At 43.1% G+C, this 244,871-nt stretch overlaps 2 protein-coding genes across 2 annotated transcripts; both read right to left on the bottom strand.

Moving 5' to 3' along the window:
* Positions 1-84,816: 84,816 nt before the first annotated feature.
* LOC311147243 (RING finger protein 11-like) lies at positions 84,817-89,104 on the bottom strand. The gene is made up of 3 exons (XM_084183909.1): positions 88,483-89,104; positions 87,649-87,818; positions 84,817-87,356 (listed from the first exon to the last, which is right to left on the bottom strand). The coding sequence occupies exons 1-3, from the start codon at positions 88,594-88,596 to the stop codon at positions 87,185-87,187; spliced, it is 456 nt and encodes a 151-aa protein (XP_084040035.1). The 5' UTR covers positions 88,597-89,104; the 3' UTR covers positions 84,817-87,184.
* An 8,572-nt stretch (positions 89,105-97,676) lies between these two features.
* LOC311147233 (voltage-dependent R-type calcium channel subunit alpha-1E-like) lies at positions 97,677-221,809 on the bottom strand (the record flags this gene model as incomplete). The annotated part of the gene is given in 49 exon segments (XM_084183895.1): positions 97,677-98,228; positions 98,434-98,603; positions 98,955-99,063; positions 99,588-99,698; positions 108,316-108,412; positions 109,479-109,588; positions 109,730-109,830; positions 109,924-110,031; positions 110,306-110,411; positions 111,419-111,515; positions 111,737-111,864; positions 112,299-112,473; positions 112,657-112,748; positions 121,844-121,909; positions 123,484-123,603; positions 123,890-123,970; positions 124,116-124,226; positions 124,774-124,938; positions 130,380-130,448; positions 130,450-130,582; positions 131,163-131,300; positions 131,532-131,692; positions 131,872-131,968; positions 132,310-132,321; positions 134,365-134,471; positions 134,685-134,744; positions 134,837-134,966; positions 142,978-143,134; positions 143,333-143,676; positions 143,810-144,619; positions 148,841-148,908; positions 149,076-149,143; positions 149,448-149,565; positions 150,898-150,967; positions 151,352-151,483; positions 152,088-152,200; positions 153,022-153,134; positions 153,458-153,661; positions 153,904-153,975; positions 155,042-155,095; positions 155,975-156,090; positions 156,369-156,472; positions 156,755-156,945; positions 159,609-159,767; positions 159,887-159,990; positions 200,525-200,664; positions 201,983-202,088; positions 204,440-204,703; positions 221,691-221,809. Coding segments are annotated over 49 exon segments (7,017 nt in total). The 5' UTR covers positions 221,795-221,809.
* Positions 221,810-244,871: the final 23,062 nt, after the last annotated feature.

Here is a 244,871-nt window from a genome sequence, read left to right as displayed (position 1 = left end):
TCAGACTTGCTAGTTAATGTCAGGCCGGCCCCATGGCAAGGATAGTTGATTAGCTAGCATGTCACCACTTAGAGAAGTCTGACTACACGAACCATGAGCTAATGTTAACTAGCTAGCTAAATATTGCCTGGTAGGCTAGCTAGTTAGGCACCTTGGTTGGCTAGTTGGCTACGTTAGCTGAAGTTGGCTAGCTAGCTCAAAAAGGACTTGTGGGCTCAATGTTTTCCCCATACAAAACACAAACGGTTTTGTTCCACGAGTGCATCTGTTGTACATGACTAATCAAATGACCTGTGAAGTCAGTTATACGTGTCAGCAGGGATAGAAATTATGCTAGACCGAGGCTAGTACTTTTCAGACTGGGCTAGTAGACAATGTGCAAAACTAGCCTGACACAGCAGTGAAGTGGCTAGTAGAAAATGTGCCAAACTAGCCTGACACAGCAGTGAAATGTTGCCTTAACAAACATCGTATGCCACAGATTTAGGACCTGAATGTAGAAAAACAGTTGTGGAGACTACAGCACATTGAGCCTGTGGACGGACAGATCAGTAACTCATCAAATATGATGCAATATTGTGTGAAACATTGAATTTGTAGATGCATTGAAATTGTGACTTTATGTCCCCTTTCCCCTCCCCCCTTTTTTTTTAGACATGATGCGTGATATGTGGAACATCAAGCTCAACCCACGAGAAGCAGTGCATGATCAACGCCACCCTCAGCAAGGAGATCTGCTGGAAGTGATGTACTCTCTCACTCTCTCACTCTGGGGGTCAGTCATCATTTAAACATCTCATATACAGTGGGGGAAAAAAGTATTTAGTCAGCCACCAATTGTGCAAGTTCTCCCACTTAAAAAGATGAGAGAGGCCTGTAATTTTCATCATAGGTACATGTCAACTATGACAGACAAATTGAGAAAAATAAATCCAGAAAATCACATTGTAGGATTTTTAATGAATTTATTTGCAAATTATGGTGGAAAATAAGTATTTGGTCACCTACAAACAAGCAAGATTTCTGGCTCTCACAGACCTGTAACTTCTTCTTTAAGAGGCTCCTCTGTCCTCCACTCGTTACGTGTATTAATGGCACCTGTTTGAACTTGTTATCAGTATAAAAGACACCTGTCCACAACCTCAAACAGTCACACTCCAAACTCCACTATGGCCAAGACCAAAGAGCTGTCAAAGGACACCAGAAACAAAATTGTAGACCTGCACCAGGCTGGGAAGACTGAATCTGCAATAGGTAAGCAGCTTGGTTTGAAGAAATCAACTGTGGGAGCAATTATTAGGAAATGGAAGACATACAAGACCACTGATAATCTCCCTCGATCTGGGGCTCCACGCAAGATCTCACCCCGTGGGGTCAAAATGATCACAAGAACGGTGAGCAAAAATCCCAGAACCACACGGGGGGACCTAGTGAATGAACTGCAGAGAGCTGGGACCAAAGTAACAAAGCCTACCATCAGTAACACACTACGCCGCCAGGGACTCAAATCCTGCAGTGCAAGACGTGTCCCCCTGCTTAAGCCAGTACATGTCCAGGCCCGTCTGAAGTTTGCTAGAGTGCATTTGGATGATCCAGAAGAGGATTGGGAGAATATCATATGGTCAGATGAAACCAAAATATAACTTTTTGGTAAAAACTCAACTCGTCGTGTTTGGAGGACAAATAATGCTGAGTTGCATCCAAAGAACACCATACCTGCTGTGAAGCATGGGGGTGGAAACTTCATGCTTTTGGGCTGTTTTTCTACAAAGGGACCAGGACGACTGATCCGTGTAAAGGAAAGATTTTGAGTGAAAACCTCCTTCCATCAGCAAGGGCATTGAAGATGAAACGTGGCTGGGTCTTTCAGCATGACAATGATCCCAAACACACCGCCCGGGCAACGAAGGAGTGACTTCGTAAGAAGCATTTCAAGGTCCTGGAGTGGCCTAGCCAGTCTCCAGATCTCAACCCCATAGAAAATCTTTGGAGGGAGTTGAAAGTCCGTGTTGCCCAGCGACAGCCCCAAAACATCACTGCTCTAGAGGAGATCTGCATGGAGGAATGGGCCAAAATACCAGCAACAGTGTGTGAAAACCTTGTGAAGACTTACAGAAAACGTTTGACCTGTGTCATTGCCAACAAAGGGTATATAACAAAGTATTGAGAAACTTTTGTTATTGACCAAATACTTATTTTCCACCATAATTTGCAAATAAATTTATATAAAATCCTACAATGTGATTTTCTGGATTTTTCTTTCTCATTTTGTCTGTCATAGTTGACGTGTACCTATGATGAAAATTACAGGCCTCTCTCATCTTTTTAAGTGGGAGAACTTGCACAATTGGTGGCTGACTAAATACTTTTTTCCCCCACTGTATAAATTCCCACTTTGCCCATGATAAAATGCAATGTGAATTGTGTTGTACTACTGAGTGAAACTGAGGAGATGCACTCAGACCAGCCTTTGTGATTGAACTTACGTTAACTACATTACTTTAGTTGGCTGCTTTAAGCAAAACTTGAATGTAATATAACCTATTCTAGGAGCCTATTGTTTGTGTATGATTTTTATTCATTGTTCACTTGTTTTTCAACAATGTCAGGTACAGGCAGGGATGACTGGGGCCTTCAGCAAGTAAGACACAGGGGGTAAGAAATCATTTGAACATCACAGATATAAATTCCCACTGTGCCCATGATAAAGTTAACTACATTACTTTAGTGGGCTGCTTTGAGCAAAACCTGTATGTAATATAACCTATTCTGGGAGCCTAATGTGTGTGTATGAACTATGTGGAATATTTTTGGACCATTGGCTTCCCTGAAAACAGGTACTGACAGGAGGAGCAATATGAGGTCGTCACGCTGGATGGGGATGGTGATGGAGGCTTTGGTCCGCACAACGAAGAAGCAGGTGTCTCTTTCAGTGATGTGGAGCTGACCTTGGACCTGGTGCCAGTAAGGATGTTCTTCACGGAGGCTGTAATACCCTCGCTCCCTCCAATGGTAAGGTCCCTTGCACCATAAGGACACTTGGCGTCCACCACTGCTGTGGTGCCCACCAGACCATCCTGGGAGGCACCCAGGATCCCAGACCCCATGACCCAAAGCCCTGACTCCTGCACATCCATCCCTGTAGCCATTTTGAATGCCTTGATGCCATCATCTTCGTTATCTGTGCCCCACTTTACAGACAACACCCCACCCAACGACTGATCTAAGGACCCCTTTTAGCAGCGACGGAGAAACGTGCTTGGCCCTAACCACTGCTCCATAATTGCTGGCCGTCAACCTCCCTCTCCTCATGGTGTGACAGTTGGGGTTGGTGCACTGTCTAACTGTTGCCTGCCGTATAGCCTCCTGCAGCTCCACCGACAGCGCCATGCCAGCCAGGAAGCCTGCATACCCCAGGTGCCCTTGTTTTTTAACAATGTCCGGTACATTTAAGGATGACGGCGAGGGTAGCGGTTGTTCTGGCTCAGGTTTAAGGAGACATTCCACTGAACCTGCCTCTGATACGGTTCCTTAGCCACTGAAGATCCTCCTCTGTGGGCTCTCGGGACAGAGGGTTGTAGTTTTCGGCCGGATATACAGTGGCTTGCGAAAGTATTCACCCCCATTGGCATTTTTCCTATTTTGTTGCCTTACAACCTGGAATTAAAATTGATTTTTTGGGGGGTTTGTATCATTTCATTTACACAACATGCCTACCACTTTGAAGATGCAAAATATTTTTTCTTGTGAAACAAACAAGAAATAAGACTAAAAAATTGAGATAAAAAATATTGATAAAACTCACCTTGTCCAAGAGAAAATTACACAGTTGTAAAAAAGTCACACCAAGGTAAACCTACACCAAACACACACTTAATTTGAAGTGTTTGTAACATTCACAATGTGAAAAATGAATAGCAGAAAAACCATTTAAACAATTTGCGTGTTTTTATGGGTATTATGTTATGTCCGCTGTGGCGGACTATAGTGTCACATCAGACACATCAATCTCTATTACAGCTTTACAACTACATTTAAAAGTACCATTTAAAAAGAATCATGAGTAGACTATATATTTTCCATTTGTATTATTTTTTATCAAAAATCCCACCTAGGTACAGTTGTCTGTGTTTGTTTCTGTTTCTACAACAAACTCATACAAACTAGAGTGAAGCATGCTGGGAATATGCAAATCAGGACAGCTAAAATCGGTCATTAAAGGGATAGTTCTGGATTTTGGCAATGAGGCCCTTTATCTTCTTCCCCAGAGTCAGATGAATTCATAGATACCATGTTGATGTATCTGCGTCCAGTATGAAGGAAGTTAGAAGAAGTTTCGGGAGCTAATGCTAACTATTGTTAGCAGAATGAGTGGAAGTCTACGGGATGGGCTAGCATGCTAATTACATTTCTGTTAATCCCATGTCATTCCAGTAGACAGCAGCAGTGTACTATAAGAAAATAATGTGGTAGTCATAGTAAAATGTTAATCATAAAAAATAGTTATTTTTAAACTGTTCTTTCTTTTTAAACTGTTTATTTATTGGTTAAGAATAAATTTGGGGCTTTAACCCAAACTTAAACTAACTTCTCCCATCAGAAAGAATATGTATGCACACCCAGAGACATCATGCCCATAGGGGGCACAGGAGCATTTGCCCCCTCAGATTTCTCCAGTTTTAATATATATATATATATATACATACAGTGCATTCGGAAGGTATTCAGACACCTTGACATTTTCCACATTTTGTTATGTTACTGCCTTATTCTAAAATGGATTAAATAAAACATTTTCCTCATCAATCTACACAAAATACCCCATAACGACAAAGCGAAAACAGGGTTTTTAGAAATGTTTGCTAATGTATTAAAAATAAAAAAAACAAATACCTTATTTACATAAGTATTCATACACATTGCTATGAGACACGAAATTGAGCTCAGGTGCATCCGGTTTCCATTGATCATCCTTGAGATGTTTCTACAACTTGATTGGAGTCCACCTGTGGTAAATTCAATTGATTGGACATGCACACACCTGTCTATATAAGGTCCCACAGTTGACAGTGCATGTAAGAGCAAAAACCAAGCCATGAGGTTGAAGGAATTGTTCCTCGAGCTCCGAGACAGGATTATGTCGAGGCACAAATCTGGGGAAGGGTACCAAACCATTTCTGCAGCATTGAAGGTCCCCAAGAACACAGTGGCATCCATCATTCTTAAATGGAAGAAGTTTGGAACCACCAAGTCTCTTCCTAGAGCTGGCTGCCTGGCCAAACTGACCAATAGGGGGAGAAGGGCCTTGGTCAGGGAGGTGAACAAGAACCTGATGGTCACTCTGACAAAGCTCCAGAGTTACTCATTGGAGATGGGAGAGTCTTCCAGAAGGACAACCATCTCTGTAGCACTCCACCAATCAGGTCTTTATGTGAGAGTGGCCCGACAGAAGCCACTCCTCAGTAAAAGGCACATGACAGCCCACTTGGGAGTTTGCCAAAAGGCACCTAAAGACTCTCAGACCATGAGAAACAAGATTCTCTGGTCTGATGAAACCAAGATTGAACTCTTTGGCTTGAATGCCAAGAGTCACGTCTGGAGGAAACCTGGCACCATCCCTACGGTGAAGCATGGTGTGGCAACATCATGCTGTGGGGATGTTTTTTAGCGGCCGGGACTGTGAGACTAGTCAGTATCGAGGGAAAGATGAACGAAGCAAAGTACAGAGAGATCCTTGATGAAAACCTGCTCCAGAACACTCAGGACCTCGGACTGGGGCGAAGGTTCACCTTCCAACAAGACAACGACCCTAAGCACACAGCCAAGGCCACACAGGAGTGGCTTCAGGACAAGTCTCTGAATGTCCTTGAGTGGCCCTGCCAGATCCCAGACCCGAACAGGATCAAACATCTCTGGAGACATCTGAAAATAGCTGTGCAGCGACACTCCCCATCCAACCTGACAGAGCTTGAGAGGATCTGCAGAGAAGAATGGGAGAAACTCCCCAAATACAGGTGTGCCAAGCTTGTAGTGTCATACCCAAGAAGACTGGAGGCTGTAATCTCTGCCAAAGGTGCTTCAACAAAGTACTGAGTAAAGGGTCTGAATTCTTATGTAAATGTAATATTTCCATTTTTTATTTTGTATACATGTGCACAAATTTCAAAAAAAAAAAATGTTTTTTATTTCTCATTATGGGGAATTGTGTGTAGATTGATAAGGGGTGGAAATGATATAATCCATTTTAGAATAAGACTGTAACATAACAAAATGTGGAAAAATTGAAGGGGTCTGAATATTTTCCGAATGCACTGTATTTTTATTTATTTATTATTTCTCTGTATCACTACTATCCAGCAAGCAATTTTATGAAGATGGCTGTAACTAGCCCAGATAGGTTCCAAATCTCCCAACCTCATAATTAGCCATCAAGAAGCCATGTCAGGCTATCAATCAAATTAGAGTAACTAGCTTGTCTCACTATTTTAGCTGGCATGCCTAGCGACAAGGTTGGTAGACTTTAGAAAAGTAAGCAATTATTAAATGTACTGAATAAGACTCACATTTCTTTCAATCTTTTACCTAGATTTTAGCAGTGATGCAGAAAAGCATATTTAATTTCTTTTTTTTTTAAACACCAGTCAGGAGGATACAGACAGCTCAGTAGGTATGCTTAGATAAACAGAAGGAGAAAAAAATACTGTATCAAAATTATATATATATATGTAAAATTGTGTGGGTAGAGTAGTCTAATAGTAACTGAAGTTTAATAGTAAAAGTGTTCATTTATTTAGTTGAAAGAGTAAAAGTGAGTGAGTGGGGGACAGTAGTTTGATAGTAAAAGTGTGGGTGGAGAGTAGTCTGAATTGGGTTCTGGAGGTGTACTCCAACTCACACATTGCACTCATATGCCAGCCATGAGTGTTTCCAAGCCAGTGAGGTCACATCCACCAGTAGTGCTGGAGATGTGCATTGACTGGTTTCTTATGTGAAGACAGCTCACAATGGCCCATATTCTCTGTGCACTCACTCACCCAGAGCAGGTGATGCCCTGCTAGGGCAGCGATCAGCTCTTGTCTCAGACCTTCCCCAAGGTGATTGGTTGAGTGACTCTCACTCTGCATGTGACCTCTACAATGAGCTTCCACCCACAGAAACAGAGTTGGGTCAGTGTTGTTGTATAGTGTCACATCTTACTCAACCTTCTCTATTACGGTTTTACAACTACGTTCAAAAGTACCATTTAGAAAGAATCATGAGTAGAATATATATTTTCCATTTGTATTATTTTTATCAAAAATCCCACCTAGGTACAGTTGTCTGTGTTTGTTTCTGTTTCTACAACAAACTCATACAAACTAGAGTGAAGCATGCTGGGAATATGCAAATCAGGACAGCTAAAATCGGTCATTAAAGGGATAGTTCTGGATTTTGGCAATGAGGCCCTTTATCTTCTTCCCCAGAGTCAGATGAATTCATAGATACCATTTTGATGTATCTGTATCCAGTATGAAGGAAGTTAGAAGAAGTTTCGGGAGCTAATGCTAACTATCGTTAGCAGAATGAGTGGAAGTCTACGGGATGGGCTAGCATGCTAATTACATTTCTGTTAATCCCATGTAATTCCAGTAGATGGCAGCAGTGTACTCTAAGAAAATAATGTGGTAGTCATAGTAAAACGATAATCATACAAAATAGTTATTTTTAAACTGTTCTTTCTTTTTAAACTGTTTATTTATTCGTTAAGAAATATAAAGGATAATTTGGGGCTTTAACCCCACAACTTCTCTATCAGAAAGAATATGTATGCACACCCAGAGGCATCATGCCCATAGGGGACACAGGAGCACTTGCTCCCTCAGATTTCTCCAGTTTTAATATATATATATATATATATATATATATATATATATATATATATATATATTTACATTTACATTTACGTCATTTAGCAGACGCTCTTATCCAGAGCGACTTACAAATAGGTGCATTCACCTTATAGCCAGTGGGATAACAAAGCGAAAACAATGTTTTTATTTTATTTTATTTATTTATTTTATTTGGGGGGGGGGGGGGGGGGGGGGGGGTTGGAGTAAAGGGGGGGGTGGGGGTAGAGGGATTACTTTATCCTATCCCAGGTATTCCTTAAAGAGGTGGGATTTCAAATGTCTCCGGAAGGTGGTGAGTGACTCCGCTGTCCTGGCGTCGTGAGGGAGCTTGTTCCACCATTGGGGTGCCAGAACAGCGAACAGTTTTGACTGGGCTGAGCGGGAACTATGCTTCCGCAGAGGTAGGGGAGCCAGCAGGCCAGAGGTGGATGAACGCAGTGCCCTCGTTTGGGTGTAGGGACTGATCAGAGCATATATATATATATACAGTGCATTCGGAAGGTATTCAGACACCTTGACATTTTCCACATTTTGTATTGTTACAGCCTTATTCTAAAATGGATTAAATAAAACATTTTCCTCATCAATCTACACAAAATACCCCAGAACAACAAAGCGAAAACAGGGTTTTTAGAAATGATTGCTAATTTATAAAAAAATAAAAATAGAAATACCTTATTTACATAAGTATTCAGACCCTTTGCTATGAGACACGAAATTGAGCTCAGGTGCATCCGGTTTCCATTGATCATCCTTGAGATGTTTCTACAACTTGATTGGAGTCCACCTGTGGTAAATTCAATTGATTGGACATGATTTGGAAAGGCACACACCTGTCTATATAAGGTCCCACAGTTGACAGTAAATGTAAGAGCAAAAACCAAGCCATGAGGTCGAAGGAATTGTTCCTCGAGCTCCGAGACAGGATTATGTCGAGGTACAAATCTGGGGAAGGGTACCAAACCATTTCTGCAGCATTGAAGGTCCCCAAGAACACAGTGGCATCCATCATTCTTAAATGGAAGAAGTTTGGAACCACCAAGTCTCTTCCTAGAGCTGGCCGCCTGGCCAAACTGACCAATAGGGGGAGAAGGGCCTTGGTCAGGGAGGCGAACGAGAACCCGATGGTCACTCTGACAAAGCTCCAGAGTTACTCATTGGAGATGGGAGAGTCTTCCAGAAGGACAACCATCTCTGTAGCACTCCACCAATCAGGTCTTTATGTGAGAGTGGCCCGACAGAAGCCACTCCTCAGTAAAAGGCACATGACAGCCCACTTGGAGTTTGCCAAAAGGCACCTAAAGACTCTCAGACCATGAGAAACAAGATTCACTGGTCTGATGAAACCAAGATTGAACTCTTTGGCTCGAATGCCAAGAGTCACGTCTGGAGGAAACCTGGCACCATCCCTACGGTGAAGCATGGTGTGGCAACATCATGCTGTGGGGATGTTTTTTAGCGGCCGGGACTGTGAGACTAGTCAGGATCGAGGGAAAGATGAACGAAGCAAAGTACAGAGAGATCCTTGATGAAAACCTGCTCCAGAACACTCAGGACCTCGGACTGGGGCGAAGGTTCACCTTCCAACAAGACAACGACCCTAAGCACACAGCCAAGGCCACGCAGGAGTGGCTTCAGGACAAGTCTCTGAATGTCCTTGAGTTGCCCTGCCAGATCCCAGACCTGAACACGATCAAACATCTCTGGAGAGATCTGAAAATAGCTGTGCAGCGACACTCCCCATCCAACCTGACAGAGCTTGAGAGGATCTGCAGAGAAGAATGGGAGAAACTCCCCAAATACAGGTGTGCCAAGCTTGTAGTGTCATACCCAAGAAGACTGGAGGCTGTAATCTCTGCCAAAGGTGCTTCAACAAAGTACTGAGTAAAGGGTCTGAATTCTTATGTAAATGTAATATTTCCATTTTTTATTTTGTATACATGTGCACAAATTTCAAAAAAAAAAAACGTTTTTTATTTCTCATTATGGGGAATTGTGTGTAGATTGATAAGGGGTGGAAATGATATAATCCATTTTAGAATAAGACTGTAACATAACAAAATGTGGAAAAATTGAAGGGGTCTGAATATTTTCCGAATGCACTGTATTTTTATTTATTTATTATTTCTCTGTATCACTACTATCCAGCAAGCAATTTTATGAAGATGGCTGTAACTAGCCCAGATAGGTTCCAAATCTCCCAACCTCATAATTAGCCATCAAGAAGCCATGTCAGGCTATCAATCAAATTAGAGTAACTAGCTTGTCTCACTATTTTAGCTGGCATGCCTAGCGACAAGGTTGGTAGACTTTAGAAAAGTAAGCAATTATTAAATGTACTGAATAAGACTCACATTTCTTTCAATCTTTTACCTAGATTTTAGCAGTGATGCAGAAAAGCATATTTAATTTCTTTTTTTTTTAAACACCAGTCAGGAGGATACAGACAGCTCAGTAGGTATGCTTAGATAAACAGAAGGAGAAAAAAATACTGTATCAAAATTATATATATATATGTAAAATTGTGTGGGTAGAGTAGTCTAATAGTAACTGAAGTTTAATAGTAAAAGTGTTCATTTATTTAGTTGAAAGAGTAAAAGTGAGTGAGTGGGGGACAGTAGTTTGATAGTAAAAGTGTGGGTGGAGAGTAGTCTGAATTGGGTTCTGGAGGTGTACTCCAACTCACACATTGCACTCATATGCCAGCCATGAGTGTTTCCAAGCCAGTGAGGTCACATCCACCAGTAGTGCTGGAGATGTGCATTGACTGGTTTCTTATGTGAAGACAGCTCACAATGGCCCATATTCTCTGTGCACTCACTCACCCAGAGCAGGTGATGCCCTGCTAGGGCAGCGATCAGCTCTTGTCTCAGACCTTCCCCAAGGTGATTGGTTGAGTGACTCTCACTCTGCATGTGACCTCTACAATGAGCTTCCACCCACAGAAACAGAGTTGGGTCAGTGTTGTTGTATAGTGTCACATCTTACTCAACCTTCTCTATTACGGTTTTACAACTACGTTCAAAAGTACCATTTAGAAAGAATCATGAGTAGAATATATATTTTCCATTTGTATTATTTTTATCAAAAATCCCACCTAGGTACAGTTGTCTGTGTTTGTTTCTGTTTCTACAACAAACTCATACAAACTAGAGTGAAGCATGCTGGGAATATGCAAATCAGGACAGCTAAAATCGGTCATTAAAGGGATAGTTCTGGATTTTGGCAATGAGGCCCTTTATCTTCTTCCCCAGAGTCAGATGAATTCATAGATACCATTTTGATGTATCTGTATCCAGTATGAAGGAAGTTAGAAGAAGTTTCGGGAGCTAATGCTAACTATCGTTAGCAGAATGAGTGGAAGTCTACGGGATGGGCTAGCATGCTAATTACATTTCTGTTAATCCCATGTAATTCCAGTAGATGGCAGCAGTGTACTCTAAGAAAATAATGTGGTAGTCATAGTAAAACGATAATCATACAAAATAGTTATTTTTAAACTGTTCTTTCTTTTTAAACTGTTTATTTATTCGTTAAGAAATATAAAGGATAATTTGGGGCTTTAACCCCACAACTTCTCTATCAGAAAGAATATGTATGCACACCCAGAGGCATCATGCCCATAGGGGACACAGGAGCACTTGCTCCCTCAGATTTCTCCAGTTTTAATATATATATATATATATATATATATATATATATATATATATATATATTTACATTTACATTTACGTCATTTAGCAGACGCTCTTATCCAGAGCGACTTACAAATAGGTGCATTCACCTTATAGCCAGTGGGATAACAAAGCGAAAACAATGTTTTTATTTTATTTTATTTATTTATTTTATTTGGGGGGGGGGGGGGGGGGGGGGGGGTTGGAGTAAAGGGGGGGGTGGGGGTAGAGGGATTACTTTATCCTATCCCAGGTATTCCTTAAAGAGGTGGGATTTCAAATGTCTCCGGAAGGTGGTGAGTGACTCCGCTGTCCTGGCGTCGTGAGGGAGCTTGTTCCACCATTGGGGTGCCAGAACAGCGAACAGTTTTGACTGGGCTGAGCGGGAACTATGCTTCCGCAGAGGTAGGGGAGCCAGCAGGCCAGAGGTGGATGAACGCAGTGCCCTCGTTTGGGTGTAGGGACTGATCAGAGCATATATATATATATACAGTGCATTCGGAAGGTATTCAGACACCTTGACATTTTCCACATTTTGTATTGTTACAGCCTTATTCTAAAATGGATTAAATAAAACATTTTCCTCATCAATCTACACAAAATACCCCAGAACAACAAAGCGAAAACAGGGTTTTTAGAAATGATTGCTAATTTATAAAAAAATAAAAATAGAAATACCTTATTTACATAAGTATTCAGACCCTTTGCTATGAGACACGAAATTGAGCTCAGGTGCATCCGGTTTCCATTGATCATCCTTGAGATGTTTCTACAACTTGATTGGAGTCCACCTGTGGTAAATTCAATTGATTGGACATGATTTGGAAAGGCACACACCTGTCTATATAAGGTCCCACAGTTGACAGTAAATGTAAGAGCAAAAACCAAGCCATGAGGTCGAAGGAATTGTTCCTCGAGCTCCGAGACAGGATTATGTCGAGGTACAAATCTGGGGAAGGGTACCAAACCATTTCTGCAGCATTGAAGGTCCCCAAGAACACAGTGGCATCCATCATTCTTAAATGGAAGAAGTTTGGAACCACCAAGTCTCTTCCTAGAGCTGGCCGCCTGGCCAAACTGACCAATAGGGGGAGAAGGGCCTTGGTCAGGGAGGCGAACGAGAACCCGATGGTCACTCTGACAAAGCTCCAGAGTTACTCATTGGAGATGGGAGAGTCTTCCAGAAGGACAACCATCTCTGTAGCACTCCACCAATCAGGTCTTTATGTGAGAGTGGCCCGACAGAAGCCACTCCTCAGTAAAAGGCACATGACAGCCCACTTGGAGTTTGCCAAAAGGCACCTAAAGACTCTCAGACCATGAGAAACAAGATTCACTGGTCTGATGAAACCAAGATTGAACTCTTTGGCTCGAATGCCAAGAGTCACGTCTGGAGGAAACCTGGCACCATCCCTACGGTGAAGCATGGTGTGGCAACATCATGCTGTGGGGATGTTTTTTAGCGGCCGGGACTGTGAGACTAGTCAGGATCGAGGGAAAGATGAACGAAGCAAAGTACAGAGAGATCCTTGATGAAAACCTGCTCCAGAACACTCAGGACCTCGGACTGGGGCGAAGGTTCACCTTCCAACAAGACAACGACCCTAAGCACACAGCCAAGGCCACGCAGGAGTGGCTTCAGGACAAGTCTCTGAATGTCCTTGAGTTGCCCTGCCAGATCCCAGACCTGAACACGATCAAACATCTCTGGAGAGATCTGAAAATAGCTGTGCAGCGACACTCCCCATCCAACCTGACAGAGCTTGAGAGGATCTGCAGAGAAGAATGGGAGAAACTCCCCAAATACAGGTGTGCCAAGCTTGTAGTGTCATACCCAAGAAGACTGGAGGCTGTAATCTCTGCCAAAGGTGCTTCAACAAAGTACTGAGTAAAGGGTCTGAATTCTTATGTAAATGTAATATTTCAGTTTTTTATTTTGTATACATTTGCACAAATTTCTAAAAAAAACGTTTTTTATTTCTCATTATGGGGAATTGTTTGTAGATTGATGAGGGGGAAAAAATGATATAATCCATTTTAGAATAAGACTGTAACATAACAAGATGTGGAAAAATTGAAGGGGTCTGAATATTTTCCGAATGCACTGTATTTTTATTTATTTATTATTTCTCTGTATCACTACTAACCAGCAAGCAATTTTATGAAGATGGCTGTAACTAGCCCAGATAGGTTCCAAATCTCCCAACCTCATAATTAGCCATCAAGAAGCCATGTCAGGCTATCAATCAAATTAGAGTAACTAGCTTGTCTCACTATTTTAGCTGGCATGCCTAGCGACAAGGTTGGTAGACTTTAGAAAAGTAAGCAATTATTAAATGTACTGAATAAGACTCACATTTCTTTCAATCTTTTACCTAGATTTTAGCAGTGATGCAGAAAAGCATATTTAATTTCTTCTTTTTTTTAAACACCAGTCAGGAGGATACAGACAGCTCAGTAGGTATGCTTAGATAAACAGAAGGAGAAAAAAATACTGTATCAAAATTATATATATATATGTAAAATTGTGTGGTAACTGAAGTTTAATAGTAAAAGTGTTCATTTATTTAGTTGAAAGAGTAAAAGTGAGTGAGCGGGGGACAGTAGTTTGATAGTAAAAGTGTGGGGGGAGAGTAGTCTGAATTGGGTTCTGGAGGTGTACTCCAACTCACACATTGCACTCATATGCCAGCCATGAGTGTTTCCAAGCCAGTGAGGTCACATCCACCAGTAGTGCTGGAGATGTGCATTGACTGGTTTCTTATGTGAAGACAGCTCACAATGGCCCATATTCTCTGTGCACTCACTCACCCAGAGCAGGTGATGCCCTGCTAGGGCAGCGATTATCTCTTGTCTCAGACCTTCCCCAAGGTTATTGGTTGAGTGATTCTCACTCTGCATGTGACCTCTACAATGAGCTTCCACCCACAGAAACAGAGTTGGGTCAGTGTTGTTGTATAGTGTCACATCTTACTCAACCTTCTCTATTACGGTTTTACAACTACGTTCAAAAGTACCATTTAGAAAGAATCATGAGTAGACTATATATTTTCCATTTGTATTATTTTTATCAAAAATCCCACCTAGGTACAGTTGTCTGTGTTTGTTTCTGTTTCTACAACAAACTCATACAAACTAGAGTGAAGCATGCTGGGAATATGCAAATCAGGACAGCTAAAATCGGTCATTAAAGGGATAGTTCTGGATTTTGGCAATGAGGCCCTTTATCTTCTTCCCCAGAGTCAGATGAATTCATAGATACCATTTTGATGTATCTGCATCCAGTATGAAGGAAGTTAGAAGAAGTTTCGGGAGCTAATGCTAACTATCGTTAGCAGAATGAGTGGAAGTAATAATAATAATAATAATAATATGCCATTTAGCAGACGCTTTTATCCAAAGCGACTTACAGTCATGTGTGCATACATTTTTACATATGGGTGGTCCCGGGGATCGAACCCACTACCCTGGCGTTACAAGCGCCGTGCTCTACCAGCTGAGCTACAGAGGACCACGAAGTCTACGGGATGGGCTAGCATGCTAATTACATTTCTGTTAATCCCATGTCATTCCAGTAGATAGCAGCAGTGTACTATAAGAAAATAATGTGGTAGTCTTAGTAAAACGATAATCATACAAAATAGTTATTTTTAAACTGTTCTTTCTTTTTAAACTGTTTATTTATTCGTTAAGAAATATAAAGGATAATTTGGGGCTTTAACCCAACAACTTCTCTATCAGAAAGAATATGTATGCACACCCAGAGGCATCATGCCCATAGGGGGCACAGGAGCACTTGCTCCCTCAGATTTCTCCAGTTTTAATATATATATATATATATATATATATATATATACAGTGCATTCGGAAGGTATTCAGACACCTTGATATTTTCCACATTTTGTATTGTTACAGCCTTATTCTAAAATGGATTAAATAAAACATTTTCCTCATCAATCTACACAAAATACCCCAGAACAACAAAGCGAAAACAGGGTTTTTAGAAATGTTTGCTAATTTATAAAAATAAATAAATAAAAAAATACCTTATTTACATAAGTATTCAGACCCTTTGCTATGAGACACGAAATTGAGCTCAGGTGCATCCGGTTTCCATTGATCATCCTTGAGATGTTTCTACAACTTGATTGGAGTCCACCTGTGGTAAATTCAATTGATTGGACATGATTTGGAAAGGCACACACCTGTCTATATAAGGTCCCACAGTTGACAGTGCATGTAAGAGAAAAAACCAAGCCATGAGGTCGAAGGACTTGTTCCTCGAGCTCCGAGACAGGATTATGTCGAGGCACAAATCTGGGGAAGGGTACCAAACCATTTCTGCAGCATTGAAGGTCCCCAAGAATACAGTGGCATCCATCATTCTTAAATGGAAGAAGTTTGGAACCACCAAGTCTCTTCCTAGAGCTGGCCGCCTGGCCAAACTGACCAATAGGGGGAGAAGGGCCTTGGTCAGGGAGGTGAACGAGAACCCGATGGTCACTCTGACAAAGCTCCAGAGTTACTCTTTGGAGATGGGAGAGTCTTCCAGAAGGACAACCATCTCTGTAGCACTCCACCAATCAGGTCTTTATGTGAGAGTGGCCCGACAGAAGCCACTCCTCAGTAAAAGGCACATGACAGCCCACTTGGAGTTTGCCAAAAGGCACCTAAAGACTCTCAGACCATGAGAAACAAGATTCTCTGGTCTGATGAAACCAAGATTGAACTCTTTGGTTCGAATGCCAAGAGTCACGTCTGGAGGAAACCTGGCACCATCCCTACGGTGAAGCATGGTGTGGCAACATCATGCTGTGGGGATGTTTTTTAGCGGCCGGGACTGTGAGACTAGTCAGGATCGAGGGAAAGATGAACGAAGCAAAGTACAGAGAGATCCTTGATGAAAACCTGCTCCAGAACACTCAGGACCTCGGACTGGGGCGAAGGTTCACCTTCCAACAAGACAACGACCCTAAGCACACAGCCAAGGCCACGCAGGAGTGGCTTCAGGACAAGTCTCTGAATGTCCTTGAGTTGCCCTGCCAGATCCCAGACCTGAACACGATCAAACATCTCTGGAGAGATCTGAAAATAGCTGTGCAGCGACACTCCCCATCCAACCTGACAGAGCTTGAGAGGATCTGCAGAGAAGAATGGGAGAAACTCCCCAAATACAGGTGTGCCAAGCTTGTAGTGTCATACCCAAGAAGACTGGAGGCTGTAATCTCTGCCAAAGGTGCTTCAACAAAGTACTGAGTAAAGGGTCTGAATTCTTATGTAAATGTAATATTTCAGTTTGTTATTTTGTATACATTTGCACAAATTTCTAAAAAAACGTTTTTTATTTCTCATTATGGGGAATTGTGTGTAGATTGATGATGGGGAAAAAATGATATAATCCATTTTATAATAAGACTGTAACATAACAAAATGTGGAAAAATTGAAGGGGTTTGAATATTTTCCGAATGCACTGTATTTTTATTTATTTATTATTTCTCTGTATCACTACTATCCAGCAAGCAATTTTATGAAGATGGCTGTAACTAGCCCAGATAGGTTCCAAATCTCCCAACCTCATAATTAGCCATCAAGAAGCCATGTCAGGCTATCAATCAAATTAGCGTAACTAGCTTGTCTCACTATTTTAGCTGGCATGCCTAGCGACAAGGTTGGTAGACTTTAGAAAAGTAAGCAATTATTAAATGTACTGAATAAGACTCACATTTCTTTCAATCTTTTACCTAGATTTTAGCAGTGATGCAGAAAAGCATATTTAATTTCTTCTTTTTTTTAACACCAGTCAGGAGGATACAGACAGCTCAGTGGGTATGCTTAGATAAACAGAAGGAGAAAAAAATACTGTATCAAAATTATATATATATATGTAAAATTGTGTGGGTAGAGTAGTCTAATAGTAACTGAAGTTTAATAGTAAAAGTGTTCATTTATTTAGTTGAAAGAGTAAAAGTGAGTGAGTGTGGGACAGTAGTTTGATAGTAAAAGTGTGGGTGGAGAGTAGTCTGAATTGGGTTCTGGAGGTGTACTCCAACTCACACATTGCACTCATATGCCAGCCATGAGTGTTTCCAAGCCAGTGAGGTCACATCCACCAGTAGTGCTGGAGATGTGCATTGACTGGTTTCTTATGTGAAGACAGCTCACAATGGCCCATATTCTCTGTGCACTCACTCACCCAGAGCAGGTGATGCCCTGCTAGGGCAGCGATTAGCTCTTGTCTCAGACCTTCCCCAAGGTGATTGGTTGAGTGATTCTCACTCTGCATGTGACCTCTACAATGAGCTTCCACCCACAGAAACAGAGTTGGGTCAGTGTTGTTGTATAGTGTCACATCTTACTCGACCTTCTCTATTACGGTTTTACAACTACGTTCAAAAGTACCATTTAGAAAGAATCATGAGTAGACTATATATTTTCCATTTGTATTATTTTTATCAAAAATCCCACCTAGGTACAGTTGTCTGTGTTTGTTTCTGTTTCTACAACAAACTCATACAAACTAGAGTGAAGCATGCTGGGAATATGCAAATCAGGACAGCTAAAATTGGTCATTAAAGGGATAGTTCTGGATTTTGGCAATGAGGCCCTTTATCTTCTTCCCCAGAGTCAGATGAATTCATAGATACCATTTTGATGTATCTGCATCCAGTATGAAGGAAGTTAGAAGAAGTTTCGGGAGCTAATGCTAACTATCGTTAGCAGAATGAGTGGAAGTCTACGGGATGGGCTAGCATGCTAATTACATTTCTGTTAATCCCATGTCATTCCAGTAGATAGCAGCAGTGTACTATAAGAAAATAATGTGGTAGTCTTAGTAAAACGATAATCATACAAAATAGTTATTTTTAAACTGTTCTTTCTTTTTAAACTGTTTATTTATTCGTTAAGAAATATAAAGGATAATTTGGGGCTTTAACCCCACAACTTCTCTATCAGAAAGAATATGTATGCACACCCAGAGGCATCATGCCCATAGGGGGCACAGGAGCACTTGCTCCCTCAGATTTCTCCAGTTTTAATATATATATATATATATATATATATATATATATATATATATATATATATACAGTGCATTCGGAAGGTATTCAGACACCTTGATATTTTCCACATTTTGTATTGTTACAGCCTTATTCTAAAATGGATTAAATAAAACATTTTCCTCATCAATCTACACAAAATACCCCAGAACAACAAAGCGAAAACAGGGTTTTTAGAAATGTTTGCTAATTTATAAAAAAATAAAAATAGAAATACCTTATTTACATAAGTATTCAGACCCTTTGCTATGAGACACGAAATTGAGCTCAGGTGCATCCGGTTTCCATTGATCATCCTTGAGATGTTTCTACAACTTGATTGGAGTCCACCTGTGGTAAATTCAATTGATTGGACATGATTTGGAAAGGCACACACCTGTCTATATAAGGTCCCACAGTTGACAGTGCATGTAAGAGAAAAAACCAAGCCATGAGGTCGAAGGACTTGTTCCTCGAGCTCCGAGACAGGATTATGTCGAGGCACAAATCTGGGGAAGGGTACCAAACCATTTCTGCAGCATTGAAGGTCCCCAAGAATACAGTGGCATCCATCATTCTTAAATGGAAGAAGTTTGGAACCACCAAGTCTCTTCCTAGAGCTGGCCGCCTGGCCAAACTGACCAATAGGGGGAGAAGGGCCTTGGTCAGGGAGGTGAACGAGAACCCGATGGTCACTCTGCAAAGCTCCAGAGTTACTCTTTGGAGATGGGAGAGTCTTCCAGAAGGACAACCATCTCTGTAGCACTCCACCAATCAGGTCTTTATGTGAGAGTGGCCCGACAGAAGCCACTCCTCAGTAAAAGGCACATGACAGCCCACTTGGAGTTTGCCAAAAGGCACCTAAAGACTCTCAGACCATGAGAAACAAGATTCTCTGGTCTGATGAAACCAAGATTGAACTCTTTGGCTCGAATGCCAAGAGTCACGTCTGGAGGAAACCTGGCACCATCCCTACGGTGAAGCATGGTGTGGCAACATCATGCTGTGGGGATGTTTTTTAGCGGCCGGGACTGTGAGACTAGTCAGGATCGAGGGAAAGATGAACGAAGCAAAGTACAGAGAGATCCTTGATGAAAACCTGCTCCAGAACACTCAGGACCTCGGACTGGGGCGAAGGTTCACCTTCCAACAAGACAACGACCCTAAGCACACAGCCAAGGCCACGCAGGAGTGGCTTCAGGACAAGTCTCTGAATGTCCTTGAGTTGCCCTGCCAGATCCCAGACCTGAACACGATCAAACATCTCTGGAGAGATCTGAAAATAGCTGTGCAGCGACACTCCCCATCCAACCTGACAGAGCTTGAGAGGATCTGCAGAGAAGAATGGGAGAAACTCCCCAAATACAGGTGTGCCAAGCTTGTAGTGTCATACCCAAGAAGACTGGAGGCTGTAATCTCTGCCAAAGGTGCTTCAACAAAGTACTGAGTAAAGGGTCTGAATTCTTATGTAAATGTAATATTTCAGTTTGTTATTTTGTATACATTTGCACAAATTTCTAAAAAAACGTTTTTTATTTCTCATTATGGGGAATTGTGTGTAGATTGATGATGGGGAAAAAATGATATAATCCATTTTATAATAAGACTGTAACATAACAAAATGTGGAAAAATTGAAGGGGTTTGAATATTTTCCGAATGCACTGTATTTTTATTTATTTATTATTTCTCTGTATCACTACTATCCAGCAAGCAATTTTATGAAGATGGCTGTAACTAGCCCAGATAGGTTCCAAATCTCCCAACCTCATAATTAGCCATCAAGAAGCCATGTCAGGCTATCAATCAAATTAGCGTAACTAGCTTGTCTCACTATTTTAGCTGGCATGCCTAGCGACAAGGTTGGTAGACTTTAGAAAAGTAAGCAATTATTAAATGTACTGAATAAGACTCACATTTCTTTCAATCTTTTACCTAGATTTTAGCAGTGATGCAGAAAAGCATATTTAATTTCTTTTTTTTTTAAACACCAGTCAGGAGGATACAGACAGCTCAGTAGGTATGCTTAGATAAACAGAAGGAGAAAAAAATACTGTATCAAAATTATATATATATATGTAAAATTGTGTGGGTAGAGTAGTCTAATAGTAACTGAAGTTTAATAGTAAAAGTGTTCATTTATTTAGTTGAAAGAGTAAAAGTGAGTGAGTGTGGGACAGTAGTTTGATAGTAAAAGTGTGGGTGGAGAGTAGTCTGAATTGGGTTCTGGAGGTGTACTCCAACTCACACATTGCACTCATATGCCAGCCATGAGTGTTTCCAAGCCAGTGAGGTCACATCCACCAGTAGTGCTGGAGATGTGCATTGACTGGTTTCTTATGTGAAGACAGCTCACAATGGCCCATATTCTCTGTGCACTCACTCACCCAGAGCAGGTGATGCCCTGCTAGGGCAGCGATCAGCTCTTGTCTCAGACCTTCCCCAAGGTGATTGGTTGAGTGATTCTCACTCTGCATGTGACCTCTACAATGAGCTTCCACCCACAGAAACAGAGTTGGGTCAGTGTTGTTGTATAGTGTCACATCTTACTCGACCTTCTCTATTACGGTTTTACAACTACGTTCAAAAGTACCATTTAGAAAGAATCATGAGTAGACTATATATTTTCCATTTGTATTATTTTTATCAAAAATCCCACCTAGGTACAGTTGTCTGTGTTTGTTTCTGTTTCTACAACAAACTCATACAAACTAGAGTGAAGCATGCTGGGAATATGCAAATCAGGACAGCTAAAATCGGTCATTAAAGGGATAGTTCTGGATTTTGGCAATGAGGCCCTTTATCTTCTTCCCCAGAGTCAGATGAATTCATAGATACCATTTTGATGTATCTGCATCCAGTATGAAGGAAGTTAGAAGAAGTTTCGGGAGCTAATGCTAACTATCGTTAGCAGAATGAGTGGAAGTCTACGGGATGGGCTAGCATGCTAATTACATTTCTGTTAATCCCATGTCATTCCAGTAGATAGCAGCAGTGTACTATAAGAAAATAATGTGGTAGTCTTAGTAAAACGATAATCATACAAAATAGTTATTTTTAAACTGTTCTTTCTTTTTAAACTGTTTATTTATTCGTTAAGAAATATAAAGGATAATTTGGGGCTTTAACCCCACAACTTCTCTATCAGAAAGAATATGTATGCACACCCAGAGGCATCATGCCCATAGGGGGCACAGGAGCACTTGCTCCCTCAGATTTCTCCAGTTTTAATATATATATATATATATACAGTGCATTCGGAAGGTATTCAGACACCTTGATATTTTCCACATTTTGTATTGTTACAGCCTTATTCTAAAACGGATTAAATAAAACATTTTCCTCATCAATCTACACAAAATACCCCAGAACAACAAAGCGAAAACAGGGTTTTTAGAAATGTTTGCTAATTTATAAAAAAAATAAAAATAGAAATACCTTATTTACATAAGTATTCAGACCCTTTGCTATGAGACACGAAATTGAGCTCAGGTGCATCCGGTTTCCATTGATCATCCTTGAGATGTTTCTACAACTTGATTGGAGTCCACCTGTGGTAAATTCAATTGATTGGACATGATTTGGAAAGGCACACACCTGTCTATATAAGGTCCCACAGTTGACAGTGCATGTAAGAGAAAAAACAAAGCCATGAGGTCGAAGGACTTGTTCCTCGAGCTCCGAGACAGGATTATGTCGAGGCACAAATCTGGGGAAGGGTACCAAACCATTTCTGCAGCATTGAAGGTCCCCAAGAATACAGTGGCATCCATCATTCTTAAATGGAAGAAGTTTGGAACCACCAAGTCTCTTCCTAGAGCTGGCCGCCTGGCCAAACTGACCAATAGGGGGAGAAGGGCCTTGGTCAGGGAGGTGAACGAGAACCCGATGGTCACTCTGACAAAGCTCCAGAGTTACTCTTTGGAGATGGGAGAGTCTTCCAGAAGGACAACCATCTCTGTAGCACTCCACCAATCAGGTCTTTATGTGAGAGTGGCCCGACAGAAGCCACTCCTCAGTAAAAGGCACATGACAGCCCACTTGGAGTTTGCCAAAAGGCACCTAAAGACTCTCAGACCATGAGAAACAAGATTCTCTGGTCTGATGAAACCAAGATTGAACTCTTTGGCTCGAATGCCAAGAGTCACGTCTGGAGGAAACCTGGCACCATCCCTACGGTGAAGCATGGTGTGGCAACATCATGCTGTGGGGATGTTTTTTAGCGGCCGGGACTGTGAGACTAGTCAGGATCGAGGGAAAGATGAACGAAGCAAAGTACAGAGAGATCCTTGATGAAAACCTGCTCCAGAACACTCAGGACCTCGGACTGGGGCGAAGGTTCACCTTCCAACAAGACAACGACCCTAAGCACACAGCCAAGGCCACGCAGGAGTGGCTTCAGGACAAGTCTCTGAATGTCCTTGAGTTGCCCCGCCAGATCCCAGACCTGAACACGATCAAACATCTCTGGAGAGATCTGAAAATAGCTGTGCAGCGACACTCCCCATCCAACCTGACAGAGCTTGAGAGGATCTGCAGAGAAGAATGGGAGAAACTCCCCAAATACAGGTGTGCCAAGCTTGTAGTGTCATACCCAAGAAGACTGGAGGCTGTAATCTCTGCCAAAGGTGCTTCAACAAAGTACTGAGTAAAGGGTCTGAATTCTTATGTAAATGTAATATTTCAGTTTGTTATTTTGTATACATTTGCACAAATTTCTAAAAAAACGTTTTTTATTTCTCATTATGGGGAATTGTGTGTAGATTGATGATGGGGAAAAAATGATATAATCCATTTTATAATAAGACTGTAACATAACAAAATGTGGAAAAATTGAAGGGGTTTGAATATTTTCCGAATGCACTGTATTTTTATTTATTTATTATTTCTCTGTATCACTACTATCCAGCAAGCAATTTTATGAAGATGGCTGTAACTAGCCCAGATAGGTTCCAAATCTCCCAACCTCATAATTAGCCATCAAGAAGCCATGTCAGGCTATCAATCAAATTAGCGTAACTAGCTTGTCTCACTATTTTAGCTGGCATGCCTAGCGACAAGGTTGGTAGACTTTAGAAAAGTAAGCAATTATTAAATGTACTGAATAAGACTCACATTTCTTTCAATCTTTTACCTAGATTTTAGCAGTGATGCAGAAAAGCATATTTAATTTCTTTTTTTTTTAAACACCAGTCAGGAGGATACAGACAGCTCAGTAGGTATGCTTAGATAAACAGAAGGAGAAAAAAATACTGTATCAAAATTATATATATATATGTAAAATTGTGTGGGTAGAGTAGTCTAATAGTAACTGAAGTTTAATAGTAAAAGTGTTCATTTATTTAGTTGAAAGAGTAAAAGTGAGTGAGTGTGGGACAGTAGTTTGATAGTAAAAGTGTGGGTGGAGAGTAGTCTGAATTGGGTTCTGGAGGTGTACTCCAACTCACACATTGCACTCATATGCCAGCCATGAGTGTTTCCAAGCCAGTGAGGTCACATCCACCAGTAGTGCTGGAGATGTGCATTGACTGGTTTCTTATGTGAAGACAGCTCACAATGGCCCATATTCTCTGTGCACTCACTCACCCAGAGCAGGTGATGCCCTGCTAGGGCAGCGATCAGCTCTTGTCTCAGACCTTCCCCAAGGTGATTGGTTGAGTGATTCTCACTCTGCATGTGACCTCTACAATGAGCTTCCACCCACAGAAACAGAGTTGGGTCAGTGTTGTTGTATAGTGTCACATCTTACTCGACCTTCTCTATTACGGTTTTACAACTACGTTCAAAAGTACCATTTAGAAAGAATCATGAGTAGACTATATATTTTCCATTTGTATTATTTTTATCAAAAATCCCACCTAGGTACAGTTGTCTGTGTTTGTTTCTGTTTCTACAACAAACTCATACAAACTAGAGTGAAGCATGCTGGGAATATGCAAATCAGGACAGCTAAAATTGGTCATTAAAGGGATAGTTCTGGATTTTGGCAATGAGGCCCTTTATCTTCTTCCCCAGAGTCAGATGAATTCATAGATACCATTTTGATGTATCTGCATCCAGTATGAAGGAAGTTAGAAGAAGTTTCGGGAGCTAATGCTAACTATCGTTAGCAGAATGAGTGGAAGTCTACGGGATGGGCTAGCATGCTAATTACATTTCTGTTAATCCCATGTCATTCCAGTAGATAGCAGCAGTGTACTATAAGAAAATAATGTGGTAGTCTTAGTAAAACGATAATCATACAAAATAGTTATTTTTAAACTGTTCTTTCTTTTTAAACTGTTTATTTATTCGTTAAGAAATATAAAGGATAATTTGGGGCTTTAACCCCACAACTTCTCTATCAGAAAGAATATGTATGCACACCCAGAGGCATCATGCCCATAGGGGGCACAGGAGCACTTGCTCCCTCAGATTTCTCCAGTTTTAATATATATATATATATATATATATATATATATATATATATATATATATATATATATATATATATATATATACAGTGCATTCGGAAGGTATTCAGACACCTTGATATTTTCCACATTTTGTATTGTTACAGCCTTATTCTAAAATGGATTAAATAAAACATTTTCCTCATCAATCTACACAAAATACCCCAGAACAACAAAGCGAAAACAGGGTTTTTAGAAATGTTTGCTAATTTATAAAAAAATAAAAATAGAAATACCTTATTTACATAAGTATTCAGACCCTTTGCTATGAGACACGAAATTGAGCTCAGGTGCATCCGGTTTCCATTGATCATCCTTGAGATGTTTCTACAACTTGATTGGAGTCCACCTGTGGTAAATTCAATTGATTGGACATGATTTGGAAAGGCACACACCTGTCTATATAAGGTCCCACAGTTGACAGTGCATGTAAGAGAAAAAACCAAGCCATGAGGTCGAAGGACTTGTTCCTCGAGCTCCGAGACAGGATTATGTCGAGGCACAAATCTGGGGAAGGGTACCAAACCATTTCTGCAGCATTGAAGGTCCCCAAGAATACAGTGGCATCCATCATTCTTAAATGGAAGAAGTTTGGAACCACCAAGTCTCTTCCTAGAGCTGGCCGCCTGGCCAAACTGACCAATAGGGGGAGAAGGGCCTTGGTCAGGGAGGTGAACGAGAACCCGATGGTCACTCTGCAAAGCTCCAGAGTTACTCTTTGGAGATGGGAGAGTCTTCCAGAAGGACAACCATCTCTGTAGCACTCCACCAATCAGGTCTTTATGTGAGAGTGGCCCGACAGAAGCCACTCCTCAGTAAAAGGCACATGACAGCCCACTTGGAGTTTGCCAAAAGGCACCTAAAGACTCTCAGACCATGAGAAACAAGATTCTCTGGTCTGATGAAACCAAGATTGAACTCTTTGGCTCGAATGCCAAGAGTCACGTCTGGAGGAAACCTGGCACCATCCCTACGGTGAAGCATGGTGTGGCAACATCATGCTGTGGGGATGTTTTTTAGCGGCCGGGACTGTGAGACTAGTCAGGATCGAGGGAAAGATGAACGAAGCAAAGTACAGAGAGATCCTTGATGAAAACCTGCTCCAGAACACTCAGGACCTCGGACTGGGGCGAAGGTTCACCTTCCAACAAGACAACGACCCTAAGCACACAGCCAAGGCCACGCAGGAGTGGCTTCAGGACAAGTCTCTGAATGTCCTTGAGTTGCCCTGCCAGATCCCAGACCTGAACACGATCAAACATCTCTGGAGAGATCTGAAAATAGCTGTGCAGCGACACTCCCCATCCAACCTGACAGAGCTTGAGAGGATCTGCAGAGAAGAATGGGAGAAACTCCCCAAATACAGGTGTGCCAAGCTTGTAGTGTCATACCCAAGAAGACTGGAGGCTGTAATCTCTGCCAAAGGTGCTTCAACAAAGTACTGAGTAAAGGGTCTGAATTCTTATGTAAATGTAATATTTCAGTTTGTTATTTTGTATACATTTGCACAAATTTCTAAAAAAACGTTTTTTATTTCTCATTATGGGGAATTGTGTGTAGATTGATGATGGGGAAAAAATGATATAATCCATTTTATAATAAGACTGTAACATAACAAAATGTGGAAAAATTGAAGGGGTTTGAATATTTTCCGAATGCACTGTATTTTTATTTATTTATTATTTCTCTGTATCACTACTATCCAGCAAGCAATTTTATGAAGATGGCTGTAACTAGCCCAGATAGGTTCCAAATCTCCCAACCTCATAATTAGCCATCAAGAAGCCATGTCAGGCTATCAATCAAATTAGCGTAACTAGCTTGTCTCACTATTTTAGCTGGCATGCCTAGCGACAAGGTTGGTAGACTTTAGAAAAGTAAGCAATTATTAAATGTACTGAATAAGACTCACATTTCTTTCAATCTTTTACCTAGATTTTAGCAGTGATGCAGAAAAGCATATTTAATTTCTTTTTTTTTTAAACACCAGTCAGGAGGATACAGACAGCTCAGTAGGTATGCTTAGATAAACAGAAGGAGAAAAAAATACTGTATCAAAATTATATATATATATGTAAAATTGTGTGGGTAGAGTAGTCTAATAGTAACTGAAGTTTAATAGTAAAAGTGTTCATTTATTTAGTTGAAAGAGTAAAAGTGAGTGAGTGTGGGACAGTAGTTTGATAGTAAAAGTGTGGGTGGAGAGTAGTCTGAATTGGGTTCTGGAGGTGTACTCCAACTCACACATTGCACTCATATGCCAGCCATGAGTGTTTCCAAGCCAGTGAGGTCACATCCACCAGTAGTGCTGGAGATGTGCATTGACTGGTTTCTTATGTGAAGACAGCTCACAATGGCCCATATTCTCTGTGCACTCACTCACCCAGAGCAGGTGATGCCCTGCTAGGGCAGCGATCAGCTCTTGTCTCAGACCTTCCCCAAGGTGATTGGTTGAGTGATTCTCACTCTGCATGTGACCTCTACAATGAGCTTCCACCCACAGAAACAGAGTTGGGTCAGTGTTGTTGTATAGTGTCACATCTTACTCGACCTTCTCTATTACGGTTTTACAACTACGTTCAAAAGTACCATTTAGAAAGAATCATGAGTAGACTATATATTTTCCATTTGTATTATTTTTATCAAAAATCCCACCTAGGTACAGTTGTCTGTGTTTGTTTCTGTTTCTACAACAAACTCATACAAACTAGAGTGAAGCATGCTGGGAATATGCAAATCAGGACAGCTAAAATCGGTCATTAAAGGGATAGTTCTGGATTTTGGCAATGAGGCCCTTTATCTTCTTCCCCAGAGTCAGATGAATTCATAGATACCATTTTGATGTATCTGCATCCAATATGAAGGAAGTTAGAAGAAGTTTCGGGAGCTAATGCTAACTATCGTTAGCAGAATGAGTGGAAGTCTACGGGATGGGCTAGCATGCTAATTACATTTCTGTTAATCCCATGTCATTCCAGTAGATAGCAGCAGTGTACTATAAGAAAATAATGTGGTAGTCTTAGTAAAACGATAATCATACAAAATAGTTATTTTTAAACTGTTCTTTCTTTTTAAACTGTTTATTTATTCGTTAAGAAATATAAAGGATAATTTGGGGCTTTAACCCCACAACTTCTCTATCAGAAAGAATATGTATGCACACCCAGAGGCATCATGCCCATAGGGGGCACAGGAGCACTTGCTCCCTCAGATTTCTCCAGTTTTAATATATATATATATATATACAGTGCATTCGGAAGGTATTCAGACACCTTGATATTTTCCACATTTTGTATTGTTACAGCCTTATTCTAAAACGGATTAAATAAAACATTTTCCTCATCAATCTACACAAAATACCCCAGAACAACAAAGCGAAAACAGGGTTTTTAGAAATGTTTGCTAATTTATAAAAAAAATAAAAATAGAAATACCTTATTTACATAAGTATTCAGACCCTTTGCTATGAGACACGAAATTGAGCTCAGGTGCATCCGGTTTCCATTGATCATCCTTGAGATGTTTCTACAACTTGATTGGAGTCCACCTGTGGTAAATTCAATTGATTGGACATGATTTGGAAAGGCACACACCTGTCTATATAAGGTCCCACAGTTGACAGTGCATGTAAGAGAAAAAACAAAGCCATGAGGTCGAAGGACTTGTTCCTCGAGCTCCGAGACAGGATTATGTCGAGGCACAAATCTGGGGAAGGGTACCAAACCATTTCTGCAGCATTGAAGGTCCCCAAGAATACAGTGGCATCCATCATTCTTAAATGGAAGAAGTTTGGAACCACCAAGTCTCTTCCTAGAGCTGGCCGCCTGGCCAAACTGACCAATAGGGGGAGAAGGGCCTTGGTCAGGGAGGTGAACGAGAACCCGATGGTCACTCTGACAAAGCTCCAGAGTTACTCTTTGGAGATGGGAGAGTCTTCCAGAAGGACAACCATCTCTGTAGCACTCCACCAATCAGGTCTTTATGTGAGAGTGGCCCGACAGAAGCCACTCCTCAGTAAAAGGCACATGACAGCCCACTTGGAGTTTGCCAAAAGGCACCTAAAGACTCTCAGACCATGAGAAACAAGATTCTCTGGTCTGATGAAACCAAGATTGAACTCTTTGGCTCGAATGCCAAGAGTCACGTCTGGAGGAAACCTGGCACCATCCCTACGGTGAAGCATGGTGTGGCAACATCATGCTGTGGGGATGTTTTTTAGCGGCCGGGACTGTGAGACTAGTCAGGATCGAGGGAAAGATGAACGAAGCAAAGTACAGAGAGATCCTTGATGAAAACCTGCTCCAGAACACTCAGGACCTCGGACTGGGGCGAAGGTTCACCTTCCAACAAGACAACGACCCTAAGCACACAGCCAAGGCCACGCAGGAGTGGCTTCAGGACAAGTCTCTGAATGTCCTTGAGTTGCCCTGCCAGATCCCAGACCTGAACACGATCAAACATCTCTGGAGAGATCTGAAAATAGCTGTGCAGCGACACTCCCCATCCAACCTGACAGAGCTTGAGAGGATCTGCAGAGAAGAATGGGAGAAACTCCCCAAATACAGGTGTGCCAAGCTTGTAGTGTCATACCCAAGAAGACTGGAGGCTGTAATCTCTGCCAAAGGTGCTTCAACAAAGTACTGAGTAAAGGGTCTGAATTCTTATGTAAATGTAATATTTCAGTTTGTTATTTTGTATACATTTGCACAAATTTCTAAAAAAACGTTTTTTATTTCTCATTATGGGGAATTGTGTGTAGATTGATGATGGGGAAAAAATGATATAATCCATTTTATAATAAGACTGTAACATAACAAAATGTGGAAAAATTGAAGGGGTTTGAATATTTTCCGAATGCACTGTATTTTTATTTATTTATTATTTCTCTGTATCACTACTATCCAGCAAGCAATTTTATGAAGATGGCTGTAACTAGCCCAGATAGGTTCCAAATCTCCCAACCTCATAATTAGCCATCAAGAAGCCATGTCAGGCTATCAATCAAATTAGCGTAACTAGCTTGTCTCACTATTTTAGCTGGCATGCCTAGCGACAAGGTTGGTAGACTTTAGAAAAGTAAGCAATTATTAAATGTACTGAATAAGACTCACATTTCTTTCAATCTTTTACCTAGATTTTAGCAGTGATGCAGAAAAGCATATTTAATTTCTTTTTTTTTTTAAACACCAGTCAGGAGGATACAGACAGCTCAGTAGGTATGCTTAGATAAACAGAAGGAGAAAAAAATACTGTATCAAAATTATATATATATATGTAAAATTGTGTGGGTAGAGTAGTCTAATAGTAACTGAAGTTTAATAGTAAAAGTGTTCATTTATTTAGTTGAAAGAGTAAAAGTGAGTGAGTGTGGGACAGTAGTTTGATAGTAAAAGTGTGGGTGGAGAGTAGTCTGAATTGGGTTCTGGAGGTGTACTCCAACTCACACATTGCACTCATATGCCAGCCATGAGTGTTTCCAAGCCAGTGAGGTCACATCCACCAGTAGTGCTGGAGATGTGCATTGACTGGTTTCTTATGTGAAGACAGCTCACAATGGCCCATATTCTCTGTGCACTCACTCACCCAGAGCAGGTGATGCCCTGCTAGGGCAGCGATCAGCTCTTGTCTCAGACCTTCCCCAAGGTGATTGGTTGAGTGATTCTCACTCTGCATGTGACCTCTACAATGAGCTTCCACCCACAGAAACAGAGTTGGGTCAGTGTTGTTGTATAGTGTCACATCTTACTCGACCTTCTCTATTACGGTTTTACAACTACGTTCAAAAGTACCATTTAGAAAGAATCATGAGTAGACTATATATTTTCCATTTGTATTATTTTTATCAAAAATCCCACCTAGGTACAGTTGTCTGTGTTTGTTTCTGTTTCTACAACAAACTCATACAAACTAGAGTGAAGCATGCTGGGAATATGCAAATCAGGACAGCTAAAATCGGTCATTAAAGGGATAGTTCTGGATTTTGGCAATGAGGCCCTTTATCTTCTTCCCCAGAGTCAGATGAATTCATAGATACCATTTTGATGTATCTGCATCCAGTATGAAGGAAGTTAGAAGAAGTTTCGGGAGCTAATGCTAACTATCGTTAGCAGAATGAGTGGAAGTCTACGGGATGGGCTAGCATGCTAATTACATTTCTGTTAATCCCATGTCATTCCAGTAGATAGCAGCAGTGTACTATAAGAAAATAATGTGGTAGTCTTAGTAAAACGATAATCATACAAAATAGTTATTTTTAAACTGTTCTTTCTTTTTAAACTGTTTATTTATTCGTTAAGAAATATAAAGGATAATTTGGGGCTTTAACCCCACAACTTCTCTATCAGAAAGAATATGTATGCACACCCAGAGGCATCATGCCCATAGGGGGCACAGGAGCACTTGCTCCCTCAGATTTCTCCAGTTTTAATATATATATATATATATACAGTGCATTCGGAAGGTATTCAGACACCTTGATATTTTCCACATTTTGTATTGTTACAGCCTTATTCTAAAACGGATTAAATAAAACATTTTCCTCATCAATCTACACAAAATACCCCAGAACAACAAAGCGAAAACAGGGTTTTTAGAAATGTTTGCTAATTTATAAAAAAAATAAAAATAGAAATACCTTATTTACATAAGTATTCAGACCCTTTGCTATGAGACACGAAATTGAGCTCAGGTGCATCCGGTTTCCATTGATCATCCTTGAGATGTTTCTACAACTTGATTGGAGTCCACCTGTGGTAAATTCAATTGATTGGACATGATTTGGAAAGGCACACACCTGTCTATATAAGGTCCCACAGTTGACAGTGCATGTAAGAGAAAAAACAAAGCCATGAGGTCGAAGGACTTGTTCCTCGAGCTCCGAGACAGGATTATGTCGAGGCACAAATCTGGGGAAGGGTACCAAACCATTTCTGCAGCATTGAAGGTCCCCAAGAATACAGTGGCATCCATCATTCTTAAATGGAAGAAGTTTGGAACCACCAAGTCTCTTCCTAGAGCTGGCCGCCTGGCCAAACTGACCAATAGGGGGAGAAGGGCCTTGGTCAGGGAGGTGAACGAGAACCCGATGGTCACTCTGACAAAGCTCCAGAGTTACTCTTTGGAGATGGGAGAGTCTTCCAGAAGGACAACCATCTCTGTAGCACTCCACCAATCAGGTCTTTATGTGAGAGTGGCCCGACAGAAGCCACTCCTCAGTAAAAGGCACATGACAGCCCACTTGGAGTTTGCCAAAAGGCACCTAAAGACTCTCAGACCATGAGAAACAAGATTCTCTGGTCTGATGAAACCAAGATTGAACTCTTTGGCTCGAATGCCAAGAGTCACGTCTGGAGGAAACCTGGCACCATCCCTACGGTGAAGCATGGTGTGGCAACATCATGCTGTGGGGATGTTTTTTAGCGGCCGGGACTGTGAGACTAGTCAGGATCGAGGGAAAGATGAACGAAGCAAAGTACAGAGAGATCCTTGATGAAAACCTGCTCCAGAACACTCAGGACCTCGGACTGGGGCGAAGGTTCACCTTCCAACAAGACAACGACCCTAAGCACACAGCCAAGGCCACGCAGGAGTGGCTTCAGGACAAGTCTCTGAATGTCCTTGAGTTGCCCTGCCAGATCCCAGACCTGAACACGATCAAACATCTCTGGAGAGATCTGAAAATAGCTGTGCAGCGACACTCCCCATCCAACCTGACAGAGCTTGAGAGGATCTGCAGAGAAGAATGGGAGAAACTCCCCAAATACAGGTGTGCCAAGCTTGTAGTGTCATACCCAAGAAGACTGGAGGCTGTAATCTCTGCCAAAGGTGCTTCAACAAAGTACTGAGTAAAGGGTCTGAATTCTTATGTAAATGTAATATTTCAGTTTGTTATTTTGTATACATTTGCACAAATTTCTAAAAAAACGTTTTTTATTTCTCATTATGGGGAATTGTGTGTAGATTGATGATGGGGAAAAAATGATATAATCCATTTTATAATAAGACTGTAACATAACAAAATGTGGAAAAATTGAAGGGGTTTGAATATTTTCCGAATGCACTGTATTTTTATTTATTTATTATTTCTCTGTATCACTACTATCCAGCAAGCAATTTTATGAAGATGGCTGTAACTAGCCCAGATAGGTTCCAAATCTCCCAACCTCATAATTAGCCATCAAGAAGCCATGTCAGGCTATCAATCAAATTAGCGTAACTAGCTTGTCTCACTATTTTAGCTGGCATGCCTAGCGACAAGGTTGGTAGACTTTAGAAAAGTAAGCAATTATTAAATGTACTGAATAAGACTCACATTTCTTTCAATCTTTTACCTAGATTTTAGCAGTGATGCAGAAAAGCATATTTAATTTCTTTTTTTTTTAAACACCAGTCAGGAGGATACAGACAGCTCAGTAGGTATGCTTAGATAAACAGAAGGAGAAAAAAATACTGTATCAAAATTATATATATATATGTAAAATTGTGTGGGTAGAGTAGTCTAATAGTAACTGAAGTTTAATAGTAAAAGTGTTCATTTATTTAGTTGAAAGAGTAAAAGTGAGTGAGTGTGGGACAGTAGTTTGATAGTAAAAGTGTGGGTGGAGAGTAGTCTGAATTGGGTTCTGGAGGTGTACTCCAACTCACACATTGCACTCATATGCCAGCCATGAGTGTTTCCAAGCCAGTGAGGTCACATCCACCAGTAGTGCTGGAGATGGGCATTGACTGGTTTCTTATGTGAAGACAGCTCACAATGGCCCATATTCTCTGTGCACTCACTCACCCAGAGCAGGTGATGCCCTGCTAGGGCAGCGATCAGCTCTTGTCTCAGACCTTCCCCAAGGTGATTGGTTGAGTGATTCTCACTCTGCATGTGACCTCTACAATGAGCTTCCACCCACAGAAACAGAGTTGGGTCAGTGTTGTTGTATAGTGTCACATCTTACTCGACCTTCTCTATTACGGTTTTACAACTACGTTCAAAAGTACCATTTAGAAAGAATCATGAGTAGACTATATATTTTCCATTTGTATTATTTTTATCAAAAATCCCACCTAGGTACAGTTGTCTGTGTTTGTTTCTGTTTCTACAACAAACTCATACAAACTAGAGTGAAGCATGCTGGGAATATGCAAATCAGGACAGCTAAAATCGGTCATTAAAGGGATAGTTCTGGATTTTGGCAATGAGGCCCTTTATCTTCTTCCCCAGAGTCAGATGAATTCATAGATACCATTTTGATGTATCTGCATCCAGTATGAAGGAAGTTAGAAGAAGTTTCGGGAGCTAATGCTAACTATCGTTAGCAGAATGAGTGGAAGTCTACGGGATGGGCTAGCATGCTAATTACATTTCTGTTAATCCCATGTCATTCCAGTAGATAGCAGCAGTGTACTATAAGAAAATAATGTGGTAGTCTTAGTAAAACGATAATCATACAAAATAGTTATTTTTAAACTGTTCTTTCTTTTTAAACTGTTTATTTATTCGTTAAGAAATATAAAGGATAATTTGGGGCTTTAACCCCACAACTTCTCTATCAGAAAGAATATGTATGCACACCCAGAGGCATCATGCCCATAGGGGGCACAGGAGCACTTGCTCCCTCAGATTTCTCCAGTTTTAATATATATATATATATATACAGTGCATTCGGAAGGTATTCAGACACCTTGATATTTTCCACATTTTGTATTGTTACAGCCTTATTCTAAAACGGATTAAATAAAACATTTTCCTCATCAATCTACACAAAATACCCCAGAACAACAAAGCGAAAACAGGGTTTTTAGAAATGTTTGCTAATTTATAAAAAAAATAAAAATAGAAATACCTTATTTACATAAGTATTCAGACCCTTTGCTATGAGACACGAAATTGAGCTCAGGTGCATCCGGTTTCCATTGATCATCCTTGAGATGTTTCTACAACTTGATTGGAGTCCACCTGTGGTAAATTCAATTGATTGGACATGATTTGGAAAGGCACACACCTGTCTATATAAGGTCCCACAGTTGACAGTGCATGTAAGAGAAAAAACAAAGCCATGAGGTCGAAGGACTTGTTCCTCGAGCTCCGAGACAGGATTATGTCGAGGCACAAATCTGGGGAAGGGTACCAAACCATTTCTGCAGCATTGAAGGTCCCCAAGAATACAGTGGCATCCATCATTCTTAAATGGAAGAAGTTTGGAACCACCAAGTCTCTTCCTAGAGCTGGCCGCCTGGCCAAACTGACCAATAGGGGGAGAAGGGCCATGGTCAGGGAGGTGAACGAGAACCCGATGGTCACTCTGACAAAGCTCCAGAGTTACTCTTTGGAGATGGGAGAGTCTTCCAGAAGGACAACCATCTCTGTAGCACTCCACCAATCAGGTCTTTATGTGAGAGTGGCCCGACAGAAGCCACTCCTCAGTAAAAGGCACATGACAGCCCACTTGGAGTTTGCCAAAAGGCACCTAAAGACTCTCAGACCATGAGAAACAAGATTCTCTGGTCTGATGAAACCAAGATTGAACTCTTTGGCTCGAATGCCAAGAGTCACGTCTGGAGGAAACCTGGCACCATCCCTACGGTGAAGCATGGTGTGGCAACATCATGCTGTGGGGATGTTTTTTAGCGGCCGGGACTGTGAGACTAGTCAGGATCGAGGGAAAGATGAACGAAGCAAAGTACAGAGAGATCCTTGATGAAAACCTGCTCCAGAACACTCAGGACCTCGGACTGGGGCGAAGGTTCACCTTCCAACAAGACAACGACCCTAAGCACACAGCCAAGGCCACGCAGGAGTGGCTTCAGGACAAGTCTCTGAATGTCCTTGAGTTGCCCTGCCAGATCCCAGACCTGAACACGATCAAACATCTCTGGAGAGATCTGAAAATAGCTGTGCAGCGACACTCCCCATCCAACCTGACAGAGCTTGAGAGGATCTGCAGAGAAGAATGGGAGAAACTCCCCAAATACAGGTGTGCCAAGCTTGTAGTGTCATACCCAAGAAGACTGGAGGCTGTAATCTCTGCCAAAGGTGCTTCAACAAAGTACTGAGTAAAGGGTCTGAATTCTTATGTAAATGTAATATTTCAGTTTGTTATTTTGTATACATTTGCACAAATTTCTAAAAAAACGTTTTTTATTTCTCATTATGGGGAATTGTGTGTAGATTGATGATGGGGAAAAAATGATATAATCCATTTTATAATAAGACTGTAACATAACAAAATGTGGAAAAATTGAAGGGGTTTGAATATTTTCCGAATGCACTGTATTTTTATTTATTTATTATTTCTCTGTATCACTACTATCCAGCAAGCAATTTTATGAAGATGGCTGTAACTAGCCCAGATAGGTTCCAAATCTCCCAACCTCATAATTAGCCATCAAGAAGCCATGTCAGGCTATCAATCAAATTAGCGTAACTAGCTTGTCTCACTATTTTAGCTGGCATGCCTAGCGACAAGGTTGGTAGACTTTAGAAAAGTAAGCAATTATTAAATGTACTGAATAAGACTCACATTTCTTTCAATCTTTTACCTAGATTTTAGCAGTGATGCAGAAAAGCATATTTAATTTCTTTTTTTTTTAAACACCAGTCAGGAGGATACAGACAGCTCAGTAGGTATGCTTAGATAAACAGAAGGAGAAAAAAATACTGTATCAAAATTATATATATATATGTAAAATTGTGTGGTAACTGAAGTTTAATAGTAAAAGTGTTCATTTATTTAGTTGAAAGAGTAAAAGTGAGTGAGCGGGGGACAGTAGTTTGATAGTAAAAGTGTGGGGGGAGAGTAGTCTGAATTGGGTTCTGGAGGTGTACTCCAACTCACACATTGCACTCATATGCCAGCCATGAGTGTTTCCAAGCCAGTGAGGTCACATCCACCAGTAGTGCTGGAGATGGGCATTGACTGGTTTCTTATGTGAAGACAGCTCACAATGGCCCATATTCTCTGTGCACTCACTCACCCAGAGCAGGTGATGCCCTGCTAGGGCAGCGATCAGCTCTTGTCTCAGACCTTCCCCAAGGTGATTGGTTGAGTGATTCTCACTCTGCATGTGACCTCTACAATGAGCTTCCACCCACAGAAACAGAGTTGGGTCAGTGTTGTTGTATAGTGTCACATCTTACTCGACCTTCTCTATTACGGTTTTACAACTACGTTCAAAAGTACCATTTAGAAAGAATCATGAGTAGACTATATATTTTCCATTTGTATTATTTTTATCAAAAATCCCACCTAGGTACAGTTGTCTGTGTTTGTTTCTGTTTCTACAACAAACTCATACAAACTAGAGTGAAGCATGCTGGGAATATGCAAATCAGGACAGCTAAAATCGGTCATTAAAGGGATAGTTCTGGATTTTGGCAATGAGGCCCTTTATCTTCTTCCCCAGAGTCAGATGAATTCATAGATACCATTTTGATGTATCTGCATCCAGTATGAAGGAAGTTAGAAGAAGTTTCGGGAGCTAATGCTAACTATCGTTAGCAGAATGAGTGGAAGTCTACGGGATGGGCTAGCATGCTAATTACATTTCTGTTAATCCCATGTCATTCCAGTAGATAGCAGCAGTGTACTATAAGAAAATAATGTGGTAGTCTTAGTAAAACGATAATCATACAAAATAGTTATTTTTAAACTGTTCTTTCTTTTTAAACTGTTTATTTATTCGTTAAGAAATATAAAGGATAATTTGGGGCTTTAACCCCACAACTTCTCTATCAGAAAGAATATGTATGCACACCCAGAGGCATCATGCCCATAGGGGGCACAGGAGCACTTGCTCCCTCAGATTTCTCCAGTTTTAATATATATATATATATATACAGTGCATTCGGAAGGTATTCAGACACCTTGATATTTTCCACATTTTGTATTGTTACAGCCTTATTCTAAAACGGATTAAATAAAACATTTTCCTCATCAATCTACACAAAATACCCCAGAACAACAAAGCGAAAACAGGGTTTTTAGAAATGTTTGCTAATTTATAAAAAAAATAAAAATAGAAATACCTTATTTACATAAGTATTCAGACCCTTTGCTATGAGACACGAAATTGAGCTCAGGTGCATCCGGTTTCCATTGATCATCCTTGAGATGTTTCTACAACTTGATTGGAGTCCACCTGTGGTAAATTCAATTGATTGGACATGATTTGGAAAGGCACACACCTGTCTATATAAGGTCCCACAGTTGACAGTGCATGTAAGAGAAAAAACAAAGCCATGAGGTCGAAGGACTTGTTCCTCGAGCTCCGAGACAGGATTATGTCGAGGCACAAATCTGGGGAAGGGTACCAAACCATTTCTGCAGCATTGAAGGTCCCCAAGAATACAGTGGCATCCATCATTCTTAAATGGAAGAAGTTTGGAACCACCAAGTCTCTTCCTAGAGCTGGCCGCCTGGCCAAACTGACCAATAGGGGGAGAAGGGCCATGGTCAGGGAGGTGAACGAGAACCCGATGGTCACTCTGACAAAGCTCCAGAGTTACTCTTTGGAGATGGGAGAGTCTTCCAGAAGGACAACCATCTCTGTAGCACTCCACCAATCAGGTCTTTATGTGAGAGTGGCCCGACAGAAGCCACTCCTCAGTAAAAGGCACATGACAGCCCACTTGGAGTTTGCCAAAAGGCACCTAAAGACTCTCAGACCATGAGAAACAAGATTCTCTGGTCTGATGAAACCAAGATTGAACTCTTTGGCTCGAATGCCAAGAGTCACGTCTGGAGGAAACCTGGCACCATCCCTACGGTGAAGCATGGTGTGGCAACATCATGCTGTGGGGATGTTTTTTAGCGGCCGGGACTGTGAGACTAGTCAGGATCGAGGGAAAGATGAACGAAGCAAAGTACAGAGAGATCCTTGATGAAAACCTGCTCCAGAACACTCAGGACCTCGGACTGGGGCGAAGGTTCACCTTCCAACAAGACAACGACCCTAAGCACACAGCCAAGGCCACGCAGGAGTGGCTTCAGGACAAGTCTCTGAATGTCCTTGAGTTGCCCTGCCAGATCCCAGACCTGAACACGATCAAACATCTCTGGAGAGATCTGAAAATAGCTGTGCAGCGACACTCCCCATCCAACCTGACAGAGCTTGAGAGGATCTGCAGAGAAGAATGGGAGAAACTCCCCAAATACAGGTGTGCCAAGCTTGTAGTGTCATACCCAAGAAGACTGGAGGCTGTAATCTCTGCCAAAGGTGCTTCAACAAAGTACTGAGTAAAGGGTCTGAATTCTTATGTAAATGTAATATTTCAGTTTGTTATTTTGTATACATTTGCACAAATTTCTAAAAAAACGTTTTTTATTTCTCATTATGGGGAATTGTGTGTAGATTGATGATGGGGAAAAAATGATATAATCCATTTTATAATAAGACTGTAACATAACAAAATGTGGAAAAATTGAAGGGGTTTGAATATTTTCCGAATGCACTGTATTTTTATTTATTTATTATTTCTCTGTATCACTACTATCCAGCAAGCAATTTTATGAAGATGGCTGTAACTAGCCCAGATAGGTTCCAAATCTCCCAACCTCATAATTAGCCATCAAGAAGCCATGTCAGGCTATCAATCAAATTAGCGTAACTAGCTTGTCTCACTATTTTAGCTGGCATGCCTAGCGACAAGGTTGGTAGACTTTAGAAAAGTAAGCAATTATTAAATGTACTGAATAAGACTCACATTTCTTTCAATCTTTTACCTAGATTTTAGCAGTGATGCAGAAAAGCATATTTAATTTCTTTTTTTTTTAAACACCAGTCAGGAGGATACAGACAGCTCAGTAGGTATGCTTAGATAAACAGAAGGAGAAAAAAATACTGTATCAAAATTATATATATATATGTAAAATTGTGTGGGTAGAGTAGTCTAATAGTAACTGAAGTTTAATAGTAAAAGTGTTCATTTATTTAGTTGAAAGAGTAAAAGTGAGTGAGTGTGGGACAGTAGTTTGATAGTAAAAGTGTGGGTGGAGAGTAGTCTGAATTGGGTTCTGGAGGTGTACTCCAACTCACACATTGCACTCATATGCCAGCCATGAGTGTTTCCAAGCCAGTGAGGTCACATCCACCAGTAGTGCTGGAGATGGGCATTGACTGGTTTCTTATGTGAAGACAGCTCACAATGGCCCATATTCTCTGTGCACTCACTCACCCAGAGCAGGTGATGCCCTGCTAGGGCAGCGATCAGCTCTTGTCTCAGACCTTCCCCAAGGTGATTGGTTGAGTGATTCTCACTCTGCATGTGACCTCTACAATGAGCTTCCACCCACAGAAACAGAGTTGGGTCAGTGTTGTTGTATAGTGTCACATCTTACTCGACCTTCTCTATTACGGTTTTACAACTACGTTCAAAAGTACCATTTAGAAAGAATCATGAGTAGACTATATATTTTCCATTTGTATTATTTTTATCAAAAATCCCACCTAGGTACAGTTGTCTGTGTTTGTTTCTGTTTCTACAACAAACTCATACAAACTAGAGTGAAGCATGCTGGGAATATGCAAATCAGGACAGCTAAAATCGGTCATTAAAGGGATAGTTCTGGATTTTGGCAATGAGGCCCTTTATCTTCTTCCCCAGAGTCAGATGAATTCATAGATACCATTTTGATGTATCTGCATCCAGTATGAAGGAAGTTAGAAGAAGTTTCGGGAGCTAATGCTAACTATCGTTAGCAGAATGAGTGGAAGTCTACGGGATGGGCTAGCATGCTAATTACATTTCTGTTAATCCCATGTCATTCCAGTAGATAGCAGCAGTGTACTATAAGAAAATAATGTGGTAGTCTTAGTAAAACGATAATCATACAAAATAGTTATTTTTAAACTGTTCTTTCTTTTTAAACTGTTTATTTATTCGTTAAGAAATATAAAGGATAATTTGGGGCTTTAACCCCACAACTTCTCTATCAGAAAGAATATGTATGCACACCCAGAGGCATCATGCCCATAGGGGGCACAGGAGCACTTGCTCCCTCAGATTTCTCCAGTTTTAATATATATATATATATATACAGTGCATTCGGAAGGTATTCAGACACCTTGATATTTTCCACATTTTGTATTGTTACAGCCTTATTCTAAAACGGATTAAATAAAACATTTTCCTCATCAATCTACACAAAATACCCCAGAACAACAAAGCGAAAACAGGGTTTTTAGAAATGTTTGCTAATTTATAAAAAAAATAAAAATAGAAATACCTTATTTACATAAGTATTCAGACCCTTTGCTATGAGACACGAAATTGAGCTCAGGTGCATCCGGTTTCCATTGATCATCCTTGAGATGTTTCTACAACTTGATTGGAGTCCACCTGTGGTAAATTCAATTGATTGGACATGATTTGGAAAGGCACACACCTGTCTATATAAGGTCCCACAGTTGACAGTGCATGTAAGAGAAAAAACAAAGCCATGAGGTCGAAGGACTTGTTCCTCGAGCTCCGAGACAGGATTATGTCGAGGCACAAATCTGGGGAAGGGTACCAAACCATTTCTGCAGCATTGAAGGTCCCCAAGAATACAGTGGCATCCATCATTCTTAAATGGAAGAAGTTTGGAACCACCAAGTCTCTTCCTAGAGCTGGCCGCCTGGCCAAACTGACCAATAGGGGGAGAAGGGCCATGGTCAGGGAGGTGAACGAGAACCCGATGGTCACTCTGACAAAGCTCCAGAGTTACTCTTTGGAGATGGGAGAGTCTTCCAGAAGGACAACCATCTCTGTAGCACTCCACCAATCAGGTCTTTATGTGAGAGTGGCCCGACAGAAGCCACTCCTCAGTAAAAGGCACATGACAGCCCACTTGGAGTTTGCCAAAAGGCACCTAAAGACTCTCAGACCATGAGAAACAAGATTCTCTGGTCTGATGAAACCAAGATTGAACTCTTTGGCTCGAATGCCAAGAGTCACGTCTGGAGGAAACCTGGCACCATCCCTACGGTGAAGCATGGTGTGGCAACATCATGCTGTGGGGATGTTTTTTAGCGGCCGGGACTGTGAGACTAGTCAGGATCGAGGGAAAGATGAACGAAGCAAAGTACAGAGAGATCCTTGATGAAAACCTGCTCCAGAACACTCAGGACCTCGGACTGGGGCGAAGGTTCACCTTCCAACAAGACAACGACCCTAAGCACACAGCCAAGGCCACGCAGGAGTGGCTTCAGGACAAGTCTCTGAATGTCCTTGAGTTGCCCTGCCAGATCCCAGACCTGAACACGATCAAACATCTCTGGAGAGATCTGAAAATAGCTGTGCAGCGACACTCCCCATCCAACCTGACAGAGCTTGAGAGGATCTGCAGAGAAGAATGGGAGAAACTCCCCAAATACAGGTGTGCCAAGCTTGTAGTGTCATACCCAAGAAGACTGGAGGCTGTAATCTCTGCCAAAGGTGCTTCAACAAAGTACTGAGTAAAGGGTCTGAATTCTTATGTAAATGTAATATTTCAGTTTGTTATTTTGTATACATTTGCACAAATTTCTAAAAAAACGTTTTTTATTTCTCATTATGGGGAATTGTGTGTAGATTGATGATGGGGAAAAAATGATATAATCCATTTTATAATAAGACTGTAACATAACAAAATGTGGAAAAATTGAAGGGGTTTGAATATTTTCCGAATGCACTGTATTTTTATTTATTTATTATTTCTCTGTATCACTACTATCCAGCAAGCAATTTTATGAAGATGGCTGTAACTAGCCCAGATAGGTTCCAAATCTCCCAACCTCATAATTAGCCATCAAGAAGCCATGTCAGGCTATCAATCAAATTAGCGTAACTAGCTTGTCTCACTATTTTAGCTGGCATGCCTAGCGACAAGGTTGGTAGACTTTAGAAAAGTAAGCAATTATTAAATGTACTGAATAAGACTCACATTTCTTTCAATCTTTTACCTAGATTTTAGCAGTGATGCAGAAAAGCATATTTAATTTCTTTTTTTTTTAAACACCAGTCAGGAGGATACAGACAGCTCAGTAGGTATGCTTAGATAAACAGAAGGAGAAAAAAATACTGTATCAAAATTATATATATATATGTAAAATTGTGTGGTAACTGAAGTTTAATAGTAAAAGTGTTCATTTATTTAGTTGAAAGAGTAAAAGTGAGTGAGCGGGGGACAGTAGTTTGATAGTAAAAGTGTGGGGGGAGAGTAGTCTGAATTGGGTTCTGGAGGTGTACTCCAACTCACACATTGCACTCATATGCCAGCCATGAGTGTTTCCAAGCCAGTGAGGTCACATCCACCAGTAGTGCTGGAGATGTGCATTGACTGGTTTCTTATGTGAAGACAGCTCACAATGGCCCATATTCTCTGTGCACTCACTCACCCAGAGCAGGTGATGCCCTGCTAGGGCAGCGATTATCTCAGACCTCCCCCAAGGTTATTGGTTGAGTGATTCTCACTCTGCATGTGACCTCTACAATGAGCTTCCACCCACAGAAACAGAGTTGGGTCAGTGTTGTTGTATAGTGTCACATCTTACTCAACCTTCTCTATTACGGTTTTACAACTACGTTCAAAAGTACCATTTAGAAAGAATCATGAGTAGAATATATATTTTCCATTTGTATTATTTTAATCAAAAATCCCACCTAGGTACAGTTGTCTGTGTTTGTTTCTGTTTCTACAACAAACTCATACAAACTAGAGTGAAGCATGCTGGGAATATGCAAATCAGGACAGCTAAAATCGGTCATTAAAGGGATAGTTCTGGATTTTGGCAATGAGGCCCTTTATCTTCTTCCCCAGAGTCAGATGAATTCATAGATACCATTTTGATGTATCTGCATCCAGTATGAAGGAAGTCAGAAGAAGTTTCGGGAGCTAATGCTAACTATCGTTAGCAGAATGAGTGGAAGTCTACGGGATGGGCTAGCATGCTAATTACATTTCTGTTAATCCCATGTCATTCCAGTAGATAGCAGCAGTGTACTATAAGAAAATAATGTGGTAGTCTTAGTAAAACGATAATCATACAAAATAGTTATTTTTAAACTGTTCTTTCTTTTTAAACTGTTTATTTATTCGTTAAGAAATATAAAGGATAATTTGGGGCTTTAACCCCACAACTTCTCTATCAGAAAGAATATGTATGCACACCCAGAGGCATCATGCCCATAGGGGGCACAGGAGCACTTGCTCCCTCAGATTTCTCCAGTTTTAATATATATATATATATATATATATATATACAGTGCATTCGGAAGGTATTCAGACACCTTGATATTTTCCACATTTTGTATTGTTACAGCCTTATTCTAAAATGGATTAAATAAAACATTTTCCTCATCAATCTACACAAAATACCCCAGAACAACAAAGCGAAAACAGGGTTTTTAGAAATGTTTGCTAATTTATAAAAAAATAAAAATAGAAATACCTTATTTACATAAGTATTCAGACCCTTTGCTATGAGACACGAAATTGAGCTCAGGTGCATCCGGTTTCCATTGATCATCCTTGAGATGTTTCTACAACTTGATTGGAGTCCACCTGTGGTAAATTCAATTGATTGGACATGATTTGGAAAGGCACACACCTGTCTATATAAGGTCCCACAGTTGACAGTGCATGTAAGAGAAAAAACAAAGCCATGAGGTCGAAGGACTTGTTCCTCGAGCTCCGAGACAGGATTATGTCGAGGCACAAATCTGGGGAAGGGTACCAAACCATTTCTGCAGCATTGAAGGTCCCCAAGAATACAGTGGCATCCATCATTCTTAAATGGAAGAAGTTTGGAACCACCAAGTCTCTTCCTAGAGCTGGCCGCCTGGCCAAACTGACCAATAGGGGGAGAAGGGCCTTGGTCAGGGAGGTGAACGAGAACCCGATGGTCACTCTGACAAAGCTCCAGAGTTACTCTTTGGAGATGGGAGAGTCTTCCAGAAGGACAATCATCTCTGTAGCACTCCACCAATCAGGTCTTTATGTGAGAGTGGCCCGACAGAAGCCACTCCTCAGTAAAAGGCACATGACAGCCCACTTGGAGTTTGCCAAAAGGCACCTAAAGACTCTCAGACCATGAGAAACAAGATTCTCTGGTCTGATGAAACCAAGATTGAACTCTTTGGCTCGAATGCCAAGAGTCACGTCTGGAGGAAACCTGGCACCATCCCTACGGTGAAGCATGGTGTGGCAACATCATGCTGTGGGGATGTTTTTTAGCGGCCGGGACTGTGAGACTAGTCAGGATCGAGGGAAAGATGAACGAAGCAAAGTACAGAGAGATCCTTGATGAAAACCTGCTCCAGAACACTCAGGACCTCGGACTGGGGCGAAGGTTCACCTTCCAACAAGACAACGACCCTAAGCACACAGCCAAGGCCACGCAGGAGTGGCTTCAGGACAAGTCTCTGAATGTCCTTGAGTTGCCCTGCCAGATCCCAGACCTGAACACGATCAAACATCTCTGGAGAGATCTGAAAATAGCTGTGCAGCGACACTCCCCATCCAACCTGACAGAGCTTGAGAGGATCTGCAGAGAAGAATGGGAGAAACTCCCCAAATACAGGTGTGCCAAGCTTGTAGTGTCATACCCAAGAAGACTGGAGGCTGTAATCTCTGCCAAAGGTGCTTCAACAAAGTACTGAGTAAAGGGTCTGAATTCTTATGTAAATGTAATATTTCAGTTTGTTATTTTGTATACATTTGCACAAATTTCTAAAAAAACGTTTTTTATTTCTCATTATGGGGAATTGTGTGTAGATTGATGATGGGGAAAAAATGATATAATCCATTTTATAATAAGACTGTAACATAACAAAATGTGGAAAAATTGAAGGGGTTTGAATATTTTCCGAATGCACTGTATTTTTATTTATTTATTATTTCTCTGTATCACTACTATCCAGCAAGCAATTTTATGAAGATGGCTGTAACTAGCCCAGATAGGTTCCAAATCTCCCAACCTCATAATTAGCCATCAAGAAGCCATGTCAGGCTATCAATCAAATTAGCGTAACTAGCTTGTCTCACTATTTTAGCTGGCATGCCTAGCGACAAGGTTGGTAGACTTTAGAAAAGTAAGCAATTATTAAATGTACTGAATAAGACTCACATTTCTTTCAATCTTTTACCTAGATTTTAGCAGTGATGCAGAAAAGCATATTTAATTTCTTTTTTTTTTAAACACCAGTCAGGAGGATACAGACAGCTCAGTAGGTATGCTTAGATAAACAGAAGGAGAAAAAAATACTGTATCAAAATTATATATATATATGTAAAATTGTGTGGTAACTGAAGTTTAATAGTAAAAGTGTTCATTTATTTAGTTGAAAGAGTAAAAGTGAGTGAGTGTGGGACAGTAGTTTGATAGTAAAAGTGTGGGTGGAGAGTAGTCTGAATTGGGTTCTGGAGGTGTACTCCAACTCACACATTGCACTCATATGCCAGCCATGAGTGTTTCCAAGCCAGTGAGGTCACATCCACCAGTAGTGCTGGAGATGTGCATTGACTGGTTTCTTATGTGAAGACAGCTCACAATGGCCCATATTCTCTGTGCACTCACTCACCCAGAGCAGGTGATGCCCTGCTAGGGCAGCGATCAGCTCTTGTCTCAGACCTTCCCCAAGGTGATTGGTTGAGTGATTCTCACTCTGCATGTGACCTCTACAATGAGCTTCCACCCACAGAAACAGAGTTGGGTCAGTGTTGTTGTATAGTGTCACATCTTACTCGACCTTCTCTATTACGGTTTTACAACTACGTTCAAAAGTACCATTTAGAAAGAATCATGAGTAGACTATATATTTTCCATTTGTATTATTTTTATCAAAAATCCCACCTAGGTACAGTTGTCTGTGTTTGTTTCTGTTTCTACAACAAACTCATACAAACTAGAGTGAAGCATGCTGGGAATATGCAAATCAGGACAGCTAAAATCGGTCATTAAAGGGATAGTTCTGGATTTTGGCAATGAGGCCCTTTATCTTCTTCCCCAGAGTCAGATGAATTCATAGATACCATTTTGATGTATCTGCATCCAGTATGAAGGAAGTTAGAAGAAGTTTCGGGAGCTAATGCTAACTATCGTTAGCAGAATGAGTGGAAGTCTACGGGATGGGCTAGCATGCTAATTACATTTCTGTTAATCCCATGTCATTCCAGTAGATAGCAGCAGTGTACTATAAGAAAATAATGTGGTAGTCTTAGTAAAACGATAATCATACAAAATAGTTATTTTTAAACTGTTCTTTCTTTTTAAACTGTTTATTTATTCGTTAAGAAATATAAAGGATAATTTGGGGCTTTAACCCCACAACTTCTCTATCAGAAAGAATATGTATGCACACCCAGAGGCATCATGCCCATAGGGGGCACAGGAGCACTTGCTCCCTCAGATTTCTCCAGTTTTAATATATATATATATATATATATATATATATATATATATATACAGTGCATTCGGAAGGTATTCAGACACCTTGATATTTTCCACATTTTGTATTGTTACAGCCTTATTCTAAAATGGATTAAATAAAACATTTTCCTCATCAATCTACACAAAATACCCCAGAACAACAAAGCGAAAACAGGGTTTTTAGAAATGTTTGCTAATTTATAAAAAAATAAAAATAGAAATACCTTATTTACATAAGTATTCAGACCCTTTGCTATGAGACACGAAATTGAGCTCAGGTGCATCCGGTTTCCATTGATCATCCTTGAGATGTTTCTACAACTTGATTGGAGTCCACCTGTGGTAAATTCAATTGATTGGACATGATTTGGAAAGGCACACACCTGTCTATATAAGGTCCCACAGTTGACAGTGCATGTAAGAGAAAAAACAAAGCCATGAGGTCGAAGGACTTGTTCCTCGAGCTCCGAGACAGGATTATGTCGAGGCACAAATCTGGGGAAGGGTACCAAACCATTTCTGCAGCATTGAAGGTCCCCAAGAATACAGTGGCATCCATCATTCTTAAATGGAAGAAGTTTGGAACCACCAAGTCTCTTCCTAGAGCTGGCCGCCTGGCCAAACTGACCAATAGGGGGAGAAGGGCCTTGGTCAGGGAGGTGAACGAGAACCCGATGGTCACTCTGACAAAGCTCCAGAGTTACTCTTTGGAGATGGGAGAGTCTTCCAGAAGGACAATCATCTCTGTAGCACTCCACCAATCAGGTCTTTATGTGAGAGTGGCCCGACAGAAGCCACTCCTCAGTAAAAGGCACATGACAGCCCACTTGGAGTTTGCCAAAAGGCACCTAAAGACTCTCAGACCATGAGAAACAAGATTCTCTGGTCTGATGAAACCAAGATTGAACTCTTTGGCTCGAATGCCAAGAGTCACGTCTGGAGGAAACCTGGCACCATCCCTACGGTGAAGCATGGTGTGGCAACATCATGCTGTGGGGATGTTTTTTAGCGGCCGGGACTGTGAGACTAGTCAGGATCGAGGGAAAGATGAACGAAGCAAAGTACAGAGAGATCCTTGATGAAAACCTGCTCCAGAACACTCAGGACCTCGGACTGGGGCGAAGGTTCACCTTCCAACAAGACAACGACCCTAAGCACACAGCCAAGGCCACGCAGGAGTGGCTTCAGGACAAGTCTCTGAATGTCCTTGAGTTGCCCTGCCAGATCCCAGACCTGAACACGATCAAACATCTCTGGAGAGATCTGAAAATAGCTGTGCAGCGACACTCCCCATCCAACCTGACAGAGCTTGAGAGGATCTGCAGAGAAGAATGGGAGAAACTCCCCAAATACAGGTGTGCCAAGCTTGTAGTGTCATACCCAAGAAGACTGGAGGCTGTAATCTCTGCCAAAGGTGCTTCAACAAAGTACTGAGTAAAGGGTCTGAATTCTTATGTAAATGTAATATTTCAGTTTGTTATTTTGTATACATTTGCACAAATTTCTAAAAAAACGTTTTTTATTTCTCATTATGGGGAATTGTGTGTAGATTGATGATGGGGAAAAAATGATATAATCCATTTTATAATAAGACTGTAACATAACAAAATGTGGAAAAATTGAAGGGGTTTGAATATTTTCCGAATGCACTGTATTTTTATTTATTTATTATTTCTCTGTATCACTACTATCCAGCAAGCAATTTTATGAAGATGGCTGTAACTAGCCCAGATAGGTTCCAAATCTCCCAACCTCATAATTAGCCATCAAGAAGCCATGTCAGGCTATCAATCAAATTAGCGTAACTAGCTTGTCTCACTATTTTAGCTGGCATGCCTAGCGACAAGGTTGGTAGACTTTAGAAAAGTAAGCAATTATTAAATGTACTGAATAAGACTCACATTTCTTTCAATCTTTTACCTAGATTTTAGCAGTGATGCAGAAAAGCATATTTAATTTCTTTTTTTTTTAAACACCAGTCAGGAGGATACAGACAGCTCAGTAGGTATGCTTAGATAAACAGAAGGAGAAAAAAATACTGTATCAAAATTATATATATATATGTAAAATTGTGTGGTAACTGAAGTTTAATAGTAAAAGTGTTCATTTATTTAGTTGAAAGAGTAAAAGTGAGTGAGTGTGGGACAGTAGTTTGATAGTAAAAGTGTGGGTGGAGAGTAGTCTGAATTGGGTTCTGGAGGTGTACTCCAACTCACACATTGCACTCATATGCCAGCCATGAGTGTTTCCAAGCCAGTGAGGTCACATCCACCAGTAGTGCTGGAGATGTGCATTGACTGGTTTCTTATGTGAAGACAGCTCACAATGGCCCATATTCTCTGTGCACTCACTCACCCAGAGCAGGTGATGCCCTGCTAGGGCAGCGATTATCTCTTGTCTCAGACCTTCCCCAAGGTTATTGGTTGAGTGATTCTCACTCTGCATGTGACCTCTACAATGAGCTTCCACCCACAGAAACAGAGTTGGGTCAGTGTTGTTGTATAGTGTCACATCTTACTCAACCTTCTCTATTACGGTTTTACAACTACGTTCAAAAGTACCATTTAGAAAGAATCATGAGTAGAATATATATTTTCCATTTGTATTATTTTAATCAAAAATCCCACCTAGGTACAGTTGTCTGTGTTTGTTTCTGTTTCTACAACAAACTCATACAAACTAGAGTGAAGCATGATGGGAATATGCAAATCAGGACAGCTAAAATCGGTCATTAAAGGGATAGTTCTGGATTTTGGCAATGAGGCCCTTTATCTTCTTCCCCAGAGTCAGATGAATTCATAGATACCATTTTGATGTATCTGCATCCAGTATGAAGGAAGTTAGAAGAAGTTTCGGGAGCTAATGCTAACTATCGTTAGCAGAATGAGTGGAAGTCTACGGGATGGGCTAGCATGCTAATTACATTTCTGTTAATCCCATGTCATTCCAGTAGATAGCAGCAGTGTACTATAAGAAAATAATGTGGTAGTCTTAGTAAAACGATAATCATACAAAATAGTTATTTTTAAACTGTTCTTTCTTTTTAAACTGTTTCTTTATTCGTTAAGAAATATAAAGGATAATTTGGGGCTTTAACCCCACAACTTCTCTATCAGAAAGAATATGTATGCACACCCAGAGGCATCATGCCCATAGGGGGCACAGGAGCACTTGCTCCCTCAGATTTCTCCAGTTTTAATATATATATATATATATATATATATATATATATATATATACAGTGCATTCGGAAGGTATTCAGACACCTTGATATTTTCCACATTTTGTATTGTTACAGCCTTATTCTAAAATGGATTAAATAAAACATTTTCCTCATCAATCTACACAAAATACCCCAGAACAACAAAGCGAAAACAGGGTTTTTAGAAATGTTTGCTAATTTATAAAAAAATAAAAATAGAAATACCTTATTTACATAAGTATTCAGACCCTTTGCTATGAGACACGAAATTGAGCTCAGGTGCATCCGGTTTCCATTGATCATCCTTGAGATGTTTCTACAACTTGATTGGAGTCCACCTGTGGTAAATTCAATTGATTGGACATGATTTGGAAAGGCACACACCTGTCTATATAAGGTCCCACAGTTGACAGTGCATGTAAGAGCAAAAACCAAGCCATGAGGTCGAAGGACTTGTTCCTCGAGCTCCGAGACAGGATTATGTCGAGGCACAAATCTGGGGAAGGGTACCAAACCATTTCTGCAGCATTGAAGGTCCCCAAGAATACAGTGGCATCCATCATTCTTAAATGGAAGAAGTTTGGAACCACCAAGTCTCTTCCTAGAGCTGGCCGCCTGGCCAAACTGACCAATAGGGGGAGAAGGGCCTTGGTCAGGGAGGTGAACGAGAACCCGATGGTCACTCTGACAAAGCTCCAGAGTTACTCTTTGGAGATGGGAGAGTCTTCCAGAAGTACAACCATCTCTGTAGCACTCCACCAATCAGGTCTTTATGTGAGAGTGGCCCGACAGAAGCCACTCCTCAGTAAAAGGCACATGACAGCCCACTTGGAGTTTGCCAAAAGTTACCTAAAGACTCTCAGACCATGAGAAACAAGATTCTCTGGTCTGATGAAACCAAGATTGAACTCTTTGGCTCGAATAATATAATATGATAATATGCCATCTAGCAGACGCTTTTATCCAAAGCGACTTACAGTCACGTCTGGAGGAAACCTGGCACCATCCCTATGGTGAAGCATGGTGTGGCAACATCATGCTGTGGGGATGTTTTTTAGCGGCCGGGACTGTGAGACTAGTCAGGATCGAGGGAAAGATGAACGAAGCAAAGTACAGAAAGATCCTTGATGAAAACCTGCTCCAGAACACTCAGGACCTCGGACTGGGGCGAAGGTTCACCTTCCAATAAGACAACGACCCTTAGCACACAGCCAAGGCCACGCAGGAGTGGCTTCAGGACAAGTCTCTGAATGTCCTTGAGTTGCCCTGCCAGATCCCAGACCTGAACACGATCAAACATCTCTGGAGAGATCTAAAAATAGCTGTGCAGCGACACTCCCCATCCAACCTGACAGAGCTTGAGAGGATCTGCAGAGAAGAATGGGAGAAACTCCCCAAATACAGGTGTGCCAAGCTTGTAGTGTCATACCCAAGAAGACTGGAGGCTGTAATCTCTGCCAAAGGTGCTTCAACAAAGTACTGAGTAAAGGGTCTGAATTCTTATGTAAATATAATATTTCAGTTTTTTATTTTGTATACATTTGCACAAATTTCTAAAAAAACGTTTTTTATTTCTCATTATGGGGAATTGTGTGTAGATTGATGATGGGGAAAAAATGATATAATCCATTTTATAATAAGACTGTAACATAACAAAATGTGGAAAAATTGAAGGGGTTTGAATATTTTCCGAATGCACTGTATTTTTATTTATTTATTATTTCTCTGTATCACTACTATCCAGCAAGCAATTTTATGAAGATGGCTGTAACTAGCCCAGATAGGTTCCAAATCTCCCAACCTCATAATTAGCCATCAAGAAGCCATGTCAGGCTATCAATCAAATTAGCGTAACTAGCTTGTCTCACTATTTTAGCTGGCATGCCTAGCGACAAGGTTGGTAGACTTTAGAAAAGTAAGCAATTATTAAATGTACTGAATAAGACTCACATTTCTTTCAATCTTTTACCTAGATTTTAGCAGTGATGCAGAAAAGCATATTTAATTTCTTTTTTTTTTTAACACCAGTCAGGAGGATACAGACAGCTCAGTAGGTATGCTTAGATAAACAGAAGGAGAAAAAAATACTGTATCAAAATTATATATATATATGTAAAATTGTGTGGGTAGAGTAGTCTAATAGTAACTGAAGTTTAATAGTAAAAGTGTTCATTTATTTAGTTGAAAGAGTAAAAGTGAGTGAGTGTGGGACAGTAGTTTGATAGTAAAAGTGTGGGTGGAGAGTAGTCTGAATTGGGTTCTGGAGGTGTACTCCAACTCACACATTGCACTCATATGCCAGCCATGAGTGTTTCCAAGCCAGTGAGGTCACATCCACCAGTAGTGCTGGAGATGTGCATTGACTGGTTTCTTATGTGAAGACAGCTCACAATGGCCCATATTCTCTGTGCACTCACTCACCCAGAGCAGGTGATGCCCTGCTAGGGCAGCGATCAGCTCTTGTCTCAGACCTTCCCCAAGGTGATTGGTTGAGTGATTCTCACTCTGCATGTGACCTCTACAATGAGCTTCCACCCACAGAAACAGAGTTGGGTCAGTGTTGTTGTATAGTGTCACATCTTACTCGACCTTCTCTATTACGGTTTTACAACTACGTTCAAAAGTACCATTTAGAAAGAATCATGAGTAGACTATATATTTTCCATTTGTATTATTTTTATCAAAAATCCCACCTAGGTACAGTTGTCTGTGTTTGTTTCTGTTTCTACAACAAACTCATACAAACTAGAGTGAAGCATGCTGGGAATATGCAAATCAGGACAGCTAAAATTGGTCATTAAAGGGATAGTTCTGGATTTTGGCAATGAGGCCCTTTATCTTCTTCCCCAGAGTCAGATGAATTCATAGATACCATTTTGATGTATCTGCATCCAGTATGAAGGAAGTTAGAAGAAGTTTCGGGAGCTAATGCTAACTATCGTTAGCAGAATGAGTGGAAGTCTACGGGATGGGCTAGCATGCTAATTACATTTCTGTTAATCCCATGTCATTCCAGTAGATAGCAGCAGTGTACTATAAGAAAATAATGTGGTAGTCTTAGTAAAACGATAATCATACAAAATAGTTATTTTTAAACTGTTCTTTCTTTTTAAACTGTTTATTTATTCGTTAAGAAATATAAAGGATAATTTGGGGCTTTAACCCCACAACTTCTCTATCAGAAAGAATATGTATGCACACCCAGAGGCATCATGCCCATAGGGGGCACAGGAGCACTTGCTCCCTCAGATTTCTCCAGTTTTAATATATATATATATATATATATATATATATATATATATATATATATATATATATATACAGTGCATTCGGAAGGTATTCAGACACCTTGATATTTTCCACATTTTGTATTGTTACAGCCTTATTCTAAAATGGATTAAATAAAACATTTTCCTCATCAATCTACACAAAATACCCCAGAACAACAAAGCGAAAACAGGGTTTTTAGAAATGTTTGCTAATTTATAAAAAAATAAAAATAGAAATACCTTATTTACATAAGTATTCAGACCCTTTGCTATGAGACACGAAATTGAGCTCAGGTGCATCCGGTTTCCATTGATCATCCTTGAGATGTTTCTACAACTTGATTGGAGTCCACCTGTGGTAAATTCAATTGATTGGACATGATTTGGAAAGGCACACACCTGTCTATATAAGGTCCCACAGTTGACAGTGCATGTAAGAGAAAAAACCAAGCCATGAGGTCGAAGGACTTGTTCCTCGAGCTCCGAGACAGGATTATGTCGAGGCACAAATCTGGGGAAGGGTACCAAACCATTTCTGCAGCATTGAAGGTCCCCAAGAATACAGTGGCATCCATCATTCTTAAATGGAAGAAGTTTGGAACCACCAAGTCTCTTCCTAGAGCTGGCCGCCTGGCCAAACTGACCAATAGGGGGAGAAGGGCCTTGGTCAGGGAGGTGAACGAGAACCCGATGGTCACTCTGCAAAGCTCCAGAGTTACTCTTTGGAGATGGGAGAGTCTTCCAGAAGGACAACCATCTCTGTAGCACTCCACCAATCAGGTCTTTATGTGAGAGTGGCCCGACAGAAGCCACTCCTCAGTAAAAGGCACATGACAGCCCACTTGGAGTTTGCCAAAAGGCACCTAAAGACTCTCAGACCATGAGAAACAAGATTCTCTGGTCTGATGAAACCAAGATTGAACTCTTTGGCTCGAATGCCAAGAGTCACGTCTGGAGGAAACCTGGCACCATCCCTACGGTGAAGCATGGTGTGGCAACATCATGCTGTGGGGATGTTTTTTAGCGGCCGGGACTGTGAGACTAGTCAGGATCGAGGGAAAGATGAACGAAGCAAAGTACAGAGAGATCCTTGATGAAAACCTGCTCCAGAACACTCAGGACCTCGGACTGGGGCGAAGGTTCACCTTCCAACAAGACAACGACCCTAAGCACACAGCCAAGGCCACGCAGGAGTGGCTTCAGGACAAGTCTCTGAATGTCCTTGAGTTGCCCTGCCAGATCCCAGACCTGAACACGATCAAACATCTCTGGAGAGATCTGAAAATAGCTGTGCAGCGACACTCCCCATCCAACCTGACAGAGCTTGAGAGGATCTGCAGAGAAGAATGGGAGAAACTCCCCAAATACAGGTGTGCCAAGCTTGTAGTGTCATACCCAAGAAGACTGGAGGCTGTAATCTCTGCCAAAGGTGCTTCAACAAAGTACTGAGTAAAGGGTCTGAATTCTTATGTAAATGTAATATTTCAGTTTGTTATTTTGTATACATTTGCACAAATTTCTAAAAAAACGTTTTTTATTTCTCATTATGGGGAATTGTGTGTAGATTGATGATGGGGAAAAAATGATATAATCCATTTTATAATAAGACTGTAACATAACAAAATGTGGAAAAATTGAAGGGGTTTGAATATTTTCCGAATGCACTGTATTTTTATTTATTTATTATTTCTCTGTATCACTACTATCCAGCAAGCAATTTTATGAAGATGGCTGTAACTAGCCCAGATAGGTTCCAAATCTCCCAACCTCATAATTAGCCATCAAGAAGCCATGTCAGGCTATCAATCAAATTAGCGTAACTAGCTTGTCTCACTATTTTAGCTGGCATGCCTAGCGACAAGGTTGGTAGACTTTAGAAAAGTAAGCAATTATTAAATGTACTGAATAAGACTCACATTTCTTTCAATCTTTTACCTAGATTTTAGCAGTGATGCAGAAAAGCATATTTAATTTCTTTCTTTTTTAAACACCAGTCAGGAGGATACAGACAGCTCAGTAGGTATGCTTAGATAAACAGAAGGAGAAAAAAATACTGTATCAAAATTATATATATATATGTAAAATTGTGTGGGTAGAGTAGTCTAATAGTAACTGAAGTTTAATAGTAAAAGTGTTCATTTATTTAGTTGAAAGAGTAAAAGTGAGTGAGTGTGGGACAGTAGTTTGATAGTAAAAGTGTGGGTGGAGAGTAGTCTGAATTGGGTTCTGGAGGTGTACTCCAACTCACACATTGCACTCATATGCCAGCCATGAGTGTTTCCAAGCCAGTGAGGTCACATCCACCAGTAGTGCTGGAGATGTGCATTGACTGGTTTCTTATGTGAAGACAGCTCACAATGGCCCATATTCTCTGTGCACTCACTCACCCAGAGCAGGTGATGCCCTGCTAGGGCAGCGATCAGCTCTTGTCTCAGACCTTCCCGAAGGTGATTGGTTGAGTGATTCTCACTCTGCATGTGACCTCTACAATGAGCTTCCACCCACAGAAACAGAGTTGGGTCAGTGTTGTTGTATAGTGTCACATCTTACTCGACCTTCTCTATTACGGTTTTACAACTACGTTCAAAAGTACCATTTAGAAAGAATCATGAGTAGACTATATATTTTCCATTTGTATTATTTTTATCAAAAATCCCACCTAGGTACAGTTGTCTGTGTTTGTTTCTGTTTCTACAACAAACTCATACAAACTAGAGTGAAGCATGCTGGGAATATGCAAATCAGGACAGCTAAAATCGGTCATTAAAGGGATAGTTCTGGATTTTGGCAATGAGGCCCTTTATCTTCTTCCCCAGAGTCAGATGAATTCATAGATACCATTTTGATGTATCTGCATCCAGTATGAAGGAAGTTAGAAGAAGTTTCGGGAGCTAATGCTAACTATCGTTAGCAGAATGAGTGGAAGTCTACGGGATGGGCTAGCATGCTAATTACATTTCTGTTAATCCCATGTCATTCCAGTAGATAGCAGCAGTGTACTATAAGAAAATAATGTGGTAGTCTTAGTAAAACGATAATCATACAAAATAGTTATTTTTAAACTGTTCTTTCTTTTTAAACTGTTTATTTATTCGTTAAGAAATATAAAGGATAATTTGGGGCTTTAACCCCACAACTTCTCTATCAGAAAGAATATGTATGCACACCCAGAGGCATCATGCCCATAGGGGGCACAGGAGCACTTGCTCCCTCATATTTCTCCAGTTTTAATATATATATATATATATACAGTGCATTCGGAAGGTATTCAGACACCTTGATATTTTCCACATTTTGTATTGTTACAGCCTTATTCTAAAACGGATTAAATAAAACATTTTCCTCATCAATCTACACAAAATACCCCAGAACAACAAAGCGAAAACAGGGTTTTTAGAAATGTTTGCTAATTTATAAAAAAAATAAAAATAGAAATACCTTATTTACATAAGTATTCAGACCCTTTGCTATGAGACACGAAATTGAGCTCAGGTGCATCCGGTTTCCATTGATCATCCTTGAGATGTTTCTACAACTTGATTGGAGTCCACCTGTGGTAAATTCAATTGATTGGACATGATTTGGAAAGGCACACACCTGTCTATATAAGGTCCCACAGTTGACAGTGCATGTAAGAGAAAAAACAAAGCCATGAGGTCGAAGGACTTGTTCCTCGAGCTCCGAGACAGGATTATGTCGAGGCACAAATCTGGGGAAGGGTACCAAACCATTTCTGCAGCATTGAAGGTCCCCAAGAATACAGTGGCATCCATCATTCTTAAATGGAAGAAGTTTGGAACCACCAAGTCTCTTCCTAGAGCTGGCCGCCTGGCCAAACTGACCAATAGGGGGAGAAGGGCCTTGGTCAGGGAGGTGAACGAGAACCCGATGGTCACTCTGACAAAGCTCCAGAGTTACTCTTTGGAGATGGGAGAGTCTTCCAGAAGGACAACCATCTCTGTAGCACTCCACCAATCAGGTCTTTATGTGAGAGTGGCCCGACAGAAGCCACTCCTCAGTAAAAGGCACATGACAGCCCACTTGGAGTTTGCCAAAAGGCACCTAAAGACTCTCAGACCATGAGAAACAAGATTCTCTGGTCTGATGAAACCAAGATTGAACTCTTTGGCTCGAATGCCAAGAGTCACGTCTGGAGGAAACCTGGCACCATCCCTACGGTGAAGCATGGTGTGGCAACATCATGCTGTGGGGATGTTTTTTAGCGGCCGGGACTGTGAGACTAGTCAGGATCGAGGGAAAGATGAACGAAGCAAAGTACAGAGAGATCCTTGATGAAAACCTGCTCCAGAACACTCAGGACCTCGGACTGGGGCGAAGGTTCACCTTCCAACAAGACAACGACCCTAAGCACACAGCCAAGGCCACGCAGGAGTGGCTTCAGGACAAGTCTCTGAATGTCCTTGAGTTGCCCTGCCAGATCCCAGACCTGAACACGATCAAACATCTCTGGAGAGATCTGAAAATAGCTGTGCAGCGACACTCCCCATCCAACCTGACAGAGCTTGAGAGGATCTGCAGAGAAGAATGGGAGAAACTCCCCAAATACAGGTGTGCCAAGCTTGTAGTGTCATACCCAAGAAGACTGGAGGCTGTAATCTCTGCCAAAGGTGCTTCAACAAAGTACTGAGTAAAGGGTCTGAATTCTTATGTAAATGTAATATTTCAGTTTGTTATTTTGTATACATTTGCACAAATTTCTAAAAAAACGTTTTTTATTTCTCATTATGGGGAATTGTGTGTAGATTGATGATGGGGAAAAAATGATATAATCCATTTTATAATAAGACTGTAACATAACAAAATGTGGAAAAATTGAAGGGGTTTGAATATTTTCCGAATGCACTGTATTTTTATTTATTTATTATTTCTCTGTATCACTACTATCCAGCAAGCAATTTTATGAAGATGGCTGTAACTAGCCCAGATAGGTTCCAAATCTCCCAACCTCATAATTAGCCATCAAGAAGCCATGTCAGGCTATCAATCAAATTAGCGTAACTAGCTTGTCTCACTATTTTAGCTGGCATGCCTAGCGACAAGGTTGGTAGACTTTAGAAAAGTAAGCAATTATTAAATGTACTGAATAAGACTCACATTTCTTTCAATCTTTTACCTAGATTTTAGCAGTGATGCAGAAAAGCATATTTAATTTCTTTTTTTTTTAAACACCAGTCAGGAGGATACAGACAGCTCAGTAGGTATGCTTAGATAAACAGAAGGAGAAAAAAATACTGTATCAAAATTATATATATATATGTAAAATTGTGTGGGTAGAGTAGTCTAATAGTAACTGAAGTTTAATAGTAAAAGTGTTCATTTATTTAGTTGAAAGAGTAAAAGTGAATGAGTGTGGGACAGTAGTTTGATAGTAAAAGTGTGGGTGGAGAGTAGTCTGAATTGGGTTCTGGAGGTGTACTCCAACTCACACATTGCACTCATATGCCAGCCATGAGTGTTTCCAAGCCAGTGAGGTCACATCCACCAGTAGTGCTGGAGATGTGCATTGACTGGTTTCTTATGTGAAGACAGCTCACAATGGCCCATATTCTCTGTGCACTCACTCACCCAGAGCAGGTGATGCCCTGCTAGGGCAGCGATCAGCTCTTGTCTCAGACCTTCCCCAAGGTGATTGGTTGAGTGATTCTCACTCTGCATGTGACCTCTACAATGAGCTTCCACCCACAGAAACAGAGTTGGGTCAGTGTTGTTGTATAGTGTCACATCTTACTCGACCTTCTCTATTACGGTTTTACAACTACGTTCAAAAGTACCATTTAGAAAGAATCATGAGTAGACTATATATTTTCCATTTGTATTATTTTTATCAAAAATCCCACCTAGGTACAGTTGTCTGTGTTTGTTTCTGTTTCTACAACAAACTCATACAAACTAGAGTGAAGCATGCTGGGAATATGCAAATCAGGACAGCTAAAATCGGTCATTAAAGGGATAGTTCTGGATTTTGGCAATGAGGCCCTTTATCTTCTTCCCCAGAGTCAGATGAATTCATAGATACCATTTTGATGTATCTGCATCCAGTATGAAGGAAGTTAGAAGAAGTTTCGGGAGCTAATGCTAACTATCATTAGCAGAATGAGTGGAAGTCTACGGGATGGGCTAGCATGCTAATTACATTTCTGTTAATCCCATGTCATTCCAGTAGATAGCAGCAGTGTACTATAAGAAAATAATGTGGTAGTCTTAGTAAAACGATAATCATACAAAATAGTTATTTTTAAACTGTTCTTTCTTTTTAAACTGTTTATTTATTCGTTAAGAAATATAAAGGATAATTTGGGGCTTTAACCCCACAACTTCTCTATCAGAAAGAATATGTATGCACACCCAGAGGCATCATGCCCATAGGGGGCACAGGAGCACTTGCTCCCTCAGATTTCTCCAGTTTTAATATATATATATATATATATACAGTGCATTCGGAAGGTATTCAGACACCTTGATATTTTCCACATTTTGTATTGTTACAGCCTTATTCTAAAACGGATTAAATAAAACATTTTCCTCATCAATCTACACAAAATACCCCAGAACAACAAAGCGAAAACAGGGTTTTTAGAAATGTTTGCTAATTTATAAAAAAATAAAAATAGAAATACCTTATTTACATAAGTATTCAGACCCTTTGCTATGAGACACGAAATTGAGCTCAGGTGCATCCGGTTTCCATTGATCATCCTTGAGATGTTTCTACAACTTGATTGGAGTCCACCTGTGGTAAATTCAATTGATTGGACATGATTTGGAAAGGCACACACCTGTCTATATAAGGTCCCACAGTTGACAGTGCATGTAAGAGAAAAAACAAAGCCATGAGGTCGAAGGACTTGTTCCTCGAGCTCCGAGACAGGATTATGTCGAGGCACAAATCTGGGGAAGGGTACCAAACCATTTCTGCAGCATTGAAGGTCCCCAAGAATACAGTGGCATCCATCATTCTTAAATGGAAGAAGTTTGGAACCACCAAGTCTCTTCCTAGAGCTGGCCGCCTGGCCAAACTGACCAATAGGGGGAGAAGGGCCTTGGTCAGGGAGGTGAACGAGAACCCGATGGTCACTCTGACAAAGCTCCAGAGTTACTCTTTGGAGATGGGAGAGTCTTCCAGAAGGACAACCATCTCTGTAGCACTCCACCAATCAGGTCTTTATGTGAGAGTGGCCCGACAGAAGCCACTCCTCAGTAAAAGGCACATGACAGCCCACTTGGAGTTTGCCAAAAGGCACCTAAAGACTCTCAGACCATGAGAAACAAGATTCTCTGGTCTGATGAAACCAAGATTGAACTCTTTGGCTCGAATGCCAAGAGTCACGTCTGGAGGAAACCTGGCACCATCCCTACGGTGAAGCATGGTGTGGCAACATCATGCTGTGGGGATGTTTTTTAGCGGCCGGGACTGTGAGACTAGTCAGGATCGAGGGAAAGATGAACGAAGCAAAGTACAGAGAGATCCTTGATGAAAACCTGCTCCAGAACACTCAGGACCTCGGACTGGGGCGAAGGTTCACCTTCCAACAAGACAACGACCCTAAGCACACAGCCAAGGCCACGCAGGAGTGGCTTCAGGACAAGTCTCTGAATGTCCTTGAGTTGCCCTGCCAGATCCCAGACCTGAACACGATCAAACATCTCTGGAGAGATCTGAAAATAGCTGTGCAGCGACACTCCCCATCCAACCTGACAGAGCTTGAGAGGATCTGCAGAGAAGAATGGGAGAAACTCCCCAAATACAGGTGTGCCAAGCTTGTAGTGTCATACCCAAGAAGACTGGAGGCTGTAATCTCTGCCAAAGGTGCTTCAACAAAGTACTGAGTAAAGGGTCTGAATTCTTATGTAAATGTAATATTTCAGTTTGTTATTTTGTATACATTTGCACAAATTTCTAAAAAAACGTTTTTTATTTCTCATTATGGGGAATTGTGTGTAGATTGATGATGGGGAAAAAATGATATAATCCATTTTATAATAAGACTGTAACATAACAAAATGTGGAAAAATTGAAGGGGTTTGAATATTTTCCGAATGCACTGTATTTTTATTTATTTATTATTTCTCTGTATCACTACTATCCAGCAAGCAATTTTATGAAGATGGCTGTAACTAGCCCAGATAGGTTCCAAATCTCCCAACCTCATAATTAGCCATCAAGAAGCCATGTCAGGCTATCAATCAAATTAGCGTAACTAGCTTGTCTCACTATTTTAGCTGGCATGCCTAGCGACAAGGTTGGTAGACTTTAGAAAAGTAAGCAATTATTAAATGTACTGAATAAGACTCACATTTCTTTCAATCTTTTACCTAGATTTTAGCAGTGATGCAGAAAAGCATATTTAATTTCTTTTTTTTTTAAACACCAGTCAGGAGGATACAGACAGCTCAGTAGGTATGCTTAGATAAACAGAAGGAGAAAAAAATACTGTATCAAAATTATATATATATATGTAAAATTGTGTGGGTAGAGTAGTCTAATAGTAACTGAAGTTTAATAGTAAAAGTGTTCATTTATTTAGTTGAAAGAGTAAAAGTGAGTGAGTGTGGGACAGTAGTTTGATAGTAAAAGTGTGGGTGGAGAGTAGTCTGAATTGGGTTCTGGAGGTGTACTCCAACTCACACATTGCACTCATATGCCAGCCATGAGTGTTTCCAAGCCAGTGAGGTCACATCCACCAGTAGTGCTGGAGATGTGCATTGACTGGTTTCTTATGTGAAGACAGCTCACAATGGCCCATATTCTCTGTGCACTCACTCACCCAGAGCAGGTGATGCCCTGCTAGGGCAGCGATCAGCTCTTGTCTCAGACCTTCCCCAAGGTGATTGGTTGAGTGATTCTCACTCTGCATGTGACCTCTACAATGAGCTTCCACCCACAGAAACAGAGTTGGGTCAGTGTTGTTGTATAGTGTCACATCTTACTCGACCTTCTCTATTACGGTTTTACAACTACGTTCAAAAGTACCATTTAGAAAGAATCATGAGTAGACTATATATTTTCCATTTGTATTATTTTTATCAAAAATCCCACCTAGGTACAGTTGTCTGTGTTTGTTTCTGTTTCTACAACAAACTCATACAAACTAGAGTGAAGCATGCTGGGAATATGCAAATCAGGACAGCTAAAATCGGTCATTAAAGGGATAGTTCTGGATTTTGGCAATGAGGCCCTTTATCTTCTTCCCCAGAGTCAGATGAATTCATAGATACCATTTTGATGTATCTGCATCCAGTATGAAGGAAGTTAGAAGAAGTTTCGGGAGCTAATGCTAACTATCGTTAGCAGAATGAGTGGAAGTCTACGGGATGGGCTAGCATGCTAATTACATTTCTGTTAATCCCATGTCATTCCAGTAGATAGCAGCAGTGTACTATAAGAAAATAATGTGGTAGTCTTAGTAAAACGATAATCATACAAAATAGTTATTTTTAAACTGTTCTTTCTTTTTAAACTGTTTATTTATTCGTTAAGAAATATAAAGGATAATTTGGGGCTTTAACCCCACAACTTCTCTATCAGAAAGAATATGTATGCACACCCAGAGGCATCATGCCCATAGGGGGCACAGGAGCACTTGCTCCCTCAGATTTCTCCAGTTTTAATATATATATATATATATACAGTGCATTCGGAAGGTATTCAGACACCTTGATATTTTCCACATTTTGTATTGTTACAGCCTTATTCTAAAACGGATTAAATAAAACATTTTCCTCATCAATCTACACAAAATACCCCAGAACAACAAAGCGAAAACAGGGTTTTTAGAAATGTTTGCTAATTTATAAAAAAATAAAAATAGAAATACCTTATTTACATAAGTATTCAGACCCTTTGCTATGAGACACGAAATTGAGCTCAGGTGCATCCGGTTTCCATTGATCATCCTTGAGATGTTTCTACAACTTGATTGGAGTCCACCTGTGGTAAATTCAATTGATTGGACATGATTTGGAAAGGCACACACCTGTCTATATAAGGTCCCACAGTTGACAGTGCATGTAAGAGAAAAAACAAAGCCATGAGGTCGAAGGACTTGTTCCTCGAGCTCCGAGACAGGATTATGTCGAGGCACAAATCTGGGGAAGGGTACCAAACCATTTCTGCAGCATTGAAGGTCCCCAAGAATACAGTGGCATCCATCATTCTTAAATGGAAGAAGTTTGGAACCACCAAGTCTCTTCCTAGAGCTGGCCGCCTGGCCAAACTGACCAATAGGGGGAGAAGGGCCTTGGTCAGGGAGGTGAACGAGAACCCGATGGTCACTCTGACAAAGCTCCAGAGTTACTCTTTGGAGATGGGAGAGTCTTCCAGAAGGACAACCATCTCTGTAGCACTCCACCAATCAGGTCTTTATGTGAGAGTGGCCCGACAGAAGCCACTCCTCAGTAAAAGGCACATGACAGCCCACTTGGAGTTTGCCAAAAGGCACCTAAAGACTCTCAGACCATGAGAAACAAGATTCTCTGGTCTGATGAAACCAAGATTGAACTCTTTGGCTCGAATGCCAAGAGTCACGTCTGGAGGAAACCTGGCACCATCCCTACGGTGAAGCATGGTGTGGCAACATCATGCTGTGGGGATGTTTTTTAGCGGCCGGGACTGTGAGACTAGTCAGGATCGAGGGAAAGATGAACGAAGCAAAGTACAGAGAGATCCTTGATGAAAACCTGCTCCAGAACACTCAGGACCTCGGACTGGGGCGAAGGTTCACCTTCCAACAAGACAACGACCCTAAGCACACAGCCAAGGCCACGCAGGAGTGGCTTCAGGACAAGTCTCTGAATGTCCTTGAGTTGCCCTGCCAGATCCCAGACCTGAACACGATCAAACATCTCTGGAGAGATCTGAAAATAGCTGTGCAGCGACACTCCCCATCCAACCTGACAGAGCTTGAGAGGATCTGCAGAGAAGAATGGGAGAAACTCCCCAAATACAGGTGTGCCAAGCTTGTAGTGTCATACCCAAGAAGACTGGAGGCTGTAATCTCTGCCAAAGGTGCTTCAACAAAGTACTGAGTAAAGGGTCTGAATTCTTATGTAAATGTAATATTTCAGTTTGTTATTTTGTATACATTTGCACAAATTTCTAAAAAAACGTTTTTTATTTCTCATTATGGGGAATTGTGTGTAGATTGATGATGGGGAAAAAATGATATAATCCATTTTATAATAAGACTGTAACATAACAAAATGTGGAAAAATTGAAGGGGTTTGAATATTTTCCGAATGCACTGTATTTTTATTTATTTATTATTTCTCTGTATCACTACTATCCAGCAAGCAATTTTATGAAGATGGCTGTAACTAGCCCAGATAGGTTCCAAATCTCCCAACCTCATAATTAGCCATCAAGAAGCCATGTCAGGCTATCAATCAAATTAGCGTAACTAGCTTGTCTCACTATTTTAGCTGGCATGCCTAGCGACAAGGTTGGTAGACTTTAGAAAAGTAAGCAATTATTAAATGTACTGAATAAGACTCACATTTCTTTCAATCTTTTACCTAGATTTTAGCAGTGATGCAGAAAAGCATATTTAATTTCTTTTTTTTTTAAACACCAGTCAGGAGGATACAGACAGCTCAGTAGGTATGCTTAGATAAACAGAAGGAGAAAAAAATACTGTATCAAAATTATATATATATATGTAAAATTGTGTGGGTAGAGTAGTCTAATAGTAACTGAAGTTTAATAGTAAAAGTGTTCATTTATTTAGTTGAAAGAGTAAAAGTGAGTGAGTGTGGGACAGTAGTTTGATAGTAAAAGTGTGGGTGGAGAGTAGTCTGAATTGGGTTCTGGAGGTGTACTCCAACTCACACATTGCACTCATATGCCAGCCATGAGTGTTTCCAAGCCAGTGAGGTCACATCCACCAGTAGTGCTGGAGATGTGCATTGACTGGTTTCTTATGTGAAGACAGCTCACAATGGCCCATATTCTCTGTGCACTCACTCACCCAGAGCAGGTGATGCCCTGCTAGGGCAGCGATCAGCTCTTGTCTCAGACCTTCCCCAAGGTGATTGGTTGAGTGATTCTCACTCTGCATGTGACCTCTACAATGAGCTTCCACCCACAGAAACAGAGTTGGGTCAGTGTTGTTGTATAGTGTCACATCTTACTCGACCTTCTCTATTACGGTTTTACAACTACGTTCAAAAGTACCATTTAGAAAGAATCATGAGTAGACTATATATTTTCCATTTGTATTATTTTTATCAAAAATCCCACCTAGGTACAGTTGTCTGTGTTTGTTTCTGTTTCTACAACAAACTCATACAAACTAGAGTGAAGCATGCTGGGAATATGCAAATCAGGACAGCTAAAATCGGTCATTAAAGGGACAGTTCTGGATTTTGGCAATGAGGCCCTTTATCTTCTTCCCCAGAGTCAGATGAATTCATAGATACCATTTTGATGTATCTGCATCCAGTATGAAGGAAGTTAGAAGAAGTTTCGGGAGCTAATGCTAACTATCGTTAGCAGAATGAGTGGAAGTCTACGGGATGGGCTAGCATGCTAATTACATTTCTGTTAATCCCATGTCATTCCAGTAGATAGCAGCAGTGTACTATAAGAAAATAATGTGGTAGTCTTAGTAAAACGATAATCATACAAAATAGTTATTTTTAAACTGTTCTTTCTTTTTAAACTGTTTATTTATTCGTTAAGAAATATAAAGGATAATTTGGGGCTTTAACCCCACAACTTCTCTATCAGAAAGAATATGTATGCACACCCAGAGGCATCATGCCCATAGGGGGCACAGGAGCACTTGCTCCCTCAGATTTCTCCAGTTTTAATATATATATATATATATATATATATATACAGTGCATTCGGAAGGTATTCAGACACCTTGATATTTTCCACATTTTGTATTGTTACAGCCTTATTCTAAAATGGATTAAATAAAACATTTTCCTCATCAATCTACACAAAATACCCCAGAACAACAAAGCGAAAACAGGGTTTTTAGAAATGTTTGCTAATTTATAAAAAAAATAAAAATAGAAATACCTTATTTACATAAGTATTCAGACCCTTTGCTATGAGACACGAAATTGAGCTCAGGTGCATCCGGTTTCCATTGATCATCCTTGAGATGTTTCTACAACTTGATTGGAGTCCACCTGTGGTAAATTCAATTGATTGGACATGATTTGGAAAGGCACACACCTGTCTATATAAGGTCCCACAGTTGACAGTGCATGTAAGAGAAAAAACAAAGCCATGAGGTCGAAGGACTTGTTCCTCGAGCTCCGAGACAGGATTATGTCGAGGCACAAATCTGGGGAAGGGTACCAAACCATTTCTGCAGCATTGAAGGTCCCCAAGAATACAGTGGCATCCATCATTCTTAAATGGAAGAAGTTTGGAACCACCAAGTCTCTTCCTAGAGCTGGCCGCCTGGCCAAACTGACCAATAGGGGGAGAAGGGCCTTGGTCAGGGAGGTGAACGAGAACCCGATGGTCACTCTGACAAAGCTCCAGAGTTACTCTTTGGAGATGGGAGAGTCTTCCAGAAGGACAACCATCTCTGTAGCACTCCACCAATCAGGTCTTTATGTGAGAGTGGCCCGACAGAAGCCACTCCTCAGTAAAAGGCACATGACAGCCCACTTGGAGTTTGCCAAAAGGCACCTAAAGACTCTCAGACCATGAGAAACAAGATTCTCTGGTCTGATGAAACCAAGATTGAACTCTTTGGCTCGAATGCCAAGAGTCACGTCTGGAGGAAACCTGGCACCATCCCTACGGTGAAGCATGGTGTGGCAACATCATGCTGTGGGGATGTTTTTTAGCGGCCGGGACTGTGAGACTAGTCAGGATCGAGGGAAAGATGAACGAAGCAAAGTACAGAGAGATCCTTGATGAAAACCTGCTCCAGAACACTCAGGACCTCGGACTGGGGCGAAGGTTCACCTTCCAACAAGACAACGACCCTAAGCACACAGCCAAGGCCACGCAGGAGTGGCTTCAGGACAAGTCTCTGAATGTCCTTGAGTTGCCCTGCCAGATCCCAGACCTGAACACGATCAAACATCTCTGGAGAGATCTGAAAATAGCTGTGCAGCGACACTCCCCATCCAACCTGACAGAGCTTGAGAGGATCTGCAGAGAAGAATGGGAGAAACTCCCCAAATACAGGTGTGCCAAGCTTGTAGTGTCATACCCAAGAAGACTGGAGGCTGTAATCTCTGCCAAAGGTGCTTCAACAAAGTACTGAGTAAAGGGTCTGAATTCTTATGTAAATGTCATATTTCAGTTTGTTATTTTGTATACATTTGCACAAATTTCTAAAAAAACGTTTTTTATTTCTCCTTATGGGGAATTGTGTGTAGATTGATGATGGGGAAAAAATGATATAATCCATTTTATAATAAGACTGTAACATAACAAAATGTGGAAAAATTGAAGGGGTTTGAATATTTTCCGAATGCACTGTATTTTTATTTATTTATTATTTCTCTGTATCACTACTATCCAGCAAGCAATTTTATGAAGATGGCTGTAACTAGCCCAGATAGGTTCCAAATCTCCCAACCTCATAATTAGCCATCAAGAAGCCATGTCAGGCTATCAATCAAATTAGCGTAACTAGCTTGTCTCACTATTTTAGCTGGCATGCCTAGCGACAAGGTTGGTAGACTTTAGAAAAGTAAGCAATTATTAAATGTACTGAATAAGACTCACATTTCTTTCAATCTTTTACCTAGATTTTAGCAGTGATGCAGAAAAGCATATTTAATTTCTTTTTTTTTTTAAACACCAGTCAGGAGGATACAGACAGCTCAGTAGGTATGCTTAGATAAACAGAAGGAGAAAAAAATACTGTATCAAAATTATATATATATATGTAAAATTGTGTGGGTAGAGTAGTCTAACAGTAACTGAAGTTTAATAGTAAAAGTGTTCATTTATTTAGTTGAAAGAGTAAAAGTGAGTGAGTGTGGGACAGTAGTTTGATAGTAAAAGTGTGGGTGGAGAGTAGTCTGAATTGGGTTCTGGAGGTGTACTCCAACTCACACATTGCACTCATATGCCAGCCATGAGTGTTTCCAAGCCAGTGAGGTCACATCCACCAGTAGTGCTGGAGATGTGCATTGACTGGTTTCTTATGTGAAGACAGCTCACAATGGCCCATATTCTCTGTGCACTCACTCACCCAGAGCAGGTGATGCCCTGCTAGGGCAGTGATCAGCTCTTGTCTCAGACCTTCCCCAAGGTGATTGGTTGAGTGATTCTCACTATGCATGTGACCTCTACAATGAGCTTCCACCCACAGAAACAGAGTTGGGTCAGTGTTGTTGTATAGTGTCACATCTTACTCGACCTTCTCTATTACGGTTTTACAACTACGTTCAAAAGTACCATTTAGAAAGAATCATGAGTAGACTATATATTTTCCATTTGTATTATTTTTTATCAAAAATCCCACCTAGGTACAGTTGTCTGTGTTTGTTTCTGTTTCTACAACAAACTCATACAAACTAGAGTGAAGCATGCTGGGAATATGCAAATCAGGACAGCTAAAATCGGTCATTAAAGGGATAGTTCTGGATTTTGGCAATGAGGCCCTTTATCTTCTTCCCCAGAGTCAGATGAATTCATAGATACCATTTTGATGTATCTGCATCCAGTATGAAGGAAGTTAGAAGAAGTTTCGGGAGCTAATGCTAACTATCGTTAGCAGAATGAGTGGAAGTCTACGGGATGGGCTAGCATGCTAATTACATTTCTGTTAATCCCATGTCATTCCAGTAGATAGCAGCAGTGTACTATAAGAAAATAATGTGGTAGTCTTAGTAAAACGATAATCATACAAAATAGTTATTTTTAAACTGTTCTTTCTTTTTAAACTGTTTATTTATTCGTTAAGAAATATAAAGGATAATTTGGGGCTTTAACCCCACAACTTCTCTATCAGAAAGAATATGTATGCACACCCAGAGGCATCATGCCCATAGGGGGCACAGGAGCACTTGCTCCCTCAGATTTCTCCAGTTTTAATATATATATATATATATATATACAGTGCATTCGGAAGGTATTCAGACACCTTGATATTTTCCACATTTTGTATTGTTACAGCCTTATTCTAAAATTGATTAAATAAAACATTTTCCTCATCAATCTACACAAAATACCCCAGAACAACAAAGCGAAAACAGGGTTTTTAGAAATGTTTGCTAATTTATAAAAAAATAAAAATAGAAATACCTTATTTACATAAGTATTCAGACCCTTTGCTATGAGACACGAAATTGAGCTCAGGTGCATCCGGTTTCCATTGATCATCCTTGAGATGTTTCTACAACTTGATTGGAGTCCACCTGTGGTAAATTCAATTGATTGGACATGATTTGGAAAGGCACACACCTGTCTATATAATCAATTTTATTTTATTTTATATAGCCCTTCGTACATCAGCTAATGTCTCGAAGTGCTGTACAGAAACCCAGCCTAAAACCCCAAACAGCTAGTAATGCAGGTGTAGAAGCACGGTGGCTAGGAAAAACTCCCTAGAAAGGCCAAAACCTAGGAAGAAACCTAGAGAGGAACCAGGCTATGAGGGGTGGCCAGTCCTCTTCTGGCTGTGCCGGGTGGAGATTATAACAGAACCATGCCAAGATGTTCAAAAATGTTCATAAGTGACAAGCATGGTCAAATAATAATCAGGAATAAATCTCAGTTGGCTTTTCATAGCCGATCATTAAGAGTTGAAAACAGCAGGTCTGGGACAGGTAGGGGTTCCATAACCGCAGGCAGAACAGTTGAAACTGGAATAGCAGCAAGGCCAGGCGGACTGGGGACAGCAAGGAGTCACCACGGCCGGTAGTCCCGACGTATGGTCCTAGGGCTCAGGTCTCTCAGTTGGCTTTTCATAGCCGATCATTAAGAGTTGAAAACAGCAGGTCTGGAACAGGTAGGGGTTTCGTAACCGCAGGCAGAACAGTTGAAACTGGAATAGCAGCAAGGCCAGGCGGACTGGGGACAGCAAGGTGTCAGCATGCCCGGTAGTCCTGACGTATGGTCCTAGGGCTCAGGTTCTCAGAGAGAAAGAGAGAACGAGAGAATTAGAGAGAGCATACTTAAATTCACACAGGACACTGGATAAGACAGGAGAAGTACTCCAGGTATAACCAACTAACCCCAGCCCCCCGACACATAAACTACTGCAGCATAAATACTGGAGGCTGAGACAGGAGCGGTCCGGAGACACTGTGGCCCCATCCGAAGAAACCCCCGGACAGGGCCAAACAGGAAGGATATAACCCCACCCACTCTGCCAAAGCACAGCCCCCGCACCACCAGAGGGATATCCTCAACCACCAACTTACAATCCTGAGACAAGGCCGAGTATAGCCCACAGAGGTCTCCACCACAGCACAAACCAAGGGGGGGCGCCAACCCAGACAGGAAGATCACGTCAGTAACTCAACCCACTCAAGTGACGCACCCCTCCTAGGGACGGCATGAAAGAGCACCAGCAAGCCAGTGACTCAGCCCCTGTAACAGGGTTAGAGGCAGAGAACCCCAGTGGAGAGAGGGGAACCGGCCTGGCAGAGACAGCAAGGGCTGTTCGTTGCTCCAGAGCCTTTCCGTTCACCTTCACACTCCTGGGCCAGACTACACTCAATCATATGACCTACTGAAGAGATAAGTCTTCAGTAAAGACTTAAAGGTTGAGACCGAGTCTGCGTCTCTCACATGGGTAGGCAGACTGTTCCATAAAAATGGAGATCTATAGGAGAAAGCCCTGCCTCCCGCTGTTTGCTTAGAAATTCTAGGGACAATTAGGAGGCCTGCGTCTTGTGACCGTAGCGTACGTATTGGTATGTACGGCAGGACCAACTCGGAAAGATAGGTAGGAGCAAGCCCATGTAACGCTTTATAGGTTAACAGTAAAACCTTGAAATCAGCCCTTGCCTTAACAGGAAGCCAGTGTAGGGAAGCTAGCACTGGAGTAATATGATCAAATTTCTTGGTTCTAGTCAGGATTCTAGCAGCCGTATTTAGCACTAACTGAAGTTTATTTAGTGCTTTATCCGGGTAGCCGGAAAGTAGAGCATTGCAGTAGTCTAACCTAGAAGTAACAAATGCATGGATTAATTTTTCTGCATCATTTTTGGACAGAAAATTTCTGATTTTTGCAATGTTACGTAGATGGAAAAAAGCTGTCCTTGAAACAGTCTTGATATGTTCGTCAAAAGAGAGATCAGGGTCAAGAGTAACGCCGAGGTCCTTCACAGTTTTATTTGAGACGACTTTACAACCATCAAGATGAATTGTCAGATTTAACAGAAGATCTCTTTGTTTCTTGGGACCTAGAACAAGCATCTCTGTTTTGTCCGAGTTTAAAAGTAGAAAGTTTTCAGCCATCCACTTCCTTATGTCTGAAACACAGGCTTCTAGCGAGGGCAATTTTGGGGCTTCACCATGTTTCATTGAAATGTACAGCTGTGTGTCATCCGCATAGCAGTGAAAGTTAACATTATGTTTTCGAATAACATCCCCAAGAGGTAAAATACATAGTGAAAACAATAGTGGTCCTAAAACGGAACCTTGAGGAACACCGAAATGTACAGTTGATTTGTCGGAGGACAGACCATTCACAGAGACCTATATAAGGTCCCACAGTTGACAGTGCATGTAAGAGAAAAAAAAAAGCCATGAGGTCGAAGGACTTGTTCCTCGAGCTCCGAGACAGGATTATGTCGAGGCACAAATCTGGGGAAGGGTACCAAACCATTTCTGCAGCATTGAAGGTCCCCAAGAATACAGTGGCATCCATCATTCTTAAATGGAAGAAGTTTGGAACCACCAAGTCTCTTCCTAGAGCTGGCCGCCTGGCCAAACTGACCAATAGGGGGAGAAGGGCCTTGGTCAGGGAGGTGAACGAGAACCCGATGGTCACTCTGACAAAGCTCCAGAGTTACTCTTTGGAGATGGGAGAGTCTTCCAGAAGGACAACCATCTCTGTAGCACTCCACCAATCAGGTCTTTATGTGAGAGTGGCCCGACAGAAGCCACTCCTCAGTAAAAGGCACATGACAGCCCACTTGGAGTTTGCCAAAAGGCACCTAAAGACTCTCAGACCATGAGAAACAAGATTCTCTGGTCTGATGAAACTAAGATTGAACTCTTTGGCTCGAATGCCAAGAGTCACGTCTGGAGGAAACCTGGCACCATCCCTACGGTGAAGCATGGTGTGGCAACATCATGCTGTGGGGATGTTTTTTAGCGGCCGGGACTGTGAGACTAGTCAGGATCGAGGGAAAGATGAACGAAGCAAAGTACAGAGAGATCCTTGATGAAAACCTGCTCCAGAACACTCAGGACCTCGGACTGGGGCGAAGGTTCACCTTCCAACAAGACAACGACCCTAAGCACACAGCCAAGGCCACGCAGGAGCGGCTTCAGGACAAGTCTCTGAATGTCCTTGAGTGGCCCAGCCAGATCCCAGACCTGAACACGATCAAATATCTCTGGAGAGACCTGAAAATAGCTGTGCAGCGACACTCCCCATCCAACCTGACAGAGCTTGAGAGGATCTGCAGAGAAGAATGGGAGAAACTCCCCAAATACAGGTGTGCCAAGCTTGTAGCGTCACACCCAAGAAGACTGGAGGCTGTAATCTCTGCCAAAGGTGCTTCAACAAAGTACTGAGTAAAGGGTCTGAATTCTTATGTAAATGTATATTTCATTTTTTTTATTTTGTATACATTTGCACAAATTTCTAAAAAAAACGTTTTTTATTTCTCATTATGGGGAATTGTGTGTAGATTGATGAGGGGGAAAAAACTATTTAATCCATTTTAGAATAACACTGTAACATAACAAAATGTGGACTAATTGAAGGGGTCTGAATATTTTCCGGATGCACTGTATTTTTATTTATTTATTATTTCTCTGTATCACTACTATCCAGCAAGCAATTTTATGAAGATGGCTGTAACTAGCCCAGATAGGTTGCAAATCTCCCAACCTCATAATTAGCCATCAAGAAGCCATGTCAGGCTATCAATCAAATTAGAGTAACTAGCTTGTCTCACTATCTTAGGTGGCATGCCTAGCGACAAGGTTGGTAGACTTTAGAAAAGTAAGCAATTAATAAATGTACTGAATAAGACTCACGTTTCTTTCAATCTTTTACCTAGATTTTAGCAGTGATGCAGAAAAGCATATTTAATTTCTTTTTTTTTTAAACACCAGTCAGGAGGATACAGACAGCTCAGTAGGTATGCTTAGATAAACAGAAGGAGAAAAAAATACACAATCAAAATTATGTGTATATATAAAATTGTGTGGGTAGAGTAGTCTAATAGTAACTGAAAGTTTAATAGTAAAAGTGTTCATTTATTTAGTTGAAAGAGTAAAAGTGAATGAGTGGGGGACAGTAGTTTGATAGTAAAAGTGTGGGTGGAGAGTAGTGTGAATTGGGTTCTGGAGGTGTACTCCAACTCACACATTGCACTCATATGCCAGCCATGAGTGTTTCCAAGCCAGTGAGGTCACATCCACCAGTAGCGTTGGAGATGTGCATTGGCTGTTTTCTTATGTGAAGACAGCTCACAATGGCCCATATTCTCTGTGCACTCACTCACCCAGAGCAGGTGATGCCCTGCTAGGGCAGTGATTAGCTCCTGTCTCAGACCTTCCCCAAGGTGATTGGTTGAGTGACTCTCACTCTGCATGTGACCTCTACAATGAGCTTGCACCCACAGAAACAGAGATAGGGTCAGTGTTGTTAGATAGTGTCAAATCTTACTCAACCTTCTCTATTACGGTTTTACAACTACATTCAAAAGTACCTTTTAAAAAGAATCATGAGTAGACTATATATTTTCCATTTGTATTATTTTTATCAAAAATCCCACCTAGGTACAGTTGTCTGTGTTTATTTCTGTTTCTACAACAAACTCATACAAACTAGAGTGAAGCATGCTGGGAATATGCAAATCAGGACAGCTAAAATTGGTCATTAAAGGGATAGTTCTGGATTTTGGCAATGAGGCCCTTTAACTTCTTCCCCAGAGTCAGATGAATTCATAGATACCATTTTGATGTATCTGGGTCCAGTATGAAGGAAGTTAGAAGAAGTTTCGGGAGCTAATGCTATCTATCGTTAGCAGAATGAGTGGAAGTCTACGGGATGGGCTAGCATGCTAATTACATTTCTGTTAATCCCATGCCATTCCAGTAGACAGCAGCAGTGTACTATAAGAAAATAATGTGGTAGTCATAGTACAATTTTAATCATACAAAATAGTTATTTTTAAACTGTTCTTTCTTTTTAAACTGTTTATTTATTCGTTAAGAAATATAAAGGATCATTTGGGGCTTTAACCCCACAACTTCTCTATCAGAAAGAATATGTATGCACACCCAGAGGCATCATGCCCATATATCTGAAATATAAAATATATTTTGTTTTTTAAACACTTTTTTGGTTACTACATGATTCCATATGTGTTATGTCATAGTTTTGATGTCTTCACTATTATTCTACAATGTAAAAAATAGTAAAAATAAAGAAAAGCCCTTGAATGAGTAGGTGTGTCCAAACGTTTGACTGGTAGTGTGTGTGTATATATATACACTGCTCAAAAAAATTAAGGGAACACTAAAATAACACATCCTAGATCTGAATGAATGAAATAATCTTATTAAATACTTTTTTCTTTACATTGTTGAATGTGCTGACAACAAAATCACACAAAAATTATCAATGGAAATCAAATTTATCAACCCATGGAGGTCTGGATTTGGAGTCACCCTCAAAATTAAAGTGGAAAACCACACTACAGTCTGATCCAACTTTGATGTTATGTCCTTAAAACAAGTAAAAATGAGGCTCAGTAGTGTGTATGGCCTCCACGTGCCTGTATGACCTCCCTACAACGCCTGGGCATGCTCCTGATGAGGTGGCGGATGGTCTCCTGAGGGATCTCCTCCCAGACCTGGACTAAAGCATCCGGCAACTCCTGGACAGTCTGTGGTGCTGGATGGAGCGAGACATGATGTCCCAATTGGATTCAGGTCTGGGGAACGGGCGGGCCAGTCCATAGCATCAATGCCTTCCTCTTGCAGGAACTGCTGACACACTCCAGCCACATGAGCTCTAGCATTGTCTTGCATTAGGAGGAACCCAGGGCCAACCGCACCAGCATATGGTCTCACAAGGGGTCTGAGGATCTCATCTCGGTACCTAATGGCAGTCAGGCTACCTCTGGCGAGCACATGGAGGGCTGTGTGGCCCCCCAAAGAAATGCCACCCCACACCATGACTGACCCACCGCCAAACCGGTCATGCTGGAGGATGTTGCAGGCAGCAGAACGTTCTCCACGGCGTCTCCAGACTCTGTCACGTCTGTCACATGTGCTCAGTGTGAACCTGCTTTCATCTGTGAAGAGCACAGGGCGCCAGTGGCGAATTTGCCAATCTTGGTGTTCTCTGGCAAATGCCAAACGTCCTGCATGGTGTTGGGCTGTAAGCACAACCCCCACCTCCAGCAGGCCACAAATGTGCATGTGTCTGCTCAAACGGTCAGAAACAGACTCCATGAGGGTGGTATGAGGGCCCGACGTCCACAGGTGGGGGTTGTGCTTACAGCCCAACACCTGTGGACGTCGGGCCCTCATACCACCCTCATGGAGTCTGTTTCTGACCGTTTGAGCAGACACATGCACATTTGTGGCCTGCTGGAGGTCATTTTGCAGGGCTCTGGCAGTGCTCCTCCTGCTCCTCCTTGCACAAAGGCAGAGGTAGCAGTCCTGCTGCTGGGTTGTTGCCCTCCTACGGCCTCCTCCACGTCCCTGATGTACTGGCCTGTCTCCTGGTAGCGCCTCCATGCTCTGGACACTACGCTGACAGTCACAGCAAACCTTCTTGCTACAGCTCGCATTGATGTGCCATCCTGGATGAGCTGCACTACCTGAGCCACTTGTGTGGGTTGTAGACTCCGTCTCATGCTACCACTAGAGTGAAAGCACCACCAGCATTCAAAAGTAACCAAAATATCAGCCAGAAAGCATAGGAACTGAGAAGTGGTCTGTGGTCACCACCTGCGAAACCAGTCCTTTATTGGGAGTGTCTTGCTAATTGCCTATAATTTCCACCAGTTGTCTATTCCATTTGCACAACAGCATGTGAAATGTATTGTCAGTCAGTGTTGCTTCCTAAGTGGACAGTTTGATTTCACAGAAGTGTGATTGACTTGGAGTTACATTGTGTTGTGTAAGTGTTCCCTTAATTTTTTTGAGCAGAGTATATATATTCATTATTTCTTTGTATCACTACTATCCACCAAGCAATTTTATGAAGTTGGCTTTAGATAGCCGAGATAGGTTCCCAATCTCCCAACCTCATAATTAGCCATCAAAAAGCCATGTAAGGCTATCAATCAAGTTAGAGTAGCTAGCTTGTCTCACTATCTTAGCTGGCATGCCTAGTGACAAGGTTGGTAGACTTTAGAAAAGTAAGCAATTAATAAATGTACTGAATAAGACTCACATTTCTTTTAATCTTTTACCTAGATTTTAGCAGTGATGCAGAAAAGCATATTTAGTTTCTTTAAAAAATAACCACCAGTCAGGAGGATACAGACAGCTCAGTAGGTATGCTAACATAAACAGAAGGCGGGAAAAAAACAATAAAAAAAGTATATATATATATATACAGTGCATTCGGAAAGTATTCAGACCTTGACTTTTTCCACATTTTGTTACGTTACTGCCTTATTTTTAAATGGATTAAACTGTTTTTCCCCCCCTCGTCAATCTACACACAATACCCCATAATGACGAAGCAAAAACAGGTTTTTAGACATTTTAGCTAAATTAAAATAATTAAAAAAGCTGAAATATCACATTTACATAAGTATTCAGACCCTTTACTCAGTACTTTGTTGAAGCACCTTTGGCAGCAATTACAGCCTTGCGTCTTCCTGGGTATGTTGCTACAAGCTTGGCACACCTGTACTTGGGGAGTTCCTCCCATTCTACTCTGCAGATCCTCTCAAGCTCTGTCAGGTGGGATTTGGAGCGTCGCTGCACAGCTATTGTCAGGTCTCTCCAGAGATGTTCAATCAGGTTAAAGTCCGGTCTCTGGCTGGGCCACTCAAGGACATTAAGAGACTTGTCCCGAAGCCACTCCTACGTTGTCTTGGCTGTGTGCTTCGGGTCGTTGTCCTGTTGGAAGGTGAACCTTTGCTCCAGTCTGAGGTCCTGTGCGCTCTGGAGCAGGTTTTCATCAAGGACCTCTCTGTACTTTGCTCCGTTCATCTTTCCCTCGATCCTGACTAGTCTCACAGTCCCGGCCGCTAAAAAACATCCCCACAGCATGATGCTGTCAGAACCATGCTTCACCGTAGGGATAGTGCCAGGTTTGCTCCAGACTTGACACTTGGCAGTCAGGCCAAAGATTTCAATCTTGTTTTCTTCAAACCAGAAATTCTTGTTTCTCATGGTCTGAGAGTCTTTAGGTGCCTTTTGGCAAACTCCAAGTGGGCTGTCATGTGCCTTTTACTGAGGCTTCCATCCGGCCACTCTACCATAAAGGCCTGATTGGTGGAGTGCTGCAGAGATGGTTGTCCTTCTGGAAGGTTCTCCCATCTCCACAGAGGAACCCTGGAGCTTTGTCAGAGTGACCATCGGGTTCTTGGTCACCTCCCTGACCAAGGCCCTTCTCCCCCGATTGCTCCGTTTGGCCCGGCGGCCAGCTCCAAGAAGAGTCTTGGTGGTTCCAAACTTCTTCCATTTAAGAATGATCGAGGCCACTGTGTTTTTGGGGACCTTCAATGCTGCAGAAATGTTTTGGTACCCATCCCCAGATCTGTGCATCGACACAAACCTGTCTCGGTGCTCTACGGACAATTCCTTCGACCTCATGGCTTGATTTTTGCTTTGTATTAGTCGTATGTACGGGATACGCATGGTATACATCGTCCAACGAAATGCTTACTTGCAAGTTCCTTCTCGACAGTGCAACAACAATGAGAAATAGTACAAATTAAGAATACGGAGATAAAGTAAATGGCAGTAGAATAGAATAAACATTTTAGCATTGGTACAGTTGAAGTCGGAAGTTTACATACACTTAGGTTGGAGTCATTAAAACTCGTTTTTCAACCACTCCACAAATTTCTTGTTAACAAACTATAGTTTTGGCAAGTCGGTTAGGACATCTACTTTGTACATGACACAAGTAATTTTTCCAACAATTGTTTACAGGCAGATTATTTCACTCATAATTCACTGTATCACAATTCCAGTGGGTCAGAAGTTTACATACACTAAGTTGACTGTGCCTTTAAACAGCTTAGAAAATTCCAGAAAATGATGTCATGGCTTTAGAAGCTTCTGATAGGCTAATTGACATCATTTGAGTCAATTGGAGGTGTACCTGTGGATGTATTTCAAGGCCTACCTTCAAACTCAGTGCCTCTTTGCTTGACATCATGGGAAAATCAAAAGAAATCAGCCAAGACCTCTGAAAATTTTATGTAGACCTCCACAAGTCTGGTTCATCCATGGGAGCAATTTCCAAACACCTGAAGGTACCACGTTCATCTGTACAAACAATAGTACACAAAAGGGGGTGGCTTGCAAGCCGAAGAACACCATCCCAACCATGAAGCATGGGGGTGGCAGTATCATGCTGTGGGGGTGCTTTGCTGCAGGAGGTTGTGGTGCACTTCACAAAATAAATGGCATAATGAGGAAGGAAAAATATGTGGATATATTGAAGCAACATCTCAAGACATCAGTCAGGAAGTTAAAGCTTGGTCGCAAATGGTCTTCCAAATGGACAATGACCCCAAGCATACTTCCAAAGTTGTGGCAAAATGGCTTAAGGACAACAAAGTCAAGGTATTGGAGAGCCCATCACAAAGCCCTGACCTCAATCCTATAGAAAATGTGTGGGAAGAACTGAAAAAGTGTGTGCGAGAAAGGAGGCTTACAAGCCTGACTCAGTTACACCAGCTCTGTCAGGAGGAATGGGCCAAAATTCACCCAACTTATTGTGGGAAGCTTGTGGAAGGCTACCCAACACATTTGACCCAAGTTAAACAATTTAAAGGTAATGCTACCAAATACTAATTGAGTGTATGTAAACTTCTGACCCACTGGGAATGTGATAAAATAAATAAAAGCTGAAATAAATCATTCTCTCTACTATTATTCTGACATTTCACATTCTTAAAATAAAGTGGTGATCCTAACTGACCTAAGACAGGGAATTTTTACTAGGATGAAATGTCAGGAATTATTAGTTTAAATGTATATGGCTAAGGTGTATGTAAACTTCCGACTTCAACTGTATAATACAGGAAGGCACAATTTATAGTACAATATTTACACGTGTATTGGGGGATGGGGGGGTAAGTGTATAAATGTAGTAGTATAATAAGAGTCTGGTAGCAGCAGTTGTGATGTGTGCTAAGGTGCGGAGAATCAGAGCAGGTGGTCTGTCCAGTTCAAGTGTTCAGCAGTCTGATGGCTTGTAGATAGAAACTGTCTCTGAGCCTGTTAGTATCATCAGACCTCATGCTCCGATACCGTCTGCCTGACGGTAAGGGATAGAACAGCTCGTGGCTGGGGTGTGTGGGGTCCTTGATGATACTGCATGCCTTCCTCAGGCACCATTTCGAGTAGATGTCCTGGATGGGTGTAAGCACGGTCCCAGTTATTTACTGGGCCGTCTTCATCACCCGCTGAAGGGCCTTGCGGTTGTGGATGGAGCAATTCCCGTACCAGGCCATGATGCAACCGGTTAGGACGCTCTTGATGGTGCAGTGGTAGTATTTGGAGGGGGGGGGGCATGTGTTAAGAGTCAGTGTGAAGGAGGTGTTGTTGCCAATCCTCACAGCCTGTGTCTGCCCATCAGGAAGTCCAGGATCCAGTTGCAGAGGGTGGTGTCCAGACTCAGGGCTCTGACCTTGGTGTCGAGCTTAGATGGAACAATAGTGTTGAATGCTGAACTGTTGTCAATGAACAGCATTCTCACATAGGTGTTCCTCTTGTCCAGATGTGTTACGGCTGTGTGAATAGCGATGGAAATGGCATCTTCCATGGATCTGTTGGAGCGGTAGGCAAATTAGAGTGGGTCCAGTGTGCCTGGAATGCTGGCCTTGATGTGGACCATGACCAGCCTCTCGAAGCCCTTCCTGATGACCGAGGTGAGAGTAACGGGGCGATAGTCATTTGGGCATGTCACCTTGTTTTTCTTGGGTACTGGGACGATGTTGGTCTCCTTATATCAAATCCAATTGTATTTGTCACATTCGCCAAATACAACAAGTGTAGACTTTACCGTGAAATGCTTACTTACGAGCCCTTTCCCAACAATGCAGTTAAAAAGTAAGAAAACTAACAAATAGATTAAAATAAAATAGTAACACAATAAAATAACACAATAAAATAACAATAACAAGGCTATATACAGCAGTTGGGGACTACAGCCTGGGAAGACGCCTGCCAGCTGATCAGCAAACACTCTGAGGACGCGGCCAGGGATGCCTTCTGGGCCAGCGGCTTTGTGAGTACTCACTCTTTTGAGAGTTTTCCTCACGTCAGACTCGGATAGCGAAAGCACCTGGTCATCCGGAGCAGCGAGAGTCTTCCTGGATGGCTCAGTATTGTCTGCCTCGAAGAGTGCATAGAATGTGTTAAGCGCGTCTGGGAGGGAGGATTCAGTGGGCACCGCACAGCTGGATTTTCCTTTGTAGTCTGTGATAGTCTGTAGTCCTTGCCACATGCGACGCATGTCTGAGTTGACTAATGTCACTCTTGACCAATACTCTTCAAAAATGGTTTTGCAAGGGATTATGGTACTTGAGTGGTTCTGAGAATCTCAAAGTCCTCAATAAACCCCAATGTACACAAAGTACTGTATGACTCGGTGGAGCCGAGCTCCCTGCCATCCAGGACCTCTATACCAGGCGGTGCCAGAAGAAAGCCATAAAAATGGTCAAAGACTCCAGCCACCCATGTCATAGACTGTTCTCTCTGTTACCGCACAGCAAGCAGTACCAATGCACCAAGTCTGGAACCAACAGGACCCTGAACACCTTATACCTCCAAGCCATAGGACAGCTAAATAGCTAGTTAAATATACTGAACAAAAATATAAACACAACATGCAACAATTTTAAAGATTTTACTGAGTTACAGTTCATATAAGGAAATCAGTCAATTGAAATAAATTCATTAGGCCCTAATCTATGAATTTTACATGACTGTGAAGACAGATATGCATCTGTTGGTCACAGATACCTTAAAATTAAAAGGTAGGGGCGTGAATCAGAAAACCTGTCAGTATCTGGTGTGACCACCATCTGCCTCATGCAGCGCGACAGAGTTGATCAGGCTGTTGATTGTGGCCTGTGGAATGTTGTCCCACTCCTCTTCAATGGCTTTGCGAAGTTGCTGGATATTGGCGGGAAATGGAACACGCTGTCGATCCAGAGCATCCCAAACATCCTCAATGGGTGACATATCTGGTGAGTATGCAGGCCATGGAAGAACTGGGACATTTTCAGCTTCCAGGAATTGTGAATTGTGTACAGATCCTTGCGACATGGGGCCGTGCATTATCATGCTGAAACATGAGGTGAATGGCGGCGGATGAATGGCATGACAATAAGCCTCAGGATCTCGCCACGGTATCTCTGTGCATTCAAATTGCCATCGATAAAATGCAATTGTGTTCATTGTCCGTAGCTTATGCCTGCCCATACCATAACTCCACCACCACCATGGGGCACTCTGTTCACAACGTTGACATCAGCAAACCGCTTGCCCACACGACGCCATACACATGGTCTGCGGTTGTGAGGCCGGTTGGACGTACTGCCAAATTCTCTAAAACAACGTTGGAGGTGGCTTGAACATTCAATTCTCTGGCAACAGCTCTGGTGGATATTCCTGCAGTCAGCATGCCAATTGCACGCTCCCTCAAAACTTGAGATATCTGTGGCATTGTGTTGTGTGACAAAACTGTCACACCAGTCAGGTGGATGGATTATCTTGGCAAAGGAGAAATGCTCACTAACAGGAATGTAAACAATTAGCTTTTTGAAATTAGCTTTTTGTGCGTATGGAAAATGTCTGGGATCTTTTATTTCATCTTATGAAACATGGGACCAACACTTTACATGTTGCATTAATTTTTTGTTCAGAGCTACCTGGACTATCTGCATTGACCATTTCTGCACTAAATTGTTTGACTCATCACATATGCTGCTGCTACTGTTAATTATCTATCCTGTTGCCTAGTCATTTTAGTCCTAGTTATACTGTATGTACATATCTATCTCAATTACCTCGTACCCCTGCACATTGACTCGGTACTGGTACCCCGTGTATAGCCATGTTATCGTTACTTATTATTACGTGTTATTACTTTTCTATTATTTCTTTACTTTCTTTCTCTCTGCATTGTTGGGAAGGGCCCGTAAGTATTTCACCGTTAGTCTATACCTGTTGCTTACGAATCATGTGATGTATAACATTTGATTTTAATATTTGATTTGATTCCGTACTCTGTAGAAATGTACTTTAAAATAAGCAAAAGTCACCCCAGATAAGCATTTACACAGTAAATCTGGATCACACATGCATATATACAAGTCAAGACGTAGTCTCCTGTAGCTCAGTTGGTAGAGCATGGCGCTTGCAACGCCAGGGTTGTGGGTTCGTTTCCCACGGGGGGCCAGTATGAAAATGTATGCACTCACATGTAAGTCGCTCTGGATAAGAGCGTCTGCTAAATGACTAAAATGTAAATTAGGCCCATTTGAAATAGATGCTTTTTGACAATTGTTCTGCCAAATAGTAAATTGATCAGGAAAGTAAGGTAAAACTGGCCTAGTTACAAAATGTAGTCTACAGAAAAGTTGTAAATAATTACATTAATTGAGTGAAATGCCATGAAATATACATAAAGGCTCTCCCTGCTGCTGTATTTTGGTAAACATAAATTATTGAGCAATCACGTCTTACCTTATTGCAACACATTTGCCAGACATACGCAGGCCTGCAAATTTAGTGAAATATTCAGGCAAAATAAATCCGGTTTTAGAGGGCCACCATTGTGTCACCAACAACGGATATTGGCACAATGGCATTCTTGTTCACGGTGCAACCTTATTGGTCGGGAGAAAGGTTGCAGTCAATCAGGGTCGTGACGGAGAGAAAATCTCTATGTATAAAGGCTCTAAATCCACTGGGACCACCAAGACTTACACTTCAGAAGTGATCTGAAGCCACTAGGCTGCCAGCTCTAGGAAGAGACTTGGTGGTTCCAAACTTCTTCCATTTAAGAATGATGGATGCCACTGTGTTCTTGGGGACCTTCAATGCTGCAGAAATGGTTTGGTACCCTTCCCCAGATTTGTGCCTCGACATAATCCTGTCTCGGAGCTCGAGGAACAAGTTCTTCGACCTCATGGCTTGGTTTTTGCTCTTTCATGGACTGTCAACTGTGGGACCTTATATAGACAGGTGTGTGCCATTCCAAATCATGTCCAATCAATTGAATTTACCACAGGTGGACTCCAATCAAGTTGTAGAAACATCTCAAGGATGATCAATGGAAACAGGATGCACCTGAGCTCAATTTCGAGTCTCATAGCAAAGGGTCTGAATACTTATGTAAATAAGGCATTTCAGTTTTCTATTTTTAATACATTTTTAAAAATCTCTAAAAACCTGTTTTCACTTTGTCATTATGGGGTATTGTGTGTAGATTGATGAGAGATTGTTTTTATTTAATCCATTTAGAATAAGGCTGTAACGTAACAACATTTGGAAAAAGTCAAGAGGTCTGAATACTTTCCGAATGCACTGTACATTTTCTCCCTCTTGCACTCTATTGCAGATGTATAGTCAAACCAGTGTAAACTCTACTGGCCAAGACATTTATCTCCTACAAACACAATGATAAACAATAAATATAAAGGTAGGAGATATACAAACATCCAGTGGTGTAAAGTACTACTTAAGTCGTTTTTTGGGGTATCTGTACTTTACTTTACTATTTATATTGTTGACTACTTTTACTTCACTACATTCCTAAAGAAAAGAATGTACTTTTTACTCCATACATTTTCCCTGACACCCAAAAGTACTTGTTACATTTTGAAAATGGTCCGACGCACGCACTTATCAAGAGAACATCCCTGGTCATCCCTACTGCCTCTGATCTGGCGGACTCAATAAGGACAAATGCTTTGTTTGTAAATGATGTCTGAGTGTTGGAGTGTGCCCTTGGCTCTCCGTAAATTATAAAAACAAGAAAAGGGTGCCGTCTGGTTTGCTTAATATAATGGATTTGAAATTATTTATACTTTTACTTTTACTTTTGATACTGAAGTATATTTGTGCAATTACATTTACTTTTGGTACTTAAGTATATTTAAAACCAACTACTTTTTGACTTTTACTCAAGTAGTATTTTACTGGGTGACTTTCACTTTTACTTGAGTCATTTTATATTAAGGTATCTTCTTTTACTCAAGTATGACAATTGGGTACTTTTTCCACCACTGCAAACATCAATACAGAAAATGGTATCATTATAATATAAACAAAACCTTTAACGGAAATAATTCACCGCAGCAGCAGCTACTTCGCTACAAACATATATAAAAAAGCGACAAACAAAAAAGGAAATCATAGTGTCTGTAAAACCAGCCAGAACATATTTTTGCGCAATGATCTTTTGACTGTGGGAGAAGACTGAAAATACAGGTAAGTAAGCTAAGTACTTAAGGGAAGAAATTCCCCTATTCATAATGTATCCCCTTCACTCAGTCACTTTCACACAAAAACCCACACTAGGATCAAGACCAGCTAAACAAAGCAGAGACTCACACTACTGAATCACACAATCATGAATATATATTCAGCTATTCAGCTTTACTTTAATGTGAGACGTGACCAATGGTAGCATTGATACCATTATCAATATCAATCATAACTTCTGTGCTGCGAAAATAATAAATAATATTGAAAAGTGCAAGGTTATAGGTATATATATATAATGCTTCCGTTATTGTCCTATAAGTAAAGTGCAAATCTCGGGATCAGATTAATGTGTGTGCAAGCATTCCTAACTTTTAGACTGATCCTCCAGCACATGCACAAATGAGCCCTTTACATTGGCTGACAGCTATGTTAATCCTGTTAAAAGTGAAACATATTAACCTTACACAGGGTGACTGACATACAGCTCATCCACTTATTTAGGCCATTTGGAGTGGCAGTGGAGCTTTTTAAAATGGTAAATCTGAATGACAAAACAAAAGCTAATGCATGTAGTAGTACATGTATTTCTCCATTAAACATAGTCTAGTAAAGGATGGACTTTGGGTGATTTCTGCACTGTGTATGTGCATACTATAGTTATTTTGTTGTAATCCTAAAGAAGACTATGCTCTGTAACTTATTTTATTTTGCAACTGTAACACTAAAACAGGGTAAACTTTAGTCCATAGAGAGATTCCTATTTTTACGCCACCATGCCGGCTTTCCTGTGGCTTTTTTACCCTTACTAAGCCATATTCAGAGTGCAGGATTTGGAGACTTTAGAAGACAGATGAGTCATGTTATCGTGTTGCCAGCTGTGTCTTTTAAAGGAATCTGATAGGATACCTCCTGGTGGCCAAATTCAGACTACAGAGAATTATCCAATCCCATTCCCAGCTACTAATCATGGTGAACAATTGGCTGGGATGGGATACTACTGAGACCTGCTCAAGTGGAAATGCAGTGAGCCATCACTACGGTAAAAGCCCCCTCACCATCCTTCCCACCATAACATCACCAACCCAGGCCTACTGTATTCAACAGCTGGCTCAGGAACCCAGTCCACCACAGACACACAAACACATTTTGCATGCATGTCCTCCTATGTAGACAGTTGTCTAATGTTTGCCTTCCTTCAGTCAGACCATGACTGTTCAGTTCAGAGCCAGTTCCAGGTGATGGGTCCAAGTCTTTTCATTGTTAATCACTAGTGTTCGCATAGTCTCTCTCTCTATGTCATCACCGACCAAGACACCTTGCTGCTTTTTATCCCAAAGGTAAAAGCGGAGGGGAGGAGGTCAGCGTGTGTGTATGTATTTGTTGGGGCTGGTGGAGGTGGCACTGTAAGAAGTCTGTGATGGTTGTAGAATGTGTGTTTGTGTGTGTTTGTAGGGGTGCAGCAAGGCGGAGCTCGTCAGAAAGGGGTAGGATTGTCTTAGGGGTCAGTTGGTCTCGTAGGTGGAAAGCAGGGCAGCATCCACAGGCTCCATGCAGGAGGGACAGGTGAAGGACCTCATCAGCCAGTCATCTATACAGTCCATGTGGTAAATGTGCATACAGGGCAGGAAGCGGATGGGGTCCCCGTACACAAAGTCCATCATACATATCACACACCTATAAAATGGGTTTTATATCATTATGAACAGTGGTTTTGATTAGAGTCTGTGGTATATTTTTCCTGAGCACATTACCTGACCAGGAAAAACTGGGCACTAGTTATGTTAAACACACAGTTACATGTTACAACTAGGGCCAGAGTTTTACCTGGACAGGTCACATGATCAGTGATCTTTATCAATAAAATCAGAGAATAAAAACAGTGGTAAACTAATTATATCAATATATAGTATCCAATAATAAAAACAGTGGTAAGCTAATATAAAAACAGTGGTATGCAGATGCTCACTCTCTGATTTTTTTCTCGGAGCCATCCCGTCCTCCGTCATAGACGCCACGGGGGAGGTGCTGGATGAGGCCGATTCGCTGGGCGATACGGACCTGCTCCTCCTCAGTCAGCTGGGTGGCCAGGCGGGCCTGGCTGGGGGTGGGGTGGTACACTGGCATATGGGCCTGCTCCTGGAGAAAAGACACACACATACAGAGTCAATACACAGGCCAACTCAACTGGACTGATCGCACAACCCAGTGTTTTACCAATCACTGTAAGGGTGAGGTGGGATGGGCCCCCCGCCTAGCTCGGCTTCACCCCGCCTATAAGAGTTTGGCTTGGCTTAAATTGGTTTCAATTGATAATGTTGATGCAGAAAGACTGCCACCCCCTCCCCCCACAACAAAATACATTAATACATGTTTTAAAGGAACTCAGTCCAGCTTTAAACTAACTCTTTAAAGTTAGTGATTGAAAAATGTATGCCCTCACTAACTGTAAATCACTCTGGATAAGAGTGTCTGCTAAATGACTAAAATGTAAATATAAATGTAATAGTACAATGCAAAAGGTGCTATTTTGAAATTGGGTAGTGCATCATCAATTCCTCTTGTCATGTTAGTCATTGCATACCTCTAGAAGAGTACAAAAGAAAATACATTAGCTAGCTAGCTAAATAATCTGGGAAAATTTGACCAGATTCCCTAAAGATTTTCAATGCATTTGACCCCTACCCTGGGTCTTGCATGATTCTGTCAATTATCATAGCCCTACTTCACACCAGTAACTAGCTAACATTAGCAAGCTAAATAACTCATAAAACTATCTAGCTAAGTTCCTATAAAGTCTGACCTGATAAGGCGGAGGTGGCTCCAAATCCGCGTCTGCGTCCCCATAACTTCCTCTGTCAGACTCGTGAAGCAAAGATATATCGTCCGACGTCGGCGATTTGAGACAATTGCCCATGTCCTCTTCTCAGCCCCTCGTTGTTTAGCTAGCTAAAGTAGCTAGCTTGTAAACTTGCTATTGTTCGTTTACAACTAAATGTATTCTCCCCTCGTTACAGAAGTAACGTTATTACACATTAACTACTGTTTAACAATCCATTTAATATATAATTTGTATGTTCATACGAATACTATCTCGAGCCCCAGCAGCTGTCCAAGCTATTCAACATCATCAGACCATCATAGTCAAAACAAAGAGTTAGATAGTAACAGTTGCAAGTTACTTCTGTTAGCTATATTTGGCTAACTAGCTAGCTAGCTAACGTTAGCGACATCTTATTCCTAAATGAATATCACTCATTCCTCGGCCTACGATTTGAAATGTAAAACGTTCGCTTGAATAGCAACTACCATAACAACATCAAGCGATAGAAAATGAATATTTTGCACAAATATCGACCACTGACTTCGCGAATAAATCAGCAATTAACTGTCTGCCCATCATTATTATCAGAGATACTGGACATAATGACAAGATGCATGTGTCTCCGCCCTAACAATGGCGGGATGTCAAGCTCCCGCCTATTCCTCTCTGGATTGGTGGATACATCTCGTTATTTGAATGTATTTTTAAATATTCGATGAGAGGTGTTGACGTCAACCGCCTGTATTCAATGGAGAATGAGATTCTATGCTAGCCTCATGAATATGCATAGACAGTCTTGATAACCAACAATGACGAGATCACCTACAGGGAGGAGGTGAGGACTCTGGGAGTGTGGTGCCAAGAAAGTACCCCCTAACTCAACATCAACAAAACAAAGGAGATGATCGTGGACTTCAGGAAACAGCAGAGGGTGCACCCCCCTATCCACATCGACGGGACCGCAGTGGAGAAGGTGGAAAGCTTCAAGTTCCTTGGCGTACACAAACTGAAATGGTCCACCCACGCAGACAGTGTGGTGAAGAAGGCGCAACAGAGCCTCTTCAACCTCAGGAGGCTTAGAAATGTGGCTTATCACCTAAAACCCTCACAAACTTTTACAGATGCACAATTGAGAGCATCCTGTCAGGCTGTATCACCGCCTGGTACGGCAATTGCACCGCCCACAACCGCAGGGCTCTCCAGATGGTGGTGCGGTCTGCCGAACGCATTACTGGGCGAAAACTACCCGCCCTCCAAGACACATACAGCACCTGATGTCACAGGAAGGCCAAAAAGATAATCAAGGACATCAACCACCCGAGCCACTGCCTGTTCACCCCGCTGTCATCCAGAAGGCGAGGTCAGTACAGGTGCATCAAAGCTGGGACCGAGAGACTGAAAAACAGCTTCTATCTCAAGGCCATCAGACTGTTAAATAGCCTTCACTAGCACATTAGAGGCTGCTGCCTATATATACAGTGGGGGAAAAAAGTATTTAGTCAGTCACCAATTGTGCAAGTTCTCCCACTTAAAAAGATGAGGCCTGTAATTTTCATCATAGGTACACGTCAACTATGACAGACAAATTGAGAAAAAAATATCCAGAAAATCACATTGTAGGATTTTTAATGAATTTATTTGCAAATTATGGTGGAAAATAAGTATTTGGTCTTCTACAAACAAGCAAGATTTCTGGCTCTCACAGACCTGTAACTTCTTCTTTAAGAGGCTCCTCTGTCCTCCACTCGTTACCTGTATTAATGGCACCTGTTTGAACAACAGCTTCTATCTCAAGGCCATCAGACTCTTAAACAGCCATCACTAGTACATTAGAGGCTGCTACTGCCTATTGAAATCACTGGCCACTTTAAGAAATGGAACACTAGTCACTTTAATAATGTTTACATATCTTGCACTACTCATCTCATATGTATATACTGCATTCTATTCTATAATATTCTTCTGTATCTTAGTCCATGCCGCTCTGTCATTGCTTGTCCATAGATGAATATATTCTTAAATCCCATTCCTTACTTTTTTTGTGTGTATTGGGTATATGTTGTGAAATTGTTAAATATTACAACACTGTCGGAGCTAGAAGCACAAGCACGTGTATGTGACAAATAACATTTGATTTGATTTCAACAGGGACAATTTGATGTAAAGTGTTTTTTCTCAGTTACCAGGATGTCACGTTCATCACACTTATATCAGTATGCTCATAACAACCTAAGCATTACGAAACTTCTATTACATCAAATAAGCCTCAGGTATCAAAATAGCAATTCATTTTTATCTTTACTAAATTCCACACTCTCTCAAAAACTCCTCACTTGCTTCTAATTCTAATAGTTCGCCTAATTTCAGTTTATGTGACAAAACAAGCAAGTATAGTGTAGAGAATCATTGTAAAATCTAAACCGCTGTGAAATGTATTTTCCATAACCAAAAATATTGTATTTTCAGCTGTTTGAAACTGGTGTACAAAAACCGAAAGTAAAAGACGCAAAAACTAAACTTAAGAAAGGAAGCATATAAATAGCACACATAGAACAGATCTACCACTTCAAAGACTTGCTTTCAATGAGAATGACAGATCTATAGCTCACAATTCTATGTGAATTTGGTGGGTTGCCCAAAAAGTTACATATTGCAGCTTTAATTATCTAGTTAAAGGGCAATTCCACCACTTTTCAACCTCATTTTCATTATCTTCAGCACAATACCAATGTCTAGGCATATGTGAAAACGCTGCATTTGTACGTTTTGGCAGAAATAAATATAAAGTTAAAAAGTTCTACCCGATGACATCATCAAAGTGATATTCAAATATGGTGAAGTGGGGAGCAAGAAAATGCCCTCCCTCTGGCTAGAAACATTTGCAAATAATGTAATTTTTTTGTACATTTAATCCTACCCTGTGATGTCATAGACAAGCATTTTGTAAGACCTTTCTTCTTATCTATTTTCTTGTTGCTGTAATTTACCCCCTGTTTCAATCTTGTCTCATCGCTGCAACTCCCCAATGGGCTCGGAAGGCGAAGGTTGAGTCATGCGTCCTCCGAAACCTGACCTGCCAAACCGTGCTTCTTAACACCCGCCAGCTTAACCCGAAAGCCAGCCACACGAGGAAACACTGTTCAACTGACGACCGAGGTCAGCCTGCAGTCGCCCAGCCCCCCACAAGGAGTCGCTAGAGCGCAATGAGCCAAGTAAAGCCCCCTCCCGGTCAAACCCTCCCCTAACCCGGACAGCGCTGGGCCAATTGTGCGCCGCCCTATGGGACTCCCGATCATAACCGGTTGTGACACAGCCTGGGAACGAACCCAGGTCTGTAGTGACGCCTCTATCACTGCGATGCAGTGCCTTAGACCGCTGCATCACTCGGGAGGCCCTCTTCTTATCTTTTTTAACCACAGATCATAGAAATGTGATGTTTTCACATCTGTAGACACTGGTTTGGTGGTGGAATTGCGCTTTAACATGGACAGATTTTGGACAGAGTAAACCCTCTCTCTCTTCTCTTCCTCTCTGATTTATTCTCATTTTCAACCTGAGGACATCTCGGTGTCCATTGGATATGACTTAAAGGATTTAGTGTTGTTGTGCTTTGTCAGAAGGGGAGTGAGAGTTAGAGGACCAAAGACCAAACTTCGTTTAGAAACAGTGAGAGGAGTATGCTTTTGCACTTTCATTGCATAGTTGCATTGCAACATCAAGAGGAGAAGAAAGTGGTGGCTGGCAATTAGTGCATTATTCCAGGGGTTATGGTTTGGTTGCTACGATATTGATGTGATATTATGAATGATATGCAATTAGGTCTTCAACAAAGGTCACAATTATTGATCTCATCTCATAATTCATGTAGGGTGAATTCAGATAGAGTGGAACATCATATAAACTGGGACAGTTTAATCCTGACGCGTTTATTTCTTGGTCTGACAAGAGAAAATCAAAACGATTGTTACTAAGCACTTGCAGAGAAACCACATGATCAAAATCACATCACTTAATTGGTGTGACATCATAGAGAGTGGCAGAGCAAGCTTCAAACAGGAAGCTCACCCCGCGAAGCACACAATATGATCAGTGACATAGCTTTTTTTCCTGCTTTGATGTTGAGGTTATAAAACTGTCATTATAATGCACTGTGCCAAATTGTGATGTAAATGTATATAAAATATACTGGTTCATGAAAAGATACTGAACAAGGGCCTCCTGAGTGGCACAGTGGTCTAAGGCACTGCATCGCAGTGCTAGAGGAGTCACTACAGACCTGGGATCGATCCCGGGCTGTGTCACAACCGGCCGTGATCGGGAGTCCCAGTACAACTGGCCCAGTCTCGTCTGGGTTAGCTACTCCTTGTGGCGGGCCGGGCGCCTGCAGGCTGACCTTGGTTGCCAGTTGAACTGTGTTTCCTCTGACACATTGTTGCGGCTGGCTTCTGGGTTAAGCGGGTGGGTGTTAAGAAGTGTGGTTCGGTGATGTGATTTCGTTTCGGAGGATGACCTTCACCTCCTGAGCCCATTGGGGAGTTGCAGCGATGAGACAACATTGAAATTGGGTTAAAAAATACATCAATATACTGAACAGAAATATAAACGCAACATTTAAAGTGTTGGTTTCTTGAGCTGAAATAAAAGTTCCCAGAATTTTCCATAAGCACAAAAAGCTTATTTCTGTCAAATTTGGAGCACTAATTTGTTTACATCCCTGGTAGTGAATATTTATCCTTTGCCAAGATAATACATCCACCTGACAGGTGTGGCATATCAAGAAGCGGATTAAACAGCATGATCATTACACAGGTGCACCTTGTGGTGGGGACAACAAAAGGCCATTCTAAAATGTGCAGTTTTGTCACACAACACAATGCCACAGATGTCTCAAGTTTTGAGGGAGCGTGCAATTGGCATGCTGACTGCAAGAATGTCCACCAGAGCTATTGCCAGAGAATTGAATGCTAATTTCTCTACCATTTGGCAATGTCCAACTGGCCTCACAACTGCAGACCACTTCTAACCACGTCAGCCCAGGACCTCCACATCCGGCTTCTTCATCTGTGGGATCTTCTGAGGCCAGCCACCTCGAAACTGAGGAGTATTTCTGTCTGTAATAAATATATTTTGTGGGGAAAAACTCATTCTGATTGTCTGGGCCTGGCTCCCAAGTGGGTGGGCCTATGCTCAGTCATGTGAAATCCATAGATCAGTGCCTAATGTATTAATTTCAATTGACTGATTTCCTTAAATGAACTGTAGCTCAGTAAAATAGTTGAAAAGGTTGCATGTTGCGTTTATATCTTTGTTCAGTATACATAAAAAGTTTACATTTTGTACTTCAGTAATTTCTTGTTGGTGTCCCGCTTTACCAACCATAGCTAGATAAAGTAGGACAACATGGAGTAGCTAAAGTGAGACAGTCTTATCGGCTCTTATAGGTCCAGTTTACATTAGGGACCCCCTGTACTTAGGTTAGGCAGGGCTATGGTTATTGTAGTACCATATCCGGTTAATTTTTTTATTGTAGTACTGTTATTAGTACTGTTATTTGAGTGAATTCAGAACAAGTAGGACACTTTTTGAATTTCCGTCTTCTGTTACCTCTTCAGACATCTATCCAAAATAATAGCCCAACACATGACATATTTCTGAAATCCTCAGATGTTTCCTAATCACACAACATTGAATTGAATTGTCACTGGGGTAAAATTAGGACTATAATAATGGTGTCCCATTTTATCTAACCTGCCGTCCCAGTCTACCAAATGCGAACTGAAAATATGGTTTTGACTCAGTGTACACAAATGGGTGTGTCATACCTCCTGTGAATATGATATCAATATTTTTTTTGTGTGTGTGATTAGGAAACATCTTGATTTCATAAATGTATCATGTGTTGGGCTAATATGTTGGATACATGTCGAAAGAGGTTACAGAAGACGGAAATGCAAAAAGTGTCCCACTTAATCCGAATTCACCCTTGATATTTATTCCCTGAATTGGTCTACCATAAAGTGTAAACAACACTCAGAGAGTCTTCAGAGCCTTTATAGAGAGTTGTATAAGGATTGGAGTTTAGTATTTTAGTATTTTATTAGGATCCCCATTAGCTGGTGCCAAGCCAGCCGTTACTCTTCCTGGGTTCCAAACAGGAACAAAACAACACATCACAACAAAACTATAGTCTACATCATAAATAAAACAATACATCCCACAAGACATTGTGCACTATACAAATTTACACTGCTTCACCATTACAAATGTACAAAATTAAATTTACAATATTACAACAATACAATATTACAATGTGTGGGTGTTTGTTGAGTGTGTGTGTTTGTTGTTTTTAAATCAGATTTTACTGCTAGCTTGAGTTACCTGATGTGGAAGAGAGTTCCATGTATTCATGGCTCTGTGTAGTACTGTGCGTTTCCCAGCCTCTGTTTTGGACTGTGAAGAGACCCCAGATGGCAAGTCTTGTGGGGTATGTATGGGTGTCTGAGCTGTGTGTTAACTGATTGAACAGACAGTTCGGTGCTTTCAACACATCAATACCTCTCACAAAGACCAGTGGTGCAGTCAATCTCTCCTCTACTTTGAGCCAGGAGAGACATGCACATTATTGATGTTAGCCCTCTGTGTACATTAAAGGGCCAGCCGTGCTGCTCTGTTCTGGGCCAACTGTAATTTGCCTATGTCCTTCTTTGCAGCACTTGACCATATAACTGGGCAGTAGTCCAGGTGTGATACAACTAGGGCCTGTAGGACTTGTTTGGTTGATTGTGATGTCAAGACAGCAGAGCAGCACTTTATCAAGGACATACAGTACCTCTCCCCATCTTAGCAACCAAAGCATCAATATGTTTTGACCACTTCAGTTTACAATCTAGGATTACACCAAGCAGTTTAGTCTCCTCAACTTGCTCAATTGCCACATTATTCATTACAAGATTTAGATGAGGTTTAGGGTTTAGCAAGTGATTTGTTCAAATTAAAATGCTTTTAGTTTTTTATATATATTATGGACCAGCTTATTAGCCACCTATTCTAAAACTGACTGCAGCTCTTTTTTAAGGCTTGCAGTGATATCACTTGCTGTGGTAGCTGACATGTATAATGTTGAGTCATCAGCGTACATAGACACACAGGCTTTACTCAAGGCTAATGCTAGGTCATTCATAAAAATAGATAACAATAAAGGACCAAGACACCTGCCTTGATGTATACCACACTGGTTTACGTTAGAGAGGCTTCCATTAAAGAAAACCCTTCTGTGTTATGTTAGATAGGTATCTCTGAATCTACAATATGGCAGAGGATGTAAAGCCTCTGACCATTGGTCTAGTCTACCTCAGATATGGAGACAAGCAGCCACATACTGTATGTGCAATTGAGGACACTTTTATTGCAATTGAGGACACTTTTATTCATATATACAGCTATTATACACATATAAACCAAACAACTATTTGCATTCCAGGACAATTCTCCATGTTTTTTGGTTAAGTAAGTTTCACAGAATCATTACCCTTTTTCAGGCAAATAAAACAAATACAAATACCTTAAATTAACATTCCAGAGATATCCTATTCCATCCTCCAAGCATGTTGTGAGGAGAAAGGGATATGTTCTCTCACAATCCTACAGAAAGCATGATATAAATGTACTGTACATTATTAGTAAACCATTCTAAATAACGGGTGAAATCAGGTGTGTGGAAAACATATTTCTACATGTGTCGTCTGTAATGGTTCATACAGTATTGACATAAAGAATAAAGGAAGAAGATATACAGTTGCAGTGAGTTCTTTGACACATACTGATGACGTTGTAAGCTAATGTAGAAGAGGAGAATATGGACTGCTACATTTATGAACAACAAAACACTCAAGTTCATGATTGTTTCTGTGCCAGTTTTTGATTCTGGAAGATGACAAGGAATTAATCAGTCAAATGGTAAAATATTGTAACAACTGAAGAAAAACAGGTACAGTACAGTACATTGACAAGATGAAAGTTGGTCCAAGACAGGCACATGGTCTGCTGGTTTTCCTAGTGACTTAATAAAGGTTAATTGATGGATTGAAGCCATGTTCTGTGTATAGTTCTAGTCATTTGGTTCTCTAGAGTCCAGTTCATAACAAAGCACTCTCTTTCAAATCACACTGGATATTTTGACATTCCTTTTCTGAAAAATAATGTTTCACATTTCATAACATTGTTGGTTGCTTTCCATTGTCCTGCAAGTTGGTAAAAAATGAAAAATAAATCATACAGATTCCCAACAGAAGAGTGTGCCATTCACTTTTCTGTTTGTACAAAGTGGATAACTCTCCTATTGATCATTGTTTTATTCCTTTTACATTTTACAACAGGAATTACATAGTTTACGTATGAATAGGTTATTACTAAAGAAGTGTGTTCCCTTTGTAGACAGTAAATGGATAGGAAATCTAATGGTTGAGGGTGCAAAAGGTAAAAAACGAACTAATCTCTACTAAATTTCAAAACACATTGCTTTGATCAATTATTGTTTGGGTGTATTTTTTTACAGACATGATTACATTTTATTAACTTAATACATTGACAGTTAACCTTCTCTATGGCCATGTATCCTACTCAGACAATCAAGTGGTATTGGTGGCATTACAATTGTATGACAAAAATCACATGTATTTACAAAAACCATGGCTTTCAAAGATATTGTTTCTCCTTATTTTGCACATATTCACACACCCCACATACACTGTTAAGAGAAACACTGAATCAATGTCAGAAAAACACCTTCAGAAATGACAATACCTATTGACACATAATTCTATCCTTTCAATTTATTTAATCTATTTTCTGTACATCCAAGGCTAATTGAGGTTTATTATTACTCGCTTTCTTTTGATAGTCAGAATAGAATTGAACCACAGTCAAATATTTGTGGGTAGATATTTATTGTACATCTTCTGTGTGACTTTCAAAGGGATCCCACTTGCAGGAAGTGAAAAACAATGTTCTTAATTTTTGTTCTCCCCTCACATTTTATCAAACATACTGCAATCACACAGGTATGCAGTAGTAATGCAAGAGAGCGACAAATGTCCCTTTTTCTTTTATATTGTAGCACATATTTTACTCTAGCACCTTCCTCACCTCTCATCCACAACCACTTCCTCCTCCTCCTAGCAGTGGTCGTCCTCCTCTGTGTCGCTGAGTGGCTCACAGCCCGCAACAGAGACGGTCTGAGCCAGGCGTTTCCGGAAGTGTCCATTGGGGATCTGCCAACCGCTCCTGGAGCCCCTTCGGGCCGAGCTGAAGCTAGAGCTGGAGGTGGAGCTGACCGTGTTAGCGCGTCCCAGGCTAGTGGCCACCGCCGCCTCGAAGGTCAGTGTCTCCATGAACCCGGAGGGGTCAGGACTGTGCTCGTCCTCCTGCAGGGCAAGGTAGGGCTCCGACGGGTAGCGACGCGGGGTGGAGCACTGCTGGTGGTGGTGGCGATGACCTCTTGCCCCGGTCTGTCCCTCTCCCCCTGCCTCCTCTCTGGAGGCCTCCCCCCGCCTCTGGGTCTCTGGGCTGCCCCTGTCGTCATCATCGTCCCCAGAGGGAGGGTGCGTGCGACACACCAGAGGGGAGTAGGAGATGTGGGGATGGGAGCGAGTTGGGGTCTGGGACAGGGGGCGGCGGCTAGGGGTACTAGATTCAGAGGTGGGGATGGGGCTGTCGGAGCTGTTGCCCTGGACACAGGAGTCGAAACACATTTAATAAAGATGTCTGACTGCCTTTAAAAAAAAGTGTCTATTGTGTATCCAATGTGGGTATGTGTTTGTGGTCTACTTTGTCTAAACCAGAGTTTACACCAGTGGTGTATGGCTCTTTAATGTGTGCCCTTGGTAAGGCATCCAGTGTGTGTGTGTGCGTGTGTGTGTGTCCGTGGCCTACCTGTTTGTCCAGAGGGTGTGTGCGCTCTCGGCTAGGGGAGCATGAGGGCTGCAGACTCCTCTCCTCAGAGTTACAGCGGGATGTGTCTGGAGAGAGGAGGTGGCGGCGCTCTTTGGACCTCCCGTGCTCCTTCTCCGTGTCCAACTGCCTCTTCCTGTCTGACCGGGACACTGGAGGAGGACGAGGAAGACCATGGCAAGGAGCACAGAGAGAGGAGAGAGGAGAGAGGAGGGGGAGGGGGAGGGGGGGGGGGACAGCAAGATAAATAGATATAGATTTTTTTAAAACACTGTAGATCATTAAATAGTATGTTGACATTGATGCACTTAGGATAAAAGAAAAGGAAAAGCGGCACTTGTATACAGGATAAAGACCTAAGAAAGGAAAGGGAAAATGCAGGGAAGAAAACTTGACATATTAACACATGCATAGAATAACCACACAGTAACATCCCTCATCATGCCAGTGGGAGAGATGAGAGGAGAGGTCACATGAGTGGAAATTGGAGAGTGGAGACTGACCGGCAGACTTGTAGCTCTTGTGGCGTGGTCTGTACAGTCTATCAGGACTCTTCTTCTCCTCAGCCACAGTGGACGAGGAACGCTTCATAGAGCCACTGGCCATCTCCATCTGCACACACACACACACAAACACGCACGTGCATACACACGCACATGCACACAGAGGGGGAGACAACCAAATACCCACAAATACCATAAAATAGGATGTGTTACTTTCGAAGAAATCCATCCATCTGTCGATCCATGCAGCATTCTCTTTTTTAAATTCATATCCATGCTCACTATTCCAGGCAATTAACAGGTCAACTAGGATGCTTGAACCTCATCATTTTACTCTTCAACTCATTGTTCAGCGCAAGACAGAGACAAAACATACCAGTAACCCAGGATCAATCAAACACCATTCTGAACCGCTAGCATTCCTTTGAAACATCCATGTTGATTATCCCTCTCCAGACAACCCAGCAGCAAATGGAAGACACATAAAACCCCTTTTTCTCTCCAAACGGCACAACCAGTGTAGCCTGGTCCTCGTCCTCTGTCAAACAGACATGCATGTCACACTCTGGGGCCCCCTTGCTGCCCAGGGCCCTTCTGGCCCCTGGAGGAGTCAGTGTGGTCAGAGGGCAGTACCTGTGGCTCTACAGCCAGACGGGGCATGGAGGAGGCCCGTACACCCAGCCCCTTGCCAAACGGGAGCTCCAGTGGGTAAGGAATCAACCCACTGCACTCCCCTGCACTCACCTATATGAGACCAGAGACAGAGAGAGGGGCAAGGGGAGAGATAGAGTACAGTACAGATCAGGCTGGACAATTCAATACTGGGACTAACTGCCTTTTGGGGTTCCAGCGAAGGAGGGTTTCAGCCAATGTTACATCGTAATCATTTGCGAGTGCCTTTCTGCAACCAATCAGAAGCCATTCCAGCCAAAGAGCCACAGATTAACAACCAATGACAACAATGTCACGGTTCAGACAGACGACCAGAGGACCACAATTGCGTCACACCAGAAAGTTTATTAAACTTAAGGGAAAAGGGAAGTAGGGAGTGAATGAAGGCTCCAGGGGTAACAGGGATCCCGTCCAATGCGCTGGGTCTGTGCCCCCCCCAGTGGCAGCGATGCGTCCTATGAAGCCGATGGTGGGTGGTCCAGAAGTCCTGGGGGGGGGAGACACAGACACAACAGGGCGGAATGAAACCAGGCAGCAGTACAGTTCAAGGGAAATCCAAAATACGTAGTAGCAAGGCAGAAGGCTGGTCAGAGTTACCGGGATAGAAGAGTAGTCAGGAGTCGTAATGGCAGAAGCAGGTCTGGATCTCCTGAGGCAGAAGAGTATCCAAAAAACAGGCAGGTCCGGGGTCACAAAACCAGGGTGAGCCAGAAGCGCGAGCAAACAGGTTCCGGGTGTGAGCTTTGCAGACGATCTGACACCGGAGAGCTGAAAGACAGGGCCTTAAATACTGGGAGAGGTAGTGGGTAATGCAGCGCAGCTGGCAGAGTAATTAGAGCAGAGCAGAGCAGGGACAGGTGGAGCTAGTTAGGCTGAGTAGAGAGAGTGGTGAGCAGAGTGGAAGAAAATTAAGGTGGTAACCCGGTGGAGTGAGAGGCCCATGACAGAACCCCCCCCCCAAGGGACGGCCCCAGAAGTCCCAAGAGCAACACCACGCCGGGCGGGAGGAGGGGAGCCGGAGGAGGGCTAGAACTCCTCCGAACGGTCCGAGTGAACGTCCTCATCCTCGGAGGAAGCCGGAGGGCCGTGGTCGGGAGATGGGACAGGTCCCGAGACAGGATCAGGCACAGGACAGGAAGCCGAGCGGGCCGGACGGTTAGGGACCCCTCTGGGGCGGCCCCTACGGATTGCAGGTTGATCAGGATGCCGTTGGTGGAAAGCGGTGATGAGAGTCCTATCCACAATCCGACTAGCTGGCACCCAGGTCCTTTCCTCAGGTCCATAGCCCTCCCAGTCAATGAGGTACTGGAGACCCCTACCCCTCCGTCTGGACCGAAGCAGGCGGCGGACGGTGTAAACCAGACCACCATCGACGAGCCGTGGAGGAGGAGGACCAGGCGCAGCAGGGACCAGCGGACTCTCATGGATGGGCTTAATCTTAGACACATGGAAAGTGGGGTGCACCCTCAGGGAATTAGGCAGTTGGAGCCGGACAGCAGTTGGGCTAATCACTCTTATGATAGGGAATGGGCCAATGAACCGAGGTGCCAGCTTCTGCGACTCCACCCTGAGTGGCAGGTTCTTCGATGACAACCACACCCTTTGACCAACATGGTAGGTGGGAGCAGGAATTCTCCGACGGTTGGCCCCGGTAGTGTAGCTGGCAACGGATCTGAGGAGTGTGGCTCGGGCTTGTGACCAGGTGCGGCGACATCGACGGGCAAAAGCAAGTGCAGATGGGCAAGTAACCTCCTCCTCCTGGCTGGCAAATAGAGGAGGCTGGTATCCATAAACACATTGGAAAGGGGACATACCGATGGCAGAGCAGGTCAGAGAATTGTGTGCGTACTCCACCCATGTCAATTGCTGCGACCAGGAGTGGGGGTTGCGTGAAGTCATGCATCGCAGTGCCTTCTCGAGCTCCTGATTAGCCCGCTCTGACTGCCCATTGGATTGGGGATGGAATCCGGAAGTCAGACTGACTGTGGCTCCCAGCAGGTGACAGAACTCCTTCCAAAAAGCGGAGGAGAATTGTGGACCACGGTCAGAAACTACATCCTTTGGCAGTCCGTGGATCCGGAAGACGTGTTCCAGGACCACCTGGGCGGTCTCCTTGGCGGTTGGGAGCTTGGGGAGGGGAATGAAGTGTGCCATCTTGCTGAAACGGTCAACGATGGTGAGAATGACGGTCATGCCACTTGAAGGGGGCAGCCCCGTGACAAAGTCAAGGGCGATGTGAGACCAGGGACGTCTGGGCACAGGCAGGGGCTGCAGCAATCCGGCTGGGGGCTGGCAGGACGACTTGTGTTGGTTGCAGATGGGGCAGGCTTGGACGAATTCCCGTACATCCTTCCTCAGAGAGGGCCACCAGAACCTCTGGGCGAGCAGGTTGTAAGTGCGGGTGGAGCCAGGGTGACAAGCTAGGCGGGAGTCATGTCCCCACTGAACGACCTGGGACCTCAGGTCTTCGGGGACAAAAAGGCGGTCAGCTGGGCAAGTGCTGGGACCTGGCTGGTTACGGAGAGCCTCCAGCACCTGTTCCTCAACAGCCCAGGTCAGAGCTGCAACGATGCAGGGACTTGGCAGAATCGACACAGGGTCCTTGGAGGGGGTGTCATCCTTCTGGAATTGACGGGAGAGGGCGTCTGGCTTGGTGTTGCGTGATCCAGGCCGGTATGACAGAGTGAAATTAAACCTGGTGAAGAACAGGGCCCAGCGGGACTGCCTGGAGTTCAACCGTTTGGCCGTGCGGATGTACTCCAAGTTCTTATGATCGGTCCAAACGAGAAATGGAATGGTGGACCCCTCCAGCCAGTGACGCCACTCCTCCAAGGCAAGCTTCACAGCCAGCAGCTCACGGTTCCCTATGTCGTAATTGCACTCAGAGGGGGACAACCGACGTGAGAAAAAGGCACAGGGATGGAGCTTCCTATCCTCCGCAGCCCACTGAGAAATCACAGCACCAACTCCCACATCCGAGGCGTCCACCTCCACAATGAATTGCCGGTCCACATCAGGCATCTGGAGGATGGGAGCGGAAGTGAACCTCACCTTGAGGGTACTGAAGGCTTTGTCGGCTGCTGGGGTCCAGGTGAAGGGTTGCTTGGTGCTGGTTAGAGCAGTGAGAGGGGCAGCAACGGTACTGTAGTTCCGGATAAACTTCCTATAGAAGTTAGCAAACCCCAGAAACTGTTGCAGCTTCTTTCTGTTCTCCGGAACTGGCCATGAAGTGACTGCTGATACTTTGGCAGGATCCATTTGGATACTTCCCTCTGCCACTATGTACCCCAGGAAGGCCACTGTCTTGACGTGAAACTCACATTTCTCTGCCTTGGCGTAGAGGGAATTCTCCAGAAGACGATGAAGGACTTGCTGGACATGGCGGGTGTGTTCAGACAGGTTTCTGGAGTAGATTAAGATGTCATCCAGGTAAACGAAGACAAACTTGTTTAACATGTCCCGCAGTACATCATTCACTAGAGCCTGGAACACAGCAGGAGCATTGGTGAGGCCAAAAGGCATAACCAGATACTCGTAGTGGCCTGTTGGTGTATTGAATGCGGTTTTCCATTCATCTCCCTCCCGGATCCGCACTAGGTGGTAAGCGTTTCTGAGATCCAACTTGGTAAAAACAGTGGCTCCCTGGAGCAACTCAAAAGCAGAGGTGAGCAGAGGCAGAGGGTAACGGTTTTTCACTGTGATGTCGTTGAGTCCCCTGTAGTCGATGCAGGGGCGAAGAGATCCGTCCTTCTTCCCCACAAAGAAGAAGCCAGCACCAGCAGGAGATGAAGATGAACGGATTAATCCTGCGGACAGAGAGCCATTGATGTAGTCCTCCATGGACTTTCTTTCAGGAGCAGACAACGAATAAAGACGACCCCTTGGAGGAGCTGTTCCAGGGAGGAGGTCGATGGCACAGTCGTACGGTCGATGAGGGGGCAGAGATGTGGCTCTTGCTTTGTTAAACACCTCTCTGAGACCATGGTAGCATTCTGGGACATTGGAGAGGTCAGGAGCGGAGTTAGTAGGTACTGGCCGAGGGGGTAGTGCGGCAGCAAGCAGGCAGGTTCGGTGGCAGTCCTCTCCCCACTCCCTGATCACCCCGGTCACCCAGTCAAGCTGAGGGTTGTGCCGGCGGAGCCATGGGTAACCCAGGATGAGGGGTTGGCCTGGAGAGGGGAGCAGGTGAAACTGGATAGTTTCTTGATGGTTTCCGGACAGACCCATCGAGACCGGGGCCGTGACATGAGTGACCGATCCGAGTAAGTGTCCGTCCAGTGCCCGGGCAGGAATAGGAGGTGTCAAACGGAGGTTCTCCAGTCCCAGTTGGCGTGCCAGCTTGATGTCCATTATGTTGGCTTCGGCGCCAGAATCCACCAGAGCAGCCAGGGTGTGAGTTGAGTCAGAGAGGCGGAGGTGAACTTGCAGCAGGGGTTTGCGGTCGGAGGACTGGATGGTCATTGAACTCAACCGGACTCCCCCTATGCCCGGTGAGCTTCGGCCCTTTAAAGGGCAGGTTACCACACGATGTCCATCACCTCCACAATAGAGGCAGAGGTTTGAGGTGAAGCGGCGCTGGCGCTCTGCAGGAGTGAGGGAGGCTCGCCCAATCTCCATAGGCTCAGACTGATCAAGCTGACCTGGGTGAGTGGCAGTAGATGACAGGAGCCCAGTCGGATCTCTCCGAATGCCGGTAGTAGGTGGACCTTGGCGCCCCCTCTCACGACGACGGGTCTGTATCCTTCTGTCGATCCTGACAGTCAGTGCGATGGCTTCATCAAGAGTGGAAGGCAGTTCATGGGAGACCAACTCGTCCTTGATATAGTCAGCCAAACTATGGAAGAACGCGTCCACCAACGATGGTGTGTTCCAAGAACTTCGTCTAGCCAGGGTTCGGAAGTCGATGGAATGGTCTGCGACTGTACGTCTGCCTTGTCGAATACTGAACAGTTCACGAGACGCCTCTGCGGTGGGTGAATCCAGGTCAAACACCTTCAGCATCTCCTCAGCAAACAGGTCGAAGGTTGCACATGCGGGGGTTTGACGTTCGAACTCTGCTGTTCCCCAGAGTCGAGCTCGGCCCGTCAGGTGAGTGATGGCATACCCAACTTTAGCCCCCTCCGTGGCGAAGGTCCTTGGCTGCAAGGAGAACTGAAGTCGGCAGCTAGTCAGGAATGGCCGGACCTGGGTTGAATCGCCGTTGAACCGCTCGGGGTCTCCAATCTTGGGTTCCGGAGCAGCGGCTGCAATGACCGGGGCAGGTAACTCGGGGGCTGGGCTGGTGGGCAGACTGGCTGGGGTAAGGTTGGTGAGGAGTTGAATGATCATGGCGAGTTGTTGTTGCTGCTGCTGGAACTGCTGCTCATGCTCATCGGTTTCCATGTCGGGGAAAGTGTGCGCTGAGTCCATAATGGTCAGATCGTACTGTCACGGTTCAGACAGACGACCAGAGGACCACAATTGCGTCACACCAGAAAGTTTATTAAACTTAAGGGAAAAGGGAAGTAGGGAGTGAATGAAGGCTCCAGGGGTAACAGGGATCCCGTCCAATGCGCTGGGTCTGTGCCCCCCCCAGTGGCAGCGATGCGTCCTATGAAGCCGATGGTGGGTGGTCCAGAAGTCCTGGGGGGGGGAGACACAGACACAACAGGGCGGAATGAAACCAGGCAGCAGTACAGTTCAAGGGAAATCCAAAATACGTAGTAGCAAGGCAGAAGGCTGGTCAGAGTTACCGGGATAGAAGAGTAGTCAGGAGTCGTAATGGCAGAAGCAGGTCTGGATCTCCTGAGGCAGAAGAGTATCCAAAAAACAGGCAGGTCCGGGGTCACAAAACCAGGGTGAGCCAGAAGCGCGAGCAAACAGGTTCCGGGTGTGAGCTTTGCAGACGATCTGACACCGGAGAGCTGAAAGACAGGGCCTTAAATACTGGGAGAGGTAGTGGGTAATGCAGCGCAGCTGGCAGAGTAATTAGAGCAGAGCAGAGCAGGGACAGGTGGAGCTAGTTAGGCTGAGTAGAGAGAGTGGTGAGCAGAGTGGAAGAAAATTAAGGTGGTAACCCGGTGGAGTGAGAGGCCCATGACAAACAAGGAGTCTGACCCCAGTAGGATTGGGCAAAACAGGAGTAGGAGAAAGAGTCAGAGGGCGTAAGGAGACGGCGACATAAGCACATTGCTACAACAATAAATGAGAAGAGAGAGGCCAGAACAACTATTGGGCTGTTGTTACACACACACTAATGCAAGTTCAGATCTGGATGCACCAAACATACTGAGCCGGACAAGTTCACCTGCCTTAAAGCCAGTCATGTTACTCCCCAGTGAAAATATACATAGAAGAAGGCAAACACTAACAGATATCAAGAGTCAAAGTCGTGACATTCCTATAGGGCAAAAAGTACACTGCTGACCAGTTCAACCAAACAGCATAGAAATAGTACAATGAGCAGTGAGAATGCCTACATCTCCTTTCAAACCTCCACTAACCGGACTACAACTTGGCAAGGACAGAAACACCTAGAAACATCAATGCCGTGCTCTGCGATGCACTACTAGTTTCTTCATTCAACCATTACTAGGGCCAGTTGTTTTTTTCTGAATTTTTTTATTTGACCGGTATTTCCAGCATTACCCACTAGGTTTGCTGCAGGTAGAAAATCCTAGGAAATCTTCTTTAATGGACACAAGTTGTCAATCAATCGATGTCTGGTTGTGTGTGAGTGCTTGGTGGGGGGGATCGCCTAAGCCAGGGGAGGCGTAGCTCTTTGAATCTTAATTAAATGCCTTTTATTTGGCAGGGAATACTATTTGTATATCAGTGATTCTACACCTCACCTTGCTCAAGCTGATCCTCTCCAACGGACTCAGAAGTGTAGCTAGAAATTGGTAAATTAGGTGCTGTTTAAGGGGTGAGTCAATTAAACCAAACATGGGAGTGTTTTGTAGCAAATTCGTGGGGTAGCCCCTACCAGGACTCGAACCCGGGTCCAGCAACTGTCAAGCCAACACCTTAACCAGAATTATGCATTTCTTGCAGTGAAATTATACAACTGTTAATTTTGTCTCAGGAACACGAGCGGATAATTCTTTTTTCTTTCAGCATCTCTTGAGAAAAGACAAATGTGCCTGTAACGTTTCATCTTTGACAAGCAGACAGTATTTCAACCACATAAAATATGCACCCAAGATAAACTGAAGTCTTATCAGAAAGGTGTTTCGTTGTTTTCTCAGCTTTTCATTTCCTTAAAACCGGTCAAACTGATGACATTTGGACATTTTGCACAGGACCAATCTTTCCACCGTTTTGGAGTTATTGCGTTTTCTCCCCGGTCCCTAAACGAAACAGACAACATTACCGGTGTTAACTAGATCACCAATGCATTCATTCTATTGATGTAAGACATTCTGGTGAGCACTACTTTATTTAGTATTCTGGGGTGACAAGTTATGACAGAAGAGAAGCTGCATGTATCAAACTATAGTTGACAAACAAATGTCCTACCAAATGTCGTAAATTATAATATGGCCAATGTCGGAAATTATAAGCAGAAACTTGTCTAAATTACGGGTGAAAGTAGCCAGTAGTAAATTATAGTAAATTAATTAGAATTTAGCAGGCAAAATTATTATTGAATTATTATGGTGAATTGAACTGCACAGGTAGCCTACTTTTTGAAGTGATTTGTTTGACAATCAGATGAAAATATCAGCACACAATACGCATGATATGTTAAACTGAGCATGCGCAGACCGCTAAAAAAAACAGTTAACAGGATAAGATGTTTATTTGCCACAGTTCCATCTTAGATCAGCATATCCCAGGCATCTTATCCGGGTTTCTCATAACCGTGATATAAGCTTTTTCGGGTTATTGTAAACGGGATTGGATGTTTATATGTGTCAACTCAAGAACAGAATACTTGAGTATCCCGAATAATAACAGGGTATTGGTGTGCATGTAAACGTGGTAATGACTCTCCCCTTAAACTGCCTCTAGGGCTGCGTTTAGACAGGCAGCCCACTATTTGTAGAGCAGTGATTCTACACCTCACTTTGCTCAAGTCGATCCTCTCCAACGGACTCGGAAGTTGTAGCTAAAAATGGCTGCATTTACACAGGCAGGCCAATTCAGATCTTTTTTTTCACTAATTGGTCTTTTGACCAATCAGATCAGCTCTGAAAAAGATCTGATGTGATTGGTCAAAAAGATCAAAATTGTGCTGCCTGTGTAAACGCAGCCTAATTAACCAATTTTTTGCTACAACTTCCGAGTCCATTGGAGAGGATCAGCTTGAGCAAAGTGAGGTGTAGAATCATTGATCTACAAATAGTATTCCCTGCAAAATAATAGGAAAAAACCCACAAAAACAAATGGCCCTAACCATTACTACTAGATGTGTCATTGATTCATTGTTATCTATGTGTGGGTTGGTATTGAGCTTTACCGCAGGAGGTTAGGCTTTCATTGTGCAGTATTTTATATTTTGCCCATAGCTACTGTATCATTGTGATTTGACTTTTTCCTTTCGGTTCCTAGCAAAGGGCCTTATAGAGCTATCATTGTACGCTTACTAAATGATATAAAGCATCCTTTGTTGGTGTAGTATGTGTTGGTGTCCGTGCTAGTTTAGTGTGATGTACAGTACTCCTGTGATGAGTTTCTACAGTATGTTGTCCTTGGTACTTGTCCTTACCCTGGAGTGTTGGCTGCTGATGTCCTGGTCAGTCATGGGCTGCATGGTGAACAGGTCCTGGGAGAGAGGACTCAATGCCACCAGGCCTCCTCTGGTCCTACAGAGGGAGGCAAGCCACACAGGAAATAATGTCAAACACAAATACTTTCTAAAGGCACAACATACACACACACACAGTCTTGTACAACTAACCTTGTGGGGACACACAATTAAGTCCCATTCAAAATCCTATTTTCTCTAACCCTAACCTTAACCCTAACCCTAACCTTAACCTGAAAACCTAACCTTAACCCTTAACCCTAAAACTAACCCTAGCTCCTAACCCTAATTCTAACCTTAACCCTAAACCCCCTAGAAATAGCATTTGACCTTGTGGGGATAACAAAATATCCCCAGTTGGTCAAATTTTTGTTCATTTACTATTCTAGTGGTGACTTCTGGGCCCAGATTCACAAAACCTTCTTAAGAAGAAATGTATTCTTAACTGCCATGTTTTCCCTTAACTATAGACTTGAGAAGAAAGTTAAGCAAAGTTGCTATTCCTCAAAAAGGTTATTGGAAATTTTCTTGCGCTATTTCTTGTGTTTCTCCTTAAGCAAAAAGTTAAGAAGAAATTAGATTCTTTAAAAAAAAGTTAGTTATTGGAAATGTTCTTAATTCCAAGATAGCTAACCTGTTGTCTTAAACTCAGGGCAGTGAGAGAAAAAGCTCAGGAAAGCAATTGAACATCTTTAATTCACTCACAAACATCATCTGAAAGTTTTAGTATTGATGATTTTAAACCCAAGAACATGTTTTAGAACAATAATCTCAGTAAGAAATATGCTAACATCATTGCCATTGCTAGCTAGATAGCTACCTAAAACGGTTGCCTAGCAACAAACATCTTAAGAAGATTTGTAAGAAGATATTTGAGAATTTGTAAGGAAATCAATCAATCTTAAGATATTGTTGAGGAATTGCACTTACGAACTATCTTATGAACTTTTTCTGAAGAAGCTTCTTTTTGTGAATCTGGGCCATGGTCCCCACAAGTATAGTTAAACACGTCCACACACACACACACACACACACACACACACACACACACACAAACACACACACACACACACACACACACACACACACACACACACACACACACTGAGGGTGGATTGACTCACAGGGCGGAGCCGGCACTGAGGGGCATGCAGGGCAGGGGCTGGGCATTGTACAGAATGTCTTCAGAGAGGGTCGAGGCATCCAGCCTTTGGAACGGCATCAGGCTGGCCTTCTGTAGAGGAGACCACACCAAGCAATGTATCACTACAGGCACTGGGTTGTGTCAACAGATCAGATGCCATGATAATCTTATACAAAAGAGGGGTGAGGTTTATACAGTATATATGATGTTTATATAGTGTGCATATCTGACCTGTGCTTCCAGTTGTGCTCTCAGCTTCTTGGCTTTATTCTGTTTGAAGTAGTCCATGATCATCATGGAGGCATATATCTTACCTACTGTCATGTCGGAATCTGTAAGACACAAACACAGTTAGATTGCTAGTCATTGAGTGACTGACTGCCTCCCAGCTCTACCTCTTCAAATCTCTCTAGTGTGGGTCTGACCTTTGTTGATGGGCACCAGTACATCCAGAGTCTTCTGGGGGAGGTACGGCCATATCACACTGATTTCCTTCTGTAGCTCAGTGTCCAGAGCTACTCGGTCCTCCCCACCTGGAGCGGAATAAAATAGATCTTTATTCATCCATTATACACAGGCAGTGGAAATTGTTGATTTTGCTTAATTTCTTGATTCAACTACTCAACCAATCACCAAGCCATTTATAAGTTGAATCAGGTGTGTTACCAGTAATGGGCTGGACCAAAAGCCTACATGTCCTAGGATGTGTGGATCTCCAGGCTCAATATGGAAGACCAAGTCTAAACAGGATAAACGCATGCAGATGCAGTGATGCATGGTGGTTTCAAACTCAACTCATTCCCTGACCTCGTGCGATCTTGATCTCCAGAGCGGTGCGGATGAGAGACATCAAGGTGGAGGTGAAGTGGACTGACATGTCCTCATCCACTGGCATGTTCATCAACACCAGCCTCTGTGGAGAGAGGGGGAGGGAGGGAGGGAGGAAGGATGAGAGGGAGGGATGGAGGAAGGAAGGAAGGAAGGAAGAGAGGGAGGGAGGGAGGGAGGGAGGGAGGGAGGGAGGGAGGAAGGAAGGAAGGAAGGAAGGAAGGAAGGAAGGAAGGAAGGAAGGAAGGAAGGAAGGAAGGAAGGAAGGAAGGAAGGAAGGAAGGAAGGAGGGAGGGAGGGAGGGAGGGAGGGAGGGAGGGAGGGAGGGAGGGAGGGAGGAAGGAAGGAAGGAAGGAAGGAAGGAAGGAAGGAAGGAAGGAAGGAAGGAAGGAAGGAAGGAAGGAAGGAAGGAAGGAAGGAAGGAAGGATGAGAGGGAGGGATGGAGGAAGGAAGGAAGGAAGGAAGAGAGGGAGGGAGGGAGGGAGGGAGGGAGGGAGGGAGGGAGGGAGGAAGGAAGGAAGGAAGGAAGGAAGGAAGGAAGGAAGGAAGGAAGGAAGGAAGGAAGGAAGGAGGGAGGGAGGGAGGGAGGGAGGGAGGGAAGGAAGGAAGGAAGGAAGGAAGGAAGGAAGGAAGGAAGGAAGGAAGGAAGGAAGGAAGGAAGGAAGGAAGGAAGGAAGGAAGGAAGGAAGGAAGGAAGGAAGGAAGGAAGGAAGGAAGGAAGGAAGGAAGGAAGGAGGGAGGGAGGGAGGGAGGGAAGGAAGGAAGGAAGAGAGGGAGGGAGGAAGGAAGGAAGGAAGGAAGGAAGGAAGGAAGGAAGGAAGGAGGGAGGGAGGGAGGGAGGGAAGGAAGAGAGGGAGGGAGGGAGGAAGGAAGGAAGGAAGGAAGGAAGGAAGGAAGGAAGGAAGGAAGGAAGGAAGGAAGGAAGGAAGGAAGGAAGGAAGGAAGGAAGGAGGGAGGGAGGGAGGGAGGGAGGGAGGGAGGGAGGGAGGGAGGGAGGGAGGGAGGGAGGATTCAACTTGCTTTACTGTAAAACAACTTAAATATTTCTCTATCCTAAATTAAAAATAAGAAAATAACTGTTTCTCCCATACCTTGTAGGCCATACCTCTGGGGCATTTCTTCCCCAGACCAAGGGGTGGAGACATATGGGTCAACATCTCATACATGGCAGTGTAGTGTATACGCCCACTACCGAGGAAACAGAGAAGATGAGGAAGGAGAGAGAGAGAGTTGAAGAGAAAAGGTAAAGGTAAAGGCATTCATTACGAGTTTGTGTAAGTTTGAAACAGAACAGGTTGGCAAATCTTGCACAGGAATTAAGGCAGTTTAGGCCTATTTCGCTTTTAGTGAATCAATACACTGCCCTCTGCTGGGCAAAGTTGAGACATGGTGGGGTTCTTCTCTCTCACCATGCTGCACGGTCGTACTCTCCCCAGACACGGACAAACTCATCCAGGTGATGAGGTCCCAGGATGGAAGAGTCTCTGGTCAGGTACTCAAAGTTATCCATGATCACAGCCACAAACAGATTCAGCATCTACAGAGTCACACAAGAGGAGAGGACGTGTGAAGGACAGCATGTGTGTATGTACAAATATACAGTATGTGCTATACTGATGTGCACATATGCATGCATACAATAAAAATAACTGCTTTTGTGAATGCGAATGAGAAAGATGGACAGAGAGAGAGTGCTGACAGAGTGGAGATAAGGAGAGAAAGTGTATTTGTGTAGCACAATAAAAAAAGTACTTTTGTGTATCAGTAAGATGGACAGAGAGAGCGGGAGTGAGAGAGAGCGGGAGTGAGAGAGAGAGAGAGAGAGAGAGAGAGAGAGAGAGAGAGAGAGAGAGAGAGAGAGAGAGAGAGAGAGAGAGAGAGAGAGAGAGAGAGTGAGAGTGAGAGAGGAGAGAAGAGCACTGACAAATAGTGGAGGTAAGGAGAAAATGTGTATTTCTGCAGCGTCCTCACCAGGAAGGAGCTGAAGAAGATGAAGGAGACAAAGTAGCAATAGGCGAAGTCAGTACCACAGCCTCCCTCGTGGTCAGGGGACATGGTCATGGGTGCCATGGAGGAGTCTGGCTCACACTCCTGCCCCCCCAGACACGATAGCATGATCTCCTGCCATGACTCCCCGGTCGCACTCCTGTCAATCAATGAGTAAATCAATGAGTCAATTAATGAATCAATCAAGCAAGCAATGATTTGATCAACCAATTAGTCTATTAAACATTAACCAATATATTAATTCATCATCAGTCAGCATAATCATCTACTTATAGTTTTGAATATCTCAGTTCAGCTTGCGAGTCCTTCTCAATGCGCCCACCTGAAGAGAAGCATCAGTGCACCGGAGAAGGTCTTGAAGTTGTTGTGCTGGTTTATGTGGTTTTCATCGTTCAGTTTGATGTTTCCAAACACCTTATGTGGATCAGGTGAGAAAAAAACATGAAGCCATTATACAACATCCCTTTGAGCAAGGTTCCCCAACTGGCGGCCCCCCAAGTTTTCTGAGCAAAAAATTAAAAAACATATTGTTTTTTGTTGGACATAAAAGACTGTAAAAACACTAACATATCAGCTCCAAGTGATTTTAATTTTGGAAATCTGTTCCAAAGTATTCCGACGCATAATAGAGAGATATAAGTGATCATATACAAATGTTTGAAACGATCAGGGGCGCAACTTTGGTTTTAGAAGTGGGGGGGACATACAATACCGTTCAAAAGTTTGGGGTCACTTAGAAATGTCCTTGTTTTCGAAAGAAAATCAATTTTTTTGTACATTAAAATAACATCAAATTGATCAGAAATACAGTGTATACATTGTTAATGTTGTCAATGGCTATTGTAGCTGGAAACGGCTGATTTTTTATGGAATATCTACATAGACGTACAGAGGCCCATTATCAGCAACCATCAGTCCTGTGTTCCAATGGCACGTTGTGATTGCTAATCCAAGTTTATCATTTTAAAAGGCTAATTGATCATTAGAAAACCCTTTTGCAATTATGTTAGCACAGCTGAAAACTGTTGTGCTGATTAAAGAAGCAATAAAACTGGCCTTCTTGAGACTAGTTGAGTATCTGGAGCATCAGCAATTGTGGGTTCGATTACAGGCTCAAAATGGCCAGAAACAAATAACTTTCTTCTGAAACTCGTCAGTCTATTCTTGTTCTGAGAAATGAAGGCTATTCAATCCGAGAAATAGCCTTCATTTCTCAGAACAAGAATAGACTGACGAGTTTCAGAAGAAAGTTATTTGTTTCTGGCCATTTTGAGCCTGTAATCAAACCCACAATTGCTGATGCTCCAGATACTGAACTAGTCTCAAGAAGGCCAGTTTCGGGCTGTGCTAACATAATTGCAAAAGGGTTTTCTAATGATCAATTAGCCTTTTAAAATGATAAACTTGGATTAGCAAACACAACGTGCCATTGGAACACAGGACTGATGGTTGCTGATAATGGGCCTCTGTACGCCTATGTAGATATTCCATTATAAATCAGCCGTTTCCAGCTACAATAGCCATTTACAACATTAACAATGTCTACACTATATTTCTGATCAATTTGATGTTATTTTAAAGGACAAAAAAAATGTTTTTCTTTCGAAAACAAGGACATTTCTAATTGACTCCAAACATTTGAACGGTAGTGTATATATATATACAGTGGGGAAAAATAGTATTTAGTCAGCCACCAATTGTGCAAGTTCTCCCACTTAAAAAGATGAGAGAGGCCTGTAATTTTCATCATAGGTACACGTCAACTATGACAGACAAATAGAATTTTTTTTCTCCAGAAAATCACATTGTAGGATTTTTAATGAATTTATTTGCAAATTATGGTGGAAAATAAGTATTTGGTCACCTACAAACAAGAAAGATTTCTGGCTCTCACAGACCTATAACTTCTTCTTTAAGAGGCTCCTCTGTCCTCCACTCGTTACCTGTATTAATGGCACCTGTTTGAACTTGTTATCAGTATAAAAGACACCTGTCCACAACCTCAAACAGTCACACTCCAAACTCCACTATGGCCAAGACCAAAGAGCTATCAAAGGACACCAGAAACAAAATTGTAGACCTGCACCAGGCTGGGAAGACTGAATCTGCAATAGGTAAGCAGCTTGGTTTGAAGAAATCAACTGTGGGAGCAATTATTAGGAAATGGAAGACATACAAGACCACTGATAATCTCCCTCGATCTGGGGCTCCACGCAAGATCTCCTGTTTTTGTCGTGTGTCTGTAAATAGCCTGTAAATACCCTGTTTTTTTGTGTATTTTTCGTACATATTTTCCTATCAGACTTTTCATCCTTCTACAAAATATACTTTCCTGCAACCCGCCTCACTCAATGTGGAACGGATTCTATTATTGACTTACCTTTTATCTAGAATCTCCAGTTGAAACTAGCTAGCCAGCAAACTAGCTACTTGCTATTAGCCACAATTGCTATTTCACCCAGAACATTGGATTTTCTGCCGGAATCACTGAATCACTGGACCTTTAACTCCGGATTCATCGCTACCAGCTAGCTGCAACAAAATGGACGTTGAGGTCTGGCTAATCATCCTGAGCTAGGCCCATCTCCCGGCTATCTACCTCTCTGTCAACCGGACGGGACCACCTAGTGTTGACACAGAGCCCAGCCGATCCTACACGACTGGTCTGCCGACGAAATCGTCTGATGAGGTAGATTTTACAACAGGCTTCCCGTTACGACGTCGACCACGAAGATTCCATCTGCTAGCCCCGGCCTGCTAGCACACGCTAGCCGTGCCCTCTTGCTCGCTAGTGCTTTAGCAGCCCCCGAACTACCTCCGAACTATCCTATTGCTGTTCACCGGACCTTATGTTAACTCAGCTATACAGCTGATGTCTGCTGGACTGTTCCTTTTTATGGTACTGCATCCTGTTTATGTTTAGCCTCAGCCCAAACTGTGTCATCATTACCAGCTGTTGTCTTAGCTCTCTCAAATTACACCTGTGATTGCTTTATGCCTCTCTCCCTTGTCAATATGGTTAGCTTATTGTTGTTTCGGTTATTTCTAATTGTACTATTTCACTGTAGATCCCCCAGCCCAGCTAAACCTGCCTTAGATAGCTCCTTTGTCCCACCCCCCATACACGCGGAGACCGACTCAATTGGTGCCTCCAGTGATACTATCTCTTTCATTGTTACCCAATGCTTAGGTTTACCTCCACTTTACTCATATCCTTCCATATCCTTGTCTGTACATAATGCCCTGAATCTTTTCTACAACGCCCGGAAATCTGCCCCCTTTATTCTATGTACCCAACGCACTAGAAGACCAGTTCTTAAAGCCTTTAGCCGTATCCTTATTCTAGTCCTCCTCTGTTCCTCTGGTGATGTAGAGGCTAACCCAGGCCCTGCAGCCCTCAGTATCACTCCTACTCCCCAGGCGCTATCATTTGCTGACTTCTGTAATCGCAAAAGTCTTGGTTTCTTGCACGTAAATATCAGAAGTCTACTTCCTAAGTTTGAGTTATTCACTGCGTTAGCACACTCCGCCAACCCTGATGTTCTAGCAGTGTCTGAATCCTGGCTTAGGAAGGCCACCAAAAATTCTGAAATTTCCATCCCCAACTATAACATTTTCCGTCTAGATAGAACTGCCAAAGGGGGTGGAGTTGCAATCTACTGTAGAGATAGCCTGCAGAGCTCTATCATACTATCCAGGTCTGTGCCCAAACAGTTTGAGCTTCTACTTCTAAAAATCCACCTTTCCAGAAATAAGTCTCTCACTGTTGCCGCTTGCTACAGACCCCCCTCAGCCCCCAGCTGTGCCCTGGATACCATATGTGAATCGATTGCCCCCCATTTATCCTCAAAATTCGTACTGCTTGGTGACCTAAATTGGGATATGCTTAACATCCCGGCCATCCTACAATCCAAACTAGATGCCCTCAATCTCACACAAATTATCAACGAACCTACCAGGTACAACCCTAAATCCGTAAACATGGGTACCCTCATAGATATCATCCTGACTAATTTACCCTCTAAATACACCTCCGCTGTCTTCAACCAGGATCTCAGCGATCACTGCCTTATTGCCTGCGTCCGTAACGGGTCCGCGGTCAAACGACCACCCCTCATCACTGTCAAACGCTCCCTAAAACACTTTAGCGAGCAGGCCTTCCTAATTGACCTGGCCCAGGTATTCTGGATGGATATAGATCTCATTCCGTCAGTAGAGGATGCCTGGTTGTTCTTTAAAAGTAATTTCCTCTCAATCTTAAATATAATAATAATAATAATATAATAATATGCCATTTAGCAGACGCTTTTATCCAAAGCGACTTACAGTCATGCGTGCATACATTTTTTGTGTATGGGTGGTCCCGGGGATCGAACCCACTACCTTGGCGTTACAAGCGCCGTGCTCTACCAGCTGAGCTACAGAGGACCATAAATAAACATACCCCATTCAAAAAATACAGAACTAAGAACAGATATAGCCCCTGGTTCTCCTCAGACGTGACTGCCCTTGACCAGCACAAAAACATCCTGTGGCGTACTGCATTAGCATCAAATAGCCCCCGCGATATGCAACTTTTCAGAGAAGTTAGGAACCAATATACACAAGCAGTCAGGAAAGCAAAGGCTAACTTTTTCAAACAGAAATGTGCATCCTGTAGCACTAACTCCAAAAAGTTTTGGGACACTGTAAAGTCCATGGAGAATAAGAGCACTTCCTCCCAGCTGCCCACTGCACTGAGGCTAGGAAACACTATCACCACCGATAAATCTACAATAATTGAGAATTTCAACAAGCATTTTGCTACGGCTGGCCATGCTTTCCACCTGGCTACCACTACCCCGGCCACCAACTCTGCACCCTCCGCTGCAACTTGCCCATGCCCCCCCCGCTTCTCCTTCACACAAATTCAGCAGCTGATCTTCTGAAAGAGCTGCAAAATCTGGACCCCTACAAATCAGCTGGGCTAGACAATCTGGACCCTTTCTTTCTAAAACTAGCCGCCGAAATTGTCGCAACCCCTATTACTAGCCTGTTCAACCTCTCTTTCGTAACGTCTGAGATCCCCAGAGATTGGAAAGCTGCTGCGGTCATCCCCCTCTTCAAAGGGGGTGACACTCTAGATCCAAACTGTTACAGACCTATATCCATCCTGCCCTGCCTTTCGAAAGTATTTGAAAGCCAAGTTAACAAACAGATCACCAACCATTTCGAATCCCACCGTACCTTCTCCGCTATGCAATCCGGTTTCCGAGCTGGTCATGGGTGCACTTCAGCCACGCTCAAGGTCCTAAACGATATTATAACCGCGATCGATAATAGACAGTACTGTGCAGCTGTCTTCATCGACCTGGCCAAGGCTTTCGACTCTGTCAACCACCGCATTCTTATTGGCAGACTAAATAGCCTTGGTTTCTCAAATGACTGCCTCGCCTGGTTCACCAACTACTTCTCAGATAGAGTTCAATGTGTGAAATCGGAGGGCCTGTTGTCTGGACCTATGGCAGTCTCTATGGGGGTGCCACAGGGTTCAATTCTTGGGCCGACACTTTTCTCCGTGTATATCAATGATGTCGCTCTTGCTGCTGGTGACTCTCAGATCCACCTCTACGCAGACGACACCATTTTGTATACATCTGGCCCTTCATTGGACACTGTGTTAACAAACCTCCAAACGAGCTTCAATGCCATACAACACTCCTTCAGTAGCCTCCAACTGCTCTTAAACACTAGTAAAACTAAATGCATGCTCTTCAATCGAACGCTGCTGGCACCCGCCCACCCGACTAGAATCACCACTCTCGACGGGTCTGACCTAGAGTATGTGGACAACTACAAATACCTAGGTGTCTGGTTAGACTGTAAACTCTCCTTCCAGACTCACATTAAGAATCTCCAATCCAAAGTTAAATCTAGACTCGGCTTCCTATTTCGCAACAAAGCCTCCTTCACTCATGCTGCCAAACATGCCCTCGTAAAACTGACTATCCTACCGATCCTTGACTTCGGCGATGTCATTTACAAAATAGCCTCCAGCACTCTACTCAGCAAATTGGTTGTAGTCTATCACAGTGCCATCCGTTTTGTCTCCAAAGCCCCATACACTACCCACCACTGTGACCTGTATGCTCTTGTTGGCTGGTCCTCACTACATGTTCGTCGTCAAACCCACTGGCTCCAGGCCATCTATAAATCACTGCTAGGCAAATCACCGCCTTATCTTAGCTCATTGGTCACCATAGCAGCACCCACCCGTAGTCTGCGCTACAGCAGGTATATCTCACTGGTCATTCCCAAAGCCAACACCTCCTTTGGCCGCCATTCCTTCCAGTTCTATGCTGCCAATGACTGGAACGAATTGCAAAAATCTCTGAGGCTGGAGACTCTTATCTCCCTCACTAACTTTAAGCATCAGTTGTCAGAGCACCTTACCGATCACTGCACATGTACACAGCCCATCTGAAATTAGCCCAACCAACTACCTCATCCCTATATTGTTATTTATTTTGCTCTTTTGCACCCCAGTATCTCTATTTGCACATAATCTCTTGCACATCTAGCATTCCAGTGTTAATACTAATTGTAATTATTTTGCACTATAGCCTATTTATTGCCTTACCTCCATAACTTGCTACATTTGCACACACTGTATATATATTTTCTGTTCTATTTTATGACCTTATGTTTTTTTACCCCATATGTAACTCTGTGTTGTTGTTTTTATCGCACTGCTTTGCTTTATCTTGGCCAGGTCGCAGTTGTAAATGAGAACTTGTTCTCAACTGGCTTACCTGGTTAAATAAAGGTGAAATAAATAAAAAATAATAAATAAAAAATCTCACCCCGTGGGGTCAAAATGATCACAAGAACGGTGAGCAAAAATCCCAGAACCACACGGGGGGACCTAGTGAATGACCTGCAGAGAGCTGGGACCAAAGAAACAAAGCCTACCATCAGTAACACACTACGCCGCCAGGGACTCAAATCCTGCAGTGCGAGACGTGTCCCCCTGCTTAAGCCAGTACATGTCCAGGCCCGTCTGAAGTTTGCTAGAGTGCATTTGGATGATCCAGAAGAGGATTGGGAGAATGTCATATGGTCAGATGAAACCAAAATATAACTTTTTGGTAAAAACTCAACTTGTCGTGTTTGGAGGACAAAGAATGCTGAGTTGCATCCAAAGAACACCATACCTACTGTGAAGCATGGGGGTGGAAACATCATGCTTTGGGGCTGTTGTTCTACAAAGGGACCAGGACGACTGATCCGTGTAAAGGAAAGAATGAATGGGGCCATGTATCGTGAGATTTTGAGTAAAAACCTCCTTCCATCAGCAAGGGCATTGAAGATGAAACGTGGCTGGGTCTTTCAGCATGACAATGATCCCAAACACCGCCCGGGCAACGAAGGATTTTCTGGATTCTTTTTTCTCATTTTGTCTGTCATAGTTGACGTGTACCTATGATGAAAATTACAGGCCTCTCTAATCTTTTTAAGTGGGAGAACTTGCACAATTGGTGGTTGACTAAATACTTTTTTCCCCACTGTATGCTTAACAATGGTAACTTCAGCCTCAAAGGCAGGGATCATCAACTAGATTCAGCAGCGGATGGTCAGGGGGCCGGAACATCCAGTAATTACCAAAAATGTCCAAGAAGCCCAAACAGATATAACATTTGACTAAAACTTAGTTTCCAGGGGTGCAACTTTCCCTGGGGATGGGGGGAATTGCATGTTTGTCCCCCCCCCCCCCCCCCCCCCCCCAGTTTTATCATTGGAATGTGATACAAAACGAGGCAACGGTGTGCTTTAGGACCATGTGGACGCCTCCGAGCGGTCGGGTAGGCTGTTTGGAGTATTTATCTGACTGGATAGAAATATACAGTGGGGAAAAAAAGTATTTAGTCAGCCACCAATTGTGCAAGTTCTCCCACTTAAAAAGATGAGAGAGGCCTGTAATTTTCATCATAGGTACACGTCAACTATGACAGACAAAATGAGAAAAAAATAATCCAGAAAATCACATTGTAGGATTTTTTTATGAATTTATTTGCAAATTATGGTGGAAAATAAGTATTTGGTCAATAACAAAAGTTTCTCAATACTTTGTTATATACCCTTTGTTGGCAATGACACAGGTCAAACGTTTTCTGTAAGTCTTCACAAGGTTTTCACACACTGTTGCTGGTATCTTGGCCCATTCCTCCATGCAGATCTCCTCTAGAGCAGTGATTTTTTTGGGGCTGTCGCTGGGCAACACGGACTTTCAACTCCCTCCAAAGATTTTCTATGGGGTTGAGATCTGGAGACTGGCTAGGCCACTCCAGGACCTTGAAATGCTTCTTACGAAGCCACTCCTTCGTTGCCCGGGCGGTGTGTTTGGGATCATTGTCATGCTGAAAGACCCAGCCACGTTTCATCTTCAATACCCTTGCTGATGGAAGGAGGTTTTCACTCAAAATCTCACGATACATGGCCCCATTCATTCTTTCCTTTACACGGATCAGTCGTCCTGGTCCCTTTGCAGAAAAACAGCCCCAAAGCATGATGTTTCCACCCCCATGCTTCACAGTAGGTATGGTGTTCTTTGGATGCAACTCAGCATTCTTTGTCCTCCAAACACGACGAGTTGAGTTTTTACCAAAAAGTTATATTTTGGTTTCATCTGACCATATGACATTCTCCCAATCCTCTTCTGGATCATCCAAATGCACTCTAGCAAACTTCAGACGGGCCTGGACATGTACTGGCTTAAGCAGGGGGACACGTCTCGCACTGCAGGATTTGAGTCCCTGGCTGCGTAGTGTGTTACTGATGGTAGGCTTTGTTACTTTGGTCCCAGCTCTCTGCAGGTCATTCACTAGGTCCCACCGTGTGGTTCTGGGATTTTTGCTCACCGTTCTTGTGATCATTTTGACCCCACGGGGTGAGATCTTGCGTGGAGCCCCAGATCGAGGGAGATTATCAGTGGTCTTGTATGTCTTCCATTTCCTAATAATTGCTCCCACAGTTGATTTCTTCAAACCAAGCTGCTTACCTATTGCAGATTCAGTCTTCCCAGCCTGGTGCAGGTCTACAATTTTGTTTCTGGTGTCCTTTGACAGCTCTTTGGTCTTGGCCATAGTGGAGTTTGGAGTGTGACTGTTTGAGGTTGTGGACAGGTGTCTTTTATACTGATAACAAGTTCAAACAGGTGCCATTAATACAGGTAACGAGTGGAGGACAGAGGAGCCTCTTAAAGAAGAAGTTACAGGTCTGTGAGAGCCAGAAATCTTGCTTGTTTGTAGGTGACCAAATACTTATTTTCCACCATAATTTGCAAATAAATTCATTAAAAATCCTACAATGTGATTTTCTGGATTTTTTTCCCTCAATTTGTCTGTCATAGTTGACGTGTACCTATGATGAAAATTACAGGCCTCTCTCATCTTTTTAAGTGGGAGAACTTGCACAATTGCTGGCTGACTAAATACTTTTTTCCCCCACTGTATAAGCTTTGGATGCTTTACCTGCATCCCAATGATGGCATAGATGAAGAACAGCATGGCGATGAGCAGACAAACATAAGGAAGGGCCTAGAGAGAAGAAGAGATACAAAGAGATAAATATTTATTTGGTTTTCCCAATAACATACACTTTAGCAGCATACTGTAGGTCAGTGGTCACCAACCAGACTGGTCGATTGTCAAGACATTCCTAGTCGATCACCAAACATATCTGTAGAAAAGCCATAAAGGCTTGCGCACCTTTTTTTTGTGTTGCACTGTTGACGGCAGATGCACTTGATTCTGAAGCCCTGCTCACCGGGTAAGCAAAGTGTTCCCCTTTTGAACCATTTCATTTGTCTGAAAATACAAAACTCTGCCTACCCGGCGGACCCGGAGATCTGTGATTAAATTGAGTGCACCTACTGTGCTGACCAATTGGATAGCTCAAGTCACTGTGCCTACCTACAGCTTCCATGACCCTGGCCACAGCAAAGTTTGATACTAGCCTATGTGAGATTTCATAACTTTTAAAAAATTGACCAGAGAGAGACTGTCAAATACAGCAAAGAGCTGCTGTTTTTATGAGTGAGTTCATGTATAAGTTTTATCCAGCACTGTCAACACTGTTTATTATTCAACACTATTGCAAAACATAAAACATGCTTTTCTCTACTTCCTCTCGCGCTGCAGCGGCAATGAATGAGTAACCAAGTGTATCGATAACCTTGCGTTTTTATTATTAGCAGCTCGTCGTGTCTATTTTAATATCGAAGAGTATTTCACTTTCTCTGGTCATAGGGACAACATTAATTTGTGGCTTAGGCAGATGCGGTGCAACTCGAGTTTCGTCATCAGGTGGAAGACTGTGTCCTCTCTCTGGTCAGTCTCACCGGAGGAAAGGAAGGAGAGAACAGGGACCGTGAGACGCGGACCCTCTGTTGCTCTCTCCCTCCCTCCGCTGGGACTAATGACGTGTTCTAATAAACTGGGAACTTGGAAATCTCCGACTTCCGACTTCAGTGCGTTCCAGACAACTGTGAACTCTGGGGATAAAATGAGATCCAACTGGGTAAAATCATTTTGAACGGTCATCCAACTCGGAAATTCGGGCATCTTTCTAGAGCGTCGACTTTCCGACCGGAAGTTCACTGACATCATGATTTGACCTAGTTTTTTCAGAGTTCCCAGTTGTCTTGAAAGCACCATGACCATCAGATGCAGGTACCATCAGTCCAGTAAAATAAAAAAATTAGTTATTAGCAAATTATTTCAATTTATGCTCAGCTGTGCCTCGCAAGTGCTACACCAACTGATCTATTTTGTTATCAAAGCTCGAGTTTTGAAATATAATATGGTCTGAGAAGAACAATGTTTGCAGGCCAGGCATATAGCCAATATGCTGTGAAAATGTATTAGGCCTACTGCACAAACCTAATTCCTACAGAACTGTTTATATTAGTTTAATGATAGATCTCGGCTTGCTTTTTGACTGCGAAAGTGATCTTGACTCAGAAAAGGTTGGTGACCACTGCTGTAGGTCCATCGAAGTGTACTGGGACAAGGGACACACAAAATAAAGACAAAAAACCATTTATGTTAACAAAGTTGGATATTTTTTAAGTGGACGAAAGATGGTAAAAGTAGGGGAGAACATGGCTGACCTTAAACGATTGCACGAAGGTCCAGAGCAGGATTCGTATGGTGTAGCCCTGCCTCAACAGCTTGATCAGCCTGGCAGCCCGGAACAGCTTCAGGAAACTCATATTGAACGTGTTTATTGACTGAGATAGACAGACCACAGGAAATATAGAGAGGTGGAGAGGGCAAGGAATATACAGAAAGGAGAAGGGTCCGGGGAGAGAGAAGGTGTTAGAGAAAGGCAAAGACAGCACATAGGCAGATTGGGACATATAGAGATAGATTTGATTGAAAGGTGCTCAAGTGAACAAGTGAGTTTACAACTTTAATAGCCTAGTTTCTACTGAGAGAAAAAGCTTTACAGGACTACAAGCTCCTGGATCAGAATGGTTATAAAGTAAAGGTTAATGAGCTAGAGCGAAACATTACCTGTAAATCCACAACGATCTCAGTGATGCTGCCGAGCACGGTGATGAAGTCAAAAATGTTCCAAGTGTCTCGAAAATAGTTCTGTCAGGGGGCAAATGAACACCATTCGACAATAGCAAGGCTTTGTTCTTGAATGGAAAGGATATATCTGAACATGCTACCATGTCATTGGATCAGTTAATTACATTTTACCAACAGTTCACTAATGTCCTATTGTCTTGCTTACCACAAAACCAAAGGCCATGATCTTGAGGATACACTCCAGGGAAAAGAGAACGGTGAAGGCTGTGTTCAGGTGCTTCAATACCGTATCATACGCTGCTGGAGCGGAGTTGTACTGTAGATAAAGAGGACACAGTCAGGGTAAGACCAGATGTATCAAACAGTGAGCAGGTTGGCATTTATTGAGATGACTCATGTACTGGAGGCAGCTCTGCAGAGTGGTTACTAGCTGGCACAGCCACAAAGTCATACAATTTGATTTTAAATATAACCTAACCTTAACTTTAACCACACTGCTAACCCTAATGCCTAACTCTAACCTTAAATTAAGACCAAAAAGCAAATTTTTGTTTTAACCAATCTTTACAATATAGCCAATTTTGACTTTGCAGCAGGCCCATCTAGTAGAAACCTCTCAGTTCTGCCTCCAGGGCACAACTCATGACAATAAATGTCAACCTCCGTAGAGCGATGGCAAAGAAGAGGGTAACATATTTAATAGGAAGAGTCAGAGATGTGTAATATTAAACTGTTATCAGACAAACACGGTTACATTGGGCTTTCTCCTACGGATTAGAGACTTTGAGAGTGAAACTAGATTCTTACAAAGGCCTGCACATATTGTCATGTATAGCTGTGTTAAAAATATATAGGTTCCATACCTTCATCATGAGCACCACAGTGTTGAGGGCGATCATGACCAGCACTGTGTACTCAAACGATGGTGACACCACAAAGTGCCACAGCCGGTACTGGAAGGTCTGTCTGTTCTGAGGCATGTAGCACGTCAGGGGCTTGGCACTGATGGTAAAGTCAATGCATGCCCTCTGACGGAGAGAGAATAAAAAGAAGATAAATAAATCAGGAATTAAATTGTTACGATTATTGTGATCAATGAAAAGTGTATATCTGATTGAGTTACCAAGATGGTTATTATAGGTGAATTAATTTCATGAAATCCTGGGTTATTTTTTATTTTTTATTTTTTATTTTTAATGGAATATTGTTCCAATGGCACGTTGTGTTTGCTAATCCAAGTTTATCATTTTAAAAGGCTAACTGATCATTAGAAAATCCTTTTGCAATTATGTTAGCACAGCTGAAAACTGTTGTGTTGATTAAAGAAGCAATAAAACTGGCCTTCTTGAGACTAGTTGAGTATCTGGAGCATCAGCAATTGTGGGTTCGATTACAGGCTCAAAATGGCCAGAAACAAATAACTTTCTTCTGAAACTCGTCAGTCTATTCTTGTTCTGAGAAATGAAGGCTATTCAATGCGAGAAATTGCCAAGAAACTAAAGATCTCGTACAACACTGTGTACTACTCCCTTCACAGAACAGCGCAAACTGGCTCTAACCAGAATAGAAAGAGGAGTGGGAGGCCCCGGTGCACAACTGAGCAAGAGGACAAATACATTAGAGTGCCTAGTTTGAAAAACAGATGCTTCACAGGTCCTCAACTGGCAGCTTCATTAAATAGTACCAGCAAAACACCAGTCTCAACGTCAACAGTGAAGAGGCGACTCCGGGATGCTGACCTTCTAGGCAGAGATGCAAAGAAAAAGCCATATCTCAGACTGGCCATCTTAATCTTTTCTTTTTATTGGCCAGTCTGAGATATGGCTTTTTCTTTGCAACTCTGCCTAGAAGGTCAGCATCCCGGAGTCGCCTCTTCACTGTTGACGTTGAGACTGTTGTTTTGCGGGTACTATTTAATGAAGCTGCCTGTGAGGCACCTGTTTCTCAAACTAGACACTCTAATGTATTTGTCCTCTTGCTCAGTTGTGCACCGGGGCCTCCCACTCCTCTTTCTATTCTGGTTAGAGCCAGTTTGCGCTGTTCTGTGAAGGGAGTAGTACACAGCGTTGTACGAGATCTTCAGTTTCTTGGCAATTTCTCGCATGGAATAGCCTTCATTTCTCAGAACACGAATAGACTGACGAGTTTCAGAAGAAAGTTATTTGTTTCTGGACATTTTGAGCCTGTAATCAAACCCACAATTGCTGATGCTCCAGATACTCAACTAGTCTCAAGAAGGCCAGTTTCGGGCTGTGCTAACATAATTGCAAAAGGGTTTTCTAATGATCAATTAGCCTTTTAAATGATAAACTTGGATTAGCAAACACAACGTGCCATTGGAACACACGACTGATGGCCAGTCTGAGATATGGCTTTTTCTTTGCAACTCTGCCTAGAAGGTCAGCATCCCGGAGTCGCCTCTTCACTGTTGACGTTGAGACTGGTGTTTTGCGGTACTACAGTACCTTGCAAAAGTATTCATCCTCCTTGGCGTTTTTCCTATTTTGTTGCATTACAACCTGTAATTTAAATGGATTTTTATTTGGATTTCATGTAATGGACATACACAAAATAGTCCAAATTGGTGAAGTGAAATGAAAAAAAATTAATACAAAATTAATAAATAACGGAAAAGTGGTGCGTGCATATTTATTCACCCCATTTGCTATGAAGCCCCTAAATAAGATCTGGTGAAACCAATTACCTTCAGAAGTCACATAATTAGTTAAATAAAGTCCACCTGTGTGCAATCTAAGTGTCACATGATCTCAGTATATATACACCTGTTCTGAAAGGCCCCAGAGTCTGCAACACCACTAAGCAAGGGGCACCACCAAGCAAGTGGCACCATGAAGACCAAGGAGCTCTCCAAACAGGTCAGGGACAAAGTTGTGGAGAAGTACAGATCAGGGTTGGGTTCTAAAGAAATATCTGAAACTTTGAACATCCCACGGAGCACCATTAAATCCAAAATTAAAAAATGGAAAGAATATGGCACCACAACAAACCTGCCAAGAGAGGGCCGCCCACCAAAACTCACGGACCAGGCAAGGAGGGCATTAATCAGAGAGGCAACAAAGAGACCAAAGATAACCCTGAAGGAGCTGCAACGCTCCACGGCAGAGATTGGAGTATCTGTCCATAGGACCACTTTAAGCTGTATACTCCACAGAGCTGGGCTTTACGGAAGAGTGGCCATAAAAAAGCAATTTCTTAAAGAAAAAAATAAGCAAACACATTTGGTGTTTGCCAAAAGGTATGTGGGAGACTCCCCAAACATATGGAAGAAGGTATTCTGGTCAGATGAGGCTATCAAGGAAAACGCTATGTCTGGCGCAAACCCAACACCTCTCATCACCCGAGAACACCATCCCCACGGTGAAGCATGTTTGTAGCAGCATCATGCTGTGGGGATGTTTTTCATCGGCAGGGACTGGGAAACTGGTCAGAATTGAAGGAATGATGGATGGCGCTAAATACAGGGAAATTCTTGAGGGAAACCTGTTTCAGTCTTCCAGAGATTTGAGTCTGGGACGGAGGTTCACCTTCCAGCAGGACAATGACCCTAAGTATACTGCCAAAGCAACACTCGAGTGGTTTAAGGGGAAACATTTAAATGTTTTGGATAGGCCTAGTCAAATCCCAGACCTTAATCCAATTGAGAATCTGTGGTATGACTTAAAGATTGCTGTACACCAGCGGAACCCATCCAACTTGAAGGAGCTGGAGCAGTTTTGCCTTGAAGAATGGGCAAAAATCCCAGTGGCTAGATGTGCCAAGCTTATAGAGACATACCCCAAGAGACTTGCAGCTGTAATTGCTGCACAAGGTGGCTCTACAAAGTATTGACTTTGGAAGGGGTGAATAGTTATGCACACTCAAGTTTTCAGTTTTTTTGTCTTATTTCTTGTTTGTTTCACAAGAAAAAATATTTTACATCTTCAAAGTGGTAGGCATGTTGTGTAAATCAAATGATACAAACCCCCACAAAATCCATTTTAATTCCAGGTTGTAAGGCAACAAAATAGGAAAAATGCCAAGGGGGGTGAATACTTTCGCAAGCCACTGTATTTAATGAAGCTGCCAGTTGAGGACCTGTGAGGCGCCTGTTTCTCAAACTAGACACTCTAATGTATTTGTCCTCTTGCTCAGTTGTGCACCGGGGCCTCCCACTCCTCTTTCTATTCTGGTTAGCGCCAGTTTGCGCTGTTCTGTGAAGGGAGTAGTACACAGCATTGTACGAGATCTTCAGTTTCTTGGCAATTTCTCGCATAGAATAGCCTTCTTTTCTCAGAACAAGAAGTTTCAGAAGAAAGTTCTTTGTTTCTGGCCATTTTGAGCCTGTAATCGAACCCACAATTGCTGATGCTCCAGATACTCAACTAGTCTCAAGAAGGCCAGTTTTATTGCTTCTTTAATCAACACAACAGTTTTCAGCAGTGCTATCATAATTGCAAAAGGGTTTTCTAATGATCAATTAGCCTTTTAAAATGATAAACTTGGATTAGCAAACCCAACATGCCATTGGAACACAGGACTGATGGTTGCTGATAAATTCCTGACATTTAATCCTAGTAAAAATCCCCTGTCTTAGGTCAGTTAGGATCACCACTTTATTTTAAGAATGTGAAATGTCAGAATAATATTAGAGAGAATGATTTATTTCAGCTTTTATTTCTTTCATCACATTCCCAGTGGGTCAGAAGTTTACATACACTCAATTAGTATTTGGTAGCATTGCCTTTAAATTGTTTAACTTGGGTCAAACGTTTTGGGTAGCCTTCCACAAGCTTCCCACAATAAGTTGGGTGAATTTTGACCCATTCCTCCTGACAGAGCTGGTGTAACTGAGTCAGGTTTGTAGGCCTTGTTGCTCGCACACGCTTTTTCAGTTCTGCCCACAAATGTTCTATAGGATTGAGGTCAGGGCTTTGTGATGGCCACTCCAATACCTTGACTTTGTTGTCCTTAAGTGTCACTCCCTGGCCTTGAGAGACCGGTTTTCTTTAGTTGGTTTGGTCAGGGTGTGTATTTCTATGTGTACATTCTATGTTTGTAGATCTATGTTGGCCGGGTGTGGTTCCCAATCAGAGGCAGCTGTCGATCGTTGTCTCTGATTGGGGATCATACTTAGGTAGCCATTTTGCCTACCTATGTTGTGGGATCTTGACTCTTGTTTGGCTTGTTTGTGTGTAGCCATTGTGAGCTTCACGTTATGTTGCTTTTATTGTTTTGTCGTGTGTAACTTCGTTAATAAACATGTATGCATTCCACGCTGCACCTTGGGCCAATTCTGTACTCAACGAACGTGACAGAAGATTCCACCACATACGGACCAAGCAGCGTGCCCAGGAGGAGCAAACACCTGGACACAGGTGGGGAAGATGTGGTCTTGGGAGGAGATATTGCTGTGAAAGGACCCTGGGCGATGGTAGAAGCCCAGGTAGGAGAGGATTGACGGCGACTCCGAGAGGCAACCCCAAGAAAATGTTTTGCGGAAGCACACGGGGTGGTCGACGAAGCAGCAGGAGGCAGTGAAAGGGCTGACTGTGGAGGAGGAGGCCGCTATTGTAGAGGTCCTCCAAGACCTGCGGATCAGCAGTATGAGAGAGGAGGCCACCACATTACGGGGGCTGTTAGAGAAGAGGGAGCAGGAGCTCTCACTTCAGAAGGAGGCGCTGCAGGAGGCCCAAAGGGAGAAGGAATTTGTGGATGCACGGAGAGAGGAGCTGGCCAGGCAACAGGAGGAGCTGAGACAGGAGTTAACCCTCCTGTCAATCCTTTGGTCCTTAAATGAAACTGGTAAACTTTTTTTATTTATCACAATTTTCTTTAACCAATTATGTTTCTTTAATGCAGGGCCGACAGACAAGTTCTTTACTTTTTCCCCCTTCCACTTTCCTCTTCCATTTTTGCGGTAATGCTGCTATTATTTGGTTGTAATTTTGGGTAGAGCAGACATTTCCATATGTTTTTGTAGCTGCATGTGCGACATCACTCCACCAGTCCTACCTATGATATTAATTACGAAGATTATACCTTTTTTAAACATTCTTTAAAAAAATAATGTTTTCTTATCAATTAGTATATTTGAGTTTAACCACAATATTTGTTGCATTATTTGTTCTGTCGTTTCTGAAGGATTAAATTGAAATTGCAACCAACTTTCTATGGCTTGTTTTAGAAATAGTGATATTTGGGAGATTATTTCCTTTTTCAAATAACTGAAAGTGAGAGGTTGTAATCTGAATAAAGGGAAAAAGGCCATTCTTGAACATGGGTTGAGACAATCTTACTAATTTGCTAGAGAAACCAGTTCGGATTTAAGTATAACTTTTGTATGACTGAAGCTTTAGTGATAGGTCTAATGCTTTCTGTGTTTGTATTGTAAGAATTTGTGTATGAGTTAAGTATGTTCAAGCTACAGTAGACTGGGAGTGCATTTGTATGCCGCTTTTCTGTCCTGTACCTCGTTCTTCTCCAAGCTGCACTCCTCCATCATCTTATCCCCCTGTTCCTGGAAGGTGATGATGATGACGAGCGACGAAGATGTTGACAAAGAAGAAAGGGAAGACCACGAAGTAGACGACGTAGAAGATGGACATCTCCATCCTGTTGCCCCGACTTGGACCCCTGTCCTCCTCTGTCACGTCCACAGAATGCTGCAGGACCCTGGAGAGAGAGAGAGAGAGAGAGAGAGAGAGAGAGAGAGAGAGAGAGAGAGAGAGAGAGAGAGAGAGAGAGAGAGAGAGAGAGAGAGAGAGAGAGAGAGAGAGAGAGAGAGAGAGAGAGAGAGAGAGAGAGAGAGAGAGAGAGAGAGAGAGAGAGAGAGAGAGAGAGAGAGAGAGAGAGAGAGAGAGAGAGAGAGAGAGAGAGAGAGAGAGACTAATATCAAAACGGTCTCTCTGAATCCCCTATCAAATGGCATTCATTTGGTGTTAGAGCATACACTCTTAGAAAAAAAGGTGCTATTTAGAACCTAAAAGGGTTCTTCGGCTGTCCCCATAGGAGAACCGTTTGAAGAGTCCTTTTTGGTTCCAGGTAGAACCCTATTGGTTGCAGGAAGAACCCTTTTGGGTTCCATGAAGAACCATTTTCACAGAGGGTTCTACATGGAAACCAAAAGCATTCTACCTGGAACCAAAAAGGGTTCTATCTGGAACAAAAAAGGGTTATCCTATGGGGACAGTCGAAGAACCCTTTTGGAACCCTTTTTTCTAAGAGTATAGTGCTGGGAACATCAGGGACTCACTGCGGCCAGCCCTCTCCTGTGGAAACGGTGAAGAGGGTGAGCAGAGCCCAGCAGACATTGTCATAGTGGAACTCATGTCTCTTCCACTCCCTCTTCTTCAATTCCTTCTTGTCTCGAGCATAGTCTATGTAGTAACCTCTGTAGGAAACAGAATGGAGGTTAGGGGACAGAGCCAGAGGTTGGGATTCCTCTGATCACTCACAAAATGGGTGGTGTGTGGATGATAACGACTTAATTATATTTATTTCTTCATTAGATTATGAAGAGATAAATTAGTAAGATCAATGTGTTGTATGTCTTTGTTTATTCCAGTGGGTGTACTGTAAGTGGGGGCAGCAGTCAGTGTGTATATCTGTGTGTTTGACTCACTGGCACTCCTTCTCTGTGTCAATGGAGCTGTCGGTGCAATAGAAGAACTTTCCCTTGAAGAGCTGCACGGCGATGACAGCGAAGATGAACATGAAGAGCTTGTAGACGATGAGGATGTTGAAGACGTTCTTCAGGGACGTCACCACACAGTCAAACACTGCCTGTATAGGAGGAGGAGAGATGATAACATAATGACATGGTAGCACAGATCGAAGGTAAAAACCCACATTCACTGGAAATTCCTTGAAAGATTTCATTCATTTTAATGAAGAAGCCAAGGTCAACTAAACATTGACATGTTGGCAGATGAATATATATGAACATATACACAGTACAGTACCTTGAGTTTGGGGAGTCTCTTGATGGTCTTCAGAGGTCGTAGGACTCTCAGGACCCTGAGGGACTTGATGGTCTTGATGTCTCTGCCTTTGTGGTTCCTGTTGATATAGAGATGTGTTTTAGTGTACTGTGGGGACAGAAGACACACATGCATGCACGCACACATGCACGAGCGAGTGCACGTACACACGCACACACACACACATTAACAAAAAATATCTCCATCTTTTGATGAAAAACAATACTATAAAGAAGATTATCAGAGTAATATGAATTCATTTGTATTCAGTACTTTAAAGTTTCGTAGCTGAGTGAGAAGTATCTGACAAAAGACATGGTGAATTGTGTACAAGAAGTATGGGAAGTACATGAGAATTCTATGAGAAGTGTATGACAAATTGTACATGACAAGTATGAGAGTGAGAAGTGTTTGCTTTACCCAATCACATTCCTGGAAGCCCCAACAGTGATAAATTCCCCAGGAACAACAGAGAAATAGAAGCATAAATAGAGATACACAATGAGGATCACAGTTACAGCTATATCCACAACAGAGAAATCAACACACAGTCATAAGTATATACACTGCTCAAAAAAATAAAGGGAACACTATAATAACACATCCTAGATCTGAATGAATGAAATAATCTTATTAAATAATTTTTTCTTTACATAGTTGAATGTGCTGACAACAAAATCACACAAAAATTATCAATGGACATCAAATTTATCAACCCATGGAGGTCTGGATTTGGAGTCACCCTCAAAATTAAAGTGGAAAACCACACTACAGGCTGATCCAACTTTGATGTATTGTCCTTAAAATGAGTCAAAATGAGGCTCAGTAGTGTGTGTGGCCTCCACGTGCCTGTATGACCTCCCTACAACGCCTGGGCATGCTCCTGATGAGGTGGCGGATGGTCTCCTGAGGGATCTCCTCCCAGACCTGGACTAAAGCATCCGCCAACTCCTGGACAGTCTGTGGTGCAATGTGGCGTTGGTGGATGGAGCGAGACATGATGTCCCAGATGTGCTCAATTGGATTCAGGTCTGGGGAACGGGCGGGCCAGTCCATAGCATCAATGCCTTCCTCTTGCAGGAACTGCTGACACACTCCAGCCACATGAGGTCTAGCATTGTCTTGCATTAGGAGGAACCCAGGGCCAACCGCACCAGCATATGGTCTCACAAGGGGTCTGAGGATCTCATCTCGGTACCTAATGGCAGTCAGGCTACCTCTGGCGAGCACATGGAGGGCTGTGCGGCCCCCCAAAGAAATGCCACCCCACACCATGACTGAACCACCGCCAAACCGGTCATGCTGGAGGATGTTGCAGGCAGCAGAATGTTCTCCACGGCGTCTCCAGACTCTGTCACGTCTGTCACATGTGCTCAGTGTGAACCTGCTTTCATCTGTGAAGAGCACAGGGCGCCAGTGGCGAATTTGCCAATCTTGGTGTTCTCTGGCAAATGCCAAACGTCCTGCACGGTGTTGGGCTGTAAGCACAACCCCCACCTGTGGACGTCGGGCCCTCATACCACCCTCATGGAGTCTGTTTCTGACCGTTTGAGCAGACACATGCACATTTGTGGCCTGCTGGAGGTCATTTTGCAGGGCTCTGGCAGTGCTCCTCCTGCTCCTCCTTGCACAAAGGCGGAGGTAGCAGTCCTGCTGCTGGGTTGTTGCCCTCCTACGGCCTCCTCCACGTCTCCTGATGTACTGGCCTGTCTCCTGGTAGCGCCTCCATGCCATGGACACTACGCTGACAGACACAGCAAACCTTCTTGCCACAGCTCGCATTGATGTGCCATCCTGGATGAGCTGCACTACCTGAGCCACTTGTGTGGGTTGTAGACTCCGTCTCATGCTACCACTAGAGTGAAAGCACCGCCAGAATTCAAAAGTGACCAAAACATCAGCCAGGAAGCATAGGAACTGGGAAGTGGTCTGTGGTCACCACCTGCAAAACCAGTCCTTTATTGGAGGTGTCTTGCTAATTGCCTATAATTTCCACCTGTTGTCTATTCCATTTGCACAACAGCATGTGAAATGTATTGTCAATCAGTGTTGCTTCCTAAGTGGACAGTTTGATTTCACAGAAGTGTGATTGACTTGGAGTTACATTGTGTTGTTTAAGTGTTCCCTTTATTTTTTTGAGCAGTGTATAAGGCAGGGGAGAAGCACAAGTTAATTAATCTCGCAACCCAGAACTAAATCTTGTGAGCGCTAGCTAGCTACTTGATTACGTTATTAGTCTGTTAGCCTACAAGAGACTGAAAGTTAATTAACATGTTCACCTGTCAGAGGGGAAAGGGTTAAAACAAAGACATAGGAAATGTAATATTTATATCACTGCATGAGGCATCAACCAGAAGATGCATGTCAGACACTTAGTTTTATATATTTTGAGATTTGCTACAGTGCAGTATATAAAGATGTGAGTCGGTGAGTCAGTGTGATTACTAATCCAGCACCAGAAGCGTTGTGACTCACGTCAGAGCGAAGGCGATCAGAGCTCCCACCACCACGATGAAGTCCAGAATATTCCACAGGTCACGGAAGTAGGAGCCGTCGTGCAGAAGTAGGCCCAGGTCAATCATCTGGAGGACACACGCACACATACACACGACAACATAGATACACAACCACACACACGCACGTGCCCACACACACACAACATAGATACACATAAACACAAACACACACACACAAAAGACAACATAAGTTACTACACTAAAAACAATGTTACAAGTGTATTTCTGTGCATAGTTTTAGGAGGTTCATAATTGATTATTTCTCTTTGAGTATCTCACCTTTATGATCATTTCAAACGTGAAGACTCCAGTAAAGACGTAATCAAAGTAACGGAGAACCTAGAAAAGCAAACACATCCAACAATTATGTGAGAGGAAATACACATCTTCACGTCACTGATACAAACATTCCAAAATCATATTGAACTTACCCTGTTTCTGTCAGAATTGGTGCACACAGGGTCTTCAGCAGCCAGAGCGATGCTGCTAGCCACGATCACCAGCAAGATGGTCATCTCAAAGTAGCGCATGGTCACCACATAGTGACAGATCCTCCTGATCCTACAGATCAAAAAAGAGGAGTTGACAGTATCAGATACACTAATGGTCGCTCATACACTCTCAGAAAAAAAGGTACAGAATTGTACTTAAAGGGGTACAAACGCTTGCCACTGTAGTGGTACCCTCTAAGGTATGCCCATTGTACCATTAGTTATAGGTACATAATTGTACCCTTGCAGTTTGTACCTTAAAAGAGCCAATTGTGTACCTTTGGGGATAAGATAGAAAAAGGTACAAATGTGCCTTTATAGGGTACCACCAGTGACAAAGCCGTTTGTTCCTTTTAAGTGCCAAACATGTGCATCTTCTCTATACCAAGTCCCTCACATGTACACACCTCTCTGCCATCCTAATTCTGACACAAATGTAGCGAATTCAGAGGGTAGCCCTGACCAGGACTTGAACCTGAGTCCAGCAACTGTCAAGCCAACACCTTAACCATTAGGTCTCTCAGTGTTATAATATAATAATAATAATAATATGCCATTTAGCAGACGCTTTTATCCAAAGCGACTTACAGTCATGTGTGCATACATTTTTACGTATGGGTGGTCCCGGGGATCGAACCCACTACCCTGGCGTTACAAGCGCCATGCTCTACCAATTGAGCTACAGAGGATTAAAGGGTTAACGCCAGACACCACACCCTAATAGGGTATTTTTTTCCATTAATCATATCACAATCAACTTTTACCAGTTGAATGTGGACACAAATATAATACTTTTTTGTATTACACATTTTCAGAACTATTGTATGCAAATTAGGTAATATTTAATTAAATATGCGCATATTTTCTAAATTTTGTCAAGACACTTCAGGACCGGACTTTGACATAGCAGATTGTGGATAAATATGTTTTTCATCTTCTATCAGTAAAATACTAAAGAAAGGTACGTAAAATGAATTTGTGTCGAATTTTTGGGAAGAAAATGTAATCTAAAATAAACATTTAACAACATATCAACAATTTCCTATGAATAAATCTGGAGAATAAGTCTAAAGTGAAGTGTCTTGACTAAATTTGGTGAATTCAGATGCTTCTAAGGCTGAGAAAAATTTGTTGGCGTATGGGAAGAGTCTGACTTTCGGGAAATGGCAGTTACAGACAAGTACACTGAATTTAGACTATCAAACGCCAAACACCTATTTAGACCCAATCACCATCTTTTCAAAGTAAGTTACCACATTTAGTCCAGTTTGTAACATTCTCTATGAAATGGGCTTTTAAATGATGTGTGATTCAATGTTGAGAGCTTTGAAATTATGGAAATTATTACATGTGCGGTCGTCGTCGGGTGAGGTTGTGTCTCTCTCTGGCGGGAGGTAAGCTTGGCTTATATGGCTTATATACATAGTTTGGGCTTTGTCGAGTAAAGCTTAAACTATGTATTTAGATTGTAGTTAGGTATTGTAGGTAGTTATCGTGGGTTGTTGTATATAATTATTGTAGGTTAGTATTGTATTCGGCTGAGCCCGGTGAAGCACAAAGCTAGCTAACCCACTACCTGGACTAGCTAGCGGGTAGCTACTGGTAACTATTAGCAACTGTGGATAGTTGTTTCACGCCTGAGAGTACCTGTATTTACGCCAGCTAGCTGCCTACAATAATTACATACAATAATGTCTACCATTCAGCTGTTTTTCTAACCTCATTGTCTGAAGCGTTAACGTTAGGTAGTAAGTGGCTACTGTGCTTGAAATGTAGCTAGCTTGTTGCTACCTGGATAGCTACTAAACAATAGCTGGAACGACCTAGCGAACAGACGCGAACTGGCTGAGTCAATACAGTGGCTAGCTTTGCACTTGGCTAGCTAACAGTAGCTGCTAGGGGTAAGTTATAACCTACATTTGTGTTTTGTTTTTACATACTGATAGCCAGAGTCGTTCAAGTGAATTCGGGACATGGGTGACTAGTTAACGTTAGCTTGGCTCTCTCTGTGTGTTCGTGCCGTGGGAGGAGGGGTTTCTTCGTTGGCAGAAAGCAATGGCTAGCTAGTATGCTAACTATTCTAGCTAACTAACTGGATGAATAAGTTGACGACGGACTCGCTCAAGCTGTCGGGACTAACCCACAACGTTAGACACGGACACAAATGATCTGCTTGGCGTGTTGACACACTGGTGGTTTGTTGTGGCCGAGTATTGGTGCTAAACCGTGTTGTTGGAGTCCGGCATGCTAGTTGGCTGTGGCGTCATATGACTAGGTGCCCTGGACGGTTTTCACGGAAGAATACTGTACCAAGTTAGCTAGCTGAATAAACTAAGTTAGTCTATTCCTAGAAAACATTGAACCGCTGTAGTTTACAACAATTATAGTTTCTGAGGTGGAAGTTGGGAGAGTTATATTTGGGTGTTTCAGTGAAACGTAAGTGAGGGAGGCCCCGCTCTCTCGCTTTCCCAGATGTTTAGTCCATTTCATTCCAATCTCCTTTGCATTATTGTAGCCATTTTCTGTAGCCTGTCAACTATGCCTCTGTCTATCCCTGTTCTCTCCTCTCCGCACAGGCTATACAAACGCCTCACACCGCGTGGCTGCTGCCTCTCTAACCTGGTGGTCCCTGCACGCACCACCCACGTGGAGTTCCAGGTCTCCGGCAGCCTCTGGAACTGCCGTTCTGCGGCCAACAAGGCAGAGTTCATCTCAGCCTATGCTACCCTCCAGTCCCTCGACTTCTTGGCGCTGACGGAAACATGGATTACCACTGAAAACACTGCTACTCCTACTGCTCTCTCCTCGTCTGACCATGTGTTCTCGCATACCCCGAGAGCATCTGGTCAGCGGGGTGGTGGCACAGGAATCCTCATCTCTCCCATGTGGACATTCTCTCTTTTTCCCCTGACCCATCTGTCTATCTCCTCATTTGAATTCCATGCTGTCACAGTCACTAGCCCATTCAAGCTTAACATCCTTGTCATTTATCGCCCTCCAGGTTCCCTTGGAGAGTTCATCAATGAGCTTGACGCCTTGATAAGTTCCTTTCCTGAGGATGGCTCACCCCTCACAGTTCTGGGTGACTTCAACCTCCCTACCTCTACCTTTGACTCATTTCTCTCTGCCTCCTTCTTTCCACTCCTCTCCTCTTTTGACCTCACCCTCTCACCGTCCCCCCCTACTCACAAGGCAGGCAATACGCTTGACCTCACCTTTACTAGATGCTGTTCTTCTACTAATCTCACTGCAACTCCCCTCCATGTCTCCGACCACTACTTTATATCATTTTCTCTCTCGCTCTCCTCCAACACTACTCACTCTGCCCCTACTCAGATAGTAATGCGCCGTCGCAACTTTCGCTCTCTCTCTCCCGCTACTCTCTCCTCTTCCATCCTATCATCTCTTCCCTCTGCTCAATCCTTCTCCCTCCAATCTCCTGATTCTGCCTCCTCAACCCTCCTCTCCTCCCTTTCTGCATCCTTTGACTCTCTATGTCCCCTATCCTCCCGGCCGGCTCGGTCCTCCCCTCCTGCTCTGTGGCTTGTCGACTCATTGCTAGCTCACAGAACAGGGCTCCGGGCAGCCGAACGGAAATGGAGGAAAACTAGACTCCCTGCGGACCTGGCATCTTTTCACTCCCTCCTCTCTACATTTTCTTCATCTGTTTCTGCTGCTAAAGCCACTTTCTAGGAAGCTCTTTGCCACCTTCTCCTCCCTGCTGAATCCTCCTCACCCCCCCCCCCCCCCTCTGTGGATGACTTCGTCAACCATTTTGAAAAGAAGGTTGACGACATCCAATCCTCGTTTGTTAAGTCAAATGACACTGCTGGTCCTGCTCACACTGCCCTACCCTATGCTTTGACTTCTTTCTCCCCTCTCTCTCCAGATGAAATCTTGCGACTTGTGACGGCCGGCCGCCCAACAACCTGCCCGCTTGACCCTATCCCCTCCTCTCTTCTCCAGACCATCTCCGGTGACCTTCTCCCTTACCTCACCTCGCTCATCAACTCATCCTTGACCGCTGGCTATGTCCCTTCCGTCTTCAAGAGAGCAAGAGTTGCACCCCTTCTCAAAAAACCAACACTCGATCCCTCTGACGTCAACAACTACAGACCAGTATCCCTTCTTTCTTTTCTCTCCAAAACTCTTGAGCGTGCCGTCTTTAGCCAACTCTCTTGCTATCTCTCTCAGAATGACCTTCTTGATCCAAACCAGTCAGGTTCCAAGACTGGTCATTCAACTGAGACTGCTCTTCTCTGTGTCACGGAGGCTCTCCGCACTGCTAAAGCTAACTCTCTCTCCTCTGCTCTTGTGTTTCTAGACCTGTCTGCTGCCTTTGATAATGTGAACCATAAGATCCTCCTCTCCACCCTCTCCGAGGTGGGCATCTCCGGCGCGGCTCACTCTTGGATTGCGTCCTACCTGACAGGTCGCTCCTACCAAGTGGCGTGGCGAGAATCTGTCTCCGCACCACGTGCTCTCACCACTGGTGTCCCCCAGGGCTCAGTTCTAGGCCCTCTCCTATTCTCGCTATGCACCAAGTCACTTGGCTCTGTCATATCCTCACATGGCCTCTCCTATCATTGCTATGCAGACGACACACAACTAATCTTCTCCTTTCCCCCTTCTGATAACCAGGTGGCGAATCGCATCTCTGCATGTCTGGCAGACATATCAGTGTGGATGACGGATCACCACCTCAAGCTGAACCTCGGCAAGACGGAGCTGCTCTTCCTCCCGGGGAAGGACTGCCCGTTCCATGATCTCGCCATCACGGTTGACAACTCCATTGTGTCCTCCTCCCAGAGTGCGAAGAACCTTGGCGTGACCCTGGACAACACCCTGTCGTTCCCCGCTAACATCAAGGCGGTGACCCGATCCTGTAGGTTCATGCTCTACAACATTCGGAGAGTACGACCCTGCCTTACACAGGAAGCGGCACAGGTCCTAATCCAGGCACTTGTCATCTCCCGTCTGGATTACTGCAACTCGCTGTTGGCTGGGCTCCCTGCCTATGCCATTAAACCCCTACAACTCATCCAGAATGCCGCAGCCCGTTTGGTGTTCAACCTTCCCAAGTTCTCTCACGTCACCCCACTCCTCCGCACATGCCACTGGCTTCCAGTTGAAGCTCGCATCTGCTACAAGACCATGGTGCTTGCCTACGGAGCTGTGAGGGGAACGGCACCTCCGTACCTTCAGGCTCTGATCAGTGCCTACACCCAAATGAGGGCATTGCGTTCATCCACCTCTGGCCTGCTGGCCCCCCTACCTCTGCGGAAGCACAGTTCCCGCTCAGCCCAGTCAAAACTGTTCGCTGCTCTGGCACCCCAATGGTGGAACAAGCTCCCTCACGACGCCAGGAAAGCGGAGTCACTCACTACCTTCTGGACACACTTGAAACCCCACCTCTTTAAGGAATACCTGGGATAGGATAAAGTAATCCTTCTACCCCCCCCTTAACCCACCCCCCCCAAAAATAAAATAATAATAATAATAATATTGTAAAATGGTTATCCCACTGGCTATAAGGTGAATGCAGCAATTTGTAAGTCGCTCTGGATAAGAGCGTCTGCTAAATGACGTAAATGTAAATGTAAATGTATGTCCATTTAAAAGTGTTTACAATTCATTACATTTTGATGATGGTAGTACAATAAACTAATGCAAATATACATTGTCATCAACTTTTTTACATTTTAATTTTAACTTTTTGAAATTACTAATATTATTGGACCAAAAAAGCAAAAAATCGATAAGTAGATTTTCAAATGTAATTTTATCCTGTAGTACCTGGCCTTAAGGTCACTACAATTTGGATTAATGCATTTTATTGTCACATGCTCTTATGTAAGCCTTTATAAAGACTTCAGGACTGGCAGCGGACATGCTAAAAGTCTTATTTACATAACCATAGACCACTTAAACTTGTACAACACTTCCACTCATGTGTGGCCAAAAATAACTTACTGAAAGCCACACCCGCACTGTGTGTAATTGTACCTTTATATTCAAAATATTGGGTACAAAAATGTACCATACTAAATTATCCACACATGTACCCTAAAAGGTACGGAACGGTGAGATCATATGTGACCGACCGACATGATTCGGTCTAATGTAGCAACATTTGAAATTGTGTTTTTTACATTGGATAAAAGTAGAGACTCAGAGCTAGAACATTAAATAAATAATTGGTCATTTAGCAGACGCTCTTATCCAGAGCGACTTACAGGAGCAATTAGGGTTAAGTGCCTTGCTCAAGGGCACATCGACAGATTTTTCACCTAGTCGGCTCGGGGATTAGAACCAGCGACCTTTCGGTTACTGGCACAACGCTCTTAACCACTAAGCTACCTGCCGTATATCATACACTACAGTTGAGGAACAATGGGAAAGTAATTCTGCTTTGAAAGTTGATAAACTTGTAACCTCAATTTTGAAAAAATGGCATTTGAATGTTTTGGTATATCTACTGGAGAGCATCATTCACACCCTCTTAAGCTTTAGCCCCACCCATCTCTTTAAAGGTTGATCCGAGCGTTCTGTCCTAACAACAGCAGTCAAGCAACCAAGCTAACTGGCTAACGTTGGCTAGCTTGCTAGCTGCTTCCAGACACAAATGAGAGAACAGCTCACTCTGACCATTTTACTCGCCCTAGCAGAGCTAGTTAGGCTGTTTTTATGTTATCCAGAGCGTTGGTGACTGCAACTGTGCTGCTGGAAACAATTTACATTTTTTTGCCAACGTTTACTGACATGGCCATATTCAACGGGTGTTGAGCGTTCGTAAATTCGTCAGTTATTCTGTGCTCTGGCACACTCAGACGAGAGCGAATTTGCTAGCTAAGTCTATCAACAGTTGTTGCAGTGACATCCTTAACATTCTATTGAAATGGTTACTTGCATAGTGGAGTCTTTTGTTAAGACATGTAGCTAGCTAGCTAAACAATTAACCATAATCCTAATTCATGATGTTACTACCCTACATGAATCTGCAGGTAGCTAACCAACCAGGTTCAATGTTAGCTAGCTAACTTAGGTTATAACTAGCAAAGCAAATGGCTCTGAGATATGAATAATATTACTACACAGATCATACACGTAACGTTAGCTAGCGAGCCAGCCAACATTAGCTAGCTAGCTAACAGTACACTTTAACTTGAAATGAAAATGACTTTCTGACTAAATTAGAAACATCATATCTGAAAATGTAGCTAGCTAGACTATCTTAACCGTATACATGGATGTACGCTTCTCCCTCTCTGTCATGGATGCCATGGTTGCCCTTAGTTTGAAGATGTAATCCGGAGACAGGTGTTTTCTCCATCTCCTTAGCTTTCATACTCTAATTCCACTGATTTCAAAACTCGGTCCTCCAGAAAGTGGAGAGCAACACTTATGCAGTTCTACTACGTGATATATATATTTTTAAGCCGCGTTAGACAGGATTACCTACACATACTGACCAGCTCAAATAGACAGAAGCGTGCTACATGGCAGACCAATCCGAACTCATCTCTCGGCATGTCCAGCCCACTCATTATCTCAGCCAATCATGGCTAGCGGGAAGGTTGCTGTCTTTTCTGTGGCTAAACCAACTAGGCTCGTAATTTAACCATTTTAATTGTATTTACAGATGGCATACAAGTTTGTTATTAAGGCACATGAAAGTTCACATGTTCCAGAAGGCATTTCTGCCAAAAAACTAATTTTTATATTTTTTAAAGGTTTACATTCAAATGGCTCTCCTGTGAAGTAGTGACGCGTAATATACACCTAGTTTCCTGAAACGAGTCACATATGTGTACCTCTGAAGACACATTATGTGGATTTTTATATTTTTGTACCCTAGGGAACAATACTGTACCCTAACCATACCCTTTTTTTCTGAGAGTGAGAGTGCTGTACAGCTACAGTGCATGAGGGAGTGTGTGCAGAGAGAGAAACACAATAGCCTATGTATACTAAAAGGGATCAGAGAAACGTGTTTCTGAGTCCTTCCATAAAACTGAACTGAATTGATTAGTACCGCACTAGAATGCATGCCAAGACATGGGCAGGAAGGGGAGTCTTACGGATTGGATGCCTTGAAGAGGAACATGCTGTCAGGAGGTACAGGTTTGGGAGGGCTGGCCTCCTCCTCCTCCCCCTCCTGCGCCTCCTCCTGCTTTTCCTTCTCCTTCTCCTTCCTCTCAGGCTGGTACACCTCCATCTCTTTGCTGCTGTGTAAAGCTAAAAGTAAATTGAAGATAAAACCTGTTATTTGACCTGGCTCCTGCCAAGCATGGCAAAACAATTCCATCGTTATCGTTACCATCCTTTTTCCAGCAGGAAACGGTACAGAACAATGAATGGCAATTACATTGCTTTCAATGAACTAGAATGTTTCAGCTACGAATTTCGGTCAAGAGCGACTATATGGAAGCATACCTGTCACAGGGATGATCTCCAGCAGTGGCTGTTCTCCAGACATCTCTATGATCACACTAGTCTGGCTGTCTAGGCCTTGGCCTGGCTCCTCACCCTTCTCACGGTTCAGGGTGTCCGGGTTGTTCTCCGAATCATTGACGCCGGATGCCGCCTGGAGCTCTGGGGGGTCTGTGGACTGTTCTGGAGCTGGCTCCACTGCAGGGTCCTGAGACAGGGGCTCACACTGCCCAGTTTCCCCCACCTCGCCCTCCTCCATCTGGGGTGGAGGGTCCAGCAGGGGTGGGGGTAGGGACTCAGGGAAGTCATCACATAGGGGAGGCTCAGGGATGTCTGCAATACACACTCTGAAGAGGAGGTGTATGGAAGAGAATGTGTGGATGTGTTTAGACACCTAATTTGGGCCTGAAGTCTTATCTCACGAATCAAAATGCCTTAACCCTTAGCGTAAAATAATGGAACCTAGCACCACCGTCTTACCTCAGATGCTCTTCTTCACTCTCTAAGTTGATAATGCTGGCTCCTCCTTCGTCCTGGCCCGACACTCCTCCCTCCACCTCAGCAACCTCTCCTTTTTCCCCCTTCTTCTCTTTTTCTTCCTTCTCCTCCCTCTCTTCTAGTATCTTCCTCTCGCGGCTGCCTGATTCGCTGACCTCCTCCTGTGGGGACTCTCTGCTCTTGGCCTCAGCCCGGGCCTCACGATGGCGGTGCCTCCTATGCCGCGCCGCCCCTCCCTCCTCCGCCCCCCCAGGGCCAGGCCTGAACTTCCGGGCCACCCTGTGCCTCCTGTCCCCACCGGCGGGGCGATGGTTCACCGCTCTCTCCTCAGCCAATGTAAACAGAGGCATAGGCTCAGAGTCTGGAGGTTCCGGCAGCGGGATGGCGATGGACATCGGGGGTTCAGGCATGGGCATGATCCCGGACATGGGCGACTCGGGCAGGTGACCGGGGCTGGCGTCTGGGGAAAGGGTGGGGGCGCGGTATGCGGTGGTAGGGGTGTCAGTGGTGTCCTCGGTGGGGCTGCCTCCAAACAGCACCTCCTGGCTCTCCATCTGGCGCCGCTTGCGTAGCTGGTTGGCCCTCTGCTCCCACACGGATCTTCCGCCTCTTCCTCCTCCTCCTCCTCCTCCCCCCCTCCTCCGTCTGTCACGGCGGTTGGAGAAGGCGTTGGCGCCGTTGGGGGGTTGGTCGTCTCCGCCTGCGGCGCCGCTCTCCTCCTCCTCTTCGGGGACAGCCATACGGCCCCTGTGGATGGCCTTCTTCCTGCGGAGGTAGGGCCGCCTCCTCCTCCTATTGAGCACAACACAAAGCCTGTCACTAGAGGGCAGCATCACGCCCACATCATATGTACACTTACAGTATCAATGAAAGGATGCATCTCAACACTAAATACAGTATAAACATACTACATATTATATAACATTGTATGTATGCATGTATGTAAGTCAATAATGAAGTACGAAAATAGCATGACAGAGCAATTTGCTATTAACATTTTGAATCAGATATGTTGCATATTGTATGGCTAAAGATGAATTGAATTCACATATTGAATTATCATCTAAATAAAACAAACACCATAAATTCAATTGAAATTCAAATGATGAAAATACCTGGGAAGAAAGCACACAAACTCAAAAAGCCACAAAAATAAAAAGGAATGGCGCAGAATTAAAATAGGGAAATACTGTGATATCTAGAAATGAACTTCTTCTTCTAAGATAAAGGAAACTGAATTAGGTGTGACAGGAGTACAGACAGACACCTTTACTTACGGGTATTCAAACTCTTTTGTAGTCCATGTAATCAATGAGTGATTGGTTGAAAACAAGACATTAGTGTTTTTGGAACAAAGACAGAACAGAACAATCCTTGTGACACAGTCCAAAACCAGGTCAAGGGTCAAGGCCAATTGTCAACAGACGTCACCTTAATGCCAGTCTAGTATATTTGGTTATATCTTATTTTATTTGTCTTATAATTATGTTTGTATATTTGGCATGGGGATTTGGCTTTGAAGGCTTGATAAATGGATCCAAATCCTGTTCAATCATTATTTCCTAAGTAGTGACAGTGGATGCTTATACATCTTATCCGATAACAGTGGTTATCCAAGTTACAAATTGTTTCACCTTGACCGTACAGGGGCAGTGGTAGAATTTAGACTTCTATATTTTGTAATATCTATTTTGGTCAGTGCCACATAACAGGCATAGAGTAACAAGACAACATGATGGAAGCAGCATTACATAACATTACACCATAGTACAGTATACGTATCAAAAGCGGCGCCATCTTGATAGCTCTGAAACACATAGGACTGACACTCAAATATGTAGTAACAGACAAATGACACAGTCAGTGTAACGTGCCTGGAGAAGATCAGAGGACAGTACAATCCATGCATCCTTTTCCCCCCTACCTGTACCTGTTACAGAGGGAGCAGAATGGTTGGTGGTGCTTATACACTAAGCACATACTATGTTTATACTCTACAATTGCCCTGTCATTTGGTTTAATTTACCTGTTGACTGACATGCACAAATAAACAAATTCTAAATAAATAAAAACATGCATGTATGACTGGCCTGTTATCTTTCTTAATTTACCTGTTGAATGACATGCTCAAATAAACAAAACAAAAGTCAATTCTAATTAAAATCATGCATTTTCATTAGCAAGTCCCCAGAACAACATCAGATGTTGTCACGCCCTGACTCTGGGGACTCTTATTTGTTGAGTCAGGGTGTGATTTTCTATGTTGTGTTGTTCTATGTTATAGGTTCTAGTATGGGTATTTCTATGTCGGCCGGTGTGGTTCCCAATCAGAGGCAGCTGTCGCTCGTTGTCTCTGATTGGGGACCATACTTAGGCAGCCTATTGGCACTAGTGGGTTGTGGGATCTTGTTCCGTGTGAGGTTTGTTGTGTGTACCTTAGGACGTCACGTATCGTTGGTTTATTGTTTTGTCGTTGTGTTTATTCGTTAAATAAACATGTTTGCATATCACGCTGCGCCTTGGTCCGACCCGTTCATCAACGAACGTGACAGAAGATCCCACCAAACGAGGACCAAGCAGCGTGCCCAGGCGGAGCGAAGGGCCATGTCACAGGTGGGCAAATTGGGGTCATGGGAAGAGATATTTGCGGGGAAAGGACCATGGGCTAAGGTAGATGCCCAGGCAGGAGAGGAGCAACGGCAACACGGAGGAGGCCGGTCAAGGAGGAAGCCCGAGAGGCAGCCCCAATAAAACATTTTGGGGGGGCACACGGGGTGGTTGGCGGAGCCTAGGGTTAGAGCAGAGCCAACTCCTCGTAGTCACGCGAGGAAGCGTATGACTGGGCAAGCTCCGTGTTATGCGGAGCTACGTACTGTGTCACCAGTGCGCCGGCACAGTCCTGTACGTCCTGTGCTTGCACCACGCACGTGCCGTGCGAAGATGGGCATCCAGCCAGGACGGGGTGTGCCGGCTCAACGCTCCTGGTCTCCAGTACGCCTCCTCGGTCCCGCATATCCTGCGGCAGTTCTACGAGCTGTATCGCCTGTACGCGTGCACAGCCCAGTGCGTCCTGTGCCAACACCCCACACGTGTAGTGTGAAAGTGGGTAGCCAGCCAGGACGGGTTGTGCCAGCTCTCCGCTCCAGACCTCCAGTCCGCCTTCGCAGTCCGGTCCGGCCCGTTCCTGCTCCTCGCACCAAGCCAGTGGTGCGCGTCGCCAGCCCGGTCCGGCCTGTTCCTGTCCCTCGCACCAAGCCAGTGTTGCGCGTCGCCAGGCCGGCCCGGCCTGTTCCTGCCCCTCGCACCAAGCCAGTGGTGCGCGTCACCAGCCCGGCCCGGCCTGTTCCTTCCCCTCGCACCAAGACAGTGGTGCGCGTCGCCAGCCCGGTCCGGCCTGTTCCTGTCCCTCGCACCAAGCCAGTGTTGCGCGTCGCCAGCCCGGCCCGGCCTGTTCCTGTCCCTCGCACCAAGCCAGTGGTGCGTGTCGCCAGTCCGGCCCAGCCTGTTCCTGCTCCTCGCACCAAGACAGTGGTGCATGTTCCTAGTCCGGTTCGGCCCGTGCCTGCTCCTCGCACCAGACCAGTGGTGAGTGTGTCCAGTCCGGCACGGCCCGTGCCCGTTCCACCGGTGCCTGGTCCGGCACCAGTCAGCAGCTCCAGTCCGGAGCCAGAGTAGTCCGCTCCACCAGTGCCTGATCCAGCTCCGGTAAGCTGCTCCAGTCCGGAGCCAGAGCAGTCCGCTCCACCGGTTCCTGATCCAGCTCCGGTCAGCTGCTCCACTCCGGAGCCAGAGCAGTCCACTCCACCGGGGTCCAGTCCAGCTCCGGTCAGCGGCTCCACTCCGGAGCCAGAGCAGTCCGCTCCACCGGTGCCTGATCCAGCTCCGGTCAGCGGCTCCACTCCGGAGCCAGAGCAGTCCACTCCACCGGTGCCTAGTCCAGCTCCGGTCAGCGGCTCCAGTCCGGAGCCTGAGCAGTCCGCTCCACCGGTGCCCGGTCCAGCTCCGGTCAGCGGCTCCAGTCCAGACCCAGACGTCAGCCCCTCTCCATGTTCGGGGTCTCCCACACCAGGGTCCAGACAGGGCTTGGAGTATAGTGGGAGGAAGGAGAGGGGAAGCAGCACGCCGAGGTCCGGACCAGTCCAGGGGCGCAACAGGGAGGCGGAGAATAGGTGGTTGTCACGCCCGGAGCCGGATCCGCCTCCGAGGCGGAATGCCCACCCGGCCCCTACCCTGTTAAGTAAAGGTTGTGCGGTTGGAGTCCGCACCTTTGGGGGGGGGGGGGGGTACTGTCACGCCCTGACTCTGGAGACTCTTATTTGTTGAGTCGGGGTGTGATTTTCTATGTTGTGTTGTTATAGGTTCTAGTATGGGTATTTCTATGTTGGCCGGTGTGGTTCCCAATCAGAGGCAGCTGTCGCTCGTTGTCTCTGATTGGGGACCATACTTAGGCAGCCTATTGGCACTAGTGGGTTGTGGGATCTTGTTCCATGTGAGGTTTGTTGTGTGTACCTTAGGACGTCACGTATCGTTGGTTTATTGTTTTGTCGTTATGTTTATTCGTTAAATAAACATGTTTGCATATCACGCTGCGCCTTGGTCCGACCCGTTTATGAACGAACGTGACAGATTTATAAGCGAAGATGCTTGTCATCACTAGGACATGCGCCTCATCCCTAATTTCACTAATGCAATTTCCATTACACATCCTATGTAACAGGCAGGTAAACATACATTTTCCACACACAGAACATGCCTCTCTAACCCTGAAGATTCATCATGCAGCTGTACGCAAAGAAAATAAACATTCTTCCTGGTAACGCCTACATCAGATTCTCAAAGAGAATAGTAGATCCTTATTTTTCTATGGGTTTTATGGCTGTGTAATCGATAGATATTGAGAAAGCATCATGATCACCCCTCAGATTCAATCCCCTCCTAATCATCATCAAGACTAGGCCAAAGTAGGTGCCTGACCAACTGCCATTGTGATAAAAGTATAAACAGAACACTTACTCAGACATCGGGCCATCTCTGCCTCTGGCGTATCTTGCATTGAAAAACTCCTCTTCCTCCTCTTCGTCCTAACAAAGGTAAAATAAAAACACAAGGTAATTTACATCCCACAATTAGTTTATGATATTGGGCAGATATGGCCATAGGTCATGACTCTTACACATTTATTTGAAAGCACTTATTTTAATTTAAAGATACCCCATTCTGTAGAAACTCTTAAACCAGTACTACACACCTTGGTGAGTTCCTGTGCGTTGGCAAGGTTATCCACAGCGATGGCCAAGAAGACGTTGAGTAGTGTATCTGTTCACAGTATGGTCAAGAATCCTAACAGGGGTGGATGAAACTGCAATACATGAATTAGGCTACTATCGGACAGTTCCACAAAACATCTGAACCACGTTTGAAACAAGTGGAATCGCATTAAAGGGATATCCCCTGGGTTGTACTCAGTGCATCTTTTTCCCCTAATAAATCAACCCATGACCCTACAACTACTTTAGGTCTATGCAACAACTTTCAAATAAAAATTAAGATACACGTAAACCTATCTACAATGTGAGCAGAATCTGTCGATTGTGGTTAGCAGGATGTTGAGCAAGGATACAGTTCCCAAACAGGGTGAGCACTATGAAGTATATGGAGGACCACATGCCGTACTGCACTCCTCCTTGGGAGCGAATCCCATTGTACATCACCTCATTCCAGTCCTCACCAGTCAGAATCTAGATTGAAAAATACAAGATCAATATTGATCAGCCCAATAAAATCTGAATGAAAATAATACACAAACGCAAAGTATACAGTGCTTTCGGAAAGTATTCAGACCCCTTGACTTTTTCCACATTTTGTTACGTTACTGCCTTATTCTAAAATTGATTAAATAGTTGTTTTGTTCTCATCAATCTACACACAATACCTTATAATGACAAAGCAAAAAACTGTTTTTAGAATGTGCCTTTTACTGAGAAGTGGCTTCCGTCTGGCCACTCTACCATAAAGGCCTGATTGGTGGAGTGCTGCAGAGATGGTTGTCCTTCTGGAAGGTTCTCCCATCTCCACAGAGGAACTCTGGAGCTCTGTCAGAGTGACTGTCGGGTTCTCGGTCACCTCCCTGACCAAGGCCCTTCTCCCCCAATTGCTCAGTTTGGCCGGATGGCCAGCTCTAGGAAGAGTCTTGGTGGTTCCGACCTCTTCCATTTAAGAATGATGGAGGCCATTGTGTTCTTGGGGACCTTCAATGCTGAAGAAATGTTTTGGTACCCTTCCTCAGATCTGTGCCTCGACACAATCCTGTCTCGGAGCTCTACGGACAATATCTTCGACCTGATGGCTTGGTTTTTGCTCTGACATGCACTGTCAACTGTGGGACCTTATATAGACAGGTGTGTGCCTTTCCAAATCATGTCCAATCAATTGAATTTACCACAGGAGCACTCCAATCAAGTTGTAGAAACATCTCAAGGATGATCAATGGAAACAGGACGCACCTGAGCTCAATTTCGAGTCTCATACCAAAGGGTCTGAATACTTATGTAAATAAGGTATTTATGTTTTTTATGTTTAATACATTTGCAAAATGTATTAAAAAAATCTGTTTTCGCTTTGTCATTATGGGGTATTGTGTGTAGATTGATGAGGGAAAAACATTTTTTATCCATTTTAGAATAAGGCTGTAACGTAACAAAATGTGGAAAGAGTGAAGGGGTCTGAATACTTTCCGAATGCTAACACACAAATAAATTATGGGCCATAATGGGCCATAATATTTATCACATCGGTAACAGGGTTCTTTCTCCCTGCAGAGTTAAAAATGTCAGAATTAGTATTATTTTATTTGTCTCGGAAACCCAGTTTATAGTTTTGATCAAACATTCTTCCATATTTCACAGCTCTGACATTTATGTGCATGTGTGTATGTGTGGGAGGCTAGTAGATGGAGGGGGAGGTGAGCAGTGAGCAGAGTTGTTTAATCTTGGCCCTGGGGGGTTGTGGGAGATATTCCCGGGTAGGTTCTGTGTGTCACCATGGGGCAGTCTGGAGTGTAAGAGCCAAACCTGGAACACTGTCATGATGGCAGCTGGAAATGTGTCAAAGTTGGTAGGAGTGTAATCTTCAAAGATGAACCTAAAGGGAGAGAAAGAATGGATGGGCAGATATGACCGGGGAAGAAGAGGAGGAAGAGGTGGGAAGCGGAGGTGGAAAATGCTATTTTCAACCAGATGTGTAATTTCAGGTCTATCATTCCATTTCCGATGCAGCAAAACAAAACATGGCACAGCTTCAAGCTGCTTCTGAATTAATATTTGTAAATATATACGGAGATATGATGATGGCCAATCCACATCATTAGTCAATTAACAGATCAACTGAAAATACATTCATGGAACCTGGGACTTGCGCATACAAAAACATATTGATATCCTAATATTGGTGAAGCACTGAATCACTATCCTGAGATCAGTGACACTGTATCTAATAAGTGAACCCAAACCCTCTGGTTGTGCTCACCTGCCCCCAAAGAGCTGCATGCCCAGCAGGGCGAAGACGACGATGAAGAGGAAGATGAGGAAGAGCAGACTGATGATGGACTTCATGGAACTCATGAGAGACACAACCAGGTTCCTAAGAGATGCCCAGTACCTGGTCAAGAAAAAAGAAAAAAGGTTCACATACAAAATAGACAGACCTCAACATCTTCCGTTTGCCATTTTAATGTATTTTGGAGAATAATACATTGTACTTACAGCAGTATAACCAATGATGACCCTACATTTACATTTACATTTGAGTCATTTAGCAGACTCTCTTATCCAGAGCGACTTACAGTTAGCGCATTCATCTTAAGATAGCTAGGTGAGACAACCACATCTGACAGTCGTAGTAAGTAAATTTTCCTCAATAGAGTAGTTATCAGACAGGTCAGTGCTAGTAGGAAAAGACAGCAGTAACACTAAAGCTGACCCTACCCTAACCTTTAACCTAGAATGGTAATACATTGTACTTACAGCAGTAACACTAAAGCTGACCCTACCCTTTAACCTAGAATGGTAATACATTGTACTTACACCACTAACACTTACCCTACCCCTAACCCTAGAATTCTAATACATTGTAATTACAGCAGTAAAAATATTGCTGACCCTATCCTAACCCTAACCCTAACCCTAGAATGGTAATACATTATACTTACAGCAGCAACACTAATGCTGACCCTAACCCTCATTCTGGTTGATGTCCCACTCACTTGGTGATCTTAAAGATCCTCAGGAGTCTCAGTGCCCTCAGGACGCTGATGCCAAAGGACATGCCAGGCCGGAAGAAGCCCCACACCACCTCAAAGATGCTGCCAACTATCACCTGCATGGGAGAGACACCACGCAACATTCAAACACCATTATAGAGGTTTAGACAAACCTCTATCATTAAGAACACACATTAATCAGCAATATAGGACAGTCAAAGACTCCAGCCACCCTAGTCATAGACTGTTCTCTCTGCTACCGCATGGCAAGCGGAACCGGAGCGCCAAGTCTAGGTCCAAAATGCTTCTCAACAGCTTCTACCCCCAAGCCATAAGACTCCTGAACAGCTAATCATGGCTACCCGGACTACTTGCACTGCCCCCCACCCCATCTTTTTACGCTGCTGCTACTCTGTTAATTATTTATGCATAGTCACTTTAACTCTACCCACATGTACATATTACCTCAACTACCTCAACTACCTCAACTAGCCGGTGCACCCGCACATTGACTCTGCACCGGTACCCCCCTGTATATAGCCTCCCTACTGTTACTTTATTTTACTTTTGCTCTTTTTTTCTCAACACTTTTTTGTTGTTGTTATTGTTTTATTTTACTTTTTTATAACAAATAAATAAATGCGTTGTTGGTTAAGGGCTGTAAGTAAGCATTTCACGGTAATGTATTCAGCAAATAGCATTTTATTTGATTGGATTTGATTTGAGTATCACATAATAATAGCACTTAATTGTCCATATTGTTAGAAATTAAATGTATTTTTGTTTTTCCTAACTCCAAGACAACACACCTTGATTCACCTGTACAACCATAAGAAAATCTTATGTTGCCACACTTCTACAGTAAGTCTTGAAACCACATACCTGTGGTAATCAAGGTTCACCTTAAGCTAACATGGAGTAAAATGAATGAACTCACTCCGCAATCGAAGCAGTTGAAGGAAGAGTGGAAATAGAGCCGGAAACCCAGGCCATACATCTTTAAGAACATCTCTGCCAAAAAGAGCCCCAGGAAAACAAACTCTGCATAGTCTGAAGAAAGAATAAATCATTATGAATCAAAGACTGGGCAAATGTTCACAGTTTTTTCTCTGTTCAAACCAAGCTATTTAGCTTTCTTTCAGGCTACGTTATAAACTCCGTACAACAGAAGAACCACATCTTCATAGTCTAGAAGGATATTTGAAAGCTGGCCAGATTGCATTGATAGTTGCTACTATAACTGTAAATGCCCTACATAGCCTATACTTAGGACCAGGAGTTTTTTCTGAATGTGCAATCGTTGTTGTAAAAAGGGCTATATAGACACATTTTGATTAATTGATCGGTTGATTGATAGTCCAGCACAGACGTACACAAGAAGGTGGAGAGCCATTTGGGCTGGTTGTGATGTACGATGGCCACACAGATGGTGTTGAGAGCCACCAGGCTGAGGACGGTCCAGTAGAAGGTGTCGGTCTTCACCATGCGCCGCAGTGAGATACGCAGCATACGCTCCTTACGACGTATATACGCTACCGGGCCACGCCGCACTGTACGGATCCGCATACGAGGTGCTCCTGGGGCAGGAAGAATGAGAAGAGAGGTTGAGTAAATAGAAAGAAAGTGAGCGAGAGAAAGGATATGGAGAAAGAAAACGGTCAGGGTTGGAGAGGAGAGAGAAAGGGTGTAGAAAATTATAAATATGTCAAATAGGGGTCAAATACAGTAGATATAGGGGAAAGAGACCAGAATTTAAGTTAGGGAGAAAGACAGTAAGACGCCTAGATATGAGGATCTGGGCTGTGTGTTCCTCTCTCACCTATAGTGGAGATCTCTGCATCCCCAGGAACACCTCTACGCTTAGCATTTTTACTGGTGGCCCGCTTCAGCACTGAATACACACACGACAGAAAATTTGAACAAACAGAGAATGTCTCTAACAGCATAGATAGACTGACATAGAACAACAGATGCTTATAAGCATAATGACACAACAAATTTCACTTGCCAGCCATTTGGTCCATAGGGAACAACAAACTAGTTATAAATAGAGATAATTATATATTAATGGAAGGAAATGGTAATGTTGACATACTAACTTTCAGGGCAAACTGACTGAAATCCTCTGAACAATGAGAGGAAGGAGGAAGAGCCAATTAAATGTGGCTTTATTGTTTGGGACTTTTTGATAGGTTGATTAGGTATGGTGTAAATGAAAGTGTCATATGAACCATTTTCGTTTTCCAAAAAGGAGTGAGACTCACAAAAACATGATACAACAAGACTTTGTTGACAGACGATATAGCCCTACAGGCGTGCGCCAAGCATTTTTCACCTTGCTGTTACCAAAACAACCGCGATGTTCACACAGTAATCAAAGCAAATTAACTTCTTGAGGGTTTTATGGTATATTTTCCTCTGAAAGAGGTTTAGCCTTTTCACTGCCATTTTCAATTGTCTGCAGCAGCTCTAAGCTAATGGAGGTCAAAGAGGAACAAAATGGCTGCCTTTGTTTACAACTGGAGTTTAAAGTGCAGGATGGAGAGAGGCAGGTTGTGGAACAATTGCGGAACATGGTATAGAACATTCAAAAACATTGTACTGTACTGTTGTACGTATAACGAAGTTAAGAAGGTACTGTAAACTCCCTCCACAGCAAGCTTGAAATGTCGCAGATTGAGCTATCGACTTAGATATTTTCTGGTAGCCAACACCGCTGGAACGTTGTCAAGGAGGGCAATCACGTGTGTTGCAAAGCAGAGGATCACTGGTTCAAGCCCAGTAAGGGGCATTTGGACAGTGGAGGAAGCAAAGCTCTTAGCAGCACACTGACTCCCCATTACATAAGGATTTACTGTTGTAAGGGTAGTGAATGTGGGAGGAAAGGACTTCAGCACAATTGAATACACCATTGTGGTGGTGACTCCTCTCAATGAATTGTGTCTTCTGGTTCTTACCATCTAAAGCAGATCTCCCTGAATTCTTGTTCTCCTCAGCCAGCATCACCTCCTCTGAAACATTGGGATGAACACATTTCATTGTCATCCACACGTAGTGAATTCACAGTCCATCATAAAGTGCTCCTGAAACATAAACAGGGCTTTCTCTCTCTCCCTTAGCGCTCTCAGAAGATCGTGAGCAAATCATGGGGCTAACCTGTTTAAATGTAATATTGAAATGATTTTATTTGCATTACAAAGGTGAGTATTTGGGCTGAATGCATAGCGTCGCATAGTGTTGATGCTCTGAGAGAGGGAGAAACTCATCATCAGGTGAGAGCTCATCCAGCGCTCGCCTGGCAGCTAACTTTTCTCTTTCAGGGCCCTGATGACGCCCTGCAGAGAGGGAACACATTGATTTCTATGACTAATGCATACATTCAAACACACACACACGGATACGTGGATGTGCACGCACACACACGAATGAGCGCACACACACGGATGAGTGCACACACACACACGGATGCACACACGCTCACACACATAGATATGCACAGACTCGCACTCACACATTTACACTTGAGTCAATGAGTCCGCATCACCTTCCTCTCAACCTCTACTTGCGTGGGAGAAAGATACTGTAGATTGCCATTATAGCACTGTAGCGTCACAAAGTCACCCTCCATCCATATATTCACCAGGTAGCTCCATCCACATATTCACCAGGTAGCTCCATCACAGCAGAGCCATCTCAAAGGCAACACAGCAGCTAGCAAAATTAACATAATCTACTTCAACCAAATCAACACTTGGATCTTATAATATATTCATTTTTGCATCTTTATCTACTTCAACCAAATCACCACTTGGATCTTATAATATATTAATTTTAGCATCTTACGTAGTTATCTCTCGGTTGGTGGTGGCTGTAAGGTAACAGTACAGTACCTGCTCGGTCTATCCAGGCTCTGTAACCGTTGAGTTCTCTCTCCACCTGCTGTTGACGTCTCAGCTTCATGAAGGCTCTCCTGTTCTCCACCCGCTCCCTCTCTTTGGCAAACTCCCTACACACGCAGGACATGAGGCAATCCATTGTTTCCCCTTCCAAAACCCTCATAAAATCACACACAAACTTGCACGCGCACACACACACACATACATTTTACATATTTAGCAGACGCGCTTATCCAGAGCGACTTACAGGAGCAATTAGGGTTAAATGCCTTGCTCAAGGGCACATCGACAGATTTATTCACCTAGTCGGTTACTGGCACAACGCTCTTAACCACTAAGCTACCTGCCGCCCCATACATGCATACACACACAGCTTTTATTTACTCACCCAGAGAGGACTCCCAACACCAGGTTGAGCACGAAGAATGAGCCGATGATGATGAGAGGAATAAAGTACATCCAATTCCACATAGAGCCCAAGGCATCGTTGGTCTAACGGACGTACAATAGACATGTATAGGGTACATAAATACAGGTACAGACAAACGCTTCACTGCTAAAGAGTTCTATGTAAGAACAAGGGGCTATGCGTTCTCTGGAAATAAAGCACAACGCGGAAGCTGTGCCACAATGCTGTGCATCGGGGACGCATCACACCCGCACATCGTGGGTTATTTCCACAGGACTTCATAGCCCCTCGTTGATTATCCCTTACTTCAATGTCTCTACCTTAAAAATAGTTTTTTTTAAATACTTTGGGTGATCTGTTCTCACATTGTAGAGTACAGCTGTCCATCCCTCCATGGTGATGCACTGGAAGACAGTGAGCACAGCGAACAGGATGTTGTCAAACTGGGTGATGCCGTTGTTGGGGCCAATCCATGACCCAATACAGTCATACTTCTCCGGACACTTCCTCACTCCACACGCAAACTCCACCTCGGTCGTATCCATCGTCTCATTTTCTAACACAGGACAAGGCAGGGGTGGTTAAAGTGTAGGTAGCTTGTTACTTTCTACACATGTACATTTTAGTCATTTAGCAGAAGCTCTTTCTCAGAGCAATTTACAGTAGTGAGTGCATACATTTTCATACTTTTTTCATACTGGTCCCCCGTGGGAATCGAACCCACAATCCTGCTCTACCAACTGAGCTACACAAAACTAGCAACACAGTGTGGCAGCTTTTTCATTGTTTGATTACATTAGCGCCGCATCAGACCTTTTCCTCAAAGGGGCAATCTGCAGTTGGTACATCCAATTTTGACCCTTTAAATGAATTATATATACCCATTGATTCTTGAAGAATATAACTTATAAATACCCCATTAACTTAGTTCAACTGTCGTTGCCCATCTGAACCCAAAATATAACCTTGTTTTACTTAGATCCCGTGTGGCTCAGTTGGTAGAGCATGGCGCTTGCAAGTCGCTCTGGATAAGAGCTTCTGCTAAATGTAAAATATGATACTCCATTGTTTGTAAACAAGGTAATTGAGAACACACACTGTATAGCCTCAAAACATTGTTAAAACAATCATTTTGATATCATGGATGGTCAGTCATGGCATCCATAGCTCTGTCTATGAATTTGAGAGTGGTTACATTTCTCCAGCCTCATCCCTCAGCTGTTTACCAAAACAGTGGTAGGGTTGCCGCTTTGTTTTTGTTTGAAATGCAGATTGCTCTTTAAGAGGGCAATAGGGTTTAGGAGTAGCGGATGTCTAGAGCGTCAACCTTAATTACAACAGGAGAGCTGTGATCCTTCCTCCTTCGAGGACCACTTAGATTAAAAACTGGCACTTGAAAACTGACTGAATCTGTTTCAGCTAACCATCTCAGGGACTGGTCACCAACATCCCAGGGGTCAGTGCTGCTTCGTGAATTGAGGGTTGAGAAATACAAGTTTCTGGAGAGATCATATCTGACTGTGTCAAACCATATTTAATAAAATACTATATTTGGCTTGTGTGATTACAGAGTAATCATTGTTGGATCATGAAAAGGTAGCTAGGCAGCCCAGTTGGGCATACTAAGGGACGGATCGCAATTTACAGAACGGTTACCTGGAGGAAAATGGGGGAGTGTCATGTTCAATTTCAGTCAAGGGGAGGGTTTAGTATATTTAAAATCTAGTGTAATTGATGACATTTCAATATTTCTCAGTGTTTTAGAATTAGTTGCTTATTTGGCTATATATCGATGTGTGTCGATATATATCATCTCTGATTCTCCGCTGGGTGTGCAATATCAAGTGCACCTATAGGCTATTTAGTGTGGTCTCAATCAAATTAGCCTATATGCTATAGGCTACGCAGTGCATGCTCGGAGAAGCACAGAGCAAAGTTATATTTCTAAGATAGCTGCTGGGATGGTGTAAATTAAACTAGGCTGTTTTACACACAGAAATTGATATCCCAACCCTGAGCCCCGGCCTGCTCTGCTCCTGCTTATCTTAAAACGGTTGTGTGTTCTGCCTAACCAATGGCTGTGCTGTGTAGGCCTACGGTGGCAGTTCAGGAGGAGAGTCAAAGGCTTCTACCAAAATCTTGCGCAGACTAGCCTATAGCCTATGTTCTGTTCAGTTTGAGAAGGAGAGCGTGAAGATGAGAAGGAGGACCAGAGGTAAACTTTGATGGCTTGCTACTACTATAATTGGTTTGATTAAAAACAATATGTTTCTTGCCCCTGATGTTTTTATTAAAGATATTGACCTCACAATAAGCCAGAACTTAATGTACATTGGGGTGCTGAAACTTGAAGCAGCAGCCTGTCACGCCCTGGCTCTGGGACTCTGTTATGTTGAGCCAGGGTGTGTAGTTTCTATATGTTTGTGTTCTAGGTTCTTTATCTAGCTCATGTGTTTCTGTGTTGGCCGGGGTGGTTCTCAATCAGAGGCAACGAGTGTCAGCTGTTGCTTGTTGTCTCTGATTGGGAACCATACTTAGGCAGCCTGCTTTCCACAGTGTTTTGTGGTATCTTGTTCCGTGTAGGTTTGTGTTTGTGAACCTGTGGACTTCACGTATCGTTTTGTTGTTTTGTTCGTGTGGGTGAATATAAATAAAAGTATGTTCGCATATCACGCTGCGCCTTGGTCCACTGTGTTTGACGAGTGTGACACAGCCGTGGCACAATCAATCAAAAATGGACAGCTCATGGTGCTGAAAGTAGTCAAATTCTAGTAGGCATAATATATTGCAACAGTCTTAATTTTAATTAGACTTTACTAACAATAAGAGGGTTTTGTATTGGAGCCTATTTCTTCCTATTTAAGGAATAAGAGGTAGACCTACCTGTTTGACAGACGAAATTAGGCTATAGGCTGCTATATCCATAGATTTGTTGGTTAATTCTTCCACCCACCATGCACCCTTTAATTCTTTAGAGTCTAAGACGTTAATGATGGTGCAGGGGGGAGAGCGCGACAGAGAGAAAGAGAGAGAGATTGTCAAATACGGTATAATAGAGATGAGGAGCCTGCGAAAATGGAACACATAGGGGAAGGGAACCTCTTCAAGGGATAGAGGTAGAAGTGGGCAAAGAGGTTTTGGATAGAGAGAGAGTATGACGGAGTGTGGGGTAGTATATGAAATACAGAGAGTGTGAGGGAGACTGGGGTATGTTCCTACCAAGGATGTCAGCAGTAGGTAGACAGGTGTGGTGTAGCTTCCCACTGTAGAACTCCAGGCCGATGATGGCGAACATAAGAATGGCGAAGAACAAGAGCAGACCGATCTGGAGCAGGGGCACCATGGCCTTCATGATGGACTTCAGCACGATCTGCAAGCCTAATGATTAAAAAAACAACACACACACGTGAGAATTAGACATTATAGAAAGTTACATATTGAGGTATTATGACACTGTAAATGCTATTGATATTCTGGTAGATATTGACTGTACTCACTTGGGATCCCAGAGACCAGTTTAAGGGGCCTCAGGACTCTCACCGCCCTCAGGGTCCGCAGATCCACTGGTATGTTCATGTGGGCCCCTGCTGTTGCCAGTATTCTGCACATAGAAACACATGAATGATCAGATTCACAATAAAATACTGAATTAATGTTTTCAAGTGGGATAAACGGTTAATAGGCAGTGTGGTTTATGTATAAGGGGTTTCGGGGGCAGAAGTGGTGTACATTGAATATAATTTACACTGAGTATACCAAACATTAGCAACACCTTCCTAATATTGAGTTGCACCCCCTTTGCCCTCAGAACAGCCTCAATTCGTTAGGGAATGGACTCGAAAGGTTTCGAAAGCATTCCACAGGGATGCTGGCCCATGTAAATGTATGCTTTCCACTGTTGTGTCAAGTTGGCTGGATGTCCTTTGGGTGGTGGACCATTCTTGATACACACAAGAAATTGTTGTGCGTGAAAAACCCAGCAGTGTTGCAGTTCTTGACACAAACCGGTGCTCCTGGCACCTACTACCATACCCCGTTCAAAGGCACTTTGATATTTTGTCTTGCCCATTCACCCTCTGAATGGCACACATACACAATCCATGTCTCAATTGTTTCAAGGCTATAAAATCCTTATTTAACCTGTCTCCTCCCCTTCATCTACACTGATTGAAGTGAATTTAACAAGTGACCAATAAGGGATCATTGCTTTCACCTGGATTCACCTGGTCAGTCTATGTCATGGAAAGAGTAGGTGTCCTTAATGTTTGTATACTCAGTGTATCTTGATTAGATAAGTATTCAACCCCCTGAGTCAATACATGTTAGAATCACCTTTCGCAGCGATTACACCTGTGAGTCTTTCTGGCTAAGTCTATTGCCATAGATTTTCAAGCCGATTTAAGTCAAAACTGTAACTAGGCCACTCAGGAACATTCAATGTCGTCTTGGTAAGCAACTCCAGTGCATATTTGGCCTTGTGTTTTAGGTTTTTGTCCTGCTGAAAGGTGAATTTGTCTCCCAGTGTCTGTTGGAAGCAGACTGAACCAGGTTTTCCTCTAAGAGTTTGCCTGTGCTTAGCTCTATTCTGTTTCTTTTTATCCTAAAAAACTCCCTAGTCTTTGCTGATGACAAGCATACCCATGATGCAGCCACCACCACGCTTGAAAATATGAAGAGTGGTACTCAGTGATGTGTTGTGTTGGACTTGCCCCAAACGTAACGCTTTCTATTCAGGACACCCATTTTTTGCAGTTTTACTTTAGTGCCTTATTGCAAACAGGATGCATGTTTGGGGAAAATTGTATTCTTTACAAGCTTCCTTCTTTTCACTCTGTCATTTAGGTTAGTATTGTGGAGTAACCACGGTGTTGTTGATCCATCCTCAATTTTGTCCTATCATAGCCATTTGTCACGATCGTCATACAAAGAGGAGGACCAAGGCGCAGCGTTGAAGGCGAACATATTTATTTATAGAATGATCACACGATCAAAACAACAAAACGATGACGTGACAGTCAATGGTAATACACAAACCAAAATACGAACAAGAAACCACCATGAATGAGTGCCAAACGGCTACCTAAGTATGACTCCCAATCAGAGACAACGAGCTACAGCCGTCTCTGATTGGGAGCCACCCTGGCCAACATAGATCTACAAAACCAGAAAGTGAAACCTAGAACACACATAGACTGTACACACCATGGCTCAACATATTAGAGTCCCCAGAGCCAGGGCGTGACAGTACCCCCCCCTAAAGGCGCGGACTCCGACCGCGCCCACCAAATACCACAGGGGAGGGACCGGGTGGGCACTCCGCTTAGGCGGCGGATCCGGGCCTGATCCCCGCTCCCTCTCCAACCCCCCAAAGTACCCCTGGTCCGGTCTGGCCCCGCTGGCCGGAGCTGGACTGCACACTGGTGGAGCGGATTGCTCTAGCTCCGGCGTGAAGCATCTGACCGGTGCCGGACCAGCCACCGGTGGAACAGGCACGGGTCGTGCTGGACTGACGACGCACACCACTGGCTTGGTGGGGGGAGCAGGAACGGGCCGAGCCGGGCTGACGAAGCGCACCACTGACTCGGTGCGGGGAGCAGGAACGGGCCGAGCCGGGCTGACGAAGCGCACCACTGACTTGGTGCGGGGAGCAGGAACGGGCCGAGCCGGGCTGACGAAGCGCACCACTGACTTGGTGCGGGGAGCAGGAACGGGCCGAGCCGGGCTGACGAAGCGCACCACTGACTCGGTGCGGGGAGCAGGAACGGGCCGAGCCGGGCTGACGAAGCGCACCACTGACTCGGTGCGGGGAGCAGGAACGGGCCGAGCCGGGCTGACGAAGCGCACCACTGACTTGGTGCGGGGAGCAGGAACGGGCCGAGCCGGGCTGACGAAGCGCACCACTGACTTGGTGCGGGGAGCAGGAACGGGCCGAGCCGGGCTCACGAAGCGCACCACTGACTTGGTGCGGGGAGCAGGAACGGGCCGAGCCGGGCTGACGAAGCGCACCACTGACTCGGTGCGGGGAGCAGGAACGGGCCGAGCCGGGCTGACGAAGCGCACCACTGACTTGGTGCGGGGAGCAGGAACGGGCCGAGCCGGGCTGACGAAGCGCACCACTGACTTGGTGCGGGGAGCAGGAACGGGCCGAGCCGTACTGGGGACACACACCACTGGTCCTACGCAGGGATCTGGAATGGGCCGGACCGGACTGGTAACACACCCCAGTACCTCTCGCCGTGCCTCTACACCTTCCACCCCCTCTTCGACCAGTGGCCCCCGTAACCTGGCGGCCTCCTCTGCCAACCCGCTGGGCCGCTCTGCCGCGGTCTCCTGCTGGCCCGTCGTCCCCGGCATTAGCCCCCCCCTAAAAAAATTCTGGGCGTCTCTCCTACCCGTGGACCAGGTCTCCATGTCCCTCACCAGCCTTTCGCCCTTCTGCCACAATGTCAAGCCCTTCTCTTCCTCACCCGGCTTGACCCAGTCGAGGAGGCGAAGGAGATCTGCTAGAGATCTCCCTGGCGATGGCTCCTGGACACGCTGCTTGGTCAAATCTTGGTGGTTTCTTCTGTCACGATTGTCATACATAGAGGAGGACCAAGGCGCAGCGTTGAAGGCGAACATATTTATTTATAGAATGATCACACGATCAAAACAACAAAACGATGACGTGACAGTCAATGGTAATACACAAACCAAAATACGAACAAGAAACCACCATGAATGAGTGCCAAACGGCTACCTAAGTATGACTCCCAATCAGAGACAACGAGCTACAGCCGTCTCTGATTGGGAGCCACCTGGCCAACATAGATCTACAAAACCAGAAAGTGAAACCTAGAACACACATAGACTATACACACCCTGGCTCAACATATTAGAGTCCCTAGAGCCAGGGCGTGACACCATTAAACTCTGTAACTGTTTTAAAGTCACCATTGGCCTCATGGTGAAATCCCTGAGCGGTTTCCTTCCTCTCCGGCAACTGAGTTAGGAAGGACACCTGTATCTTTGTAGTAACTGGGTGTATTGATACACCATCCGAAGTGTAATGAATAACTTCACCATGCTCAAAAGGATATTCAATGTCTGCTATAGCCATAGACCGTTTTGCCAACATGAAAGAGAGGAGGATGGCATTGGCATTCAACTAGTCTACACACACACACACACACACAAATCAGTACCATGGACAGTCACATGATATTTAGCAACATTGATTGGACTAAATCGTTTTTGGTATCTTTAAGTTTGTTTTCAGTGTATTAAACTAAGCATATACAGCCTTGTTGATTTGATGATGTTTAAATGTTTAATTTGAAATGGTGCTGGAATAGCGGAAGCAGTGCTCCTGTTGTCTTTGTGCTGACTTGTGGTAACTCAGTGGTTCTAAAGCAGTAGTTGTTTAGTAAACTGTGGAAAACATTAACTTGCTTGACCATGCTGCAGGTCATATAACTGTTTGAATGCAATATTTACTTTGTTGACTTCACCAGGCAGATGTTGCTCTCCGGTTTTGTTATGAAACAAACGTATGTGTAGTTGAATTTATTCTGCCACTGTCTAACTGTTGTCTTTTGGTTGTCACTGCCTTATTGCACATCACGGTTGCGTATGAACGAATGGGTTATAGAGCAAACAACGCAATTAACGCATAGGTTGTAATATGGCTTTTTTACTGACTTGGCTTGGCTTCCTCACTGATTTTACCCAGCCACAGCTACTGGTCAGGAATGCAGCATACAGTACAAGATGTACAGAATATACAGTGTATACAGTACAGAGAGACTGTATATTTGCCTTTCTTTGCCTCCTGTTGGTTGCTGTAAATGGTGTTTTCAATGTTTGTGTGTGTGGGTGGAGGGATGTCAATACGTGCGTGGGTTTTTGAGGGATGTGAGATTTGGTTTGTACTCTGTCTCCTTCCACAAAACTATAGATCCATACTGAATGATGTCTGTGTTCTTACCTACTGATAATGTCTCTCTGGATGTGATGTGGTGAGATGATAATAGATGATAATCAGTGGTGTAGTCAATGATTTATACACTGAGTATACCAAACATTAGGAACACCTTCCTAATATTGAGTTGCACCCCCTTTTGCCCTCAGAACAGCCTCAATTCGTCGGGGCATGGACTCTACAATGTGTCGAAAGCGTTCCACAGGGATGCTGGCCCATGTTGACTCCAACAGTTGTGTTAAGTTGGCTGAATGTCCTTTGGGTGGTGGACCATTCTTGATACACATGGGAAACTGTTGAGCGTGAAAAACCCAGCAGCGTTGCAGTTCTTGACACAAACTGGTGGCACCTACTGCCATATCCCGTAAAATGTTTTGTCTTGCCCATTCACCCTCTGAATGGCACACCTACACAATCCATGTCTCAATTGTCTCAAGGCTCAAAATCCTTATTTAACCTGTCTCCTCCACTTCATCTACACTGATTGAAGTGGATTTATCAAGTGACATCAATAAGGGATCATAGCTTTCACCTGGATTCACCTGGTCAGTCTATGTCATGGAAGGAGCGGGTGTTCTTAATGTTTTGTATACTCAGTGTATATTAGTGTTTTGTTTTACATTGTTTGTTTTTTATTTTTACAAATGCTAGAATTATTCTTCCACTTAGACAGTACAGAGTATGTTGTGTATATCGTTGACAAAAAATAACTATTAAATTCCTTTTAATCCCACTTTGTAACACAACAAAATGTGAAAAAAGTCAAGGGGTGGGAATTCTTTCTGAAGGCACTGTAGATTAATAGATTCACTCACTCACACACGTCAGTGCTGTGGATTGTGGGCGAGCTTGTGTGTGTGTGGAGGGGTGCACAAAGCACATGGCAGAAACTCAAGTGTGGGCCCATGCAATATCCACTGAAAGCAGAGAGAGAGAAGCATGGCGAGAGAGAGAGAAAGAAAGAGAGAGAGAGAGAGAGAGAGAGAGAGAGAGAGAGAGAGAGAGAGAGAGAGAGAGAGAGAGAGAGAGAGAGAGAGAGAGAGCGTGATGAAGAGAATGAGGGAGAGAGATTGATGGAGAGAAAGAGGGTGACAGAGAGAGCGTGGACAGAAAGAGAGAGAGGGGAGAGAGACTGGGGAGAGAGCGAGAGAGAGCGAGAGAGCGAGCGAGAGAGAGAGAAAGAACACATGGAAACCATATGTTTGCTGTATTTGATACCATTCCACTTATTCCATTCCAGCCATTACCACGAGCCTGTCCTCCCCAATTAAGGTGCTACCAACCTCCTGTGGTGGAGAGGTGTATGAGTCTACAGCCATCAAACACATTGAACAAAAGCTGCAGCACTGCTGCTTTTTCAAGGCTGATCTGGGGGGCACAGAGAATTTCTCCTGACCACAGAACCACAACAATCGTAGAATCAATGCAAGGGAAAACCTGTTTGTCTGACTTTTGTTTTGACCACAAATTAGAGACTGCTTTGGTTTGCTCTCAGAAACACACGACAAATGGCCTTGTCCCAGGTCTGTTTGTGCTTTTGCCAACACCACTGCTGTCATTGTCAAGCCAAACATGACAATGAGTGACAGTTGATATGATAGCACAAACAGACTGGCACTAAGGATACACAAACCAACTGTCACATAAACACAGTCTAAATCAACCATTACCTGCATTGGAGAAATATACTAGCTAATAGAGATGAGTATTTTCAGTAGTTGTTAATGTAATGGATTGATAGGAGTAGCATCTGCAGATTTCTGGAATTGATTTATGTTGCTTCCGTGTTTGTTTGTCGTCGTTCATTCACGCTACACTGAGTGGTTGCTCCACTTTCACGGTCGTCTCAAAGTGTAACACTTTATTGTACTGAAACAGACTTTTAAGTGATTGAATTCATTACATGAACAGAATGCCGCCTGCTGGCCTCTCCCACACACCTCCACCTACATGGAGAACCAGCACTGAACACTGGGAGGAAAAAAATTAAGAAAAAGAGAGAGAGAGAATAACTCTAATCTGAACATCACGTTGCTGCCATTATAAGACAACTCTGCTTACAGCTAATGACAACAACACAAACAGAGGAGTCCTGTATGTAGGGGAGAGTGGGGTAAGTTACAACAAAGGGGTGAGTTGAACCAACCTTGTTTCTAGGAAACCATACACAAAATGAATGATTTCACCAAATATTTAATGGAGTCTGTGAAGGAAGAAACCACATGGAAAAAGTGGTAAGTAAGTTAGGTCCAAAAACTGATTTTCACCAAGTAAAATGAATGTATTGAGTTAGAGGTTTCATGATGCTTGTATCTAAACCAAAGTAGATCAATTTACGATTGTTCTATACATTAGTTGGGGTCTCTATAAGCTTCAATATGAGGTCCTAAACCTAGTATGAAAGTGCATCCTTGTATCCGTGTGGGCTAATATAGTCAAAATGTTTGCCTTGGGATAAATTGAGCCAATGGTTGAGCTGATGGCAAGTTGAGTAAATTGAAATGTTTTCTTCCCACGCATAATGCAAGGCGTTATCGCTGGGATATGAGGTAACAACAGGGTCTGGCCTATGTTAAAAGTGTTTAATAAAGTACAAAGTGTTTTTTAGGTGTTAAGCCTGTCACGATCGTCTAATGAGGGAGACCAAAGCGCAGCGCGTTGAGCGAACATGACTTTATTAAATTAAAGTACTCACTACAAAAAAACAACAAACAACGACGAATCGTGAAGTCCTCAGTTATAATGACTGACAAGGAACAAAAACCCACAACACTAAGGTGAACACTGACAGTTTAAATATGGCTCCCAATCAGAGATAACGAGCCGACAGCTGACACTCGTTACCACTGATTGGGAGTCACACGACCAAACAAGGAAACACAACCAAATGAACACACCCTGGCTCAAAATACACAGTCCCGGAGCCAGAGCGTGACAGTACCCCCCCCTAAAGGCGCGGACTCCGACCGCGCCTACACCCCAAATAGGGAAGGGCTGGGTGGGTATTGCTCCTCGGAGGCGGCTCCGGCTCCGGGCTTGACCACCACCCTACTACAATCCCCCCGTAGTGCCCCCAGTCCGATCTGACCCAGTTAGCTGGATCAGGACTGCCGACGCGCAACCCCTGGCTTGGCGCGTGAGGCAGGAATGGACCGGACCTGGCAGACGATACGCACCCTTTGCATGGTGCGTGGAGCCGGAACAGGCCTCACCAGGCTGAAGACTCGCATCCCTGGCTTGGTGCGAGTAGCAGGAATGGGCTGAATCCGGCTGACGACTCGCACCCTTGGCTTGGTGCGAGTAGCAGGAATGGGCTGAATCCGGCTGACGACTCGCACCCTTGACTTGGTGCGAGTGGCAGGAACAGGCTGAATCCGGCTGACGACTCGCACCCTTGTCTTGGTGCGGGGAGCAGGACTGAGCCGGACCGGGCTGACGACGCGCACCACTGACCTGGTGCGGGGAGCTTGGATGGGCCGGACTGGGCTGGCGACGCGCACCACAGACTTGGTGCGGAGAGCAGGAACGGGCCGGACAGGGCTGACGAAACGCACCATAGACTTGGTGCGGAGAGCAGGCACGGGCCTGACAGGGCTGGCGACGCGCACCACAGACTTGGCGCGGAGAGCAGGAACGGGCCGGACAGGGCTGACGACGCACACCACTGGCTTGGTGCGGGGAGCTTGGATGGGCCGGACTGTACTGGGGACACACACCACTGGCCCTACACCGGGATCTGGAACGGGCCGGACCGGACTGGCAACACACGCCAGTACCTCTCGCCGTGCCTCTACTTCCTCCATCCCCTCTTCGACCAGTGGCCCCCGTAACCCGGCGGCCTCCTCCGGCAACCCACTGGACCGCTCTATCGCGGCCTCCTGCTGGTCCGACGTCGTGAGCCCCCCCCTAAAAATTTTCTGGGGTTCTCTCCTCTTCGTGGACCAGGCCTCCATCGTTCTCGCCAGACTCTCACCCCACTGCTCCAAAGTCCAACCTCTCTCCTCTTCTCTTGGCTTGGCCCAGTCGAGACTCCTACTCAACTGCTCCCAAGTCCATCCTCTCTCTTCTTCACGCTGCTTGATCTGGTTAAGGTGGGTTTTTCTGTCACGATCGTCTAATGAGGGAGACCAAAGCGCAGCGCGTTGAGCGAACATGACTTTATTAAATTAAAGTACTCACTACAAAAAAACAACAAACAACGACGAATCGTGAAGTCCTCAGTTATAATGACTGACAAGGAACAAAAACCCACAACACTAAGGTGAACACTGACAGTTTAAATATGGCTCCCAATCAGAGATAACGAGCCGACAGCTGACACTCGTTACCACTGATTGGGAGTCACACGACCAAACAAGGAAACACAACCAAATGAACACACCCTGGCTCAAAATACACAGTCCCGGAGCCAGAGCGTGACAAAGCCTCTGTTAAAAGATGCTTAAAATGATTAAATCCAAAAAAGCGATTGTGATTGTGTTGAATTGTGTTTGGGAAATAAAGATAGTTATCGTAGTGGTAATATTTCATTCAGCACAGAAATTTGTAGGCGGCTCAACTTACCCCATATCCGTGGTAAGTTGTGCAAAGAGACCAAACGTTTTGGACAAGCTAGCTTTTCAAAACTGTAATGTTTACATAAATTCTGATTATTTCCAGGGATACACAACATCGTGAAATATATGTAGATATCTTTGTTAGAAAGAATACTATATTTCCCTTGACGGTGTGATGCTGAATGTAAAAAATGGCTCAACTTACCCCACGTCTATAGATGACTGTACTAGTCTTAAGTGCATTATCTTCCATTTGACTTCATAAACATAATGTTTTATAAAACGTTTAGCATGCTTCCATTGGGATTAGTAAAGCATGCGGCATTAAACCATTATTAGTCACATAATAAATATCTGGGTCTGTGTTTTCCCAACCACTACCCACATGGGACTAGAAACCATTTTAGTGTTTATACAGTTCAATTAGCAGAGCAAGATTGGAAATGAGCCCCCCCCCCCCAGAGGTGGACTGAATATATGTTGAGGAGCTGGGAGTGTCCACTGTAGCTGTGTGTGAGGTGTGAGTTGATGCCGAGTACAGGTCATCCACACACACACACACACACACACACACACACACAGCATGGAGTAGCTGTCTCTGTGCCAGATGGCTAATGAATCATTCAGAACACCCTCCCAGATCTATTATGAATCAGAGCTAAGTGTCACACACACTCTCTAACAGGGACAGCACAGATGGACAGCATGAGGAGAGGCAGGTGATGGGTGGAGGGCCTAGCTGGGGGGTGAGGGGAGTATGGAGGATGAGCTGGTCTGGCACATACAGTAGAGAGAGGGGTGAGGGGGCGAGGGGCGAGGAGTGGGGAAGGTGAGTTCGTCTGTGGTCTGAATGTATCATTCAGGCTGACACATACAGTGGAGAGGGGTCAGTAGTACAGTACAATGAGATGCAGTTTGGCATAGACCTTCTATCCAGCAAACCAGGAGCATTCCCAGAACATTAGCTAAGATTCCCATTAAGTTCTAGTTAGAGTTTTATCTAACATTAGGTTGATAACATATCCAAAACATTCAAAAACCAAATAATTTTTTTATGTGTAAAATGTTCTCCTAGCATTCACTAAAATGTTCCCAGAAAGCCAAAATTGGTTCTGTGAAAGTTCCCAGAACATTAATTAGGTTGTGGCAAATGTTCTCATAACACAAAAACTGTCCAGTCGTGCTGACCCCACAATGTTCAGTCGTGATGTCCCCACAATTTTCCCAGAACACATTTAGTCTGTTCTTTAAAGGTTGAGGGACAGTCGGGTGGGAACATTGTGAGGACATCACAAAAGATGAACTGAACTGTTGTGCAGATGATTATATAATGTTTATTTTAGGGTGCAAAAAACTTTCACCTGATGTTACAAGAACGTTCCCAGAACACATTTTTTATGTTATTTAAAAGCTCCCAGAACATTTCATTAGGTTGTGGGAACAGTGCGGGTACATTACAAGAGATAGGTTCCCAAAGCACAAAATATGTTCAGCTGTGATGACATTCATAAAATGTTCAAGTTAGGTTGCACAGGACATTCCCTTAATTTTCTTTAAAGGTTCCCAGAACATTTAATTAAGTTATGTGAGTTGTCTGGGATGTTGCAAGAATATTCTTGTCACATTCACATATTGTACTTAAGAGATTGCACACAACATTCCCACGATGTTCCACAATGTTCCACAATTTCCAAACAAGTCAGTTTTTATGACATTCATTGCATATTTGTTTTAGGTTTAACATCATATTCCATTGATGTTCACACAATATATATTTTAAATTGTCTTGGAGATCCTCCGAATATTTCAAGAACATTTAGAAAATGTTATATTTAAGTTTGACCTAATATTACCACAACATTCTTAGCATGTACATGTGTAGTTCCTTAATCAAGCAGATTATAATACATCCCTATGTTTCACTCCAGATTTAATGGCACTTCGCATTTGTGGATTGTATTGTAGGCCCACTACAAGGTGACACATGGCATTTAATTAAATTCATAGAACATTGTGATGGGATATCAGTCCTTGGCCGAAACAGGTAACCCTCATTGAGTCTTGTATTAATCCATGTCCTCATTAAAGGCATAGACCAAATGGCACAGTTCTAAGCAATCTTGTATCTATACCATTTCAAGCCAACCCCATGGCTATTTCATATAGAGCAGGGGTGTCAAAGTCAAATGGACGGAGGGCCAAATAAAAAATTTAGCTACAAGCCGAGGGCCGGACTGTTCGAATGTTCATTGAAAAATTTTTAAATGACGCATATAGTCTAGTGAACCTAATTGAACCTACTGAAAACCTAACAAATATATTCCAATATGATCAGATAAATAAAGCAATATTTTCTTATGGCTCTGTCAGTAATCTTTAATTTTCAACAGACACAAAAGACAAATTTCCTTTATATAAAAATCCCCATAACATGAACATTAAATGAAAGAAACCGGTATTCAAGGCACCATCAGTAGCCTATATTTTCTATTTTAGCAAAAGTGGGCTAAATTTACTTCAAAGAAAAAAACAATAATAGCAATTTTCTATCATCCACTCAACTGAAATATTTTTAAAATATAATTGGATTGAAATACAATAAAATAAAGTGCAAAAATCTATTAATCAAAAACAACACTTTGTTTAAGGAGAAGTAACATGCAGTGAAAACAAATATTAAACTTTAACTTTTAAACTTGAACTGAGTAAAAACTCTAAATATGTGATTGCACAGTAATGTTCACTTGTTTGAGGTTGAGGGTGATACTTGGTGGTGTCCCATCTTTTCCACAAGTTCATCAATGTTCGGGGTAAGGCTCTGAGCTGAGGAAATCCTCAGAATTGAGTGGAGGTGTTCAGCAGTAAGTCGACTTCTGTGTGATGTTTTGTTCAGGTTCATCAAAGAAAACAGTTGTTCACACAGGTATGTGCTGCCAAACATAGACAACGTTTGAGCAGCCTGGATGCGCAGCTGGGGCATTGTGTCGGGGAGGAAACGGGCGAACTCCGCAGCACCCACTGCCGCATATTTTGCCCTCAGTGCATCATTGCATTGGAGGTCAATCAACTCCATTTGGAGGTTTGGTGGTGAGCTTTCCACGTCAACAGCAAATGGGTTACCGAGCAGTTCCAACCTGCTTTTTTGTGCTTCAAAGTCAGCAAATCGGCGTCGAAAGTCAGCGGCAAGCATACCTATTTTATCAGCCAACTGTGCGCTCGGGAACGCACTGGTAGAGAGCTTCTCTTTCATGGTCTGGCAGCTGGGAAAGTGGCTCAAATTTTCTTTCCGCATCTGCGTCTCCCACAGAGTCAGTTTGGTTTTAAATGCCTTCACTGTACTGTACATATCAGAGATGACATGATCCCGACCCTGCAGCTGCAAGTTCATTGCATTCAGATGACTCGTAATGTCACACAGAAAAGCCATTTCACACAGAAACATTTCGTCTCGGAGTTGTGTTGTGTCTTTCCCTTTGCTGTCCAAGAACAGACAAATCTCCTCACGAAGCTCGAAACATCTTTGAAGCACCTTTCCCTGGCTTAGCCATCGCACCTCTGTGTGATAAGGCAAATCACCATGCTCCGTTTCTAACTCCGTCAGAAATGCCTTGAACTGGCGGTGATTCAAACCTTTGGCTCTGATAAAGTGAACTGTGCGCGTGATGATGCTCATTACATGCTCCATTTTCAAGGCTTTACCGCACAACGCTTCCTGGTGTATGATACAATGATAAGCTGTCAGCTCACCTGTCGCGTTTTCCTCTTGCATCTTTTCCCGTATCTTCGCCACCAGTCCGCTCCTGTGTCCACACATCGCAGGTGCTCCGTCGGTTGTCAAACCCACGAGTTTTTCCCAAGGCAGCTCCATCTCATTTACACATCTTGACACCTCTTCATACAAATCATGCCCCGTAGTTGTGCCATGCATAGGACGTAAAGCCAAAAACTCCTCTGTCACGCTTAGGCTGGAGTCCACTCCGCGGATGAAAATTGACAACTGGGCAATGTCAGAAATGTCGGTGCTCTCATCCACAGCCAAGGAATATGCAATGAAATCTTTTCCCTTTTTCACAAGCTGCTCTTTTAGATTGATGGACAACTGGTCTACTCTCTCGGCAATGGTGTTTCTGCTCAGACTCACATTTAAAAAGAGTTGCCTTTTTTCTGGGCAAACTTCGTCACAAACTTTAATCATGCAGTTTCTGATGAAATCCCCCTCCGTAAATGGCCGGGCTGATTTAGCGATCTCTTCTGCCAAAATAAAACTGGCCTTGACAGCAGCCTGGCCTTGTGATTTGGCTTTTTTGAACAGAGCCTGTCGAGATTTGAGGCCTCGTTTTAATTCCTCTGCCTTTTGTAGCCTTTGTTCCATGTCCATATTCTTGTTTTTGTCCGCGTGTTTCGTTTCATAATGTCGTCTCAGATTATACTCTTTCAGTACCGCCACACTTTCTCCACACAGAAGACACACAGGTTTTCCAGCTACCTCCGTGAACATATACTCCGACTCCCACCTTGTTTGAAACCCCCGGTTCTCAGTGTCCACCTTCCGTTTTGCCATTTTTGATGGGTATCTGAAAGTTAATTTTACTGTGATGCTGACGACTGCTGTGCCAATAAATATTGAAATGAAGCAGCCTACTGCTCGGTGCGTCACCGTTGCATTGTGGGAAATGTAGTATTGGTGCGTGTAAAAGATCTGCGGGCTGCCGGCTTGCTGCGGTCTGCGGGCCGGTTCTAATAATAAATCAAGATCATCCCAGGGGCCGTAAAAAACCTTCTCGCGGGCCGGATGTGGCCCGCGGGCCTTGACTCTGACATATGTGATATAGAGGGTTACCTACTGATCATAGCATTTTTGTGTTAGAGACTCCAGCTGATCTGAATCCCGAAGCTGTGGTCTTGGACTGATTAATGTAAATGTCAGTTTGATTTTGGCTTCTCAAACTAACTCTGACATATTGATAATTACTGAGACTTGATTAAAAAAAGTATGTGCCAGACTCTGATGTGTCTCTAAATGGATATAATGTTTATAGATCTGACAGAGCTGGCAGAGGTGGGGGTGTCACCATATTCCCCTCTGTTCACTCTCCCTCTACTTAGCTAAATTTAACTAAACTGATAACTAAAATCAACCCACCCAAACTTAAAACAGCCTGAAAAATCTACTATTTTCGATGTTATTCTGACAAACGCCCCTCATAAATTATATAGCTCTATAGCTCAGCATTCAACGACATAGTACCCTCCAAGCTCATCATTAAGCTCGGGGCCCTGGGTCTGAACGCCGCCCTGTGCAACTGGGTCCTGGACTTCCTGACATGCCGCCCCCAGGTGGTGAAGGTAGGAAACAACACCTCCACTTCGCTGATCCTCAACACAGGGTCCCCACAAGGGTGCGTGCTCAGCCCCCTCCTACTCCCTGTTCAAGCATGACTGCGTGGCCACGCACGCCTCCAACTCAATCATTAAGTTTGCAGACGACACAACAGTAGTAGGCCTGATAATCAACAATGATAAGACAGCTTACAGAGAGGAGGTGAAGGCCCTGGGAGTGTGCTGCCAGGAAAATAACCTCTCCCTCAATGTCGACAAAACAAACGAGCTGATCATGGACTTCAGGAAACAGCAGAGGAAGCACGCCCCTATCCACATCGACGGGACCGCTGTGGAGGAGGTGGAAAGCTTCAAGTTCCTCTGTGTACACATCACTGACGATCTGAAATGGTCCACCCACACAGACAGTGTGGTGAAGAAGGCACAACCTCAGGAGGCTGAAGAAATTTGGCTTGGCAGCTAAAAACCTACAACTTTTACAGATGCACAATTGAGAGCATCCTGTCGGGCTCTATCACCGCCTGGTACGGCAACTGCACCGCCCGCAACCAGGGCTCTCCAGAGGGTGGTGCGCATCACCGGGGGCAGACTACCTGCCCTCCAGGACACCTACAGCACCCGATGTCACAGGAAGGCCAAAAAGATCATCAAGGACAACAACCACCCGAGCCACTGCCTTTTCACCCCGCTATCATCCAGAAGGCGAGGTCAGTACAGGTGCATCAAAGCTGAGACCGAGAGACTGAAAAACTAATTTTAATGACTCCAACCTAAGTGTATGTAAACTTCCGACTTCAACTGTATATTGGGCAGCAGCCTCTAAGGTGCAGGGTTACGCAACCGGGTGGAAGCTGCCTAGTGATGGCTATTTAACAGTCTGATGGCCTTGAGATAGAAGATGTTTTTCAGTCACTCACTCCACAAATTTCTTGTTAACAAACTATAGTTTTGGCAAGTCAGTTAGGACATCTACTTTGTGCATGACACAAGTAATTCTTCCAACAATTGTTTACAGACAGATTATTTCACTTATAATTCACTGTATCACAATTCCAGTGGGTCAGAAGTTTACATACACTAAGTTGACTGTGCCTTTAAACAGCTTGGAAAATTCCAGAAAATGATGTCATGGCTTTAGAAGCTTCTGATAGGCTAATTGACATAATTTGAGTCAATTGGAGGTGTACCTGTGGATGTATTTCAAGGACTACCTTCAAACTCAGTGCCTCTTTGCTTGACATCATGGGAAAGTCAAAAGAAATAAGCCAAGACCTCAGAAAAAGATTTGTAGACCTCCACAAGTCTGGTTCATCCTTGGGAGCAATTTCCAAACGCCTGAAGGTACCACGTTCATCTGTACAAACAATAGTATGCAAATATAAACACCATGGGACTACTATTATTCTGACATTTCACATTCTTAAAATAAAGTGGTGATCCTAACTGACCTAAGACAGGGAATTTTTCCTAGGATTAAATGTCAGGAATTGTGAAAAACTGAGTTTAAATGTATTTGGCTAAGGTGTATGTAAACTTCCGACTTCAACTGTACATAGACTTGAAATCACTGGCCACTTTAATAATGGAACACTAGTAACTCTAATAATGTTTACATATTTTTGCTTTACTCATCTCATATGTATATACTGTATTCTATTCTACTGTATTTTAGTCTATACCACTCCGACATTGCTCATCCTAATATTTATAATATTGATATATTCCTCAATTCCATTCTTTTACTTTTAGGTTGTGTGTATTGTTGTGAATTGTTAGATATACTGCACTGTTGGAGCTAGAAACACAAGCATTTCGCTACACCCGCAATAACATCTGCTAAACATGTGTATGTGACAAATGTCATGACAGTCCTGTGTTAGGATCCAATGGCTCAGATCAGCTTGGCAATGGTTGACAGTAACCAGGCCTCTCTCACCCACAGAAGAGGGGAGGACAGAACTGATGTGGGGGTTTTTGACACCTCACACCCGGTGGTAAATTAGGCAGGAGGGGAATCTCTCTCCTTCTCTCCAGTATTGGCTATTGGAATGTCCCTTTGTCTCCAGAAGACTTTTGCCACCAAAACTCTAACGTCCAAAAAGTAAACACTGGAACAATATTTCTAAGATGAGAATGTGGGGAATGGTCAGTGGGGACCTAAAGAATAATCATGTCATGTTGTTTTATTATTTTGTGATGTCATTAAGAATGGTATTAAGAAAATATTGTAACTTAAAAAGTGTACACACTCTATCTGTCAAGTTTTTATCCAATACGTTGTGTATACAATATGGACAATTATGAGAGTATTTTTGTTAAGATAGGAATATGATTTTAGTTTTCTAACGAGATCATAGGTTTTGATGATGCTTTGCACCATTAAGTAGCCACGCCCTGAGTGAGCTCAGAGAGCGTGTCAGCCTGACGGAACGCCCTTTTAACCAGAGTGCATAAAAAGCCTTGGTAACGAAATTAACATTAGACCAGAAAGACGTGAGACGGTGGTCTACACATCTGAAAATGGTTGGAACGTTGAACCTCAACACGAGGTGAAGAAGATCAACTCCCCGGACATTGCCAGGCTGCAGCTATGCGTGTAAAGTGGCTCAAACTCTGACTAACCACACCAGGTGGGAAGAAGAAAGCTCCCCCCTCTTCTGAGTATCTGTTCTGAGGAAACATTCCAATACAAGTCAGGACAACTAAGAAGAAGGACATTGTTACCTCTTGTGGACAATCAGAGCCTTACACCCACAGGACAATCAGAGCCTTACAAGTGAGCTGAGCGAAGACCCAGCCAAAACCTCCTTTCCAAGAGGGGTTGGGTCAACAGAGATAGACAACGAACAAAGACATCCACACGTAAATACATTCATGATTTCTTACTCCAAACAGGCTTTGGTTCATGAGCAAAGTATTATGATTACTTTGAGGGTAGTTTCCAAATGTATCAACGATGCGTGTCTCTTTCTCTTTGTCACTCTCCCTCACTCGCTCTACCCCTCCCTCTTTTGGTAACCAAGCAGTTATGTTGTTGTTAGTCCACTAGGGACTTTTTCTCATGTATTAAGTGTGTATGTTTTTCTGTTATTATTTAGTTAGCTAGTAAATAAATAATTAAACCAGTTTGTGTAGTGCTGAATCATAAGTAAAGATGGGGTTCTTGCAGATCCAAAAAGTCTACGACCGCTCAGAATGAGACTGATAAGACGTAATGATTAATACGTTGACTGTTTTATTCATATTGATAGGTAAAGACCTTTAGAGTTTAATTCGGCAGATGGTAACTCTTCCGTGGTGCCCCAAATCCTAATTAGTTAATTGTTACATTATTAATTTAATCAAATAACAATTAAACATAGTTAGTTGATTCGATAAATAACAGTCATCAGATTAATTAAAGTCACATCACGACACAAATAAAATTTGATTTGATTTTGAATTGTCTAAAAGATTTCATAAAAGAAACTTGCTTGGACTAAGGCTAGATTGACTGATTCTTCCTGCGACTTGCATTCCTTCAGACATTTGAGAAATGTATGTCTTACTCTGTTTAGAAAAGCAAAGTAAACATACTTCTTGAATTGTGTATCTGAGAATGGTGGAAATCCAGCAAAATTCTGGAAAGTGGTCAAATCTTTGAGAAAAAACTCCACCCCCTCATTGCCCCAGCAGGTTGTGACAGCCTCTGGTCCCATAACAGACAGAAATGACATTTGTGGTGCTTCTACTAACCATTTTGCCTCAGCTGGCCATGTATTTGAAAAAATTGTTTCTGAAAATACCTCAAGCTACACTACATGACCAAAAGTATGTGGACACCTACTCGTCAAACATCTCATTCCAAAACCATGGGCATTAATATGGAGTTGGTCTCCCCTTTGCTGCTATAACAGCCTCCACACTTCTGGGAAGACTTTTCACTAGATGTTGGAACATTGCTGCAGGGACTTGCTTCCATTCAGCCACAAGAGCATTAGTGAGGTAGGGCAATGTTGGGCGATTAGGCCTGGCTCGCAGTCTGGGTTCCAATTCATCCCAAAGGTGTTTGATGGGGTTGAGGTCAGGGCTCTGTGCAGGCCAGTCATTCCACACCGATCTCGACAAACCATTTCTGTATGGACCTCGCTTTGTGCACATAAGCCAAAACATGGTGCCGTAGAAGATGGCTGCCGTTTTACAGCCCTCTAACCAATTGTACTATTATTTGTGTTTTTTCGCGTTATTTGTAATTTATTCTGTACATAATGTTTCTGCCATCGTCTCTTATAACCAAAAAGAGCTTCTGGATATCCGGACAATGATTACTCACCTCGCATTGGACGAAGATTTTTTCTTCAACGAGTCGGACGCGAAGGATATCCTACAGACACCCGACAAGACCCAAATCCCCGTCATTCGCAGGAGAAAGAGACAGAGATATCGTGGACATAGGTCGGGGTGCCTTGTAAGGATCCAATGGCGAGTGAGTAAACTGCCGCTTCCATCAATCCTATTAGCTAATGTTCAATCATTTGAAAATAAATTAGATGACCTACGATTACGGTTATCCTACCAACGAGACATTAAAAACTGTAATATCTTATGTTTCACCGAGTCGTGGCTGAACAACGACATGGACAACATAGAGCTGACGGGATATACGCTACATCGGCAGGATAGAACGTCTGACTCCGGTAAGACAAGGGGTGGCGGTCTGTGTATATTTGTAAACAACAGCTGGTGCACAAAATCAAATACTAAGGAAGTCTCGAGTATCTTATGATAAGTTGTAGACCACACTATTTACCAAGAGAGTTTTCATCAATATTTTTCATAGTTGTCTATTTACCACCACAAACCAATGCTGGCATTAAGATTGCACTTAACGAGCTGTATAAGGCCATAAGTAAACAGGAAAACGCTCATCCAGAGGCAGCGCTCCTAGTGGCCGGGGACTTTAATGCAGGGAAACTTAAATCCGTTCTACCTAATTTCTACCAGCATATTAAATGTGCAACCAGAGGAAATTAAAACTCTAGACCACCTTTACAAAGGGAAGCACAGCCGCGAGCTGCCAAGTGACACAAGCCTACCAGACGAGCTAAACCACTTCTATGCTCGCTTCGAGTCAAGCAACACTGAAGCATGCATGAGAGCACCAGCTGTACCAGATGACTATGTGATCACGCTCTCTGTAGCCGATGTGAGAAAGAGTTTTAAGCAGGTCAACATTTACAAGGCCGCAGGGCCAGACGGATTACCAGGACGTGTACTGGCAAGTGTCTTCACTGACATTTTCAACATGTCCCTGACTGAGTCTGTAATACCAACATGTTTCAAGCAGACCACCATAGTCCCCGTGCCCAAGACCACTAAGATAACCTGCCTAAATGACTACCGACCCGTAGCACTCACATATGTAGCCATGAAGTGCTTTGAAAGGCTGGTCATAGCTCACATCAACACCATTATCCCAGAAACCCTAGACCCACTCCAATTTGCATACCGCCCCAACAGATCCACAGATGATGCAATCTCTATTGCACTCCACACTGCCCTTTCCCACCTGGACAAGAGGAACACCTACGTGAGAATGCTTTTCATTGACTACAGCTCAGCGTTCAACACCATAGTGCCCTCAAAGCTCATCACTAAGCTAAGGATCCTGGGATTAAACACCTCCCTCTGCAACTGGATCCTGGACTTACTGACGGGCCGCCCCCAGGTGGTAAGGGTAGGTAACAACACATCTGCCACGCTGATCCTCAACACGGGGGCCCCTCAGGGGTGCGTGCTCAGTCCCCTCCTGTACTCCCTGTTCACCCATGACTGCATGGCCAGGCACGACTCCAACACCATCATTACGTTTGCCGACGACACAACAGTGGTAGGCCTGATCACCGACAACGATGAGACAGCCTATAGGGAGGAGGTCAGAGACCTGGCCATGTGGTGCCAGGATAACAACCTCTCCCTCAACATGACCAAGACAAAGGAGATTACTTTTTTCCTGTGGACTACAGGGAAAAAAAGAGGACTGAGCACGCCCCCATTCTCATCGACGGGGCTGTAGTGGAACAGGTTGAGAGCTTCAAGTTCCTTGGTGTCCACATCACCAACGAAATATCATGGTCCAAACACACCAAGACAGTCGTGAAGAGGGCACGACAAAGCCTATTCCCTCTCAGGAGACTGAAAAGATTTGGCATGGGTCCTCAGATCCTCAAAAAGTTCTACAGCTGCACCATCGAGAGCATCCTGACTGGTTGCATCACCGCCTGGTATGGCAACTGCTCGACCTCCGACCGCAAGGCACTACAGAGGGTAGTGCGTACAGCCCAGTACATCACTAGGGCCAAGCTTCCTGCCATCCAGGACCTCTATACCAGGCGGTGTCAGAGGAAGGCCCTCAAAATTGTCAAAGACTCCAGCCACCCTAGTCATAGACTGTACTCTCTGCTACCGCACGGCAAGCGATACTGGAGCACCAAGTCTAGGTCCAAAAGGCTTCTCAACAGCTTCTACCCCCAAGCCATAAGTCTCCTGAACAGCTAATCATGGCTACCTGGACTATTTGCACTTGATTGGAGTCCACCTGTGGTAAATTCAATTGATTGGACATGATTTGGAAAGGCACACACCTGTCTATGTAAGGTCCCACAGTTGACAGTGCATGTCAGAGCAAAAATCAAGCCATGAGGTCGAAGGAATTATCCATAGAGCTCAGAGACAGGATTGTGTCGAGGCACAGATCTGGGGAAGGGTACCAAAACCTTTCTGCAGCATTGAAGGTCCTCAAGAACACAGTGGCATCCATCATTCTTAAATGGAAGAAGTCTGGAACGACCAAGACTCTTCCTAGAGGTGGATGCCCGGCCGAACTGGTCAGGGAGGTGAACAAGAACCCGATGGACACCCTAACAGAGCTCCAGAGTTCCTCTGTGGAGATGGGAGAACCTTCCAGAAGGACAACCATCTCTGCAGCACTCCACCAATCAGGCCTTTATGGTAGAGTGGCCAGACGGAAGCCACTCCTCAGTAAAAGGCACATGACAGCCCGCTTGGAGTTTGCCAGAAGGCACCTAAAGGACTCAGACCATGAGAAACAAGATTCTCTGGTCTGATGAAACCAAGATTGAACTCTTTGGCCTGAATGCCAAGCTTTACATCTGGAGGAAACCTGGCACCATCCCTATGGTGAAACATGGGTGGCAGCATCATGCCATGTGGATGTTTTTCAGCGGCAGGGTCTGGGAGACTAGTCAGGATCCAGGGAAAGATGAACGTAGCAAAGTACAGAGAGATCCTTGATGAAAACCTGTTCCAGAACGCTCACGACCTCAGACTGGGGTGAAGGTTCACCTTCCAACAGGACAACGACCCTAAGCACACAGCCAAGACAACGTAGGAGTGGCTTCGGGACAAATCTCTGAATGTCCTTGAGTGGCCCAGCCAGAGCCCAGACTTGAACCCGATCTAACATCTCTGGAGAGACCTGAAAATAGCTGAGCAGTGACGCTCCCCATCCGACCGGACAGAGCTTGAGAGGATCTGCAGAGAAGAATGGGAGAAACTCCCCAAAAACAGGTGCCGTGCTTGTAGCATCATACCGAAGAAGACTCGAGGCTGTAATCGTTGCCAAAGTTGCTTCAACAAAGTTCTGAGTAAAGGGTCTGAATACTTATGTAAATGTAATATTTCAGTTTAATTTTTATACATTTGCAACCATTTCTAAAAACCTGTTTTTGCTTTGTCATTATGGGTTATTGTGTGTAGATTGATGAGGGGAAAAAACAATGTAATCCATTTTAGAATAAGGCTGTAACGTAACAAAATGTGGAAAAAGTCAAGGGGTCTGAATACTTTCTGAATGAAGGCTGAAAAAAATATAAATTTTTACCTGGAGATTTTCCTTATTGTACCTTAATTACTCAGTTTAGCACATGGGCTTGTGTGAATACTTAAAGAGATGGGTGGGACTAAGGCTTAAGAAGGTGTGAATGATGCTGAATGGGCATACTCAACAAAGAGCTGTCGAGCAATTGTGAAAATCTTTCAAGAGGATTTTCTGGTACTTGTCTCCAAGGTGGAATAACACATTTATCACATTTCAAATAAGCATAACTTTCCCATGTTTCCCCCAACTGCAATGTATGATATACCATTTGTATACAAAAAAGGATGTGATAAGTCTTGGAATATTGAACACTGTAAATGTGAACTGGAGAGACATGACACAACATCCCAAGAAAGCTGAGCAGACGAAACACAAACAACAGGGTACATTTTACTTAATTAAAGGAGTTCCAGTCTGCCGTGAAGCATTCATCCATGTATACGGGTAAGTCTCTAACATAAGCTTCAAGTACAGATATTATTTGTATCTCATTTTGTTATGAAGTCATTTGCATTACTAGTTAAAGTCTTCTGTTAGCTAGCTAATGTTAGCTGGCTGGCTAGCTAGCTAGCCAACCTTAAACCTAGCTGGCTAGTTGCTTGGTAGCTAATGCCAGCTAACGTTTTAAATCAATCTAATTTTGTCCGATACCCATTTGCATTCCTAGTTATACCCTAATGTTAGCTAGCTGGTTGGTTAGCTTTACTGCATAATTTAATGCATGGTGGCTGGCGATCTAAACCGTTTGTATTGCTAAACTGTATGAGTTGTGATTATGGTTCATGAACTTGTTTAGCTAGCTAGCATGCTACATGTCTAAACAAAAAGACTCCACTTAGCCAGATGATTACATGACCCATAAACTTAGCCAGGTGTATCTGGGGGTGATATGGCCATCTATTGTAGTTCATGAACATGTGAACAGGTCTAGACAATAGAGATCAATCCACTTAGCTAGATGTGTCTGGGGGGTGGTTTGGTTTGATTTGATATACACTACCAGTCAAATGTTTGGACACACCTACTCATTCAAGGATTTCTTTATTTTTTACATTGTAGAATAATAGAGAAGACATTAAAACCATGTAGTAACCAAAAAAGTGTTAAACAAATCAAAATATATTTCATATTTGAGATTCTTCAAATAGCCACCATTTGCCTTGATGACAGCTTTTCACACTCTTGGCATTCTCTCAACCAGCTTCATGAGGTAGTCATCTGGAATGCATTTCAATTAACAGGTGTGCCTTCTTAAAAGTTAATTTGTGGAATTTCTTTCCTTCTTAATGCATTTGAGCCAATCAGTTGTGTTGTGACAAGGTATACAGAAGATAGCCCTATTTGGCAAAATACCAAGTTCATATTATGGCAAGAACAGCTCAAATAAGCAAAGAGAAATGACAGTCCATCATTACTTTAAGACATGAAGGACAGTCAATACGGAACATTTCAAGAACTTTTAAAGTTTCTTCAAGTGCAGTCGCAAAAACCATCAAGCGCTATGATGAAACTGGCTCTCATGAGGACCGCCACAGGAATGAAAGACCCAGAGTTACCTCTGCTGCAGGGGATAAGTTAATAAGAGCTACCAGCCTCAGAAATTGCAGCCCAAATAAATGCTTCACAGAGTTCAAGTAACAGACACATCTCAACATCAACTGTTCAGAGGAGACTGCGTGAATCAGGCCTTCGTGGTCGAATTGCTGCAAAGAAACCACTACTAAAGGACACCAATAATAAGAAGAGACTTGCTTGTGCCAAGAAACACGAGCAATGGACATTAGACCGGTGGAAATGTGTCCTTTGGTCTGGAGTCCAAATTGGAGATTTTTGGTTTCAACCGCTGTGTCTTTGTGAGACGCTGTGTGGGTGAACGGATGATCTCTGCATGTGTATTTCCCACCGTAAAGCATAGCGGAGGAGGTGTTATGGTGTCGGGGTGCTTTGCTGGTGACACTGTCTGTGATTTATTTAGAATTCAAGGCACACTTAACCAGCATGGCTACCACAGCATTCTGCAGCGATACGCCATCCCATCTGGTTTGGGCTTAGTGGGACCGCAGAGTGAAGGAAAAGCAGCCAACAAGTGCTCAGCATATGTGGGAACTCCTTCAGGACTATTGGAAAAGCATTCCAGGTTTGGAAAGCTGTCATCAAATCAAAGGGTCGCTATTTGAAGAATCTCAAATATAAAATATATTTTGATTTGTTTAACACTTTTATGGTTAATACATGATTCCATATGTGTTATTTCATAGTGTTGATGTCTTCACTATTATTCTACAATGTAGAAAATAGTAAAAAATAAAGAAAAACCCTGGAATGAGTAGGTGTGTCCAAACTTTTGACTGGTACTGTATAGTGTGTTTACCAGAGACAATGTGAAGAACAACATGCTAGGATATAGGACAAGGACTAGATTAAGTATTTTTACCTGGAGTTTTCCTTATTGTTGGCTACTACTTTCACCACTTGTTTACTACACTACCTTAATCACTCAGTTTAGCACATGGCCTCACGTGAATACTTAAAGAAATGGTTGGGGCTAAGGCTTAAGATGGTGTCAACGATGCTGAATGGGCATACTCAAAAAAGAGCTCTCGAGCAAGTGTGAAAATCTTTCAAGGGGATTTTCTGGTACTTGTTTACAAGGTGAAATTATGTATCAAATTTCAAATCAGCATAACTTTCCCATGTTTTCCCCAACTGCAGTGTATGATTTATAATTTTGGAGCTCTGAGTCTGTACTTTTATAAAATGTGCAAAAAAGCCAATCTTGGAAAGGGTACATTAGACTCAATTGAGAAATGTAATCACATATAAAAATGTACATTATTATTTATATATTTTAACAAGTGGTAACTATCCCAACATTGGGATATGCATAGGCACTTGAAGAACTCAAACACTTGTGTAAGCCTCATTAAAGCTACAAAAGTAGTAGCGTTCAACCTTAACATGTGATAACAATACAACAGATTAACCCAAATTACATTTACTCTCACAGGTGACCAAAAATAACTATCTGAAAGCTACATCCAACTAAGCCACGCCTCCAGTCTTCTGATCCGCTGGGTCATATCTCAACAACCTAGATTCAATAACTCTGCATCAACAACCCAACCTTGCTCTTTTTAAAGAAAACAACCCAACTAAGTGACCCAATGCCTGCAGCCCATTAGTTGGGTCATCCATACAACCCAGCATTTTTTAGAGTATAGAGAAATGGAATAGTGATATGAGGGTTGCAATTTCAAATTCTTGGAGCTGGAAACCCCACCTCTGTATAGGTGCATTAACTGTAGCTATCCAGTGGTCCAGCTAATTCAGGATGCAGCAGCATGTCTGCTAACGAAGGCCAGGAGGAGAGCACACCTGTTAGTTTCAGAATTGATTTTAAAATTGATTTATTGCTTTTTAAAGCACTTCGTGGCCTTACACCCGAATACATGTCTGATATGCTTTTAACCCTCCTGTTGTCCTAGGGTCAAAATGACCCGCCACTGTGTTGAACCAACTTTATTTAATTTTTTTATTTTTTGGATCATTTGTGAGAAGGAGGCAGTGATACTTTCTTTAAAGTCTCACTGCCTCCTTCTCACAAATGATCCCCAAAATATAAAAATTAAATAAAGTTGGTTCAACACAGTGGCGGGTCATTTTGACCCTAGGACAACGGGAGGGTTAAGATATGTGCCTGGTCGGTCCCTCAGATCCTCTGCCACTGGCCTTTTAGTTGTTCCAAAGGCCAGAATAAAAACGTTTCTTGAGGCTGCCTCTGGAACAGCCTGACGGAAGATCTGAGGGCCTCAGAAACTGTATAAATGTTTAAGAAAGATCATAAGACACACCTTTTTAGCCAAGCTTTTACTTAGGGTGCTTTTAGTCATACTTAAAATAACAATGTATTTTATGCATTAGTATTTCATGTCCACTGCTACTTTATTATTGTTTTACTATTTTCATTTGTCTCTTTCAGATTTTTTAAAAATATTTTAAACTTTCTCACCTTTTATTATTCTCTTTTGTTAAGCACTTTGAAATGCAATCCCATGTAAGAAATGTATTCCATAAATAATGTTTGATTTGATACAGTACTAAAGCATAATTGGAATACCGACATACAGTGGGGAAAAAAAGTATTTAGTCAGCCACCAATTGTGCAAGTTCTCCCACTTAAAATGATGAGAGAGGCCTGTAATTTTCATCATAGGTACACGTCAACTATGACAGACAAAATGAGAAAAAGAAATCCAGAAAATCACATTGTAGGATTTGTTATGAATTTATTTGCAAATTATGGTGGAAAATAAGTATTTGGTCAATAACAAAAGTGTCTCAATACTTTGTTATATACCCTTTGTTGGCAATGACACAGGTCAAACGTTTTCTGTAAGTCTTCACAAGGTTTTCACACACTGTTGCTGGTATTTTGGCCCATTCCTCCATGCAGATCTCCTCTAGAGCAGTGATATTTTGGGGCTGTCGCTGGGCAACACGGACTTTCAACTCCCTCCAAAGATTTTCTATGGGGTTGAGATCTGGAGACTGGCTAGGCCACTCCAGGACCTTGAAATGCTTCTTACAAAGCCACTCCTTCGTTGCCCGGGCGGTGTGTTTGGGATCATTGTCATGCTGAAAGACCCAGCCACGTTTCATCTTCAATGCCCTTGCTGATGGAAGGAGGTTTTCAATCAAAATCTCACGATACATGGCCCCATTCATTCTTTCCTTTACACGTATCAGTCGTCCTGGTCCCTTTGCAGAAAAACAGCCCCAAAGCATGATGTTTCCACCCCCATGCTTCACAGTAGGTATGGTGTTGTTTGGATTCAACTCAGCATTCTTTGTCCTCCAAACACGACGAGTTGAGTTTTTACCAAAAAGTTATATTTTGGTTTCATCTGACCATATGACATTCTCCCAATCCTCTTCTGGATCATCCAAATGCACTCTAGCAAACTTCAGACGGGCCTGGAGCACTGCAGGATTTGAGTCCCTGGCGGCGTAGTGTGTTACTGATGGTAGGCTTTGTTACTTTGGTCCCAGCTCTCTGCAGGTCATTCACTAGGTCCTCCCGTGTGGTTCTGGGATTTTAGCTCACCGTTCTTGTGATCATTTTGACCCCACGGGGTGAGAACTTGCGTGGAGCCCCAGATCGAGGGAGATTATCAGAGGTCTTGTATGTCTTCCATTTCCTAATAATTGCTCCCACAGTTGATTTCTTCAAACCAAGCTGCTTACCTATTGCAGATTCAGTCTTCCCAGCCTGGTGCAGGTCTACAATTTTGTTTCTGGTGTCCTTTGACAGCTCTTTGGTCTTGGCCATAGTGGAGTTTGGAGTGTGACTGTTTGAGGTTGTGGACAGGTGTCTTTTATAATGATAACAAGTTCAAACAGGTGCCATTAATACAGGTAACGAGTGGAGGACAGAGGAGCCTCTTAAAGAAGAAGTTACAGGTCTGTGAGAGCCAGAAATCTTGCTTGTTTGTAGGTGACCAAATACTTATTTTCCACCATAATTTGCAAATAAATTCATTAAAAATCCTACAATGTGATTTTCTGGATTTTTTTTCTCTCAATTTGTGTGTCATAGTTGACGTGTACCTATGATGAAAATTACAGGCCTCTCTCATCTTTTTAAGTGGGAGAACTTGCACAATTGGTGGCTGACTAAATACTTTTCCCCCCCACTGTATGCAATAAAATTCATCTGGGATGTCTATGCTAATCAAAAATGGTACCAATCCACTAGTACCAAACGTGTTGCCGGGGGAGCTACTGTAATTGACCACGTTCAGAATCCCAGCAAATCAAATATTTTTTTTGGGGCACGATGGACTACTGCTGGATTTTTCTACACACTCTCCCCATCAAAATTAAGAATTCTTAATTGAGATCTGAGTCCCTGTAGATTAGGTTCCAGCGATTTCATTAATTTCAGATGAAATGAAAGCTGCTAGCTACTGGCCCACTGGCCTTGTTTCAATTCCCAGCTGGCCGCCGCCGTGACACGTGTTCTGTTTCTTTTAAGTCTGACTTACTTCCTAGCTGGCGGAGGGGAGGGGAGGGAAAGGGAGGAGAGGAGGTGAGGGGGGAGAGGGGGAAGATGCCTGCCAACAGAAAGTGTGTCAGATAAGTGCAGTAGAAAGCAGGTCATCAGTATTACAGGTTCCAGATGTGTCTGTGTGTGATTCCATGCTAGACAAAAGGAAGTGACACATTTGTTATATTTTGTTCAAGTGATTTGAATTGTAATAGGAGAGTTTGATTTTCAAACCACCCCAGGTGCAGTGACCTTTTAGAATATTTTCTGGGACACACGAGATCAGTCAAACTTCCTCAACTGATTAATTCTTCAATACTGCTCCTGGGGACCCACAGGGCGTGCAGGCTTTTGTTCCAGCCCTGTACTAACACACCTGATTTAATATTTTTCTAGTGAAATATTCGGTCAAATATTTATTTGATTGATTGACTAAATCAGTTGATTATCACTCACCAAGAATATACAGCATGTAGCATGCAATATACTGACCATGAGTAGCAGGAAATGACATGACATCTTCCATTTGAAATAGTGACACTTGTCAGGGGATGAAGCATTGAAATTAAACAGCTCTGATTCACCCAGGTCCTGACCTGACCTCCACAGGCACATTGCATTTACAACTCTCTCTCTCTCTCACACACACACACACACACTTTTTTGACCAGCCAGCAGGAGAGCTACTTTACAATAAAGGGCCAGCTCTGTGGTACAGATCGATCATCCACCTTTTTCTTTCCAACAAGAACAGCATGGATGTTCTGTCTTCAACTCCATATCGCCTCAGAAAAAAAGGATGTACTCTATGAAATGCCACACCTCAGACTGTGTCTGTCCTCAAAACACTTGAATCCAGAGACTGTACGGACATGGAGTGGTCTGTCTGCCCTGCAGTGACCCCCCTGATGACCCTGATAAAAGGGGGGGAATTCCGACCCGAGTTAAGCATGACTAAATGGAGCGTAAAATTCCCTTTTTATGCACTTTTCTCTCTACGCATATTATGACCTTGAACTTAAGGATGAGAATAGCATGCTAGTCACCCACTATTCGTTTGGGGTGGAGATCATAGAAATGAAGTCTACAGATACGTCTACAGATACGCCGTATTCTGACCTCTGACCTCTACTTTATTTTCTCCGATAGAAATAACACCATTCTCCATGCACTGTAATTTACAAATTGATAACAGCTATTGACAAGAGCTAGGTAAATGAGTAAGCTGTTTGGATAAGGAGATTGTAAATATAAATGACAATTGTTTTTTATCTATTTTACCTCATGATAGCTGGAGACAAATGTGAAACCAGTAATACGGCAGCAAACTGAAGCATATCAACATATCACCATTTCCACAGTGAAGTTTATGAAATGCTGGCCTTTTAACTTGCAGGGATAAAATTTGACACCCAAGCTATATGCTTCTGTAGCCATGCGCAAATGACAGTATAGTGCCAAACCTACAGTGTTGATTTATGATTTCTAGAATGTTTTAATTATATGGCCTTTTCACAGTATTTTTTTAAACAATTTGCATCATGTTAAATATTAGCCACTGTCAGTAGCCACCGTCACTTATACCCACATACATTTATACCTGTCACTTAAGTGTTAGTTTAGTTACATTCTATATCATTCCATTATATCGTTAGTTTACCTTTCTTTCCTCTTGTCACGTTTGTGTGGTTGTTCCTGAGTATTGCTAGCAATAGTGGATCATATTAGTCTAACGTATTACAAGTTGTGCAATAATTTGGAACATTTACATTACATTTACATTTTAGTCATTTAGCAAACGCTCTTATCCAGAACGACTTACAGTTAGTGAGTGCATACATTATTTTATTTTTCAAATAGGAACATGTAGCCTATTTGAATCATTATGGAACGCAGACCATACTTAAACCTGGACACTGGCGCATGGTTCACGGCGACTGGACCGTTGTCATTACAGTTCCATGATTAGTGAGGATTATTAGGGTATATTTATAGGACTACTGTTCAACCCCTACACTTTTCTCACCTTCCAATATTTAATGGATTGAACAATTAAATATGGCAACTTTCAGGATGATTCAAAACACCATTTTTTATTCACCAATATATTTTGTGCGTAAAGGCTCTCCAAACCAGTTTTTTTATTGTTCAGAAATACTTACCTAACCCTAAATAATATACAAGATCAGAGTATTTTTAAATCTATCAATTGGTGCTGAAAAGGAGACGAATGTGTGTGTATACATGGCTTTCTTTAATTGATCCCTAATATTCTGAACCGTTCTCTCCATATATTCTAGTGCAGTGGTCACCAACCGGTCGATCGCATTTCTGTAAAAAAAACAACGATAAAGCCTTGCGTTCCTATATTTGTATTAGTTTCGCACTGTTGGTGGTACTGTAGGTGCACTTGATTCAGCAGCCCTACCACCAGGAAGGCAAAGTGTTCCCATTTTGAACCATTTCATGTGTCTGAAGGTAGAACTCCGCCTCCCCGGCAGGCCTAGAGAGCAAATTTAGTTCGCCTATAGGCCTACCGCTGGCCAATTAGATAACTCAGATCACCTTGTCTGCACAGTTTCCTCGTGGCGCAGTGGTCTAAGGCACTGCATCGCAGTGCTAACTGTGCCACTAGAGATCCTGGTTCGATTCCAGGCTCTGTCGCAGCCGGCCGCGACCGGGAGACTCATGGGCGGCGCACAATTGGCCCAGCGTTATCCAGGGTAGGGGAGGGAATGGCCGGCAGAGATGTAGCTCAGTTGATAGAGCATGGCGTTTGCAACGCCAGGGTTGTGGGTTCGATTCCCACGGGGGGCCAGTATAAAAAAATGTATTCACTAACTGTAAGTCGCTCTGGATAAGAGCGTCTGCTAAATGACTAAAATGTAATGTAATGTAAAAAGAAGCCTCGAACGCACAGCAAAGTTGATACTGTGAGATTTCAAAACGTTTAAAACCATGACTAGAAAGAGACTCAACGAATACAGCAAAGAGCTGCTGTTTTTATGAGTAAGTTATTCTAGTTGTTATCAACAGTTTTATAAGCCATACAATGTCTGTTCTCCCTTCGTCCACTCATGCTACAACCAGCACTGCAGCTGCAATGAATGAGTATAGCAAAGTGTTTCGATAAGCTTGCGTTGTTATTATTAGCAGCTTGTGTCTTTTTTATATAGAGGAATATTTCACTTTCTCTGGTCATAAGAGTAACAACATAAATTGGTGCATGAGGCAGAAATAATGCAGTGCAACTTGAGTTTCGCCATCAGCTGAAAGACTGTCCCCTTTTCTCAGTGGAGGGAGGGAGAGAGGAGGGACGGTGAGTCGAGTGAGCGGCAGCCTCACCGCTGCTCCCTCCCTCCCCTCATACTGACCATGAGATGCAGGCCATCAGTCCAGTAAAAAATATTATGCTCACTCAGCTGTGGCTCACAAGTAATGCAACAAATGATCTATTGCCAGTGTGATCGTATATTCTACCTACATTTCAAAATGGTCTGAGAAGAACAACATTGGCAGGGCAATTCAAGCATAGCTAATATACAGTGATAATGAATTGGGCATATAGCCTACTGCACAAACCTCGTTGCTACAGAACTGCTACAGAACTGTTTATTGGTTAATGTTGCATAGGCTTACATTTTTTAAGTCATGTTTTTAAAAGATCTGTGCAGTAGATCTCAGCATACATTTTCAAATTAAAGGTGCACCAATTTTAAAGGGATGGCTTTAGATAAATGTACTGAAAACCCTATTGAATGAAAACTCCATGAGAAATTCTGTTCGCCAGCAAGTGGGAGGGATATCAGCGGTTGTATTACATTTATTCAGCGCACGCAAGGGACACACGCCTGCAAAGCCCGTTACGCACCTGCATAAGGTAAGTCTGAATACCAACTACTGAGAAGTGCGAAGGAAAGACGTACATTTACTAAGACTGAATCGGGGCCCAAAATGAATAAGATATATTTTGCATCTACAGTAGAGCCTCTGTTATGGATTCTTCCAGTGATGGGCAACTATTCTTCCAACACTAAATGGTGATAGAACAGCTGTTGAGATTGACCTGTTGCCATGTTCTCACAATGTTAGATATTAATGTTCTAGATACATTTCATGAGAACGTTGCAAGAACATTCCTGTGTCCAGTTTTCGAAGGGTTGGGACAATATTCCATCAAAGTCACATCAAACATACACAGAACATGGTTGCCATGTTCTCAGAATGTAAAAATGTCAATGAAATGTTGCAAGAACATTTCTGTGTATCAGTTGTCAGGACGACACCTGATGGTCCCAAAGATACGTTGTCACAAAAAAAATAGTAATTACACATTATGTCTTGTTACTGTTGCCAAGCCCATTAAGGCCCATTATGGTGACCGTATTACCACCACATCGGCAGTCACGAGTCATGATGGCAGTCAAATTCCACGAGACCGTTTAGTCACGGTAATTAGGCTTCTCCAAGCTCTGATGCTGCTGATGGTCATTAGTAGCCTACTAAACGTGCTAACTGCCTGGTACTCAGCACTCTATTGTCCCTCTAATCACTCTGACATCAATGCAAATGTGATCGTAAAATCTAATCAAACACTTCATGAGAGCCCATGAGCTCATGTTGCGCAACATTTCTATAGGCTATGCAATTGCGTAAGAAAACAGAGTGATGGCCTCTATTAAAAATGGGAGGATCCCATCATCTTTCTATAGGATAGACCTACTAATGATCTTCCCCAAACTTGAAAATCACGCGCTGTGTATGTATGCCAGTTAGGCTCTACACCCATTGTAAAGCAGATTAATGTGCTTAATTTTAACAAGTTATTTGGCCACTTTAGTTGTGATACAAACCTTATCAAAACATATAGGTCTATGGGCTACATGAGGTGTGCAGCAATGATTAGAAAAAGTCGCAAAAAAAAGACATTGTTTCTTGCCTTAAGCTAGGCATCATTCACAAGTGATAACATATAATTCACAAGCGATAGGCTAATATTGTCACCCATCAGACTATTCTTGATTTAGTCTTGTCTTTACATATACTAAATCATATACACTGCCAGTCAAAAGTTTGGACACACCTACTCATTCAAGGGTTTTTCTTTATTTTTACCAAGTTTTACATTGTAGAATAATAGTGAAGACATCAAAACGATTAAATAACACATGGAATCATGTAGTAACCAAAAAAGTGTTAAACAAATAAAAATATTTTTCATATTTGAGATTCTTCAAATAGCCACCCTTTGCATTGATGACAGCTTTGCACACTCTTGGCATTCTCTCAACCAGCTTCATGAGGTAGTCACCTGGAATGCATTTCAATTAACAGGTGTGCCTTTTTAAAAGTTAATTTGTGGAATTTCTTTACTTCTTAATGCGTTTGAGCCAATCAGTTGTGTTGTGACAACGTAGGTGGGGTATACAGAAGGTAGCCCTATTTGGAAAAAGAGCAAGTCCATATTATGGCAAGAACAGCTCAAATAAGCAAAGAGAAACGACAGTCCATTACTTCAAGACATGAAGGTCAGTCAATAGGAACATTTCAAGAACTTTGAAAGTTTCTTCAAGTGCAGTCGCAAAAACCATCAAGCGCTATGATGAAACTGGCTCTCATGAGGACCGCCACAAGAAATGGAAGACCCAGAGTTACCTCTGCTGCAGAGGATAAGCCCAAATAAATGCTTCACAGAGTTCAAGTCACATCTCAACATCAACTGTTCAGAGGAGACTGTGTGAATCAGGCCTTCATGGTCGAATTGCTGCAAAGTAACCACTACTAAAGGACACCAATAATAATAAGAGACCTGCTTGGGCCAAGAAACACGAGCAATGGATATTAGACAGGTGGAAATGTGTCCTTTGGTCTGGATTCCAAATGTGAGATTTTCGGTTCCAACCGCTGTGTCTTTGTGAGACGCGGTGTGGGTGAACGGATGATCTCTGCATGTGTAGTTCCCACCGTAAAGAATGGAGGAGGAGGTGTGGGGGTGCTTTGCTGGTGACACTGTCTGTGATTTACTTAGAATTCAAGGCACACTTAACCAGCATGGCTACCACAGCATTCTGCAGCGATACGTCATCCCATCTGGTTTGGGCTTAGCGGGACTATCATTTGTTTTTCAAAAGGACAATGACCCAACATATGTCCAGGCTGTGTAAGGGCTATTTTACCAAGAAGGAGAGTGATGGAGTGCTGCATCAGATGACCTGGCCTCCACAATCCCCCGACCTCAACCCAATTGGGATAGTTTGGGATGAGTCAGACCGCAGAGTGAAGGAAAAGCAGACAACAAGTGCTCAGCATAAATGGGAACTCCTTCAAGACTGTTGGAAAAGCATTCCATGTGAAGCTGGTTGAGAGAATGCCAAGAGTGTGCAAAGCTGTCATCAAGGCAAAGGGTGGCTATTTGAAGAATTTCACATCTCAAACACTTTTTTGGTTACTACATGATTCCATATGTGTTATTTCATAGTTTTGATGTCTTCACTATTATTCTAAAATGAAGAAAATAGTAAAAAATTAAGAAAAACCTTTGAATGAGTAGGTGTGTCCAAACCTTTGACTGGTAGTGTATGTGGGAAATTTGTTTTGATTGAGAATGGACCATTATTGTGCACCTGTCTCGAAACAGAGGCAGAGGAAAAAATACATGTCATCTATGCACTTAAATAGTGAATGGAGGACGCTTTTACCATGGTTCATTTTCATGCCCGCCAGGTAGGCTATACTCCTGTTGTAAAGAGAAGCAATTAAATAAATAAGTTGGAAAGTTGAGAAATAAATATAGTAAGCCTATCCTATAGAAAGCTGATGGGATCCTCCCATTTTTAATAGAGGCCATCACTCTGTTTTCTCACACAATTGCATCGTCTATAGATATGTTGCACAACATGAGCTCATGGGCTCTCATGAAGTGTTTGATTAGATTTTTGATTACATTTGCATTGATGTCAGTGATTAGAGGGACAATAGAGTGCTGAGTACCAGGCAGTTAGCAAGTTTGGTAGACTACTAATGGCCATCAGCAGCATCAGAGCTTGGAGAAGGCTAACAGTCACGTGAAATTTGACTGCCTTCATGACTCGTGACCGCCGGTGTGGCGGTAATACGGTCACCACAACAGCCCTACTTGGGAATGACGCCCAGCTTGTGTGCAGTAAGGCAAGAAACTCATTTTTTTTGCTACTTTTTCAAATCATAGTCGCACACCTCATGTATTCTAGCCCATAGGCCTATATGTTTTGATACGGTTTGAATCACAACTAAAGTGGCCAAATAACTTCTTAAAATTAAGCACATTAATCTGCTTTACAATAGGTGTAGAGCTTAACTGGCAGCACATGAGTTTCATGTTTGGGGAAGATAATTTTCACCATAACAATGCACCTTCATAATAAAAGCATTACATGCATAATCACATTTGTGGTCACTTTTGATAATGGTGTTTTCCCTCTAATGGAACATTCACGCTTATAGCCTACTGCTGTGTGCGCATTGCTGCGCTTATAATGTTAAGAAATAGCCTAATCGTTTATCATTATTTTAAGCTAAACACTCTGATCTGTTGCGTCAGCCTCATTGCGTAAAAAGGTTTTTTGATGCTACTGGTTGTATTAATTTGGGATCTATCGCATCCCACAACTGTCCCAGACTATGTTTGGAATCTTTTTTTCTCGCACAGAATAGGTCAACTTTTGTACTATGGGGGATAGTAGATTGACATAGGCTAGTGGTTTTGCTGTTCGTTAGGCCTACTCATCTTGTTGTCTGACGAAAAGTAAATGTGGACAGTTCTTCCAATATCTTCAATATGTGCCTCTGAATTGGATAAGGATGCGCGCAGTTGCGTCCCCAATGTGTCTCTCTTCACTTGTAGTCACACCCGGTCACGTAACGGAGAGCCATGTGAGTGAGAGGTGCTTCGAGCACGCAGCCGGGAGAAGGGAATTATAATTATTATATTCATCCCAAGGGCCACTGGCCGCAAAAAGCATGGATTGTTTTAGGGGGCATTACGGCCACACAAAGGGGATGCCGCCGGGAAATTCTAGACATTATCAAGTGCTTGTCAAATTGAGAATGAGAGACTGATGAAGTGTGTACAGCCTGCGCAAAAAAAACAAAGCAGAGCTCATGCCTTTCATGCAACTTTTTTCAAATCATCATTAGAGTCGCATCATGCAGCCTTAGAATGTATACAAAATCAAAACATATATCCCAACGTTTGTATCACAACTACAGTTACATAAATAACTCTAAATTAAGCATATAGGAGTACCTGTTTCTTTGTTAACCGCTCAACACAGAATAACCACATGTGCGCACTCCCTCAAATCGTTTGGAGAAAATATCCTTTCTATCTTATTCAGCCATGTTCAATTGTATTCTTCATACTATAAAATAATATAAAATAATGCCACAGAATTCTAAGCAAATCTTGTCTGCTAAATTAACTAGTGTAGCCCACAGCCATATGGCATAGCCAGATCAGGGCCTTACATAAGGACAACTCAGAGTATGCTATTCTGTTCTTCTGAAATAGACTACATTTTATTCATATCATGTTTCTTTAGAGCTTTTGTGATGGTGTATGTTATATTAAATGAATTTATTAGATGTTTTAAAATGTAGATGTTCCAAGATCTGCATCAGTGGATGGTAGGCTATGTGTGGATGCCAGGAGATTCTAAAATTAATTAACGGTCAATTACCGTGAGACCGGCAGTTATTTGCTTGACAATCACTGGCTGACGAAATGTAATGACCGCCACAGCCCTACTCACACACACTGCTTTTAACATATTGTTTTCAACTTACATATTTTATACACTTTGACATCCATGATTGCACTGTGCATGTTCATTTACAGTAATTATTATTCAACATGTCCTCACCTGGGATTTAAACTCACAACCTCTTGGTTCATGGCATTTGTATTTATTATGGATCCCCATTAGCTGCTGCCAAGGCAGCAGCTATTCTTCCTGGGGTTCAGCAAAATTAAGGCAGTTATACTTTTTAAAAACATTACAATACACAGATTTCACAACATATTAAGTGTGTGCCCTCAGGCCCCTACTCTACTACCACATATCTACAACACAAATTCCATGTGTACGTGTGTGTATAGTGTGTCTGTTATTGTGTGTTTGTGTGCATGTGCATGTGTCTGTGCCTATGTTTGTGTTGCTTCACAGTCCCCTTAATTCCATAAGATGTATATTTATCTGTTTTTTAAATCAAATTTTACTGCTTGTATGAGTTACTTGATGTGGAATAGAGTTCCATGTAGTCATGGCTCTATGTAGTACTGTGCGCCTCCCATAGTCTCAGGTGGCATGTCTTGTGGGGTATGCATGGGTAATTGCGACAAAGCTGTGTGCCAGTAGTTCAAACAGACAGCTCGGTGCATTCAACATGTCAATACTTCTCACAAATACAAGTAGTGATGAAGTCAATCTCTCCTTCACTTTGAGCCAGGAGAGATTGACATGCATTTTAATGTTAGCTCTCTGTGTACATCCAAGGGCCAGCCGTCCTGCCCTGTTCTGAGCCAATTGCAATTTTCCTTAGTCCCTCTTTGTGGCACTTGACCACACGACTGAACTGTAGTCCAGGCGCGACAAAACTAGGGCCTGTAGGACCTGCCTTGTTAATAGTGCTGTTAAGAATGCAGAGTAGCGCTTTATTATGGACAGACTTCTCCCCATCCTAGCTACTGTTGTATCAATATGTTTTGACCATGACAGTTTAAAATCCAGGGTTACTCCAAGCAATTTAGTCTCCTAAACTTGCTCAATTACCACATTATTCATTACAATATTTAGTTGAGGTTTAGGATTTAGTGAATGATCTTCCTGCTACTCCACCATGTCTGTGTCAGTTATCAGTTAAATTGACTATTCTCTCATCATTGATTTGACTTATTTCAATATTAACCTTCAACTATACTAGCCCAATAAGCACATGCCCTAGAGCTATCCCTTATTGGGACAGTGGTTAGGGTGTTTGTCATTGGTGCTGATGACCTGGGTTCGAGACCTGCTAGGAGAAATACCCTACTCTCACATTCTTAGCAATATATGATATTGCAATTTTGGATTGTATTCATCAGACTTGTTTATATGGACATAATGTGTATATATTTCTCCTCTTTCACATATTTCTGGAACTTTGACTACCTCTTTCACACATTTCTTTGGCCAAAGTTCCAGAAATGCGTCAAATCAAAAAGGTAAAAAAAGTATTTTTAAGCTTTGAGACAATTGAGACATGGATTGTGTATGTGTGGATTGTGTATGTGTGCCATTCAGAGGGTGAATGGGCAAGACAAAATATTTAAGTGCTTTTGAATGGGGTATGGTAGTAGGTGCCAGGCGCACCGGTTTGCAACGCTGTTGGGTTTTTCACGCTCAACAGTTTCCTGTGTGTATCAAGAATGGTCCACCACCCAAAGGACATCCAGCCAACTTGACACAACTGTGGGAAGCATTGGAGTCAACATGGGCCAGCATCCCTGTGGAATGCTTTCGACACCTTATAGAGGTGGGGCAGGTAGCTTAGTGGTTAAGAGCGTTGTGCCAGTACCCCAAAGGTCGCTGGTTCTAATCCCCGAGCCGATTAGGTGAAAAATCTGCCGATGTGCCCTTGAGCAAGGCACTTAACCCTAATTGCTCCTGTAAGTTGCTCTGGATAAGAGCGTCTGCTAAATGACTAAAATGTAAATGTAATAGAGTTCATGCACCAACAAATTGAGGCTGTTATGAGGGCAAAAGAGGGTGCAACTCAATATTAGGAAGGTGTTCCTAATGTTTTGTACACTCAGTGTATGTTAAAAGCACTGTTTGTGTGAGTATGTCTAACCTTGCCAACAGACAAAGAGCTATAAATGGATCAGGGGTTCACCAATCAGTGCTGTGATTATGAACTTTTTTTTCCTTCCATGAAACGTGTCTAAAACATGAATATCTTATGTTCTGAGAACATGGCAACCATGTTCTGTGTATGTTTGGTGGGACGTTGATGGAATATTCTCAGAATCCACAGAAAACTGGACACATTAGTGTTCTTGCAATGCTCTCATTTAACATTTCTAGAACATTAATATCTTAAGTTCTGAGAGCATGGTAACCACATTCTCAGTAAATTATATTTGACATTAAGGGAATGGACTCTTGGAAACATTCCTTGCAAATCACGGGAACATTCCTATGAAAACGTTATGACTCTTAAGGGAACGTTCTCTTAAGTTGTGGGAACGTTTGTTGTTAGCTGGGTTTTTATGTAAGTGCATTCAGTAAGAGAAAGTGGAGAGAGAAAGAGATAGATGTGGGCGTTGGGGTTGGCTTTGATGTCAATATGCCAACAGCTATATTCCCTGAATACTGTATGCTGTTTGCTGCTTCTCCCTCCACACAACAGAACTGACCCAATATGGATGTCAATAATATTGACTTAAAGCATTATGAATAAGTAAACATAAAGCATAAATTAACCCATTCCTGGGGGAAAAAAATAACGGTCTCTGTGTCTCTCTCTCTCTGTCTGCCTCTCTTTTTTTCTCTCTCTCCTTTTCTTGCATCAAATCTTCTTCAGGACTACATTTACAGGTCCTGGGGGCAAAACAGGTTTTCGACACGACAGCCAATCCACTTATCCACCCACCTATCTGCTGACCACACTGTGCAAGGGGAGCACACACTTTCCCTAGTTATGCATAAACACACGTTAGTTGTTACACATTTTCAGTTCGTAATGGTGAACAGCTATCTAACCAACACAAGTCATGACATGAGCAGGTATCCATGGCTACACTGTATCAAAGCAATTGAATAAGATTTCTTCACCAATTTACTGCTTACGGTATGTTTGTCAGACAATAATATAACATTAGGCATTACATTGCAGGACTGCATTGCATACAAATGACTATGTTTCATATGTCCAAGGTTTGGAACTATGGATCCATCCTCATATACAGTACATCTAAGTACAAACACTGACTGAAGCCCAACGCACACAATGTATAGTCATTACTGTAGCAGTCACTGCCTAACTGCCATAGACTAGATCCATATGGATCTGTTTGCAATAGAGTCCACAACAACAAACCACTGTGGACACCCACACAGCCATACCTTTGGAGGTCACAGAAAAGAGAGGGAAGAGGCCCATGCTGCCACTCACCCATTGAACTCAAAGAAAATGTTATAATTTAGGCCTTAAACCCAAAACATTGGCACAAAATAAACAAGTGATATTTGTGCAGGAGCTTATTTTCTTTGAACTATTAGTCCAAATTTCACACACATATGCAAAGCAATCCATATTTCACTAGTTGTAACTCACCCGCTGACCACCACGATGAAGTCCATGATATTCCATCCATTCCTCAGGTAGGAGCCTTTATGGAACACAAAGCCCAGGGCCACCAGCTTGATTCCAAACTCAAAGCAGAAGATCCCGATGAAGTAAGGCTCAGTACACTCCTGTAGAGGAAGAGACAACATGGATACAATAGGATATCAGAGGGCCAGGAGCCAAGATGGCACCCTAGTTACCCTACAGGTGTAGGATCTTAATTTGAGCCAGCAGGAAAATAATCCTCCAGCAACAGGAAATGTTAATTATTTTAGGGGTTAATACATTTTTCGTTAGGGCAAATCAAGTCTGAAATTTCAAAATGGAATTGCAAACTTTAGAAACCTTTAAAAAAATCAAACACACTACAACTTTGCATTTCCTCAGGAAAATTCTCAGCAACAAAAGAGTCATCAAATTAAGATCCTAAATCTGTATATAATGCCCTATGGACCCTGGTCAAAAGTAGTGCACAATTATACAATGAGTGTTCAAAACATTATGAACACCTGCTCTTTCTATGACATAGACTGACCAGGTGAATCTAGGTGAACGCTATGATCCCTTATTGATGTCACTTGTTAAATCCACTGTAGATGAAGGGGAGGAGAAAGGTTAAAGAATGCTTTTTAAGCATTGAGACAATTGAGACATGGATTGTGTATGTGTGCCATTCAAATGGTGAATGTGCAAGACAAAATATTTAAGTGCCTTTGAACAGGGTATGGTAGCAGGTGCCAGGCGCACCGGTTTGTGTCAAGAACTGCAATGCTGCTGAGTTTTTCACACTCAACAGTTTCCCGTGTGTATCAGGTATGGTCCACCACCCAAAGGACATCCAGCCAACTTGACACAACCGTGGGAAGGATTGGATTCAACATCGGCCAGCATCCCTGTGGAACGCTTTCGACACCTTGTAGAGTCCATGCCCCGACTAATTGAGGCTGTTCTGAGGGCAAAGGGGGGGAGGGGGAGTATACATTGTACACTCAATGTATATAATATATAGATTAACTATCTTCAAAGTAATGACTCAGAACGTCAGTTATTTTAGTGAATTAAATAATTAATGTTACATTTTACCACTTTAGACTGTACAAAACAATAAAAGAAAGGTAGCTAGCGCACTGCAATGTGAATAACTTGTTGGATTCATTCAGAACTTCTTGTTCTCACTTTCTGCCACAAGGCATTCTGGTACTTGCAGTTTTTTTTTTACCAATAGGCCTACAAAATAAACATTCTAATAGTTCTCAATCACATTAATTGCAATGCAATACAATGACTCTTGTAAATAACATCTGTAGATCATTCTTAATTAAATTAGCTGTGCCACATTTAACTCTGTAACCCATTTACTGTAAGTTACAACACTATGGTGAATAGGTGCCATTTGAGATGCTGCCTAAAAATGTAATATAAACCAATCAAGGCCTGTAGTCTCACCAGTCTTTTGGCCATGGGAGTCTTGTCCTCCCCAGGAAGATGTTGCTCCAGGGCCAGAACGATGCAGTTGGCCGTGATGGTCGCCAGGATCACCCACTCAAACGGTGTAAGGGCCACAAAGTTAAGGAAAGGGCTTTTTTACACTATCATATACAGTACACAACAATCATTTGACAAACACATGATAGTGATAATGCTATTTATATTGGTGTTGGGGGGAGGGGCATATCATTACAATGGAATCTATTATACTTCTATGGCTGTGGATGTTGGTCGTTCCAGTAAAATGAAAATTAGATGGATGGATTATCAGTTGATGGATGGATGGATGATGGAATGGTTGATATAGAGAATGGCATCGAAACAAAACAGTCCGAGATAATACAGTATCCATGGCAAAATTACAGTAACAGTTATCTGAGTGTGCTCAAAAGTCACTTTGACCTGACAGCCTCTTCCCACAGGACAACTCTTTGTGGGACCTGTTTTATGTGAAATGTGATACCCACAGATTTGCTGCTGCATCGCTGTGTGTGTGTGTGTGTGTGTGCATGTGTGTGTGTGTGTGTGTGTGTGTGTGTGTGTGTGTGTGGGTGTGTGTGTATGAGAGACTGTGTTTGTCTTGACTATGGTAAGAGGCGCCACATGGGACACTCTCTCCTTCATTATTCATTTCTAGCCTTGAGTGAAAATGGTGTCATTAACTCACTACGGTGGGATGTGGCGGGGGCCTCTGGGAGCTACTGTGAATGAGTCCACATCATGTCAGCACGACTCAAACTACTTAAAAATAGCCAATCCAGAGAACAAAATAATACTCCTCAACAAAATAATACTCTCCAGATTCATGACTCCCATTAGTCACTCACAGTCACTTGAATTAATATTCACCACCAACTACCAGACCTGGGCTCACAAAGTACAGTTTTCTTTCAAATACTTTAAGCGTTTGATTGAGCCTGCCTGGAAGTGCCAAGTGTATACGATTTGCACTTTGGGGAAAATTCTATTAGGTCCATTGCCTCATAAAAGCTCAATCAAGTGCAGAAAAAAAAACTATCTGGTCCTGAACACTCAGTCTCACAATTATACCTCCAACCCTCTGTGTTAAACTTGCCTTGACCACTCTGGTCCCACACCCACACAACAACTGGGATGATGGTTAGATAACAGCAAGCAGGAGAGTGACACAGTGTATGAGTATGATAATACTCAAAAGAGCAGTGAATTGCATTATGGAATCAATGCATTATCTGTATTGCTACAATGTAAAGCACAAGAAAGTATTGGTACAGATGTAGGATCTTAATTTGAGCCAGTTTCATACAGCAGGAAAGTAATCCTGCAGAAACAGGAAATGTGAATTATTATGTGGATTATAATTAATGGACAGTTTTGTAGGGGTTTATATGTTTTTCGTAAGATCAAGTCTGCAATTTCAAAGTGGAAATTACAAACTTCAGAAGCCTTTTTAAACCTCTATATATACACTACAAGTTTTAAATTTCCTGCATTGCAGGAAAGTTCTCCTGCAATTGGGTGATCAAATTAAAATCCTACACCTGTACGGCTATAAGAGTTATACTCTTAAGTACTAGCATTACACAACGAAGCAGTCTCTGTCTCTTTGGTGGATATTGATAGATAGCATAGAAAAGGCAACAAAAAAAACTAGTTTTGCTTAGTTAAGCAGATCACTGTAGTGGTGTAGTAGCCCTTCCTCAACTCTAAAAGTATCTGCAATGACCTACAAGGACAGATATTCATGTAGGAAAACGCATAAGTGAAAAGAATAATGCATTTGTCCTGACTCCTACTCATGTTTATATTCCATCATGCACCAAGGCAGCAAGAGATATGCCTACAACCTACACCCACAGTATGCAGAGCTGATCATCACATGCATGTTCTGTTAACTTCAGTGAGCACAGCCAGCTCACATTCACACAGCATTTTATAGCACAATAGGTAAATCTATGGGTTTGAGGGAGATGGATAAAGGTACAGAAGGTAGGCCAGCTATTTAAAATAGTTGTCATGAAAAATGGAAAAAATGATAGATTGACAGACTGACAAACAGACAGTAATATTGGACTAATAGACAAAGACAAATGTGCTGTACCTCATCAAATAACAGATTGCACAGGGCCTAATAACAGTCCAATCAAATCTGAACAACTACAGTGATGACTGAGGCCAGCCATTATATAACCTGCTAACCCAGTCAAGAATGTGAAGTCCAAACAACTAAATTCACTAAATTCCAATAGTGAAACATTTGTAGAATGGCGCACTAGATAAGTATGGCGCTTTCCATGGTGCTGAACTGCACTAAAGTCAATGTAGCTATAAGCAATACTTTTTGACAACGGAAAACTACTCTTAAGTGCTGTGATATTCAGGAGGTAAGCCTAACTTGTGAGTGAGAGTGAGTCTGTATAGTATAAGGAAGGATATGGCCATTCTATGATCCTCTTGGCAGTTTTCCGAATTAAATTGTCCTCGGCGAATATAAAGAGGGACCTGTTGACCGTGAGGCAGTTCTGCCGGTGGGGAATTGGGTTGTAAAGAGCCATTGTGCGCGCCCTCGCTGCTTTGGTTTGTTTCAGCGTCCCTGACCCTGTACCTGAAGCCGTGTCCCCGCCGTCCTCCCCGCGCTCCGGGTCCCCGGAGTCTCGGGAATCCATCGCCATCTGAACCTCGTCTCCAAACCGAGCCATTCTATGGAAGAAAAAACGAGGATGAGACTTGCTAAATGTTGTTTTCTTGTATATCAAAACAGATGAAAAAGCTAATGGGTTGAAATAGTAAAATATCCACTTTCAATCCATTGACAGCCTGAGACGACCTGTTGGAGCGCCAATATTACCCCCCAAAAAGTTACATGTAATGTCATTCCATGCTGAAGTAAACTACAAAAGGTAAAATTCGTGATGCGTTTTAATACAAATTCCATTATGTATAACGATTCGGTTACACGGATTGTAAAATCTCTCAATCTATAGCCTATCAATCATCCCCATCTGTCCGGGCGAGTGAAAAGTGATTGTCAGCCTCGCTCCAGGCAAGTTTCAACATAAGCACATCATTGGATCCACCGACTTTCTAAACATTATTAACTTGAGTTACGTACACTATAGAATGCATGTTTAGCCTAAACCAAGTTGATTTTCGTCTCCAACTACTTTAAGCATCTCCTCTCGTCCAGCCAAATTCGATATTGGTAACCTTCTGAAACGATTGGTATACTAAAACATTTTTGCATTCCTTTATCCGCTTATCAATCAGAAATGTAATTGTAGAGATAAACATTTGGCGCGATAATACTGGTTTGATAGGCGCACGCTTATCTTTCAATGTGATCACCTGCCTCTCTATGAAGCGCGAGCTCCCGCACGCTTGCGCAACCCCCTCCCACGTCTTTCAGTGTGGCAATTTTCAACATCCATCTGAATGAGAATTATCATGAGATAGAAAATCATATTTCCGTTTCCATGGCAATACATCTTTCAGCGTTCAAGGATATACGCTGACATTTTCTCAAAATTGTCACTTTCCAAAAATACACATGAACTATGCATTATATAAATCCATTATCCACACCATTTGCAGGTTCTTGTAAGTTCTACATTTATAGCAAGAAGCATAATTCATAAGGGGGTGGGTAGAAGGGCGGGGTGGAATCGCCTTTGAAATTTAAGGAACACATTAGTTATCCTATCTGTGAGCCTTATGTTATAGTAAAATACAGGTAGATACACATACTGTAGGCCTCTTTCTCTGCAATGCATTTCGAAACGTTTTCTGCAAAACATTAGGTGTGTCATTTGTACCACTAGGTGACAGTCATTGCATCAGTGAACACACCATCAACATGAACTGTAAAGGTTTCTATAGAACCACTAACATAACACTAGCCTCCCACTGGGCACCAACTGGTTAAATCAACGTTGTTAAGGTATTGTGATGTGGAATCTACATGGACAATACATTGGATTTGAAAAAAGTCATAAACTGTTGTTTTGAGGGTACATTTCTACCATAGGAATATGTCATCATGGTAACCAATTTTCATAATAGACAAATATTGTATTAAACAACATCATATCATCAAAGTAATATCAACTATAAGAAAAAAACCATAGGCCGGGAAGCACCTTCTACTGGAGAGTTGACCTATCTACAACTATGTCTTCCATCCAGGGTTTTAACCAGCCCTGCTTATCTTTGATATTTGTCACTGACTATAACCAATGTAATATAGTGAGAATGATTGTTGATAAATCTCCAATTAATAGATTCACTGTTGCTATCGAAGTCCAAAGGGTAGGCTCAACAGAGCAAATTAAATGTGCAGTGCCTTCGGAAAGTATTCAGACCCCTTGACTTTTTCCACTTCGTTAGGTTACAGCCTTATTCTAAAATTGATTAAATTGTTTTTTTATCCTCATCAATCTACACACAATACCCCACAATGACGAAGCAAAAACAGGTTTTTAGAAATGTTTGCTAATTTATAAAAATAAAAAAACTGAAAATATACATTTACATAAGTATTCTGACCCTTTACTCAGTACTTTGTTGAAGCACCTGTAATGAATACTCAGGGAGAAAAAGGTGTAGATTCACGCACAGAGCGCGGCAGGTGTTTATTTCACCTTCGCAGAAGGCAGGAATCGTGGTCACGATCAAGGATCTCTCTGTACTTTGCTCCATTCATCTTTCCCTTGATCCTGACTAGTCTCCCAGTCCCTGCCGCTGAAAAACATCCCCACAGCATGATGCTGCCACCACCATGCTTAACCGTAAGGATGGTGCCAGGTTTCCTCCATACGTGACGCTTGGCACTCAGGCCAAAGAGTTCAATCTTGAATTCATCAGATCAGATCATCTTATTTTTCATGGTCTGAGAGTCTTCAGGTGCCTTTTGGCAAACTCCAAGCGGGCTGTCATGTGCCTTTTACTGAGGAGTGGCTTCCGTCTGGCCATTCTACCATAAAGGCCTGATTGGTGGAGTGCGGCAGAGATGGTTGTCCTTCTGGAAGGTTCTCCCATCTCCACAGAGGAACTCCAGAGCTCTGTCAGAGTGACCATCGGGTTCTTGGTCACCTCCCTGACCAAGGCCCTTCTCCCCCGATTGCTCAGTTTGGCCGGGTGGCCAGCTCTAGGAAGAGTCTTGGTGGTTCCTGTCACGCCCTGACTAATGGGACTCTTGTATGTTGAGTCAGGGTGTGGAGATCTAGGTTATTATTTCTATGTTCTCATTCTAGGTTTTGTATTTCTATGTTTGGCCGGGTGTGATTCCCAATTAGAGGCAGCTGTCGCTCGTTGTCTCTGATTGGGGATCATACTTTAGTAGCCTGTTTGTTATCATTAGTTGTGGGATCTTGTTCCGTGTAGAGGCTTGTTTTGTGTTTAGCCTGAGGACTTCACGTTACGTTGTTTTGTTGTTTTTGTTCATGTGTTTATCTTTATAATAAACATGTATGCATTTCACGCAGCGCCTTGGTCTGACCCATCCTTCAACGTACGTGACAGAAGATCCCACCAAACACGGACCAAGCAGCGTGCCCAGGAGCAAACACCCTGGACACAGGTGGGGAAGATGTGGTCTTGGGAGGAGATATTTGCGGGGAAAGGACCATGGGCGAAGGTAGATGCCCAGGCAGGAGAGGAGCAACAGCAACACAGAGGGCGCCGGCCCAGGAGGAAGCCAGAGAGGCAGCCCCAAGAACCATTTTTAGGGGGGCTAAAGGGGTGGTCGGGGAGCGAGAGAGAAGAGCCCCGACCACTGCACCCGGTGGGTTTCCAGGTTGAGTCCCTACGACCATGGGAACAAGAGTGGGAACAGTTTTATACTGAGGAGTCGGAGGATGACGACGACGATGAGTTTCTGTTCCCTAACTCGTGGGGGCTCCCGGAGGAGTTCTCACTGGAGGAGAATTGCCGAGAGAGAGAGAAGGATCGGATCTGCAGGGTAAGAGAGGAGGCCACCACATTACGGGGGCTGATAGCGAGAATAGAGCGGGAGAGCTCCATTCAAGAGGAGGCACTGCAGGAGGCTCGTAGGGAGAAGGAGGAAGTAGATGCACGGAGAGAGGAGCTGGTTAGGCAACATAAGGAGCGTGGGTTAATTGAGGAACCCATGTATGCGGAGATACGCACTGCATCGCTAGTGCACATGCACAGCCCAGTGCGCTCTGTGCCAGCGCCCCGCATGTGTCGTGCGAAAGTGGGCAGCCAGCCAGGACGGGTTGTGCCGGCTCAACGCTCCTGGTCTCCAGTGCGCCTCCAAGGTCCAGTATATCCTGCTCCGGTTCTACGCACTGTGTCACCAGCGCACCTCACCAGTCCTGTACGGCCCGTACCTGCTCCTCGCACCAAGCCAGTGGTGTGTGTCCCCAGTCCGGCCCGGCCCGTTCCTGCTCCTCGCACCAAGCCAGTGGTGCGTGTCGCCAGCCAGGTACGACCCGTACCTGCTCCCCGCACCAAGCCAGTGGTGTGTGTCCCCAGTCCGGCCCGGCCCATTCCTGTTCCTCGCACCAGACCAGTGGTGCGTGTTCCCAGTCCGGCCCGGCCCGTTCCTGTTCCTCGCACCAGGCCAGTGGTGCGTGTTCCCAGTCCGGGACGGCCCGTGCCTGCTCCCCGCACCAAGCCAGTGGTGCGTGTCGCCAGTCCAGCCCGGCCTGTTCCTGCTCCTCGCACCAAGCCAGTGGTGCGTGTTCCTAGTCCGGTCTGGCCCGTGCCTGCTCCTCGCACCAGACCAGTGGTGCATGTGTCCAGTCCGGCACGGACCATGCCCGCTCCACCGGTGCCTGATCCAGCTCCGGTCAGTGGCTCCAATCCGGAGCCAGAGCAGTCCGCTCCACCGGTGCCCGGTCCAGCTCCAGTCAGCGGCTCCACTCCGGAGCCAGAGCGTCCGCTCCACCAGGGTCTAGTCCAGCTCCGGTCAGCAGCTCCACTCTGGAGCCAGAGCAGTCCGCTCCACCGGTGCACGGTCCAGCTCCGGTCAGCAGCTCCACTCCGGAGCCAGAGCAGTCCACTCCACCGGTGCCTAGTCCAGCTCCGGTCAGCGGCTCTAGTCCAGACCCAGACGTCAGCCCCTCTCCAGGTTCGGGGTCTCCCACACCAGGGCCCAGACAGGGCCGGACCGGACTAGGAACACGCACCACTGGCTTGGTGCGAGGAGCAGGAATGGGCCGGGCCGGACTGGCGACACGCACCACTGTCTTGGTGCGGGGAGCAGGCACGGGCCGTACCGGACTGGGAACACGCACCACTGGCCTGGTGCGAGGAACAGGAACGTGACAGTTCCAAACTTCTTCCATTTAAGAATGATGGAGGCCACTGTGTTCTTGGGGACCTTCAATGCTGCAGACATATTTTGGTACCCTTCACCAGATCTGTGCCTCGACACAATCCTGTCTCGGAGCTCTACGGACAATTCCATTCAAACCTCATGGCTTGGTTTTTGCTCTGATATGCACTGTCAACTGTGGGACCTTATATAGACAGGTGTGTGCCTTTCCAAACCATGTCCAATCAATTTAATTTACCACAGGTGGACTCCAATCAAGTTCTAGAAACATCTCAAGGATAGTCAATGGAAAATGATGCACCTGAGCTCCATTTCGAGTCTCATAGCAAAGGGTCTGAATATTTACGTAAATAAGGCTGTTAAAAACCTGTTTAGGCTTTGTCATCATGGGGTATTGTGTGTAGATTGCTGAGGATGTTATTTTATTTAATCAGTTTTAGAATAAGTAGTGTGTTACCAATTGTGTTCTTGGTGACTATGGTCCCTGCTGCCTTGGGATCATTGACAATATCCTCCTGTGTAGTTCTGGGCTGATTCCTCACCGTTCTCATGATCATTGCAACTCCACGAGGTGAGATCTTGCATGGAGCCCCAGGCCGAGGGAGATTGACAGTTATTTTCTGTTTCTTCCATTTGCGAATAATCGCACCAACTGTTGTCACCTTCTCACCAAGCTGCTTGCCGACGGTCTTGTAGCCCATTCCAGCCTTGTGTAGGTCTACAATCTTGTCCCTGACATCCTTGGACAGCTCTTTGGTCTTGGCCATGGTGGAGAGTTTGGAATCTGATTGATTGATTGCTTCTGTGGACAGGTCTCTTTTATACAGGTAACAAACTGAGATTAGGAGCACTCCCTTTAAGAGTGTGCTCCTAATCTCAGCTCGTTACCTGTATAAAAGACACCTGGGAGCCAGAAATCTTTCTGATTGAGAGGGGGTCAAATACTTATTTCCCTCATTAAAATGCAAATCAATTTATAAAATTTTTGACATGCGTTTTTCTGGATTTTGTTGTTGTTATTCTGTCTCTCACTGTTCAAATAAACCTACCATTAAAATTATAGACTGATCATTTCTTTGTCAGTGGGAAAACGTACAAAATCAGCAGGGGATCAAATCCTTTTTTCCCTCACTGTGTATATATATATATATATATATATATATATATATATATATATATATATATATATATATATTCATATATTTTTTTGTTGCCTGTTTTGCATGTTATTTTGGCATTAATATGTGTAACATATCAATTTGCAAACAATGTAAAGATAAATCTACGGGGAGAGCTCGAAAATTCAAGCCTCTTGGGTGCTGCCATAGAGTTACATTAGAATTGCCCATCCAAGAAGGCTCAAGGTCATTGGCCACAGATAAAATGACATCAAATCACGTTATATCTACCGTAGCTTTGATTGGACTGATTATGTCAACATCATACTTTCAAAATCTTAGCTAGCAAGCTAGCAGTCATCATCATGAATCAAGTCAACAATCTACTGGCAAATCCTTTTCAATCCTTGTCGTATGAAGTGAAATGATGAAGAGAAATTATAGATAAAAAGTATCGGTGCTCATCGGCCATTGGACATAAACATTACACAACATGTTGGAAATCACAAATTCAATAATGAGTGGTTTGGAAGGAATCAGTGGCTAACTGCAAGCATTGCAAAGCAATCACTAGCCAGCTATTCAGTGGAGTGTGTGTGTGGTCCAAGTCTGGGTTTAAGGGACTATTTTCCAAGCTTAAAAGGATAAACATTCAACATTGGCTATGCTGTCAATCCAGCATTCCTTCTGCCACATTCAAAACAACTGAAAACTTGTAACTGGAAAATCTCAGACTTCTGTGACTTCAAGACAACTGGGAACTCTGAAAAGAACTAGCTCCGACTGGGAAAATACGTTTTGAATGGTCATCCAACTCGGAATTCCAAGTCGGAAATTCGGGCCTCTATCTAGAGCTGCAACCTGAAGATCACTGATGTCGTGATTCAACCTTGTTTTTTTTTCCAAGTTCCCAGTTGTCTTTAAAGCACCATAAATCCAGAGAATGCCAGACTTTGATGACAAAGTTGGATGAAAAAATTTGCCCACAAGAAGGACCGCCGCACCACCTTCCTGTTCAAGTGAGCACAGCACAACAAGGTGAGTCCAAAAATGTATTGTATGCTGCTGCATAAATGATGTAATATGCCAGGGAGATATGTATACTGTAGCTAAGAAAGTAATACTAAGTGTATGTTGTGTAGTAAGCTGTTAGTAGCCCATGTGCCTCACCCTAATAATTTGGTCCCTTTTCCCCTCATAACTTAGCCTACTGTTCTGACTTGGTGGTGCACATGTAGCCTATAGCCTGTTTTAGAGAAATGTCATCATTGAATATTGTAAGAGCTTTCCTTGTCTGCTTATATGCCCCTTCATTTATCCTACGGTTCTGACTTGGTGTACAGGGAAAATACTGTAAGAACAGCCCATGTTCTGAATTGTGTCGTTGTACATTTCAAAAGTGCTGAACAAATAGTTGCATTGACTACGTCCGTTCTAGCTCGCTCATTAATGTCTTAATCGAAATTACGGATTGCATCTTATCCGCTCGTCGTCCCCTTATGCCATAATTTGTACTTCTCAATTGTCAGTAGAAACCATATTTGTTTAAGCAAGTCAGCCATATCAACTATGTTTTTTTTAAAGGCAGTAAATTTGACTGAATGAACTGTTTCAGTGCCAGACAAGGCTCACTGATAGCCAGGTGTAGCAGTGGTAAGGTGTTGGGACTGCTGTTGGGACAGCATTATGTAGGCCCTAACAGTTTGTGGCCACCGTTATAGTGAAATTAGTGTATTGTTTAGTGGCTTTGCTCCAATGTTATTTTTTTCCCCCACCAAGATTTACATGCTAAAATCGGCACTGGAATAGGATAAAAATCCAATCAAACTGTGTTTTACATTTTAGCAGACGCTCTTATCCAGAGCGACTTACAGTTAGTGGAAACATTTTTTTTTTTCATACCCCCTGTGGGAATCAAACCCACAACTCTGGCGTTGCAAACACCATGCTCTATCAACTGAGCTACATCCCTGCCAGCCATTCCCTCCCCTACCCTGGGCCAATTGCACGCCGCCCCATGGGTCTCCCGGTCGCGGCCGGCTACGACAGAGCCTGGATTCGAACCAGGATCTCTAGTGGCACAGCTAGCACTGTGATGCAGTGCCTTAGACCACTGCGCCACTCGGGAGACTTAAATGCATTTAAAGTTTGATTTGATTTGATTCTATTCTTTAACTTAGATTTTTGTTTGAAATGGAGACGTGAGTCTAACATGTCAATTATTAATTTGTAGACAAACTGGGATTAAAGCCAGACTCAGTGGCGCAGATGGAGCTATCCAAGCAGAAGAAACATCTCCTTTAAATGTTGATATTTGTTTGCTTTGACAGCCAACACAATTCAATAACACTTTTGCAATATATTAAATAACCTATTAACTTGTCTACAAGTTAACAAATGATATGTTGGATTCAAGTCATCTCAACCAAAAAATACAAGTTAAATAAATACAATAAAAGGATTAAGCCAGTGGCTCAGATCTAACTATCCAAGCAGTAGATAGTTTTTGTGTATGGGTGGTCCTCTGTAGCTCAGCTGGTAGAGCACGGCGCTTGTAACGCCAAGGTAGTGGGTTCGATCCCCGGGACCACCCATACACAAAAATGTATGCACGCATGACTGTAAGTCGCTTTGGATAAAAGCGTCTGCTAAATGGCATATTATTTTTATTATTATTTAAACACAGTTCAACAATTTTTGTAAGCGAGTAAATAGCGTAGCCCTTTCCTGCAGTCAAATTACCCAAATCTGTGGCCTCATGGGTGGAATGTTATTAATATTTTTCATAATTTCATAATTAATAAACATATTTTCTTTTTTAAACACTGGAAATCTGGTGTTTCTATGTAAACCGTTTTGTTATATTTCAGTCTTCTGTGATGAATATAAAGTGTAATATTGGGATACAAATTCAAAATTGAATACATTTCACCTCTATATCTGACATGGTACAGGTGTCTTTTTTTAAGCCCATAACCATGTGTGTGAGGTGTATACTTTTGTTTCAAAGTAGATTTGTTTAAGACTACCAAGAAATACTGTGTGACCCTGATTTAGCCCACTGCTGTAAAAGGCAAATGTTAAGGCTATCTTACAAACTAATGTTATGTAACATGTGTTTATTCAACCTTAAAATAAGTAACACATCCATGGCCACATTTTGAGGTTACTGTAACAATACATTTCTTCTTATATAATAAGAGAAAGCGTGCATGTTCAGGGTCGCTGGTCTGTGGAAATCTTCACAATTGCTATAATGATCTGCATAGAATCTCAAATGGCATTGATAACTTGCACCATGTACTTTAATGTAATCTCAACTGCAATCATTTGGTTCAGCTATTAGATGAAGCACAGTAATAACACATTAAATTGTTGTATAAATAAACAAAATATCTGACATATTCCAGTGGCGGACAGTGCCATTTCAGATGAGGGAGGACGATGTTTTTTCATGAGCATGGCCTTATTTCTATTACAGCATAATGGATGACTGTCATTCATATTCCATTCACCCAGTTAAATGTAACAGTGATAGGTTTAGGCTATTACATGATACTCAAAATTTCCCTATACCCATCATGAGGTTGCAACAACCTATGAATGAAAGTTTACAACGTAGGTGCACACAGGTCGAGAGACAAATTTGATATGACAGACAGTGACACATGGACAGACAGTGACATTCAATAATGCCTTGCACACTCTTGCCTGCATCTAACTGATAGTGGGTGTAATCATTAGTCCAACAGTTGCAAACAAGAGTTTCTAATGAACAAATTCAGGTATGTTTATCCCCGTTTTGTTCCGTTTTCTTCTGTTCAACAGAATCGGTGGAATGAATACACCCCTGATCATGCGTAAACACAGTTCACAGTGTCATAGCAGCCACATTGTATTCTTTCTCGCATCTACATTATGCGTTCTCCTCCTTTCACCTCAAGCTTACCTTGACTTGGAAGAGTTCCAGTGTTGTGTTGGATAGTCATAGCCAGCTAGCTAACATAGCATCCCTCTGTTTGAGCAGGGTGTTTCAGTAGGCTAAACCAGCTAGCTGTATTTGCTAGCTAAGTAAGTGAAACTGAAAAAAAAGTACAAAATCTCTCTCTCTCCCTCTATTTCTCTCTTGCTTCTCCTTCATTTAGGAAAACATTAATTTGTTCAAAACTCTTCAACTATTTTCTTTCTCTCTCTTTGAGTCAACTACTCACCACATTATGTACATTGCAGTCCTAGCTAGCTGTAGCTTATGCTTTCAGTACTAAATTAATTATCTGATCCTTTGATTGGGTGGACAACATGTCAGTTCATGCTGCAAAACCTGTGATAGGTTGGAGGACGTCCTCCGGAAGTTGTCATAATTACTTTGTAAGTCTATGGAAGGGGGTGAGAATAAAATCAAATCGTATTTGTCACATGCGCCGAATACAACAGCTGTATACCTTACAGTGAAATGCTTACTTACAAGCCCTTAACCAACAATGCAGTTTTAAGTAAAAAAATTGATAAGTAAAAAAATAAAGAAATAACAAATAATTAAAGAGCAGCAGTAAAATAATAGTAGCGAGGCTATATACAGGGGGTACCGGTACAGAGTCAATGTGCGGGAGCACAGGTTAGTTGAGGTAATTGAGGTAATATGTACATGTAGGTAGAGTTAAAGTGACTATGTATCGATAATAAACAGAGAGTGGCAGCAATGCAAATAGTCCGGGTAGCCATTTGATTAGATGTTCAGGAGTCTTATGGCTTGGGGGTAGAAGCTGTTAACAAGCTTTTTGGACCTAGACTTGGCGCTCCGGTACCGCTTGCCGTGCGATAGCAGAGAGAACAGTCTATGACTAGGGTGGCTGGAGTCTTTGACCATTTTTAGGGCCTTCCAATGACACCACCTGGTATAGAGGACCTGGATGGCAGGAAGCTTGGCCCCAGTGATGTACTGGGCCGTACGCACTACCCTCTGTAGTGCCTTGCGGTCGGAGGCTGAGCAGTTGCCATACCAGGCAGTGATGCAACCAGTCAGGATGCTCTCGATGGTGCAGCTGTAGATCTTTTTGAGGATCTGAGGACCCATGCCAAATCTTTTCAGTCTCCTGAGGGGGAATAGGCTTTGTCATGCCCTCTTCACGACTGTCTTGGTGTGTTTGGACCATGATAGTTTGTTGGTGATGTGGACACCAAGGAACTTGAAGCTCTCAACCTGCAACCTGTCTATGAGAATGGGGGAGTGCTTGGTCCTCCTTTTCATGTAGTCCACAATCATCTCCTTTGTCTTGAACCATGAGCCTCCTAGGTTTTGTATTGAAGTCAATGTACAGTCGTGGTCAAAAGTTTTGAGAATGACACAAATACTAATTTTCACAAAGTCTGTTGCCTCAGTTTTGATAAAGGCAATTTGCATATACTCCAGAATATCATGAAGAGTGATCAGATCAATTGAAATTAATTGCAAAGTCCCTCTTTGCCATGAAAATATACTTAATCCACTGCATTTCAGCCCTGCCACAAAAGGACCAGCTGCCATCATGTCAGTGATTTTCTCGTTAACACAGGTGAGAGTGTTGACGAGGACAAGGCTGGAGATCACTCTGTCATGCTGATTGAGTTAGAATAACAGACTGGAAGCTTTAAAAGGAGGGTGGTGCTTGAAATCATTGTTCTTCCTCTGTTAACCATGGTTTCCTTCAAGGAAACACGTGCCGTCATCATTGCTTTGCACAAAAAGGACTTCACAGGCAAGGATATTGCTGCTTGTAAGATTGCACCTAAATCAACCATTTATCGGATCATCAAGAACTTCAAGGAGAGAGGTTCAATTGTTGTGAAGAAGGCGTCAGGGCCCCCAAGAAAGTCCAGCAAGCGCCAGGACCGCCTCCTAAAGTTGATTCAGCTGCGGGATCGGGGCACCACCAGTGCAGAGCTTGCTCAGCAATGGCAGCAGGCAGGTGTGAGTGCATCTGCACACACAGTGAGGCGAATACTTTTGGAGGATGGCCTGGTGTCAAGAAGGGCAGCAAAGAAGCCACTTCTCTCCAGGAAAAACATCAGGGACAGACTGATATTCTGCAAAAGGTACAGAGATTGGACTACTGAGGACTGGGGTAAAGTCATTTTCTCTGATGAATCCCCTTTCCGATTGTTTGGGGCATCCAGAAAACACCTTGTCCGGAGAATACGAGGTGAGCGCTACCATCAGTCCTGTGTCATGCCAACAGTAAAGCATCCTGAGACCATTCATGTGTGGGGTTGCTTCTCAGCCAAGGGAGTGGGCTCACTCACAATTTTGCCTAAGAACACAGCCATGAATAAAGAATGGTACCAACACATCCTCCGAGAGCAACTTCTCCCAACCATCCAAGAACAGTTTGGTGATGACCAATGCCTTTTCCAGCATGATGGAGCACCTTGCCATAAGGCAAAAGTGATAACTAAGTGGTAAATAATGTATTGTGTCATTTTGGAGTCACTTTAATTATAAATAAGAATATAATATGTTTCTAAATACATGTACAGTGGGAAAAAAAAGTATTTAGTCAGCCACCAATTGTGCAAGTTCTCCCACTTAAAAAGATGAGAGGCCTGTAATTTTCATCATAGGTACACGTCAACTATGACAGACAAATTGAGATTTTTTTTCTCCAGAAAATCACATTGTAGGATTTTTAATGAATTTATTTGCAAATTATGGTGGAAAATAAGTATTTGGTCACCTACAAACAAGCAAGATTTCTGGCTCTCACAGACCTGTAACTTCTTCTTTAAGAGGCTCCTCTGTCCTCCACTCGTTACCTGTATTAATGGCACCTGTTTGAACTTGTTATCAGTATAAAAGACACCTGTCCACAACCTCAAACAGTCACACTCCAAACTCCACTATGGCCAAGACCAAAGAGCTGTCAAAGGACACCAGAAACAAAATTGTAGACCTGCACCAGGCTGGGAAGACTGAATCTGCAATAGGTAAGCAGCTTGGTTTGAAGAAATCAACTGTGGGAGCAATTATTAGGAAATGGAAGACATACAAGACCTCTGATAATCTCCCTCGATCTGGGGCTCCACGCAAGATCTCACCCCGTGGGGTCAAAATGATCACAAGAACGGTGAGCTAAAATCCCAGAACCACACGGGAGGACCTAGTGAATGACCTGCAGAGAGCTGGGACCAAAGTAACAAAGCCTACCATCAGTAACACACTACGCCGCCAGGGACTCAAATCCTGCAGTGCTCCAGGCCCGTCTGAAGTTTGCATGACAATGATCCCAAACACACCGCCCGGGCAACGAAGGAGTGGCTTCGTAAGAATCATTTCAAGGTCTTGGAGTGGCCTAGCCAGTCTCCAGATCTCAACCCCATAGAAAATCTTTGGAGGGAGTTGAAAGTCTGTGTTGCCCAGCGACAGCCCCAAAACATCACTGCTCTAGAGGAGATCTGCATGGAGGAATGGGCCAAAATACCAGCAACAGTGTGTGAAAACCTTGTGAAGACTTACAGAAAACGTTTGACCTGTGTCATTGCCAACAAAGGGTATATAACAAAGTATTGAGAAACTTTTGTTATTGACCAAATACTTATTTTCCACCATAATTTGCAAATAAATTCATTAAAAATCCTACAATGTGATTTTCTGGATTTTTTTTCTCATTTTGTCTGTCATAGTTGACGTGTACCTATGATGAAAATTACAGGCCTCTCTCATCTTTTTACGTGGGAGAACTTGCACAATTGGTGGCTGACTAAATACTTTTTTTCCCCACTGTACATTAATGTGGATGCTACCATGATTACGGATAATCCTGAATGAATCGTGAATAATGATGAGTGATAAAGTTACAGACGCACAAATATATTATCATACACCCCCCAAAATTCTAACCTCCCCTGGTATTATAATGGTGAGAGGTCAGCATGTCTTGGGGGTAATTTCTAAACGGTTCACCCGCTATGGATAGAAATACCCTCAAATTAAAGCTGACAGTCTGCACTTTAACCTCATAGTCATTGTATCATTTCAAATCCAAAGTGCTGGACTACAGAGCCAAAACAACACAAAATGTGTCACTGTCCCAATACTTTTGGAGCTCAATGTAATTTCCCCCTTGTATTATTTCATACAGTCTTTTTTGCTCATCTTTATCAAGGGTGCCAATACTTTTAGAGGTGACTGTATTAGCTTTAGGCTACACACTGAGCGCATTGAGATATTTTTATTAATGAAGACAGACTTGTAGGCTACTATTAAAAACATTTAACCAATCCAGGTCATTGTGCTAGTATGGGAATATCATGTCTGAAATAAAAATAGATCATGAAATAGATATTGAGGGGCTGCCCCCTTTTTGAGGGAGAGGAGAAGAAAGCAGGGGCTTTAACACTAGTTCAGAGTGTGATGGAGACCTAATTTGGCAACCAGGCTCATTCCATCTGCCGCTGTCCTTCCCTTCCCAATGGGGACTCAGGGAGATGTGGAGATGGGTCTAACAAATGACCACCACTTCATCCCAAGAGAATTGGGATGAATGGGTATACTGTATGTGATGTATACTGCATGTGCAGATAAGGAGAGAGAGAGAGAGAGAGAGAGAGAGAGAGAGAGAGAGAGAGAGAGAGAGAGAGAGAGAGAGAGAGAGAGAGAGAGAGAGAGAGAGAGAGAGAGAGAGAGAGAGAGAGAGAGAGAGAGAGAGAGAGAGAGAGAGAGAGAGAGAGAGAGAGAGAGGGAAGGGGGAGCGAGAAAGAGGGAGGGAGAAATGTAAACTAAAAATTGCGTATTTAAATCCAGCTATCTGTTTTACATAAACCTCCATTACATAAAGCACAAAAAAAAAACACTCAATATTTGTCAATTTCTATAAACATGACATTCCTTTTTCTCTATCTTAACAGTTGTTTCCATAGCGACACAGCTCTCTTGAATTTCTGCTCTGTTCTTTTCATTTTGCCAACAAAAGCCATGTTGCACAATAGAGCAACCTCTTCCTACAGAAATCAGTTTCTTCCCCAGGGCAACTCCGCTTCAAGCACATCACGTCAAGGTTTCAGTCCCTCTAGATAAACGGAAGGGCCAATACCACCTTCAAACAATACAAAATAAAATAAGTAAACTGAACGCGTATGAACAACGCTCAGCTTACTATGTTGGATGTAACAACCGATCATGATCCAATATCAAATCATCAAAGTTGCACAGAGAAACACGTTGTGTTTGTTTCCAGATTGAATCCACCATGCATAATAATCATGCATTCATCATTATGTCAGCTCATCATCATCATCATCATCATGCCTTCAGATGTCACTTCATAATACATAGCATCAGAAGGGTTAGCATGGTTGTTCCTATGACAGCATCAGGAACAACTGAGTAACCTTCAGCCTGTTCTGGTGGGGGTAGCTGGATTAAGTAGGTGGGGTCCACATCTACACTACACTTCCACTAAAATGACCTCAGTAGGGGGGTCATGGCAGAAATGGTGTGCTGTTATTATGTGTTTCAGCAGGAAGTTCTGTATTGGAGATACAAAGAGGAGAAGAGCATTTCCGGTGGCATCTCATGTTTCTCTAGACATGGCAGAAAAACTAATGATGTATTTATCTCTTCACAACATTTTGGAGGAGGAAATTATAATAAGCACTTTAAAAAAATATTCCTATTACACCCATTAACATTAAAAGAGAACATTGAAAAGCATTTATGTAATTGTTGACAGAGACTTTCACCAACCAACACTGATTGGAGTGGCTTTAGCGATTTTCTTTTTCTCCGTTACCTAGCAACAGACACGCTACATTCCTGAGTTTTGTTGGTTTGGACATAACAATAACTGAAGCTTATATAGACAGATATATTAATCATAACCTAACTGTACACCACACCCCCAATCAAAGTTGCATTTTGATAATGGTAAAATGTTGTTTATGTCTCCTACAGTAATCCCTATCCTGTACAATATTGCTCAAAGATGGCAACTGTCAGTCAAAAGTGGTTGGTCCATCCCATCCTGTGACACGTGTCAAAAATGTGTCCCTCTTCAGACACACACTCATATGTCATTAAAAGTTATTTGTAACCTTTTGTAAGATCCTTAGAAATACTTCAACGTTTATTGAAACCAGTCATCCACTACTTGTATAGCATAACCATCTCTACTGCTCTACTGCTCATATATAGCAAATACCCAAACCATTTTGGGTACTGCTGGGAAGAACAAGAACTTCTCTTTCCATTGTCATCTCCACTATCTATCTGATTTTCTACGGTCTGCTTTGTTTTATTCTGTGGCATCCTCTAATGGTCAGATATGCACACTACATTCAGATAAGCCTTCATGTCTGGCCTTTCTGCTGGACATTCTATTAGGACTACAAAAATACTAGAGGTGGAATTCAGGGGGAATGCGTGGGAATAAATGTGTGAGTTCCCAAATTGAATCTCATTTTGACATGCTGAAACTGTTGTTAAGGGTGAATTCCCAGTGATTCCCAAACCTGATAGACACCATAGTACAAGACTGAGAGAGTACCCGTTGCATTGAATGTTGCACATTGGAACACTGGGTTGCAACCCAAAATAAACAACTCTCCCAATTATGTTTGGCTGTATATGATGAATGAGTGAGGGGGCGGTGGGGGGATGTGAAGCGAGAGAGTGTGTGCTTGTGTAGTAGGGATACGAAATAGTAATTATGTACGTGTGTATGACAGAGTGAGAGAGCACGGAAAAGACAGAATGAGAGTGAAAGCATGAGAGAGAGAAAGCATGAGAGAGACAGCGACAAAGAGAGAGTGACAAGATAACCCAGTATATACCAGTATGTGCTGTATGAACGGTATGATGAAGAGGGTGTGTTGGGGGCGGTGGGGGGAGAGAGGGGGGTAGAGAGATGAGTGGGGGTCTACAGTGATGGAGTGGAACTCCACAGTCAAGTGATGCTAAGGAGGTAATCAGAGCTCCAGGCTCCAGAGCTCAATGTTCCACAAGCAAGCTACGCATACACTAGCTTGCGTTAAACGTAATTTCTCTCTGCCCCATGGCAAAAATATAATAATAAATAGTAATAATAATTATTATAATATATTTGGGGGGGGGGGGGGGGGGGGGCATGCCCGAACCTTGCGTGGGCCCCGCAAAACTGCGCTACGCCACTGACCTCAATGTAGGCTGATTATTCTGTGCATTCCTATAAATAATTAGATACATTCTGCACATTTCTTTTCATCTTGACACATGCCAGAGATCTGAAGAGAGAACCCCTCCCCCTCTATCTTGTGTACTTACTCCCACTCTTTCCTGCGGGCCTGTGGTGTGCTCTGCATCTTGTGCGACTCGTGGGCTCTGATCACATCCCTCTGATCCACAATGCCCCCACGTCTCCTCTGCATACTACAGGGGCTCACAGACCCTGAGCCTGTGTCCGACCCGACCTTTTCAACCCTGTAAGGGACATCAAAGCTGGCCGCCCGCGGGGGTAGAGCCAGGGTCTCCAGGCCGGAGCGGGGAACCTGCAGGGAGCAGGAGCGGGACCCCTGAACTAGGCCCCCCTGACGGGTGGTGCCCACGCTGGGCCTCGGGGTCCGACGCCATGCCTCGGGCTCAGGGAGAGAGAGGGAGGAGCGGGTGCCGTGCATCCCCCTACTGGTGGTGCAGCCTTTGGGATCAGAAGCCAAACCCGCTGGGGCACAGTGGTCTGGCGTCAGAGAGAGATTTAGCTGAGCTGGTGAGCATCTCTGGACAGGAGAGCTGCTGGGATCAGCATAATTTTAGAGAGAGAGAAAGAGAGAGAGAGAGAGAGAGAATATATTAACAAGTCTTAGAAAACTGATTTTTATTTTCTGTAACTCAATCTGATAACCAGAAGCTAAAAACAAGCTAAAAATTAATTCCCTGTTCAGTCTTATCTCATGCAGACCAGACAGATTTGTTTTCTCCTAACTCTCAGACAGTGAGTCCACCTGCCGATGTTCCCTATTTTAACCTTTAACATCATCGATGTAGGAGCACACAATGGTCACCTTTATCTGACCATTGGTCCGTTCCTTTCAGTGATGATGATGTTGTCAAATAAAAGGGGTTAAAAGTCTGATCCCTGTGGAGGCGTAAGGCTGTATTGATATTTCACTGAAGAGTCATTGGGTGAAAAGAAAAGTACAGTGATCTCCCTGGATGCAGCCCTATTTTCTTTCAGTGTTAACAGCTGTTTGTGTGAAGCTAACTACTAATGCATAACTAATATGTACTAAAGAACCAAGCACTTCGAGTATAATAGGAGAAGGAGAATGATAGATGGAAAACCAAGCTGAAAACCAAAGGAGTAAAATAATGACTTGATCCTCTCTAACCTCACCTTTCCTGATTGCAATCTGATTACATGAACAAAATCTACCCAATAATACACTATATTAAAATGACTTGAATAAGAGCACATAATTGGATGATGATGTAAATGCCAGGGGTTCATCACACCATTATCAACCTCCTTGCGCCAATGGATCTCACAGGATTACCCTGGCTGCTTTCCTATTGTTGTGTCGAGAAAACGTTGCTAATTATGCTGTGAGAACAAGGAAATCCGCTGACGCTGTCCTCTGATCATAAAGGTTTATTTATATCAAAGGGTTACAGCTTCAATTTACAGATATCTGCAGACATCTGGAGACCAACGACCCAAAATAATAAGTTGTTCTGATCTCCTTTGTCTCAACCAAGTATTTATAATCTTTACCATGAAATGGGTGGTTTTCCATACAGACCAATCACCTGTCTCCACACAACAGACTTCCTCTGTTCTATGGGGAGTCCCCATAAAACTGCTCCCCAGATGCTCCCTCTAAGCTGAATAAACATCCTCTCAGATACCATTTGAAAACGTTAGCAAAGTCATAATTCCTCAGATACTGCACTATCTACAGATGTAGGATCTTAATTTGATTACCCTGTTGCAGTAGAACTTTCCTGCAATATAGGAAATGTAAAAGTTGTAGTGTATTTGAGGTTTAAAAAGACTTCTGAAGTTTGTAATTTCCACTTTGAAATTTCAGACTTGATTTTACGTTACGAAAAATGTATAAACCGCTACAAAAATGTCCATTAATTATAATCCACATAATAATTCATATTTCGTGTTGCTGCAGGATTACTTTCCTGATGTAGTAAACTGGCTCAAATTAAGATCCTACACATGTATCAGGCACCTCAATTGGCTATTTAAGTGTGTTGGCATTGGCAAGAGAACAGAACAGTGGTTAGCTGTGACACTGTCTGAGACAGAGGAGAGACAAGGCCGTTTCCATTGAGCAGGATCTGAAAGGAGCATTATGGAGTGTGGGAGAGCTGAGGTACAGGGAGAGGAGAGAGAGTGAGTCACTCATGAGCAGCTAGGCTCATTAGACCTGTACAGCCACAGGAGACATGACTGCAGAGCTGCCTCTGCCCTCACCTAGGCTACAGTAGAGGGACAGCCAGTGACAGCCAGCATACTGTGAAAGGGTGAGGGGGGAGATGTATTGTATTCTGTTGTGCTTTGTGTCATGGACCTTGGCCTCATATTATCATTAAAGCAACATTGAAGCTGTAGGAAATAGGTCAGACACACCTGAACCAACATGATGTGAATCATATCAGTCTGGACTTCAGTTAATGCATAAGGTATAGATGAGCTGATCATTAGTAGTACTATTTATTCTGCCATATGAAAGATGTCATAGTAGCTAAATAAATCAATGACCTGTTGAAATGATCCAAAAACAAAAAATACATATTCAGACCGTATTCAGTATGAAAATGTATGCACTCACTAACTGTAAGTCGCTCTGGATAAGAGCGTCTGCTAAATGACTAAAATGTAAAATGTAAATGAAGCCATGAGCATCTTCCCTCACAAACATAAAGCCATGGGGTAGCTAGAATATAATAGAATAGACAAGACAATCAGGATGTCCACATGCCTTTTCAATCTTCATTATAAAGTGAACCACTCCATTGAGATTCTCTGTCATTTTTAATTTGGAAACATTTCCTTGCCTGTTATCTTGCACAACACTTAATTAGTGCGCCCACGTACTGGAATTGTAGGAAAGAAGAGTTGGCAAGTTATACTGCCTTTTGCCTAATTGGTGTGTGTCAAACATGGGTCGGCTGCGAATCGATGCGATAATAAAAACCTGGCTTCCAACAGGTATATTTAGAATTATAGGATGTGTTTATGGACAGTGCAAATGAACGAAAACAACCAATTAAGAGCATTACAATATAATCAGATAACATACTAAACGACTAGGAACAACTTATTAAAATGGTTCTCTAGGGAATACAGTAATGGAAGGTTGGGAAAACATAAATTAACTGATCTGTAAAAACAACATTTACCTTGAAGTGACGTCCCTTTCTCCATACTACATGTTGCGACTCACAGCAGAGCACCTGCTTTCAAAATGACACAAAATTTGTCTTCTTCTCTTCTTATTATTCCTCAAGTTGTCTTTGATTATGGTTAGAAATGATTTTGCGTGGATTCCTTGAGTGATGATGATTAGTGCTGTGCGGCTAAATCCAGGAGAGTGGTAGCCAAGGAGTCTAGCTGAGATCAACGTAGGCTACACAGGCTGCATGGGAAAGGAAGGAATGAAGGAAGGGAAAGGGGCAATGCATGGAAATCATCCCAATAATCATATACTCTGTGCAGGGATATGAGTCAGTCAGTGTTAGATCAAGTACAACATGTTATATTATATAGTCACTAGTATATTGCTAACATTTGTTATTTGATCATCTTAGTGTTTACTGTGAACAGTGTAACCTACTCTAGCCTATTGGAAAAGCCTAATAATAATAATAATAATTTATTCAACTTCTGAAGCTCTTTTCATTACAAAAATAATCTCAAAGCGCTTGAAAAAGGCAGAAAAAGACAATCAAGAATCAAATAAAACAGCTACAGTACATGATGAGTAGGTCTGTACCACGATTTGAGTGTTTCAAGCCTCCCAACAGATGGAGCAGACAGTCAATAGGGAATCACATGGCTTGAGCAGAGGGAGGTCAACAGTCACACCTAACGTCACACCTGGTTTTATTTATTAGGGAAAACATTTTGGAAAGCCTTTTTTTCAGTTGAAGCATCATGCAATGGCTTGGACATCCTTCTGCTTAACTGACCAATAATGAACAAGGGTCAAAACTAGTGTATGCCTAAGGAAGTGAATAAGAACATTATTTACACAATAAATATCAATGCAATATTGTTGAAAGGGTCATAAGCTATTTGATACTATGGCAGTGAAGTAAAAATACAGTATTCCACACATTTTCCACTAGATGGAGGCCTAGTCTTACATTTATTACATTTACGTTTGAGTTATTTAGCAGACGCTCTTATCCAGAGCAACTTAGATCTAATCACGCAATGACAGTCAGAGATAGACTGTTCAACTTGTTTAATCTTCAGCTCTGTTAACTTTTATTTTGAAATGAAATTGTCAAGAGTCGCAAGGAAAGTAACTCTGAATATGAGATTTTTGAGTGATAGTCATATGAAAAGTGATATGTGACAAATGCATTTAATTAAAACCAGACTCAGTATGTCCCAAATAAAATGTCACTACATGACCAAAAGTATGTGGACACCTGCTCGTCGAACATTTCATTCCAAAATCATGTGCATTAATATGGAGTTGGTCCCCCCTTTGCTGCTATAACTGCCTCCACTCTTCTGGGAAGGCTTTCCACTAGATGTTGGAACATTGCTGAGGGGACTTGCTTCCATTCAGCCACAAGAGCATTAGTGAGGTCGAGCAGTGATGTTGAACAATTAGGCCTGGCTCACAGTCACCGTTCCAATTCATCCCAAAGGTGTTCGATGGAGTTGAGAACAGGGCTCTGTACAGGCCAGTCAAGTTCTTCCACACCGATCTCGACAAACCATTTCTGTATGGACCTCGCTTTGTGCACAGGGGCATTGTCATGCTGAAACAGGAAAGGCCGTCCCCAAACTGTTGCCACAAAGTTAGAAGCACAGAATCGTCTAAAATGTCATTTTATGCTGTAGCATTAAGATTTCCCTTCACTGGAATTAAGGGGCCTAGCCCGAACCATGAAAAACAGCCCCAGACCATTATTCTTCCTCCACCAAACTTTACTTTTGGGACTGTGCATTCGGGCAGGTAGCGTTCTCCTGGCATCTGCCAAACCCAGATTCGTCCGTCGGACTGCCAGATGGTGAAGTGTGATTCATCACTCCAGAGAACGCATTTCCACTGCTCCAGAGTCCAATGGCGGCGAGCTTTACACCACTCCAGCCGACGCTTGGCATTGCGATGGTGACCTTAGGCTTGTGTGCGGCTGCTCGGCCATGGAAACCCATTTCATGAAGCTCCCGACTAACAGTTCTTGTGCTGACGTTGCCCCCAGAGGCAGTTTGGAACTCGGTAGTGAGTGTTGCAACTGCTACGTGCTTCAGCACTTGGCAGTCCCATTCTGTGAGCTTGTGTGGCCTACCACTTCGTGGCTGAGCCTGTGTTGCTCCTAGACATTTCCACTTCACAATAACAGCACTTACAGTTGACCTGGGCAGCTCTAGCGGGGCAGAAATTTGACGAACTGACTTGTTGAAAATCACTAAGCTCTTCAGTAAGGCCATTGTATTGCCAATATTTGTCTATGGAGATTGCATGGCTGTGTGCTCAATTTTATACACCTGTCTGCAACGGATGTGGCTGAAATATCCAAATCTACTAATTTGAAGAGGTGTCCACATACTTTTGTATATATAGGGTATCTCGAAAGACCATTTGGATCACTTCAAAGTGATACAAATAAAGGTTTTACGAATTATAAGCACATTAGCTTTGTTTACAAATTGCAGGTCAGATTTCTCCAGGTAATTATGACGCATTGCATGCAAAGGCCTATTGATAATTTATCTCACGCACGTTCTATCTGTCCTTCTGATCCATCCACGACTACAGCAACACATACATCAACAATACATTTCTAGCTATATCCCTCTAAATACAAACGAGACTCTTAAATGAGAGCTGAGTGACACAGAATAAACGTGTAATTTAGTTGACAAATGCATGTTGCAACGGTTAATAATATTGTCTCCTGGCTGTCAGTCCGTCTGAGTCTGCCTGTCTGTGCGACAGAGCACAGATTTGATATGCAGGGCCCCACTTTTTTTTTTTTTACTGTTTTGCATGTTATTTTGGCCTTAATATGTGTCACATATCAATTTGCAACCAATAAAATACAAATTGACTTAATAAAGCCGCATACAAACATGGTCACTTTTTTGCTTTCTTGAGTAAGGCAACTCCGAAATGCAGGTGTTTCAGCCTAGAGTAGTCCTTTCTGTGGTGGTAGGGCAGCCAGCGGAAAACACGGAGCATAGGGGTTGGTAATGTTCTCTAGTTGCGCCGTGATTGGCTCAGTGTTCTGTCACTCATGTGGACACTACATCACCGCAAAATCTACGTGTAGAGCTCGAAAATTCAAGCCCCTTGGGTGCTGCCATAGACTTACATTAGAAGTGCCTATCCAAGAAGGCTCAAGGTCATTGGCCACAGATAAAATGACCTTCGCCGAGTCCGTAGAGGAGATGCAGCGATGAGACAAGATTGTAACTTCTGGCCCAATGGCATTGCATGTGAATGTTTATCCTTTTACATTTTTTTACTTTTTCTCCCCAAATTCGTGGTATCCAATTGGTAAAGTTTGAATACATTGGCCATGCTGTCAATCCAGCATGACTTCTGCCACGTTGAAAACAACTCGAAACTGGGATATCTCAGACTTCAGTGAGTTCAAGACTGGGAACTCTGCAAAAAAACTAGCTCCGACTGGGAAAATACGGAAAAAATAATTTTGAACGGTCATCCAACTTGGAATTCCAAGTCGGGAACTCTGGCCTCTTTCTAGAGCCCACAAGAAGGAACGCTGCGCCACCTTCCTGTTCAATTGAGCACAGCACAACAAGGTGAGTCCAAAAATGTCCTGTATGCTGCTGCAATTCATAGGCCTATGCTACAAATTAAACACAATTTTTAACACTTCTGGTTAGTAGGCTATATAATCAGTTCAATGTCAATAACATAGCCTAATATTTTCAATCTGATTACATTGATAAAATCACCAATGTCTCTATTAAATTCGTTTTCTATATTTATTTGTGCGTTAATTGGGGAAAAACAGCTTGCAATCAAGAGAAAATGTTACGCTGAAAAAGTCTCAAAAGAAAGGTGGATAAGGTACCACGGATTGGTAGAAAACATTTACAGAAGCCTAAGGCATTGGGTGGTTTAGCTCTACCAAATTTTCAGACATACTACATTTCAGAGCCCTTTTGTACTGGCTAGAGACTGATCCTACTCACCTAAGACCTCTCTGGGTCCAGATCGAGTCTGAATCATGTAAACCTGCTGCACTTTCCTCTGCGTTGTGCTTGTCTCTCCCAAAGTCCCTAGGCAAAAGCTGTGTCAACCCAATTATAAAGTCTCTTAAAATTTGGAATCAGTTCCGTTTAGCCTTTAGCCTTCGAGGCTTTTCTCTATCAGGCCCAGTCAATCAGAACATTTTATTTTGATGGGGCTTTTGGCATCTGGCACTCACTGGGCCTCTCGTCACTAGCCCAATTATTATTTGATGATACATTTGCCTCGTTTTCTCAGCTACAGGTAAAGTTCAACATCCCCCAATCCCACTTCTTCCACTATCTCCAGACTAGGAACTTTGTTAGAGCTAACACACCTGAATTTCCCAATAGGCCTGCGAGTACAGCTATAGAGAGCATCTTTGAGCTAGACAAGCTTCCTAAGGGTGCAATTTCAGATGTATATGCAATCATTAATGATTTACAGTACCCTTCTTTGTTGCCTTTAAAGACTCGATGGGGAAAAGATTTGGGGGAGGAACTTGTGGATGACACCTGGGAGTCTGTGCTGAACAGAGTGCATTCTTCCTCTTTTAGTGCTAGACACATACTCATTCAATTCAAGGTGCTTCACCGTATCCACTGGTCCGGGGCTAAACTGGGAAGAATATTCTCTGATTTTGATCCTACTTGTGTTCGATGTAAAACAGAACCAGCCACTCTGTTTCATATGTTTTGGGACTGTCTGGTTTCTGGGTATTCATATTTAAATGTTTCTCTGATATACAATACCGTTCAAAAGTTTGGGGTCACATAGAAATGTCCTTGTTTTCGAAAGAAAATCATTTTTTTTGTCCATTAAAATAACATCAAATTGATCAGAAATACAGTGTAGACACTGTTAATGTTGTAAATGGCTATTGTAGCTGGAAACGGCTGATTTTTTGTGGAATATCTACATAGGCGTACAGAGGCCCATTATCAGCAACCATCAGTCCTGTGTTCCAATGGCACGTTGTGTTTGCTAATCCAAGTTTATCATTTAAAATGGCTAATTGAGCATTAGAAAACCCTTTTGCAATTATGTTAGCACAGCTGAAAACTGTTGTGCTGATTAAAGAAGCAATACAACTGGCCTTCCTGAGACTAGTTGAGTATTTGGAGCAGCAGCAATTGTGGATTCGATAACAGAATCAAAATGGCCAGAAACAAATAACTTTCTTCTGAAACTCGTCAGTCTATTCTTGTTCTGAGAAATGAAGGCTATTCTATGCGAGAAATTGCCAAGAAACTGAAGATCTCATACAACGCTGTGTACTACTCCATTCTCAGAACAGCGCAAACTGGCTCTAACCAGAATAGAAAGAGGAGTGGGAGGCCCCGGTGCACAACTGAGCAAGAGGACAAATACATTAGTGTCTAGTTTGAGAAACAGACGCCTCACAGGTCTTCAACTGGCAGCTTCATGAAATAGTACCCGCAAAACACCAGTTTCAACATCAATAGTGAAGAGGCGACTCCAGGATGCTGACCTTCTAGGCAGAGTTGCAAAGAAAAAGCCATATCTCGGACTGGCCAATAAAAATAAAAGATTAAGATGGGCAAAAGAACACAGACACTGGACAGAGGAATCGAAGTTTGAGGTGTTCGGATCACAAAGAAGAACATTTGTGAGACGCAGACCAAATGAAAAGATGCTGGAGGAGTGCTTGATGCCATCTGTCAAGCATGGTGGAGGCAATGTGATGGTCTGGGGGTGCTTTGGTGGTGGTAAAGTGGGAGATTAGTACAGGGTAAAAGGGATCTTGAAGAAGGAAGGCTATCACTCCATTTTGCAACGCCATGCCATACCCTGTGGACGGCACTTGATTGGAGCCAATTTCCTCCTACAACAGGACAATGACCCAAAGCACAGCTCCAAACTAAGCAAGAACTATTTAGGGAAGAAGCAGTCAGCTGGTATTCTGTCTATAATGGAGTGGCCAGCACAGTCACCGGATCTCAACCCTATTGAGCTGTTGTGGGAGCAGCTTGACCGTATGGTACATAAGAAGTGCCCATCAAGCCAATCCAACTTGTGGGAGGTACTTCAGGAAGCATGGGGTGAAATCTCTTCAGATTACCTCAACAAATTGACAACTAGAATGCCAAAGGTCTACAAGCCTGTAATTGCTGCAAATGGAGGATTCTTTGACGAAAGCAAAGTTTGAAGGACACAATTATTATTTATATTAAAAATTATTATTTTTAACCTTGTCAATGACTACATTTCCTATGCATTTTGCTATATTTCCAATTCAAACTCATTTAATATATGTTTTCATGGAAAACAAGGAAATGTCTAAGTGACCCAAAACTTTTGAACGGTAGTGTATATGACACTGTTATAGATCCTTCTCCCCTTACAGCCCTTTTTGGAGTACTGCCCATAGTCACCCCCCTGTCAAGAATTCAGTCGGACACTGTTGCTTATACAACTCTTTTAGCTAGACGGCTAATATTCCAGAACTGGAAGATGGCAGTTCCCCCATCTTATAAATATTGGGTGGGAGATGTGTTGTGCTCTCTGAAATTATACTTTTTTTTATTCAATATACGTGGGAACTCCAAACTGTTTTATGATGCTTGGGCTCCATTCTGGTCTTACTTTCAACAGTCCACCCTTTGATGGCATTCTTATTAAAACAAAAATAAATCTGTATTTGACACCCCTGTGATTTACTGGTTGGAGGAGCATTTCTTTCAGTGGCGGCTGGTGAAAAATATTCTCGGTGGGGCTGTGCCATACTTTTTTTTTCCTGTAACCATCGCGATATATTTTAACACAAACTGCAGGACAGCAGTGCTCAGTGAAACATTCAGTAATTATTTAATGCCAATATTAAAAAGTTGAGGCATTCTTACACAAAAACATATTACACAAACCCAAGCCTTTCATTTGCATTTAAAGTGAACTTTTCACCATTGGTAGTAAACAGGCAACGCAACAGGCATGCTGTCAGAACAGAGTGGAAAGTGGACAATAACATGAAATTATTATAAAGTTTATAGGAAATCTTACACTGTATAAAAGGATGTATAATATAGAAATGGATATCAAGTGGATGAACTCAAACCTTTGACTGGAAGAATAGCATACAGTATTTTATGATCATACTAAATGTGACTAATTGTTAATGTGCTCCAGAACTGCAACAATTAATTGATACAAAACAACATATATACAGTAATATTAGCAAAGACACTATTAAGACTTTCTAGAGTACCATATATAACTGGATTTTTTATGCTAAGGTCAACTATATACAAAGAAACATGCGGCCAGAGCTGCTCTGTGTGTGTGTGTCTGTCATCTTATTTGTACAGGAATTTTGCCCGTCTGTCCTTCTGAGTGGCAAACCTCTCAATGACCCTTTGATTAAAGTCAGGAATGTCCCTGACAAGTTTCTTCTCCATGGAGAGCATGGCCAGAGCGTTCAGGCGATCCTGTGTCATGCTGTTTCTCAGGAAGGTCTTGATCCTTTTCAGTGTAGAGAAGCACCTTTCTGACTCAGCAGTTGTCATGGGTGTGGTGATGAGGATCTTGAGGAGGCTGGCAGTCTCTGTGAAAGTGCTCTGAAGGCTGTTCTCCATGAAGAACTGGTACAGGGGCACTGCACCACTACAAGCCTTGAACTCACTGTTCTCATAGATGAGGGACAGTTCGGTTTTGAGCTTGGCCTTGTTCAACATGGGGTACGCCTCCACGGTTGTTTCAAGCGCTGTATCGGGGAACTTCACACTGTGTTGTGGGAACAACTCTCCGTGCAATAGTGTTGCGCTGATGAGGTGCTGGGTGAAGGAGAACCTCTCTTTGGCATGACTCAGGATGGTATCACATACCTGTAAAAGATACATCATCAGCTTTAATTTGCAATTAAGCTATTTTGATGCAAGTGATCCTGACTGACACATGCCTATGTCCAACTCAAGTATATGATTACCAAGGTGCTGATTGTTCAGGGTTTTGGCTACATACTACCAGGCCTGAAAAAAGTTCTAGGGGGAAACACTGACAATTACATCACAACTTACCTCTATAGCCAACCTCTGTTGTTCTCCTGGTCCCAGCATCCTCCGTCGCTTGATGGGCTGTTGCTGCTCGTCAGATGCGCTGTCCCCACACAAAGAGGGAATTGAGGCCCTGGGTCCAAAAAATAAAGTTTAATTTGATAACTTGCAATCAGACTTCTTAACTCACTGTAATTCCCCCTCAACACACAACCAGTGACTTTATATATATATATATATATATATATATATATATATATATATATAGACAGACAGACAGACAGACAGACAGACAGACAGACAGATAGTGTGTATATACACACAAACTATGTCTAGTAACTGCTTTTAACCTGTGATGTACATAATTAACTGATGTTATTACGTTTTAAAGCCTTTTTCTATTACATTTGTGAGAGGGATGCAACATCATTTTGTTCTGCTGTGCACTTAGCAATAAAGTTAATCTTCAATAACAACTAGGCCTCTTCTAGAAATTGACCTGGTGGACACCTGAATAATTATTACAAACTGTGTAGTACTTTCCTGCATTATTATCAACGTCTGATTGTGTCTTCTCTTTCCTTTTAAAATACTAAAACAAATATAATTGTGACGGCTCTATGATAATCACTCACTTTGATGACCAGACACATTTAGGCTTTTAAACTGTTGTAAGTGAACTATTCATCTTTCTAACAACATCTTTATCAGCCAATAGTAAATATAGTTATTTACCTGATTGTTAGCATGCTGTCTGTGAACCTCTGGACAAGTGCTTTAATGAAGACAGGGTCGATGTTCCTCTTCTGCAGCTGGCTGAAAAGCATGTCCACATTTGGCATGATCTTGTGGAACAGTGCCAGGAAAAAACAGAAAGCCTCGTCTTCGAGCATCCTCACAAAGCCCCCCGCCTCTCTGACAGTCGGGGCATCAAAGTTCCCAGAGTCTCTGATGGTCTGGAAACACGTTAGGAGGTCATCCCTGTACTCGTACACAGTGTTTACAGCGCGACTGTGGAAGTTCCACCGTGTTGTAGAGGCTCTGGGGAGTCTATGCGCAACCACTTCGTCAAGCACGGTGGTTCGCTTGGGAGACCTGGAGAAGAAAGCAGAAAATCCTGCAAGGTCGGAAAAGAAAGTGCCGATCCTGGGGATGCGTGAAGTAGCCTGCTGCATGATGAGGTTCAGCTGATGTGCATAGCAGTGGACGTAGTGCGCATTTTCGTACACATCCACTATTTTACGCTGCACTCCGCCGGTGGCTCCCCTCATCACACTTGCTCCGTCGTAAGCCTGGGCAATAAGTTTGGCCTTTTGTCCATGTGAGAGTATGGTGCTGAGCCTCTCCAGCAGCGCTGTAGCGATGGTGTCGGCGGTTGCGTTCTCGATCAAAATGAACTCAAAAAAACGCTCTTGGACGTTACTTTTAGCATCGATGTAGCGTATCACAAGCACCAACTGGCAGTGGGTGGAAACGTCAGTCGTCTCGTCAGCTTGAATGGCGATAAAATCAGCACTCTTTACTTCCTCCAGGATGTAATCCTTAAGCACTGACAGCATACAGTCCAACAGCTCGTTCTGTATCGTCTTTGACGTGCCCTTAAAAACGGTAGCTGTCTTCAGGTGCTCCTCCAGCACACTGTCGAGGGAGGCAACAAAATCCACTAAGCCCCGGAAAATGCCGGGGTTGTCCGAGGAGTCAGTCTCCTCGTGCCCACGCAAGGCCAACTCAAAAGCCCCACAGAACTTCACACAATCGATAATTTTGGATAGAATGTGCCTGTTTTTATCCACCTCCTCATTGTGTTTCCTCACCGCAATCCTGTGGCCGTCATCCAGCTGCGTAGCAATGTTCACCCTTCCTAATACAGCTAGCTTTACAGAGTTGTCCATGTGTGCCCTGGTGTTCTCATGTTTCTTTACCTTCTCTGACAGGTGCTTCATATCCCTCACTCCGGTACCTGTCCATGCTGAATCTGACCCCGTCGTTTTAAAAAGCAAGCACGGAAAGCAAAATAAAGCATTAGCATCAGTGCACCCAGCTAGCCAAGCCTTCCTGGTGTACCAGCTACGGGAGAAGCCGCGCATATACTGCTTCCCTTTCTCGCTAGCCTGCTGTCTGATTGAGAGGTCAGGTTGATCTGGGCCCAGCTCTTTCACCCGAACTTTCTCTGACAAAGTTCTCCTCTCAAACGGATCTTGGAGGAGAGATTTCACCGAGTTAGGGTTGGGTCTTGGAGGAGTAACGTTTGCGCTCGCCATTGTCGTCTAGTAAAAATGGCGCCACTGGAGCCCGGTCCTTATTTTATCAGGGGCGAGCTTGGGGCGATAAAATAATCGCCCTCCTTGGATTCGAATTAAAATCGCTGATTAGCTACATTTTATGTCATACATTCATATCTTAAATTAGCAATTGGCTTAACTGCTACGTAGACCCGCCTCCTCGGGGCACTTTCTGTATCGCCCAGAGCTGACGAGGCGTTTGACAGGCAGAGGAAAGGTTGCGAATATGATTTTCTATCATATCTTACACATATTACTGTGTGCATTCCATATTTCAAACACACAAATATTGACATACTGATGTTTTTATTATTATTATTATTATTATTATTTTTTTTATTTTTTATTTTTTTAAATAATTTTATTTAAGGGGGGCGGCGCCCTAGCGCCCTCTATCGGCCAGCCGCCACTGATTTCTTTGTGATTTTTTGGGAGGACATTGAGGTTGGTGATGTGCCTATTGATTTGTATTGAATGTGACTTGTAGATGCCTTCCTCTCACCCTGTCAGAGCCTAAAATGTGAGCTTGTTTTGCCCTGTTCATTATTTTGTTTACACTTACATTGTTTAAAAAAATAAAGCATTGTAAACTTTCATTTTGGTCCAATGGATGGTAAGTCTGTGGCCATGACTGTCTGTGAGTGTGAGTGGTTGCATTTGAGTGCTTCCCTAAAAGCTGCCTGGATTTAAACAAACATCTTCTCTTTTCAGAAAGTGAAAAGCTCAATTAATAGGGATGGAATAGTAAAGTACATTTTTTTATCTCTTCGAATATTATAGGCTGCAGCTCAGCTTCAGAATGTCATAGAGAGGAATCAACATATCCCCATATGCATCGGTCACGTCTTTCGCAGGCATTTTAAAGCTTGTTTCTACAATAAGTTAAGGATTGTTATAGAACGCTTTACTCTATCACAGTGTCAAGGCATATGAACTAACAGGTTATAGAGCAAACAACGCAGTTATCACAAGACATAGGTTGTAATATGGCTTTTTCCCCTGGCTTGGATTCCCCAGTGATTTTACCCACGCACCGCTACTGTTTTCAAGACATTTGCATATTTTCACTTTGTCATTATGGGGTATTGTGTGTAGATGGGTGAGAGAAAAAAATCAATTCAATCAATGTTGAATTCAGGAAGTAACACAACACTATGTGGAATACGTCAAGGGGTATGAATATTTCTGACGGCACTCCTGTACATCTCCACCTCTGGACCCTCCTGTGAGGGTAAGTGCCAGTGTTTGTACTAGTCAGTCTAATGTGCTTAGATTGGGCCATCCTGAAGCTAAGACCAATGTCATAACATGTGTGGGTGATTGACACTTTCCTTCCATCTTTGTATCCACAGAAGTAACCCCTGTGTTTATGAGCAGACTCGCTCATAGCAGTGAGGCTGGGACCATGACGGAGGAGAGATCAGAGGCCAGCTCCCTGTGCCCAGTGGTTGTCTCTGAGCACAGCCTCTTTCCCAAGGACCAATGTGGTTCTCCTCCTGTGATGGATATTAATGTGGTGAGTTTAATGCAACGGGGTGTATTGTTATTCTATCATAAGGAAACTATTTGTATGGTAAAGACAGGGGTTTCACTTTTTCTCTGCGGTGGGCCCTCTTGTCTGTCTGTCTGTCTATCTATCTGCCTGCCTGTCTGTTTGCCTGTCTGTCTTTCTGTCGAAATTGAGCTCAGGTGCATCCTGTTTCCATTGATCATCCTTGAGATGCTTCTACAACTTGATTGGAGTCCACCTGTGGTAAATTCAATTGATTGGACATGATTTGGAAAGGCACACACCTATCTATATAAGGTCCCACGGTTGACAGTGCATGTCAGAGCAATAACCAAGTCATGAGGTCGAAGAAACTGTCCGTAGAGCTCCGAGACAGGATTGTGTCGAGGCACAGATCTGGGGAACGGTACCAAAACATTTCTGCAGCATTGAAAGGTCCCCAAGAACGCAGTGGCCTCCATCATTTTTAAATGGAAGAAGTTTGGAACCACCAAGACTCTTCCTAGAGCTAGCCGCTCGGCCAAACTGAGCAATCGGGGGAGAAGGGCCTTGGTCAGGGAGGTGACCAAGAACCCGATTGTCACTCTGACAGAGCTCCAGAGTTCCTCTATGGAGATGGGAGAACCTTCCAGGTGGACAACCATCTCTGCAGAACTCCACCAATCAAGCCTTTATGGTAGAGTGGCCAGACGGAAGCCACTCCTCAATAAAAGGCACATGACAGCCCGCTTGGAGTTTGCCTAAAGGCACCTAAAGGACTCTCACACCATGAGAAACAAGATTCTCTGGTCTGATGAAACCAAGATTGAACTCTTTGACCTGAATGCCAAGCGTCACGTCTGGAGGAAACCTGGCACCATCCCTATGGTGAAGCATGGTGGTGGCAGCATCGTGCTGTGGGGATGTTTTCAGCTGCAGGGACTGGGAGACTAGTCAGGAGCGAGGGAAAGATGAACGGAGCAAAGTACAGAGAGATCCTTGATGAAAACCTGCTCCAGAGCACTCAGGACCTTAGACTGGGGCGAAGGCTCACCTTCCAATAGGACAACGACCCTAAGCACACAGCCAATACAACACAGGAGTGGCTTCAGGGCAAGTCTCTGAATGTCCTTGAGTGGCCCTGCCAGAGCCCGAACATGATCTAACATCTCTAGAGAGACCTGAAAACACGCTCCCCATCCAACCTGACAGAGCTTGAGAGGATCTGCAGAGAAGAATGGGAGAAACTCCCCAAATACAGGTGTGCCAAGCTTGTAGCGTCATACCCAACAAGACTTGAGGCTGTAATCGCTGCCAAAGGTGCTTCTGTTTTTTATTTTTAATACATTTGCAAAAATGTTTAAAAACCAGTTTTTGCTTCGTCATTATGGGTATTGTGTGTTTATTGATGAGGGGGGGGGGGAAACTATTGAATCAATTTTAGAATAAGGCTGTCACGTAACAAAATGTGGAAAAAGTCAAGGGGTCTGAATACTTTCCGAATGCACTGTAAATAGTGTTGGACCACGTCACACACTGCCACTGTAGAACTGTAGTAAGCTTAGAGCTATCTCATTGGCTGTCCCTCTTATCATTCACTCTCAGGTCGAGTGCAGATTATGTTAGTGAGGTGAAGGAGGAGGTGTCATCAGAGGAGAGTATACAGGAGGAAATAGAGGAGGACATTGTCAAGGAGGAAGATAAGGAGAAGGTAAAGAAGGAGAGTGCCGTGGAGGAGAGGGAGGTGGAGAAGGAAGGAGAGTTTGAGGAAGAGAAGGAGGACGAGACCACCAAGCCTGACATCCTCTAGTAGGTTGACGTTCTCTGTAGGGTTCCTTCCCACTTTATGCAGACAAGACTCCTACTGTGCTATTCTGAGAGTGTTTGCTTGAAGACTGTTTTGTTTCTTCCTGTGTTGCAGTGTCCTCGGCTGAGGACAAGGAGCAGGACAGACACTCCACCACTGAGGCCATCATCATCAGCCTTGAGGAGCAGCTGCAGGTAAACTGAGTTGGACCACACTGCGAACAAATCTCAGCTATCTCTTGTTCTGTGTAAAACTGTAGTTAGCTTAGAAGTTCTCTCATGGGTTTCTAATTTCCTCTCAGGCGAGTGCAGATGCTGTTAGTGAGGTTAAAGAGGTGGAGAAGGAGAAGAAGGTGTCGTCGGATGAGGAGAAGGAGGAAGAGGTAAAAGAGTAACTTTTATTATTTACTTATAGGTAATGTCCTGTTACTGTGGGTAACTGAATGTGTCTATCACCAAGCTGAGGCTGAGTATGAGGAGGACTTTCAGTCCTCTGTGGAGAGTGAGAGTAAGGAGAGCACAGCTCCAGCACGAACAGCACGGGCAGGCACTCACCATCTCCTCCTGAGCAGAGCACACGCCAGGTGAGTTATCCCTTCATATTGGTTGATGTTTTTGGATGCTTTTGTATTGTCCATGTCTTGAGAAGTTCCTTTTTGAAGTCTCCAGTACAGTCTCCTACTAGAACTATTCCCTGTTCCACACTCTGTCCAGACACAGGCCACAGTCCAGCCAAAGAGGTGAAAAAGACCAAACCTCGAGATGAGCTCGATGAGCTTCTGGACTCGCTTGGGGACGAGTGGTTCGATTATGATTTTGGCCTCAGCGGGGCAAAAAAAAGCAGCCCAGTAAGCTGCAGCAGCCACTGGCCAAGGCAGTGGAAACCAGCAGCTCCAGGCTGAAGCAGGTGGCAAAAGAGCCTGCCAAAGAACCAAACAAGCCCAAGCCCAAGCCTAAGCCAAAGAAGGCTAAGATCCCTATGGTGGTGGCCCACACAGTGCCTGAGGTGACCAGACTCATTGTTTGTGTGGTTTTGAGTGACCCTCCTATGTCTCTGTTTTTGACCTCAGCTGGGAGATCCTAAAGGACATCTTCCCAGAAGGAAAAGTTAAGAGGCTGCCATGGAAGAAGCCTGAGGTCAGACACCACACCTACAAGTGCAACCTCAGCTTCGATAATATGGCAGAGGTTCAGGTGAGACATAAGCAGGATTTGTGGAGTCAAGTCTTGGTGTGTGTTTCTGTATGGGTGTGTGTCCGTGCGTGCATGCATGTTTATTAACACTGCTTGTGAGGTTTTAAAGGCCTATGGCTACAAGAAGGTAGAGGTGGACCTAACCAAGAAGTTTGGCCAGACCTTCGCAAAACAAGCTTCAAGCGGAGGAAGCTGGACAGCGTAGTCCACATTCTGGTAAGCTTTTTACAAGTGTGTTGTCATTGTCCAAAATTGACACACACACTCACACACTGCTGGACCTAATATATCCTGTTGGGCTCTTTCTGCATCAGGAGATGCAAGAGGAGTTGGCCATAAAAATGAGGATGGCCGACAGCCTCTTTGAATACCTGCTGGAGGACACTATTGGTGTCCTCAACTCCATCAAATAAATAAATACATATATTTATATACTGTATATCTGCTACTTGTGTTTTTTGTATACTCTGACTCTGAAGGTTGTCAGTGGTCTTTCAGAATTCACCCCTGTAACCTCAGAGGTTCAGATGAGGCATAAGCAGGATTTGTGGAGTCAAGTCTTGCTGTGTGTGTGTGTGTGTGTGTGTGTGTCTATGGATTTCACATGACTGGGAATACAGATATGCATCTGTTGGTCACAGATACCTTGAAAAAAAGGTAGGGGCATGGATCAGAAAACCAGTCAGTATCTGGTGTGACCGCCATTTGCCTCATGCAGTGCGAAACATCTCCTTCGCATAGAGTTGATCAGGCTGTTGATTGTGGCCTGTGGAATGTTGTCCCACTCCTCTTCAATGGCTGTGCGAAGTTGCTGGAAATTGGCGGGAACTGGAACGCGCTGTCATACACGTCGATCCAGAGCACCCCAAACATGCTCAAGGGGTGAAATGTCTGAGTATGCAGGTCATGGAAAAACTGGGACATTTTAAGCTTACAGGAATTGTGTACAGATCCTTGCGACATGGGGCTGTGCATTATCATGTTGTAACATTAGGTAATGGCGGCGGATGAATGGCACGACAATCGGCCGGCCTCAGGATCTCATCACGGTATCTCTGTGCATTCAAATTACCATCGATAAAATGCAATTGTGTTTGTTGTCCATAGCTTATATCTGCCCATACCATAACCCCACTGCCACCATGGGGCACTCTGTTCACAATGTTGAAATCAGCAAACCTCCCGCCCACACGACGCCATACACGTGGTCTGCGGTTGTGAGGCCAGTTGGACGTACTGCCAAATTCTCTAAAATGACAGTAGAGAAATGAACATTCAATTTTCTGGCAACAGCGCTGGTTGACATTCCTGCAGTCAGCATGCCAATTCCATGCTCCCTCAAAACTTTAGACATCTGTGGCATTGTGTTGTGTGACAAAACTGCCCATTTTAGAGTGGCCTTTTATTGTCCCCATCGCAAGGTGCACCTGTGTAATGATCATGCTGTTTAATCAGCTTCTTGATATGCCACACTTGTCAGGTGGATGGATTATCTTGGCAAAAGAGAAATGCTCACTAAAAGGGAGAAATAAATAAGCTTTTTGTGGTTATGGAAAATGTCTGGGATCTTTTATTTCAGCTCATGAAACATGGGACCAACACTTTACATGTTACATTTATATTTTTGTTCAGTATACATACTGTCACCCTTGATGACCATAAAACATGCAGGGTCAATAATGCTGCGGGTTTGCTTTGCAGCCTCTGGTACTGGGGACCTTGAATTTGTGCAAGGCATCATAAATCAGCAGTTATCTTGGCCAAAGTATTAGCTCCAGGGTGCCAATAATAGCCATTAACACTTGTTTTTATTTTCTAAATTAACATTGTAAACTTAAGTCCCCCCCATAAGTCCACCCCCCCCCCCCCCCATTGTTTCTGCAATGTTGAAAATCAAACAACAAGGTGTTTAAAAAAGAAAACTCAAATGTTAACTTAGTTTAGAAGAAATTGTGAATTATTTTGGAAAAGTGCAAGGGTGCCAATATATTAGGCTGCAACTGTATTTCAGCTGCTTGTGTTTTTTGGTATACTCTGAGCATGAAGGATGTCAGTGTCATGACTTCCGCCGAGGCTGCCCCCCCTCCTGGTTCGGGCAGGCTTCGGTGTTCGTCGTCACCGGAGTACTAGCTACTGCCGATCCCATTCTCATCACTCCACTTGTCATGTCTTGTCAATCACACACACCTGGTGCTCATTCCCCTAATTAGTATGTGTATAAGTGTTCCCTCTGTTCCCCTTGTCTTTGTGAGTGATTGTTTTGTTGTGAGAGCGTGTAGCTCGGTTGAGCTACAATTCACTGTGTTATTGCCAAGGAGCTGTCTTATCCCAACGCTCGGGCACGCCATCCAAGCTCCGCCCCTGTGCCTTCTTTTCTAAGAAGCTCAGCTCGGCGGGGCAGAACTACGGCGTTGGTGATCGGGAGCTGTTGGCTGTTGTCCGAGCTTTGACGGTATGGATACATTGGCTCGAAGGGGCGAAACACCCTTTCCTCGTCTGGACAGACCACCGTAACCTGGAGTACATTCGGGCAGTGAGGAGGCTGAATCCTCGCCAGGCCAGGTGGGCCCTATTCTTCACCCAGTTTGATTTTACACTGTCATACATTCTGGGTACGAAGAACGTGAAGGCAGACGCACTGTCCTGGCTGTATGACACAGAGGAGAGGCCCAGAGACAACACCCCCATACTCCCGGCCTCATGCATTGTGGCGCCGGTAGTATGGGCAATGGACGCAGATATAGCGCAGGCATTACACACAGATCCATCTCCACCGCAGTGTCCAGCTGGGCTGCAGTACGTGCCTGCGCTTATCCGTGATCGTCTGAACTACTGGGCACACACGTCACCCTCCTCTGGTCATCCAGGTATCGGTCGTACAATGCACTGCCTGACCGAGAAGTACTGGTGGCCTACCTTGGCTAAGGACGTGAGGGTGTATGTTTCCTCATGCTCAGTGTGCGCCCAGAGTAAGGCACCTAGGCACCTCCCAGCGGGTAAGCTACAACCTTTACCAGTTCCACAACGACCATGGTCTCACCTGAGTATTGATTTTCTCACTGATCTTCCCCCCTCCCAAGGTAACACCACGATCCTGGTCGTTGTGGACCGCTTTTCAAAGTCCTGCCGCCTCCTCCCTCTACCCGGTCTCCCCACAGCACCTACAACCTGCAGAGGCTCTGTTTACTCACGTCTTCCGGCACTACGGGGTACCAGAGGATATAGTGTCCGACCGAGGTCCCCAGTTCATGTCTGGGGGTCTCGGTCAGCCTGACCTCTGGTTTTCACCCCGAGAGCAATGGGCAGGTGGAAATGGTGAATCAAGATGTGGGTAGGTTCCTGCGGACCTACTGTCAGGACCGGCCGGGGGAGTGGTCTATGTTCCTGCCATGGGCAGAATATGCTCAGAACTCTCGCCGCCACTCCTCCACTAACCTAACACCCTTCCAATGTGTTTTGGGGTACCAACCGGTCCTGGCACCATGGCACCAGAGCCAGACCGAGGCTCCCGCGGTGGATGACTGGTTTCGGCGCGCGGAGGAGACTTGGGACGCTGCCCACGTTCGCCTCCAGCGCGCCGTGCATCGTCAGAAGGCCAACGCTGACCGCAGGGAGGCCCCGGTGTTCGTACCGGGGGATCGGGTCTGGCTCTCGACCCGGAATCTGCCCTGCCGAAAGCTGAGCCCGCGGTTTGTGGGGCCGTTTAAAGTCCTGAGGAGAATAAACGAGGTGACATACAGGTTGTTACTCCCCCCTGATTACCGTATTAACCCCTCGTTTCATGTGTCTCTCCTCAGGCCGGTGGTAGCTGGTCCACTCCAGGAGTCTGAGGTACGGGAGGTTCCTCCACCTCCTCTGGACATTGAGGGGGCCCCGGCGTACTCGGCCCATTCCATCCTGGATTCGAGGTGTCGGGTGGGGGGCCTTCAGTATCTCGTGGAGTGGGAGGGGTACGGTCCGGAGGAACGGTGCTGGGTCCCAAGGCGGGACATCCTCGATTCCTCCCTGTTGAGGGATTTCCACTGTCGCCATCTGACTCGCCCTGCTCCGCGTCCTCCTGGCCGTCCCCGCTGGAGCCGCGCACACGGGGGGGTGTACTGTACTGTACTGTACTGTCACGACTTCCGCCGAGGCTGCCCCCCTCCTGGTTCGGGCAGGCTTCGGCGTTCGTCGTCACCTGAGTACTAGCTACTGCCGATCCCATTCTCATCACTCCACTTGTCATGTCTTGTCAATCACACACACCTGGTGCTCAGTCCCCTAATTAGTATGTGTATAAGTGTTCCCCTTGTCTTTGTGACTGATTGTTTTGTTGTGATAGCGTGTAGCTCGGTTGAGCTACATTTCACTGTGTTATTGCCAAGGTGGATGTTTTCCCTTGTACAGTTTCGTTTGACGCTTGGGGCGTTTGATTTATGCAAACGGATTAAACTCTGGACTTCGGTATTTTACCTCCTGCGCCTGACTCCTTCTTTCACACCTTGTCAGTCAGACTTTCAGAGCTCTTTTCTGCAGTTTTCCACCTTTTATAGTGGTTATTTAAGGCATTCACTCGGCATCATCCAAACTCAATTCACCCCTGTAATGCAGATTTATCTATATCACCTCTCGAGAAGATGCAGTACTACTTGATAGTTAATACATTCAAGAAATGTCTTAATGGCTTCCTTGTTTGAATGGATCTGTGAATGTCCTTGTATACTGGAAGTTCAATGTAAAGTGAGGGTCTGTTGACTGGAAATATTTGCAGTACCTGAAACAAGCTGCAGAGACTGTTGTAATTGTGAAGTTTCCTTTTTATTTTAATATTCTAAAATGCAAAGGACATAACAGGATTTGAGAATAAATCCCAGGTTGAGTGCACAAAAATGTTCCACTGCAAGCTATTATTTACAAGAAAAAAGTAACATACTGTATCTATATGTAATTCAACAGGTACCAATATTCAGTGTGGACCTTGCACACTTACTTAGACAAAATCGTAGAATGCAGACATGACAGTTGAATTCACTTTTCATCATGTTTCTGAACATAGTATACTAAAGGTAACAACAATTCAACAAACTTTTAGTTTTGTGAACCATTCTTACACACAACTGTTTTTAATGTTCACCATTAGTGCATTGAGGACCACTGTGTGCTTTATCGTAATCTTAATTGGGATATACCCTTTTTGAGGAACTGATCATGTGGTCTCAGGATATAGGCTCTGTTAAACATTAACAGGTAACATTGAACATAAAACAACAGAAAACCTACCTTATCACTCAGTT

This window comes from Coregonus lavaretus (genome assembly GCF_964263955.1).
Source record: "Coregonus lavaretus genome assembly, chromosome: 19".
Lineage (NCBI taxonomy): Eukaryota > Metazoa > Chordata > Actinopteri > Salmoniformes > Salmonidae > Coregonus > Coregonus lavaretus.
This window is presented reverse-complemented; position numbering and strand designations above follow the sequence as displayed.

What these genes read in the sequence shown, in the direction of transcription:
- LOC311147243 (XM_084183909.1), bottom strand. Translation starts at nt 88,596, where the DNA reads ATGGGCAATTGTCTCAAATCGCCGACGTCGGACGATATATCTTTGCTT. An exon ending in AGCCACCTCCGCCTTATCAG is followed by an intron (nt 87,819 to 88,482) that starts GTCAGACTTTAT and finishes TCTTTTCTCCAG; the next exon opens with GAGCAGGCCCATATGCCAGT. An exon ending in TCCGAGAAAAAAATCAGAGA is followed by an intron (nt 87,357 to 87,648) that starts GTGAGCATCTGC and finishes CCCATTTTATAG; the next exon opens with GTGTGTGATATGTATGATGG.